This window comes from Monodelphis domestica, chromosome 3 (assembly GCF_027887165.1).
Source record: "Monodelphis domestica isolate mMonDom1 chromosome 3, mMonDom1.pri, whole genome shotgun sequence".
In the NCBI taxonomy this organism is placed as follows: domain Eukaryota; kingdom Metazoa; phylum Chordata; class Mammalia; order Didelphimorphia; family Didelphidae; genus Monodelphis; species Monodelphis domestica.
The window spans coordinates 86,766,468-86,970,651 of NC_077229.1; the positions used below are offsets into that span (position 1 = coordinate 86,766,468).

At 42.0% G+C, this 204,184-nt stretch overlaps 8 protein-coding genes across 17 annotated transcripts in view; 4 read left to right on the forward strand and 4 right to left on the reverse strand.

The window, feature by feature from the left end:
• Positions 1 to 12,378: 12,378 nt before the first annotated feature.
• On the reverse strand, positions 12,379 to 15,750 carry SMIM24 (small integral membrane protein 24). Its single transcript, XM_056822392.1, has 5 exons — positions 15,607 to 15,750; positions 15,260 to 15,392; positions 14,914 to 15,025; positions 14,081 to 14,158; positions 12,379 to 12,617 (listed from the first exon to the last, which is right to left on the reverse strand). Exons 2-5 carry the CDS (start codon positions 15,324 to 15,326, stop codon positions 12,512 to 12,514), a joined length of 363 nt encoding a protein of 120 aa, XP_056678370.1. The 5' UTR covers positions 15,327 to 15,392; positions 15,607 to 15,750; the 3' UTR covers positions 12,379 to 12,511.
• On the reverse strand, positions 15,459 to 22,145 carry SMIM44 (small integral membrane protein 44). The gene is made up of 2 exons (XM_056822393.1): positions 20,940 to 22,145; positions 15,459 to 19,868 (listed from the first exon to the last, which is right to left on the reverse strand). Exons 1-2 carry the CDS (start codon positions 21,154 to 21,156, stop codon positions 19,621 to 19,623), a joined length of 465 nt encoding a protein of 154 aa, XP_056678371.1. The 5' UTR covers positions 21,157 to 22,145; the 3' UTR covers positions 15,459 to 19,620.
• Positions 22,146 to 22,292: 147 nt separating this feature from the next.
• Positions 22,293 to 36,196, reverse strand: DOHH (deoxyhypusine hydroxylase). Of its 2 annotated transcripts, XM_016432179.2 has the most exons (6): positions 36,039 to 36,148; positions 34,740 to 34,870; positions 26,289 to 26,621; positions 25,568 to 25,644; positions 24,420 to 24,657; positions 22,293 to 23,702 (listed from the first exon to the last, which is right to left on the reverse strand). In XM_016432179.2, exons 3-6 carry the CDS (start codon positions 26,560 to 26,562, stop codon positions 23,365 to 23,367), a joined length of 927 nt encoding a protein of 308 aa, XP_016287665.1. In that variant the 5' UTR covers positions 26,563 to 26,621; positions 34,740 to 34,870; positions 36,039 to 36,148; the 3' UTR covers positions 22,293 to 23,364. The 2 variants fall into 2 exon arrangements, with proteins under 2 accessions (XP_016287665.1, XP_001365032.1); XM_001364995.5 differs by lacking the exon at positions 34,740 to 34,870 and having other exon boundaries at positions 36,039 to 36,196.
• A 177-nt stretch (positions 36,197 to 36,373) lies between these two features.
• FZR1 (fizzy and cell division cycle 20 related 1) lies at positions 36,374 to 134,707 on the forward strand. 6 transcript variants are annotated; one of them, XM_056822390.1, is made up of 15 exons: positions 36,374 to 36,440; positions 41,810 to 41,906; positions 93,235 to 93,378; positions 100,992 to 101,117; positions 101,524 to 101,587; positions 101,773 to 101,900; positions 104,440 to 104,522; positions 111,885 to 112,068; positions 113,684 to 113,749; positions 114,389 to 114,491; positions 117,199 to 117,383; positions 119,667 to 119,900; positions 120,819 to 120,923; positions 124,621 to 124,713; positions 129,203 to 134,707. In XM_056822390.1, exons 3-15 carry the CDS (start codon positions 93,310 to 93,312, stop codon positions 129,242 to 129,244), a joined length of 1,482 nt encoding a protein of 493 aa, XP_056678368.1. In that variant the 5' UTR covers positions 36,374 to 36,440; positions 41,810 to 41,906; positions 93,235 to 93,309; the 3' UTR covers positions 129,245 to 134,707. The 6 variants fall into 6 exon arrangements, with proteins under 6 accessions (XP_056678368.1, XP_007489243.1, XP_007489242.1 ...); XM_007489181.2 differs by lacking the exon at positions 41,810 to 41,906 and having other exon boundaries at positions 36,390 to 36,440; XM_007489180.3 differs by lacking the exon at positions 36,374 to 36,440 and having other exon boundaries at positions 41,638 to 41,906.
• A 24,154-nt stretch (positions 134,708 to 158,861) lies between these two features.
• Positions 158,862 to 163,744, forward strand: TEKTIP1 (tektin bundle interacting protein 1). Of its 2 annotated transcripts, XM_056822395.1 has the most exons (4): positions 158,862 to 159,022; positions 162,573 to 162,802; positions 163,126 to 163,251; positions 163,522 to 163,744. In XM_056822395.1, exons 1-4 carry the CDS (start codon positions 158,940 to 158,942, stop codon positions 163,695 to 163,697), a joined length of 615 nt encoding a protein of 204 aa, XP_056678373.1. In that variant the 5' UTR covers positions 158,862 to 158,939; the 3' UTR covers positions 163,698 to 163,744. The 2 variants fall into 2 exon arrangements, with proteins under 2 accessions (XP_056678373.1, XP_056678372.1); XM_056822394.1 differs by having other exon boundaries at positions 158,870 to 159,022; positions 163,126 to 163,744.
• A 1,882-nt stretch (positions 163,745 to 165,626) lies between these two features.
• On the reverse strand, positions 165,627 to 179,840 carry MFSD12 (major facilitator superfamily domain containing 12). 2 transcript variants are annotated; one of them, XM_007489175.3, is made up of 11 exons: positions 178,591 to 179,840; positions 169,762 to 169,972; positions 168,443 to 168,581; positions 167,919 to 168,098; positions 167,712 to 167,804; positions 167,512 to 167,604; positions 166,853 to 167,023; positions 166,671 to 166,765; positions 166,408 to 166,538; positions 166,027 to 166,066; positions 165,627 to 165,918 (listed from the first exon to the last, which is right to left on the reverse strand). In XM_007489175.3, exons 1-11 carry the CDS (start codon positions 178,853 to 178,855, stop codon positions 165,915 to 165,917), a joined length of 1,422 nt encoding a protein of 473 aa, XP_007489237.1. In that variant the 5' UTR covers positions 178,856 to 179,840; the 3' UTR covers positions 165,627 to 165,914. The 2 variants fall into 2 exon arrangements, with proteins under 2 accessions (XP_007489237.1, XP_001364611.2); XM_001364574.5 differs by lacking the exon at positions 166,027 to 166,066 and having other exon boundaries at positions 178,591 to 179,777.
• A 16,417-nt stretch (positions 179,841 to 196,257) lies between these two features.
• Positions 196,258 to 201,244, forward strand: HMG20B (high mobility group 20B). Its single transcript, XM_007489170.2, has 10 exons — positions 196,258 to 196,412; positions 196,974 to 197,077; positions 197,531 to 197,657; positions 197,765 to 197,968; positions 198,319 to 198,439; positions 198,653 to 198,699; positions 198,929 to 199,001; positions 200,127 to 200,342; positions 200,451 to 200,583; positions 200,698 to 201,244. The coding sequence occupies exons 2-10, from the start codon at positions 197,040 to 197,042 to the stop codon at positions 200,708 to 200,710; spliced, it is 972 nt and encodes a 323-aa protein (XP_007489232.1). The 5' UTR covers positions 196,258 to 196,412; positions 196,974 to 197,039; the 3' UTR covers positions 200,711 to 201,244.
• Positions 201,245 to 201,815: 571 nt separating this feature from the next.
• The window catches only part of GIPC3 (GIPC PDZ domain containing family member 3), an 11,839-nt gene continuing 9,470 nt past the window's right edge, over positions 201,816 to 204,184 (forward strand). The window contains exon 1 of one of the 2 annotated variants that reach the window (XM_016432178.2): positions 201,816 to 202,298. In XM_016432178.2, the coding sequence (XP_016287664.2) occupies positions 202,062 to 202,298 (237 nt within the window). In that variant the 5' untranslated portion in view covers positions 201,816 to 202,061. The remainder of the gene's footprint in view (positions 202,299 to 204,184) is intronic. The other variant, XM_007489174.2, reaches the window with a different exon arrangement.

Sequence of the window (204,184 nt, forward strand, 5' to 3'; positions counted from 1 at the left end):
TCAGGACCCTGGAGTCCAAGCCAGCTAGTTTTGTTTTAAACCCTTCCTGGATTCTGCCTTGGGATCAATGCTAAGTATAGATTCTGAGGCGGCTTGCCCAGGGGTACACAGCTAGGATGTGTCTGAGGTCACATTCGAACCCATCCCTAGGCATGGCTCTCTATCCACTGAGCCACTCAGCTGCCCTTCCTTCTGTCACCTGTTGCAACTCATTGCACCCTTAGGGCCAAGCGGAACAAATTGCCCCTTCCCTCTCCGTGCCAGGATAAGGTCTGGAGCCTAGAAATGGATTTAGAGGCTGAGAGAGGGTCTGTTGGTTGAATTCTATTGAATTGAGGCTATCTGTACTCCTTACTGGGTTTGACAGACCTGGCTCAGAAACCAGCCACAGAAAATGTGACTGACCTTGGTCAGTGTGTGTGTGTGTGTGTGTGTGTGTGTGTGTGTGTGTGTGTGTGTGTGTGTGTGTGTGTGTGCTTGTGCCTGTGTCTTAATACTTGCACTGTTAAGGGCAGCTGGGAGGCTCAGTGGATAGAGAGCCAGGCCTGGAGTCAAGAGGAACTGGGTTCAAATATGACCTCAGACACTTCCTAGCTGTGTGACCCTGGGCAAGTCACTTAACCCCCATTGCCTAGCCCTTACTGTTCTGTCTTGAAATGGATAGTATTGATTCTAAGACAGAAGGCAGAAGTATTTTTTTTTTAAATTCTAGTACAAGCAGCAATGCAATGATCCGGGACAATTCAGAGGGACTTATGAGAAAGAATGCTATTCATGTCCTGAGAAAGAACTGTGGGAGTAGAAGCACCAAAGAAAAACAACTGCTTGATCACATGGGTCGATGGGGATATGATTGGGGTCGTAGACTCTAAACCATCACCCTGGTGCAAAAATCAGTAATATGGAAATAGTTCTTGATCAATGACACATGTAATACCCAGTGGAATTGCAAGTCAGCAAGTCAGCTATGGGAGGGGAATGGGAGGAGAGGAGGGAAAGAACATGAATCATGCAACCATGGAAAAGTTTTCTTAATTCATCAATAAAAGAAAATTTAAAAATAAATGAATAAAAATACTAGTATAGTGAATGATAATGATAATAGTATTTACATAGTACTTGACAATGTTATCTCATTTGATCTCCTCAACAGCCCTGGAGGTAGGTGCTATTCTTATTCCCAATTTACAGATAAGGAAATTAAGGCACAAGGTCAACCTCCCTGTGCCTTAATTTTCTCATCAGGGATCAGCAAAGTACAGCCCATCTGGCCTATCACCCAGCTTCCTATGGCCTGTGAGTTAAGAGGGGAATTTTATTGGATTTTAAAATACAAGGACCACTCTTGGCTCATAGGCAATACCCTAGTTTTCTGACCCTGCACAACTGATCTGTATCTGCCTATGTGTATCTATGTGGCTTTGTGTGGCTGTCTCTTGTGGGGGTGGGTTAGGGGGTGGGGGGTGTCTATCTGTAGCTAATGGGCACCATATTGCATAGAATATCAGGCCTGGAGTCTGAAGGACTCACCTCCATGGGTTCAAATCCAGCCTCAAACATATGCTAGCTATGTGACCCTGGGGAAGTCACTTAACCCTGTTTGCCTCAGTTTCCTTATTTATAAAATGTCAGAGAATGAAATGGCAAACCATTCCAGTATCTTTGTCAAGAAAACCCCAAACTGGGGTCAAAAAGAGCTGGACAAACTGACAATGACTGTACAAGTCTTTCCCTGTTGCATAATGCCTTTGCTGGGTGTCCGTGTGCGCTAACCATTAGTGTCTGTGTCTCTGTATGGATTTAAGTCAATTTAACCAGCATTGATCCAGCTCCTCCTATATTCAAGGTGCTAGAGATACAAAGAGAAAATTGAGATGCCTCCTGTCCTACCAATGCCATATCTCTCCAATAAGCCCTTTTCTCTCCCTGACACTGCCACCTCTCTAGTGCAAGCCCTCATCACCTCACACCTGGACTATGGCTAGAGCCTGCTGGTGACTCTGCATGCCTCAAGTCTCTCCCCACTCCAATCACATCCTCCGTTCAGCTATTAAAGTGATTTTCCGACAGTATAATCCAAACTTGGCATCTCTTCCCCAGACCTTTATCCCCAATAAACAAACTCCAGGGGCTTCCTGCTGCTTTGAGAATCAGATGCAAAATCTTGTTTGCCATTCAAAGCCCTCCACCTTTCTTATAACCTAATGCTCTGCTCCTCCAGAATACTCTTTGACCCAGTGACACTGGCTTTCTGGCTGTTCCACAAACAACAGAGTTCCACTCTGGGCGTTTTCTCCAGCTGTCTCCCATGCCTGGTGTAATCTCGCTCCTCCTCATCTATGCCTCCTGGCTTCCTTCAAGTCCCTACTCAAATCCCACTGGCATCCCTCTCTTAAACACTGGGAAACAGAGTGGCTAGTCTCATGATCCCTTCTCCTAGTCTCCTCTTTCTTGTAGAGAGGCGGGCAGGATTCCAGAGACATCTCTCATCGTCTCCCATCGAGCCACTGTCTTGTGGCTTGTTTCAACATTCCACGTGGACGTACAGATCTGACACGGGCAGTAAACACCTTACATGAGTGTCAGAGAACACACAGTACCCCCAGTGGGGCTGGTAGATGGAGGACTAGGAGGCAGTGCAATGTGAACGAAGACACGAAACTTGGGTTGGAGTCAGATTATGAAGGTTGAGGAGAGTGGCCGGCTTCCACATAGGTGTCTGTGGCCTTAGGTGACTGTATTTGTGTCCCTAATTTCCTCTGGGTGGCTATCCCCACCTCTATTTCTGCACGCATGCGCATGTTGTGTTTGTGCCTGTATCTGCATCAGTGCTCGAGTGTCTATTATCTGCAGCCAGGTATGTCAAGTCAACCTACCCATTCTTGAACTGTAATTAACACTATGATCAAGGCTTTGACCCAGGGCACCAACATCCAGAACATGTACTTCCTTTCAGAAGAGGTCCTCCAGCCCTCTGATTCTGGGCTGTTTGATCCCATGAAGATTCTATTCATCTCCCACTCCCTTGCAGCTCCCACCTCCTACCATTCCCACCTCCCTTCCCACAGAGATCGCCGGGCACAGCTGTACCCAACGAAGGCATGTCCTGCTTGCACCACCAATGCCAATTGAATTTGTCCTGAATTTCTAGGGCTCATTTTTTTCTGAGGCCCTTTCTAAAATGCATAGCCTTGCACTTACAAAGTAGGAGAAAGGATAAGCCTCATTTCAACAATCCCTCCTCTCTCTCCTTCGAGTATATCTCCCATCATACTCAAGAGAAAAGACTTCCAGGAGTGGGACACAGAGCAAGACCCCCATATGCATCCAGGCCCCCCATCTGGTCCAAGGGTCTTGGCAGCTCCCTACTAGGCACTTTGAGCACCACACCTTCCACTACATAGAAGGACAATGCCCTTCACTGGCCAGTCACAAGAATATATACTACACCATGTCTCCAACAGTGGGGCTAAGCTACAAAGAGTCTCCTATGCTCTATTGTGAAACTCATCCCAGGACCCAAAAGACCATCAAGAAATGGCCAACTCAAGCCAAGGGCAGAAGGGTGCAGTTCCAGCTCTGGGCAACACTCTCTCTCTCTCTGAGTTTGAATATGGTATGGGGGAAAGAGAAGAGAACCAGAACTTCCCCTTGGCAGCAACCAATTCTCTTCTTGAGAGAGGACCTGACTTTAGGAACATAGACATAGCAACCCATCTCTAGCCCCTCAAACCTAGCTCTGTTCTCCCACCTTATCATTGCCACTCAAAACAATCCTCCCTCATTTTATCTTAGCTTCCACAAACTTACCTCTGCTCCCTTCATTCCATCTGCTCTCCCAAACAAGCCTCTGATTCCTCATCCCACCCATGTTCCCCTAAATAAGCCTTCACTTAGCACAGGACTTGGCACATAGTAGGCATGTAATATTGTTGATTGGCTGATTGAACCAAACCTCTGTTTCCTAATCTCATCCTTGATCCCCTAAGCAAGATATGCTGGAGTAGGACTTGGGTTCCAAGGACTTTGGGTAAGTCACTTAACCTATGTTGGTCTCAGTTTCCCCATCTATCCAAAGTTTCTCCTGGATCTGGTTTTACAATCCTATTCCTCCCTTCCCCAATCTGCCTCTGTTCTTCATCTTATCTGTCCCTTAAGCTCACATCTGCTTCCTCCTATTCCCCAAAATGAACTTCTACTCCTTCACCCACAAGACAGGGTGGTGTTGGGGACCGAGTGCTAGACTTGGATTAGGAAGACTTAGATTCAAATCCTGCCTCAGACTCTTCGGATGGCAAGAAACTTAATTACTCTGAGCCTCAATTTATTCATCTGGAAAATAAGACTCAGTGACTTCTAAGGCCCTTTCCAACTCTAAATCTATGATTCAGTGATCCTGGTTCCCCCAAACAAGCCTCTACTTTCTCATCCTATCCTTGACCTCCAACCTTCTGCTTTCCCCAGCCCAGTATCCCCACACCTAACTGCCAGCTCTCCCAAACCTATCCTACTTTCTCTAGATCCATCCCCACTTGAGCCTGAAAGGGTCTGGATGACCATTTTGTCAGGTATGTTGAATAGATTCAAATATTGGTTGGTCTAGATTGCTTCTGAGGTCTCTTCCAACTCTGAGATTCTATGGTTCTGGATATTCCAAATTCTGGAGATGATAGATATCAAGCTGAAAGAGATTTAAGAGGCCATCAAATCCAACCCTACATTTTATAGATGAGGAAACTGATTCCCAGAAAGGTTAAGTGTCATGCTCCAGGTGATACCAGGAGTAAGTTTCTGTGCCAGGTTTTGAACTCATGTTCCCGGATTCTAAATCCAGATCATACTAGCTCTTGTTTCAAAGTTGAAAAGAACTCTTAAAAACTATTGAGTTGGGGCAGCTGGAGCACAAAGCCTGGAGTTGGAAGGACCTGAGTTCAAAACTGCCCTCAGATACTTCCTAGCTGTGTGACACTGGGCAAGTCACTTAACCATGACTGCCTAGACCTTGCCACTCTTCTGTCTTGATACTAACACAGAAAGTCAGAGTTTTAAAAATTCGTTGAGCCCAACCTTCTCATTTAACAAAAAAACAAAACAAAAAAAAAGAATCAAAGACCCCCCGAAGTTAAATGATATTCCCAAGTCATATGCATAGTAACATGTAGAGTCAGGATTTGAACTCATGATCTCCAACTTCAAATCCACAACTGTTCCTCTTTCATCATGCTAAATTGAAAAGGCACTTAGAGATTATCCAGTCCACCTCCTCATTTCTCATATGGGAAAACAGGCTCCAAGAGAAGAAGCATACCCCAAGGTCCAGAAGTTGAGTTAATGGCACTTCACCTACTTTCTAATTTTGTGAGTAGCAGGCATGGGCAGGCCTCCTCCCTAGGATCAGCCAGATAAGAGTGGCCAACTGAAGAGTGAAACCATAGACTCAACCATGAAAACCCAGGGATTTAGGACTATAGGACTAAAGGAGCTGGAGACTTGGTAAGGAGATGAAGAGATCGTAGGAATGACTGCTTGCAAGGAGGTGGGCATTGAGAGAGAACCCCCTGCTTCTGTTGAGTAGGGTTTATCCCCTCCATGCCCTACCCCCAAGCTCCTGAACAGCAGAGGCTAAGAATATGGAGACTGGGGTCCAGGATGCTTGGGTTCTTATCCCCCAATTCTAGAACCCTAGAACTTAGGGCCAGAAAGGCCATTGGGCAATAAAACATCTAGTCTAGAGCCAGCAGGAACCAAAGGACACAAAATGGCAGAATTGGAAGGATCCTTCTAGGTCCTTTCATCCAACTCCTGTCTCAACAGGCATGCCCTCTGCTACCTGCCCAACAAATGATTTTCTATTTTCTTCTAGAAGATCTTGGAAAGTCTGCCACTACCTGAGGACCCATAAAACTCTGGGGTAGTTCTACACAACTATAGCTGGAAGAGATAAGAGTCCAACATCTTGGGGAAACTGACTGGATAAAGGAAGTCAGGAGTGGGAGCAGATCTCCTTACCATCAGTTCTGGGGCTCTTTCAGATACATCAAGCTGTCTATTCTCAAAACAATGGAGGAAACAATTCAGAAGGTCAGGGCTGGAGACAGGGATGGGGGTGATATAGGAGGCCTGGCAGAGGTACCCACTTTTAGAAGGGACTGGATCCCAGGTTTGGGTCCCCACACCCACTGTAGTGGAAAGAGAATTGGGCTTTGATACAGAGAGCCTGGGTTTTAACCCCAAGTCCTGCTATTTACAATGTGTAAGTGGATGTCTTAGGCGTCCATCACTGGACCACCATTTCCTCACCTGGGTGATGAAGGAGGTGGACCCGATTGCCTGTCTGGCCCCTTCCAGCCTCAGATCTGAACTCCTCAGGGTCTTCTTACAAAGGGAACATTTTACCCCCAGTTTGCTTCAACCAAAGGGCTTTCTCTCCCCAACCCCATCTGGGCCAGTTAGGGCTCTGCTGTGAGCCTCTGGTACCCTCTGGCGGCTGTACTGGGGACTCCAAGAGCAAGGACAGAGCATTTTGTAGTCTCTTGCCCTGGCCATAATTATCCACCAACCCAGGAGCCTCTGGTGCCCCTCATCCCAGCCCCTACAATCAGGATCTCTCCCAATGCCCACTTTCTACCCATGGGACACCAGGAGGCAAAGTGCTGGACTCCTTGACCCAAGTCAGAGGCTCCTCTCGTGCCAGGGCCCTTATCCAGAGAGTGGAATCAGGGTGGCTCAGGCTGGGGACAAGGCTGGAGTTTCAGTTCATTCCAGATGATCACTCTCGTTATCACCTGGCTCTACCCACCAGGCTAATTGGCTATAACCCTCTGTAGGCATACTTCTCTTCACATTCTCCCCACCCACTGCCCTGCCTCCACCACGTCTATCAATTAATAATAGAAGAGTAAAGGGTAAATGAGTGGAGACATAGTTCTTTATCTCTCTGTTCTGGAGAGAACTGAGGTAGAAGAAGGTGAGGAACTTGGGGCCAAAGAAGAAGTCTGGGCACCCCCAGAGTGAATGGAAGAACTCATACCATTAAGGGCCTGAAAAACTATGTGTTTATGATGTCTGTCCCATTTTACTCCCCTGCCCCAAGTCTCAGTTGCCACTGTAATTTTCCTAAGTGTCCGGTCTGACCACATCACCTTCCATCTCAATAAACTCCAGTGGCTCCCTATTACCTCTGGGATCAAATATGAAATCTGATTTGTTTGATTTTTAAAGCTCTTCCCACTTTAACCCCTTCTTACATTTTACATTTTATTTTATTTTTTAATTTAATTTATTTTTCCCCCATGGTTACATGATTCATGTTGTCTTCCTCCCTTCTTCTCTTTCCCCTCCTGTAGCTGACTTGCAATTCCACTGGGTATTACATGTGTCATTGATCAAGACCTATTTCCATGTTGTTGATGTTTGCACTAGGGTGATGGTTTAGAGTCTACATCCCCAGTCATATCCCCTCGACCCATGTGATCAGGCAGTTGTTTTTCTTCTGTGTTTCTACTCCCACAGTTCTTCCTCTGGATGTGGATAGCATCTTTCTCATAAGTCCCTCAGAATTGTCCTGGGTCATTGCATTGCTGCTAGCAGAAAAGTCCATTACATTCAATCATCCCACATACAGTTTACATTTTAGTCCTTTCCATGTAGGCTACTTGTTTGATCTGTTGTTTCAGTCGTGCCTGACTCTTTGTGACCCTGGATGGGTTTTTCTTGGCAAAGATACTGGAGTGGTTTGCTATTTCCCTCTCCAGTTCATTTACAGATGAAGAATTAAGGCAAACAGAGTTAAGTGACTCGTTCTGGGTCAGATAGCAAGTAAGTGTCTGAGCCTAGATTTGAAATCAGGAGGATGAGTCTTCCTGACTCCAGGCCCATCATTCAATCCACTGGTTCACCTACCTGCCCTGAATACTATGCCTTAATACTCACTAGCATTTATATACCACATTAAGTTTTGCAAAGCATTTTACAAATATTATCGCATGTTATCTTTACAACTACCCTGAGTAGGCAAGTGCTTTTTATTATCACTATTATATAAATAAGGAAACAGATCAGCAAAGGTTAACTGATTTGCCCAAAGATCACGCAGCTAGTAAGTGTCTAGATTTGAATTCAGGTTTTCCTGACCCCAAGAAAACTTTCCCCAGTGCCACTTTTTTTACCTTCCACCTTAGAATCAATACTATGAATTGATTCCAAGATGGAAGAGCAGTAAGGGCTAGGCAATGGGGGTTGAGTGACTTGCCCAGGGTCACCCAGCTAGGCAGTTTTTGAGGCCAGATTTGAACCTAGGACCTCATATGTCTAGGCCTGACTCTTAATCCAACAAGCTACCTAACTGCCCCCACATTTTTCCATTCTTTATGTGTGATGCTCCTGAACCTCCCTTTTCATTCATTGTCTCCATGCCTGGAGTGTTTGTTCTCCCTCCTTATCTCTAACTCCTGACTTCCCTGGATTTCTTCAAGACACAGATGAAATCTCACCTTCTAGAAGACTTTCCCAGTGTAACAGCAGGATGCAAGGAAGAGGATGGAATGTTGAGGGTAAGTATGACTGACAGGCAAAGACCGTTGGAAGGAGAGAGCAAAGGAGTCTGGGAAAAGAACTGAGAAGATCTGGGAAAAAATCACCTCCCATCTCACTCTCCCTGTGCTTTCCATCTGAGATGATCTCACATTTGCCCTGCATATCCTTAGTTATTCCCATGTCATCTCCCTCATTGGAATAGCAGCACCTTGAGGACAAACTACCTTTTGCTTCTTTTTGCATCCAGCAAATAGCACTGTGATTAGTACATAGTACTTAATAAATACTTGTTGAGGGGGCAGCTGGGTGGCTCAGTGGATGGAGAGCCAGGCCCAGAGAGAGATCCTGGGTTCAAATCTGGCCTCAGACACTTCCTAGCTGTCACTTAATCCCAGTTGCCTAAGCCTTTACCAGCTAGGAAATTATCTTCTGACTTGGAACTGATCATTAGTATCAAGGCAAGTCACTTAAACCCCATTGCCTAGCCCTTACTGCTATTCTGCCTTCAAACCAATACATAATATTGATTCTAAGGTAGAAGGTAAGGGTTTTTGAATGAAGGAACGAATGAATGAATGAATGAATGAATGAATGAATGAATTCTTGTTGACTGACTGAGTCCAAGCAGAATAAAATGAGACTGGCCATAGTAGAAAATCCAGTAACCCTTGGATATAGTGATTGGGGAAAGCTGAATGGGCCCAGAGTTTACACACTTCAGAATTGTGAAGTTCTCTAGAGAATAGGAATCCAACCCACTTCATTTATAGTTGGGGAAACTAAGACTCAGAGAGGGAAAGGACGTGTCCCACAGTCAGTCAGCCATTTAGTAGCAGAGGGAGGAGTTATCCCCCCAGTCTCCTGATTTCTAGTCCAGGGTCCTTTCCATTATTACATTGCAAGATGACCACACCCCAAGGAGGATGACAACAGGTTTTTTTTTCCTCCAAATTAATGAAGAAAAAACCTAGAGCATGCAATGCTCAGAGCCCAGGGGAAAGTGGATGTTCTATGCAGAGGTTCTACATGCCGCCCTTGCAGCAAGCATTGAAAAATTCCCAAGTGTGGCAAGAATCAGATTAAAATATAGTTAGTAAAAAAAAAATATATATATATATATATATGTATATACATATATATATAGTTAGTTAGTTAATTAGGAAGTGTTTAACAAAATAAATAAAAATGCAATATAACATAGATAATGTTAGAGGTTTTCAGGGTCAATATGTGGCCCACAGAGATTCATTTCAATTTGACTATGGCACCAGTCATATTCTACCCAGCCAATTCAAAGACTGACCAGGTCTCCTCAGTTCTTTTCCCAGGCTCCTTTGCTCTCACCTTCCAATGGCCTTTGCCCATCAGTCAAACTTGAAGCTGTAATAATAACAATGTAAATAAAGTGTGGGTGAAAATGGTGGTGGTGGTAGAGTGGGGCTGGGCAGCACTTGTGCATACTTCTAATGCCTGTCTTCACAAAGAAACAGTGGATGAGGAAACTCTTTTTCCATCTGAAGGAGGCGTTCTGATCTCTTTCTGGCAGTTCTTTTATCCCTATACTTGGATTGAAGATGCTGTGCTGAGGACAGGTAGGTGGCTCAGTAGATAGAAAGCCAGGTCTGGAGATAAAAGGTCGTGGGTTCAAATTTGAACTCAGATACTTCCTAGCTGAGTGACTCTGGACAAGTCACTGAATCCCAGTGAATTGCCTAAGCCCTTACCAGCTAGGAAATAATCTTCTGCCTTAGAACTGATCATCTGTATCAATTCTAGATCAAAAGAAAGAAAAAGATGCTGCACCCACCTATGCATACAAAGGGAGGAAACTGAGTCCCAGAAGGGGATGATACTTGTCTTACCAAGCATTTGCTGTTCCTTAAAGCAGACACCTTAACTTGGCAACACTGGATAGGCTGTGCTATCCAATGGCTACATTTCCTCAAGAAATTCAGACTTTTCATTTATTCTTTTCCCCACAAAAAGGCCCATCCAGCGTGAGTTTTTTTGATTGTTTCTTACGTCTGAATCTTGTCTCCTAAGTGTCCCAGTACAGGAAACCAGGGGAGGAGAAAGACCCCCTTTTACCACTGTGCCTGCTTGGTGTCATATCTAGTTTTAGAACCACAAAGCAAATAGGAAGGACACAGCAATTGGTGATGTTATAATTAAAATGAATCTTGGAGACATATTAAATCTGTAATTATTTATTTGTAAAAGAGAGAGAAAGAAACAAGGGGCATTCTACCTAGAAGGTCTCCAAGCTTAGCCATGTCTTTTGACTCCAAGTCCCCATCTGCAGCAGCAGCAGCAGCCACTTTTCCCAGAGTACTTCGGTAGATAGCCGCTTCTGCCCCAGCCTTCAACCTCAGGCAGAGAAAGATGGGAGAGAGCATGATTTCAGATAAGAGTTGAACTGTTTTTGGTCCAGCAGGAAAAAATGACAGAGAGCAAGCTTCTTATCCTACTGGTCTTTTAAATCTTGTTTTAATCTCTCTTACCAGATTTTCTGGCAAATTAAAATACATGACTCTATGACACCTATCTACGAGATGTCTTCCCAGAATTGGGGTCCCCTAGATATTTAATTCACAGGGCAGCTGGGTGGCTCAGTGGATTGAGAGCCAGGCCTAGAGATGGGAGGTCCTGGGTTCAAATCTGATCTCAGATACTTCCTAGCTGTGTGACCCTGGGCAAGTCACTTACCCCCCATTACCTAGCCCTTACCACTCTTCTGACTTGGAATCAATTCATAGTATTGATTCTAAGGTGGAAGGTAAGGGTTTAAAAATAAAAGATATTTAATTCACACAGTGAGAAACTAGCCTGTGGTAAATGAAATTAGGGAATGGCAACTCAAGTAATTACAGAAGAAGAGGGCAGAGGGTGCAGGCAGGTGACTTAGATATCATCTAGGTCAACCCATTCATTTTCCAGATGAAGAAACTGTAATCCAAAGGAAAGTGACTTGCGAATGGTCCTATGGAGTTAGTAATAATGATAATAGATAACATTTATCTCAGGGCAGTTAGGGGGTGCAGTGGATAGAGTGTCAGGCCTGAAGTCAGGAAGACAGCTTGGTGAGTTCAAATCTGATCTCAGACACTTACTATATGAGCCTGGGCAAATCATTTAAGTCATTTAAAATTGTTGCTCTCAGTTTCCTCATCTGTAAAATGAGCTGGAGAAGGAGATGGCAAACCACTCCATTATCTTTGCCAAGAAAAACCCCAAATAGGGTCCTGAAGAGTTGAACATGACTGAAAAATGATTAATGACAATATTTATGCAGTCCCTACTATGCATACTATTACAAAGAAATTACAATTAGCATCTCATTTGTTCCTCATCATAACCATGGGAGGTGGGTGCTATTTTCCTCCTTATTTTACATATGAGGAAATTGAGGCAGGGAGAGGTTAAATGGCTTGCCCCAAGTCACATAACTAGTAAGTGTCTGAGGTTGGATTTGAACTCAAGTCTTCCTGACTCCAGGTTTGGCATTTCTATCCATTATACCACCTAGCTGCCTCAGGAGCATTCAAACCCAGGACTTCTTTTTTCCTTAACCTCATTGGGCTTCTGTTTCATCTGGTAAAAGAGGGAGTGATGATCCCGTTGAAGACCACTAAGTCCCTTCTGAATCTATGATCTCGGGTCCCTAATGACCATTTAGAGAAGAATAAGCCATCACCACAGCAAAGGGGCTGGGCTTTCCATAAGTAATCACTTGTTTGTAAACTAATCTGCAGAGGGTAGAGGAGGATGGCGAGGAGGCTGAATCACAGCCCTGGTTCCTTTGTATTTCCTGTTGGGGAAAGAGAGGAGGCATGGAGTCGAGGGTTGGCAGGATTTGGTTTATTACAGATGGAATCCTTCTTGGAGCCTCATGTGGGTGGAAGGCGCCCCTGAGGCTGAAGGTGGAGTTTGAGAGACAGGCCTGACAAAATCAGGGCTCCGTGGTGGCCAGCATCCCTCACAAGCTAGTATGTTTCTCAGCATCACTGGTGCCAGCGACCTTTTCATCTAGTTCCAGGGCTTCATTGGTGCGGCCTTCCTTCTTCGGAGAATCATATGTATTCCTAGAGAAAGGATGACTAGATCTAAATGCCAGCTTATTTGAGGGGAACCAGGAACCTCCTGACTGGGCCTGCTACTGCCCAAATGAAGATACTCTCAAGAGGTACCATGTCTAGGTACCTCTTGGAAAGAGGTGATGAGGGGGGGTGGTAAAGAGGTAAGGGGGTTCTGGATAAAGCAGAAAAGAGGGGAAAAGGAGATGCTGCCCGTACCAAGAAGCTCCAACCTTTCACAGCTCCCACAGCCCACAGGAAAAAGTCCAAACTCTTTAGCCTGGCATTTGAATCATCTCTGGTCTGGCCCTAAGCTCCTTCTCCAAACCCGTCAGGCTGGCTCGACTCCAGCCAGACTGGGTCCCTCCCTCCTCTCCAGGCCTCTCTTTTTCTCCACAAACTCGGCTTATTCCCACCTCCAAGTTTTTTCTCAGGCTCACTTCTCTTCTCTGCCTCCATCTCCTCGTCTAGCCATTAGAAAGTAAAGGACAGTGGACACAGGTTCATACACATATGACACACAGACTCGCCTATGTGCGTACAGGAACAGGGTGGTTCAGACACATAATTTCATCAGTGGTGGGAAAACTGCCCTCTGCTTTACTCCAGAGGCCATTGGCAACTTCTCCATAACTTAAAAATCTGAGTTGTCTGCGGCATTGAAGGGATGATGACAACAATAAAAAAGAGCATTTATATAGTTCTCACTCTGTGCCAGGCATGACGCTAAGCACTTTACAACTATTATCTCCTTTGATCCTCACAACCCTGGGAGGGAGCTGCTGTATTTTATGGATGAGGAAACTGAAGCAGACAGAGGTCGAATGACTGGCCCAGGATCACCCAGCTAGTGAGTCTGAAGCTGCCTGAGTGCTCCATCCACTGTGACATCTAGCGAAACGACTTGACTGTGAAGGGCCTAGTAGGTGTGGGAGGTTGGAGCCAGACCCACATCGTCCTGATTTTGCAAGGCCTGCCCTCTATCTTCTATGCTCCCTTCACACGCATGATTCTAACCATGCAAAACATGGGCATGCATGCCATGAAACTAGTGGGCACATCTGTCTGTGCATATATACACATATGGGCACACAAGCACACAGTGACACAGCTGGGAATCTGTAGGTGGACACAGGCACAAAGGCAAAGACACACGGGCACATATATGGGCACACGCACAAAGACACAGAACACAGAACCGTCACAGCTCCCATCTCTATAGCTTCGAGGTGGTCTAAGTGTTGAAGATACTATTATCCCCATTTTACAGGTGAGGAAACTGAGGCTGAGGGTCACTGGTCCCATGTCAGCATTAGAACCAGGACTATAACTCAGGTGTTCTGTTTCGAAGACTGAGGTTTTTTTATACTGTGCTATGGTGGCTTACAGAAACGTGCAGGCATGATAAACCCCAAACACACACACACACACACACACACACACACACACACACACTTGTGTGTACACTCTACCTCAGATTAATATTCCCAAAGGGGTTCTCCGTTGATTGATTCTCTCCAAACTCTCCAAACTCCTCATCCTCATTGTTCCTGAGGAGAAATGGAAATCAGGAGGCTCTCCTAGCATTTAATTTCTTTCTTGCTTGTTTTTCTTCCCTCCCTCCCTTCCTTCCTTCCTTGTCTCCCTCCCTCCCTTCCTCCCTTCCTTCCTTCCTTCCCTCCTTCCTTCCTTCCTTCCCTCCTTCCTTCCTTCCTTCCCTCCTTCCTTCCTTCCCTCCTTCCTTCCTTCCTTCCTTCCTTCTTCTCTCCCTCCCTCCCTTCCTTCCTCCCTTCCCTTCTTTCCTTCCTTTCAAACCCTTACCTTCTATCTTAGAATCAATAGAGCGTATTAATTCAAAGGTAGAAGGACAGTAAGGGTTAGGCAATGGGGGTACACAGCTAGCACCTGTCTGAGGACAGATTTGGCCCCAGGTCCTCCCACCTCTAGGCTTGGCTCTCAATCCACTGAGCTAACTCCTAGCACCTATTTCCCTCCCTCCCACCCCTACCTGCTACCTGTTATCCAATTCCACACCACAGATACTTCCCCAAGCTAAGGCTCAGTCCCTGGGATTCCAAACCCTTAGTCGTTGAAGAGGATATCCAATTCCCCCATTTCAAAGATTAGTAAACTGAGTTACTGGATGAGGAAATTATTTGTTCAAGGTCCCACACAGGGAGTATGTGATACACTTGACTGGGACTCTAACACAAGTGACCTGGCTCTATGGTCAGATCAAATAGGGTGAGGGTAGCCTAGAGGGAGCTGGGATTCAGCCCCAGGCCCAGGGAGCAAGGATTCCCACCTCTTCTTGGAACACCATAACCGGTTGACCAGCATTAGGACAAAGACGATGAAGAGGAACCCAACAACAGCTGTCAGACCCATCAGCCAGGGCTGCAATCTCCTCTCAATCACTGCCAGGGATAGAGCAAGAGAGAGAGAGACCTGTTGAGCTTCAGTGAGAGGACGAGGGGATCAGTGCCAGGCCCTGGAATAATTCCCCTTTTCCCTGGTCCAAAAGATCTATTTCTCCATGTGAAAATAAGGAAGTTGAGTCCCAGAGCCAAGATAGAGTATATGGCTGTTCCCAGAAGCCCATTACCCAGGGAAACACTGCCCTTGCTTCTCCCCCATCCTTGACCTCCCACCTTTCTGGGCATCCACTGAAGGCAGCAACAGTACGAAGAGTATGAAGAAGGTCTCCTGGAGTTCCATGGGGCCAAGCAACCGTGGTTGGTCAGTCTGTCCGATGTGCTTGAGTCTGGCCTCCGTCTGCACTGGCTGTAGCAGAAGGGAGCTAGAGAGATGACTCTGAAATGGCCCCACCCCAGATAAGCGAGTATGGAAGGGGCAGAGGTTGGGGGGGTGGGGTGTTGTTGGGGGAGTGATCACAGAGCCCGGAAAGCCCCACTCCTCACTCACACCTGCCAGCTGCTCAAGGGACTGCACCTTTCTTCCCTTTTAACCCTCTGTGGAACTTTGAGGACCAAGTTACCTGGACTTCAAGGTGACCAAAGAATGAGGCTCTTCATTCCCAGTCGACCCTTTCTCTATTATTCTGCCAGTCTTTCCCACAATAGAAGGGCTTGCCAAACTGTGCCGGGGAGCTCTAGCTCTTGGGTATCATTCTCCACATACAAAGGGTTAACAGGAGGGGGGCCAGGGAAGTGGGGGAGTAGACTCTGGACTTAGGTAACAATTAACTCAGCCCCATTCTGAGGAAGTGAAAATCCAATATCCCTACTCAATGCTAAGGACAAGTGGCTGAGGTCCTCCCAGAGGGCATGACTTCACTAAAGGGCAAGAAAGAATCCGGGCCGGCAATCCAGGTCAACAAAGCTTCAGGATACCTTCTCAGAACAGGCAAGTCACTAACTTCTTGGGTTCCCTTAGAGACTCCTAGTCCTCAAAAAGAGATTTCCCCTCCCCATCCTTAGACTTGGGGATCCTCTGTATGTAAACATTTCATGGGCTTAGGCCACTCATCTGATGAGCTTGGGAAGCTCTCGGACCCTTCTTTGGACCAGCTCTCTAATGCCAATGGATGGGGCCCCTCACATCCATTTTCCCAGCTCAGGCAGAGCTCAGGGTCCCCTCTACAACTATCACAGAAGGCAACATAAATGTCAATAAGCAGGGAACATCAGCACCCGTGTATATAGGAGGCTGTGCCTCCACAAAGGGGTTCTGATGGGTGAGCTGAATGTCAGGGAAAGAAGTTAAATGTGCCCTTGCTCCAAAGAGCACAATCCCACTGAAGGAAGGGGCAGAATCCACTGGAGCAGTGGGGAATTCAATCTTGAGTCTCGTAAATGGTACCTATTGAAGGATCAACCCGGAACCATGCTGCCCCAGGGAAGGTAGGAGTAGGGATGAGCCAACATAGTGGCCTGGAAAGAGCACTGGATAGGCTGAGGAAACTGAAGTTTAGGGAGGGAAACTGATTTGCCCAGAACAAGCAAATCAGTGGCAGAACAAATCTGAGCTTTAAATTCAGGCTTTGTTAATTATTGGCTGGCCGACACAGGGCAAACCAAGCACTCTCCCTTAATCTCATTTTTGCCCTCTGGAAGGGGGACTTGGACTAGGTAATTTCAAAGTCTTTCAGTTCGAAATCCTATGATCTATGAGTCATCCATTAGCCTGGGCCCTTCCCTGGGTGAAGGTGAACTCTATCCCAGCTTCCATGGGAGAAGCCATAGCCCTGGCACGTGATCTGAAGGTCAAGGTAGTAAGCAGTCAACTTCTTTCCTCCTTTCCAAAGGAGAGACCCAATGAAGTATAAGGGTGTGTGTGTGGGGGGGAATATGGAGAAATAAAAAGGGAATCGGTCCAGAGGTTCCCTGGAGGACGGAGAGAAAACAACACAAGCCCATAGCTGGACTGTTTTGTTTCCCAAAGTACTTTCCACCCATTAGCTCATCTAATAATTCATATTTCTATTGAAATGCATTCTTTTTTCCCACAACCACCCATTGAGGTAGATAGTTCAAGCATCATTGTCCCAATTTTATAGAAACTGATGCTGAGAGGCTCATTTGCCTCATTTGCATGGTGTCACAGCCAGGATGCTGTGTCTTCTCATGCCAAGTCCAATCAATGCACTTTCACACTATGATGCCTCTCAAGAGTCCTAGCAGGTTGGCAGCACAGCAGTTATTCTCATTTGACAGAAAAGGAAAACTGAGGATCAGAGAGGATAAGGGATTTCCCAAAGATTCCACAGTGAGTCAGTAGCAGAGATGGGACTAGTAGCTAGGTTCTCAGACTACCAGCCCAGGGGCCTAACTATGTGCGTAGTGAGTCCTGACTTAAGCTGTGCAATGGGCCCAGTCTTGTGCCCAGTTATACCACAGGAGAGGCAAGAGGAGCCACTGTCCTCAGGGAGCTCTTGGCCTGGCACGGGAGATGAGAATCACACTTCCAAAAGGATAAGAGAACAGTACAGAGTACAGAACAACTGAGAGCTAGGAGAGCACAGTAGGAGCCCAGGAAGAGCGCAGATGCAAAAGACAGGAGCTAAATGGAACCTGAGAAATCAATGAGTCCAATTCCATTTTGCATAAGGGGAAACTGAGGCAGCAATTTGCCCAAGTAGCAAATATCAGAGTGAGGATCTGAATACAGGTCCCTTCATTCCCAATCCAGAGGATCCTGAATGCTGAAAGTTGTCCTATAACTCCCTTCCACTCTACCCCTCTCCAAATACAATGATTTCCAAACTGTCAAGTCATTGAAAGCAGAGGCTTCTGTTGTTAGATCACCACCGCTGGATGAAAGCTGGAGCTGGGTGGGAAGTACAGGAAGCAGAGAAATTGAGATCTGAAGGACCATTCAGACTCAGGAGATAGGACTTTCCACCTTGACAGTGTTTTCTAATTTGGGATTGTAACATACCAGGCATATTAGCATTTGGGATGCGTGATTGTTGTATTAATATTGTACTACCAGACTCATGGTCAGAACTCTTGATGTTAAAGGGACCGTCCTAGGCACTAGCAAGGGAGGAGCAAATTCTTGGGTTGGGCGTGGAGACAGCCACGCTGCCTCTGCGGTTTGAATCAGGGCGTTGCAGGCTCGGACTTCATTTACAAAAGCGCGGGATGGATTAAACTCCACCTCTATGATCTTGTCATTGTCAATTGGACCAATGTAAAAACCCACGTCATGATACGTACCCTCAATAAAAACCAGGGGACAAGCGCGGACTCCTCCCTTCGGCCTTCACTGCCTCTCTCAAACCCCTCTCTTACCCTTACTGACTCCTCTCTTGCTCTCTTACCAGCTCTCTCTGACTAGGCCCTTGGGCCTTCGCTGCCTCTCTCTTACCGCTCTTGCTTCTCTGTATCTCTTTCCTCAGAGTTCGCGTTACTCCCCATGTGTTTCTACTTCTGTCTTTGAGCCATTATTATTCTCCCATTTCCTTAGCCCCCTCTTTCCACCTCAGGTTATTCCCACAGATAGATGTTATAGTACTCCCGTGGGCTGTCGCTATACCTCCCATCTGGACACTATAGGGATTTATAAGTCATCCGACCTCTAAGGATTGTCACCCAAAAGAGGGTTTGATTTACTCTCCTTGGACCCCGAGAACTCAGGTCAACTAGGGAGAAGTTACAAGGAGAATTTCAGCTCAACATGAGGACAAACTTCTTAATAATCAGAGCTGTGGGAGACACTGGTGTGGTGGATCAAGCACAGCTTCCTCTAGGGAAAGCCTGAGGTCAAGATCTAATTCTGATACATATTTACTGGGTGAACCATACGCCTTTCATCTTAGTGTCTCCAGTCTCTAAGACTTAAATTACAGATGAGCTGCCAATTGCCATCAGTAGTTTCCACATGAGCCCCTTACTGATAAAATCACAAGTCTGGACTAAAAAGAAAAAAATCAGGCCTCTATAACAATGCAAAGTACAGTTTCCTCTCCCTGGAGAGCCAGAATGATCCCTTGGAGATGCTGTAGGGCTTCTAGTCATCAGTACCTTCCTGTCACAATTTTTTGCTACTTAAAATATCAACCCTCCCTTCCCTTTTCTCTGTGTGCCCTGCTGGTTCTTGCTGGCTCCCTACTCTCTGGGCAAAGCCCCATAATCACCATTCAAGTTGCAGAGGGCAGAGCCACCTGCTATGGAGAGTTCAGAGATTTGACTGCTTTGCAGCAGTGTGGATTGGATAACACTGCTACTGAGGGGTTTCCTGGTTTGGGTAGGTTGGATTAGATGATCTCTGATGTTCTTTCCAGCTGAGATTTTATGATTTTTGTCAGGCCAGTGGTGAAACGGAATTCATTTTCCACAATTCGGTCTGCAGACTACTTAGTAGAAATGGAATGAGAGGTCTCACAACAACCCAGTTTAGTGAGATTTTCTCCTCTTTCTACCTTCCATTCCGTGGTAACTGAGCCAGGGCCTTCCTGGCAGCCTTTGCTGCTTGCCAACCTCAGGCCCTTACTGAGTCCCAGGGAATCAGAAAGGCCCTCTATTCTTCACTCTCTCTATTCTAGTCTTCAGTGGGACACTGGCTCTTGGAAGGTGATGATGGAGGGGTGTCGAGAAGCAGGGCGGGGAGGCCAGCAGGGGGGCCTCCGGTCCTCTAGGACCTCAGCAGGGGCCTCCTCTAATGAGACAGTTAGTTCTTCCCCACGCCACGTCAGGGCCAACTCCAGGTCTAGCTCCTCTAAGTCTTCGCCTTCTAGGTCCTTGGGCAGCTCCCTTGGAGACTCTGGCTGGTCTGGCTTCGGCCCAAAGGCCCAATCTGCACATAGAATACAGACAGGACAACCTCCTTCCTCCTCTTGCCCTTCTCCTCCCACCTTCACCAAGAGGTTGGAAGATCGGCAAAAAAGCAAGGAGAGATGCAAAAAACAAGGTTGTGTTGACAGACCCAGGTCCCAAGTCTATATCTTGTGACTGTTGGCTAAAGTCCTCCCTCTGAGAAAGGGACTTGGGAAAAACCCCAATTCTGGCTGCAGGCCCCTTTCATTTCCCTTGATGAGTCTCTAAGGGAGGGGAGACAGGATAGGAACCCTTCCACATCCCCTCCTCAGTTTCTTCTTCCCACCCCTACATCGCCATTCTTCTGGCTCCTGCCTATTTAAAATACTATTTCAGATTGATCCTCTCAACAACCTGGTGAAGCAGAGTACAAGTATTATCATCCTTCTCTTACAACTAAGAAAACAGAGACGAAGGCAAAAGTGTCACACTACCCCTAACTCTAAATTCTTGGGTATCATACAGCCAGGAAGCTGAGGAACCAGGATTTAATCTCAGGGCTCTGCATGCTAAAGCAAACATTCATTTCTCTACACCAGACCTCCTGCAGCCTGAATAATAGAGCCTGAAAACATGTATTACTTTTGTTCAAATGTTTGCAGATGCTACGGTGCTGACTGCATTCACTTAAAGGCATTCCTAAAAGAATGGAATTTTTTTGGGTGAGGGTCACATAAGTCTTCCACAGTACAGGCCTTAAGGTGGGGTTCTGAGTTTTTTGGAAATGAAAAAGGGATTGCCATGGTTGGAACAGCTCTAACCTGTCTGCCCCAGGCGACCACCACAGCACTCTCACAAATGAGCCCTGCACTGGGAAGGGAGGCTTCCGGGAGAGGAAAGGGAGATATCTGAAGGCAGTCTTCACTGTCTGCCTACCCTACACACCCCAAGGGCTACAGAAGAGGCATGCCAACATGCACGAGTTCCATTCCCTTCATATACTACCCACCTGAGCCCTGCTCTGGGGAAGGGAGTTGGAGGACATCTGAAGGAACACTTCTGCCCTGCTTTCAGGAAGGCTCTCTAGAGGGCATAGGCCACCAGCACTCACCAGCCAGGTCATGCATGAGGTCTTTGATGAGGTGCCCAACGATGGCATAGGCCACAGCTACGACAATGAGGGCAGCAAGCAGCAGATACAGGACATACTTGGGCAGGCGCACAGCATCTAGGGCAGGTGGGCGGTAGTCCTCAAACAGGGGTGGCTCTCTTGTGTGGTCCTGGCCTTCTTCTTCCAGCAGGTGCCGGGGACCCAAGCCCCCCACCATCCTGGTCCTTCAGCAAGGGGAGCTAATAGGGGGAGGCCACTGTCTGCCTGCCAGGATGTGGGGCATGGTGCCCAAGAGGCTGGCAGTGCTGGAGTAACCCCCAAGGGCGGGCAGCGGAAGCATTAAGGATCTTAAGGACTAAGAGGATTGTGGAGATTATTACTGGGAAGGGTGGGAGGATGGGACAGGAAGAGGGTGGTGGGGCACAGAGGCCATGGGATCAGATATTCAGTGTGGCTGAGCTGGAACTGAAGCCACTTCTAGATTCTGATCCAAGGTTCCTTTCAGTACCCTGATAATTAGAATTTCATTGAAGGAATCACCATTACCACTTCTACCACATTCCAGGCAAGTCTTCATTTTAACTACCTACAGAATCTTGGTTTGGGGATGCAAGGTCCGGGGTCGGGAGGCATGGAGAAAAGGCAGCTAAGGGAATCTCGAGGAAGGTGTGTGCGCTACACAGAAAAGGACAAGAGCCCAGACTTAAATAAGTCTGTTAGAGCTATTTGAGACTTTGGAAATCACCTAGTTGGATTCCTTCCTTTTACAAATGAGGAGACTGAGACCCAGGGAGGGAAAGACACTTGTTTGCTATGAGTTAACAGCAGAGCTGGGACCACACAGAGGTCTCCTTTCATTTATTTATCTGTTTATTTATTAACTAAAAGCCCTTACCTTCCATTTTATTTTTATTTTTAAAAAAAAACTCTTACCTTTCGTCTTAGAATCAATACTGGGTATTGGTACTAAGGCAGAAGATTGGCAAGTGCTAGGCAACGGGGGTTAAGTGACTTGCCCATCGTCACCCAGCTAGGAAGTGTCTGAGGTCAAATTTGAACCCAGGACCTCCCATCTGTAGGCCTGGTTCTCAATCCACTGAGCCACCCAGCTGTCCCCCTCTCCTGACTTTTAGTCCAGAATTCTTTACAACAAACTACTTAATTGTGATTATCATCTCAAGAAACAAAAAGGAACATTAGTGGTCATCTGAGGTCCAATGGGGGAAATAGACTTATTCAAGAGTTGGGACTAGACCCAAACCTTCTGATGTTCAGTCCAGGCCATCTAACCCTGATGGAGATGTGGTTCTTCAGCACCTCCCTTCTGTCACCCCACACAGACACATCACATGATTTTTCAGAGAAATAATTTAATATTCTGCACAGATGGCCTCTATATCCTGGGACTTAACCTCAGACCTCCTCCTCTCACCTCTCCCCCACACCCTACCCCAGCTCTTTCCCCTGGGAAGAATTCAATCCACCTCACGATCCACCCCATTCCACTTCTCTCAAAGAGAAGGGTTCCCATGCCCATCCCAATCATCTAACTGGATAGGCACTCTCCATGCCCAGGGAAGGTTTTCTTTCCAGACAGGCAGTAGATGGATGGTAGGAAAGGGAGTACAAATGTGTAGGCTGCTTCCCTCTTCAGTACTGGGCTGGTTAGCAAGCAATGGAGCAGACACAGCTGCAGGACAAGGGCTAAGCAAAAATGACCTGGGGCTTGGGAAGAAGGGACTGATGATCAACTTAGAGGAGGAGCAAGCTATCCAGATGGTCTGGGACACATGGACAGGTAGAGAGCAGCAATTCAGAACGAGCTTCACCCAGAAGACATATCCCCCACAACCAATCCAGATTCTTTCCCATATCTTCTCCAAAGGGGCCCCAATAAACCTAGTTTTCCTGACAAATAATCCCAGTATCTGAATAAATCTAGATCACATATTACCACTAGATTCTCCCAAGAGAACACCCCAAAGATTCCAATCTACTCCCAACAGGCCCTATTTCAATAGATCCCAACACCTTCTAGAAGACCCTGAGCCCATTCCAATGGCTCACTTGTGCCCCCTACCAAAAGATCCCAAATTGCTCCCAACTGTCCCAAAAGAGATGAACTCCTTGAAAGAGATCTTGATCTCACACCAACAGACAAGATATGCTCCCCCAAAGAACCAGCCTGGCTCCTAGTTGATTCTGGCATCTCCAAAAGATTCGATGTCCCCTTCCAGAAAGACCCCTAATTGCTCTTAACTTCTTCCAACCCACCCAGGTCATTTCAGGTTTCTAGCCCTTTTCCACCGATTCCAATGGGTAGCCATTTCCATGAGAGGACAAAGTAGGCTGGGAGCAAGAAAAATAAGGCCAAAGCAGATGATGGTAGAAGCTACCAAAGCATGGCAGCAGCAGGTTTACAAAGTCAGGAGAATCCATCCAGCCCAGCAGAGGGCAGATGAAGCTGGCTGAGGCCATTGGCATACTGAAATTCAGACCCATTCTCATAGGTATACATATCCAGGGCCACTTCACAGCTCTCACGAACTACGCGCTCCCCATCGGTTGCATGGGCCCGAAGGGCTGCCAGGCAATCAGGGTGGGCAATAGAGCCTAAAGCTTCAGCACACTCGTGTCGTACCATGGGGTTCTCGGCTTGGCAGGCCAGAGCAGCTGTAAGCTGGGGTATACAGGCCTCATGCTGCAGCTGGCCCAACACATAGCCCACCTCATGTCGGAACAGAGCACTACCACAGCACAGACCTGGAAGCAAGAATCAAGAGAAGAAGCTGATCAGTTGGGGGTGGGGGTGGGGTGGGAATCACCCAAATGAGAAAGTAGGAGGTAGGAGTCATCTGGGAAGGAAGGTTAGGGGAGAGACTATCTTGGGGGGAGAAGGGATGGTATTAATCCAGGGGTAAAGAATTCAGCCAGGGAATCAAAGTTAGAAGGAAAGGGAGTTACCTAAAGGACGAGTCACTTAGGGAATAATCTAGGGAAGAGAGTACTGATAGATACAGTAAGTCAACTTGGAAGATGATACTTAAATGAGAAGGAAGACTAAAGAAGTAAACCTAGGAGAAAATTTCACTGTCTGTGAGAAGTGGGTCTGGAGAGGAATCAATAGTTAGAGAAATCATCTCAAAGGAGGTTTAAAGGCTAGAAGGAGTCACTGAAAGGAGAGACTTAGTAAGAGCCAAATAAAGACTTCCTTTCTCTCCTTCCCCAATAATTTTTTCCCTCCTAGAATCTCATTTTATTCCCAGAATACCCCCAGGAGACAAGAATAATGATGAAAATTCTTCAATTTACAGATGGAACAACCAAGGTCCAAGGTCATATAGAAAGCCTCAGGGGAAAAGCCCCATATCCTCACTCATGGACTAAATAATATTCAAATCAGAATACCAGGAGAGTTAAAACAGAGCTATAGACTTGTTGGGCCCACTTCTTTATCCCACCCTGGGGTCTCCTCCTCACCTTCTGCCAGGGCCAGTGCAGCCTCCTTGCCCCCAGCATTTCGAAGAGCAAACATAGCCCGATAGCGCTCAAAGAGTGGGCATGCCTCATCCAACAGCATTGCCCGAAGACGGCCCACATCTTTTTCCTCAGCTGGTGGAGCTGGGTCCACAGACAAGTAGGGATTCCCTGTAGGCTCTCCTCCATTCTGCTGCAGCCACTCTAGTCGTTGCACTGCCAACTGGCATGTCTCTGCCACCTAGAGAGAACAAGGGGACACTCAGAAGCCTCCGTGACCTCCTCAATCTTCTCTCACCTAATCCTCACTTTCAGGGACCTTGTTATGTTTAACAAAACCTAATTAGAGTCTGGATAAACGAAAGAGGAAGAAGCACTGGATTTGGAGTCAGAAGACCTAAGTTCAAGTCCCTGGTCCTGAAGTTTAGTAGCTATGTGACTGTGGGTCAGTTATTTAAGTTCTCTGAGCTGGTTTCCTTTCTGAAGAACAAGGATCCCAATATGGAAATGCCGACTTCATGAGATTATTGCAAGGAAAGCTTTACAAGTTGTAAGAGCATTTGAGAAATATAAAAATTATTTGGGTTGGGAATTCAAGATGGGAATGCTGTGTGATGACAACAGCAGCAGATGCATCTGAAGCTGAACATGTAGATGATTTGGATGCCAGTCAGAGGAGTTTGGACTTGATTATGTTCCTGGCTCCTCCTGATGGGTTCTGTGCAGAGAATGAGGAAGCCCCACCTCAGAGGAGACAGGCGACAAGGAGGAAGAAGAGATGAGGTGTAGGAGCTGGCAACAAAGCCTGGGATCCCATCCTAGCTTTGTGATACACTGTGGCCAACATGTTTCAAGAGAAGATTGTGGGGGGTGGGAAGGGAAAGCAGTATTAAAAAAGCATAAATGAGCATTTAATGGAGAAAGCACAATGAGAGGGCTATTCTCTGAATCTCTAATGCCTCTGCCTGGTATTCAGAAGTCTCCACAATCTAGTAACATTCCACCTTTCTGGCTTAAGTTTCTATTGCCACCCCCTCTACTTTGCCCCAGCCCTAAATCCTATCATCACACAATATGTGTCCTTCCTGGGCTGCCTAAACAACATGAGAACCGCCAGCCACTGGGAGGAAATGAAAGGGTATTTATTTTACCTCAATCACAGGATCCTTGGAGAATTCCTTCAGGAGTTCCAACACTGCTGGGTTTCCAATAGCTCCCAGAGCCTCTCCTGAAAAAGAAAAGCACATGGAATACTAGAGTTGGAATGGACCTGAATGCATAGAAAATCAGGGCTAGAAAGAACCTTGGCAGTCAGCCAGGCCAGCCACTTCATGTGACAGCAAAGGAGAATGAGGAAAGAAAGGTGGAGGGAACACCTGGAGCCCCTCTGCACATGCATTCCTTACGCCTGAAATCCTTTAGTTTCTCCTGGTATCTACCTGATATTTCATTTTTTCTGCCTGGCATTTAGGGTCTTCCACATCCCAGTGCTACTCTCCCTTTCCCAGTCTTTTCTTCCATTACTCCCTTCCATAATCCACATTTAGACCCAACCGGTCTAGTCTATGCCCTTTCTGGCCCGTGTGCCTTTGCTCACATTATTGCCAGGAATGCCCTCTGCCCTCTCTCCTCTCTGTCTCTTGAATTCTTTGAAAGAGCAGCTCCAGTCCAGCTGCTCAAGACTTTGAACTCATGTCACTTCACACAGCTCAGTGGGGACAGAAAGTACTCCCAGTGCTCTCTTAGTGCCAGGACTATGGTCTACAATAGGAGGAATTTCATCAAACTGTGTTGTTGTACACACCCCACCCCCACCCCCCAATGCCCAGGGAATACCACCACCAGCTATCCATAAATATCCATCTTACTCACCAGCCTCATGGCGAACCATGGGCTCCTGGTTTGTATCCTTCAGTACCTCCACTAAAACAGGGATGGCTCTGGTGTCTTGCATCTGACCCAAGCAGTAGGCCAACTCATGCTTCAGGAGGGCTGACTCATCCCTGAAGGCCTGACTGATCCATGAAATGGCCCCAGGCCCACCTAGCCCTCGAAGGGTGAAGAGGGCCCGGAAACGAGCTTGCAGGGGCTGCTTGGGATCCACAAGGGTCTGCCCAATGGCCTCTACTTCCTTCTCTGTCACCATGGTACTTGAAGTCCAAAAGCTTCTGCAAGGCCAGCCAGGGTGACTTGTGGGCTTGGGTCCTAAAGGAGAAAAGAGCTCAAGTTAAAGCCACAATTTTCACACAGAATCCCAGAAGCTTAAGAACTCAGGTTGTTCAGTTTGACTCACATGGCATCCGGTTCCATCTTATCCTGAACAATAAATGGCCATTGTTTGAAGGCCTCTAGGGTCAGGTAACTCGTTACCCAAACTACCAAACTTATTTCACCTTTGGACTGCTGTTTGGAAGTTTTTCCTTTTATAAAACCTAAATACACTTCTCTGCCACTTTTGTCAATTGCTTTGGGATCTGGCATCCATTGGGGGAGGGAGCAGAAATACAGTATACACAGAAGAGGCATCTAGATGGTGCAGTGAACAGTGTCATGATTGGACTCAGGAAGATCTGAGTTCAATCTGGCTGTAGCTACTTACTTAAGCTGTGTGAACCAAGGCAAGTCACTTAACCTGTTTGCCTCAATTTCCCTATCTGTTAAATGGGGGCGATAATAATAGCACCTACCTCCCAGGGTTATTGTGAGACCTAAATGGCATAACAATTATAAAGCACTTTACAAAGTATCTGGCACAGAGTAAGTGCTATACACATCTCAGCTACTATTATTATTAATTTATAGAAGAAACAAACATGGGGGGGGAATCAGGAAACCCTTCATATAGGAGATTGTGCTCAAGTGAACTCTGTTGGAAGCTAGGAATTCTAAGAGGGCGGAGGTGAAGAGTGAACACATTCCAGGCACAGGATAGCCTGAACAAAGATATGGACATGGGAGCAGCAAGGTGGCTCAGTGGATAGTCAGGTCTGAAGTCAGTTGGATCTGGGTTCAAATCTGGCCTTAGAAACTCCCTAGCTGTGTGACTTTGAGCAAAACACTTAACCCCAACTGCCTAGCCCATACCACTCCCCTGCCTTGTAACCAATACTTAGTATCAATTCTAAGACAGAAGGTAAGGGTTTTGAAAAACAAAAACAAGGCATGGAAGATGGGATATTATATATATGTATTTAAATAATCAGTTTGGTTAGAATAAAGAATTCATAGAGATATTTGCGCATAGAGGCTGACTGAAGACAACTTATGAAACAAACACAACAAAGAAGAATTTATATTTTATCCTAGGGGCAAGAAAGGCAGGGGGAATAGTAGCATGTGCTTTAGTAATCTCTTTCTGCCAGGTGTATGGAGTAGGGACTAGGGAGGGAGAGATAATGGATGAAAGGAGACCAATGAAGATTCCAGCTACTGTCCAAGAAAGAGATAATGAGGTCCTGAATGAGAGTGGTGGTTATATAAGTGGAGGGGAGGAAGCCTTGACAGGACTTGGCAATTGACTAGTTATGGATGGTAAGGGAAAGTACAGTGCCAAGGATGATGATGCTTGTATGTAGTTAGTTACTCAGAAAATGATGTTCTGGGTAAAACTAAAGACGTTTGGAAGTGGGATGGGTTTGGGGAGAAAGATGTGTTTTGCTTTTGATACATTAAGTTCGATACCTACAAGATAACCAATTTAGAAATAAGATACCTTGGACATAGCAAGATGGCAGAGTAGATAGAGCACCAGGCTCAAGTTGGGAGAATCTGGGTTCAAATCTGGCCTCACTTACTTCCTAGTTATGTAACCTGGGCAAGTCGCTTAACCTCAATTGTCTGGCCCTTCCCCTTCTGGGTTAGCGTTTCTATTAAGACACAAAGTAAAGAAGGAAAGGAAGAAAGGAAAGAAAAGAAAAGCACTACAGGCAGTTGATGTCATAGGAGCGCAGGAGAAACTCTGCGGTCATAGGTATATTGCCCTGGTAGTTGTTTAAGACATTTGACCCCAAGTTTTCTTTTCTCCAGGCTAAATATCACTAAATTCTTTCAACAATTCTTGTAAGGAACAGATTGTAAGATTAAATATGTGCAGAGTTGTGTCCAGTTTTCTGAGGAAGACAGGAACCTAAAATAGAGAAGGCGGCATGGTAGACAGAACCAACCTCAGAACCAGAAAAACCTGGGTTCAAGTTCCTCCTTTGACACATATTGGCTATGTCATCTTGGGCAGCACATTTAAACTTAGAGAGGCAACTCTCTAAAACTATAAATTGCAAGTAGTAATAGTTCACATTTACATAGCATTTGAATATTTCCAAAGTGTTTTCCATATATTATCTATATGATCTATAAGAAATCCCTGTGATGTAGGTGCTATTATCCCCATTTTATTGATGGGGAAGTGTTTGAGAGACAGGATTAGAACTCAGGTCTTTCTGACTCTGAATCCAGGTCTTATGCCACAATGCCTCATGGGAAATGGAGTGTCCTCATCTGGGAGTTCCCTATAGGAATGAAATCAAAGACCTAGCCCCTGCCTCCCTCAAATGTGGCATTCAGAATTGAACATGACATTCCAATGGGGGACTATGGTTCTTAAAGACCCTTCATTCTCTATGACTTCTTTCAAGGTCCTGGTCCAGAGTCACTCATCCCACAGAGCCTTTCTCACACAGTCTCACCATCTAAAGTGAATGACAGGATAAAAACTGCTGGGAAAATTGGAAGACAGTATGGGAGAGATTAGGTTTGGATCAACACCTCACACCCTACACCAAGATAAACTCAATGAGTGAATGACTTGAATATAAAGAAGGAAACTATAAGCAAATTAGGTGAACACAGAATAGTATACTTGTCAGATCTTTGGGAAAGGAAAGACTGTAAAACCAAGCAAGAGCTAGAAAAAATTACAAAATATAAAATCAATAATTTTGATTACATCAAATTAAAAAGTTTTTGTACAAACAAAACCATTGCAACCAAAATTAGAAGGGAAGCAACAAATTGGGAAGCAATAGTCATAACAAAAACCTCTGACAAAGGTCTAATTACTCAAATTTATAAAGAGCTAAACCAATTGTACAAAAAATCAAGCCATTCTCCAATTGATAAATGGGCAAGGGACATGAATAAGCAATTTTAGTTAAAGAAATCAAAACTATTAATAAGCACATGAAAAAGTGTTCTAAATCTCTGATAATCAGAGATGCAAATCAAAACAACTTTAGGGTATCACCTCCTACCTAGCAGATTGGCTAACATGACAGCAACAGAAAGTAATGAATGCTGGAAGGGATATGGCAAAGGTAGGACATTAATGCATTGCTGGTGGAGTTGTGAATTAATCCAACCATTCTGGAGGGCAATTTGGAACTATGCCCAAAGGGCGCTAAAAAGCTGTCTGGCCTTTGATCTAGCCATAGCACTGCTGGGTTTGTACCCCAAAGAGATAATAAGGAAAAAGACTTGTACAAGAATATTCATAGCTGTGCTCTTTGTGGTGGCCAAAAATTGGAAAATGAGGGAATGCCTTCCAATTGGGGAATGGTTGAACAAATTGTGGTATATGTTGGCGATGGAATACTATTGTGCTCAAAGGAATAATAAAGTGGAGGAATTCCATGTGAACTAGAATAACCTCCAGGAATTGATACAGAATGAACAGAACCAGGAGAACATTGTATACAGAAACTGATACACTGTGGTACAATCAAATGTAATGGACTTCTCCGTTAGTGCCAATGCAGTGATCTTGAACAACTTGGAGTGATCTGTGAGAAAAAACACTATCCACATTCTGAGGAAAAACTGTGAGAGTAGAAACACAGAAGAAAAACAACTGCTTGAATACATGAGTAGAGGGGATATGGCTGGGGATGTGGACTCTAAATGATCACCCTAGTGCAACCTTCAACAACATGGAAATAGGTTTTGATCAAGGACACATGTAATACCCAGTGAAATCACACGTCAGTTACTGGAAGAGTGGGGGCAGGGAAGGAAAGGAAATAATAGGATTCTTATAATCAAAAAAATAATGTTATAAATTGACTAAATAAATGAATTTAAATTAGAAAAAAAGAAAATGAATGACAAACATGCACTTACACAGCTGACCCCCAGCCTAGGCACTCACACCTAGAAGCTATGGGCAGGGTGCTCTCATCCACTCACTGACTCCTCCCAACATCCATCACAGGGCTGTTCACACACTGCAGGTGCCCAAGAAAAAATAAATACCTACTACATGGGTTCAAACATAGACTATACTTTTCCTTCAAGTCTGGCTTGAAAAAACCTAAATGACCTACAATCAGCACTTTTTTTCTCAGTCCTTTCAAAAAGATCTCATTTTAGAGGCATAAGTCTCATTTAGGAACACTGGGATGAAATAAAGTATTAGGGGGAAGCTGGGTGGCTTGGTGGATTGAGAGCCAGGCCTAGAGATGGGGCTGGGGAGTGGGTTCTGGGTATAAGACTGGCCTCAGATATTTCCTAGCTGTGTGACCCTAGGCAAGGCACCTAAGACCGATTGCCTAGCCCTTTCCACTCTTCTACCTTGAAACCAATACAGTCTTGATTCTAAGAAGAAAGAAAGTACATATTTAGAGATATGTATGGCAGCAAAAGGAGACCAGCTGGTCCAAAGCATGGAATCAGTGATGGGTAGATAGTTCAAATTTGCTCCCCTGAATCTCCAAACACTACTAGAAGATCTAGGGGAGGGTACCCTACATGTTGGAAGGAGCTCCTGTGGAGTGCTGATGCACTGCAAAGGATGAGAAAAGTTGAATGGAATATAATCGGTACCACTATTAAAATATTTTAATATAAGAGAACAAACATTAATTAATCATATAGCTCAAGATTGTTGGTGATTAATGTAGCATTCCAAGCATATTCACATCTATGAAATATAAATGATTGTACGGTTACTGTGTCTTCAGACACAAGGTTATACTCAGATGTTTGTGAATGAAATCTTGACCTGGCCATGCAGCCCTTGCCTAGGACAAACTCATTAACATTTTGGCTCGGAGTGGAATTGCATTGAGAAAGCGCGGGTTGAAATCTACACGCCCAAAAAGGTGTTACTCTTACCTCACCATCCAATCCGTATTGTCCATGCTTTGTAAAGTGGTTACTACACGCTTGAGAATACTTCCCTAAACAGATGAAAGACTATGAATCTCTCTTGGATCTTCAATCTGCTCTAGCAATCTCTCTGTCTCTCTCCCTCTCTAAACCTTCTCCTTCCCCGAGGCTGTAGCCCTTCTGGCTTGCACTTTCTACCTTAATCTCCTCATCCACCTCGTGTTCCTTAAAACTCTTATTTTCCTTCCAAGGAGAATACCATAGGGTTTGCCTGCCCTATTCATTCACTGACTTGTCCCTGTCTTTCATTCTTCACCCTGGTTCTCAGATTCCCTATCGCTCCTCGGGTCCTATCACAAAGGTGAGCCCCTTCCCTTGTGGGACCCTGCTGGTCTGGGAAGTCCATGAGTGGCGCCCCACAATTAATTAATAAAAGCAACTGGTGGTACAGTGGAGAGAGGAAGTCAGGAAGACCTTAGTTCAAAGCTAGTTTCAGATATTTACTACCTTTGTGACCCTGGGCAAGTCATTTAACTTGTTGACCTTAGTTTCCTATAAAATGAAGATAATAACAGCAACTACTTCAAAGAGTGGTGAGGATTAAATTCGATGATAATATTTATAAAAGAGCTCAGCAAAGTGTCTGACACATAGTAGACACTTACTTTTCTTAAGGGTAACTGAAAATCTGGTTCCACAATCCAAATTTGATATAGCTCATCCAAATTAATAAGGATACAAGATGCATGATCTAAGGCAAGTCCCTTTTCTCTCAGGGCCTGGGCCTTTGTTTCTGGCAAACCCCAGGAGGGAGGAAGCAGAGTTAGGAAAACAGTATCCCCATAATGACTGCAATATGAATGGAAAGAACAGTAGGAAACAAAACAAACTGAAAGAGAAGGCTTCAAAATCCTTCTGAAGAACAAGCAGGGCTCAAAAGGAAGACACTTCCATCCCTCTTATTTTCATACGGTTAGGGGTAGGAAAGGACATGAATATGAGGTGAGGGAATGCCATTTATTATCTGATTTTCTTTAACACACACACACAGAGTCTGAATGACAAAAAGAAGACAAAGAGAACATCAATGACTGAAAGAACCTAAGGAATTAAAAAAAATAATAGATAAATCAGAAGAGTAAGTGAAAAAAATCAAATTAATATTTTAAGGGAAAAATATCATCTCTTCATTAGTAAATCAATGTTAGAGATGTTAGAACAACAGAGAAGAATAGTTCTCAGAAGAAGAGCCCATTTAATTATTTTTCTGGATTTAAGGTAGTCAAGGGGTTTTGATTTATGCCCCTGCCTTTTGGGCATTAGGATAATAAGGATAGAATATTGTAGAGGTGGAGGCGGATCAATGGGAAGAAAGTGAGAGTTGAGTATATGCAACAGAAATGGAATCATCTGACAGTAGTGTGAAATGCCCTTATCAAGGCAGGAAAGGCTAAGACAAGGGTCTTTCACTAACCTGCCAATGAAATCTGGTCCCTTCAAGAAGTCAGCTACTACAGGACCAGGTGGAAGGGGTGAGGAGTGTGAAAAGGAGAAACAGTTGGCTATGTGGTTGAATAATTGGGGGTAAATCAATTAATCTTTTTTGAAGGTCAGTTTCTTTATGTGTAAAATGAGGGGGGCTGGACTCATTCATGTCTCAGGGCCCTTTTGGCTTTAAAACCATGACCAATGATCCTGTTGTTATTTTAGTCTAGTATCTCTAGAGTACCAGTCCAAACCTACAGCATTAACTACATTTTGGGCTATATCCTAAGGATCTAAAAACCCAGTATGTCCAAACCAGTAATCACCCCACCCCCCACCCCACCTTCTGATACTGTCAGTGGAGAGCTCTTTCCATAGGAAAATGCTCTTTTTTCACTTGTCCTCTTCCCCAACCTATACAGCCTCATGAGACTACAAAGATTCATGGCTTTGTAACTTTTCTATAACTTAGAAGATAGTTTAAAGAATTGGACTAGCAAAAAAAAAGTCACCGTGTGATCATCAAACCTTTTGTTATAATCCCTCCCTTAACTTAAATATAATAATAGCTGGTTGCTGAACATATGATACCCAGCCAGCTTGTTGGTTTGTACTTAAAGCATGAAAAGGACTTGCCAGAGAGTGTGATGATGATGGAACTTTGAGAACCCATAATTTCTTTAGGAATGAGTATGGTACATGGAAGGAGTATTGGGTTGGGAGTTAGGAAGACCTGGATTCAAGTCCCAAATCAGACATTCACTATAAGAGTGACCACAGGGGGAAGCTGGGTAGCTCAGTGGATTAAGAGCCAGGCCTAGAGACGGGCGATCCTAGGTTCAAATCTGACCCCAGACACTTCCCAGTGGTGTGACCCTGGGCAAGTCACTTAACCCTCATTGCCTAGCCCTTTACCACTCTTCTGCCTTGGAACCAATAGACAGTATTGATTCTAAGACATAAGGTAAGGGTTTAAAACAACAAAAAAAAGAGTGACCACAGACAAGTCAATTAACCAACCCTGTGAGCCTTAGGGGACTTAATGAAAAATAAAGTAGGCTTGTTGATGGCAATTTTTCAATGATGTTAGTGAAGTACAACTAAAACAAACATCCCAAGGAGAAACTTGTCCTGAGATATTCCCCTCCCTGGACACACACACAATAGCAATAGAAGCCGGCTTATACTGGGGAACAAGTAAGTGGTATCACCTTCTGATTATGAGACAAACAAAATTCAAGGTACATACGTAACAGCTTTGATACTACAAAGAAACAGGTGATACTAGCTTTTATGACAACTTCTCTCTAAAAAATCCATTGGTTTAATAGAAAAGAGATAGTTGTCTGGGCATGTAAAAAAAGCATAAAAAAGGCCCAGTCAACTTCAAAGAGAATCCAGTGAACACAAACTGAGAGCTATGATGCTGTCTGGGAATTCTGGGAGAACTGGCAGGGAGTTTAATAACCATCCAGTACAAAGCTTCTCAACTTGAAGACTATAACTTTTTATATTCGTGTGCATGACTATATATATATACACACATATATATAGATCTGTGCACATGTGTAATTGATTTAAAATTATTTTAACTATATTTAATGTAATTGGTTTCCATTGTAATTCTTTATCTTTTACTTTAAGTATTTAAAAATATTATTCTGCGAAGGATCCCATAAGGTGATGACAAAGGAATCTAGTACATAAAAAAAAGTAAATAACAATTGATCTGGTACAAACCTCTCTCTTTATAGATGAAGAAACTGAGACCTGTGGAAGGGAAGTAACTTGCTCAAAACTGCTAGTCTCCTCACTACCAGTGTTCTGTATACCAGAGGTGTCAAAACTGGATCAAAACTCTTGAGTTCTGCCTGAACCAGATTAAAATGTTATTGGGAAACCTTTAACAAAATAAATAAAAGCACAATAGGACAAAGATAAGTTGTGGGTTTCTAACTCAATATGCCATTTCTATTTGAATTTGATACCACTGCCTTTCACAATGATTACAATATGATTCAAGGACACTGGCCTCCTTGCTGTTCCTAGTTCACCACACCCAACTCCCAAGCATTTTCAACTATTGTCCCCCACCTGAGGAATTCTCTCCTTCCTCATTCCCAATGTCCTGACTTCCCTCAAATCTCAACTAAAGTATCAACTTCTGCAAGAAGTCTTTCCCAGCTCTTCTTCATCTTAATGCCTTTTTTTCGGTGACTCTCTTCAATTTATCCTGAATACAGCTTATTTGTACATAGTTGTTTGTATGTTGTCTCTGCCATCAGACAATTAACTCCTCGAAAGCAGAGGCTCTGTATCCCCAGTGCCTGGAACAGAGCCCAGGTGCTTGACAAATGCTAGTGGACTGATTTTGAAGCGCTCCCTGAGAGGTAAATACAAAATTATTGGGGGGGGGGGTTCTTTATTTCTCCATCAGAGAACCTCACATTTTAAGCACTTAATACACGCTGAAATTGAAGGTAATGGCAGTGAATAAGGAGTCCCGAGTCTCTAAGAGATCAGCCAGAATGGGAAGCCATTCCTGCTTAACTCCTGAGAGAAAGAAAAGGATTTCCCCATTCCTAACAAAGGGGGTCGGGATAGTTGGGATACCCAGAAATTGGATCCACTCAGTCCTCTCAAAAAGGAGACTACTCCATTTCCCCAGAGATCGGATCTCGGAGATAGCGGAGCAGCTGGATACCTTGAAGACTAGATTCTCCAGGAGTGGCTTCGCTGAAGAGGGCAGAACTGATGGAGGATCAAACAATTAATAGGCTGCATTTGTTAAGCGCCTACTGTGTATCAGGAGCTGAGTTAAGTGCTGGAAGAGAAGCAAAAACGTGGTCCCTGCCCTCAAAGAGCTAGGGAACCAGCTTCTTCTCAGTCTCCAGCCCTCAAACGGAGACAGACACTGCCCCCAAGCTTAATCCCTATCGACCTCCCTATTTTCCCCACCGCGAACACCCAAGGGATATCCATGCCTGACCCTCGTGTAAATTCGCACCCAATTAACCCTACCCACCTCCCCAAACTCACCTAGCGGCTTTCCTGGCAACAGCAGCACGCAAAGTTGCCGGATCTCTCAGGGATCTGCCATCTTCCGCTCCATGTGACCATTTCCGGAACGTACCAATATGAGCGGAAGAGGGGAATATGATGACCCATGTCCTTCAAGAAAAGAGAATCTCCAAAAAAACTAAAGAAACCGAGGAAATAACAATCATATATCACTTTTAAATTCACAACTGATGTCCAGCATTGATTTTTCACGAGGAGATGATGAAGAGAGGAAGACTCTTTGTCCCTCTGAAGGAAAGGCTCCCCTTCCGTCTAAAGTGGTAGATACCGATTCAAACCCGGTATAATGCGCGTGCGCGATAGTGCTCATGGGCCCTGCTTCCCGAGGCGCTCCTCGTGGAGAGACCCGAAGGATGCTGGGTAGGGCTTGCGCGGCTAAGTCTCTGTAGTTGGTATTTTTGGCTGTCTCTGGCGTTTATGGATTGGGCTCCTTTAGAATTCATTACAAAGGACTTTAAAAACGTTATATCCCTTATAGTTGAATTTTTGTTCCACTGATATGTATTCGGGTCAGAACTGTGATTTCAGCTGCATAGGGAAACTCCCTGGGGTGGAAACTCCCTCCACTGGTGCAATTCTGCTACTACCTCTATAATGTGCTCTTAGGAGCATCCAGAGTTTCCGTGATTTGCCAATGGTGAGACAGCTCTTTGGCATCAGAGGTTGATGCTCAAGTTCTATTCATTCACCCTATGTCCTACCCTGATTAAGTTCTTACTGAATGTGGCACACTGTGCAACCTATCCTGGAGTTAAAATAGGAGGAGAAAAACAAATACTGGATATTAAATTGAGATGACCCCAAATCCTGACTACCTTTCATTTATTACTTGTGTGATCTTGGACATTGCTTTCCTCTTCTGAACTTCTGTTTCCTGTAGCTGTAAAGAGTGATAGAGAATTATTCCTGAACTGCTTACAAAGGTGGTTTTGGGATCAAAAAAGATATTGTTTAAATGGCTCTTTGTAAAACTTAAAACGGTAAATATCTCACCTAAATAGTACTCCCTCAAAAGTACTATTTCTAGGAGTCATCTAGTATTTGTTAGATGCCTGCTCTGTGTCAGGTACTCTGCTAAGTCTTGAGGATATAAAGAATGACAAAAAAAAAATTCCTGCTCCCCAAAGAGCTCACAGTCTGATGAGGGGAATCACTTGCAAACACCTATGTACAAACAAGATATATACAGGATAAATTGAAGGTTATCTCAAGGAAGGCACTGAGATAAGGCTGAGCAAAGCAGAGCCCTTTCTCAGTCCCTGGTAAGTAGGAATATGAAGACAGACTCATGGGTCCCAAGTCAGCAAAAAGCATAAAGTTCAGTTCATGTGTGCATTTGTGTTTTTAAACATAATTTCATTTAACATAATCTTGCAGGGAGCCAATAGGATCACTCTATTTGTTCTGTAGGAAACCTCCTTAGACAAAAATGTATTTTCTTTTGAGCAAGAATGGGCCTCTTCTTTTGTGAAAAAGTCACTTTTTCTTTTCTTTCTCTTCCAGAGTACTCCTCTATTGAGAAGAGGAAGTTTCTGGAGGGTAGAATTTTTTTAGATGCTCATTTATTTATTGTTATTTGTTTTGAGTCTTATCTCTTCACCCCTTTGGTGTTTTCTTGGCAAAGTCAGTGGACTGGTTTAACATTTCCTTCTCCCACTCATTTTATAGATGAGGAAGCCAAGGTAAAAGGGTTAAGTGACTTTCCCAGGGTCATGCAGCTAATAAGCATCTGAGGCCAAATTTGAACCCAGAAAGATGACTCTTCTTGATTCCAGACCTGGCACTACATCCACTGTGCCACCTGGATGCCCTGATTCAATTGACCCTGTGCCTTACCTGATCAGAGAGAAAAGATGACAAATTTATTTAAAAATCAAATACATACAATATCCAAAGTTTTGTCCTACTCCAAAAGACAAAAAGATAAGGTCTTTGTTCTCAAAGGTTTAGTCAAGTTAATAACCATTTATTAATCACTATGTGCCAGTCACTTTCCTAAGCATTCAAAGAAGAACAAAAACAGTCCTGTCCTCGAGTTCATATGGGTAGGTAACATGTTAAAAACATATAATACAAACTGTATTATACTGTACAGGACAATAACTGTACAGGACCAATTGGAGATAATCAACAGAGAGGAAACACTGACATTAAGGGGTATGCTTCAGGGAAGCCAAAGGCAGAGTCTAGGAGGGAGAGAACTCTAGGTTTGGAAGACAGCTAGGGAAAATGTCTGGAGTTGGAGATTTAGTGACTTGTGCTAGGAAAGGCAAGAAAACCAGTGCCACTAGATAGAAGAGTATATGTAGGGGAATAAGGTGTCAGAAGGCTGAAAAAGTAGGAAGGGACCATGTTATGAAGAGCTTTAAAAGTCAAACAGAATTTTATATTTATTCATGTAGGTAATAAAATGCTGCTGGAAGTGATTGATTAGGAAGTAACAGGCACTTTAGGAAGATCACTTTGCTGAATAGAGGATAGACTGGAATAGGGAAAGAGGTGAGGGATTAAAAAAAAGAGAGAGGGTGATGACAGGGTCAAAGACTGTAGAGAGGTCAAGAAAAATGAGGACTATTAGAATTGGCAAATGAGGCATTGGTGCTAACTTTAGAAAGAGCCATTTCTGGGGGCAGCTGGGTAGCTCAGTGGATTGAGGACCCAGGCCTAGAGACTGGAGGTCCTAGGTTCAAATCTGGCAGATACTTACCAGCTGTGTGACCCTGGTCAAGTCACTTAACCCCCATGGCCTAGCCCTTACCACTCTTCTGCCTTTTGATTCCAAGATGGAAGGTAAGGTTAAAAAAAAAAAAAGAGCTGTTTCAGTTGAATGCTGAAGTCAGTAGAGAGTTAAGAAGAGAAATGAGGGACTAGCTAGGCAGTCAGCAGATTGAAAGCCAGGCCTAGAGACAAGATGTCCTAGGTTCAAATTTGACCTCAGACATTTCCCAAGCTGTGTGACCCTGGGCAAGTCATTTAACCCCCATTGCCTAGTACTAGAGTTTAAAAAAAAAAAGAGGAAGTAGAAAGGTGGGCAGATTATATACGGTCTTTTCGAAAAGTTTAGTCACAAAAGTGAAGAGAGAGAACCATAGCTAATCAGGGATGGATTTATCAAGTGAGGGTTTTTTGAGATTGAGGGAGACCTGGCAGTCAAACAATAGGCATTTATTAAGCACCTACTATATGTTAGGCATTGTGCTAAATGCTGAGGCTACAACAAAAGGCAAAAGATAATTACTATAATCAAGACACTATAGTACACTTTAAGTTACTATAGTTAAAGTACAAACTATACAAGGAATTTACAAACTATAAACATTGCAAACTAATGGGAAAGACAAGCAAAGAAATATGTTCAAACAACCTATATTCAGGATAAATAGGAAGTGACCAAGGGAATACCCTAGAATTAAGAGGAATTAGAAAAGGTTCCAAATAGATGAGATTTTAGTTTTGACATAAAGGAAACCAGGGAAGCCAGGAGGTAGAAATGAAGAGTGAAAGCATTCCAGGCATGGGAGGACAGCTGGAGAAAATGCCCAGAACTGAGTTTACAGAACAGCCTAGAAACAGTTATCACTGAATTAAAGAGTACATCGTGGGGATTTAGATGCAACAATACCCAAAAGGTAGTAGGGGTGCCATATTGTGAAAAGCTTTGAATGCCAAACAGGATTTTTTTTTTAATTTTGGTGAATAGGAAGGTATCATGATCAGAATAAATTCTAAGAAAATCACTTTGGTGACTGAATAAAGGATAGATAGGAGTGGGGATAGACTTGTAGTAGGCAACTTACCAGAAAGCTATTGCAATAGACCAGTTTGTTGAGAGACCCTGAACTAGGGTGGAGTTCGAATCAGAAGAGAGAAAACTTATTGGAGAGAGGTGAGATTGGCAGACCTTAGTGACAAATTGGATATGGGAAGTGAGAAATAGTGAGGAGTCCAGGATGGCACCTAGGTTGGGAGACTGGGAGAATGGTTTTGCCTTTGACACTAATAGGGAAGTTAGGAGTAAAAGAGGATTTAAAATGGGGAAAGGTAATTAGTACAGTTTGGGACATGTTGAGTTAAAGATGTCTGCTGGACATCTATTTAGAAATCTGATACTGGAAATTATCAGAAGACAGATTAGGGCAAGAAAGGTAGACTCACCACTGTCAAAGAGGTAATTAAATCTATAGGAGTTGATGATATTGTAGTATATGTGTAGTGAGTGAGAAGAGGGCCCAGGACAGAACTCTGTGAACATTTATAGTTAGAGGATGTAACCTTGATGAGGATCTAACAAAGGAAACCAAGAAGCATTCAGAGATACAGGAAGAAAAAGGAAAAGGAACGATTGGTATCCCAAAAGCCTTGAGATAAGAGACTATCAAGATAAAGATGATTGACAATGTCAAAGACTACAGAGGTCAAGGAGAATGAAGATTATTGCTATTATTATATTACATATTATCCTGTTATATTTTATGATATATTATGAGATCATTGGTAAAGCTTGAGAGTAATTTCTGTGGAATGATGAGGTCAGAAGCTAGATCTTAAGGGGTTAAAAAGTGAGTGTGAGAAGAGAAAGTAGAGGCACCTCCAGATACCTCCTCCTCAAGACATTTGGCCACAAAGAATAGAAAACATGGGATGATCTTTAATAGAAAGGAACAAGGGAAGGTTTTTGAGGTTGAGTGAGAAATGGTCTTGTGCATAGGCAGTGGGGAAACAGTCAGTCGACAGAGAGAGTGGAGGTGATAGAGAGGAACATCTTGCTGGAGAAGATGGAATGGAATGGGATCACTTGTCCATGTAGAAGGGTCAGCCTTGGCAAGAAGAGCCCCTTCTTCACTTGATGATATGGATGAAAGAGGAGGCATCTGAAGTGACATGAAATGAAGAGAAGTAGAAGAGGGAGAGCTTTTAGTTAATGAGCAAAGGCCCATAGCTGAGAAGGTGGGGAGAAGAAAGCTATGGAGGTTTGAGAATGAATAAAAAGGTCTGTGGAAGCTGCTGTAGGCAATAGACTAGAGAATCTGATAGGGAGGTATAAAAGGCTTGATCACCTGACTGCAGAGAGGGTCCAGTTGTAACATAGATTTGTGATTTTACCAGGTCAGCATGATTCTGTGCTTTTCTCCAGATTTGTTCAGCAGCTTGTAAATTGGAGCAATAGGGGATGGTGGGAGTGTTCTAAGGCTGAGGAGACTTGGCAGAGCAAGTGCATTGATACAGTAAGAGACAAGGAGCTCTGGAGAAGAAGACAGTGTAGAGGTGAACTGGTTCACCCAGGGGTCAAGATTGGGAAAGGAAGACAATGTAACTAGTACAGGAGTGATATAGCCTGGGAACCAATTGGGATGGAGGGATTAGAGGTCTTGTGAAGGGGTTACTAGACTGAGGGAGAGGGGGAATGAAAGCACATTATGATCAGATAAAGGAATTTCAGAGTTCAGGAACTTGGAATTGGAACACTTGTGGGGGTTGGCAAGATTAAGGATAAAACCATTTAGGACAATTTGTGGGGGCTGCTAGAAGAGTTAAGGAAGGGAGTCACCCCAAGGGGTTGTGGTAGCCAATTGAAAGTTAGGAAGGGAAGTCACCTCCTACCTCTCTGCAATAGCCAATTGTGAGGCTTGTCTCCACCCTAAACATCTACCTTTATTCCCTAACATTCTTCCTACTCTGACCTCAGTCCAACCTCCCCCAGACTTAGTCAGTGTCCCTCCCTTCTGCAGTTATAACCTCCATAACAACTGTCCTGGGAACTGAAGATTCCACCTCCCCAGACCACCTTGGGGCTGTACCTGGCCAAGTTTGAAAAGGCAATGTTTGGTGAGTAAGAACACTCTATCTCTACTTTTCACTTTGGATGTGAGACACTCAGGTTCTCACAATTTCTGTGTCAACTTGAACTCCTCTCTTTCCTTTACCCCTTGTCAAATCTTGTTGGTTCTACTTCCTCCTACCCCTAACCCCCAAGTCTCATGACTCTCCCTTTTCTTTCTACTCTCACAACCCTAGCTGAGGCCCATGACTGTTAAAATAGTCTCCTCAGTGGTCTCTGCCTCAAGTCTTCACCACTCCAGTCTGTCCTCCACAGAACTTCCAAAGTGACTTGCCTAAAAGTTCAGCTCTGGCTATGTCATAACCTTACTCTGTGAACTGTAGTAACTACCAATCAAATTCTAGAATCAATATTATTTCATCTTTATCTCATCCTTTAAAAAGTATTTTTAGTTAAGTTTTATAATGTGTATAATTGGTATAGTAGGGCATGTATATAATTTATAAATAAGCACATTTAATACATGTTCTTTAGATAGAGGGTATAACCAATTTCTTTTGCTGATAGGTGTCAAAAAATTGGAGATTATTCATTTAGGAGTGAGGATGTTGGATTAGTTAACTTCTAAAATCCTGATTTATGTTGCAAAAATCATGTCTTAATAATTTTTATTTCCAAGGCAGTATCTAGTAGTTAAAGCTCCAAGAAATTGCTGATATCTTCCTAGATGCTCCTTGCCTATCCTGTGTGTGATGTTTGTTCATTTACCTCCTCTCATTAAGTTAGCCACAGATGGTCCACCCAAAGAGCTCCAGGCATTTCTCCAATTTTCTTGGTAAGCCAAGCTAATGATCTTTTTATTGCCAAATTAATGGTCTTTTCTCAATTCTCATCCTTCTTGACCTCTGCAGAGGTTGACAATTTTCTCCTTACTACCTTCCCTGATCTTATTTTGTTTCTTGGTTCTCCTCATATCTCTCTGAATAGTCCTTTTCAGCCTCTGCTTCTTTGCTGCATCATTATCCTTATCAGTTTTACTAATTGAGGGTACTCCTTCATCCCCTACTCCCTGCCCTCTTGTCTGGAGTCTTTCCTTTTTTCTCTTTATACTATCTCCTTTGGTGACCTCTTTAACTCACATGGTTTCCAGTTATCATCTCTAGGCAGCTATAAATAAAGCTGCTGCAATGTGAATGGGTAGGACCTAAGGCATGAAGTCAGAAAGGTATGGATTCAAATTTGACTTCAAAATAATTTTTATCTATGTGATCCTGAGTCAGTCATTTAACCTTTATGGGCTAAAGTTTCCTCATCTGAAAAATGAGTGAGCTAGAAATAATTACCTATAAGTTCCCTTCCAAATCTAAATCTACAATCTTATTACTCCAAGATCTAGTCTCCCTCCTAAGTTTCAGCCCCATACCTCAAACTCATGTCCAAAATAGAAATCATTATATAATTTCAACCTGTAGCTTTCAAAGCTCTGCTGTTTATTTGTGCTTTGTTCTGGCTTTCCTTCTGTTTTCTTCTCTACATAAAAAAAGAAAAAAAGATATCTTAATGGCTCTTCCTAAATTCCTTCCTCCATCCCTATCTATCCCTATCAGAAAAAGGAAAAAAAAAAGCCTTGTTTAAAAAAAATGATATGAATAGACAAGCAAAACAAATTCCCATATTGACTGTGTCTGAAAATGTGTATGTGTGACTTGCTTTTCATTTTGAATATCACTTCTGTAAAAAGGTGAGCACAGTAACATGTTTCATCATTAGTCCTTATATTGATTATAGTGATCAAGTCTTTCAAACTTGTTTTTCTTTATAATGTTGTTAGGACATAAATTGTTCTCCTGGTTCTGTTCACAATAACTTGTTTAGCCATTTGACAATGGGTACAAACTTAGTTTATAGTTCTTTGCTATATAAAAAGAGTTGCTATAATAATAATTTTGTACATATGAGTCCTCTTTCTCTTTATTTTCTTAGAGTTTAAATTGGCCCAATGGGTCAAAGGGAACAAATAATTTAGTGATTTTGATGACATTTCAAATTGCTTTCCAGAATTGCTGGACCAATTCACAGCTCCACCAACAATATATTAATGTGCTTGTTTGTCCCTCCAGCAACTGATTTTTCCTTTTTCATCAGAAATGTTTTTATTTGAATTTTTCTTAATTATTATCAATTTGAAGAGTTTGGTAATCTGTTTATTGAAAGTTTGGATTTCAGTTCGGCTTCCTATAGTCATGTATGTTCATTTTCTCTTCAGATGAACTTGTATTGCCTATTTACCAACATGTAAATCTCCTCCACTAAATAGAAGCTCCTCATGGACAAGGGAATATTTTATACATCTTTGTCTTTGCCTCCCCAGCTGTTAGCACAGCACTTTGCATATAATGAGAGCTTAATGAATGATTTTTTCAATAGATAGAGTCTATTCAGCCTTCTGGAGGCCTTCCTCAAGGTCTTTTAAGGTTTCCTAGGTATTAATGCAGGAGTTCTTTTATTATTATTCACTTTTGCTACATGTCTGGCCCATCTTTTATTTTTTATTTTTATTTTTTTAAGTCTTAGGGTAGCCCAGTGGATAGAACCAGACCTGATTTGTGTGTTGTGTGTGTGTGTGTGTGTGTGTGTGTGTATGTATGTGTGTGTGTGTGTGTGTGTGTGTGTGTGTTCCTGGGTTCAAATGTGGCCTTGGACACTTCCTAGGAACCTTCTTCCTTAGAATCAGTGCTAAGTGTCTAAGGGCCATTTAGGGGTATCATGTCCCTTAACTTTCCCACACAGGAAACCATGTGGGTTAAGACTGTAACCTACACAGGGTAATCAAACCCGTTTGGTTTGCTCCCTCCTTTGGCATGAGACAGTAATAGTTCTAAAGGCATGTCTTTTATATGTCCCATCCATTGCATTTTAGAGGTGAGGAATACAATAGTGAAAAATCACTTCAGATTTTTATAAATGCAGAGGTGGGCAATTGAGGTCAAATGTCTTGTTCAGGGTCACACAGCTAGGAAGTATCTGAGGCCAGATTTGGCCCCAGAACCTTTTGTCTCTAAGCTTGGCTCTTTATCCACTAAGCCACCTAGTTGCCCTTCCCCCTTCTTTTTTGATTAGGTATCATTACTAATATGCTACAGCCTCATACACACTATGCTACAATTTTAATTCTTTGGAAGTTGAAGAATCAAATAATTCATAGAGTCATTGGCAAAAAATTGGTGTTTTAAAAAATGAATTTGGGGTTGGAGGGAAATGCTGTGGAATTTCCAAAACACAATCCGACCTACTTTCTTCTTCCTTTTTAATGCTAGACTCAGTTAATTTTCCATTTGTAATGTTTGTCTAGGGAGGTACCTACACACAAAATGTTACATATGTATATATGTGTGTATGTATACCCCCACAATTACATTCCTGTAGAACACAAGTTCCTTGAGAACAGAAACTTTTATTTTTTGTTTTTGTATCTCTAGTGCCTACTACAGTGTGTGTGTCATAGAGTAGGCATTTAATAAATGCACAATTATCTGTTGACTAACTTAATAGACTGCCCATACAAATGCAAATAATAATAATGATAATAACTAGCATTTAGATATTTTAAGATTTGCAAGATATTTTATAAATATTACCTCAATTAATCCTCACAAAAATGTTGAGATAGGTGCTATTATATATTACAGTTGAAGAAACTGAGACAGATCACACAGCTAGTAAATATCAGAGGCTAGATTTAGACTCAGTTGTCTTGCATGCAGACCTAGCACTCTATCTACACTGTGCCACCTGGTGCATTTATCCAACTATTCCCCCACCCCACCCCAGGATTGCCAGACTGTTGTTTTCTGAGCCATTGTAGATACGAAGAAGGCCCTAGAGCTGGAATTCATAATTTTTTTGTTTGCCTTGGAATCCTTTTGGCAGTCAGGAGAATCTTACAGATTCCATTATTAGAAGGAAATGCTAAAGATGTAATTTTTTTTCTCCATCGAAGCTCATAGATCCCCTGAAGTCTAACCAGGAATCCTAAAGGAGGTACATAAAATCCTTAGGTTAAGCAACCCTGCCAAGTAATATCTAGGATTTGACACCATTATCAGGACACAGAGAAGCATCTGAAATGTCTTTTTCTCTTGAATGCCAAGCTCTTCTCTTTGAACTCTGGAGAGGCCATCCTCCATGATAGTGGCATGGACTTTTGCTAAACATATCTTCCAGCTTTGTGTTTTATACTCACAGGGAATCTTGAACAAAGTTAGCTACATGGTTGTTTCTATTAAGGATTCTTGTATAATCTTAACATATTAATGGAAGATACCTTATGAGAGGACAGCTTTTAAAGATGCTTTTTGCCTCACAGAATCCAAGGGTTGTTGAGGTTTTTAAAAATATAATCAACAGACAATCAACACAGCAGAATCTTGTATTGGCTACACATTTCAAAAACTGTAGTTATAGTCTACGAATAGAAAACCATTTGGGTGGGGCAGCTAGGTGGCTCAGTTGATAGAAAGCCAGGCCTGGAGTTGGGAGGACCAGGGTTCAAATGTGGTCTCAGGCATGTCCTAGCTGTATGACTCTGGCCAAGTCATTTAACCCCAATTGCCTAGTCCTTATCATTCTTCTGACTTAGAAGGAATCCCTTCTAAGTCAGAAGGTAAAGATTAAAAAAAAAGAAAGAAAATCATTTGAGAAAGTTCTTCTGTTGTCTTTTTTTTTTTAACCCTTACCTTCCATCTTGGAGTCAATACTGTGTATTGGCTCCAAGGCAGAAGAGTGGTAAGGGCTAGGCAATGGGGGTCAAGTGACTTGCCCAGGGTCACACAACTGGGAAGTGTCTGAGGCCAGATTTGAACCTAGGACCTCCCGTCTCTAGGCCTAGCTCTCAATCCACTGAGCTACCCAGCTGCCCCCTCTTCTGTTGTCTTTTAATATTTTCTTTAAGGATATTTACACATCTTTTCTATAAAGAGAGTAGAAGATAATATGGGTTAGGAGACCCAAAGTCCTGGTGGTTGCTTTTTTGATATAATTCTATCAGTTTTTTTCTAATTGTTATTTTTCTTCTTCCACTTTTTTAGATACTTTCAAAATTGACCCCTCAATGCTTTGAAAATTGTCTTTAATTCCAATCATGATATCTTCTGTGTGTCCTTGGCCTGGCTCAGCTACCCTTCCGGACTTCATCTTGATGACTTTTTCTATTTCCCCATATAAACAGTGGTTCTATTTTCACCATTGATAATAGTAGCTGCCTCTAGAAACAGACAAATCTGTTCTGTTAGAAATGCCCTTGGGATGATCTGGCTTAGTTGAGTCTCTAGCCAAGTAGTTACCATGTAGATTTGTTTTGACCTCTTGTGTTTTTTTTTTTTGTGGCTTGATGTTTAGAGTAAATCATCTCCCACTGTCTTTTGTCATATTTTAAACTATTATTGTTTTTGGCTTCCGTATTTCTTTCCTTGTCAAAAAACCAGTTGCTGCCTATGATGGGACCTTTTGACTTCTTTATGATGATTGCTTTCTCTTAGTTACAATAGAATATAAACTCCTTCAGGCCAGGAACTGTTCCATTTTTTACCTTTATCTCCCCAGTATAGTACTTTCTTTGTTTATTGGATTCAATGTTGCTTTTGTTGAAACTTAAATAAATAGTGTAATAGGTGGCACAATCGAGTCCCAGACCTGGCATCAGGAAGATTCATCTACCAGAATGAAAATCTGGCCACAGAAACTAGCTGTGTGACCTTGGTCAAGTCATTTAACCCTATTTGCTCAGTTGCCTCTTCTGTAAAATGAAATGGAGAAGGAAATGTCAAAATATTCCAGTATCTTTGCCAAAAGAACCCCAATTGCGATCGAGAAGAGTTAGCTCAATTAGAACAAACCTTTTCCATCACCCATTTCCCATTGTTCATTGTCAGTTGTTTGTTTGAATGGGTCAGGTATGGGTCCTGAATAATTATAAACAGTGTCTTCTCATCTCTTCTAATTTGATGTTGATTTTGACTGTAATATACATATACTTGATTGGTAAATGATTTTTAAATAAGTAGTCATTTCTTGTCCCTTTAAGATATAATCAGATTAATTTTTGATACTTTTATTTGGGGACCATTATTCAGATGCTTTCTTGCTGTCTTCCTGAGCTTTTGATCTTTTTCTTTTCTTATTCTTAAAACCCTACTTTATAGTATATCTTTCAGCATTCTTTCCTGAGTCCACATTTGCATTCAAGTCACCTCTCATCATTGTACTTGTTGACTTGGTTTAGAGGATCTAACCAAGTTTCTCAGAACTTTTCTGTCTTCATTCTCTGCACCAGATGTTGTCTCATAAAAATGCAGTTATCCTTATGAGGGCAGTCATTTTTTGTTCTTGCTTCTCAGAAGTATTGCAAGACAATGACTAAAATAGCTCATGAAATTATATTTCTTGTTGCCATTGAGCACAAGATTCAATTTACCAGATGTCCATTAACTCTTTTACTTATTTCTCCAAAGAGCATCTCTGAGCCATCCTTCCATTAAATAAGTAGTAACAATAGGAGAAAAGTTTTAATTGGAAACAAAAAAAAGAAAAAGAAAAGTCTGGCCAGTATCAGGAGGTTGAAGGCAGAGCAGAAGCTCCGCTGAACATTAGAGCCAAGAAATGAGTATTATGACTCGTAATTGAGGGCACTGCAACACTAGGTATGCACTCCGGACTGGGTTCAGTCCTAGTAGAGCCGGCCAGGCTCCCTTTTCTCATATTCTTTGGAATTTTAAAAAGTCCTCTACCCAGCTCTTTTTTGTGGTGACAAAGAACTAGTAATCAAGGGGATGCCCATCATTTGGGGAATGGCTGAATAAGTTGTTCAGTAGGATTGTGATGGAAAACTGTTGTGCTATAAGAAATGATGAGCAGGATGCTTTTAGATTTACATGAACTATACAAAATGAAATGAGAAGAACAATATACCCAGGAACAGTAATGTTGTATGAACTGTGAAATGACTTAGCTATTCTCAGCAATAGGATCCAAGACATTTCCAAAGGCCTTATAATGAAAGATACAGTCCTCCTCAGAGAAAGAACTGATGGGCTCTGAATGCAAATCAAGGGATACTTTTTATTTTATTTTATTTGAAATCCTTACCTTCTGTCTTATAATTGATACTCTTCCAAGGCAGAAGAGTGGCAAGGTCTAGGTAATTGGGGGTTAAGTGATTTGCCCAATCATATAATTAGGAAGTATCAGGTGTCACATTTGAACCCAGAATCTCCCATCTTCTGGCCTAGTGCTCTATCTATTGAGCTACCTCTGATGGATACTTTTAAAAGTTTTTTTCTTGGATTTTTATTTTGCCTATTTTCTCTCACAATGGCTAAGATGAAGATGTTTTACATGACAACACATGTATAATCTATTTCAAATTGCTTGCCTTCTCAAGGACAGAGGAGGGGAGGGAAGGAGAGAATTTGGAACTCAAATTTTTAAAAAATTAATGTTAAAAATTGTTTTTACATGTAATTGGAAAAATATATAGAAAGTTTAAAAGTCCCCTACCCCAACTCCTCAGGGATGGTTTTTATCTTCAGGCTCACATCTTCAGTCTTCTAAAAAATGAGAGAGAAAACAAAGATACTTAATGAAGAAAGAAAATAAGCATTTACTAACCACTTGTTATGTGCCAGGTACTCTTCTAAGCACTTTACAAATATCCCATTTGATCCTTACAACAACCCTAGGAGGTAGGAGGTAGATGCCATTATTATCCGCATTTTGCAGTTTAGGTAGAAGAGGCAGAGATTAAGTTACTTGCCCAAGGCCCTTCAGTAAGTATCTGAAGTCACATTTGAACTCAGGTCTCCCTGACTCCAGCTCCAGTGTTTTCTCTCCACTGTACCACCTATTTAAGCCAGCTTAGAACTTAATCACATTTTTAAAAATCCTTATCTTCTGTCTTAATATCAGGTCTAAGAAGAATAGCAAGGACCAGGCACTAAGGGTCACATAGCTAGGAAGTGTCTAAGCCCAGATCTGATCCCTGGTCCTCCAGACTCCAGGCATGGGTACAGTCAAGCAAGAAATGATCTAGTAAGCATTAGAAAAAGAAGTAGTGGTTGGTGACTCTGCTAAGGGATACTGAAGCCACTTTTTGTCAAGCTAATAAACCAAAAAGAGAGGTCTACTTTCCTCCTCTAAGATTTGAGACAGAAACCTCTTAAGACAGATAAGATTTGTCAAACCAGATAACCATGCATTTGTGGTGATCTAATATGGCACAAATGACGCTGCCACAAGAAACCCAGAAAGTGTTGATCAGTATTAGGTATGAAGTATCATGGGCAATAAACTGAAGACCTCAGCAGTGTGAGTGGTTTTCTCATCTTTTCTGGCTATTAAATGCAAGAAATTCAGAAAAAAAAGTGGATTTGTGAAATGAACTACTAGTTAAGGAGAGGGATGATAGGTAGCTGGGGAAAGGATTTGATTCTCTAGACTATGATTTAAAATGTAGGATTGACAGGCTTCTTTTAGAGGATGGTAGGGACTTCAGTTATACAAGTTATCTGAGGCTGACTGCTCTCTCTGTCTGGCTCTCCCTCCCTCCCCCTGTCTTTTCCTCTTTGTGTGTGTCTCACCTTCAGTTTCAGAGTAGCTAATAACTTTTTGTCCTACCTTTGTGATAATTTCCTCCCCCAAAGGTGGTAGGGGAGTCAACAAATGGAAATTCCATTCAGGATTTGCTTCTCAGCCACAAGGAATAACCAGCTACTTAGATGGAAATGATGGGAACCTTGGTGACCGGTTAATGCATCTTAGATTTTGTGACAGAGGAAAGGAAAGCTGGAAATAATCTGACAAACATGCTAATTGGGGCTGGGGGAATAGGGGTTCTTTGCAAAGGATTCAGGAAAAGGTAGATCATTGACTAAAATTCTATGAGGGAAGACCACAAGAAATGAGAAGTAAAATATTTAGATAACATTTTGTTTGTTTAGATTAAAATTGCCTCCTTTAAAATTCCCAAAACATTGCTGGCACATAGGTGAAAATAACCCGTATTGATGACATGCAATATCTGAGATGTCCACCAAGTGGCAAGCTATTTGAGGAAACAAGATTCTGTCTTTAAGGAGGCTGCACTTTCTTCTCTGCCACTAGTAGGCACTAACAGACCAACTGTTCCTTTCCATGACTAGTCCACCCACTTTGCACATTGACTTTTCAACACCCAAAAAAAAAGGCATTCACCTGAGGCATCATTGCTGCTACTGAGGAAGAAAATATTTCAAAACACATTAGTTGGTGCAGTTATCTTGATCCATTTCTGTGCTTTGCAATAGTTGTCTCAATTTTTTTTCTCTCAGTATACAGTGAATTTAGACAATATATGGGTCATTGCAATTTGACTATATGTGAAATTAAAGTAAAAGTAAAAAGAAACTCACCCAGTACCACTGATCTAGAGAGGCATCATTTTCTATCTTCTTTCTGCACTACAACAATTCATAGAAAATCAGGGGAGGGAAAGATGCTCAGAGTCCCTTGTTGATGAAGTAGAGGAGAAACAAAAGTCTTGCCAACTGAGATAGACTTTGCTACTCTCAGCAAAACAATGATCCTGGACAATTCTGAGGGACTTATGACAAAGAGTGCTTCTACCTCGAGAGAAAGAACTGTTGGAGTCAGAATGCGGATGAAAGCATTCCATTTTTCACTTGTTTATTTGAGTTTTGGTTTGGGGGTTTTGGTTTTATGTAATTATTCGCTTGCAAAAATGAATGATATGGAAATATGTTTTGCATGATAATGTATAACCCAGATCAAATTGTTTGCCAGCTCTAGGAGGAGGAAGGGAAGGGAGAAAAGGAGACTATGGACCATATAACTTCAGAAAGTTTATTTATTATTACTATAATTGTAAAAATTAATGAAAATTTTAAAATCTTGTCAGTTCACCTAAGTATAACTTGTTCAGTAAGGCTCCTGCCTTTAACCAATCCTCAGAAAGCTCTGGTCATCTTGTGTCATAAGAGATCAGTATGAACCCAGTGAGGCCTTCAAAATAGAAACATTCGAGAATTTGCTATCTTTCTTGATTGACTGGGCCTTGGATAATTCAAAAGGCAAAGGCAGTAAAGTGAAGTTACCCAGAGATTGTAACAAAAAGAGAAACTTACTGATAAAAGTACATGGTGTTCTTTACTCCCACCCTGTTTGTGTACCATTTGCAAGAAGCATGGACTCCACTTGGTGAGCCTGTTCCCAGATCTCACGCCCCTGGGCCCTTGACATCTTAGAACAGATTGTTAAAGAATGGTTAGTTAACTTCTACAAAAGGAAGCAAAGGTCACGAGGAACTGGTGTGACTTCATCAAGACAGGTTATGCCAGACTAACCTTATCAACTATTTTTACAGGCTTACCTTTCTGGTAGATCAGGGGAATGCTGTGGATAGTTAACTTAGATTTTATAGCCAAGCCTGTAACAGTCTCTCATAGTATTTTTTTGTTCTTAAGAAACCCTTACCTTCCATTTTAGAATCAATACTGTGTATTGGTTCCAAGGCAGAAGAGCAGTAAGGGCTAGGCAATGGGGCATAAGTGATTTGCCCAGGGCTACACAGGTGGGAAGTGTCTGAGGCCAGATTTGATCCCAGGACCTCCTATCTCTAGTCCTGGTTCTCAATCCACTGACCTACCTAGGTGACCCTTCTCATGATATTCTTGTGTATGAGATAGAGAAATGTGAAATACTTAATTATAGAAGTAGATTGATTCAGACCTGGCTGAATAGCCAGATCCAAAGAGTAATCCATGAATGGTTTCATATTCACTTGGAAGACCATACTTGCTTGCTTAACAGTTTTATCCATTGGTTATCTAAAGATATACTTTTCAGATTTACAGATCACATAAAATTCTGATGGATAATTAAAACACTAGACAGCTTAGACTTCTAGGTCAAAATGAAAAAATAAGTTTTAATTTAAATAATAATTTACATTTAATATAAATGTAAAGTCTTACAGTTGGGTTAAAAAAAATCAACTTCACAAGTCCTAAATGGGGAAGATGTGGCTAGATAGAAGCTCTTGGGAAAAAGATCCAGAGGTTTTAGTGGATAACAAGATCAGTATAAGTCAACAATGCAATATGGCAGGCAAGACAGCTAGAAATAATTCCCTATTATTTTCCATCCTCCTAGGCCCCCAGGCTCCCAATCTTGGTGTCATTCTTTATTTCTCACTCTCTCACCTCCCATTTACAATCTGTTTCCATGGCCTATTAATTTTATTTTCGTAACATCTCTCAAATATGTTCTCTTCTCCTCTCTGAAACTGTCCCCCATCCTGGTGGTAGGCCCTAAATACCAATAGCCATGGCCTGATGGTTGGTTTCCCTGCCATGAATCTCTCTCCACTCTAGCCCATCCTTTATTTAGCTGCCAAATTAAACTTCTTAAAGCACATGCTTTGCCATGTCATATCTGCTATTCAGTAACTCCAATGTGATTCCCCTTTACTTTCAGAACTAAATATAAAATCCTCTGTTTAGAATTCAAAACCCTTTATAAACTGGCCTCCTTCTACCTCTCTAGATTTCTTACAGCTTACTCTTCAATTTAGCAACACAAATTTCCTTGCTATTCCATAAAGAAAACACCCCCTCTGGATTCTGAGCCTTTTCATTGCCCATTTCCTATGCCAAGAATTCTCTCCCTCCTTACTCTACCTCCAGGTTTCCCTGTCTTCCTTTAAGTCTCATCTAGAATCATACCTCCTGCAAGAAGCTTTCCTTATCCCCCTTAATACTTGTCCTTCCCATTATTATTTCCAATTGATTTAGTATAGCTCTTGTCTGCAATAATTATTTGCATTTTGTCTCCCCCATTAAACTATGAACTCCTCGAGGGCAGGGACTATCTTTTACCTTTCCTTGAGTCATGCCTGGCACATAGTACATTCTTAAATAAATGCTTGTTGGCTCAAGGGAGAAGAAGGTACCTCTGGGGACTTAATGTTAAAATTCTGAAATCAGAAGTCTTGAGGAAAATGAAAGTTGGAAAGAGTCCCCAAAGTCCCTGGAAGAACTCACCCATGGGAGAGGGGCTGGCATAGATGGATGGAGGCAGATATGGATGTTCCAGGGTGAGAAGGCCCCAGGCCAAGGACCATAGCAGGGTGAGGCTAAAGCAGAGGTATTTAGTGTGATAAAGGCCAGAAAGTCAGAAGAACAGCTAGAGGGGAGATGTGTGTGCTAAAAGTATCTACCACTATGATGGAGGAGATCCACCACCAGCACTTTCCCAAGGATAATGAGGTCCTCCAGATGTTCCTTTTTTCAGGTAACATGTTGATTGCATTAAGCCCCAAGACATTACAGATCTCCTGGAAGAGATCTGTGAATCACTTTTAGAACTTTGGCCTGTCCAGCTACACAGGAAAAACCAAATAGATGGAGAATGTTTATTGTCCATATTTCAACATGCATCAGAATGGACTCTGCAACAGTATATCTAGGACAGGCAATACATGAGGACAGTGAGCTGGACACGTGTTAAAAAGGAGCAGTGCAAACCAGATTATTTTTTGAAAATTGCAAAGCAGTTTACTGACCCCAAACTTCCTATAACAGCTAAGTTCAATGATTTTAATGCAAATCCTTTCCTAATATTGGTCAGCGACTTCAGTGGAATTAAAGATGAACATTTTACAGAAGGCCTGGGTGTGAAGAGGGTGCCACTGTGACCAAGGAGCTCTGAACAACAGGAGTAAAGACCATCATCAGAGTTGTGTGAGAGGAAGATGGTCCAGCCACATGTCAAGTGCATGGGAGCCCAGAGAGTACTCTGAGATGTCCAGAGAAAGCAAGGGAGATCTCCAGTGGATCATCATGGCAAACTTTTAGAAGGACATGGATGAGTCTCCTAAAAGGGACAGGAGTAGATGGATTGGAATCTGCATTGCTGGAGAGAACTCCCAAATCAGTGGCATCATAGATCCTTTAGAGTATTGAAAAACCTAAATCAGGCCATTGAGGATAGAGGAGAGCCAAAAGAATACTAGGAAAATCTGACAGGAAGAGAGTATTTTGTATTTGGACGTTGAGTTGAGGTGTCTGGTCAGCAGGCAGAATCACAAAATTTCAGAATTGGAAGGGACCTTTGTCTAACCTCTACCCAAATGAATATGTCTTACTTTATACCATACCCCAAAAAGGATCATTCAGTCTTTCCTTGAAGAGGTTAAATGAGAGGGAATCCATTACTTTCTAAGGCTTAGTCCATTCAATCTTTGGATGGCTCTGATGATCAAGAGGTTGTCCTTTTTTTTTTAACTCAAGTGAAAGTCTTTAAATATATATGTATATCTTTAAATGTCTTTAAATGTCTTCTTCAATTTCACATAAGCCTCTACCCAGTCAAGATCTTTTGTCTGACTCTTAACATCCAGTGTTTTAGCCATTCCTCCTATCTGTATGTCTTATCTGCAAGTCTGGGTCTGTTTGACTCTATGTGACTAATTCAAGGTCTTGCACATGATTCATTCTCAACAGACTTCTTTGAGAACTTGGGGTGGAGCAGAGAGTGAGAATTTGGACCTCAATCTTTGCCCACTAAAAAGAGGCTCTTCCCTTTTGAGATAGGCAATGTGTGGAGGAAGCAGATAATGAATTCAAGGCTACTCCAGGGGAGGAATGACAGCCCTGAGATATACCCTGGTGTTTACGGAAGGGAGGCTTTATGCCAGAGCCAGTAGACCTGAGACAGAAAGATAGAATAGAATAGGAAATCCTTAAATTTGCCATGGACAAGTTTGACCCTTTCTCCAGAAAGATAAAAGAGGAGAGTCTTAAATTAGTTGTGAAAAAAGGTAGACCTTTCCTCCAGAGAGGCTCATTAGAGCAGGGACTAGGGTATTAATTCTGCCACTGACTTGGAGTTTGGGAATTACGTCCTCTTTCTGAGCCTCAGTTTTCCCAACAGTGCAACTAAAAGTTTGAACATACACTATCTCTCATACACTTGTTTCACTTTTGCTACTTTTAGAAACCTTAGGTTTCTTTGGGCATCAAGGTGGATGCCAGTTGCTCAGGAGGCCTTGGGGGATCTCTCTAGCCCTCAGTATGTTTTCCTACCTAAAATTGTCTCTTATTTACTCCTTCAGTCTAGGCTAAGTGCCTTCCCTCAAGGAATACATCCATATAATGATATAATACCCTACCTCACAACCTTAGTAGAGTATAGGTTTTTTGAGGGCAGGGATTGTTTTTTATTTTGTTCGTGTATCCTCATTTGGGAACACAGTGACTTGGACATAGAAAGAAATTAATAAACATTTGTTGAATTGAAATAATGGACATTCTATATAGTCTCTGTCCCAGTCACCTCTTTGGTGGCTAATAGAACATGTAGGATAATCCATTTTTTTAAAACCCTTACCTTCTGTTTTGGAATCAATACTGTCTGTGTATTGGCTCCAAGGCAGAAAAGCGGTAAGGGGTAGGCAATGGGGGTTAAGTGACTTGCCCAGGCCCAGGGTCACACAGCTGGGAAGTGTCTGAGGCCAAATTTGAACCTAGGACCTCCTATCTCTATCCCTGGCTCTCAATCCACTAAGCCACCCAGCTGCCCCCTTGATAATCTATTTTTAAAGACACTTTTGATCTTTTAAACACTCCTTTGCTCATCTCCTGCTTTAGAAGCTCTGATGATTTCCTGTTTGCCTGGTATGTTTCTCTGTTCCCAAAGCAGAGTCCAGAACTCAAAAGTAATTGGTAGGACTAAGGAGGATACAAACCATGAAAATAAAAACATTAACCTGAATCTTAGAATGTATTAGCAAAGATGTCTTGCCCAGTAGGGCTGTTAATGAGCAAACAAGCCCCCTTTCCTTTGGTCTACTCCTCTTAACCTGGAAAGAGAAGGTTCCAAAAAGAGCCAGAGTGGCCACAATGCAGGGGCCAAAAATCTAAAGGATGAGTCAAGTCATGAAGTCAGTTTGGTTATATACTGAGCATAATCAGGAAAGAGATAGACACAGAGTCATATAAATAATAATATTAGTAGTTCACATTTATATGGTGCTTTAAGGTTTACAAAGCAATTTTCTCAGAGTGAAGTAGGAGTCATAGGGTGAAACAGTACAGTCAGGTCATTTATACCAACAAAATCCTTGAGATATCTTGGGATCTTCCAATACAACCCAGTCATTTTGCTGATGAGGAGATTCAGACACAGGAATTGACTCTTCTAGGGTCAACATAGCAAGAGCTGGGACTAGTTTGAGGATATAATTTGTGCCAATTCACATGCTTTTCTGTGTGTGTGTATTCATTCTTAAGGGAAGAAATTAAATGAGGAGCCAAAAGGGGATTTACATGGGCATATCTTGGAAGCACCCCACTGTGTCCCTCTTATAGGATTTAGTGCTGAAAAGAACCTTAGAAACCATATTGTACAATTCTTCCTAACCCTTTTAGTATATCTTGGATCCCTTTGGCAGTCGAGAGAATCCTATCTTATGTTTTCCATGACTACACATATATATAACCTATGTCAAATAACTTGCTGTCTCAGGGAGGGAGGGAAAGAGGGAGAGAATTAGGATTTTTTATTTTTTTGTTTCAGTTTTTCCATTCAAATTATTGACTGTAGTTACTGTGTATATTGTTTTCTTGGCACTGCTTATTTCATTCTCTGTCAGTTCATATAGATCTTTCCATGCGTCTCTCGTTATCACATATTCCCTACTACATAGTTTTATTCCATTACATTTATATGCCACAACTGGTTTATTCAGTCCCCAATTGATGGGTATCATACATTGTTCCCAATTCTTAGCTGTAAGAAAAAGTACTGCTACAAATATTTTGGAGTATATGAGAAAATTTTTCTTATTGATGACTTTTGGTAAAAGACCAGTAATGGAGTCTATGGTTCAAAGGGTATGAATATTTTAGTCATTTTATATGCATAATTCCAAATTGATTTCCAAAATGGTTGTACCATTTCACAGTTTTACCAACAATGTATTAGTGTGCCTATCTTTCTACTTCTCTAAAATTGATTGTCACCATTTTATCATTTTTGTCAATACGTAACATGTGTGAGGTGAGGCCTTAAGGTTATATTTGATTTAAATGTCTCTGTTTATGATTTGGAGCATTTTTGCATGTGGTTGTGAGTACTTTGCAGTTCTTTTGAGAACTGTTTGTTCATATCTTTTGACCATTTAGCCATTGGGAAGTGGTTATTGATTGATTGTTAATCTTGGATACTGAATTCATCAGAGAAATAAAAAAAATGTTTTTTAAAAAACAGGTTTATGGATCACAGGCTAAGTGCTGATCTAGTTCAACTTCTTAATCTTATATAGATAGGGAAACTGAGGATCACAGAGCAAAAGTGACTTGCTTAAGGTCCCAGGTTGATTGGTAATCAGTATATTGACACTGATTTCTTGAATGAATTATTTGATTACTAGAATGATTGGCAGAACCAGGAATCAAACTCAGGCTATCAGAGATAGCAGGGTATAATGGTAAGAGAGCTTGATTTGGAGTCAGAAGACCTGGGTTCAAATCCCAGCTTCTACCATTTACCCTCTATAGGACCTTGGACAAATTACTTAAATTCTCTGGGCCTGAGTTTCTTCATCTTGACTAGATAATATCAGAGGACCCTTTTAGCTCTAACTCAGTAATCCCATGACTGTATGGTTTTATCTTTCTTGGAACTAGAAAAGGACTTTACTCTGGTGTTAAAAATCCTGGCACTTGTCTACATGGGGTATGCTCCCTTCTAGACATCTTGCTGTGGCTACTCTGTTCCACTGTGATCAGAAGTCAGACCTGGGGAGGATAAATGCACCTTTGCTGTACTTGTGGGATCAGTCTCTGTAAAACCTTCCCTGATCATTCTAATCTACCAGTGAGGTTTCTTTCATCTCAAATCCTTTAGAATTTACTACCTGGGGGGCAGCTGGGTGGTTCAATGGATTGAGAGCCAGACCTAGAGATGGGAGGTCTTGGGTTCAAATGTGGCATCAGACACTTCCTAACTGTGTGACCCTGGGCAAGTCATTTGACCCCCATTGCCTAGCCCTTACCACTCTCTTCTGCCTTAGAATCAATATATAGTATTGATTCTAAGACAGACGGTAAGGATCTAAAAAGAAAAAGAAAAAAAGAACTTACTACCTGTACCATTCACTAGGCACATGCAAAACTGCCTGGCTTCACTTCTTATCTTTTCATATGTGTCTTTGTCTCCCCAGGAAGTGGGGGGGGGGGGCTGTATTTGCTTATTTTCCATTTCCCACATGCTTGGACCATCATTCACCAAGCATTTAAGTGCATATTTATATGGCAGGCTCTGTAGTAGATCTTGGGAATTCAAAGTAAAATAAAGCATTCTCTGCTCTCAAGAACTTTCATTCTTTTGGGGGAGAGACATACACATGTTTATACAAAATAGAAATCCCACCTTCTGCAGCGGGGCCTTTCTCAATTACTCCCCCTAGTTCTTTCTTTACAAAACTAACTCCAGTTTACTCTCTTGAATATTTTATATATGTACATAGTTGTTTGCATCTTGTCTTCCCTATTAGAGTGAGGGGGCAAGGACAGTGTTTTTGCCCTTTGCATAGTGTTTGACATATAGTAAATTCTTAATAAAAGCTTGTTGGATTAATTGACTAACAAGGAAATTTTGTGAGGGCCAGGGAGGACACTAGTATCGAAGGGGATCAGGACAGGCCTAGGTTTGAGAGTTGGCACTTGAGCTGGGTTTTGAAATAAAGCTTTGGTTTCTAAGAGGTAAAGATGAGGAGGGAGCACATTCCATGGCCAACAAGGCCCCATGCCAAAAGAGGGAATGACCTGTGAGAAGAACAACCAGAAGGCCAGTGTGGCTGGACTGAAGAGTGTGGGAGTAGACATGACTAATGGAGCTGGAGAGGTCGTATTTATATTGGATTCCATGACTGTACAACAGCTGTCCCACACGTGTGGCTTGTATAAGGTATTTGATCTGAGGTCTGGCCCACAGCATCTCTAAGGGAGCCTGAGATTTCTGTGTTTGTGGGAGCAAGAGGAAGGCCTGTGTTGGTGAGGCCTTCACCATTTTTCCTCAAGAGGAGTATTAGACTAAAATTAGAACTAACTACCATACCTCAAATATTGGTAGTTGAGATGCATGATACTCTATTTTAAAAGTTCAAAATAAAAGTAATTTTCTTTGGTCACTGGAGTAGGGGAAAGACACCTTAGCCTCCCATTCTCTCCAAATTTGCAGCAAACAGCAATTGGTAAGATTATACATATTAGGGTAAGTAACAGAACGCCAAATTCAATCAGTCAATAAACATTTATTATTTTTTACCCCTTGCCTTATGTCTTAGTAACAGTTTTAAAATGGAAGTGGCAAGGGCTAAATGACTTGCCTAGGGTTACATAGCTAGCTATGTAAATGTCTAAACTAGATTTGAACCCAGGTCTTTTTAACTCTAGGCCTGGTGCACTATCCACTGTTCTATTTAACTGCCCTTGAGTAATAAGCATTTATTTAGCACCTGCAATGTGCCAGGCACTGTTCCTAAGTGCTGAAGAAACAGACAAAAAAAAACACAGTTCCTGCTCTCAAAGGAGCTCATAATCTAATGGGCATCTACTAACAACCTATATACAGGATAAATAGGAAATAATTAAAAGACAGAAAGCAGTAGAATTAAGAGGAGTTGAAAAAGACTTCATGTAAAAGATAGAATTTTAGTAAAAGATGGGACTTAAGGAAGGCAATAGGAAGAGGCACGTGGGACAGCCAGAGGAATGCCTAGAAATGGAAAATGGAATAATGAAAGAGGAGGTCAAAGAGTTGTTGTTTAGTCAGGCTCTAATGTTTCTTGGCAAAGATACTGAAGAGACTTGTCATTCCCTTCTCCAGCGTGTTCCCATTTTACAGATGAGAAACTGGAACAAATTAGGGGAGAAGCGATTTGCCCCACTATCATCTGAGGCCACATTTGAATTCTGGACATCCTGACTCTAGGCCCAGTGCTCTATCTACTTCACACTTAGCTGCTCCCAGATCAAAAAGTACATTGGGGGAATAAGGTATAAGAAGAATGGAAAGGTAAGGAACTAGATTATAAAGGGCTTTGAACCCCCAAAGATTTTGTATTTGACCCTGGGGCAGTGATAGGGAGCCACTGACTGATTGATTCAGGGGAATCAACTTTGGGCCTGTGTTTTAGGAAAATCACTTTGGTAGCTGAAAGGAGGATGAGACTGGAGGAGAGACTTGAGGCAGGCTATTAATATCAGTCCTGCCAGGAGGTGATATGGGTCTGCACTAGAGGGGTGACAGTGCTGGGGAAAGGAGGGGGAATGTTTGAGAGATGTTGCAGGGGTGAAATTGACAGGCCTTGGCAACAGCTTGTATATGGAGTTGACTCCTAGATTGTGAACTGTGGGGCTAGAAGGATGATGTTGACCTATACAGTAAAAGAGAAAGTTTTTTTTTTGGGGGGGGAGTTTTGGATGTGGAGTTTAAAATCTCAAAAGCAATTGGAAATTTAGGTTGGAGGGTCAGCAGAGGGTTTGGAGCAGGAAAGCTAGATTTGAGAATCATCAACATAGAGATTTCTGAAATTAAAACCATGAGAACTGATGAGATGACCAAATGAAGAAGTTGTAGAGGGAGAAGAGAAAAGGTTCAAGGTCAGAAAGAAGCCTGTGGGATACCTATGGTTAGGGGGTGTGATCTAAAGGAGAATCTGACAATCGGCGTAGAATGCCACAGCTGTAGAGAACCTCACAGGTGCTCCGATTTAGAGCAGGAAGAGGCTTTTAGGCAAAGTGTCCAGTATACAATGCCAACCATTTTTTTGACTGGAACTAGGTTAAAATATAATTTGGAAATAGTTAAGAAAAAAAAAACAACAGGAACAAAGAAAATGTATAACTTGCAGAAATTTATATGTATAGTTTAGTAACTTTCTTTTTAAAAAAATTTAAAATATTTTTTCCCTTAATTACATATAGAAACAATTTTTAACCTTCATTTAAAAAAATTTGAGCCGAATTCTCCCCCTCCTCCTTTCCTGAGACATCAAGCAACTTGATATAGATTTTATATGTGCAGTAATGTAAAACATTTTTCCATTTTAGTCATTTTGTGGAAGAGAACTTGAACAAAAAGAAAATTGAGAAAAAGTGAAATATGGTATGTTTTGGTCTGCATTCAGAATCCATCAGTTCTTCCTGTGGAAGTGGATGGCATTTTTTCATTCTGAGTCCTTGGAGATTGTCTTGGATTACTGTATTGCTAAAAATAGCCAAGTCATTCACAGTTGACCATCTTAACATACTGCTGTTACCTTGTATGGTGTGCTTGTGGTTCTGCTTACTTCACTCTACATCAGTTCGTGTAGGTTTTTCCTGGTTTTTCTCAAATTATCCTTACTATTTCTTATAGCAGAATAGTATTACATTATAATCATATACTACAATTTGCTAAGCCATTCCCAGTTGATGGACATCTCAATTTCCAATTCTTTGCTTCCACAAAAAGAGCTGCCATATAGATATTCGTGTACAAATATGTCATTTTCTTTCTTTTTAAAATCTCATTAGGATATAGACCAGACCTAGTAGTGGTATTGCTGGATCAAAAGGTATGCACAGTTTTAAAGCCCTTTGAGCACAGTTCCAAATTGCTTTCCAGAATGGTTCAATCAGTTCATAGCTCTAACCCCAGTGCATTAAGCATCCCAATTTTCCCACACCCCCTTCAACATTATTTTCCTTTTCTGTCATATTAACCAATCTGATAGGTGTGAAGTGGCACCTCAGTGTTTTAATTTGCATCTCTAATCAAGAGTAACAGAGTATTTTTTCATGTGACTATATATTGCCTTGATTTCATTATCTGAACACTGCCTGTTTAGATTCTTTGACCATTTATCAATTGACTTATACGCTTATAAATTTGACTCCATTTTCTATATATTTGAGAAATAAGATCTTTATCAGAGATACTTGCTGTGAAAATTTTTTTCCCATTTTCTGCTTAAATTTTTAATATATAATCACAATTCTCCATTTTACATTCTATAATGCTATCTGCTTGGTCATAAATTCTTCCTTTATCCATTGATTTGACCTCAATATCCATTGAGGTAAAATAGTCTATGCTATCCTAATTTGCTTATGGTAGATAGCACCTTTTAAATCTAAAGTCATATGTCCATTTTGACCTTATCTTGGTATATGGTGTGAGATGTTGATCTATACTCAGTCTCTGCCATACTTTTTTTCCCTAGTTTTTGTCAAATAATGATTTCATCTAAAAAGTTTTGATTTAGGGGTTTATGGAACATTAAATAACTATGGTCATTTGCTACTATGTATTGTATAACTAATATATTTCCCCGGATCCACCACTCTATTTCTTAGCCAGTACTAGATTGTTTTGATGTTTAATGCTTTGTAATACAATTTGAGATCTAGTATTCCTAGGCCAACTCCTTTCACTTTTTTTCACTGATTCCCTTAATATTCTTTTTTATTCTTTTTTTTTGTTCTTCCAGATGAATACTATTTTTTCTAGTTTTATAAAATTTTTTTGGCAATTCAATTCCTGTTGCACTGAAGAAGTATATTCATTTAGGTAGGATCGTCACCTTTATTGGTTTGGCCAACCCATGAGCAACAAATATTTTTCCAGTTGTTTAGATCTGACTTTGTGTGAAAAGTATTTTGTAATTGTGTTCATATAATTCTTGGTTTTACCTTAAGTAGATGCAGAAAGCATTTTGTTATTTACAGTTAACTTAAATGGAAGGTATTGTTCTTTCTCTTGCTATTGAGCTTTATTGGTAATATAAAGAAATTCTGATTTATGTGGTTTGATTTTGTAATCCTGCAACTTCTCTAAAGTTAATCATTTCAACAAGTTTTTTAATTGAATCTTTAGGATTCTCTTAAGTAGATCATATATACAAAATGATGGTTTTGTTTCTTCATTGTCCATTCTAATTTCTCAAATTCCTTTTTCTTTTCTTATTGCTATAGCTAGCATTTCTAGTACAATATTGAATAGTGGTGATAATGGGCTTCCTTGCTTCTCTAGTAATCCTGTTTCTATTTGAGTTTGACACTACTAATCTAGGCCAAACCTTTCATTTTAGAAATGAGGAAAGTGAGACAAGGAGAGATGAATTTATCGGAAAGCCCAAGTTCACCCCAGGCATTGGCAGTGCCAGAAATCAAACTCAGATCTCTTTCGTGGGTTCCAAGGTTACTTGGTGTTCTTTGGCGGCCTAACGAAACCTACAAATCCCTCACTCAGAATGTTTTTAAAAGAGTAAAATAAAATATAAGTTATAAACAAGAAACCAATATATTGAAATAGTTGTCTACATATAAATTTTCTTTAAAAAAAAAGTTTACACAGACCCCAAGTTAAGAACTCCTGAGACTAGTCCAATATAGAGATGTAAATGTAACTGTAGGGGCCCAGAGAGGGCGAGAAGCTTGTCTCAAGTCGCAGAGCAAATGAAGAGCAGGGCCAGAGTTGGAGCCCAGGCCTCCTGACTCCGTTCTGCAGAGCTCTTTCCCTCTAAGAGCTTATCTTTCTCAGCCCTAAGTCATGGGGACAGGTAGTACGTCCTAAGTCAAGCCTTTCAAGATTCCCAGGCCGACCTAGCTTGGGTTTCCCTCCCCGTTGCCCTTAGCAACGCGTTTCCCGCAGCTTCCTGTATTGATTCGAATCGCCAGGGACGTCATTCTCTCCCGAGATGCCCTTCGCGCGCCGGCGCACCCAGCTCCGCGGCGGGGACCTTGGTGGAAGGGGTGGTTTTTGAAGAGGAATTGGGCGGGGAGGAAGAAGAGAAGGCGTGGTCAAGCGCGCGCTCACGGAGTGAGGGTGGCGCGAGGCCCAGAGGCCAGCGCGAGCTTCTCTGGCCGGAGGAAGGGGCCCTCGGCGCGGCTCGGCTGGGCTCGGGAGCGCGCCTGCGCGGGAGCGCAGGGGGGCCGGGCCGGGGCCGGGCTGGAGGGCGGGAGGGCGGGAGGGAGGGGGCCGGCGGCGGCGGCGGCGGCGGCGGAGGGGAGGCCGCGGAGGAGTGGCCGCCGCCATATTGAGGGAGCTCAGAGTCCGGGAGCCTGACAGCGGCCAGGGCCTGGCTGTGCAGTGCGGCCGGCGGCGCGGCTGCCCTGCCCTGCCCTGCCCTCCCCACCCCAGTGGGACCTGACTGACGAACTAGACCCAGCGGTGGAGGGAGTGGCCTGCCGGCCGGGCGCAGGCGAAGCCAGGTGAGGCAGCCTGGGGAGGGTCCGGGACTGGGATGCCCTGAGCCCAGGTCCTGTCAGCAGCGGCGGGTCACCTGCCAGGCCGGGACTTGCCCCTTCTCACTTCCAAGACCCATATTCCATCCTCTGTTGCCTCCTCACTGGGCCTGCGGGCCTCCCTACTCTTGTCCTCCTCCCTCCATCCCCTCATCCCCCGGTACAGCCCCTGACTGGGGCCTGCTGTCCCCACCAACCCCAGACCCTCTATCTGCTGTCTTCTACTGCACCGCTACCCCCACTCCACTCTCATTGCTGTTCTCTGTTGCACCCCACCACCCCAAACCCAACATCTTTTGCTGATCCTTGCCTACTTTCCTGTCAAACCGTGGCCTCCCCTTGTGTCTCCCACCTTGGTCATGCTCCCCCCACCTGTGTCCTCTTCTGACCCTTGTCTGTCTCCCCAGACTAATCCCTCCTACTCACCCCAACAAACACATCTAAGACTTACTACTCCCTACTTGTGTACTGTGCTGCCCCACTAGACTAAAATATCCTGCTGCCCTCTTCACCATCTATTAAATGTACTGTCGTCCCCCCCCACATGTTGTCTACTGTCCTTCTGTTCCTCTCCACTCACCTCATATTCATTCCTAACCCCACTTCTGCTGTCCCCTACCTTCTCAGCTTTCCCCAAATAGATCCCTGCCTCTTCCATCTTATTACTATCTCATGATCTACTATTACCTCCCCATCCTTTCTTGGCCCTTGTCTCTCTTCTGCTTCTCCATTCTCTCCTTGATTTATATTCACTTGTTTCCACTTTTCCACTGTGTTTCCAAACTTACCTTCATTCCCTTCTTTTTTTGCCCTTAATTTACCTGGGTTCTCATCACTCCAGATCTATTGCTGTTCTCCCTAGCCTTTCTCTCCTCTTCTAGATTCACTCCTGCTTCCCCCAATCCACTTAATTCTGTCCATATACATCATCCATCTTTATCCCTCACACCAAACTTTGCCTTCTCCAACATAAGCCAAACTTTCAAAACCCTATCTTGTCCCATCAAACTTGGGAAATTCTATATCTACTTCTCAAACCCAATTTTGCTTCTCTCAAAACCTAGGCCCATCATCCCCAGCCAATTTCTCCTTTCAGTCTCCTGAATCAAACTGCCAAGGTCCTAACACCCTTGCTTCCTCCAAACATTGGCTTCCCTGCAAATTGAACCCTGCCCACCACTGCTCTGACCCTTGTTTTCCCCTCTAGTATGAACCCCCATCAAGCCTGCCTCTTGCCCCACCTCACTCCAACTCTGCTTCTTCTAAGCTTGATCTGTACCCTTAAAACCATCCTGTCCCTCAGAACTCACCTCTGCTTGTCCTCTTTCCCCCTACTCCCTTGACTCACTGAAGCCATCTCTAATTTGCAGCCCTGTTTGTTTTTTTCTTTTTAACCTCTTTCCTTGAGACCAATCACCTTAACCTACCAAATCTTCTTTTTAATCTCTTCCTTGTTTAAACATGAGTTATCTTCTTTCCTTGAGAGAACACCTCACTTGAGTTGAAAGATTAAGGATAACTTCTGTGCCAAAGAATTTCAGGGTACACAGAGGACAAGGGTCCAAGAGCCACTATCACAGTTCCTCCTCTGGATTGTTGCCTTGTTGGATGGAGTAGCAACTGGTTCATTCTACTAAACCTGGGTGTTAGCCTCAAGACACCATTTTTACCTTCTGTCTTAGTAAGAGTTCTAAGCTAGGCAAATGGGGTTAAGTGATTTGCCCAGGGTCATATAGCTAGACGGTATGAGGCTAGATTTGAACCCTGGACCTCTTATATCCAGTCCTGGTACTCTATCCATTGTGTTATCTACCTGCCCCAAGACTATCCTTTTATCCCTCTAGGATCAGTACCTTCTTACTATTTCTGCCTCTAGGCATTAGTTAAAACTTTTTATCTTTTGAATGAAAGAGATTTACCCAAATAAAAGGACACTGCCTCTAAGTTTTGCCAGCAAAATTACTGGGAAAGGTGAAAATCTTTCCTTAAAAGATGGAGAGATAATCTGTGGGAAAATAGTTGTAAATTGTTTGGAATCTGGTAAGAGTCCCCATTTCCTGTTAACTATGTATGTTATGAGGATGAGGAGAATATAGCAGGTCATGGCTTAGTTACAGAATACCTTATACCCTGAATTACTATATCTTGCTATAAAAATTTTCATTTCTTTTCCCCAAGAGCATCAGAAATCTTTGGGATACTAGAAGAGAATAGATAGAGGAAAAGGGGCTGAATAGGCACATTCATTATTCTTGAGTAATTGAAGTGGGACTCATAAGGTTTAGTCAAGAATATAAAGCTATGCCAGTAAATTTTAAAGAAAAAGTTTTGGGCCGATCTTTGAACAGCTCTTTGCCCAAGAGATTGTTTTTACATGGCTACTTGATCTATCTAGACTTGTATGTTGAAAAATCTTGAGTGTTTCGCATGTTGAGATGCTTGTTTTTAAAAGGGACATTTGTATTAAAGTAGGGCAGAAAAGAGGAAGTTGTCTGGAAGCAAAAAGTATGAAGTTGTCAAACACAGAAAAACAGCAGGGATATTCTGCATTGGTTCTTTTAAAATGTATTTCCTTGCTTTCACATTTATATTTCAGACTATCAATAACTACATATTGTATAAAAGAGACTTCTCTAATAGGCTGGTTCACCAAATTGGCAGTAATTTGCTTAAGGAGGTCTTTACATCCATCCATATGGATTATAATCAAAAGTCATTACCATTTTAAAGGCCAATTAGGTTATTGGGAAAGAACTCTCAGGTCTATACAGTATTGGTGTCTGTAGTACTTCAGGATAAAATAATAGAAATTCATAGATCATTAGATGAGTTGGACTATAGAAAGGCACTCCTTTGACCCCCATTTCATGAAGTAACAGGCCCAGAGAGGAGAAGTGACTTACGTGTTCAAGGTCACATAAATAGTATTTGTCAATGCCAGGATCTGTCAGCTTTTTTACATTATTGCTCCTAAAAAGTATATGTTAATTTGAGTTTTGTTAGAGACTGATATTGTTGCCTCTTGAAAGGAAGAAGTGGCCAGAGTTGAAGGCATTATGTCCCATTTTCATCTGTGTCTTTTGTCTGTTCCTGAATTTGTCAGATGCAAATAAAGCTGAGCAGTCATGTCAAGATGAACTACTTTGTTTCTTTTTGTAGACTCCTACCAACCCTTGTCAAAATTTTTTCCTTCATCACTTCCTCCCTCTATTCCATACTCAGCTGAGCTGCTGTCATTTGTTTTTTGCCATTTCTTCTCATGCCTGGAACAACCCCCCAGCCAACTATAGTCCTCATTGAAATCTTCCTTGATCCTCAGCAGTCAATGAACTTTTAATAAGAAGCAGCTTGTTCTTGATTCTGCATTTGAGAATCAGTTTGGTGTAGTAAAAAGAACACTGAACATTAGTTCATTAAAGATCCTAGTACTAGTTCCAGCTCTGCCACTAAATTACCATAAGACCTTGGAAAAATGAGTATTAGAGGACTACAGGCTATCTATGATCCCTTCTAACTCCATGATTTTTTTATGACTTTAATTTTCTACTGTATTCTGTCGTCCCTTAATGAAAGACTGCCTTTTTTTCTTTCCATTTTCTTTATAGAGTAGGCTCATAGAATTAGAGTTGAAAGGAACCTCAAAGGTCATCTAGCCTAGTCCCTTCATTTTAAAGATAAAAAGCCAGAGAACCTGTGATTTAACTTAACCCAATACCACAAACTAAATGTTAAAGGTTCAGAGGTGGGATTTAAGCCCAGGCTCTCTGATTCCAGAGGGCCATTGTTCTTTCCACTGCTTCCGAGGAGATGCTTGATAAATATTTGTTATCTTTAAAGATATTTGTTCATTAAGGAAATTGGTGATTCCACCCCCGTCATACCACCCCCACTATGGGCAGGACATCCGATTTTCTTAACTACTAAACAATTCTGTGTAAGTATGAAGAAATATGAAATTCTATATAAGTATAAACAAATGACTTTTCCAGTGCTATCACTTAAATTCATATAGTTTTACAGTGAGATAATTTTAGCTGTCATCTAATCTAATTACTTTATAGAGGAGAAAACAGATCTACACAAGGGAAAATGACCTGCCCCAAGTAATATATTTAGTTAGTGGTACAATCTGGACTAGAAAGGGACCATGACTAGTTTTTATATTATATCACTCTTTGGTGATGGCTAGAATAATTTTTATAGGCATTGAAATGAAGAATGCTATATGTAAATGTTACTTGTAACAGAAGCAAATAAGATAACCTCTTTAAGAATTTATTTTTTGTTTGCCTTCCTTGAAATAGGAAATCGACTTTAGCTCTTGCTGCTACTGAGCTGCCATCTTGGCTTCACCCTTGGAAATCCACTTTATGAAAAATTGTGAAAGCCTCATCAAATTATCCCTAAAAACCAATTTCTAGTCTTATTTGCACTTTAGTCCTCTTTCTTCTGTTTAATTGTAATAGTCTGAAACAAATTTTTTTTAAGGTACATGGGCTAAACCTTCCGTCTAGGTTATTTTGAAGACAATATTGTATGATGAAAAGAGCACCAGATTTGTTGTCAAAGCATCTTTTTTTTTTTTTCTAATTTGGGCTCTACATATTTAGTACCTGATTGACTTTGAATAAGTCACCTAGTCTTTTAGTCTTAGTTTCTTCTTTAAAATGAGGAAGTTGGAAAATAGATCATCTCAAAGGTCTTTTCAATTCCAATCTGTTTATGAGACATTTTCCTTTAAATTTTTTAAATTCTAAATTAATCTAATTAATTAATAAAAAAAAAATGCCAACCTTCCTTTGGAATCTGATGATGAAAATAAGCCATAGGATTGAATGAATAAGATTAATCTCATCTTTCTAATATTCTTCCTGAATTTTTGGTAATCAGTTAACCAAAAGCATTAGGAATAGCATGGTATAGTGAGGAAAATATTGGACTTGGGAGTTAAAAGAGCCAAGTTGAAACACTGCATCCACCATGTGTATGATCTTGGACAAGACCTCTGTTGTCCTTTAGACCATATTGTTTTCCAGCTGATTAAAGCATAGATTAAGTAGCTTGCCAAGGGGTCACATGGCTAGTAAGTGTCTGTGGCCAAATTTGAACTCAAGTCTTCTTGAATCCAGGCTCAGTGCTGTATCCATTGTGCCACTAGCTGACTTCTATGATTTCATCCACTTTGCCTCCTCTTTTTTTATTTTGTTTTTTAAACCCTTACCTTTCATCTTAGAATCAATAGTGTGTATTGGTTCCATTCCTTTAATTTTTTAAGTGGGGTAGGCAGCCAGGCCCAGAGATGGGAAGTCCTGGATTCAAATCTAGCCTTAGACACTTCCTAGCTATGTGACCTTGGATAAGTTCCTTACATTGTCTAGCCCTTACCACTCTTCTACTTTGGAACCAATACACAGTATTGATTCTAAGACAGAAGGGGGGAGGGGGAGGTGGGAGTTAAGAATTTCCCATTTGAGAAAATCTCAGGGAAGCCAACTTGTAAAGTTCTGTTCCTGATTGATAAATAAGTGGTTTCTGAACAAGATTCTCTGCTTGGTTCTGGGAATGTAAAGATGAAATAAAATATAGTTCTTGATTTTGAGTACACACACTCAAGGAAGATAACACTATAAACTTGACTAACACAGATATGACAATATGTGCTAAGGAATTCATTCAAAGTACTGTGAAAAATTTAAGGAAGGAAGATAAATTCCATTTGAAGAGAATCAAAAAAGACTTCCTAGAGAAAGTATAGAACCCTGAGAGAGAGGGAATATTTGACTTTAGAATGGGAAGTGAGATCCCCATTCTCAATATGGAAGATTGGGATGAGAATTCATAGTATGAAGACAGATTATGGAAGCCCATGAAGTAGTTTGTATTTTATTTGGGTAGAAAATGGGTCATAATTAAAAGTTTTTGATTTAGTGAAGTACCATCAAAGCAGTGCATTTGACAGTATTTCAGCATGAAGAATGGATTGGGGAAAAGACACATAAGCAGCAGGGAAACCAGTTCAGATACTTTTATTATAATCCAAAGGAAAAAATGACAAAGTCCTAAACTGGGGAAACTAGTCTAGGAGTAGGAAGATCAAAGGGACTTTACAACTGATTGGATGGTTGAGAGGGGAAGAGGACTCATTGGTCAAAGCAGGGAAAGGAATGATAATTTTATTAGGTACCTTTGTGCCAGATACTGAGATTAAGTACTTTACAAATATCTCATTTAGTCTTCTCAAAAACCTTACAAAATAGAGTTGTGTGCAATTCTTTGTGTTCCCATGGACCATACCATGCTAGCCATGATAATAAATGTATAACCCACTAACCTCCATTATCTTCTGAAATCTGACCAAGTTCATATCCATTGCTTCCATGACACTATCTCATCTTTTGCCATCTCCTTTTACCTTTAATATTTCTCAACATCAGAGTCTTTTCCAGTGAGTCCTTTCTTATAAGATAGGTGCTGTCATTATCCCCATTTTAAATTAGAGGAAACTAAGGCAGACAGGTAAAGTAGTTGGTTCAGAGTCATGGCTAGTAATTGTCTTGAGGACAGATTTGAACTTAGGACTTGTTAACTCCAGACCCCCGTATTCCATTCATTGTTACCTAGCTGCCTGAAAGATGACTGAAGTTTTAAGCCTAAGTGACTGGGTGGTTGATGGAGGCAAGGAAAAATCATTCTAAAATCTTTTTATTACCTTTGCATTGAGCCAGTTGCTCCCTTCTAGCAGAAGATACCTCTCTGATTTTTATTCTTTCAGGCCTTTTAAAATGAATTCTTAAATGTAGGCCATTAGTTGGTAGAGTAAATAGAACACCTGGCCTGGAATCAGAAAGGTCTGAGTTCAAATTTGGCCTTGGATACCTACTGACTCTGTGATCTTGAGCCAGTCACATAACCTATGTTTGCCTCAGTTTCCTTATCTGTAAAAATGAGGATAGTACTAGTACCTTCCTTCCAGGGTTTTTGTGAGGATAAAATGAGACAATTGTAATAACAGCACTTACTTTGTAGAATTGATATGAGGAAATAATTGTCAAGTGCTTACCATTGTGCTTGGCATATAGTAAGTACTGTATAAACATGTGCTATTAATAAGTGGGAATCTGGATGATGACAAACTAAACATCTGAGCTGAGCCTTATACTGTATACCTGAACAGAACAGATGTACAACATTTAGTAATTTTCTTGCAGCAGATAGAATTAATTGAAATCTAGCAATCATTTTCGAGAAACAAAAATCCCTTACAGAAATGCTAGAATGATTTTTACTTGATTTAATGTTACTTTTTAATCTTTATTTATTTTAATAAAAATGTCCACAGAAGTTTTCCAAAGTTATATGATTCATGTTGTCTCCCTCCCTTCTTCCTCCCCCTCCTCCCAGAGCAGACAAGCAATTCAGTCTGGGTTATACATTTATTATCACGCAAAACATATTTCCATATTATTCATTTTTGTAAGTGAATAATCTTGTGAAACCAAAACCCTAAATTGTATAGCCAAATAAACAAGTGGTAAGTCATATGTCTTCATCTTCATCTGCATTTATATTCCAACAGTTCTTTCTCTAGATGTTGATAGCATTCTTTTTCATAAGTCCCTCAGAATTGTCCTAGATCGTTGTATTGCTGTTAGTAGCAAAGTTTGTCACATGTGATCATCCTATGATATTTCAGTTACTGTGTATAATGTTCTCCTTGTTATGCTTATTTCACTCTGCATCAGTTCACATAGGTCTTAACAGTACTTTTTTAAATCATCCTGTTCATCATTCCTTATAGATTTAATACATCTCTTGAAGGCTGTTTTCTTGCCAGGAAAGTGAAGATTGCTGTGGGTTTTACTGTAGTAGTATGTTTAATAATGCTAGGTCAGAGTTGGTGCTTAGTGGGAGGAGTCATCCTGAAAGGAACATTCTACCATGGCTACATTTCCTCAAATGAAAATAATTAGCAAGAGCAATCAATGTAAAGTTGATTGGCTTAGGATGCTGCTTAGGATTGGCTTAGGATGTCTGAGGACACATGGCTTTGTAATTTTCTGAAAAGAAATGGTCAAGGGTTGTAATGGATCAAATAATTCCAACATCAGGGGTCCAGTTGCCAATCTGATGCTTGTTGTGTACAAAGTCATACCAATAAAATCATTATTTAATGATGAGTACACTGGGATAAAGGTTCAAAATATAATTTGCTAGTAAGCTTACATTTGGAGAAGCCTGTAAACTAGATTATAAAATCCCTGAGCTTAGAAGCTAACTTTTCCCATTCTTTCCAGTACTGAGTATTGGACCTTCCACATAGGTATTTAATAAAGTAGAATCGAATTCAGTACAACTTGGAAAATTTAAGAGACAACTATTGTTTTCTGAATTAGTCACTAGGCAAAGTTGGGACTAGGGGTAGGCAGCTGGTCCTAGGACACAATGTTAAAGGTCATTGAAGAAGATAGATACTTTTTAATATGACTTTGAATAAATGTATTCATTTTGAATGTCAAAAAATTCTGCTTTTTGTGGGACTTCATTATTTTGTGGTAAGTCAAGAAGCTTCTGTAGACAAACATAGGGAGCACACACAAAATTTATTGATGATATCTATAGATTTTACATTGCCATCATTTCCTAATACATGCATATAGTACTCTCTTTCAGACTATTATCCCTTATACAACGAATTAAAAAAAAGAAATAGCTCAACAAAACTAACCAACATATCAATTAAGTCTGATTTTATAGGTTTTGTTCCATATCCATAGTACCTGCAGAGAAGGGAGTAGAGACATATATTCTTGTATTTTTTCTTTGGGCCAAACTTCATCATTATCATTTTAGCCAATTGATGTAATACTCATTTATTTAGTGCTTACTATGTGCTAAGTATTGTTCTAAGTATAAAGTATTAAATCTTAACTTTATTTTTTAATTTAAATTGTTACAACCAATGTATATTGCTTTCCAAGTTGTGCTTTAAGCTTTACATTATCTTACTACAGTTCATACATGTTTTTCCATTCTTTTATTCATCATATTTTTATTTCATGACACTATATTAGTATTAAATTACATTCATGTACCATAGTCTATTTAATAATTTTTCTCATGATTGTACTTTGAGGGAATATAATTTTCTTTTCTTATTTGTAATGTACAAATGCATTTTCAGTGGCAGAGCCAGGTCTATATGTCCAGCATATTTAAGGAAGGTTAAAAATAAAATTAGAATCAATGTCCATAGTGGATGGAGTGTAGTTCTTAGATTCAGGAAGATCTGTGTTCATATCCTGCCTCTGACACATAGTAGTTGTGTAACCATGGATAATTCAAGTTGACCTTTGAATACACCCAGGAAGTTCTGTTAGGCAATTTCTCTGTAATTTAGAGTCTATCTTTGTTAGTGGGAAGATTTTTCATATTCAGGAGTAGTTCACACTAATGAAATCATGTATCTGTATTCTTCCCCACCTCTCCCCAGGTTAATGAAATGATAGGATGTTAGAGCTAAAAGGAGCCTTTAGAGATCTTCTACTCCATCTACAGATGGGGAAACAGCCTTATAAGTGGATATTACCATTATTATTATATATTATATGTAATAGTATTATGTATTATAATACTTTATTATTGTTGTTATCAGCCTATTTTAGGTCTTGTAGCCTGTTCATGCCTGAATATGGGGTTAGACAGAGTTCTTAGTTCAGAACTTTTTTTTTCTTCTACTCTTTTTATATTTTGCCAAGTGGTTGAAAAACATGCCCTGTTTTGTTTTATTTTTTAATGCCATTTCCATAAGATCTTTCCTAGCCCAACTGTAGACCTGAAATTTTAGAATCAAGGACTCTGAAAGCTGGATGAGACCTCAAAGGTCATCTGGTTCAAACATTACATGAAGCAAAAATACCCCTCTCCCTGTAAAATGAGGAGGTTGGTTAGATGTCTTCTGAGATTTCTTCCAGCTTCTAAATCTATTATCCTTGGCAAATCATTCAGTTTCTGCTTGAGTGCTTCTAAATGAATCTTCTGGAAGCAGCCAGTTCCATGGTTAGAACCCTCTGATTGTTAAGAAGTTCTACTTGAAAGGAATCCATATCTGTCTTTCTTCAGTACCTTGGCATTGATCCTACTTCTGCTCTCTGAGGCAAATCCTCAGTTTGAATTTTGACTTCAGGTTGGAAGCAAGTGTTTGAGGCAAAACAAATCAAAGGTATACTACAGTTGTTATTACTAATAATAATTTAAATTCCTTGCTTCTTTGCTATGTGAGATTGTCTATTAGACATGATTCCTGATATTCCCTTAGCATTTAACATTTGTTTAGTCCATGTGGTACACAGCAACTAATACTACAGATTAATTACTTTTTAAATGTCTATGTCCTGTTTTCCTGATTAGGTTCTAAAGTTATTGAGAGCAAGGATATAATGTTTTATAAAATGATAGAATTTTAAAATGCAAGAAACTTTAAAAGGTCATCTAGTTTGACATCATTTTATAGGGAGAGAACCAGACCCTGAATGTAATGCTTGCCTAGAGCCATACAATAAGTTTTTTAAAGAGATTGGACTAGAACCCAGGTCTCTTGCTAATATAATGCTTTTCCCACTCTACCACAGTGCCTCTTTTTTTGTCAGTGTTGTTTGTTTTTAAATATTTTTCCATGTTTACATGATACATTTTCTTTACCTCTCCACCTCCTGGAGCCAACAAGCAATTCCACTGGGTTATACAAATGTTATAACTTGATACTTATTTCCATATTATTCATTTTTGCAAAAGAGCAATCATTTGAAACCAAAACCCCAAATCTTGTCACCCATATAAACAAGTGATAAGTCGTATGTTTTTCTTCTGTGTTTCTACTCCCACAGTTCTTTCTCTCAATGTGGATAGCATTCTTCCTCATAAGTGCCACAGGATTGTCCATTGCTTCTAGTAGCAAAGTCCATTATGTTTAATTGTTCCACAATGTTTCACTTGCTGTGTACAATGTTCTCTTGGTTCTGCTCATTTCACTCTATATCAGTTCATGGAGGTTCTTCCAGTTCATATAGAAATCTTCCAGTTCATCATTCTTTATAGCACAATAGTATTCCATCACCATCAGATACCACCACAATTTGTTCAGCCATTCCCCAATTGAAGGGTACTCCTTCATTTTCCAATTTTTGGCCACCACAAAGAGTGCAGCTAAGAATATTTTTGTACCACCTTTTTTATTATCTCTTTGGGGTACAAACCTAGTAGTACCACAGTGTTTTGTAAGTAGCTAGTGTTCAATAAAATATGTTGCTGATAGTGGTGATGAAGGCCACAAGAAAAAAATTATTGGCATTGCCCTAATAGTATCTATTTGCCTAAATAGGAATTGCTATTTTATAAAAGCATCTGAATGCAAGGAAGTATCAGTTTTAGTATTTAGACTGAATAATTTTATATCCCAACATTTTAATGAAATTTTTTACAAACCAACTGATCATTTATACTGGCACCAGTATGATTTGCCTAGCTCTACCTACAGCATGTGCGTTCTTCCTTTTGCTCAAGTTGTTAAAAATTTAAGAAGCTATAAGGCATCACAGATATTATCATTGGAGGCAGCTCAATAATGTGGTGGATAGAGTGCTGACCCAAGAGTTCAAATTTGGCTCAGGTACTCACAAACTGTCTAACTTTGCAAGTCATTTAATTTGCATTTGCTTCAGTTTCCTCAAATATAAAATGGGGTTAATAGCATCTACCTTAAAAGATTGTTGTGAGGATAATATTAGTAAAGTCCTTGGTAGTGTCTAACATGTATTAGCCAGTAGCAAGTTGCTATTATTCATTATCATATAGGCTAACCTGTTCTTTACCAATAGTCCTCATCTCCACATATATGTTCATCAAGTCCTTCTTTGAGGACATATGATAAGGCACTACCTTCTGAGGCAATTTAATCCACATTAGACAGCTCTAATTGCGAGGATGTTTTTCCTTATATCATACCTAAATCTCTGGAGCTACCTCTGGAACTGCCACCAGTTGCATTTAATTATCCTCTCAATGTCAATAAATAAGATAAATCCCCTCCCCCAAGTAGTATACCCATTAGTTCCATTTATGCAACACCAGAAACATCCATTATCCCACATGTCTGATATGCTTAGGTCATATTACATAATATCAACTAGCCCTTTCTGCTACAAGACAGCCCTTTTTTATCTCACTAATTGATTACAGTATTGCACTCAACATAGCAACTTTTCCAAACCTTTTCATCCTTCCTTAAAGGCTCCCATGGATTCCCCACTCCCTCAATCTTCCCAGCTAAGAACCTTGCTTCATATTTAACTGAAAAAAAAAATTGAGGCCACTTGCAGATAGCTCCTATTTCTCCTTTTCTCATCTCACATCACTCAGATACCATCTCTAACTAGCTACTTTACTCATCTCACTTGAAGAGGAGGTGACTGTTCTCATCTAGGCCAGTGGTTCTCAACCTTTCTAATGCTGTGACCACACAATACAGTTCCTCATGTTGCGGTGACCCCAAACCAAAAAATTATTTTAGTGGCTACTTCAAAACTGTAATTTTGCTACAGTTATGATTCAGAATGTAAATACCTGATATGCATTATGTATTCTCATTGCTACAAATCAAACATAATTTAAACATAGTGATTAATCACAAAAACAATATTTAATTATATGTTGAGAATTATTAGTCTAGCAGGAGGCAGCCTGAGTGCTGGGGCAGTCCTGCCTGTGGAGGGGGTCCTCAGATGCTGCTTTCTTCCTGTTGTCTCCCTCCAGCTTGAGCTAAGGCATCACTTTGCTGGGGTTATTTGGCTCCGTTATCCGCTCCAGGAGTTATCTGCTCCAGGCCTCATTCTTAACTCCTCTGGAACCAGCGCCCGGGTGCTCTCTCTGGGTCTCTGTTTGAGTCCAGTCTCCAGGCAACAGGGTAAATCCATCGGCCCTCATAGGGGGAGGGCTGCTGATAGGTAACTAATATTAGTACAATGTGCGGGCAGCAGGGTCCCCATTCTTTCCAAGATCTTGCTGTAAAGTAGTGCGATTTCTCAGCGGCTAAAGCCATCAGAAATATGTATTTTCCAATGGCTTTAGGCGACCCCTGTGTTTTGGTCGTTCGATCCCCGCCGGGGTCGTGACCCACAGGTTGAGAACTGCTGATCTAGGCAAAGCTCTCTACCTGCACAGGTCTTTCTGTCTATTGGCTGATGCACTATTTCATACAATACATCCAGATCTCCCTCATCCTTAAAGAAACTACTTGATCTATCCATCCCTGCTGGCAGTCATCTCATGAGGCTCATCTCTTTTGTCCCCACTATTATTCAGTATTGTACTAGAAATTCGAGGTATAGCAATAAGACAAGAAAAAGAAATTAAAGAGATAAGAATAGAAATAAAACTATAACTCTTTGTAGATGATATGATGGTATCCCTAGAGAATCAGCTAAAAAACTAAGTGGAATAACTTTAGCAAAGTTGTAGAATATAAAATACTAATAAATTATACTCATCTTGATTTATGAACATATAATCATTTGAATCATCATTTCTAAGAACTATATATAAATACAATTATGAAACATTTTTCACATAAAGACATCTAAATAATTAGAGAAATACTCATTGCTCATGGAGTAAGCTAATATAATAAAAATTAATAAAAATGACAATTTTACTTAAAATTTTCAGTTCTATATCAATAAAATGGGGGGGGGGGTAACAAAATTTACCTGGAAGAACAAAAGGTCAAGAATATAAAGAAGATCAGTTTTCAAAATGTTAAGGAATGCAAACTAGCAGTGCCAGATTTCAACTATTACAAAGTGGTTATCATCAAAACAATCTGGTAATGAGTAAGAAATAGAGTGATGGGTCAGTGGAATAGATTAGGTACACAGTAGTAAATGACCATAGTAATCTGGTATTTGATCAACCCAAATATCTAAATTTTGAGGACAAGAATTCACTATTTGACAAAAAATTGCTGGGAAAACTAACACTGTACATCAAGATATGGTCAAAATGATATAGACATTAATTAGGTAGCATGGGAAAGTGCACCTGTCAGTTTTATGGATAATAGAAGAGGTAAATACAAGAGGTAGAGAGGATTATGAGAAATGAATTAGATAATTTTGATCACATGGAATTAAAACAATTTTGCCCAAACAAAACCAATGCAGCCAAATTTATAAGAAAAGCAGAAAAATAGGGGGTGGGGAAAGATTTAAGAGACATTCCCCATTTGATAGTCAAAGGATATGAACTATCAGTTTTCAGAAGATGAAATCAAATTTATTAATAGTCACACAAAATGTTCAAAATCATTTAATTAGGGAATATAAATTAAAACAATTCTAAGGTACCCCCTTATATACCTACTAGATTGACTAGAAGGGACGTAAAAAATTTGGGACACTAATGTATTGTAGGTGGAGTTGTGAAATTATCCAACCATTGTGGATGACATTTTGGAACTATGGCCAAAGGGCTATAAAATTAATGCATACTGACAAAAGGTATGGTTAGAAATGGATGAATGTCTTCCATTTAAGCATGGCCACTTAAAACTGGCCTACAGATTCTTAATTCCCAGCTAAAAAACAGATTCCGCATAAGACTTGACAAATAGTAAAATAGAATGATAATTGGGTTGAAATTCAGGAGGTCTGGCTTCTGGTTTGATCTTCAGTGTGATCACACGTGGTGACTTTAGGAAAGTGACTTCAGCTCTCTAGACTTCACTTCAACTATCTTTCAAAGGAGAACAATAAGGGCAATTCTAGATCTGACATTCTTTGTTCTGGTGTCCTTTCTTGTTTGGTCCATGTAATTTTCTATATCTTAAGAAGTCTTCCTGCTTTGACTATCATTAAAAAAAAAAAGGCTAGGGAGATATATTTCATTTACAGTGTTTTGAAGTCATAATTGGTTACTTTGTTTATCAGAGCCCTGAAGTCTTTCAGAGCTATTTCCCTTGAAGTATAGTAGCCATCATGTATATTGTTTTCCTGTATTCTCTTCTTCATTTCAATCTGCTTAAGTTCCAAATTAAAATTGATTTCTAGCGGGGTTGTACCAGTTCACAGCTTCACCAGAGCAGTCATTGTTTTTCTTACAACCTGTAGCTCTTCCAACAATTGCCTTTTTCATCTCTTGTCATCTTTACTAATCTGATGACTATTAAGTAAAATCTCGCATTCTTTTGTATTTTTTCTATCTTTGTGAAGCATTTTTTCATATTTTTGTAAGTTTGTATTTAAAAACTTTTTCATACATCCGTTGACCATTTGTCATTGGAGAATGGCTCTTGTTCTTTTAATTCCCTCTTTATCAAACTTGTTCCCCCAAAATGGTATATTCAGAAAGATCTTATAAACATTCAGAATCATAGAATCACAGAATCTTAGAAGTAATTATGTGCAACCTGTTCCCAAACAGGAAAACCTTTTATAAGATCTCTTGGGAAATGGTTATCCAGAATCCATTTGAAGACCTTTGGTGCTGGGTGCAGGGGGAATCTACTACCTCACAGATGCCATGTTTGAAGTCTTAAGAGATATGAAGCAATGCATTTGGCCACATCTGTTACCAGACAGGACTTATATTTCTGTACTTATCTGGTTGGTCATCAGCAGGTATGCAAGTTATGGACAGCTTTCTTTTAAGCTTTGCATGAATCCCCTGACTTCTTATCAACAGACTTTTTACTCCTATAGAGGTGAAAAAGTTGGACTGTGAAATCTGAGTGGGGAAAGGAAGGAGTTGGAGGATACTACAATGGAAAAAAAGCCTGGATTTTGAGTTAGGTTTGAATTTTGTCTTTAGCTCATAGTATTTGGGGGGAATTAATAATTCATTTAACCCTTCTGCATCTCAGTTTAAAAGTATTCATTCCTATCAGAACTGTTAGAGATAGTAGTGGATAGATGGTGACTTAAGAGTCAGGAGGACCTGGGTTCAAACTATAGCCTCAGATACTTCCTAGCTATGTAACAGTGGGCAAGTAACTTAATCCCACGGTCTAGCCCTTAACACTTTTCTGCTTTGAAATTGATACTTAGCATCAATTCAAAGATAGAAGGTAAGGTATTTTAAAGAATAAGCAAATAAATTAAAATACAAATCATCCTCGCTATATCTTGGTTCACTTATTGAAGGTTATAAAAAAAATCTAATCCTGTATCATGGAGTTATACTTATTGTGGCACACTATTGGCTGGTGAAATAAAAGGTGACCAACCACAGTGCTGTGTTCTGTATCCCAGGCTTTGATTGGCTCAGTGACTGTAGGTTAATGAGTGTGGAAAAGGTTTATAAGAGAGTGGGAAGGGTTTATAAAGCCTTAAAATGTATAAATAAAATAAATATAACCCTGCTACTTTGGGGATTTTCACCTATTGTGGGGTCTCTGGAACCTAACTCCCAGGTGAAGCATCATTGTACTCCCCATCCATTGTCTTGTTTCATCTTATAAACTGAAGCACAAACTCTATGGAACTTAGGTCTCAAGTCTCTCTTCCCTCAAGGGGGAAATACCCCAGAGAGCTGTGACAAGCACAGACAGACACACACCCCCAACAGAACTTTGTTCCCAAGAGGAAGATTACCTGAGAGACACTATGCCTTTAAAATCAAGATAATTTTTATTAAGCAGAGACATATATGCACATGTGGAGAAAATTATCTATTGCCAAGGAGCTTTAAGTTTAACCAGATAGCAACTACATATATAATGCTAGCAAAGGGAAGGCAAGAAAAGGGGCTTGAAGGGGCCAATCCAAAGAGAAATCTGCATGGTATAGATGGAGAATTCTCAGGATCAAGGTGTGACAGATTCCCAGGTGCAAAGGAGGAAAAAAACCCACTTTTGGGGGGGGGGTGCAATAACATTCTGTAGTATGATAAGTAAAGGTATGAAATAATCATATTCCCAGCCTTAGAGCACAGAGTGTACAGAATCAATACGACGGGTGCCTGGTCAAGGTTAAATGATAACAATAAACAGTTCCAAAATAACTCAAGCTAACAGTCAATATGGGACCAGACATGTTTTTGTTAAAGTGCAAGGGCACTTGGTTATCTCATACTAGACACTGTGAGAGCTGGCAAGCAATGAGCTGCTTTCTGATGGGACCTGAGTCTAATCAAGTATCCCAGGGCCATGAGAACTGGTTTCCATGGCTACTTCAGTCAGGATCTTTAGATTATGCTTTCAAAAACCGTCAATTTCTTCAGATTACTCTGGGTCCCCAGATAGAGTAAGTCTTACACATCTTCTTCACCCATGTAGTAGATCACCTCAAGCATATCAAGATAATTTACATAGTTCTGAGAGCAATACTGTCATAAGTTGTTTGTGTATTATTTACATTTTATAGATAAGGAAGCTAAAGCTCAGAGGTGCAAAGTCACTTAGCTTGTAAATGGCCAAAGCAAGACTCACCAAGATTTTCTGACTTTTAATTAAATACAGTGATTTTTCTACTGCCAAATCTCTCTAAGCTACTCTATCATGTCTTCTGATCTTTTGGTTCTCATTTCTACCAAGTATGAGGTAGAGAAAGTCTAAGAGATATTAAGTGAAATATCATTTCCTACTGGAGGAGAATGGGCATTATTTGGAAATCCTTCTCTAAATAGAGCCTTTAAGATCTATAAATAAATTTAACATGCGCAGTTTTAATCTTAGATGAATCAAAGCTCACATTGAGAAAACTAGCTATTTGCCCTGTGTATGTGTTATAAAATTATTGTGAATATAAGAAAGATGTAGGATGCTAATCCTGAATACATTCTGAGAGTCCAGCAAATTTATTTAATGATTATTATTGTTTGAAGAAGAAGAATATGCTGTCTTTTTCCCTTGGCTTTTGTTCATTGTTATTTAACCTGCAGGTGTTTTTTCCTGAACTGTAATAAGACAGGAACATACACATGTCATTAATATACTGGAGTAATTGTACTGGAGACCACCTAAAAATCTTATCTTTGAAAAATTTCATTATATAAGCTTCAATGCTGAGATAAAATTTCTCTCAAGTGAATTATATTTTAATAAAAGCCAAAAATAAAATAGCACAAGATCTCCATTTGGTATATACCATCTCAGCAAGTAGTGCCTTTCACCTCAGGAGCTAAGGAAAGATTATTTAGATGATGGAAATTCAGAAAGGTGCAACTTTAAAGATTCAAAATTAGTAAGAATGGTTAATAAGATAGATTAATTCTTAATGCCTAGACTTCACCAGCCAAAGGGTGACATAGAAAGGTTAAGAACCCCTGATCTAGTCCAGTCTACTTACTTGACACATTAGGAAAGGAGAAGTCCAGAGAAATGAAGTGATTTGCCCAAGTTTTGAACCCTTTCAGGATTTGAACGTAGGTGCCATGTCTCCAACTTCAATGCTTTTTCCCATATGCCACACCCTGTTTCAGTGTGACAGAGAAGTTACTTATTTCATAGCTTGCTAGTTATGTCTCAGGGCAGTAAATGGCTAAAACACTTTTCATGTCTTAGTACATAATTTCTTATACATTGGAAATTAAACATCACAGAATATAAAGGTATGTAGAGTCATTCAAAATTAGGTACTGTGCAGTAGAAAGAGAATTAGATCTATGAGTCTCCCATTAATTGAACTCAAAAACGTTTCTCTCTATGAGTCCTTATTTTCTCTATAAAATGAGAGCATACTAGATTATAAAGTTAATAGATTTAGAGTTGGAAGGTACTATAATGGTTATATATTTCCATCCATTTAACAGTCAAGGAAATGAATCTCAGGTCTTTTCCAGCTCAGTCCTTCTTTGATTCCATAATATCTCAGGATCTTCAGAACAAGATTATATTTTCTTACAAAAGCAACATAGTAAAATGGAGACAAGACCCTGGTTTTAGCTCAGCTCTGTCATTGATAGCCCTTTTCCCATCTAGACCTCAATTCCCTTTTCTGTGAAATGAGAATGTTGTATTAGAACAACTCCAAGGTTCTTTTTTGCACTAAAAACCTCATGATTCAAATTAATCAAAGACTGAAAAAGATGTTGGAACTTTAATACCCATGAATAAGATATAATTGATACATCATCTTAAGAAATACCAAAAAATTGTAGAAAAGAGGCTTTTTCTTGGGGAGATGGAGTAGCTGGAAAGTTTTAGGTATCCATATTATAGAGCAGGGATCTGAAATATTCATATAAAAATGAATTCAAGGGAGTTGGGAGTTTCTTTGTGCAAGGGGTAGGAGGCAGGGACTGCCATTTACATTGTTTTAGAAGACCAGAATCTGTACCGGGTATGCTGCCATGTTTTCTTTTCTCCAGTTTAAGAGTTTTATATGTTGGAAAAATCCATAGTGCTACAACCAACCTGAATTGCTAATGTCTTTAGTTGATCCATTCTTATCAACCTTTCAAGGTAAAGGAGTTGTTGAGGATTACTGGGTATGCAAGCAGGACATTTTAGTTCAACAAGCATTAAACACTGTACATATTTCTGGGCTCTTTTATCTGTCACCCTCCACATTCATAAGTCTCATCAAGTCCAAAGTGTCCAGTTCTCTTTTCTATGCAAGTGACTTCCAGATCTATAGATCTATTCAGGGCTCTCTCCAGAGCTCCATTTCTATCTCCAAATGCTTTTTAGATATTTCCAACTGGATATTCCAAAGATATCTCTAAGTCATCATGTCAAAGAAAAAAGAACTTATCTTTCTTCTTAAACCCCCATTTCTCTAACTTCCCAATTTCTTTTGACCAACACTCAGATTCACAAACTCAGTCATTCTTAGTTCTTCATTCTCTAGTTACAAATAAGTCTAGTTATTCTACCTCCATAGCATTTCTTCCATTTGTTCCCTTCTCTTTATTCACATAGCCACTACCCTGGGTCCAGCCATTAAGCAACTCTTACTCCTTAATTAGGGCCTCTGCCTCCAAGTTTCTCTCCTCTCCTCCACAAAACTGCCAAAGTGATATTCCTAAAGCACAGGTCTGGCAATTTCACTCCCTTTCTCAAAAACCTTCCCTGGCTCCCTATATATACTCCAGAGTTAAATACAGATTCCTCTGTTTTGCCTTTAAAGTTCTTCACAATCTGGCTCCAGCCTACATTTCCAAATTTATTGCACATTTTGTCCCTTCATGAACTCTGAAGTCCAGCCAAATTGGCCTTTCTGTACCTTATGGAATTCTATCTCCTGTATTCATGCCTTTGCACAAGCTGTTTCCCATATGTGGAATTTACTCCCTCTGCTACCTTTACCCTGTAAATGCTAAGTAAATGCATTCATTGAGGAAAAAAAGCAAAGCTATCTTCTACTCTACTGCCAGGGGATCCCCAAATGGTGGGTTGTGATCCAGCAGTGGGTCTTTAAAACCATTCTTCCCTGTCCCCAAACTTGTGTTACTGCTCCCATCCCCAGCAGAAATGGTGGGGAGAGAGGAGGTTGCTGCTTTATTAAAAGAATTGAAATAGTAATGCATATTATATAGTTCTTTAAGGTTCACAGAACACTATTCCAATTCTATCAATAGCAGGCAACCACAGGCATAGATAGGATTAAAGCTGGATACAAAAGGATACTGGGACTAGAAACATATGAGTATTTTTCTGCCTCTTTTCAAAGCCTTTAAAAAAAAGTTTCAAGTTCTAGCCCAGAATGCTTCTGTAGCAACTAAGTGCTTTTTTCCCCCACACCAACTTTCTTGAACTTGATGTATTAAATGGTAATCATTACCACACCAGCACAATATTCATGAATCCATTTGGCTTCCTTGCTATTTGCCAAAGGAACTTATCCTGAACTAAAGGAAAAATGTCCTCAACTGTTGCATTGATTGACAACAAGTGTGAATTTAGCCCTAGGGAGCACTATTCTATTTCTTTTTCTAGCTGGACTGTTATACAAGATTGTGTATGTTTTTCAGTAGCATTGTAGAGAAGTGTTAATTCTGTGCCTGGAGCCTGACTAGGCCTGATGAGTTGGAGTTAGGGGAAGGCAGATTTCAGCTCAGAATATTTCAACTCAGTATAAGGAAGAGTTTGGGATCAAAGAATTTAGAGCTGGAAGAGAGATTTTTTTTTAACCTAGTGGTTCCCAAACTTTTTGGTCCTTTTACACTCTTAAAAATTATTCTAGACTTCAAAGAGTGTTTATGTGAATTTATGTATATATAAAACACAATATTTGAAATTTAAATGTCTTAGTATCATTTTTTAAAATAGTTTTGACCTTGAGGACTCCATGAAAAGGATACCTACCAGACCACATTTTGAGAACTGCTGACCTAGTCCAACCCCAACATTTTATAGAAGAGGAAGATGAACCTTGCCAGGTTAAGTGGTTTTCCAAAGGTCACCCAGCTAGTAGTAGTTTCAAACCTAGGCCTTCTGACTTCAAATACCACTATTTTTTCTACTACATTGTATACAGCTTTTCTCTAATGAAATGAGCTTCAATTAGTCAACAAACATTTTTAAAGGCTTCTATGTCCAGGTCCTGGTAATACAAGAAGTGAAATAATCGCTGCTTTCAAGGAGCTTGTTTGCAAAGAAGGAATAAGACTGTGTATATGTAAAATAAACACAAGATGTTTGTTTTTTGTATGTGGGGGAAGACACTAGCTACTGAGGGTATCAGGAAGAGATTCGTGTAGAAGTGGTGACTGAGGGATTCTTAAGAGGCAGACATGAGAGAAAGCATGCAGAGCATGGAATCAGATAGTATGCAGGCACTGAGAATAGGAGATGGTGTGTTGTGTAAAAGGAACAATAAGACTGGTGTGCCTGGATTTTATCATGGGTAAAGTGCTATATATATGATGAGGATCATTGGAGCTATTCAGCTAAAGGCTAAATGACTACTTGTCCAAGTGATGACTTTGCATCATTGGTTGAATAAAATTTAAACTTCTTAGTTCATCATTTAGGATCCGCAGTATCTTCACAACTATTTGCCTATTCAGACTTTTTTTTTCATTATTCCCCTGCTGTTGTACTTTACTGTGCTCCAGTTCAAGTGAGCAGCTTGTATTCTTGGTACATACCTAGTTTGTTAACATTTGTTCTCCTTTGGTTACACTGTTTCTTTATTCCTAGAATTTTCTGTCCCACCAAGGTCTTTTTTCAAGATCCAGTTTTCCAGTGCCACCTCCATCTGCCTTCCTTAACATCCCAGTAAGAAACAATCTTTGGTTTCTCCTACCTTGAAAAAAGTACTTTATATTTTTCTCATGTTCTCCTTATTCTATACTACATCATTATTAGATGGTACATTCTATTTGTATATATTTTATAACCTACCACCAACATTTCTCCTTTCTCTTCTGTCCCTAGATTATAAGTTCAATTAAGGCAGAGACCACATCTTAATTATTTTTGCATTGTATTTCCTTCTCCCCAGGAAGCAGCTTTTATTGTAGCAGAAAAGACAATGCCAGTTGTGGTATTTAATCAAACCCAGGTTCCATGGCACCAAATCTAATGTTTTACCTCCTATACCATGCTATCTTAATAAAAATAAAACAACAAAAGCAAACAAAAAAATCCTAATGGATTGTAGTTTGATTTGAGTTTTTTGGGAAACCTTTGCAGATTGTACCAACCAATAAGCTTTCCCTCCCAATAGATCCTCAGTTTACTCATTTATAAAGTAAGGATGGTAATAATTGAAATACCAACTTCATAAGTAAACTAGTCTAACCTGTTTATTTTGCAATTGTGGAAATAGCTTAAGAGATTTGGTGGTGGTTATACAGGTAATAAGGCAGCAAGGAGGCACAATTGATAGAATGCCAGGCCTGGAATCAGGAAGACTCCTTTTCCTGAGTCTAAATCTGGCCTCAGACACTTACTGGATATGTGATCCTCAGCAAGTCAGTTCACCCTGTTTGTCTCAGTTTCCTCATATGAAAAATGAACTGGAGAAGGAAATGGCAAAACACTGTAGTATCTTTGCCAATAAAAGTGAAGCCAAAATGACTAAACAACAAATACAAGTATTAAATGGTAGGGCAGAGATTCAAAGCCCCTGGGTTTCCTGATACCAAGTCCTGTATTTTTTTTTCTGCTGTACCATCCTGCCTTAAAAAAAAAAAAAACTAAAATTATTTCCGTGGAACCTCAAAAATTATACCTGTTCCTCTCTCAATTTGTGGTCCATATTTGCTGGTTAATACTTTGTGACAACTCTGAACTATTGAATTGAACTGCTACCTTTTTTTTTCCTATTTAGTTTATTTTGCCAACAAAATCCAGAACTGTTTTAAACTGGGGGGGGGGGGCATATTCCAAAGCTAAAGTAACTAATTTTTTTTACTAACCTATAATTTTGCATGCATACTTGAAAAAGCTTTTTATTTTGATTCAGCAACTGTTTAGGGTGCCATACTTCTCCCTTTGCTGGTACAGATAAAACATTCTTTCCATATCTTCTCTATGATCATGCTGTTCCATGCTCTGCAGCCATATGGCATCACCAGGAAAATATTGGTAGTAAAGAGATGAGCATCTGCTCTAGCAAGTAGCTTGGGATGATTGACAGTACTATGCATTCCCAAATGCAGGCCAGCCCATTCTCCCCTCTTATTTGATTTTAAACCCAGCTCATTTTCCATTTGTTATATCCAGGAAAGGATTATACATTGAAGTTTTAGGTAAAATAGAGTTGCTGCCCTCATTAACCTCATTTACCATTTAGTTGGGACTGGAGGAAGAAAGGAGAAACATAAAGAGTTTCTGAAAAAAGTCTGAGGTCTGATTTGTTCCTTTTTCTTGAATAATAATCCAAGTCACGTATAATCTGATATCATTATGGCTCCCTGTTGCCTGTATAATAAAATGAATTCCTGTGTTTGGTATTTATTAAAGCCTTTCACAATCTGACTCCAATCTGTTTCCAGACTCATTTCGTATTATTTTGTGTTCTAGGAAAATTCAATTACTTGCTGTTATCTCACATGACATTCTATCTCTTGCCTCTATGCCTTTGCATAGACTGTGCCACATGCCTGGAATTCTCTTCTTCTTGACTTCCATCTCTTAGAATCCCTAGGCTCCATTCAAGGCTTAACTCAAATGCTACCTTCTGTAGGCCTTTTCTGATGCTACTAATTAATAATTCTGCTTTTCTTCCAATTATTTTGTATTTACTTATCTTTCTGTGCCATTGTTTTCCCTACAATAGAAAGTAAGCTCCTTGACATCAGGACTGCTTTCATTTTTATCTTTTGTTTTCTCAGGATTTATCAGGGACTAGGGAATTGAATCTCATATTTCTCCTATCCCCACATTCTCCCTTTCAGCTGAACCAAACTGCTTTGCCTTTCTTTGCTCATGTGCCTTTGCCCACTTTTCCTAGAATATCCTTACTCCCTTGGCCTACCTATTGAAAACCTACCTGTCTTTTAGAACTTGGTTCAGATGCCAGCTTTTTCACAATGTATCTGAGTAACTCTAATTCACTCATCATGTGTTATATTTATTTACCAAACTCTGAGCTCCATGAGGACAGGAAACCATATCTTTTCATCTGTGTACCTTCTCTGAGGAATAGATGAAAAAGCATTTATTGGCATACAAATAAAAATGGCAAAACAGTTTCTTAGTTAGGGGAGACAACACTAAAGAGAGTTTAATTTTAAAAGGACCAGAATTTATAAGCTGCAGCCAGGGGCAGAGGGAAGTTCTCAGAATGGCAAGACTCAGTGTTTGTTTCTTTGGTTTTATAAGTGTGTGCTAGAATGACAGGGCCAGGAACTGTTGAGTATAGAGGTAGGACAGATCATAAGGTCTGAAGGACCTTAAGGAGTAGTGGTAAAACCTGGTCCTCTGTACTACTACTGTAGTTCAGTTGTGTCTGTGTTTTTTTTTAACTTTTACTTTCTGTCTTAGAATCAATATTGAATTGTGGTTCCAAGGTAAAAGAGCAGTATGGGCTAAGTAGTTGGGGATAAGTGACTTGCCCAGGGCCACACAGTTAGGAAGTATCTTGAAGTTAGTTCATTAGTTTATTCAGCAGATATTTACAGTGACAAATAATGCGGTTTTACTAGTGTGACAAGGAAATCACCTTAAAAGACTGATATATATTAATTTTAAGGTCACCAAGGAAAGTCAGCAGTCAACCTTTTGTGGAGTTTTTAATTACAAACAGGAGGAAGAAAAGTATTAGAGAGAGAGAGAGAGAGAGAGAGAGAGAGAGAGAGAGAGAGAGAGAGAGAGAGAGAGAGAGAGAGAAGGGAATAGGGCTTAAATACCCCCTCTGCTTAGGCTGGGCCAAAGGCCCAAGCCCTTAGATAGCTGAGGCAAAGAAAAGAGATCAGTCCCTATCACTCACGTGACCAAAATGGAGAAACAGTCTCAGGGGGCTCCACCTCCAGCCTCCTTCAGAGCAAGCTTCTCAGAGCACCACCTCTCAGAGCAAAACCTCTCGAACCACACACTCAGTCCTCAGACCCCGCTATCTTTAAGGAAACCATTTCAGTTCCCTCCCCTCAGTTCTCACATCTACACTGTCCATGTCTTCCCTGTGCCAATGGTGGCTCTAGCTTAACCCAGGACCGCCCAGAGATCTGCCCCTTTGCACATGTCTGTTGAAGGTCATATTCTCAAATAATTAAATTTTGATCTATGCTGCAGCCCTTCCTAAATCCTGTTAGGATTGAGTAGGGTGGAGATTATAAGTTCCAAGACCTGGTTCTGTCATTCCAAGTATCTCTATTGTATCAATTCTAAAATCAATCATGACTCAAAGAACTTCCTGTTCTATGCTTAAGTATAGGTCAAAGCCCTTTCCATTGTTCAGCAAAAGGTTTCTGTCCTAAAGTAATCTTAAGTAGGGAGGAGAAGGACCCTCCCATGCCAAGGGGGGGTTCACATTCCAATAGACTATCAGTAGGAAATTTTTCAAGTATGAAATTTCCCAATGGTGAAATTTCCAACATTTATAAGTCTAAGAAATTTTAAGGTTTATACTAGATATGTGCTAGGCATCATTCTTGGTTCTGAGGACAATATAGTAATAAGTAGAACTTCTATTCAGTATCATTTTGGTGATGGGAAATGGTCATGAGGAACTATAATATAAGGGATGGGGACATAGGATTTAAAGCCAGAAAGAACTTTAGAGATAATCTTGTCCAATTTCCTTTATTTTCCAGTTTAGGAAATTAATACCTAGTTGAGATTCTTTTGGAATAGGAATATCTAGGAAAGCTTCTTAATGAAGAGGCTTAATTATGAGTTGAGCCTTAAAGAAATGATTGGGAACTGGATTGTACAACTGGGTGCAGGGGGAGGCAAAGGGGAAGAATGAAAGCATATATATGTGGAAAACCATAGAACATCATCATGATACAAGCTCTCTTTTTCAAGCATAAAATATCCAAGTTCCTCCTCAGCTTGACTTTTAAAGCCCATCAAAATCCAGCTCTTGTCTACCATTCCAGATTTATTGCATATTTTTGCTAATCAAATGTTCTGCATTCTACCTATATTGATTTACTTGCTATTCCCCAACACAGCATTTCATCTCTGCTCTTTGTATTTTACAGGCTGTCCTTTGTGTCTAGAATCTACCTTATCACTTAGAATATCTAGCTTTCTTCAAAGCTTAACTCAGGTGCCTTTACCTATGGGAAGTTCTTGCTCCTCTTAGTTGTTAATACTGTATGCTCTTCAAAATTACTGGGTACAAGCCTCAGACACTTCTTAGCCGTGTGATCCTGGGGAAGTCAGTCACCTAATCCCATTTTCCTTGCCTTTCCCTTTCTGTCTTAGAGTTGTTACTAAAGATGTATGGCTTAAAAATTGTTGTAATTTAATTTTTAAAAAATGATTGTGAGGGGGTAGCTGGGTATCTCAGTGGATGGAGAACCAGGCCTTAGAGATGGGAGGTCCTGGGTTCAAATGTGACCTCAGATATTTCTTAGCTGTGTGACCCTAGGCAAGTCACTTAACCCCCATTGCATAGCCCTTACCACTCTTCTGCCTTGGAACCAACCAAGACAGAAGGTAAGGGTTTAAAAAAAAAAAGATTGTGAAAATATCGGCTTACATGTTGTAGAATGTCCTCAAGAACAAAGATTTTTTTCATTTTGTCTTTGTTTCCCCAGCATGTAGTACAGGACCTTTTACAGAGCAGGTTCTTAATAATGCTTGTCAGATTATTGGATACAAATAGGGATAATATATTTTTCTATACTAGATATACCGCCTAACAAAATTTGGATACTTACAAGCCAAAGTGATAGTTATGATTAAAAACTGAAATAGTCACTCAGATCTTAGCATAGAAAAGAAAGCTCAATTTACTAATCTCAACCATATAATAAACAGCTATTATTAAATCAATCACAACAGCCTCATAACTCAGTATATAGTGATTTGGATTTATGAAAAATATAAACCCCTCTTTAACTTTCAAAGCCTTTCATAAATTAGTCTAAACCCAAACTTTGCATCCTTGTAATGTTATTCCCCTTCCCACACACTATGATTTAGCCAAACTGTCTTTCTTTTGTCCTTATACATAGCACTGTTTCCCATCTTTGTGTGCACTAGCTATCCCCTGTAGCTAGAATCAAGTACTACCTTCTACATGAAACCATTACTGATTACTCCAATTACTTAGTGCCCTTCCCAAGTCTGTGCATGTATGTGTGTGTGTGTGTTTTCTCCCATAAATAAAACTTCTTGAGAACAAGGATTGTTTAATTTTTAGTCTTCACCACTTAGCACAGATCTTTAATAAATGCTATTTAATGATTTACATAGCATTTTCCTCCTGACAATCTGTAATGTAGTCCAGTCTTCCTTCTACCACAGTCAGCTACTGGTGGATAGGGATGAAACAGACATATGAATTAATCAAAAAGCATTTTTTGTTATCTAAACAACATGTAAGAAGATTCTCTGTTCTTAGCTTCCCGAGTGGTATTAATTGCTGAAGTTAATGTAGTTAACTTGATATTTTTCTTTCATTCCTTGTTGCCACAGACTGACTTTAGCAATTGGACCTCATGAATCAAAGGCTCTGAGTCTGAAGGCTGCCTCAGCTCCCACCTTTTCACCATGGACCAAGATTATGAAAGGCGTCTTCTCCGACAGATCAACATCCAGAATGAAAACACAATGCCTTGTGTAAGTCCATCCTATCTTTCTATTCTCTCCTAACATAGTGGGCAATTTCCCATTACCTTCTCTTGATAATTTTGTGCCCTGAGCTGACTTAGTCCTTGGTTAAGATACAAGGAACCATAAAAATCACAAAGTAAATCCAGGAGAGCTCATTAATGTGAATAACATAAAGGGGGAAATTAGCAATGAAAATATTTCCTTTTGTTGTTGTTTCAGTTGTAACCAACTCTTCATGACCCCATTTGGGGTTATCTTGGCAAAGATACTGGAGTGGTTTGCTAGTTCTTTCTCCAGCCCATTTTACAGATGTGGAAACTGAGGCCAACAGGGTTGAGTGACTTGCCCAGGGTCACACAGCTAGTAAGTGTTACAGGCCAGATTTGAACTCAAAACAGGGATGAAAAAGGGATGTGGGAACGTTGCTTCCCGTAGCAGAGTCATGTGAAACTTTACAGGAGTTACTAAGAAAGATCTCCGTGTCTAGAAGAAACCTCCAGAGGTTAAGTAGCTGAGTGGATTATACTTCCCTCTCTTGAAGTATAAATCCTGTCTATAGCATTGCTGATAAGTAGTCATTTGCTCTTTCCTTGAAAACCTTTAGTGAGGGGGAAATCCACTACTCTTGGGGCAGCCCATCCTATTTTTTTAGATAGCTAATTGGTAGAAAGTTTCCCCTTATATTGAGCTCATGCCTCTTAATTGCTAACCCATCTAAAGTTCTAGGAACCTCATCTTAAGAATGGCATTGATAAGCTGGAGCATGTTTAGAAGGAGATGCCTAGAATAATAAAAGGACTAGAGAATAGACCATCTGAGCATTAATTAAATAAACTAAGGATGCTAACCCTATAGAAGAAAAGACTTGGAAGGCAGTTCATGTTAGCTGTCTTTTCAAGTATTTGAAGGGTTGTGAATGGAAAGTTAGACTACTCTCCTCAGCCTAAGAGGCTAGAGTCGTAATTGCTGAAAGGCAGATTTTGGCTTGATAAACTATCTGTACAGAAGAACAGATTCTTTGTCATTAGAATTCTGCAAGCCAAAGCTAAATGACTATCAGGATGTTTTAAAAAGGATTCCTTTTCTTTTTCTTTTTTATTATTCAAAGATATTTTCCCAATTACAGGTAATAATAATTTTCAACATATGTTTTCCAAAATTATAAGATCCAAACTGTTTCCCTCCCTTCTCTCCCCTGACTTGGAGATGGTAAGCAATTTAATCTGACCATATATGTATTCTCATGCAAAACACACTTCCATATTGGTCATTGTTGTAAGAAGAACACACTTATACAAAACCACAACTCCAAAATAAAACTAAATAAACTGATGTGAAAGAGAATGTGCTTTGACCTGTATTTGATTCCAACAGTTCTTTCTCTGGAATTAGGTAGCATCCCCCAACATAGATCCATCAGAATTGTCCCAGATCATTTCATTTCTGAGTAGCTAAGTCTTTCAGAGTTGATCATTGTCATTGCACAGTATTGCTGCTACTGTATATAATGTTCTCCTGGTTCTGCTTATTTCACTCTGCATCAGTTCATGTAGATCTTTCTAGCTTTTTTTGAAACCATCCTGCCTATTTCTTTTAGCACAATAATATTCCATCATCAATATAAACCACAAGTTGTTCAGCCATTCCCCAATTGATGAACATTCCTTACAGTTCCAGTTCTTTGCCACAACAAAAAGTGCTGCTATAAATTTTTTTGTACAAGTAGGTCCTTTCCCCTTTTTTGTAATCTCTTTGGGAAACAGACCTAGTAGTATACATGATTGACTTCAAGCCAAAGGTAATTTTTTTTTTAAACCCTTCCTGTCTATCTTAGAATTAATATCAAGTTTCAGTTCCAAGGGAGATGAGTGGTAAGAGCTAGACAGTTGGGGTTAAGTAACTTGCCCAGGAAGTGTATGAGGCCAGATTTGAACCCAGGACCTCCCATCTCCAAGCCTGGAATTTTCTTGATTGAGTCACCTAGCTTGCCCCTACAACCAAGCTACTTAAAGGCACTTGTAATATGCTGGTTTTGGGGGGTGGTCTTTTTTGGGGGATTTTCCAAAATTGGGTACAACATAAAATCTGAGAAACTAAAGGGAAAATGTCCTTTATAGCCAGACAGCTTTTGCTAGGTCAGATAATGAATAGAGAAAAGAAATCACATCAGAAAGTGTTTTCTTATGAATGAAAAGATACCAAAGTGCAACAGATTAGAAGTATTTTGTTCAGAAGCATATTTTTAAAAAGTTGTGTATGTGAGTATGTGTTTATCATTTCCTTAACTAGGTAATTAGTTTTGTAAGGACATTTATTTTTATACCTGATAGGACCTCACCTTGAGCTTTAACAAACACTTTGTTAACTATAGAAACATTGGCTCTCAACAGAAAAGGGAAATTAGAATTTTTTTATTCTTTCAGTTACTTAGCTTTTAAATTTCAGACTAAAAGGCAACACTGGTTTCAGAAATTATAGTCAGTCATAGTTCTCATCCCAAAGGTTTCATGTATAGTCATTCTAATTCTTCAGCCAGCTATTCACAGACTGTGTGTCCAGATTTTTATATGGTGATTTTGGTTGACACAAGGACAAGAATAGGTTCCAGATGAAGCACAAACCTAACACTGTGCAGGACAGGTACTACCTAGCAGCCCTGTTGCTCATACCCCTGATATGGGTCACAGATCAGCACAGACTGAGGACATTTGTGCCTCAGGGTGACAGATCAGAGAAGGAACATTTATGATCTGAGGTTCTGTACTGAGCAAGAAGCAGAAAAAGAAGCAAACAGATACTATGTAGCTCTGTTCCCAGAGTATGGTCTGAAATCCAACCTCCCAGCTTAATCTGAAACCTTCAGCTTAATTACCAAGATAGGGACCTCAGATCAAGAGGGGTTTTTGCAATTCTTTTACTCCAAACTTAGAGTGCTGATGGTGCCAAAAGCCAATAACAGTTTACTGGAGTTCCAACTGAGGCAAATCACAGTTGTCTTTGTCCAGGCCCAGAAGAGGGAATCGGGAACTTGCTGAGCTCATACTAAAAGGGGAATGGTTACATTTTGCCCCAGATGAGATATTTTTGGGATCATTGAAAGTGTGTAGGTCCCCAGCCTGAGTCACCCTTCAAATATTTGAAGAACACAGGATTTAGTCCATAGAGAAGGCAACAGAACTCCAGAAAATACAAATTAGAACCAGGCAAAGCTCAGATATTCCTTCCTGAAGTACGTCTGGCCTTTACACAATTTTTCAGTTTATGAAGTAAGACTGATAGAATAAGTAAACAAATTTTTTAAAAAGTCTCCCACCACAAAGAGTTGGTGACATATGGTGACAGGGATGCCTAAGACATAAATTCAAAAAATAATATTTATATCCACAAGAAAGGTCTAAAGAAAAACACAGCTTGGACACAAATTCAACTAGAATTCCTGAAAGAATTAGGCAAGAGTTTTTTAAAAAGAGAGTTTAAAATAGTTTTTTAAAAGAAATGGGAGCATTTAAAAAAGATTTGGAAAAGAAAGACCAAGCCAAGATGGAAGAATAGTAAGAGAAAAAGGGGAGAAAACAAGCATTTATTAAGCAGTTACTGTGCTGTGCTATGCACTTTACAAATATTTCATTAGATCCCCAAACAACCTTGTAAAATAAATGTTTTTATTACACTTGTTTTACAATTGAGGAAGCTGAGGCAAACAAAGAATAACTGACTCACTTGGGGTCATACAGCCAGTATTGGGTCAGATTTGAGCTCAGGTCTTCCAAAGGTCCAGGTCCAGCACTCTGTTCCTTGCACCAACTGAAAAAGAAAGCCTAATTTTACCTCACACCCTGCAAATTGGCAAAGATGACAAAAGATGGGAATAGCCAATGTTAGAGGGGTTATAGGAAGATAGGCCTCCCCTCATACCTGTTTCAGCAATGATCTATGAAGAACACTAGACCAATAAGTAATTAGAAATTAGAAGGGAAAACTACAGTGGGTCATCTTTCCAGCACAAGATAACAAATTCAGCCTACAAGCAATTAAGGCAAGTGGATTAGGATCATAGACTCAGTGCTCAAAGCTGCTAGCTAGAACAATTTCAAGATAAGAGCTAACCATAGGCCTAGCCCCAGGCTTGGGTCAGCAACAAGGGGTCTTTCAAAAATCTAAGAGCAAGCAAAGGAATAATAAAGTGGAGAAGTTCCATGGAGACTGGAACAACCTCCAGGAAGTGATGCAGAGCGAGAGGAGCAGAACCAGGAGAACATTGTACACAGAGACTAATACACTGTGGTATAATCGAACGTAATGGACTTCTCCATAAATGGTGGTGTAATGTCCCTGAACAATTTGCAGGGATCCAGGAGAAAAAAAACACCATTCATAAGCAAAGGATAAACTATGGGAGTGGAAACACCGAGAAAAAGCAACTGCCTGAATACAGAGGTTGAGGGGACATGACAGAGGATAGACTTTAAATGAACACTCTAATGCAAATACTATCAACAAAGCAATGGGTTCAAATCAAGAAAACATCTAATGCCCAGTGGACTTACGCGTCGGCTATGGGGGGTGGGGGGGGGAGGAAAAGAAAATGATCTATGTCTTTAACAAATAATGCTTGGAAATGATCAAATAAAATATATTTAAAAAAAAAAGAACTCATACTAAGAAAGAAGGAAAGTATTAAAAAATTTTTAAATAAAAAAAAAAAATCTAAGAGCAAGGACTTGATATTCAGAGCATTGAACTATACACCAGCAATGTGGGGACATACAGACTTGGTCCTGGCCCCTAGTCCAACTGTCCTCCCTGAGGGGTTTGGGAACAAGGAATCAATGTCTGAAGCCCTAGATTTGGACAAAAGGATTTCCCAAAAGGTCTGAGATTGAGGACTCTGCCCACAAAGCTTTCCAGCTAGGCCACAGCTAGATTGCCCAATATAGATCTCTGGAAAAATCAGTAAACAGAGCAGTTATATGAAGAATGTCTAAGGCATGAACCCAGTACAGGAGAACAACTTCCAAATACTTGCAAGCAAAGCCTAAAAGAAAAACACAACTGCCCACAAGATAAATTAGCATTCTTTGAAAAAATGATATAAGAACTCTTCAAAGTTTAAAATATTATAAATGAATGATAGAACAGGAAAAGAAATGAGAGCTAAAGAGAAACTTAAAAAGAGAAAATTCATTGCTTAGCACAAGTGTTGGTACAAAATCAGAACCCCTGAAAATTATAGTGAACCAAACAAAAGATAATTAGTCCATGAGACTAGAAATATTAAAACAAAGTCAAAAAGATTCTTTTAAATGGGGAAATGTCAAGAATCTTGTATGAAGCAGAATTGACTCAGAAAATAAGGAGAGATCCTCATTGTACTACCTGAAAGCCATGACCAAAACATGAACCTTGTTATTATATTTTAAGAAATCATAGTGGGACAGCTTGGTGGCTCAGTGGATAGAGGAGGACCTGGGTTCAAACTTGGCCTTAGACACCTTGTAGCTGTGTAACCTTGGGCAAATGAATTAATTCCGTTTGCCTAGCCCTTGCCCTTCTGTAAGATTGAAGCTAAATATTTTTTTTCTAAATCATGAAAGAAAACTGCCCTGAACTCTTAGAATCAGAGGGCAAAATGAAAATTAAAAGAATCCACCAGGCACCTTGGGAAAGAAATTCCAAAGTAAAAACTCCCAGGAACATAATTCTCAAAATCTGGAGCAGGGGTCTCTAAACTTTTTACACAGGGGACCAGTTCACTGTCCCTCAGACCATTGGAGGGCTGGACTATAAAAACAAAACAAAACCTGTGAACAAATCTGTATACCGCTGTCTGAGATAGCAGAGGCTACAGTGCTGGCTGTGATGGGTCTGTCGCACCTTGCACAGGCCCATCACCACCACCATTATACCAGGCAGCAGTATACACAGTGCAGAATCCCCTCCCCGAGATTGCCACTCACCATGCTGGTGCCTTCCATTGTGCAGCCACGGCGCCTTGTTCTCTCAGAACAAGGTACTATGGAAAGTTTTGTTTATTATGTTTAGATAATCTTAAAAAGAAGAAAAGGAATGGAAAAAGAATACAATAAGGGAAAAAGTTGGGGAAAGAGAGGAGGAGGAAGAGAAAGGAGGCAAAGTATCCCAAAATTTCATATGAATTAAAGCTAAAAGGATATTTGCTAAAATTATCAACAATTTTAAAAAATAGTATTAAACCAGTATCAAACACTGAGAAGTTTATTGTGCTTGATATCACACCTGGTGAACAAGAGACTAAGTCACTTTCTTTTACTAGGACTCTTTTTTTCCTAGCACTAACATGCTATGATTTTGTGCTATTAAAAAAGCATTTCTTTGTGGTTTTAGGTAAATTATTCATCTTTGTTTCACATAGCATATTCAACACAAGTTTTCTTATCTATTACTATTAACCAGAAGGAGAAAAAAACGTGCTTTCTCTCAACAGCTTAAGTAATGTTGCAAACTTTTTTTTGGATTTCAAAAGTTGCTTCCTTTCCAAAAACAATCAATATCCAATGGCATAGTTTAAGTTAAATGAAATAGTTAACTACAGTAACTGTCTTCTCAGACCACTGGGTTAAAAGCTAGCCATGTAATCGTTGTCAGAGACCAATTTAGGCAGAAATAATTTCCACATTTGGTAAATTTGGACTCTGAGAAGACATTACTACCTCTCAGTTGTTATACGAAGTCCTAATGAAAGAGGTGGGTTTTTTTGCTTTGTTTTTTGGTATTGTTTTGCTCTGATATAGTTAGTTCATGGTTCAAGTATGATTTTTGTCTCTCAGAAGGAGCTTGCAGATTATTCATTTAGTCCTCAACAAGTTTTTTTAAATTATTGTACAAAGTACTTGTAAGAGTAGTTCTTGTTCTATAAATATTTATATGCAAGTAGAGGAGAGAATAAATTGAAACAGATAACTTTATATTACAGGGCAGTATATCATAATCACCAAGTATATGTTACAGATAGTAAGTCCTATAGGAGAGCATAGTAGAAAGACATTCTTCTCATTGAGGTTATAGAGAAGACTCCATGCAAGAGGTAGCAGCTGAATTTGGCCTTGAAAGTTGGAGAAGTGTAATTGCTTAATGAATTTTATTAAATTGAATCAAAGGATCAGGCTATTATTCAAATCTTGGCTATTATTATTATCTCTCAGACCCTGAGCAACCTGACTTCTCTATGCTTCAGTTACCTCACCTACAAAGGGATAGGGTTGGAATAGATAACTTCTAAGACCCCTTTAATAGCTTTCTGATCCTCTGAAAATTCATCAGGCCTTTGGGGAGAACAGAGAATAGCATTCCAGGCAGAGAGAACAGTTTGTGCAAAGGCACAAAGCAAGGAGATCTCTGAATATAGTGCTTGAGGAAGCAACCTACAAATTTTCATCTAGGTATGTCCTCTACTTCCTAGTCATTTGACCCATGCAACCTGCTCACCCTCTCTGAACCTCAGTTGTTTCTTCTATTAGTGGGAATGACGATGCATATACAGCCTATTCCTAGGGTAATTATGACAGAGAGGCTTTGTAAACTAGAAATAGTTCACTTTTTTATAATAATTCTACTCACTGACTCAGGCTTTATGATTCCAGGTTGCTGAGATGAGACGAACTTTGACACCTTCCAATTCTCCCATGTCCTCTCCCAGCAAACATGGAGACCGCTTTATACCTTCTAGAGCTGGAGCCAACTGGAGCATTAATTTCCATAGAATAAATGTGAGTGGCACAAGAGCTTTGAGAAAGTCATGAGTGGAGGGTATAACTACAGTTTTATTGATTATTATTTGCCTGGGAACAAAAATAAGCAATAACTGAACCAAATTGGTTAAAATAAGGTGGATTTTTATTTGCATTTCCTTTATTTGTTTCCTCTGTTATGATATAGACTATATAGCCTAGAATAGGCAAAAAATTTCAGAGACTGAATTGGTAAATGTTTTTTTAGTTATCATATCCCTACTGTTTTTAGCAGTTAATGCTGAACACTCAGCCAGCAGAGGTGTTATACTTCTCCCTTAATAAATTGGCAGAAATCATAGCCAAAAACAACAATGCACAAATAGATTAAATGGAAAGAAGAAGATAAATTCATACCATTATCTTTTCCTCTTCTCCACCTCAGGAAAATGAGAAATCACCCAGTCAAAATCGGAAAGCAAAAGATGCTACTTCGGATAACGGCAAAGGTTGGAAACTTAATCATCACCTTGACCCATTGTTTTCTGTTGTATGCCAAGAAACACCTGTAGCAGATATGCCACCAGTGAAAACATCTTGAAGTTTTGAGCTTTTTGCTATTCACCCTGGGTGGGAGGTTATCTTTCCTCTGTACTTTTTGCCTCAGTACTTACATTATCCTGTGTCCATACAGATGGCCTAGCCTATTCTGCCTTGTTAAAGAATGAGCTTCTAGGAGCTGGGATTGAGAAAGTCCAGGATCCTCAGACAGAGGACCGAAGGCTACAGCCCTCCACACCAGAGAAAAAGAGCCTCTTTACCGTAAGTTCAGGCAGCAGTAGTGACTAAGTCGAATGTCTTGCCCTGTGGATTTACCTGTAGGTTTTAGAAGGAGGTGAAAATATAGATTGTCTTAATGAGCATTTATTGAATATACACTACATGCAGCCGCTATGCTAGGTGCTGGTGATCTAAACATATACAATTGTTCAATAGGTTTTGTCCTGTAGGAGGTTGTATTTTAATAGAGGAAGATAAAAACCATATTAGTAAGTGGTAATCAGGGATTTTGAATGGAAGCATAGGGTAATAAAATGACATGCCCTTTCCAGTAGAAATGATAATAAGTTGAATATTGTTCCCAGTGCAAGAACTGGAATAGGGAGATGGTGTTGACATGAGGGGAAAGGAAGACTGTAGAGACTCCCATGGTAGCATGAGATATGTCAAGATGTCTCTGGTAGGTAGACTGGCTTTTCCTGATTGATAGCTAAATAGAATGAGAAGAACAGTCTGGGGCAGTTTAAATATAATGGATTAGGTGAGCTTGTACTTACTTACATATTAGTCCAGACAGTTTAGACCTAGAGAAGTAGTGCCAGGCTTAGTGGATTAACTCTGAGCGGGTTGGGGCATGGTTTCTGGAGACCCATTCTGAAGGGTCACTGTTTCACATGGGAAGAAGGGAGTCTTTGGAAGGCAGCTGCTAACATACCTATCAAGGCTGACTGTGATGCCCTATCTTGAAGGATGATGTTAGCTCACTTGTTCATGTGGGTCCCCAGCACTCACCATATAGACTTTTTTTTTTTTAAGTAAAAACCTTTATCTTCCATTTTAGGATTAATACAATGTATTGATTCCTGGGCAGAAGAACAGTAGAGGTCAAGTGACTTGCTCAGGGTTACACAGCTAGGAAGTTTCTAAGGCCAAATTTGAATCCAGGACTTCCTGTCTCTGGGCCTCAGTCCACTGAGCTACCTAACTGCCCCCATCATACAGACTCTTAATAAATGCTTATTGAGGTTTTGGACAACGATACACGTATAACCCAGTGGAATTGCTCATCAGCTCAGGGGAGGGGGAGGGAAGAAAGGGAAAGAACATGAATCATGTAACCATGGAAAAACTATTCTAAATTAATCAATTAAAAAAATTTTTTTTAATGCTTATTGATAAGTAATGGGAAAATAATGATATTGGTAATAGGCTAGCACTGTAAATCAATAAGTAATGAAAGGACTTTGCTTGCACTATCCCCAAATTGAATGGAGCTGGTGGTAAGCCATGTTTCCCTTCTAGATGAAAGCCCTAGAACAGAGGATTAATGTGCAGAATGTTTTCAGTTCTGTTCAAAATGGTCTCTACTAAAAGGTGCTTGCATTTCTTAAGAATAGGAAATACAAGGTTATCTATTCTCCAAAGAGAAAGAGAACATTAACAGCTATGAGAGATCAGGAAAGATTTGGCAAAAGTGGCCCATGAGTTTATGAGGCCTGGAAGGAAGATAAAGATTCTGAGAGGTAGAGTTGGAGGTGTAGTATATTATAACTATAGCAGATAACTATTCAAATGCAAGGAGGCTGGAGATGAAATGTTAGGTTTGAAGAATAGCTACTATTTCAGTTTGACTTACATGGTGAGTGTAAGATAAGACTGAAAAGGCATATTGCAACAGAGGCTGGGGGTTAATGCCCAGATGAAGAATTTGGGTTTTATCTTAGAGGCTAGTAGAATATCACTGAAGATTCTTGAGTCTGAGAGGGATAGTCAGCCTTATTCCCTATGGCTCTACCCCATTCCATTTACTCATAGCTAGTCTCCATAGGGGGCGTCCTCTGAATGAAGTAGAATTAAGCAAATAAAAATACATCACTTCCAACTTTTCTTTTTCAGTGCACATAGGCATAATTTTCCTGCATTAGAGTCTCTTGCAATCATAAGATAGAATGTCAGAGCTGGGAGGAGAGGGATCTTTGAAATCATCATGTTCAGTCCTCTACTTTTATACATGGAGACACTGAGGCCCAGACAAAAAGTGGCCTATGCATGGTCATATGATAAATTAATGGCAGAGCCAGGACTAGTACTCAGGTCTTGAACCATCTAGCCAATGCCCTTTTTACTGTAGCCCACCTCTTGTGGTAGGAGGTTAGGTACTCCACAGCCATGTCACACCTCTCTGGTTTTCATCTTCCTCTGCCCTTTTGACTACCTTTAAGGTGATAACTCAGTGCTAATCAGTGTCCTCTTTGCAAAATTAAGAGGTTTGATTTCAATAAAATCACTAGGATTGAGAGGAGGGGACTGTAAACATCTTTATTAGGTGGTTTAAAATATTTATTATAGCATTGCAGTCATTTAATGTTGGATGTTACAAGACATGTATAGGAAACATTTCTGATCTCAAGATGCTTATATTCAATTATATTAGATCAGTAGTAAAATTGAAAACACCTAGTTTGTCAAAGTTTCTTTTTGCTTTTCTCTTTTGTAATTCTGTTTATATGTAGATAATCTTCCAGATCTGTTGAGCCTTTGTCATTTTTGTTGTATATATTCCTTTAATTTCCTTCTTCAGTACTCCCTCAGCACCAAACGCTCAAGTCCTGATGATGGCAATGAAGTCTCTCCATATTCTTTGTCTCCAGTCAGCAACAAAAGGTATGAGTCCAGTTCTACAACCAAAGAATAAAATTATTGTCAGTTACTCCACAGGCTTTCCCTGAGTGATGCCTGGATTTCAGGCCTAGCTCTGACATGTCTTAACTGTGTACCACTGGATAGATTTTTTCCCATCTCAGATTCTTCACCAATAGGGGTAAGGGGTGACAGTCCACATCTGCTTTACAAGGTGATTATGAGAAAAGCATCTACAGAGCCCTAGGACAATTAGGTATTAGGTACTGTGTGAGTAAAAAAAAAGGGCCTGACAGCTTTGATTGGGTCTATGAAATGATAACAAATGAAATAACATTAGAGGAAGTTGTTTAGTAGTGACATAAGGGGTGTTTGGGAATTATCTTCAAAGGTAATAGATGAAAAAAACTTTTAAAACATTTAGTAGTTATATTGATGGGAAGATTTGACAATATTGTATTGTTGATATTGTTGCAAAATGGTCTTATGTAGCATTATGTGGAATAGTCCTAACCCATGAAGTGTTTGAAGCCTACTTGAAAAGACATGCATATTTGAGCATCTGCCAGCTAACTATTTCATCTAATATGTGTGATCTTAAGATGTCACCTAATTTTTCCTGGCCTCAGTTCCTTCATCTATTCAATGAGGAAAATGGACTAGATGGCCTCTCTAAGATCCCTTCCAGTAAATCTGTGGTCCTGTGAATTAACAAGTTGATAAATTATTATTATAATTATACCAGTTTGTGAAAATAACATTAAATCATGAGGTACTAATTATGCATTATGTGTAATTATAAAACTTGCTAGGGAGAAATTATTTGGTCTTATGTTATTACGAATATAGTTTGGTGTAGAGCACTGGGTTTTAATCCTATATCTGTCACTCATAGTTTTATGACCTTGGGCAAATCACTTCTCATTTCTGTATCAGCTACAAAATGAAGTTAGACCAGATGATCTTGAAAATCACTTCCCAAAAGAACTGAGATTATGATTCTAAGGAAGAAGGCTCTGAAATGTATAGAATTGGTAGCATATAAAGAGGAAAAGGAGGCAGGCCTAGAGAAAAAAGGTCCTGGCTTCAAATCTTGTCTCAGACACATCCTAGCTGTGACCCTGGGCAAGTCACTTTATACCCATTGCCTAGCCCTTACCACTTCTGCCTTGGAACCAATAGAGAGTATTGATTCTAAGATGAAAGATATGGGTTTAAAAAAGAAGAAAAAAGAAAAGGAGGAGAAAACAAGGGGCAAAAACAGTAAGAAGAGAAGCAAAGACAGAAGTGAGTGCAGAAATGCCCTTCAAATCTGGCCTCAGATCCTTCCTGGCTGTGTGACTGTGAGCAAGTCACTTAATCCCAATTGCCTAGCTCTTTCTGCTGTAAGACAGAATTCTGATAAGGGTTTTGAGAGAGACAGACAGACTGGAGTGGAGGTTTTGTATTTGGGAATTAGTAAAATAGTAATGTTGAGTGTGACCTAAGAGGGTTCACCAACTGTAGCCTCAAGGCCAAATTAGGCCCACTAACCTATTTTTGCCCTTAAGCCAAAGATTTCTTTTTTTTTTATTTTTAATTACAGGAAAAACTCTTTAAAGAATTTCAGCTTTCAAGCGGTACAAAACCAGGCAGAGGAGCCACATTCCCTTAACTGTGGTTTGCTTATGACTGGACTAGATAATAAAGAGCCTTAAGCACTAGGTTGGAATGTTTAGACTTGAACAATAGGCAAAAGAGAGAGATTAGAGAGGCCTCAGCAGTAATATGAAACTATGAATCTCCATTTCATACTACTTATTCTTTAAAGAATATAATAAATTCCACATATTACTTTTATACCTCCTAAAAGAGCACTTTGCTCTGTTAAGTCACTTTGTGGGACCTGGAATTTTTTTGTTTTTGTTTTAATCAGCCAAAAGCAAGCATCATCTCACATATCTTCTACAATTTAGTCAGTTGTGTGACTAAAGGTATGGTCACTTAGTAGAAAATTATTTGCAGAAGCATATCTGTTCCTTATGTTTTCTTCAATGATACATGAATAGATTGCATCGAGATGGGAAAACCATTTGGCATGTTAGACATGTCCATTCTCTTTATTGTCTTGGGGGGAGGGGTAATGATATCATCTAGGATGTTTTTCTAGTTCATTATTTGTCCTCTGAGATATCTCAAAGATTGTCTCCTTGGCATTTTCTAAATTGTCACCTAAATCAAGTTTTGTTTTGTTTTTTCTGTTTTGAACTAGCCATTTTTCCTTTCTTTTTTTTTCTCAAGTGTACTTCTTTCTCATATAGTCAGTCACGTGTTGAGTCCAAATATGTTTCCACTGTCATTAATAATGACAATAAATCACTGTAGTTGTAGCTAACAAATATTTTCCATTTTGTATCTTATTTTCCACATCCTGACTTAAATAAACAAGTGTTTTTGAGATGATCTGGCTTATTTAGGTGTTCATAAACCTTTTAATAGTCTCCTAATGAGTTTATATTCTAAGTTGGTCTTGGATGCTCTGTCTTTGTGGTTGGCAGTGAAGATCAAATATTTCCTAGCTCTAGCTCTTAAAGTTTGTTTACTGTGATGGCTACTTTCTTTTGATTAAACCATTGTAAAAATAGTGGTAATCAGAATTAGTTTCTTTACCTGTATCCATTTTTCAGTGTCAGTTTGTTTATTTGAATAGGTCATATTGAAACTTTTGTGATAAGAAAGCATTTAAATACTTACTTAGCAGAATACCAAGCACTGAGTTTACACATAGAAAAGCAAGATAGTCCTAGATCCACTACAAAATTTATGTTGAATATATGAATATGTTGAATATGTTGAACTGGACTCTCACTGGCACATAGCAATCCTTTGACACCTCCCTAATTAACTCCCTATCCCACTCTCCACAGCAGCTTTTTAAAATCTTTTCATCCCTTCTCAAAATTCATGGCTTTCCCTTCCAACACTTTCACAGCTGAGAACCTTGCCTCACTCATTTCACTGAAAAAATTTCAGCCATTTGCTGAGAAACACCTTTTCTCTCCTCTTCATCTCACATGACTCCCATTTCTTCCTTTACTTGTCTCACACAAATGAAATGGTTCTTCTTGCCTATTTATATGCACAAGTGATCCCCATTCAAGCCTGTCTTCAACATTGTTCCCTATATCATTCTCTCTCTCACTTATCAGTAATCTCTCCCTGTCTGCTGACTGCTTCCCTACTGCCTAAAATATGCCCATGACTCCCCCATCCACAAAATAATCCATCCTTTGATCCTTCTGTTCCTGCTAGCTGTCATCCTGATAAACCTGGAGACCTGGTAGGAGGATAGGGTCAGAGAGCTAAGGAGGGAGGGAGAAAGAGTCTCATGCGCTACCAACTCGGTTAGCTGGGAAGGAGAAAGAGACAGAGACAGAGAGACTCAGAAAGTCTCAAGTTCAAATTGTCTGGGGAGCCGGGGGTGACTCAGCCCAATTGAATCACACCTTACCTGCTCCCAGGTTTCAGCACCATTATATCAGTCTGACTGACAGTAGTAACAGAGTAAGACATCAGTCTGACTGACGGAAGTTTGACCCAAGAGACAATGAAGCCAGAATAAGCCAATATAGTAAAGCTTTAATGGAGGAAAGAAGAAAGGGGTGTCCAGTGCTGGTAAAGGTGGCTGAGTGGGTCCTATCAGGGTGGGGGAATGGAGGAAAAATAGGCAAGGGGGAGCCCAATGCCAAGTTGGCTATGGACTCCCATGGTGGGGAGGTGGTAGCAAGGGGTAACCCAGTGGCAGCAGAGGTGACCATGGAACCCCACTTTAGTGGAGGAATCATGAGATATTATAGCATTAAGGTGTTTCCTCTATTGCTTGTCTCTGGGGAAGATGAGCTACTTGGATTAACTTCATTGAATGTTCCTGAGAGGGGTGGGATGTTGTCGGCAACCATATTGTGGCTTCCTTTTGCCTAGCTAGGGTTTGTTTCTTGTTTGCCTAGTTGGGGTCTGTTTGTTTCCTGTTGCCTAGCTGGGGTCTCCAGGTTTATCTTTCTCACCTTTTTCTTTGTATAAAAAAAATAGAGGTGGAAGATGGAAGGGGTTTTTTAGAGATTTCATTGGTTGTCGGGGGGGGGGGGTGTCATTTGTCTCAGGTCTCACAGGCTGAGGAACAGCTGTCCTGAGATCCATCATATCCCATTTCTCTTCTCACCTTTGTAGCTAAATTCCTTGAGAAATGTATCTACTGTGGGTGCCTTTATTTTTCTTCTCTCTTCATAACTGCAGCCTGGTTGCAGACCTCATCATTCAACTTAAAATGCTTTCTAAAGTTACTGATAATCTCTTAATCTAATGGCCTTCTCTCAGTCCTCACCCTTCTTGACATCTGCAATCTTTAACTCTGATCTGTCATCTTTTTTGATACTCTAGATTTTTTCGTGACTGTTCTCACTTGGTTTTCCCAATTACCTAAATACTCTTCAGGCTTTACTGGATCTTCTTCCAGATAGCACCCACTACCTGGGGTGTGTATACTGTCCTGTAAGGCTCTGTCCTAAGCCTTCTCTTCTCTCTCTATAGACTGTTTCACTTGATGATCTCATCAGCTCCTATGGATTCAATTATCTCTATGTGGATGATTCTCAGACCTACTTACCCAGATCTAACTTCTCTGCTGACCTCGTCATCATCTCAGTAGATATCTTGAACTGGATGTCCTGTCTACATCTTAAATGGTGCCATCATGACCAAAACTGAATTGTCTTTCCCCCACACCAAGCCCTCCCTACTTCCCTTATTATAATTGAGGTAACTATTCTCCCAGTCACCAAGACTTGAAACCTAGGTATGATTCTTAACTCTTTGCATACACACATACCCACACACACATCTCCAATTTCTTGCCACAGCTTATCACTTTTATTTACATAATATTCTCATATATGCTCTCTTCACTGTGGTACAGGTCCCTCATCACCTTGCTCCTGCACTATTTCAGTGGCCTGGTAGGCCACAAATTTCTTCCAATTCATCCTCCACTCAGCTATTAAAGTGTTTTTCCTAAAACTCAGGACTGACTATGTCATTCATTCAGTTCCAGTGGCTCCCAGTTAACTTCAAGATCAAATAGAAATTCTCTGTTTGGCATTCAAAAAACCCTTTAAAACTTGGCGCCTTCCTACTTTCTAGACTTCTTATATTCTGCTATACAGTGACAGTGTTTTATATAGTTGCTTGCTTGTTGTCTCCCTCATTAGACTATAAGTACCTTGACCTACTATAGTGTCTAGCATGTAATAGGACCTTAATAAATATCTATTGACAATAATAGAAGGGTTCAGCTGCAGTCTGAATTATAAAGGTATATATTAACTTTGGAGAATCTCAGGTAGTTATAGAATTACTCTACCTTTTTCTCCTTTTATAAGTATTAACACGATCCACAATTATCTTCCCTTTTTGTTGGTACATATTTTGAGTGCTATAGACATTTTTAAAAAAGCTTTTTTATTACTTTTTGTCTTCAAATCAATAATAAGTATCAATTCCAAGGCAGAAGAGCAGCAAAGTGATGTGAGCAGGGTCACACAGCCAGGAAGGTCTGAAGCCAGATTTGATCTTCCTTTTCCATTCCTGGCTCTATCCACTGAGTCACCTACTTGCCCCACTATACACTTTTCAAAGCCTAATAACCACATTTTACTTTTCCAGCCCGATTATCCATTATTCCTTTCCATACATGGTGGTTAGCCAGTCTTGCCTTCTTCCTGTTCTTCCCCTACAACACTCCCTTCTCTTTTCTCCATGCCCTTTCCCTGACAGTGGACAGTTTCCATGCCTGAAATATAAAGCCACTTCTCACCCTATGAGTTCATGTTGTCTTGCCCATTTGAATGTAAGTTCCTTAAAGATAGTTTTTCTTTTGCCTTGGTATTCCCAGAGTTTAGCACAATGCTTCTTTCTTGTAGATTGCTTGCAATAATTAAGTGTAGTGTTTGATGATATTTCCCTTGCTCTGCCAGAACAGAGCCTGAGTCTTCTTCTTAGCTACCTGCAACACATTTATGCCTTCTAAGTTGACTTACAGTGATAACATCAATACTGACAGGGTTCATTTTCTTCAATCAAATGTTAATCCTTTTTGTCACTGGACAAAAGATCTCACATGTATAGTGAACCAGTGGTTACCTGATAATTTATAGACAAGCTGTAAGAGGATTCTGAGAGCACTCTTTTTTTGCTTTTCTGCTGCTGTCAACAGAAGCAAAAAGGAGCCCCCAAGAGTTCTGAGGACCATTTTGTTTCTTTTCTTTATTTCTTGGGGTTGTTGCTACGCTATTTACCTTATGTTCAACTTTCTGATTGGTAATGGGTCTCTTCCTTCCAAATTGGACAGAACATTGGTGAGACTACACATTACATCTTTGAAACTTCTAGAACCCAATAGAATTTGTACCCTGTTGGCCTTGCCTTCAAGAACCTCCATGCCATGGTGAAGAAGAATCAGATTTATATTCCTAGTGCCCGGCATGAAGCTCTGAAAAGCACTTAATAAAATGCTTATTGAAATAAATTGAGCTGAATTAATGAAGGTACCAGTATTTCAACACAAAGAGCTATCTGTAAATTCAGAGACAGAAGACCTGGCTTTGAGTCCCTCCTCTGCCATTGACTTCCTGATATTTAGCAAGTCACTTCCTTCTTGGCCATTCTTTTTCAAAATGTAAAATGATGAGAGAGTGAAGATTAGATTTTTCCCCCCAATTAGTAACTTTGATTTTTGTGCCTTAAAAATGAAAAAAATTTTTTTAATCATTTCCCCCTCCCCAATTAAATGTTCCTTTGTAATAAAAAAGATGAAAAACCAAAGAAATGATTGCATCTGATAAAATATATAACATTTCACATTTACAGTCCTGTGCCTATCTATTAGAGTAATGATAACTTTTCTTCTCAGTTCTTTGGGACCAGGATTGGCAAATGAAGCATTTTAATGATGTTTTCATATAGTTCATTGTAATTATTAAATGTATTATTCTTTGTGTTCTGCTTTTCTTTAAGCTTTATCATTTCATACCAGTTTTCTCACATTTCTTTTAATTTGGAGTAAATTATTTTTAGCAATCTTTCCTATCCTATGAACTGAATTTACTAGTAGTCATTAAATAAGTGTATATTTACTTATATACTGTATATATGTATATATGAAATGTATATATGAATATATACTGCATATATATATGTATACATGAAACGACTCAAAAGAAAGGATTTTTCTTCATCTTTAATCCTTATTAATCATTTATCATTGAAAGAGGTACTGTTTCTAATGACAGGTGTGTAATATAAATTTTTCTCAGGTAGATACATGTAAATATCTTTTTATTTTTTGGTAAATAGCCAGAAGTTGTTAAGATCTCCACGGAAACCCACCAGAAAAATTTCCAAAATCCCTTTCAAAGTCCTTGATGCCCCTGAGCTCCAAGATGACTTCTACCTGAATCTAGTAGACTGGTCTTCCCTCAACGTTCTAAGTGTTGGCCTGGGCACTTGTGTTTACCTCTGGAGTGCGTGTACAAGCCAGGTATGGATGATGGACCTTTTGGAAGAGTAGAGGCAGTGAGCAAGAAGAATGCTGCTAGTATTCTTGCTCTAGGATTCTGCTCTTCTTAAGTAGCAGCAAAAAATGCTGAAGTCGTTTTTATGCATTTTTTAAGCAAATGAATGAATGATTTTCTGTTCTCTGTAGAATTTAAACATATCTTACACTGGGCAAGACCTTAGGTCAGTATAAAATATTTCTGAAAGATTCCTTAAAATTGTTAGAGCTAAGAGAGACATAATAACAATAATAAAGCAACAATAAACATTTATAGAATGTAAATCAGAAATGCTAAAAGAAACTATAAAACACACAACTTAGCTAGTTGAAATGGAAGGCACCTCAGAGCATAATAGCACTTTAATGCTGAAAGAGATCTTAGAACATAGTGTGTTTGAGCTAGAAAGGACCTTAATATCATATATTTTATTAGATTGTTACAGATTTTAGAACAACCTGTCAGGCCTGATGACAGATAAAAAAGCAAGTCAGTAGTTTACATATTTATAGCAATTTAAGATTTATGAAGCACATTCCTAATTGCCCTAGATTTAGTACTATATAGTTTAAATGCTTGCTTATAAGAAAAATACTCAAGAAACATTTGAGTCTGTTAGGATCCTAGCCTTTCTGCAGAACTACCTCTTTCCTTTATGCTAGCTTTTAAATCTTAATGGTTTACATATTATTTTAAATTTTTTAAGTATTAGTTTTTTAATTAATTTTGAGACTTGGAGGCTCCATTGGATCTTTTTGCAAAGTTTGTGCCTTTTGTAATATCCTAACATCTTCACCCAAGGCAGTCTGCCAAACTGACTGAGTGTCCAGCCCAGGTGCCTATAGGAGGTGCTCTGACTGATCTGTAAACTTCATTGTTCATGAGGACAAATTAAGTCTGAGTAGTGTTAGTAGTGGCCATAATCCTTTTTAGCTTTCTCCATCAATCAACTCTGCTTTTATTGAATCTCTGCTATGTCTGTATTATAGTCCTAGGACTTATCTAATGTAATAACAGAAAGAACACAGGTCTTAGAGATAGCAGACCTGGGTTCACAGCTTAACTGATACTGGCAACATCACTGGGAGCAAATCATTTAACCTCTCTGTACTTCATTTTCTTTAGCTGCAAAAATGAGAATAATAATAAATCAAATGAGATAATATGTGTAAAGTATTTTGTAAATCTTAAATGTCAGCTTTATTAAATGCTAAATTACGTGATATGATCGTGTAATGGGAATTCTAATAAAACAGATCAGTGTAGAATGGAGGATTCAGACAAGACTTCATGGAAAAGGTAGGACTTTAGTTGAATCTTGATGGATGGATCATATTTGGATAGCAGAAAGAGACTGAAAACACTCCAGTAGGGGGGAAATGGAATTGAAAAGACTGGAAGCAGAAGTAAACCTGTTGTGCAAAGGACCATAAAAAGATCCCTCATCAGGAGCCACCAGAACCCTTAGGGAGGAGAGAAAAGAAAGATCAGTGGATATAGTTGGGTTAAGAACTGCATGAAGAAGATAAGACTTGAGTTGGACGTTGGAGCAAAAATGTACATTTACCTGAGTGCTGTTAATGTATTACTTTTTTCTAGGTAACCAGGCTCTGTGATTTATCTGTGGAAGGAGATTCTGTGACTTCTGTAGGATGGTCTGAACGGGTCAGTACAATGTATTTTTAATAGGCACTGTGGTATGTATTAGGGCTGAAATAGAGCAATACTCAACTGATAACCCATTCTAACAACAAAAATGATTGAGACTCTTAAGAATTAGTGACTTTGACTAAACCACTATATCCATTCCATGCATGGGATTTTTAAGAATAGCAACAACCAGAATATTTTCTTTGTTTAACAAAGAAAGTCTCTGAGGTGGTGTGGTAAGTTGAGAAAAGAGCTTAAAAATCCCATAAGCTCTTTAAAGTTTACAAAGCACTTTGCCTACAATAACCTTGTGATGTTAGTAAAAATGTTAAAAGAGCATTGGATTTGAAATCAGAAGACCTGAATTTGAATCCCTGGTCTGTCATTTGCTGCTTTTTATGGCCTTGGGCTAATCCCTGGGCCACAGTTTTTTCATATGTGAACTATCTAAATCGTATGAGTATAAGATTACATTTCCAAGTGAACGTATTGCTTGGATATAATAATTGTGGGGGTTGTTTTGTTTTTTACTCTAGAAAAGCATTTGTTAAATTCTTGAGAAAACTAAATCTCTTGGGAGATCTCCTTTTTCTGTATTCTTTCTTTTCCCTTCCCTCTCAGGTCATTCTGTGTGTATGTCTTTTGCTGATTTAGGGGAACTTGGTAGCAGTTGGAACCCACAAAGGCTTTGTACAGATCTGGGATGCAGCTGCAGGGAAGAAACTGTCCATGCTAGAGGGTCACACAGCCAGAGTTGGTAAGAAACAAAAAAGAAGGTAAAAGGAGGCACTTTGCCTAGAGGAGGGCAGGGGAAGATTACCTAAACATCTAAACTGGGATTTCACCCTGTAAAATGAAGTCCATGTTAATATCAAGCAGTGTGAGCCTAGCCTAAATTTCCTGAAGAAACAAAAGACTTCACTCTTTAATTCACCAAAGCTCCATGAGGAGGAAAGAAAGACTGTCTTATTTAGCATTTACTATATGCCAGGTACTGCCTAGAGCTTTAAATCCAAATAATACATTAAAGGGAGCTAAAGACTGGGGAGAAAATGTATAGAAATTAAGTGAACAGAGCCCAGCTCCAAAGTCAGAAAGTACACTGCTAAAAAAAAAAAGCAGCAAACAATTCCCATCATAAAGAGCTATTGTGGTGATAGGGATACTCAAGACACAAACCCAAAAGAAGAAACTGAATATAAACATCTCCAAGCAAAGCCTCACTGGAATTCCTGGAAAAGAAGAAGCAACAGTTTTAAAAGGATTTTGTCAATGAAGAACGTACTAAAGAAAAAATTGAAAAAGAAATGAGAGCTATGGAAGAAATAATTGAAATGGGAATTAATAGCTTGGTACAAGAGGTATAAAACCTTAACTAAGCAACAAACTCTCTGAAAATTAGAATGGATCATACAGAAGATAATGACTCCATGAGACAATAGGAAATAATAAAACAAAGTAAAAAATATGAAAAGATGGAAGAAAATATAAGATAGTTTTACCAAAACAGTTGCTTTAGAAAACAAATTATGGGGGGTAATATAAGAATCATTGAACTACTGAAGATTCATGATCAGAATCATCTAGACCTATTTTAAGAAAACTTGACAAAGTCTCTTAGAGCCAATGGTAGTAATTTACCCATTACCCCTAAAAGAAACCTGTAAATAAAAACTTCTGGGAACATTTTAGCTATAGAGTTTCTGGGTCAAATAAAAAACACCACAAATAGCCAAAAAGAAAGAATTCCAAGTACCAAAGAGACATAGGATTACACATGATTTAGCAACTACTACTATAAAGAATGGGAGAAGTTGGAACACAATATTCCAGAAGACAAAGGTGGCTTACAGCCAAAATGTAATTACCTAGCAAAATTGAGTTTAATAGTACTGGAGGTAAGAAATGAACTTTTTTAGTGACATAGAGAATGCCCAGACATTTGTAATGAAAGACCAGAGCCACATAGAAAGATGAACAATAACAAGGGGCATCAGTGAAGAAGGTAACAGTAACAGAAGGAATCTTTGTAAGGGGAAGGGGGCAGGGAATTACTTAAACAGGAAATTCATAAATTAGAAAACATCAATATCCAGCAGAAAGAGTCTAGCCTAAATTTCCTGAAGGAAGGAACAAAAGGACATCACTTTTTATTTCAACAAAGCTTTATGAGAAGGAAGGAAGAAAAAGATTGATGATTAATTTCATATAAACAGATACACAAAGAAGCCAGAGAGTTTTAGTGGAAAGGGAATGTTTGGCATTTGAACCTTATATTTCATTGAAAATGGAAATTAAAAGAAAAAGGGGGAAGGAATTAAAAGAAGGGATTAGTCCTAAATAGTATTAAAATGCACAGAGAGAGAGAGAGAGAGAGAGAGAACATTTTGAGATAGCAAAGTATGGGGATCTGAAGGGGTACTCATAAATTGGACAATGACTGAACAAGGTGTGGTACATAAATGTAATGGCATACGACTATGCTGTAAAAAAATGATAGCCCTCAAAGAAAACTAAAACTTGTATGAACTGACACAAAGTGGAGGAGAACAGAACCAGGAAAACAATTTATACAAACAACAATATAAAGGCCAACAATTTTGAAAAAAATTAGGAACTGATCAGTATAATGACCAGCTACAATTACAGAAGACTCATAATGAAACATGCCATCTACCTCCTGAGAAAAGAGAGATGTTCTTGAGTACAGAATGAGGCATTTATTTTTTGGACTTGGCAAATGTGGAAATCTGTTTTGCTTGACTACACGTGTTTGTAACAAAAGTTCAAAAGTTTTGTTTCTTCCTTCATTCTCATTGGAGTTGGGGATGGGGTGGGGAGAGAGGTGAAGGCCAATTAAAAAAATAAAATATAACTTTTTAAGTGAGTTCTCTATCATTTTAAGGATTCATTCAGATGTTGAATTTTTCCTTCTACATGAAGCCTTGCATATGTCTGTATATACAGGTAGTCTCCCTTGGCTAATAGACTTTTGAGTTCCTAAGGCAAGGACTTTTCGTTGTTTATATTTGTATCCCCTTTACCTAACAGAGTGCTTGACACATAACAGTCACTTAATAAATACTTATTGGTTACTTACTTTACTAGATACCATTTATTGACAATATGTAGAAAGGATTCAATCATCAAGACAGGTAAATTAACTTGGTGGCCTCCAATGTTCCTTCTAGTCTTGAGATTCTAGAAATCATAATATTTCTTTAGTCTGGCAATTTTCAGACAGATTTTCAACTCTCTTCACTTTACTAGGAAGGGTTTACGTGCTTCTAGCCTTCTCCAAAGAAAAAGACTTCAGAGAACAGTTTCTCCCCTCTCTATTGTGACAAGGAAATCACTTTATCTAAGAAATTTTGAGGTTTACACTATATAAAGGTGTTTGCCTCTGTTTGGCTTCCTAGATGTAATCTTGTATACTTTCTCATATCATTGTTTCTCTTTCTTAGGTGCATTGGCCTGGAATGCAGACCAGCTTTCTTCTGGGAGCAGAGATAGAATGATTCTCCAGAGAGATATTCGAACACCCCCAGTGCAGACTGAACGACGACTGCAAGGTCATCGGCAGGAGGTGTGTGGACTAAAGTGGTCCACTGATCACCAGCTTCTTGCTTCAGGTGGAAATGATAATAAGGTATGGAATTGTTCATCCTTCTCCATTAACACAGTTTTGTGTCTCAATTAACCAATTATTATTAAACATAAAGTCCTTGCTCCATGCTAGGAATACAGAGCCAAAAAAAATCAGTATCTTCCTCAAGGACCTCACAGTCTAATAGGATTTTGGGTCTTTGCTAGATAGTCTCAACTCTGCTATGGTGCAATTTATTAACTGCTTTAGGTTTTCCTTCTTCTTTGGGAGTAGGGGGAGGTTATATCCTGCTTCTCAAAGGTAATATGGTATAGAATTGATTGAACTTCTGCTGTATTCCTGGTGTCACTGTACCAGACCCAGCGGGGTATGTGGTAAATTAGGACTTCGTGTTAGCAGACCCTGAATCCTGACTCTGACACATAGTAGCTATGAGACCATGAATAGTTGGAACTACTTTACCCCACTAAGCCTTGGTTTCTTCATCCTTAAAGTGGGAATGAGAATATTTCCTGTCTGTTTTACAGTTTGAGGAATGTACTTTGACAATATTAAAGTAAAATGTGGGGATAGCTAAGTAGCTCATTGGATAGAGAGCAGGCTTAGACTCAGGAGGTGTCCTGAGTTCAAATATGGTCTCAGACACTTAACTATGTGACCCTGAGAAAGTCATTTAATCCCCATTGCCTAGTCGTTACCACTATTCTGCCTTGTATCTAATACTTAGTATTGATTTTAAGATGGAAAGTGAAGGTTAAAAAAAATTATTTGAAGGTGATTTCATTATTTTTACAACTCCCAGCCCTAAAAAATCATAGTCATAGAAAAAAAAAAGGGTAATAAAATTTTAAATAAAAATAAATAAGAACAATGAGAAGAAAAGTAAGCTGGGCATGATGGTAATTAGTGTTTTCACATGTTAAAGACAGAACTATTTTCTTTCAGCTCCACCTACCTCTCTTCCAAATGTCTCTATTTCTTTTGAGGGTGCTACCATCCTTCCAGTTAACCCAGCCTTTGATATGTCAGAATTCATCCTAAACTCTTCACTCTCCTTTATCTCACATGATGTAGCAAGGTGATACCTAGAGTTAAGAAGACTTGAGTACAAGTCATTTAAACATGATTGTCTCCATTTCATCCTTGTAAAATGGGAATAATAATAGCATCTACTTCTAAGGATTGTTGTGACAGTCAAATGAAATCATAGTTGTAAAATGCTTGGCATAGTTCTTGAACGTAGCTATGAGAAAAAGAATGCCAGTCTTAGAGCATCTCTCACATCCATCCCCTTTTCTGTACTGATATTCCCACCTTATAAGGTCAGGTCCCTTTTGCCTGAACTATTGCAGCCTCCTAATTGGGCTTCCTGCATGTGGAATCTCTCCTTTCTCCAGTCCATCTATCCTTGACACCTACATAGTAACAAAAAGCTTAGATATTTGTTTTTCTCCTATTCAGTAAGCTCTAGTGGCACCTTATTTTTTCTGGAATCAAATATAGACTCTGTTTGATATTTAAAGCCATTCTCTATAAGTTGTTTTATACTTATGTTTTATATTTATTTCATATGTATCATTTATGTGTATATCTGGCTTAAAATAAAATGTAAGCTTTTTAAGGGCCAAACCAGCTTCATTTTTTTCCTTTTTTATCCCTAGCTCATGATACATTTTGGATGTTAAACTAAATGCTTATTGAATGATTGGTTGGTTGATTAGTGATCTCAAATGTTGGTGTGATTTTGACTGCCCTGCCTCCCAAAATCTCTCACCAAGACCTGAAATTCTACCATTAATGGTTATTTCTTTTAAGCATTTCTTAAAAGTTAAGTTATTTTTCTCTCCCTGCAATTTTTTTAACATGTGAAATCTGACTTCCCTGACAAAATCAGACCACACAACCATGTAAGGCATTTGTTGAAAGGCCTAGGAGTAATCAATGAGAAGAAAACCTAGAATGGATTTGGAGTCAGAGGCTCTTCGTGTGAATCCTGCCTCTGTTTTCTACTATTTATATGACCAATCCTCTGTGGATTTGAGTTTCCTCATTGGTCAGTTGAGATGATTAGACAAGATCATCTGTAAGACTTTCTCCTTCTCAAGTCCTGTGAACCTATGGTTCTAGTCACAGTTCATAATGACCTTAGGAAAGTCATTTCCTTTGCTGGGCCTCAGTTTCTCTACATGTAAATGATAAAACGACTTCCAAAGACCAGTCTAGTTATTGGGGTTCAGGAATCATTCACTTTACTGTTGTGAAATAACTAGTATCATATTCCAGAAAACCCAGATTGATTTCATCTCTTCTGTCTTATTTCCCCAGCTTCTAGTCTGGAATCACTCCAGTTTAAGTCCTGTCCAACAGTACACAGAACATCTGGCAGCTGTGAAAGCAATCGCCTGGTCTCCCCACCAGCATGGCCTATTAGCATCAGGTGGTGGAACAGCTGACCGTTGCATCCGCTTCTGGAACACACTTACAGGACAGCCCCTGCAGTGCATTGATACTGGTTCTCAAGTGTGCAACCTGGCCTGGTCCAAACATGCCAACGAACTAGTAAGAGCCAGACAGCCATATAGTGTCTATTAGACAACTGTCACAGGGTTTGGCAACCTATAGAGCGTGTGCCAAAGAGACCTGTATGGAATATTTCTTATTGTTGTGTTGGTGGTGGTTGTGGAAAGAGCAGGGAGGAAAACCTGTTCTATTGTCATTCCCTTTCTCCTGGGCGTATATCATTCCCTAACTCCCAAGGCATGTGAATTCCAAAAAACTAAACTGAGGGATTGGGGGTGGGCATTAGGAACATTGAATCTAGGCAGAGCTTAGAAGTAATGGAATAGAAGTTGCAAAAAGATTTTGGCTTGATGTAAACAAAATCTCTTAAGAGTTGGGACTCTCAAAAGGTGGAACTAGAGATAGAGGATTCTTCATCACTGAAGATTTGTACACAGAGGCTGGCCAGCCATTTGTTGGGAATGTTGTAGGATTTTTCCTGTTGAGATAATAGGTTGGACTAGGTACCCTATAACGTCCCTTTCTACCTCTTAATTTCTTTGCATCTGTCCTCTTGAACCACATGTCTGTGGACTTCCTCTGAGTATATGCATTCAGGTACATACCTTCTATCTCTACTTCCTGCTCTCACAAGAATGAGTCACTTAAGACCTTGGATGATGCTTGAGAAGGATTGTCATCTCCTAGCTTGTAATGTGTTTATTAGCACAGTGAAAGATAGAAAAGAAATGTAATTAATGGTCATTGCCTTTAAATCATCAGTAATACATATGAAATGTTTAAACTCTTCCCTGAAGTATTAAATTGGGTGGTACAGACTATAGATCCCACCCAGAACAATACTTCTCATGCTGAGCGGTATCCAGGGCCTGGGTGCTAGTCATACTCTAGGAAAGTGATCATCCTTGGACCTGCTACATTTGTTTTGAAATTTCTTGTGTTCCTCCTCCCTCTTAGGTGAGCACACATGGATACTCACAAAACCAGATCCTGGTCTGGAAATACCCTTCCCTGACACAAGTAGCCAAATTGACCGGGCATTCATACCGAGTTTTGTACCTGGTAAGTCACTAAAGAGCAGAGTTTTCCAAACTCATTTGGTCACAGAGTATTTTAGGGCTTGATATAGATTCAGTTCTGTTAAAAAAATATTAAGTGTCTGTTCTATGCTAGGCATGAAGCAGACAAAAGCAAAACAAATAAATAGAGCTTCTGCTTAAGGAAATTACAAGGAGTGTAAGAGGTGGTTAAGAACAAGTAAGGATAATACAAATTAGGGACTGAGTCAGGGGAACAAGGGTACAGAAGACATGACCCTGAAGGAAAATTTGAGGAGAGAAAGAACACTAATAATATATGGGAGGGGGGGATTAATATAACTCAGTCTTGAAAGAAGATATAAAGATTTCAAAAGGCAGGAATAAGGAATGAATACCTTCTAGTCATAGCAAGGGGATGGAGTGGTTTGTATGAATGTATAATAATGGCTTGATGAATTCTGGGGACAGATTTGGCTGGAGTATTTGAAAAGGGATAAGGTGAAGTAAAACCAGAAAGAGGAAGGATGAAGCCTAATGTGAAGTCTTGAATTTAAGGAATTCTATTCTAAAGGATTTTAATAATAATTGCTTACATTTATATAGCTCTTTAAGGTTTGCAAAGCACTTTACAAATACATTATTTGATCTTCACAACAATCCTGGGAAGTAGGTACTATTATTATCCCCATTTAACAGATGGGCAAACTGAGGCAGACAGAGCCTAAGTGACTTGCCCAAGAAGACTTACTTAACATAAGTAAGGTAAATAAGTGTAAATGAATAAGAAGTAAATTAATAAGAAGAGTTTGAACTCTTTGTAGATTCAACACTCTTTCCACCATCTATTTTATCCTAAAGGTAAGGCTATAAGGGGTGTTACTGAAGGTTTTTGAGCACAGATATGAAATATGGTCAGACCTATACCATGGAAAGATAATTTTAGCAGCTTTATGCAGAATGACTTAAAAAGGAGAGTGCCTAGAAGAAAAGAGACCAGATAAGAGACTGTTCTATGGAGAGGAGTTGATGAAAGCTTGTCTTTAGATTTCTGAATGGTGTCATGGGGAAGAAAGACTAGACTTCCTTTGCTTGGCCCAAAAGGCAAAATTCAGACCAACAAGAGAAATTACCTAGATGCAGTGTAAGGAAAACCTCTAATCATCAGAACTGCTAAGAGGCAGCAAGCTGGTGCAATAGATAGCTCTTAGGCCTGAAGTCAAGAAGACCTATGGTCAAATTTGTTCTCAGACACTTAGCTTTGTAACCCATAGCAAGTTACTTAAGTTCTGTCTGAGGATCAAATGATATAAAAGCACTTATAAAGCACTTTAAACAGCGCCTGCCACATAGCAGGCACTTAATAAAAAGCTCGTTTCCTTTCTTCCTCACTGTCCAACAATGAAATAGGCTACCTTGGATGGATAATGAATTACCTCTTCTGGGAATGCTAACAAAAACAAGATGCCCACTTGTTAGAAATGTTGTATAATAGTCTTTCCCAACTATTAATCTACAGCATATTATCATTGGATTTCAGAAATTAGACTACCAAAGGATATTACTTTTTAAAAAAAACTTTAAGAGAAGTTCTTGCCTGTGTCCGATATCTCCTATTCTGGCTTCTCTTTCCCTGACCCTTGCCCACCTAGGCTGTATCAGGTAGGAAAAAAAATACACATACAGATATTTGGTAAGTCCTCAGTATCAATTATGTTAGGAAACATTACAGAAAAGGCATTTCATGTTTCAGGCATGTTGTATTGGGTGACCTTTTTAGGTCTCTTACAGCTCTTAAAATTTTGTTACTGTGGCTTTTCTTGGAGATATAGAATATTCTTTTCATAAATGAAGGCCAGGGAAATCTTTGATACAAAATTGAACGAATAAGGTCTTTTTATAATGGGTGAAAAAATCTTAAGTATTTTTTCATAGGGACAGGGGATAGAACTTGGACCTAAGATTTCTTTAGGGTGGGGAGCTCCTACTGAACTCCCTGAAACATCTTTCTCTGCAACTAATAGTCTTTTAGAATTGTCTTAAGAACAGAGAAGTTAAGGAATTTGTCCAGTATCAGGCAAGATTTAAATCCTGGGAATACTAGTTCTAAGGCCAACTCTCTATTCACTAGGCCAGTGATAGCAAAACTTTTAGAGATGGAGTGCTAGACCCTGTCCCTACCCCATCCCTCAGACTGAGTGCCATGCCTCCCCTCCCTTCCCACCCCCCAACCCCTGCCTTTTAACCCTACCCTCACTCGCACCCCAGACAGAAGGGAGGAAGTATTCCCATTGGGCTGCTGGATAGAGGGATGGGTGATGAGAGGTGCATGTGGAGAGGGGGAGGAGAATGGCCCCAGCACTCTGCTCCCCTCCAGCTATGGGCCACACTGTGAGCTCTGTTCCCCTTAAACCCAGCTTCTCTCCAACCCCACCACCAGAATCACCTTCATCACAGACTCAACAGGCTGCCACCCATATGCCCCCTCACACAGCATGTGAGCAACAGCTCCCACCCCATCCCTTCTCCCCTTCAAGCCCTTTACCACAGACAGGGAAGTGAGAAAGGGCTTCCATTGGGCTGCTGGGCAGAGGGGTGGGGGAAGTGAGGAATGTCCACAGGTGCATGGAGAAGGGGAGGGGAACAGTTCCACCCCTAGTCCCTTGGGCTTTCTAGTAATGAACTTGGCAAGTGACTGCGGGTGTGCCAAAAGAGAGGGCTCTTTGTGTCCTTTTTGGCACATGTGCCATAGGTTCCACCATCACTACACTAGGCCTTGGTGTCTTTTTAAGTTTTTTTTGAGGTAATCTTTATGTGTAGATTTCATAGATGCAAATTTTATACAATTATCAAAGGATCTATGGTTCATGTTCATGGGAAGGTGTTGTCAAATTCCCAGTATAAGACTTTCCTCTCAGTTCATTTGTAGTGCCAGAGGTTGGATTTGAACTTAGGTCTTCTTGACTCCCAACTCTCTATCCCCATTCTGCCATACTACCAATCAACAATTTTTCATGAAAATCCTCTTCATACTACATGGAATGTCAAGATTCAGTGAAACAGACTTGGTCAGAAGTGTTGAACTAAGACATCAGGCAGCCATCTCTGTATTCTGCTTTCTTCCCTTCAACTCCCTCCCTTGCTATATGATTAATTCATGTAGGGATATGCCATGTTTGGGAGACTGGGGGATAGAACCGTGTTTCTTTTTGCCTTTGGATTTATTTGACATTAAATAAAAGAATTCACCTGCTGCCTTGAGTAACACTTGAAAGAACAGTTTTTTCATCTATAATCTTTCATTCCTAATTTAGAAGTTCATGTGCTTGAAGAGACAGGTAGTTGAACCCATATGGCCTTAGGAGGAGGACTTCTATGGATGGGCTTTTAGGATCCTGTACATTTCTTCACTATAGGAGACTTAGACATATTGGGGGGGAAATTATAGCTTTCTGCCTATTGTAGAATGAACTATAATTTTCTTTTAAAGTTTCAGTATTAAAATATAGGAAGGAAAAGTTATAGATACAGTAATATGAGTTAATTTGTCCATGATGGCTCAGCTTAAATACTAGGTACCAGCTTAAATGCCTATACCTAGCCTGAAGAAAAAGAATTGTTTGTATGGAGGAAAATTAATATCCACATCTAACATTTGACAGGAGGAGAGTAACTAGTGTCAGCAAATTGATGCTGATGTATTTTTTCCTTTCCTCTCTCAGGCAATGTCTCCCGATGGAGAGGCCATAGTTACTGGTGCTGGAGATGAAACTCTGAGATTTTGGAATGTTTTTAGCAAAACTCGTTCAACAAAGGTAAAGTATTTTGGTATAGGATGTTTTTTTTGGTATAGGATCTAGATGTTCTCCTTGTCAGACCTTCCTAAAGTGTCCAAGGGCCAGTGATGAATCCATCTATGGGAAACTATTGACTTATCCACATCCTTATTCATACAGTCTGACCGTGTATACTGTCTGTCCTATAATTGTGTCTTCATTTGTTTAACTTTCTACTACTTTTACATCTTCTGTCCACCACCTGGAGGATGTGTAGGAGTGTCCTCTATTAGGCAGAACTCTATAAAAGCAAAGACCTATATCTTACTTATAGTCTAGTGTGGTGTGGTAGAAACTTATCTTGAGTACTCTTTTATTAGCCATTTTTGTGCAATACTTTCTTTAAATTCTGAAATTCATTCTTCTTGGAAAATAAAACAAGCAAAATAAATATTGAGAAGTTTAGTCTGCTGTCATCACATGTCATCCAATTTTCTCCACAGTAATCCTAACTCATCTTTGCTACTTCTCTTTAGTCATTTTCCTTCATTTTCTTTGAGAACTGTAGCCCATTCCTAACTTGAACACTTCTGAGGCACCTAGCTGTCCCTGTATATATTCTTTAAAAATCTAAGTTGATTGGTGAGTTATCTGTCCTTTCGTTTTTGTCTTTTTAAGTCGTACTTTTTCTTCATGATTATTTCTGCCTAAAAAATTTCATTCTTTTTTCCATTTACTAATGTTTTATTTTTTAACTCAATTACATAGGGGAAAAACATTTTTTAACCTTCATTTTCTTTACATTTGAGGCAAATTCTCCCTTCCTCACTCTCCTCCTCCTTCCCCAAGATGGCAAGCAAGCTGATAGAGATTTTACGTGTATAATAGAGTCAAACATCTTTCCATTTAGTCCTTTTGTGAAAGAGAACTTGAACAAACTAAAGAAAAGTGAACGTGTAAAATGAAGTATGTTTTGGTCTGCATTCAGATTCCATCAAATCTTTCTCTAGAGGCAGATGACATTTTTTATCATGAGAACTTGAGGATTTTTTTTGGATTACCGTATTGTTAAGAATAGCTAAGTTATTCATAAATGTTCATCATATAATATTGGTGTTACTGTATACCATGTTCTTCTGGTTCTGTTCACTTCACATTGCATCAGTTCATGTAAGTCTTTCAGACCTTTCTTATATTATCTTTCACATCATTTCTTATAGCACAGTAGTAGTCTATTAAGTCATGTACCACAACTTCTTTAGCTATTCCCCAATTAATGGACATTGCCTGAGGGATGTTTCCAATTGCCACCACAGAAAGCTGCTGTAAGTATTTTGCACAAACATGTCCTTTCCCCTTTTTAAAATCTCTCTGGGATACAGAGCGAATAGTGATATTGCTGCATCACAAGGTATGCACAGTTTTAAACTCTTTGGGCATGGTTCCAAATCACTCTTCAGAATGGTTGGATCAGTTCACAACTCCACCAGTAGTGCATTAGTGTCTCAATTTTGCCATATTCCCCTCCAACAAGAATTTTATTCTTGAGAGGTTCCCATCTTTCCTGGGCTGACTTCCCCTGTTTTTTAGTCCTTGAGATTGTACCTCTCATTTCTCTGAATACTCTGAAATCTGTTCTCCTTCAACCTAGATGCATGTCATACTTTTCCTAACTTTCTTCTGCTTTTCTACCACAAATTCCAAGGAGGGGTGATCACTGCTTCCTAAGGCTCTCATCATTTATAGCCTCAGCAATTGAGTCTTCTCTGTTGATAAGAATCAGATTCAGAATAGAATTTCTCTTTGTTTGTTCCACTGCCTTTTGAACAATGAAATTAGCAATAAGGCAAGTCAACAAATCAAGAAAAAAACCTCTCTATTTTTGTTCACATGAAAGAGCTCTAGCAAATGTCTAAATGATTTAAATTCTCTCTATCCCTATGCCATCATGCCATTTACATTATAATCCTTTTCTCAAACTCCTCATTTATATTTCTTCCTTCTGCCCACATTGCCTATAGTGTAGCTTTTTGACATTGACAGTGTAGCTTTTGTTTCTGCTTGCCTTTATCTTCACCCAGATGTTTTCCACCAATGCTTTCCTTTTCTGGTTTTTAACTTTCCTCACATGAAAATATCTTTTTTTCTTTTTGAGTATATCTTCTTAATGTACAATAGTGCTATTCCACTGAACACACTTCTTTATCATTTATTTTTTAAATAAGGCACACCTTACTATGGTCCTAGATCTTCCAACCAGGTCTTACTTTGTAATTAGCACATCAAATTTTCCTCCTGTTAGAATTAATTGTGGTTGGACTCTGAAATATATTAATTAGGTGGTCACTAGGGATTTAGTTTCTAAATCCCAAAATGAATTACTAAAGTAAATACACTTTATGGTAGTTTATTTACAATATTTACAATAGAAGGGAGATATTAAGGAATGAGAGAGAGAGAGAGAGAGAGAGAGAGAGAGAGAGAGAGAGAGAGAGAGAGAGAGAGAGAGAGAGCTTTTTCTCTTGTGTCACCTCTAAATTTTCAGTCTACCAATCACAGCAGACGCTTTTCTCCAGGAGATTCTTTAGTTCTCACCTTCTTTGGTGAGATTATATCTTTTTGGGTTACTTAACACCTCTTTTGTTAAGTTCACCTTTTGTAGTTACTTAACACTTTTTTGTAGTTAAAATCTAAAAATAGATTGTAGCTTAAAATTCTAGCTTCTCCATAAAGGAAGAGCTAAGTACCTTCATTGTTACAATCAGGAGATTACAATTTTATCTTCACACTAAAGAAACAGCTAAGTATCTTCATTGTTACAATCAGGAGATAGCCAAATCCAATCTTCACACTCCTCACAGCTATATTAGCTAGTTTATCTTGCTTCTTATCCATACTTTATGTATTTGTTTATAGATGTTGTATATATTATTATATTATATTATGTTATATTATATTGTATATATGTGTGTACACATACACACACATAAGGCTATGACTTTTATTGCTGATTTCTTATTGGAATTTTATCTTCTGTGAACTTATAAGTATCTCTATCCTATCCACAAACTTGTCATGGGCTCTATTTTAAGACATGGTTCAGAAAACCAAATCCCATTCTCCAACACTGTTTTCAACTTCTGAGTCCTATGTGTAGCTTTGGAAAAGTGGAACCCAAGAACAGAAATCTAGGAAACAATAAGGAAACTCTTCCCTTTCTTTATCCCTGAAGTTAAAAATACTGACTCTTTTCCCCTTAAGTCCTAGGTTTTAGGCAACTTATCTCCCTCTCAGACTCTAGAATCAAAGTTTAGTTACTATTCCTAGAAGCATAGAATGTTAACTAGAAAGGAGTTTTAAAGTTCTTCTAATCCAGCTTCCATTTTATAGAAGAAACTGAGGCATCCTGAGATTGTTATTTGTCCAAAATAACACAATTATTAAGTTGTAGAGGTGGAATTCATACTTGGGTCTTCTGATATTAGGCCCAGGACTCTCCTTTAAAGTATCCTACTGTTTTAGTTATATTTGTTTTTTTGTGGTTGATTGGACTATCAAAATTATCTCCTTTGCTCTAGCTGATACCTTATTAGACAATTCACATGTTGAATCACATAGTTTCATGATGTCTTTCCCTGCTTTGAGGTTCTAGCATTCTATTTTTTATACCTTGCCCCAACTAAAAATCTTCTCTTGATACATGTATAACCCAGTGGGAATTGCTCATCAGCACGGGGAAGGTAAGGGTGAGAGAGAAGGGGAAAGAACATGAATCATGTAACCATGGAAAATATTCTAAACTAATTAATAAAAATTTCTAGTGAAAGTTCTGACTATAGTTGAATAAATTGGTTCCTCTACTCTAAAGTGATACTGTCTGTGATGGGTTTGATGTAGAAATTGTGGAGTTTGAAAATTAAGGGATTAAGACATTATTTGGATTTTGATAATCTACAAAATCTTAACTACTGCTTAACATTCGTGATTTACAATTCCAAATCTATCACTAACTTGCTAAATGACTTTTGATTTAGTAAATCATTTCACCTCTCTAGAGGTTCCATTTTCTCATTTTTTAAATAGAGACTTTTTTTTTTGGTAATGCCTGTTTTTTCCACCTTCCTGGAAGTCATGTGAAATAATGGGTGTTTTAGGCCTTACAGACTAGAAAGCACTGTATAGATATCTGTACATAGAATTTTAAGGTCTAAAAGAAATATTTATAAATACAAAATGGCTTAGGAAAGTAGCAAGCACTGTATATTAAAATCCTTGAATTCTTATGTTGGAGAAGACATGAAATGGTCATCTAATCTATTTCTTAGATGATTCTTCTGTCATACCCAATCTTTTCCCCCCAGTACAGGAATTTCACTCTAATCTCTTCTTGAAAACCTCTAGCTCCTTACATTGTTGGGCAACTCTCATTTGTCTGGAAGTCCTCTTACATTGAGCCCAAATTTATTTCATTGATGCTTAGCAAATGCTAATTGTTTTTTCAACATCCTTTTCTTCTCTTTATTTTTAGGAATCCGTATCTGTCCTAAATCTCTTCACTAGAATCCGGTAACTCCCCAACCCTGAACACCAGGACCACACTACATTGTACAGGGAAAAACCACTAATCAATGTGCATGGAACCCCTGTTATCAGCTGGAAAAGAAAAGAGGGGTATGGTGGGTAGGTGGACCTGGAGAAACCTTCAAGATTCTTATTAAATACCTGATTGTGAACTCTGTTGAACAGTATTTGGAAAGGGGACAAGGTTGGGAGGAACCACTCAAATTTTAAGAGGAGCCCATTCTTCACTAAGGGCAAACAGAAGAGAAACAAATTGGGCAGCATCTGCATTTCACACACCAGACAGGATTGGTGTGGCCGAGACCAGCTCAACTTGAGAACAGGGTTGCCTTTTCTGCTCCATTATCCCTAGGAAGAGATGAACAACTTTACTTCCTTTTTTGTCATTATTGTATTCTGGGGAAACTAGGGACTGGAGGTCAGGGGAGAGGCAAGCTATATGTGACCTTAAAGTCATGGCAGCCCCATACCCCTGTGTTTAAAAAATGGACTGCTTTAGAAGTCAAGGCTCTTTGGGGCCAAATGTTCTCATGTAAAATGAAACAGGAGTTAGAAAACAGTAACTTTTCAAAGGATTTACAGCTGGAATTTGGAATTTCCAACCTCCCAGAAGGTGCCAAAGCTAGGAGTGATCATCCAGAAGGAGAGTGAAATGCCGTATTATGTGTTCTCCAGTGCATGCCACATAATTTTTTTTTTAATAATTGTAAACTCTTCCTGCAACTGCTTTGGTAATAAATATACAAAGTGTAACCAAATAGAGGTTGCCTCCAAACCAGGCTACCCATGAGATCAGATATCTTATCCATCCTGGTGGGTTTGGGAGTGAAAAAAAGAGAAGAGATCTGCCAAGGAATGTGATTCAAGTTGTAGGGATCATTAAAGGAGGGGCATAGCTTGCTAGAGGAGTCAATCTTTTGACCTATAGGAGTAGTATTTAAGATTGACAGAATGTGCACTCCCAGCAATATTCTTGTGGGTATCAGGGAGAGAGAACTTTATCATGTGTAGTCCTTTGTATGTTATGGGAAACTAGTGTGTGATCTGTGAGTAGTGAACTGAGCCCATCACTCCAGTCGATGTGTTGCCATTTCTGAGTGTGTGGGTCAGTCATCTGTCCATCCCCACTCTGGGAAAACCAGTGAATGGATTGGGTGGTAGTTTTCACCAGGGCTGACATTTGAGTGCATATGGTCAGTTATCATGTTTTACAGAGTGCTCTTGGTTTTGGTGTGGCCATAGGGGATGAGCCCATGATTGTCCCAATGATCATATAGTTGCTGAGCTATTGTTGGCCCAGCTAGGTATGGTCCAGGGAATACTGAATGGCCCTGGTGGGCAGGGTGGGATGCATGATTTGGTATGTTGTGTGGCCTTCAGGTAAATTGCCTTCAATTGGGTCAGCTGCATGGCTTTTATTTGCAGCCTTTTTTCTCTTTGTCATAACTTCAGTGCAATTGTCAAAGACATCATCTGCCTGAAATATTCTACTACTATAGTCAAATTATTTTTGTATGTGATGCACCATGATTTGTGTGCCACTCATCACAGTTCCTTCAGTAGTCTTGTAGGTATGGTTTGCATGGGATATAAAGTTATCTAGAATAATTCAGTCAGCATGGGAGTATATCTAGACCCATTATCTTTAAGATTAACTTAAACGGCAGAGCAGTCCTTAGAAGAACAGTAAAGGTATTTATTTGGGACCACAACAACTATAACATTCTCTGTGATGCAGTAACATTTTTCGTTTTTGTAATTACTCCATATCCAATGATGGCAGCACTTGTGGGATCCTTTAAGAGAAAAGTTAATAAATGTACAGCCTCACCTGTGTAATGTTTGGTAGGTGTCATAAACCACTAAGTAGGCCCACTCAGAAGCCAGAGTACGTAGTGCACATTAGTAGACATAGCATTCCATTGGTGTGAATGGACAGATGGATTGAATATGATTGATAATAATGTTGTGGGGTACATCTCCCCTTACAAGATATTCATGGCATGAGAGGGACTAGTTGAGGGGCATGTACTGGAGAACTCCACTAATAAGGCACTTCACTTCAGTTGTGTTATTCTCATAGCTACCACTCACTCCACCTGTCATCAGGGTCAGTGATGCTGGAGTGAGAGGGAGGAGCAGATAGAATTGCTGCAGGAGGCATGACTACTTGAGTGGGAAGCAGTGGCTATATCTTGCCTGTAGCAGGTATGCCTTGCGCACTTCTGAATGGGAATCTGAATCCTAGGAGCTGGGACTTCTGGGCAGAAACCTTGATCTTTTTGCTGCTGAAGCTCTTATCTTGACCTCCAGTGGGGTTTGCTCCATTCCTGTCTCTGCTTTGGAAACAGCCAAGAGAGCCTACCTGTATCAGCTTCTTTCGACAGGCCCTCCAGAAATACCAGGGGAGTCCAATAATCTGGACCGCTCAGTAGAGTGACCTGCATAGCATCTGTTGACTTGAGCATCCCAGCAGATGATGAGACGCCTGTTGACTCAGCCAAGGCTCGGGACATTCTTTCCTGGTTCCATGGAGGAAGTTCCCATGCTACACACTCTTAACTGTAAATCCAAAAGGCCAAACAGCTCTACTGTACTTCAGTGTGGTGATCTGTGTAGGCAAGACAGCTTATACTGACAGATTTAACCAGCCAGCTTGATGACATCCAGCACTTTAAAATGTTTGAGGTTTAACAACCACCAAGGCCTCCGTGGATACAGCAGAAGAATTCATTGCAACTCTATTAAAATGGACTTTTTAAGGAAACAATATCATTGAGAATGTGACCCATTCAAAACTCATCTCTATGTCTCTTAGCCTTATGGGAAGAAATGACCAGTGTGTGAAAGTCTTAGCAGAACTGCGGAATGTTTGGTCTACCATAGCTATTGCCACGTAGGTCATAGCACCACGTGTGTCAAAAAAAGGGTGGGGGGTTGGATGGTTGGTTTTTTTTTTTAAAGGATGAGGTAATATTGGGTTGGATTTGCTATCAAAGAAAACAAGTTATTTCAAATTGTCATTCTTTTGGATGGAAAAAGAAAGAGGGCATCATGTGTTTATGAATCTGGACACCAGCTTTTTTTTTATCTTTATTAGCTTTTCAGAAAAGCATTTTTATTTTTCAGAGTGAAATCTTAGTTCTTTTGTTTCCTACTGGACAAGTGGGGTTCTTGGTGCTTTGAGTGGTACAGTGAGGAGGACCTGGGGAAGGGCAATTTATGTGGCTTTTAGCTTAAAGAATGAAAACGTTGCTTCCACTTCCTGTAGTCCTTTACTCCTATCTATGTGCTAATCCTCAGTCCTGCTGTACATTTTGCCTTCATCCCTGTTCCCTTTCCCCACTGTAACTGGATGTCAGTCTGTTCTGTCTCTTGTTTTCTCTGTTTTGGTTGTTCCTTTCAGTAGACCACCAACCATACAGAACATGTGGGTTCTGAGTGAAGAAGAGGTCAATCCGGACCGTCTGGGTAACAACTCCTGAATAATGACCCTATAGTGAAGAACAATCTCCTTAAGAAAGAATTGGACAATTTGGACCTGACAGATTGTAGAATAATGTGTATTCTTAGAGCTTTAGGCAAGAAGATCTTTGAAACCCAGTGCCTGGCTCTTCCTCCTCCTTTTACCCTTTTGACAGTTCTTTGGCTACCCCAGGTGTGCCTGATGTTGGCCTGTAAGAGCTGTTGAAGCCAAACTACCAGTTGAGCCTTTTAGTCTTTTGCCTTCCCCTTCCATGCCCTCTCCTGTCTACCTTTTACGCTGGAATGACATGGCCTAGACTTCTGTGACTCATGTAGAAATTAGCAGCCTGTCACAGCAGTTCCTACCTCAGAGGTTTAAGCCAGTGAGGGCCTGTTCTTGGAGTAGGAAAGAGCACTGAGCCTGGGTGGGAGGGGAGATTGGGGAAAGCTACTGGCTTAAGTTCCAGGAGTGGTGCCTTCCCCACCCATGCCCTGAACTGAGGGTACTTTGAAAATCCCAGGTTGAAAGAGATATGAGAAACCAGAAAACCATCCATCCCCTCCAGGGTCCAGATGCTCCCCTACCCTAGCTGTGCCATTGGAAAGATTATGGCAGAGCAATTGTAAACATTGTTTATTAAGTAGAGCTGAAAGCTGGCAGGAGACAACACTGAGGCAGAGAAAAAGAGAGTTTTGCCGATAAGTCAGGGTTTTCTTGGCTTTATAACTTGAGAGCCAATCCCCAATGCCTTAGGTTACAGTTAAAATGCCCAACCAGGCCTCACCTTTCTCTTAGGTCTACTCTGTTGTAGCTTCTTCTATGCTAAAAAGAGAATGTTCAAAGCATAGGTGAGAATTTTATTTGGATTGGAATACTCTGCTTTTTGAAAAAATGTTTCCTTTGCTCTGTAACTTTCCTTGAGCCCTCCCCATATGTGTGTTTATGTGTGTACATATGTATTTGTTTGTGGTGGGGTTTTTTTTTTTGTTGTTTGTTTCACATGTTGAAAATCAACTCACAATTTTCATAAAACTCGGCCTCAGAAAAGCATGAGGAGCATAGTAAAGGGGAATAACCAGCTAAGTCTCCAGTTTTCCAAGTTGTTGTTTTTCTTAATGGCTGATGAATGTGCAGATTTTTTTTCATGCCTCTTAAAAGTTTTATTTTTAAAATCAAGCATGATTAAACTGGACAGCTCAGAAACAGAATTTCATCCCACACCTAAGTAGAGGCAGAAAGAGCATCTCAATGGAATTAATCTCTCACCCAAGCCTCACAGCCTTGGGAAGAAAGGCCATTGAAGCCTGTGAGTTCTATTCTAGGCCCAGTTGTCATTCACAGTCAAGAATCCTTAGGGAAGTTTAGCTTCCCAAGGGCACCAAAGAGACTTTGCTGGGGGAAGAAGTATGTGAGAGAGAGAGAGAGAGAGTGAGTGTGTGTGTGTGAGTGAGTGTATGTGTGTATGTGTATGTATGTGTATATACATATATATATTTTTTAGTTTTTGTTTTGTTTTTTCAATGGTAAAACCAACTCCCGCCTTGTCCCCGTCCCCTGCCCTGTGCAGTTGCCAAAGGAATTCGACAAGTTCAGGGAACTGCCCTCAGAAAAGGTATCTCACTGGTAACGTGTGTTTGGGGCGGGAGGGGGAGCTGTATGCATGCCTAGATCTGTGCATAGAATCTTGTGTCATTGATTGTGTGAAACAATTGGCCGTCCAGTGTCTGCTGAATTCAACTTGTAAATGAGACAACAAAAAAGTGAAATATTGTATTTTCCATGTGTGGCACTTCTAAATTGTACAGTTTTGAGGTGGTTTGGGGAAGAGTGGGGAATTTCTTCTCCCAGAATTTATACAGGCCAGTCCACAGAGCGGGAGGCTTGTCCCACATGTTGCATCAAAAAGTGGAGAGTATATATTGAGAGAACAATGTAAGTTTTTCATGTAAAGCAATGTAACTGGCATTAAACAAGTTGTAACTTTAAGCTTGAACCGTGTTTCTTTGTCAAAAACTTGACATGTGAATCCTATCCCCCTTGACACCTCTATGACACCAACTCCTTATCCCCAATCATCCTCATTTCTGGATGACCCCCACCAGTAGGTAGATTGGTATAATGACTAAATGAGCTGACAACCTTCATGCAAAACCAGTACTGTGTCCCCTTAGGCAGTGTGCTCTGGGGCCCTCAATCTTGTCTCCCAGAAAAGCGAGGCCCACTTCAGTCTAGAAATTACCAAGGGAAATCTGTCCCATTTAATTCACATTTATTGAGCGACCACTATATGCTAAGCCCTGTACCAGAAGCCCTTTAAGCCCTCAGGATGTGCTCATATAAGTATATTCTAAACATATACCAAGTTAAAGATAATTAGGTTGGGGTACAATTGTAGGACTCCCGAGAGGCAAAGATAAGTGCATTCCCAAGAAGGCAGGTGGTGGCTTAGACGGTGAAGAAAGAACTTTAAGATGACAGATTTGTTTGAGACTTGAAAGGAATTTATCTGGTGGCAGAAGCACTTAATGGATTGATAAAATAGATATTATACAGTTTCCCAGTGAGGTTGATAGTGAAACTATCCTACCCATTTCAGCGGTGAGAAAAACTAACGGGAAATGACTGGCCCAAATAACAGCCAGGAGCTAATAGGATTTGTCCAAGGTGCAGAACCAGATGACCCAAGTCTGATCAAATTGAGGGTTATTTCTCCACTATACATCATACAAGAAAACCAATTACAGCATCCCTGAAGGGGAGGTCTACATCTAACCAGAGTATCTTTTAACTATATTGAAAACCAAATTTCAGAAGATCAACTAGCATTAAGTTCCTACTTTGTGCCAGCTATTAACATTGATAAATGCCACTTTGTCCATAGCTGGCTCCACTGCCTTCACCAGAAGAAAGTTCCTAAAGGAACCTCCAACCCAGAAAGCTCTAATCATTCTTTGCTTCATTCCATTTCCAACCACCTCTTCCCCGACTACCATGTTCACCCTGTTGAGATGAGATTTGGACCCAGGGCTCTCCCGATTTCAAAGTCAATGCTCGTGGGGAGATAGCCTGTAAAATACTTTACAAATCATATGTATCTGCCAGGGTCTAGGAGGACATCCTTGCAGAGCATCACCAGATAGAGAGAGGTTGGTCTTGGAGTTATGTAGACCACAGGGTAAATGGCTTGCCCATAATATCACAGTCATTATGTATCAGGAGCAGGATTTTATCCCCTGGCTTCCTGATCTCAAGCCTAGCATTCTATCCACTAGGCCAAATTGCTTCATAGTTCAATGCCAGCTAATTAGTCTGATACCCTCATTTTACAAACAAGAAAACTTGGGCCCACAGTAGGTATTGAGGCAGATATTCAAAACCAGACTCTTCAACTCCAAAGTTCTTGGATTGTTCATGGAAGAATCCTATTACGTCAGTACTAGAAGGAGATAAGACGTCTGTCCCTCAGAGAATCTCCCACTGCCTGGGTATGGAGATGCTTATTTTTCGATAAAGGAGGGAAGATTAAAGGAATCTAATTGAGAGGGGACTCTCAAGGCTTTGCGTTTAAAATTCAAATATTAAGCTCCAACTTTAGGCAAAGCTCAGTGTCAATGGATGAGAAGAAAAGTAATACTAAAACTAGTATATAATCTTAAGGTGGATGAAATCCAGCCTTTAGCACAGTGCAGGCACATAGTAAGTGCTTAATGCATGTTTAATAACTGACACAGCCATGACACCATCACAAAGGTTCAGAGCAAAGTACTTTGTGAAAGCTGAATGGGATGGTTGTTACCAAGAGGGGGGCACCAGGGAAGGCTTCCTGAGGGTGGAATGGGTGGGAGGAGGGTAATTATTTTGTGATTTGAGCAAACATTTTAAATGAAAATATGTATCAATTGGTCCCAGTACTGGCATCTCCACGCAAATTGTACAGACCCATTTTTCTTTTCCTCTCTGAGATACACTTTTTTAGGGTTATATTTGGATCAACTCAGCTCTCGCTAGATGAGTTCAAAACTGTAGAAATGCATCGTGAAGGTAGGATTAACTCTTCCCCTTGTCTATTTTTAGCTGTCAAATCAAGAATCCCTACTTAACAATGAGTAAGAGAATTCACTAGTCACTAGAGTAAGCTCACCCTCCAAAGGCCACTGCCCAACTCCCTCGGGCAGGGCTAGGCAAATTGAATGACTGCCATTGGTTTCTGTGAAGAAGGGAGAGTGACAGGAAGTGATGTGGAAGAGAGGAGCATAAAAGAAGAGACCAGCCTGGGAGAGGGCTCTTTCCTTTCCTGGTGTTTGGAGTGAGTAGCTGAGATCACTGCCTTGGCTTTGGAGAAGACTGTGTTGGTGGAACTCTGGCTGACAATTACTGGAAAATCCACTGGTGATGGAGACTTGGGGGAGGCCCCTGCTGGGGGCTGAGTCAGACTTCACTGGAGAAGGGCTGGTAGGCTTGTTAGGAATTTATCTCATCTTCATTTTTTCTACTTTCCCTCTTTCCACCTCTTTGTAAACAAAAGCTGCTCAAAGTCATATAATATTTTAAAATCGGGGACCACAATAGTATTTTTTAAATTTTTTAAATTTAACATTATTTTATTTGGTCATTTCCAAACATTATTCATTGGAAACAAAGATCATTTTCTTTTCTTCCCTCCCCCCCCCCCACAATAGTATTTTATAACTCATGTTAAGTCACAAAAACCTAAATTTAAATCTGACACCACAGGAGTGAAGGACTGGCATAGGTACCGGTTCAAGTCTTCATGGGGAGGTTTTAAAGTCCTTCCTCCTATAACGTTTAAAGCTCATTTCTTGCTATTTCCTCTACACCTGATTTCTCAGACAAATGTTGCTTGAGCCCGCATATGGTCTGTATCCTCCCCCTGTGTGTGTATATCAACCCTTTCCTGTATCTGGAATTCCATAACTTTCATATCTATCCTTTGATATCATACCCCTTACTCTTCCAAAAAAAAAAAAACCTTCCCTGATCATCACAGCCAGTAATCAACTCTCCTCCAGGACTAACCCTAACTTTGCTCACTGACCAACCTCATCTCTTTTTCATGTTTTATGATGTATAAGTAACTATGGACATCATCTCTGCCAGAATGTGACCATGAGGCCAAGGTCCTGCTCTTATCTAAACCTTGTATGTCTCCCAGCACTAAATGATTTTCTTTGAGTACTGAATACCTGGGACAAGCCCAGGGGAAAGGAAGAGGACTTTCTTGGCAGGAGGAACAAAGGAAGGAAAAATTTAGGGACAGGAATAAACCTGATTTTCATTTTTATAATTATTAACTATTGTCAACTTATTGCTATCATGGAATCTTTAGTTAAAAAAAAAATATTCCCCAAGTAGATAACCCTGTAGTGATCATCTGTAGCACTCAGCTAAGATAGTCCTCAGAAAATAGACTCAGTACAGCTCAAAACTATACTCAAAGGGGCAGCTGGGTAGCTCAGTGGATTGAGAGTCAGGTCTAGAGATGGGAGGTCCTAGGTTCAAATCTGGCCTCAGACACTTCCCTGCTGTGTGACCCTGGGCAAGTCACCCATTGCCTAGCCCTTACCACTCTTCTGCCTTGGAACCATCCACAGTATTGATTCCAAGATGGAAGGTAAATGTTAAAAAAAAACAACAACAAACTGTACTCAAAGCTGTTTAACTTGGTAGGCCTTCCTAGAGCTTGTTTTGGGCCTGGGAGCACCCGGAGGTTACTTGCATCTCATTCAGCTTGGTGTGGTGGATCAGAGCACCAGACTTAGAGATGAGAAGACCTATGGCTAGGTGACCTTAAAGCAAGTCATTTCACCTCTCTGTGCCCCTAGAACGGCCCAAAGACAATCACAAAAAAAGTTGGTCAGCCTCAAAGTAAAGACTTGACTCTTTGGGAGTTCTCTACATTTAATGGCCAAAACCAGCAATGGGTGAAGCTCATGAGGCTAGTGGAATGAGAAGCAGAAGAGGATGTTGGATGGATCATCTTTGGAGGGTTTACAGAAAAGGCGTGGAGGCCATTGCACAATGGGAAGGAAGGCATGCAAGGTTTATCACCAGGGTACCAGTGGAAAGGAATATCCATTGGAGGAGGCCACAACCACAAACACTGTCAAGGCAAAGCCTTCTAGCATTTACACCAGTGGTTGGGGAAGGGCCACTGGCAATCGCTGGTCTTTCCCTTGGTACCGGAAAGGATAGAAATGGGGAAAAGTATGCAGCCAGTGACCTGGCAGCTGTCTGATTGACTGAGGATAATAGGGTTTCTAGAGAGTCAATAAAACATTTTAATAAGCACTTGTTAGGTGCCAGGCACTGTGCTAAGTGCTGAAGAAAAGCTCAAGATACATTTCCTGCCTCCAGAAGCTCACAGTCCCAGGAAACCACAAGCAAACTAGCCTATACAAATAAGCTAAATACAGGAGAAATAGGAAATCATTGAGAAACGGAAGGCACTAGAATTAAGAGGATTTGGGAAGGCTTCCTGCAGAAGATGGAATTTTAGGCACCCCAAGAAGAAAGTCAAGGAAGCTAGTAGATGGAGATGAAGAGGGTGAACATTACAGGCAGAGGGAACAACCAGAGAAAATGTCTTCTCCCAGGAACAGCAAAGGAAGAAGCAGTGTCCCTGCCACCAGGTAGAAAGGTAGGAAGAAGGGTGCCGGGGGGCTAAATTTTGAAGGGCTCTGAATGCCAGAGGATTCTGTATTTGATCCTGGAGCCACTGGCATTCATGGGAGTGACACATTGAACCTACAGTGTCGGAAAATCACTTTAGTGACTGGTTAGAGGATAGCTTGAAGCAGAAAGAGGGCTTGTGCCAAGCTGACCCACCAGCAGGCTGTTATGATGGTCCAGGCATGAGGTGATGGGGACCTGTGCTAGGGTGGTGGCAGTGTCCAGGAGAAGGGGCCGGGTTTGAGAGGTTGTGAGAATGAAATCAATAAGCTTTGGCAAGAGATCGGACATGGGAGGGGGAGGTCAGAGATAGTGAGAACCATGTCCAGGGGTGAGCCTGAGTGCCTGAGAGAATGAGGGTGCCTTCCCTAGTAACAAGGATGTTTGGGAATGGAAGGGGTTTAAAGGGAAAAAACAGGAAGTTCCATTTTGGACATATGTTTAGGATGTCTTCTGGATATGGAAAGGGGTTCGTGGACAAGGGACCCCTCCATTTAAATAATGGAGTCAGGAGCAGAAATAGAAGATAGCAGTTTATTCTTTCATGAAAGGGACATTCCAGGGGCAGCTGGGTGGCTCAGTGGATTGAGAGCCAGACCTAGAAATGGGAAGTCCTAGGTTCAAATCTGACCTCAGACACTTCCCTGCTGTGTGACCCTGGGCAAGTCACTTAACCCCCATTGCCTAGCCCTTATCACTCTTCTGCCTTGGAACCAATCCACAGTATTGATTGCAAGATGGAAGGTATGGGTTTAAAAAAAAAAGGAGGACATTGCCTGCTTTGGATGCTTGAGGAATATCAAAGTATTGAGTCCAAAGACCCAATTTCTAGGGTCTTCCAATCATAGAAACTCACCCCCTCTTTCCACCTTCTCTCATCCTTTGTTCTGGCCGGATGTCTAGTCATCTTTGAAAGATGAAAAAAGATAGGTGGGGGCAGTCAGGTCTAGAGATGGGAGGTCCTAGGTTCAAATCTGGCCTTCTGTGATAGAAACTTGAAGAGAGAGAAAGGTTTTGTAAGAGAAGTCAAGATGCAAGAACCAAGACTGGAGACCTGTCTGTCAATCAAGAAGAAGGTTCCAAAAAGAATGTTCCCAGGAGCAGAGACAGTTGAGCCCGAGTAAAGGGAAAAGAAGCTGAAAACTGATCCCTGTTAGCTTCTGTCCATGGGTGAAGGACCCTTGTAGGGCTGCCTTAGCTTTGGGCTCTCTGACCAAGGAAAAAACTTCTGCTCTCTCTGAGATTTGATTGAACAAGAAAGGAGACAAGCCTAGGTGCAAGGGGAAGAAGCTGAATTGATTTTGGTAGCTTCTGTCCCAGGTTGAAGGACCCTTGAGGGGGGGCTTCTGAAATTAGGCTGAGACCTTGGTGACTTTGTGAAGAAGAAGGAAGATTTTAAATAGTCCTCCATCCATCTCTCTGACTGTCCCTCTGAGTCACAATTGTGACAAGACTGACTATTTCCATAACCCTCCTAAATTCTCCTTATAGTTTAGAGAAACCCTCATCCCTCTTTCCTCAGTTTCCTTGTCCTGTTATCCTAATAAACCCCTTATCTGAGAAAAGAAAGGAAGAAGTTTTTTCTCATAAATATCATAGTCCACTCAGGGGGGAAGGGAGGAAGTCAAAGGCTTCAAGAAGAAACTGGGAGGGAGAGGGTTGGAGAAGGGAGGGAGTGAGTGGAGGAGGAGGTTAGGAAATAGATTGATCCATTAGCCTCACATAGGGATCAATAGGCAAACCCCAGAGCATTCCCCTTGTAGCAGCATCTCTCAGCATCTCTCAGTATCTCTCAGTATCTCTCTATCTCTGTAGTACCTCTACCTCCATTGTAACTAAGAAATCTTCAAGTGTCCCCATACCAGTAGCTCTCTCTAGTCTCAAGCCAGAGTACATCAATCACTGCAACAAGAAATAGTCACACAGATTACCATTTCTATTTCAATTGGTACCCCTAGTCTGACTGTACTCACATTCCTTCTGGCAGGGTAGTGGAGGAAGAAAAACAAAAATGTTCAGACAAATTGTTTTTGGACTGGTGGTCATTGCAGCCATTGCCTGCTTTTGGGTATACCATTTACTATATATAGTAAACTAACCCAAATGGTGGTGGAAACTCTGGATTTTGTAAGCAATATTACACTGTTTTACAATTGCCATTTCAATATGAACTGGTACTCTGGCAAGTCCTGGCACAAGGATATGTAATCTTTATGGCTGTGTTGCAGACTAATCCAAGTGAGAAAAGTATTCAGATTTGTAATATCCCTTAAGGCAGAGAAGATTATGGTTGTTGATACCAACTTAGACAAGATGATTAAGGCTGTGTTTGAACAACTGATTAAAGAAAAAGGACTGGATTTAGTTATGGGCAAGGACAGTAAGCAAACAGAGAATGCACCTCAGGAAACTGAAGGTGGCAATGAAAATGAAAAACAGGCTGCTAGTGACCCTGAGAAAATCTGTCCTTTGAAGGAGGTCACTAAGGTAATAGCTAATGCTGGTGTGATCCACTCAAAAGCCCATAAACAATTCTCCACACAGGAACTTGAGTCCATAAAGTGTCATAAAGTCCCAAAATTTGTGGACAATCCTTTTAAATCCCAAAAGGAGCTTAAACGGGCATTCAGGATCTTTGATCCAGATTTCGAAGATGTCGAGTTCCTATTATCAGAACTGTTCAGCCCCCATGAAAAGAGGCAATTTCTGGAGAAAACTAGATCTGACAGCAATTTGACTAGCTGGCCAACTGTAGAACAAAGAGGGGATATAGACTTTGCAAATCCAACTAGCATGTCCTACCTTAAAAGGTGCAGGGAGGATTTGCTGCAGGCCATTAAGTTATGCTGTTCTAAGCCAAATGCATGGGCCAAGTTTGACAAGATCAGACAGGATAAAGGGGAACATCCTGCCACATACATCGACTGTCTGTCAGAGATGGCAGAGTCCAACTTGGGTTTAGAAGCTGATACTGACGAGACAGCTGGCCACATTCATAGGCAATTTCTTAGGGATGCACACCCAATTTGAGAATATTCTTCAAAAACCATTTCCCTAAGTATTGTAAATCTTGAAATCTCTCAGACTTGTGAATGTTAAAAATTTCCCCATCAGGGAATTCTTAATTGGAACAAATTCCCTACTGAGAAACATTCCCCATTTTGATGTGAGAACTCGCCAGGATCAGAAATGGGAGGACCTCTATTCCACCCATACTTAAGACTGCTTTAGGGCAGAAAACTCCCTGCTAAACAAAGAAAGTACTTTGATCCATGTTTATGGTGGGCAAGGAGTTCTTTGAGCCAGGCCTGTTTTTAGAATTGATACAATGGAATGCTAGGTACCTAAAAGGGTCAGGCAAGTTTTCTCTTGTTGAGATTAGTTGACTCAGCTGTGTTTTCTCTAGTTCAGACTTACTGAGGATCTTGGTTGACTTAACAGGAATTTAGATGGGCAGTCCTTTGGAAAGTTTCTACAGTGATTGGTAGATGTAGGGACTTAGGGGAGGTGACATGAGAGAAAAACCCCTATATAAGAAAAAACAGAATCTCTTGAGGATATGTCCTTTTGGAGAAATCCTTTTGGAGGATCTCTGATGAGGATCGCTTGGGAGCTCTCTCTGGTGAAGTCAGCTGAGATGGAGCTGGCCTGGTGTTACTAGAATCCTTGTTTAGTCAGACCTTGTGGTGAGTGTTAAAAAACTGACTGATTTCTCTTTTAAGACTCAGGTCTAGGCCATATTGGCTTGAGGCCCTTCATACTTATTCCTTTCTTACTCTCTCTCTCTTTCTTTGATTACTCATTGTACTGTTAATTAAAATCTCTATAAAACCCAATTGACTTGTGTATTTGAATAATTGGGACTATTTCCCTGGCGACCACCTTATATTTGATTTAAAGACCAAGACACTGTAGTGAAACATATTTCTGCTGTCAAATTTACACACCCTCTCTTATATCTATCACAATTTATATCTTCCACTATTTTAATCACTACAGTTTAAGACCTCAACCATTTTAAATCTCACAGTATGACTTGGTTTCCCTAATTGAATTGAGAGAGACTGCAGGTTACCTGTTTGAAAACAATTCCGATCAAACCAAGCAAGTTCAAGACCTGAAAGATAAGTTGGAGAGGACTGAAAATGATTTGAAACAAAACGAAATTGAGGAAATTAAAAATTTGAAAACAGTTAGGACATTCAAAACATCTAGTTTCCAGAAACCTAGTTACCAGGCAAGACCAGTGCAAAGAGAGACTAGGGAGTGTTTCTTTTGTCACAGGAAAGGACACTTGATCAGAAACTGTTTTTTAAAGAAGAAACATGAGAGTAATAACAGAGACAAACAAAATGCACAATTTAGGTACAAGAAGTCCACTTGTTGTTCACACCGCAAGTTAAAGTCCTCACAGCAAGCTCCAGACTTGAATGAAATGCATCTGGCTATAAAAACTGGAGCAAAGCCAAAGCATTCTGTTATGGTTAGAAGAGAGTTATGAAGCCAGGCCCATAATATGTATAGTGTGACACTTGGAGGTAGAAGAAATTGTGAGAATGAGGTTGAAATTGAAAATAGTAGAAAAAAACCTTGGGAAATAGTGTAAATTCAGTGCAAGAAAGTGAATCTGTGAATAATAGTCATTGCAATAAAGCAAGAGAAAGACTGAGACAGATTAAAGAAAATGAGGCAGAAATTAATGAAATAACATCTCAAATTGTAAATGAGATAAGGGACTTTGATAAGACCTGTACAGTAACTAAACAGGAAAAGACTCTAAAGGAAATCAGATCATTCCTTGAGAACTTTTTCCAGTGTAAAGTAGATAGTGGGATTGAATTATGCAAAGGAAAAAGAAAGAGTCACAAGAACTCAAGAAAAACTTTGTGACTGGTACAAAGACACATAATTTTAATTCCCTAAAGGTTACTGTTGCTAAAGAGGACAATGCTTTAAAAATATTCACAGGTGACCTCTCACCTAGCTTAGTTAATTCTCCCAAGAGCTTTATGGCAGAGGTACACTTAGAAAAGACATCTAGTTTGAATCCAGTCCTGGGTGATATAATTGAGGAAGAATTAACTGAAAATGGAGCTGACATTACTTTTGAACACAATAATCATATTCAAAGTATTGGAGGTGACATTTCAATTAAATTTGAAAAGCAGGATGGAATGGAATTCTTACCAACTGGAATAACCACCATGGATTCAAAAGACAGGCTTGAATCCTGCATTCTATGGGGCAAAGGGGTATCTAGCCAAAGCAACTGTGGTGTTTTAGGTTCATGTTCCATTGTAGACTTCAGTGGGAATGAATTAAATAAAAAAGAATTAACTGAGTTACATGTGCACCTGGCAGAGAGTAGCAAGGACATGGACAATGAGTCAGTAGTTATGAACACCTTAGCTACTAAGCCAGAGACAGATATATGTTGTAGTGGGGGACAACATGTTTGTATTGTGGGACAGAATACAGACACACATCCTACTAGTGATGCAGGGGGACATGCCAACTTATTCCCAAAAGAAAATAATAACTTAGAGGGAAACATTCCCATCTCTACACAGTCAAAAGACAAGGGAAATGAACCTAAACCTCAGACTAGTGTTAGAGTAGGATCTGTGATTACTAACAGTGGAGAAGGAGCTAACCCCATACCATCAAGTTTACCAATTCACAACGAAAATCTAAAGCTTACTAATGAGAAACAAAAAGAAACTGATGTGAGGAACACAGAAGCTGGTGACACAGGCTTAGATCAAACTGCAAAGCCAGAGTTACCAACATCTGACAAAAGTTTACTTGGCATTGAGCAAAATCCAAAGAACATAATGATTGGATTCGGTGATTCAGATTCAGATGCTGAATCTGAAGGAATACCAGAAAGTGTAATTATAATGACTGAAGATGATGTAGATCAGTTTTATAAGCTTTATGAAGAGGTAGATGAAGAAGGGGATGTGTGGGACACAAGTGAGAAGACTGAATACCTGGAACCAGTGCAAACAAACTCATACCAATACAATGATGATGGGGGATTATTCTTTGGGCACAGAACAAGTTGTGTACCATTAGAAGAAATTTATGCAAGCTTAGGGGTTGATAATGAAGATGACTTTATAGATAAATTGAATTACATGGCTTGTGCAGATACAGATTTTGAATGGGAAGGAGAATATCAAGATACATATTAAGAACTGGAGGAGGAGAGAGAGATACACAATTTCACTTCTATTCTCTAACTTCAAACACATGACAAGTACCATTCAAGCTGTAACAGTGAAACCAAGATTAGTTGTAGTTCCATAGGGCAACATACTACATAAAACCTTACGTGAATGAAGACTAGTCTTGGGGTAGCATAGAGAATAAGTTATTCCAGCAAGAGAAGAACAAGTAATTCAACAACAAGAACACTCCTACACCTGTAGCAAAATTTCAGCTTCATAACTAGGACAGACACAAACATCTAGAGTGCTAGAGAAGCATGGATTCACATTGGTTGAATCTGTTATGACAAAACTTTAACAGCAAGTTATAGTTGAGAACTGGAAAAAAAAAAAAAAGGTTGTCCATATCTCTCAACCTTCATCCTATAACAGTCTCTACTGGTATAAAAAATAGACTCGAATACAGGACTACAATCCCCACAATTCCTTGCTCCACTTCCCCAGAATGCCTTGTAATCTCACCTGGGCCGAGATCGAGAAGGTATTTAAGCTGATTCAAAGGCTTTTGAGGCTCTCTTGGCTCTTGGACTTCCATTTTGGAGCAGATGTGGCTTTTTTTCATAATGTAGGTGAGGTTGTGTCTAGGCCACTCTATGGCCTGGACACGTGTTTCTTATCCTGTATTTTCTTTAATCCTTAACCTTTAATAAACCTCTAAAAAAATATAATACTCCTTGCAGAGAGAAACTAATTTCTACCTGCCTCAGATGCCTCAGTCTCCCCGTCTCCCCTAAATTTTAATCTTTACACTGGGGGAAGGAAAAGAGAGGAGGTCTACCATGAAGATGTTACTTCAGAGTTTCAGAAATCTCACTAGATACAACAAGGTGATCATGTCATCAGTGATGATACATATACAGATGACATCTGAGAAAAAGTCCTGGTCATAAACTGCAACACAAGTAGCCCAAAAAGAAGAAATCAAAACAAAAGGCTTCTAATGAAAACCTACTGAAAGCATATAAGAATACTTGCCACCAGACTACTGAAAAGAGAGCCCTGCACTAGTTAACATGATAAAAGGATAGCACCCCTGAAGCATAAGGTACAGTTGCTGAAGAAATGCAGCCAGTCACAGCCAAAAGGAAAACATAAGCAGCCATAGAAACAACAAAAAAAAGCCTCAATATAAAATATAAAATAGTCTCTGCCTGACATAGTAATAAAATGAAAAGAACTATCTCCAAGAACTACATACAGTAACCATCCAAGATAAAGAACTGAAGTAACCATATAATAAACCTCCTTGATAAAGAAAAAAAAATTGAAATCATTATTGATACCAGAGTCTTGAAAACCTATGCATAATGCTAACACCCATCCATGTAAAACACTTGTACACCTTACCTGCAAGCATGAAGATGTACAAATGCAAAAGCTTACCCCCATGCATGAAGAAAACATATGTAATCTTACTTGCACACACATAAAATTGATAAATTCTGACACTCAAGAAGATTCCATCTTATTTCCATGCAAAAGTAACTTTGAATTTTTACTTACACACATTAAAACCTTGCTTGCACACATGTTCGTGTTTTGTTCCCGTGTGTTCCTGGTGCTTGATTATTGAAGTGGATCTTGATTGGAAGAACGCGTCTTCAATCAAGACTGGATGATGGCAACTAGAATGCAGACCAGATGAAGGACCAGAGAGTAAGACAAAGTTCCACAAGCAACACGAATGGACATGGAAAGACTTTGGAACTTTGAAATCTTGGAACTTTTGGCTATGAGGATATGTAAGGATGCATCATACATGTGAACATCATATATATATGCATGCACATCCTACATAGCAAAGTAAGATATCTCATGGATTGGGTAAGTTTACAACGTGCATAGTTGCATATCAATAAACACACTGACAAATCTTTTTGTGGAAAATTCAAACATATAGAGATACTTCTTTTCTGCATGAGTTTGCACAGAAATCTACAAGGATGTACATATGTAAATTTGCATAGATCCTATGTACACATGTAATTACTAAATTAACTAACAAACTAACTTTTTTAGAGTAATTTATTAATAATCCAACTACTAACAATAGTGATAGCCTAGTGAATTTTTCCAAGGCTTAGGAAGTAGAGACATGGAAGTTCTGTAGTATAGAAGTTAGATTTCATTATGATTGTAGGTTAGCATTTGTTAGTGTTGGGACATTTTTCTTAGTGACTATATAGACATTAGGATAAGACATTTGCACGTTCAATATATTATTGACATTGTTGAGATGATTTGAACATTGTTACTTGATTTGTTATGAAATAAATATGTTCATGTAAATCCTTTACCTAAATCTTTTCCTATCCCACTCTTAGCTTAGCATTTAGGTAGTTAGAATAGCTAAGGTGAGTTAGGATTTTGTTATTTTGGAGGAGGATGAGGGTATATTTATAGTGGAGCAGAGTTAATATAGATAGATGGAATTATTATAAAGGTAAGTATTGAAAAATGCAAGTTGCCTTTTTTGTCAAATAAAAGGCAGGATTGTGATAGAGACTTGAAGAGAGAGAGGTTTTGCAGGACAAGCCAAGATGCAAGAACCAAGACTGGGGACCTGTCTGTCAATTAAGAAGAAGGTTCCAAACAGAATGTTCCCAGGAGCAGACACAGTTGAGCCTGACTAAAGGGAAAAGAAGCTGAAAACTGATCCCTGTTAGCTTCTGTCCATGGGTGAAGGACCCTTGTAGGGCTGCCTTGGCTTTGGGCTCTCTGACCAAGGAAAAAACTTCTGCTCTCTCTGAGATTTGACTGACAAGCCTAGCTACAAGGGGAAGAAGCTGAATTGATTTTGGTAGCTTCTGTCCCAGGTTGAAGGACCCTTGGGAGGGGGGGGGGGACTTCTGAAATTAGGCTGAGACTTTGGTGACTTTGTGAAGAAGAAAGAAGATTTTAAATAGTTGTCCTTCATCCATCTCTCTGACTGTCCCTTTGAGTCACAATTGTGACAAGACCCTCCTAAATTCTCCTTATAGTTTAGGGAAACCCTCATCCCTCTTTCCTCAGTTTCCTTGTCCTGTTATCCTAATAAACCCCTTACCTGAGAAAAGAAAGGAAGAAGTTTTTTCTCATAAATATCATAGTCCACTCAGAGGGGAAGGGAGGAAGTCAAAAGCTTCAAAAAGAAAACTGGGAGGGAGAGGGTTGGAGAAGGGAGGGAGTGAATGGAGGAGGAGATTAGGAAATAGATTGATCCATTAGCCTCACATAGGGATCAATAGGCAAACCCCAGAGCATTCCCCTTGTAGCAGCATCTCTCAGCATCTCTCAGTATCTCTCAGTATCTCTCTATCTCTGTAGTACCTCTACCTCCATTGTAACTAAGAAATCTTCAAGTGTCCCCATACCAGTAGCTCTCTCTAGTCTCAAGCCAGAGTACATCAATCACTGCAACAAGAAATAGTCACACAGATTACCGTTTCTATTTCACTTTGATACTTTTTTTTAATGTGTGACCCTGGGCAAGTAACTTAACCCCCATTGCCTAGCCCTTACCACTCTTCTGCCTTGGAACCAATACCCAGTACAGATTCTAAGGACTTTTAAACAAATGAATGAATAGATGAATAAATAAATAACCAAGCAACTAAGTAAATAAGGAGATAAATAAATAAACAGATAGATAGACAAATAAATAAATAAATGAAAAATTAGTGAGTTACTGGCTTGTAAATTACAAGATAAGGGAGTTGACAGGTCAAGGGGTTTTTTCTTTAGAAAAGGGGAATGTTCTAAAAGGAAGGGAAATACTAACATCTATCTGGGTTCTTCAAAATATTGGGATGAAACACTTCTTATGTGAAAGACATAGATCAGAGACTTCTGGGTAAGCATGGCTGCAGAGTAGATGTGGCTTGCTTCCTCTCCTCAGACCCAATGACACAGACGACCTCAAAAGACCCTCCCAAAATAAAAAACAACCATCCTCATAAGAACGGAAAGACCCCACAACAAGGTGAAGCTCTGATGGTAGGTGGGATTCCGGCATCTCCACAATATAAGGGAATGAAAATCTGACCCACCCTCCCCTCCCCTGCCAAACAGCCAGAGCCAGAGTTAAAGTCAGCACTGGCCAGAATCAACAAGTGAGGGAGGGGCACCCCAGGACTGAACAACAGGCAGTCCCAGGTCTAGAGACCTGAATAAGTTAAGGTCCTTCTCCTGAGAGTACTAACACCCAAAACCCTGGCAGGTGGACTAGGGGAGCACAGATCTCCGGTGCCCAGAACTAGCACACTATAATCACCAAGTGCACGAAAGGATCCCCTGATGTGAGCAAGGGGCACCTACAGGTCTTGGGAGTTAGCTAAGACCACCAAAGATTTTCACCTGAGAGCACTAACTCCCAAAAAGCTGGCAGGCAGGGGAGGGCAATCCCTGGGCTTCCGCGGGAAGACAGTACAGCTTCAGAGAACCTAGAATTAGCCTGAGATTAAAGCCTTGACCATTAGACCCTTATACTGAGAGCAAGTACTACTCATTCAGATTTCTTACTGGAAAGGGGAGGAAGAAAAAAACAAACAAAACACAGAGATGGCAAACTGTACCCAAGAATCCCAACACCCCAACACCAAGAAAAGCAAGAAGAAGGGGGTGACTTTGGATGCATTTTATGGAAGGAAAACACACAAAAAAATAGAGGAAATAGCAGAAGAGGAAGCGCAACCTTCCAAAAGAAATGGAAATTGTCCACAAGCTCTTGAAGAAATTAAATGGGAAGTTATCAAAAAAATGGAAGCCTTTTGGCAGGAAAAATGGGAAATAATGCAAAAGGAACTCAGCAATCTGAAGCACGAAAACACGCAACTACAGAAATGTACAGCCTGAAGCCTCAAATAGCAGGATAGACCAAACTGAAAAGGAAAACCAGGCTTTAAAGGTCAGAATCAGGCAACTGGAAGACAATGAACTTGCAAAAGAGCAAGAATTAATAAAGCAAAGCCAAAAGACTAAGAAATTAGAAGAGAACATAAAATATCTCACTGACAAGGTGACAGACCTGGAAAATAGAGGAAGGAGAGACAATCTGAGAATAATTGGCCTACCAGAAAAGTCAGAAATAAATAGTAATCTCGACATCATAATACAAGATATCATCGAAGAAAACTGCCCAGAGATTCTAGAACAAGGAGGCAATTCAGGCATTGAAAGAGTTCACAGAACACCCTCTACACTAAATCCCCAAAAGACAACTCCCAGGAATGTAATTGACAAATTCCAAAGCTTTCAAGCAAAAGAAAAAATCTTACAAGAAGCCAGAAAAATACAATTTAGATATAAAGGAATGCCAATCAGGGTCACAAAAGACCTTGCAATTTCCACTCTGAACGATCACAAGACATGGAACATGATTTTCAAAAAGGCAAGAGAGCTGGGTCTTCAACCAAGAATCAGCTATCCATCAAAACTGACTATATACTTCCAGGGGAAAGTATGGGCATTCAACAAAATAGAAGATTTCCACGTTTTTGTAAAGAAAAGACCAGAGCTCTGTGGAAAGTTTGATATCCAAACACAAAGAGCAAGAAAAACTTGAAAAGGTAAATATGAAGGAAAGGAAAAAGGAGAAAATGTTATCTTTTTCTTTTATTCAAACACTCTTCCATAAGGACTACATTTATATCAAATTATATAGATTAATATGTGGGGAAAATGTAATTTGTAACTCAAAAATTGTATGCATCATTAGAGTAGTTAGAAGAATTATGCATAGGGAATGATTGGAGCATTAAGACAATATGGAGAAAGGGGGGGTGAAAGAAAGAAAAAGGGAAGGGGTGAATCATTGATGGTACTAAGATATACTTCAAGAAATAGAAAAAAACTAAACAGAATAATCTTTCTCATGCAAAGATACACATGGGAAGTGGAGGGGAAGAAATTTCCTATAGGGAGGAGAGGAAGAAAGTGCTAATTGGTATTACTTAAACCTTACTCTCAGTGAAATCAACTCTGAGAGCTTAGAACATCTAGATCCATTGGGATCTTGAACTTTATCTTATCCAACAGGGTAAGAGAAAAGGGGAAATTAAGGGGGGAAGGGGGAGGACATACAAAAAGGGAGGGGAGGAGAGGTAGGAGGAGAAGGGAACAAAAAGGGAGGGAATAGAAAGTGAAGCATATCAAGGGAGGGGACTAGGGGGACTAATCAGGTTATAGCTAAAGAAGAAAGGTCAGAGTTAGGGGAGGATATCAAAATGCCAGGGAATCCACAAGAGATAATCGTAACTTCGAACGTGAATGGGATAAATTCACCCATAAAACGTAGACGAATAGCAAAATGGATTAGAATCCAAAACTCTACCATATGTTGTATTTAAGAAACACATATGAGGTGGGTTGATACTCACAAGGTTAGAATTAAAGGATGGAGTAAGACCTTGTGGGCCTCAACTGATAGAAAGAAGGCAGGAGTTGAAATCATGATATCTGACAAAGCCAAAGCAAAAATGGACCAGATCAAAAGGGATAAGGAAGGTAAATATATTCTGTTAAAAGGGAGTATAGACAATGAGTAATTATCACTAATCAACATATATGCACCAAATGGTATAGCACCCAAATTTCTAATGGAAAAACTAGGAGAATTGAAGGAAGAAATAGACAGTAAAACCATATTAGTGGGAGACTTGAACCAACCACTATCAAATTTAGATAAATCAAACCAAAAAATAAATAAGAAAGAGGTAAAAGATGTGAATGAAATCTTAGGAAAATTAGAGTTAATAGACATATGGAGAAAAATAAATAGGGACAAAAAGGAATACACCTTCTTCTCAGCACCACATGGCACATTCACAAAGATAGATCATACACTAGGTCACAGAAACATGGAATACAAATGGAGAAAAGCAGAAATAATAAGTGCAACCTTTTCAGATCATAAGGCAATAAAAATAATGATCAGTAAGGATACATGGAGAGCCAAATCAAAAATTAATTGGAAATTAAATAATATGATACTCCAAAATCGGTTAGTTAGAGGAGAAATCATAGAAACAATTAATAATTTCATTGAGGAAAATGCCAATGGTGAGACATCCTTTCAAACTTTATGGGATGCAGCCAAAACAGTACTCAGAGGAAAATTCATATCCTTGAGTACATATATTAACAAATTAGGGAGGGCAGAGGTCAATGAATGGGAAATGCAAATCAAAAAACTTGAAAGGGAACAAATTAAAAAACCCCAGAAGAAAACCAAACTAGAGAACCTAAAAATTAAGGGAGAAATTAATAAAATCGAAAGTGATAGAACTATTAAACTAATAAACAAGACTAGAAGCTGGTACTTTGAAAAAAAACAGACAAAATAGACAAAGTACTGGTCAATCTAATTTTAAAAAGGAAAGATGAAAGGCAAATTAACAGCATCAAAAATGAAAAGGGGGACATCACCTCCAATGAAGAGGAAATTAAGGCAATCATTAAAAAAACTACTTTGCCCAACTATATGGCAATAAATATACCAACCTAGGTGATATGGATGAATATTTACAAAACTATAAATTGCCTAGATTAACAGAAGAAGAAATAGGATTCTTAAATAATACCATATCAGAAAAAGAAATCCAACAGGCCATCAAAGAACTCCCAAAGAAAAAATCCTCAGGGCCTGATGGATTCACAAGTGAATTCTATCAAACATTCACAGAACAGCTAATCCCAATACTATACAAACTATTTGACATAATAAGCAAAGAGGGAGTTCTACCAAATTCCTTTTATGACACAAACATGGTAGTGATTCCAAAGTCAGGCAGGTCAAAAACAGAGAAAGAAAACTATAGACCAATCTCCCTAATGAATATAGATGCAAAAATCTTAAATAGGATACTAGCAAAAAGACTCCAGCAAGTGATCAGAAGGATCATTCACTATGATCAAGTAGGATTTATACCAGGAATGCAGGGTTAGTTGGTTCAATATTAGGAAAACCATCCACATAATTGACCATATCAACAAACAGACAAAAATCACATGATTATCTCAATAGATGCAGAAAAAGCCTTTGATAAAATACAACACCCATTCCTATTGAAAACACTAGAAAGCATAGGAATAGAAGGGTTGTTCCTAAAAATAATAAACAGTATATACCTAAAACCATCAACTAACATCATCTGCAATGGGGATAAACTAGATGCATTCCCAATAAGATCAGGAGTGAAACAAGGATGCCCATTATCACCTCTATTATTTAACATTGTACTAGAAACACTAGCAGTAGCAATTAGAGAAGAAAAAGAAATTGAAGGCATCAAAATAGGCAAGGAGGAGACCAAGCTATCACTCTTTGCAGATGATATGATGGTTTACTTAAAGAATCCTAAAGAATCAACCAAAAAGCTAGTCAAAATAATCAACAACTTTAGCAAAGTTGCAGGTTACAAAATAAACCCGCATAAGTCATCAGCATTTATATATATTTCCAACACAGCTCAGCGGCAAGAATTAGAAGGAGAAATACCATTCAAAATCACTTTAGACAAAATAAAATATTTAGGAATCTATCTCCTGAGACAAACACAGGAACTATATGAACACAACTACAAAACACTCTCCACACAACTAAAACTAGACTTGAGCAATTGGAAAAATATTAACTGCTCATGGGTAGGATGAGCCAATATAATAAAAATGACCATCCTACCCAAGCTTATTTATCTATTTAGTGCTATACCCATTGAACTTCCAAAAAAATGTTTTACTGACTTAGAAAAAACCATAACAAAGTTCATTTGGAAGAACAAAGGGTCAAGGATATCCAGGGAAATAATGAAAAAAAAATACAAAGGAAGGTGGCTTTGCAGTCCCAGATCTCAAACTCTATTAGAAAGCAGTGGTCATCAAGACAATTTGGTACTGGCTAAGAGACAGAAAGGAGGATCAGTGGAACAGACTTGGGGTAAGTGACCCCAGTAAGACAGCATATGACAAACCCAAAGAGCCCAGCTTCTGGGACAAAACCCCACTATTTGACAAAAACTGCTGGGAAAACTGGAAGACAGTGTGGGAGAGATTAGGTTTGGATCAACACCTCACACCCTACACCAAGATAAATTCAGAATGGATGAATGACTTGAACATAAAGAAGGAAACTATAAGTAAATTAGGTGAACACAGAATAATATACATGTCAGACCTGTGGGAAGGGAAAGACTTTAAAACCAAGCAAGACATAGAAAGAGTCACAAAATGTAAAATAAACAATTTTGATTACATCAAATTAAAAAGTTTTTGTACAAACAAAACCAATGTAACCAAATTGAGAAGGGAAGCAACAAATTGGGAAACAATTTTTATAACAAAATCCTCTGACAAAGGTCTAATTACTCAAATTTATAAAGAGTTAAATCAATTGTACAAAAAAATCAAGCCATTCTCCAATCGATAAATGGGCAAAGGACATGAACAGGCAGTTTTCAGCCAAAGAAATCAATACTATTAATAAGCACATGAAAAAGTGCTCTAAATCTCTTATAATCAGAGAGATGCAAATGAAAACAACTCTGAGGTATCATCTCACACCTAGCAGATTGGCTAACATGACAGCTATGGAAAGTAATGAATGCTGGAGGGGATGTGGCAAAGTGGGAACACTAATTCATTGCTAGTGGAGTTGTAAATTGATCCAACCATTCTGGAGGGCAATTTGGAACTATGCCCAAAGGGTGATAATACCTATGATCCAGCCCTATGATCCAGCCATAGCACTGCTGGGCTTGTTCCCCAAAGATAATAAGGAAAAAGACTTGTACGAGAATATTCATAGCTGTGCTCTTTGTGGTGGCCAAAAATTGGAAAATGAGGAGATGCCCTTCAATTGGGGAATGACCGAACAAATGGTGGTATCTGTGGGTTATGGAATACTATTGTGCTAAAAGGAATAATAAAGTGGAGGAATTCCATGGAGACTGGAAAAACCTCCAGGAAGTGATGCAGAGTGAAAGGAGCAGAACCAGGAAAACATTGTACACAGAGACCGACACACTGTGGTACAATCAAATGTAATGGACTTCTCCATTAGTATCAATACAACGTCCCTGAACATTCTGCAGGGATCTAGAAGAAAAAAACACTATCCACAAGCAAAGGACAAACGGTGGGAGTAAAAACACCGAAGATAAGCAACTGCTTGACTACAGGGGTGGAAGGGACATGAATGAGGAGAGACTATAAATGAACACCCTAATAAAAATACCAACAACATGGAAATGGGTTTGAATCAAGGACACATGTGATGGCTAGGGGAGGGGTGGTGGGAGAGGGGGAGGGAAAGAAAATGATCTTTGTTTCCAAGGAATATTGTTTGAAAATGGCCAAATAAAATAATGTTTAAATTAAAAAAAAAAAGAAAGACAGATTATATCCCACTCATGGACATCTAGTTTGAGATATCTAATAGGCTAATGGAAATGTGAGACTGGAGATCAGCAGAGAAGTTAAGGCTGGATAAATAGATGTGAGAATCATCAGCATAGAGGTAATTAAATCCACAGGAGCTGATGAGACCACCAAGTGAAGTAGTATGGAGAGAGAAGAGAAGAGGGCTTAGGAAGGAGCCCTTTAGTGGTCATATGACCTTGATGAGATTCCAGTAAAGGAAATTCAGAAGGAATGATCACCTCACTAGGAAGGGAATCAGGAAAGAGTTGATGTCCCAAAAACCTAGAGAGAAGAGAGTATCACTGCCTCAGGGACCAGAAAAGCCGGGAGATTCAGTTTCCTTCCAAAGCTGGAAGTGAATCAATTGCCCAGAATTCTCTCAGCTCTCAGTTCTTCTTCCCAGAATCCTCTTGTTCCCTTTCCACTCCTCCTCAGCCAGCTGCTCCCCACCAGGCTCAATCTTCATCCCACAGCAGGATTCTTTATGTAGGGTCTCTTTCCCTTCCTTTACCTGACCCTTCCCCTACAACAGTTGTGTGACCCTGGGCAAGTCACTTAACCCCCATTACGTAGCCCTTACCACTCTTGTGCTTTAGAACAATACACAACATTGATTCTAAGACAAAGATAAGAGTTTAAATTTTTTTAGTTAAAAAATAAAAGAGGAACAGTACATCAGTCCTCTGTGCTTAGAGAGAGCAGTAAACAAGTTTGTAAGTTCCTCTTTTTGTCTGTAAAGATCTGCCACATTTGATGTTCGGGGTCTCAAACTAACTGGGTGTGTTTGTAGACATTGGTTTGTGTGATATTTCTTTACTGTCATGAAGTGGAAGGGAAGGGAAGGGGAAGGGAAGGGGAAAGGAAGGGGAAGGGAAGGGGAAGGGAAGGAAGGGGAAGGGAAGAAGGGGAAGGGAAGAAGGGGAAGGGAAGGGGAAGGGAAGGGGAAGGGAAGGGGAAGGGAAGGGAAGGGAAGGGAAGGGAAGGGAAGGGAAGGGAAGGGAAGGGAAGGGAAGGGAAGGGAAGGGAAGGGAAGGGAAGGGAAGGGAAGGGAAGGGAAGGGAAGGGAAGGGAAGGGAAGGGAAGGGAAGGGAAGGGAAGGGAAGGGAAGGGAAGGGAAGGGAAGGGAAGGGAAGGGAAGGGAAGGGAAGGGAAGGGAAGGGAAGGGAAGGGAAGGGAAGGGAAGAAGCAAAGAGGTTAAGGAGAACATCACTAAAGGACTTCAGAATTCTGATCAAGATGCTCAGTTGTGATGTCAGAGAATGGATGGTGGAACTCACTTTGATTCTTTATTCCTCCCCCCTCCCCCCTGCCATGTAAAGAGTGTTGGAGTATGTCTAGAATGTAGCAAACCTTGACACATCCATCGGGTTCATTTGTTCTTAACTAAATTGCTTTACTATCCTGAGGAAGGGTTTTATTGCTAGGCAAGGAGGCAGGGAGGCACCAAAACACTTTGCAAAAAGTTGGTTGGGTGGTTGGGTGTTTGTTGTCTTTTGTACTCAAAAAGGACCAAAATGCCATCACTGTGTTGGAGATACAATGTAAGTACGGTGTGGCTGTGACTGATCACTCTGAGCTGAGCTCAGAAGACTCTACCATAGGTTGGGCACAAAGAGCCTGTATAAATATTTGGAATGGAGATGTCTCTTAATTTTCAGGTCTCTTGTACCAAATACTCATAGCTGCGCTCTTTGTGATGGCAAAAAATTGGAAAATGAGGGGATGCCCATCAATTGGGGAATGGCTGAACAAATTGTGGTATATGTTGGCGATGGAATACTATTGTGCTAAAAGGAATAATAAAGTAGAGGAATTCCATGGAGACTGGAACAACCTCCAGGAAGTGATGCAGAGCAAAAGGAGCAGAACCAGGAGAACATTGTACACAGAGACTGATACACTGTGGCACAATCAAATGTAATGGACTTCTCTACTAGTAGCAATGCAATGATCCAGGACAATTCTGAGGGACTTATGAGAAAGATGCTATCCACATTCAGAGAAAGAACTGTGGGAATAGAAACACAGAAGAAAAACAACTGCTTGATCACATGGGTCGAGGGGCTATGTCTGCGGATGTTGACTCTAAATGATCACCCTGGTGCAAATATCAGTAATATGGAAATGGATCTTGATCAATGACACATGTAAAACCCACTAGAATTGTGTGTCGGCTATGGGAAGAGGTAGGAGGAGGGGAGGGAAAGAACCTGAATCATATAACCAGGCAACATTTTTCTTAATCAATAAATTTTTTTTAAAATAAATTTTCAGATCTCACATTTTTAGAAGTGGCAAAAGATAAAAATCTCAGGACTAAAGCAATTTCTATGACCCCATACCCCATCTCCCTTCTCCCTGACTTTTTTCTGGCTATTCTCCATGCCCAGAATACTCTACATCCTGGCTTCTCTGGCCTCTTTCAAGACTGAGCTCAGATCCACCTTCTGAAAGAGGCATTTCCTGGAACCCTTCCCTAGGTCCCTGGCTGGTACTTTCTCCTCTGACATTACTTTCTATCTATTCTGTATCTTATGATGTGTCAGTGGTCCTCTTCAAAAATGAAGAATGAGCCTCTCCTGTATAGGTTGCTGTCATAAAAGGCCTTTGGGAATCAGCTCAGCTCTGCAGAGGAGATGGTCTCCCAAGAAACTGACTCAAGTTTAGAATGAAACTGGAGTTCATCTGATTTCCCCCAATTTGTGACCAGATTCCTCTGCCAGGAGACCCAGCCAAGCAAGGCAGCTTCCAGGGCTCCCACCCCGTCTCCTAGGCCACCCCCCCCCCCCTTCATTGGTTGCTAGGGCCTTGCTATTTGTCCTCTCTCTGTTGTTAGCAACAGTGGATTTCATCACTCTGCAAAGGGGGACCCCATCAGCAGTTCTAGTCGGACAGCAGACATGGGTGCACCTCCTCGGGACTGTGATCGCCCTTACGTCCCTCTGGGGACTGTGGAAACGGAATTTCCTGCCCCTCTCTATAGGTGAGTGTTTAGAGGGCAGGATGGGCACTTCTGCTCTCCTATCTCTATCCAGCTCAAGGCTGGAGATACCAGAAGCCACATGGAGCTGGGGTGGGTTTGTTTGGATTGATTCCAAACAGCTAACACCTTGGGACCTTGGCACACTGAAGATTGAAGCCAACGATGGACCTTGGAACATAATTTACCTTAGAACCTAGAAAACAGCCTCAGCAAGGGGGGTCTGAGAATGTCAGAACCAAAAAGAGCCCTTACAGGCATCCAGGCTCATTCACACTTTACAGGAGGGAGAGAAAACAAGCCCAGAGGAGGAAGGGACTAGCCAAAAGTCACTTGAGTTTAGGACCCCAACTTCCAACTGCGGAGCTCATTCCATTTCCAGGTTCATATAATGAGTAGTTGTCAAGTTGTCTTCAGTTTGGCACCTTTAAGCTTTTTTTTTTTTTAAACCTTACCTTCCATCTTGGAATCAATACTGTATTGGTTCCAAGGCAGAAGAGTGGTAAGAGCTAGGCCATGGGGGTTAAGTGACTTGCCCAGGGTCACACAACTGGGAAGAGTCTAAGACTTCCCATCTCTAGACCTGGCTCTTTGCCCACTGAGCCATCTAGCTGCTCCCTTAACTTGGTTACTTTCTACCTTTCCAGTCCTTATACATTCACCTCCCATCCAAGCAGCCAAAGTAGGTCCGAGTATACCAGCCTTCTTGCAATTTATCTTGTGACACTCCATTTCTTCTCTTGTCTTTACACTGCCCATTGGGCCATCCGCCATGTGTAGGACTTCTCGACTTCGCTGGCTTCCTTCCAGGCTCTTACCTTCTGCATTAACCCTTTCCCCCCTATTTCCCTCCTCTTTGTCCCCAATCAATCTTGTGTCTAACCAATCAATCAATTAAGCCTTTATGGGCAAGCAAAGTGCTAAGCACAAGGGATAAAACAAAAACAACTGTCAGGGGTGTTCAAGGAGCTCACATTCTGACCGAGAAGACAGTATCTAGATAACTCTACATGCTGGGGAAGGGAAAGTAATAAGCATTTGTTAGCCAACTACAATGTGCTCCAAGCATTTAGAACCCCTTAGCTGTGCTAATGGGAGCTAGAGAACAGAGATAGAGTCTGATTCCTCTTCCTGAGTTCAAATCTGGCACTCACTAATGTGACCCTGGGCAAGTCACTTCACCCTGTTTGCCTCAGTTTCCTCATCTGTAAAATGAGCTGGAGAAGGAAATGGCGAACCACTCCAGTATCTTGTCCAAGAAATCCATAAATGGGGTCACAGGGAGTTGGACATGACCAAAACATGACAAAATACACTGTGCTAATTCATTTTCATTTTCTCATTTGGTCCTCACAACAACCCTGAATGGTAGGTGATGTTAGTATCCCTATTTGACAGTTGGGGAAACTGAGGCAAATCAAGGGTAAGGGATTTGCCCAAGGGCACAAATCTAGGGCCAACTGAACTCAGATCTTCCTGATTCTTGCATTATAAAAGACATTTCGGTTGTGTCAGACTCTTCCTGACCTCATTTGGGGTTTTCTTGGCAAAAATACTGGAGTGGTTTGCCATTTCCTTCTCTACTTCATTTTATAGATGAGGAAACCAAGGCAAATGGGTTAAATGACTTGCTCAGGGTCACAAGGCCAAGTGTCTGTCTGAGGCCAGATCTGAACTCAGGGAGTCTTCTTGAATCCAGGCCCAACACTATCTGCAGAGCCAGCTAGCTATGTTGAGTTACTTGCATTGCATTTTATTGAACTCAATTAGATTCCAAATCCCTTGGGGACAGGAATGATTTTTGTCTGCATTTCTTTGTATCCCTAGTTCTTAGCAGTGTTTGTAGGCATTTAATGCATGTAGTATGTATTAGCACAAAGGATGCATTGATTAAAAGTTGGTTGACTTTTATGAGACACAGAAACCTTTCAGTGGAAATCTCTTTCTTTTGGAGTAATGGAATAAGGCATGGTAAGGAGTTTCTAGTCATCATTATTGACTCTTGCCATTAATATAATTGCCTTTATAGTTCTTTATTTTTTTTTACCAATTACTACCTTTAATTGTTCTTGATGAACTCCTGCGATCCTCCTAATACCTACCCTGTAAAGTAATTAATTCAAAGATGATTCCCTTTCTATAGGTAGCAACAATCTCATATTATGTAGTCGGTGCTTTAAGGTTTACCAAAGATGAAGAACAAAATGGTAGGGGTTAGTCAAGGGTGTGTGGATTTGGGAATAAAGCTGGGAGCAGAACTGGTATTATGAGTACCCAGCGGGTTCTCAGTGGTCCTTACAGTCACCAGGGGCTTTAACATCACCCCGACTAGACCAAGTTCCCTTTGTCTCATCCTTTCTCTCTCTGGCCCAAAGGCTTTCTTCTTTGTTCCCTCTACCTTCTAAAGTTGGCACTTTAATACCTGATGTGGTCGCAAACCATATGGAGTCCACATCTCCTCTACCTCAACCCCAGAAAAAATCGTTGAGGATCCTTGCCCCATTTTTTTTCCAATAGCCTTCCCAGCTCTTCATAGCCAACTTGAATTCTGAAAAAATCTGCAAACTCGATGTCCCTCTCCTTTTCCCACCTAAACCTCCAACTCCCACTAAAAACAGGTATTCTTTGGGGGGGGGGGAGATTTTATTTAATTAATTAATTTAGAATATTTTTCCATGGTTACAAGAATCATGTTCTTTCCCTCCCCCTATCCCACTCCCTTCCTGTAGCTGACATGCCATTCCACTGGGTTTTACTTGTGTCATTGATCAAGACCTATTTCCATATTATTGATAATTGCACTAGGATGATCATTTAGAGTCTACATCCCCAATCATATCCCCATCGACTCATGTGATCAAGGAAATGTTTTTCTTCTGTGTTTCTGCTCCCACAGTTCTTCCTCTGGATGTGGTTAGCATTCTTTCTCGTAAGTCCCCCAGAATTGTCCTGGATCATTGCATTGCTGCTAGTAGAGAAGTCCATTACATTTGATTGTGCCACAGTGTATCCATCTCTGTACAGTGTTCTCCTGGTTCTGCTCCTTTCACTCTGCATCAATTCCTGGAGGTTGTTCCAGTTCACATGGAATCCCTCCAGTTCATTATTCCTTTGAGCACAATAATATTCCATCACCAATAGATACCACAATATGTTCAGTCATTCCCCAATTGAAGGGCATCCCCTCATTTTCGTTTTTTGCTACCACAAAGAGCACAGCTATGAATATTTTGGTACAAGTCTAAAAGCAGGTATTCTTAACCTGGATTCCATGATTTTAAAAAATGCTTTAAAGAATAACTCAATATAATTTGTTTCCTTTTTATCCTTTCTATTTTATGCCTTTAAAAACACCAGGCCAAGTTCCTAGGCTTTACCAAACAGCAAAAGGTACCCATGAAAAACAGGAACAAACTGAAGAACCATGGCCCTAAACAGATCTTAGATCCTTTTTTTTTCCCACCTCCTGAGATTTCAACCTATCCTTAAGGAAGCTGAGGGTTTCCTTGCCCTCCTAGCCCAGCCCTAATGGTCCTTCTCTCCTTCCTGATAGCGATGAGTATCTCACTCTTCCGGGCCCTAGATGGGTACCCATCATCAAGCATGGCCTTCGATGGAAGTTTGCGCCTATGGGACGTGATGCCATAGGACAGTGGTGGTACACAGGCCTGACTACGGAAATCGACCCAAATATCTGGTACAACATGGCTAAGCCCCTTAACCGGCCAGCCTACAATCGATGGCATCAATCCTATATCCAGCAGGAGCGGCTGTTCCCCCCTGGTAAGGCCCTCTCCGCTTGGAGAGCCTGAGCCGAGCTGATTAGGGGATAGAGCTTCCACCCCCATTTTACTGAAGCCCAAAGAAAGGGTGAGATTCACCCAAGACCACGTCATGAAGTTAGTGACAGCATTGAGACTCCTGCCCAGCTTTCCTAATTCTCAGTCCCGGAGTTCTTTCCACTCCCCCGGGGCTGTCTGCCAGGGTCCAAGGTGGAAGGAATCACACTCATTTTCTCCTCAGGGGTAAAGTGGGGGGCTTGCCCTTGGGAAAAGAAGATGGGGAGGGAAGGAGCCTCACTCAAAACCTGACCTCTTCCTCCACAGCGTACACCCAGCATCTTCGAGAAAGCCTCTGGTATGACCCTATCACCCCTGCCCAGTACATGAATCCCAGCACCCGCTGGGGGAGCTTTCGGTGGCAGGACAAGCATTTTCCAGGAAAGGAGTTTGGTGAGTTAGAGTCGAGTGGGGAGAGTGGGGAAGCTGGACATGGACGGCTTGTAGGGGACAGCAGAGGGCCAAAGGTGGGAGGGTTGGCTCGAGGGAAGAGGAGCTATTGGACGGGAGAGGGTCATGGCCAAGCTATGCCCTACCCGGGAGGGCCAAACCCTGTCTTGGTCCAGGTCCAGGTTCAAGTGTCTCCAAGGTTCCTCTCAAAGTGAGGGAAGTGGCGCAGACCATGAAATGACGTCGTCCCTCCCCGTCCCCACCTTTCCCCAGTTGTTAACCGGACTCGCTTTGGGATTTCACCGGGCAGAGGCTCCAGTTACGTGCCCTTCCTGTCTGAGTCCAATCGGCCTTGCTATACCATCCAGAACTACCGGACGTGGAACTTAGAGCCCTACTCCCTGACCTCCAACCTGTGGCCCCGGCCTGTTCCCAGACCCAAACACTAATAAAGGGGTAGCACTGCGGAGAATATCTCCCAGGGCCTTTCGGAGGAGCTGGCTCCATCCTTCTGCTTACCTCTCCTTGCCTTCTGCTCTGTGACCCATCCTTCCGGGGCACCTCCGTGTAGCTGGTGGGATGGGGCTCTGGGGAAAGGGGAGAGCCCCACCCGAACCCCTTTGGCTCTACAGTCCCAGGGAGGTGCACACATGCCGGGCTCGTCATTGCAGACATTTCATGGTTCTCTAAGGTTCTGTCTCATTTGTTCTTTGTGAGCAAAGTATTATGTCCATTTTGCAGATGGGGAAACTTGAGGCACACAGGTGATGTGGGCATGAAGAAGAAACTAAGAATGAGGTTGTAGGGGTTAGCAGGCATGCCAGGATGCGTCTGGGTTAGTTCAGGGACTCTGCATAGGACCTGCATGGCCAGCGCCAGGATTTTTTTTTTTTAGATATACACAAATGTATTTAAAACTCACCCACATAAATAAAAATGTTCAATTTTTCAATAAAAAAAGTAAAAATAAAAATAAATAAAACCCACTCACATAGTCCCCCGGTGTACAGACCATAAAATGGGTGCCTGGGTACAAGCAGGTAGGCTGGCTCAGACTGAGGCCAGCATTCTTCTCCCTAAGTCCGGGCTGGAGATGTCTGGCATGTAAACACCCGCATCCACGCAGAGTGAAGAAAACAAGAGCTTTGGCTCATCTCAGTCGTCCCGGGTGTAGCTGGGGTAGAGGCTGGCCGCTTCTCCACCTGGGTGGAGAAATGCATCTTCTGCCTGAAATTTAGCATCTGCTCCATAGAAAGAGAGGAAACAAACCTTATTCAGACAAGAGGTGCAACAGCTTCACCAGACTGTCAAAGGAGGCCCAATACAGAAATGGTAAAAACAACACCCCCCCCCGGATCTACCCATAGCCACCCCTGGCCGCACCAAGATGGCGCCACAGAGAACAAACTGTACTAGGGACAAATGTAAAGGCAACGCTTGGGTTCAAGTGGCTGGACAGGCACCGTGATGGGCCCCGCTGTCTGGGGGGAGCTCGCCTCTCCCGGCTCTCTCCCCGAGGACCACCGCCGCGGTGCTGCTTCCATTCAGGACAGGCAAGTCGGCTCAGATGGTGGATGGAAAAGAGGCCGGGAGGGAGTGGGAAACGGTGCCGTCCATGGATGAAAGTGAAGGGAGGCAAATGGAGGGGGGACAGGAAAGCTTTCTTCCGTGGTTGTCACGGAGCAGAGGGACCAAACTGGTTTTCTTGGGCACCACAGGGTAGACATGGGAGCCATTAGAGGAGGGGAGAAGAGCTTACAGGGAGGTAGTGAGCTCCCCAAGGCGAGAGGCACTATATTACGGCAGGACTAAATTAGATTCCAAGATTCCTCACAGCATGGCAAACGGAGCACGTGCTCAGGTCAAAAACAGATCCCTCGTAGATGGAAACAAATGCTATTTTCTAAGGTCAGAGTGAATCAGTGAAGAGCCAAGTGGTTTCCCCTCCTCATCCCCCATCCCAGTGGCACATGCCTTAACGTATTATTGAACTCCCTAATTGATGAGCAAGATGTTACCCAAGCTCTGGGCTCCAAAAGTCGAAGAGGGAGGAGGCAGCTGGGTGGCTCAGTGGATGGAGAGCCAGGCTTAGAGATGGGAGGTCCTCAGACACTTCCCAGCGGTGTGACCCTGGGCAAGTCACTTGACCCCATTGCCTAGCCCTGACCACTCTTCTGTCTTGGAATTGATACTTAATATTGATTCTAAGGTGGAAGGTAAGAGTTAAAAAAGTGGAAGAGAGACAAAGGACAAGAGACTTTGTTCCTCCTTCCCTTCTGGGTCTGCTCCAGAGCTGTGTCGTGCCCCGAGGGACGGCGTCCAAAGACTAGCCTGTCCGGCACCCTCCCGTTCCCCAAGTGCGCACGCCAGGCCCGGGGTAGCATTCCCCCATCCTCGGTGGGGCTTTTATTCATCAGTCCAACATCCTTTGTAAACAGCTACCGCCAGGAGATCCCTGGGCGGGAAACGGGCCATAGAGACAAGCTAAGGTCCCCAGACCAGCTGGGGCTGCTCCGCTCAGGAGCCTCAGCGAAGGGAGTCCTGTGTCCGGGAAGGAGAGTCCGTGTGCTCACAGCTGAGGCCCGCTGAGGGCTCAATTGACCGTACTGTCCTGGAAGACCCCTGAGTTTGGTCCAGCGGCAACTTCAGCTGGGCCGGCCGTAGTATCATCTGGGAGTAAGAGGGGAGACCCAAGAAGGGGGCAGGAGATGAGCTCGGAACTCGGGGCCACTTACCCTCCCCCTCTGAACCCCTAACCCCTCAGGCCTCTCAGCTCACCCTACAGAGCCATCCGGGACGGTCCTGGAGGTCCGGGAGACTGGAGAGAATGGAAGTGAGCCCCCACTCAGTGCTCGGCCCACTCCCCCACACAGGAATGCCAGGGTGCAAAAGAATCACCGGCCTCCCCCCACCTGGTTCCCAAGTGTCCTAGTACAGGGGCTCAAGAAAGGCCACGAGGACCGGGCTGAGTAGTGGCTTCGCTTTTACCCACAAATGGGATTCCCAACAGCACTGCCATCCTCCAAATGGGCCCAGGGGAAGAGAATGCGGAGAAGACAGAGGAGGCGGGCAGAAGACAGGCCTGCAGAGGAGGCTTCAGACCCCCCCTCCACCCTCCTGCCCCCTCCCTGGCCAGCCCGGCCCTCTCAGGACACTCACAGAAGCGCACTTGGATGGGCCATAGGAAGATGCTGCAGAGACAGAGGGCGGCTGCCACGCCGACGCCGCCCGTCACGGCCACCATCACCCAGTGGTAGAAGCCCATGCAGGCCGCGCAGCATAGGTCCGAGCTAGAGAGAAGTCGGCCTGTGAGATGGCCCAGACAGGGCCAAGACGGACCAAGGGGGGCACGTTTCCACCCATCGGGCGCCCCCCCCAGACCCTAAAACATCCCCTCCTGGCAGCGAGGGCCCCGGACTCACGAGCAGGGGTAGAGGCTCTGGATGGCCATCACTGCCAGCCCGTTGGCCACCTTGTCTGTGAAGCTCATGGCCCCATACACAAAGGCCCCGCTGTTCTGGAAGGGAGAAGAGGAGCTTGAGGGCTCCCCTCCCCCCAGACCCCGGGCAGCTCCCTGGGCTCCCCCACCCCGGGCCGGCCTTACCGTGTGGCTTCCGATGAGGTCGGCTGTCATGGACAGAGACATGACCAGGATGGTGGCCGAGCCTATCCCCAGGAGGACGGCCGCTCCGTACACAGCCGGGCCCAGCAAGTTGGCCAGCGCCACCCATGAAGCGAAGGCCAGGATGACCAACAGGCCCACAAAGTAGGTCAGCTGGTAGAGAACAAGGACGGCGAGAGGGCAGAAAATGGGTGACCAAGCACAGAATCTGCCTATGTGGAGGCACCCGGTACCACCGCCCTGGGGACATGTGTCTAAGCCATGGTGCAGCCGGAAGAGCGGGGGGTTGGGTTGGCTCTCCCTGGCCCCACAGGGCACCACTAGGGGCAGAGGGCACATAGCTGCGAGGCTGGAAGCCAGAAGAAACTTGCAGCAATGGGAGTTGGCCTAGCGTGGAAGAGGTGACCTCCAGGGTGCCGGGCTACCCCTGCTCCCCTGGGCTCTCCCCACTCCCCTGGCCCCCCCACCCCAGCCCCGGAGAGCCTCCAGAGAGGTCGGAACCACTTCTCAGGAATGTCTGTCATCCCTCCGCCTGCCCTCATCCTCTGCCCTTTCTGAACCCCACAGCGGTTCCCCCGCTGACCCTGGAATGGTGCTCTGGCCTTCTCGGGCTACAAGGGGGGACCCATCTTCTCACTCACATTCCGACCGATGCGCTTGTTCACGGGCTTCATGAAGAAAGAGGAGAAGAACCCGCTGACGTACATCACGAGGGGGATGGTGGCGATGAACTTCTGCGGGGTATGGAGGACCGGCATCAGTTACGGGTCTCCTCCCCGCCCACCCCAGCGGCCCTGGCCCCCGCCTCCCAGGCCTGATGTCCGGCATTCCGAAGCCTCACCTTGGGCAGGCTCAGGGAGTAGGTCAGGTACATGGCCATGTACGTCTGGGACAGGTTCACGATGAGCCGCGTGCTCATGTACAGCAGGCCCACCTGCGGAACGGACACACGAGGGGAGGACAGAGGCCCGGACAGAGGCCCTCCTGCCCAGCCAAAGGAGGGACGAGAGCGGGGCGGGAGGCTCCTGGAGGGCCGGCGGACACCTACCTGGTAGAAGGAGGGCTCCCGGAGCCAGTGCTTCCAGAGGAGCCGGGGCTGGGCGGCCGGCGGGAGCAGCGGGCTGTGCTCACTGGGCTCCTCGGGCCCAGGCCGCCGCCTCTCTCTGGTGCCCAGGTGGAAGAGCAGGGAGAAGACGGCGCCCACACAGACGACCATCAGGGACAGGTTCTGTGGGGCAGGGAGGGGGCTGACGGGGGCCGCACACTAGGAATTCACCCTCGGGAGGGGCAGGGCCCGAGGATCCTCTCAGCACCCTCCTCCCCTCGGTAGCACCCAGGCCTGCGCCAGCAGGAGACTCCAGACATGGCATCAGAACCCAGCAGCCCTCGGTCCTTTCCTTGAGCCAGGCTGCCCGTGCCCTTAGCCCTCGGGCCCTCTTCCCGCCTCAGCTCCTCTCCTCCTTGAGCTTTGCCCTTTCCCTCTGCTCCTTGGGGTCCCTTCCTCTAATTCTTCGTCTCCCCAGTCCTTCCTGGACCCACTTCCCCACTCCTCCCCGCAGGACCCCTGCTCACCCTAAACACCGGCACGTCCTGTAGGCCGAGCTGGTCGCCGGGGCCTGAATCAGGGGACTCAGAGTGGGACCCCTGGAAATGGAGCAGCAGCCAGGCAGCCCCATACACAGCGATGTTGGCCACTACAGTAAAGGCATACCTGGGATGGGGAGGAAGAGGCGAGCGTCAGCAAGGGCTCGGGGGAAGGTCCATTCCTCCTCCCTTCTGCCGTCACCCCCTCTCATTTCCCTTTTCACACCCACAAACACTGAGGCTTCCATGAGCCAGCAACAGCTGATGATCCTTCCCCCCTAAACCACAAGGAGTCCCATCAGGCCCGGCTCTTAATAGCCACCTCTAGCACAGGGTAAAAGCTGAGAAGGAGGCAGCTATCTCCCATCCCCCAGGGCTCTGCTTGTTCCCCTATCGGGGCCCTGCAGCACCCCCAGGCTTATGTAATTCTGACCGTTGGTCCACCCACCAGTCCCAGGTTCCTTGGGACAAGCAGTAGCTTTAAGTGGAGTGACTAGGTCGTGGGTGAGAGGAAATCTATCCCTCTACCAACTGAGGGCCTCCGATGGAACCTCGGTGTTCTACTACTCCCCATTGGGTAGATTTGGGAGAAGAGCGTGAGTGGGCTGTGGGCTGCAACAGCAGCAAAAGCTTACACTCCTGGAATATTCCAGGGAAAGGGGATTTTAGGCCATAGAAAGCACATTAGAGCTAGAAAGGAGAGCTTTTAGAGATCACCCAATAATACAAGGGCTCTCACAACCTGGGGGCCATGAACCTAGAAAAAGTATTTTTTGATATTTCCTTTGCAATTCTTTATATTTTATGAGTTTTACATTAGTCTGAGAAAGCATCCATAGGCCTCATCAGACTGCCAAAGGGGCCCATGACACATTAGAGAGCGAGCTCCCTGAGGGCAGGACTATTTTCACTTTTTTTTGTACCCTCATCACTTAGCTCAGTGCCTGGCACATAATAAGTATTTAATAAATACTTGACTGACTGACTAAAAAAAGATTAAGAGCCTTTCATCAAACAAAACTTTCGTTTTAAAGATGAGTAAACCAAAGCCCAAGAGGTGCCTTGGGCCAAGCCTGGACTAGACCTTGATGTTCTTCTATTGATGCCATAGACTTTTATGTAAATATTTTATTATCTTAACATTCCCCAGCTTTGGGGTTTGTTTTGGTCTAGTTTGTCTAAAGGGTCTCGGGATCCTGAAGAGCAGAAATGGTGTCTTCTGCATTTTTGTGTCACCCAATAGTTCCTGGCAGACACATTACCCAGTGCTAGAATATGCCCATTATTTTTACATTTCATTTACTTACCTGAAGGCGGTGAGTTCTACCTTCTCGTGGTCATTGGTGACCAGCTCAGGGATTAGAGACAGGTGGGAGATCTGGGTGGCTGCCCAGCCAAACTGGAAGATCACAATGAAAGGTGCATAGTAGATGATGGCGGCCCACTCTGCGGTGGAGGCTGTGCAACCCAGGCAGGGGTTAAAGATGAAAGGAAAGGAGAGCAAAACACAAAAGGTGCCTATTGGGGGAAGAAAAAAAGGCAGTGTGGGCCTCAGATTAGACAAATAGAGCTGGAAGAGACCTTAGAGAGGACCCTCAATCCCCATTTTATAGATGAGAAATCTACTCCGTGGCTAACAGCAAGAACACTAGCATCAGAACACTAGTAGGTGACTGCCCTTGTTCTGATACATGGGAATGGCAGAATGGACAAGGCCAAAGCCAAAAGGTTTTTCCTTCTTTAATTCTTGAATTCTGAGGCCAAGTGGACACCCCCCTGCTGGTTTCTTCCTCCCCGGGCCCTTGTAACCATGTAACATTTCCAGACACCTCAAACTCAGCAGGTCCTGAGCTGAATACTTTCCTCTTCCAAATCTACCTACCCTGCCTCCATCTGATTCCACTATTTCCATTGAGAATCAAGGATTTCTGCTCTTTATCAAGTCTGGTAGATTCTCCCTCCATACCATCCTTTCCAGCAGTCTCCTTCTCTCCATTCCCAAGGGAACCACACTCTGGTTCATTCAATCCTTCTTCATCTTTTGGGCTTAGAAGACACTAAATCCTTATTCTGCCACTTTACTATCTGTGCAACCTGAGCAAGTCATCTTCTCTGGGGCTTAGTTTCCTCATCCATAGCATGAGGTGACACAGTGGCTAGAGTGTTAGGTCTGGAATTAGAAGACCTGAGTTCAAATCTGCTCTCAGGCACTTTCTAGCTGTATGACCCTGAACAAGTTACTTCACCCTGTTTGCCTCAGTTTCCTCATCTATAAAGTGAGCTGAAGAAGGAAATGGCAAACCACTCCAATATCTTTGCCAAGAAAAACTCAGATGGGGTCACAGATAATCAGATATAACTGAACAATGACTACATGAAAAAACAGAATGAGGAGGTTGGCCTAGATGACCTCTGAGGTCCTGCCAATTCCTTTGATCCTTCCTTTGTACGGTTGCCAAAATAACATAGGGGTGAGTCTGTCTATGCCATCCCTTTTCTCTTGCTCAAAAACTCCCAGTGGCTCCCTCCCACCCTGAGGACAGAGGACAGAAGGCAAACTCCTTGTCTGGCATGTAAGGTTCTCTACAAGCTGGATTCAGTTTCTTTCTGACCTTAATTCAAACTGCTCTTTCATACATATTCTACTGAGGCCAAACTGCCTGACTAGAGATTCTTTGTTATCTTGCCTCCCAGGAATCAGGAAGAACCAAGGTCAAATCTGACTGCAGACACTATGTGACCTTGGGCAAGTCACTTCACGTCTTTTTCTGCCTCAGTTTCCTAACTGACAACCATATTATTACAAAGATCAAATGAGATGATATTTGTAAAGCACTTAGCACAGTGCTGGCACTTAGTGGGCACCTACTAAAAGCTTACTCCCTACTTTCCAGACATTCGTGCCCTGCCACCTCATCTTGGTCTTTCAGAATCTTTGCTTTGAGTCTGGGCTCAGGGTTAAGAGGGTTCTTCTCCCAGCACATCTGGTCTGTGTCCCTCCTCCCACACCATCACTCCCTCCTTTGCTATCATCTTTACTTCTATCACTGCTCCCACTTGCAGACAGGAAGGGAAGGGAAGCTCCTTGCAACACAGAACACTTGACCTTTGCTGGACTGAATTGATTTGGGACTAGAACATGTGCCAGGCCAGATTCTTTTGCCTCAGCTCAATAGGATCTGATGTTAAGCTCTTGGAAGCTCTCTAGCCTCAGATCCCACCAGAGGAGAATATTTGGGAGAAGAGATTTTGGAAAGCAGAAATGACTTGGAGAAATGGGAGCCAACGCTGATAACAACAACCCCCACCTCCACTCAGGAGCCTGCAGCTATCAAGAACCAAATGCACCAAAACAACAGATGTTTCAGTGCCCAGACTGGGAGGGCCCTTGGGATAGGCTAGGGAATGCCAGGATTGAGAGAGACCTTTGAATAGAAAATGTCAGAGCTGGGAGGGCCCTTGGGATACAGAATGTCAGGACTGAGTAGGTCTTTAGAGATCATCTAATCTAACCACCTTATTTTACAGCTGGGCCAAATGAGGCCCTGAGACAAAAATGCCCCAGTAAAGGTCACACATATCAACTCAGTGGTAGAACTAAAACTAGAACGCAGGTCTCCTTACTCCCAGGCCAGAGTTCTTTCTCCAGCATCACAGCTGACTCTCACTTTGGCTGGTATGGTACTCAGTTGGCCCTGGGGAAGGGAAAAAGGAAAGGGGGTGGTGGAGACAGACAGAGAGAGAGAGAGAGAGGGAGAGAGACAGACAGACAGACAGACAGACAGACAGAGGGAGAGAGAGAGGGAGAGAGGGAGGGAGAGAGATAGGGAGAGACAGACAGACAGACAGAGGGAGGGAGAGAGAGGAAGAGAAAGACAGAGAGAGAGAGACAGACAGACAGAAAGAGACAGAGAGAGAAAGAGAGAGAGAGAGAGAGAGAGAGAGAGAGAGAGAGAGAGAGAGAGAGAGAGAGAGAGAGAGAGAGAGTCCAGTCTAGGTGATAAGGAAACCCCTAAACCCTAACCCCTTTCATTCTTTAACCACCAGTCCAAGCTAATTTTAGCAGGCAGTGGCCACCTTCTAGGACTTCCTGGAGTTTCTAAATCCATATTAGTCACAGATTCTGTATGACTATGACCCACTCTCAGGGTCTCAGTTACCTCCTCCACAAAATGGGTGTGTGGAAAGGGAAAGTCAGACTAAATAGGTCTCTTAAGGTTCTTTCCAACTCTATGTTCAAGCCCACATCTCTGGGGAAAGTGGCTCCTCTCCCTCCTCCTTAAAGAGACAGTCTACTACCACCCAGCTTCCACAGGAACAGGCCCTGTGCCAGAGTTTCAGACTAGCCAGGTACTCCTCCACCACTGGCTGCTCTCCTCATATGACATGACCTTTTGTCTCATCCCCAAATGGCCTTCCTTCCTTCCTTCCTTCTTTCCCCCTCGTGACTTCAGATTTGGGAAGTGAAACCAAAACTGGCTCTATTGAGTTTCTCTGGAACTTGCTGTGGCTAAAGGACCCTGGAATGGTGGGCGCCCCGGTTTTTCCAGCTGCCTTAGAGGCAAGTCACTTCCCTGCTGTCTCAATCTCTGTGTCTGTAAAACCAGGGGGTCGTCTCTTCTGAGCTCTAAATTAAATTCTATGATCCTTTTCTACCTAAAACGTGCTCATTTTTCTGCGACATGAAGTCCCGGCTCTTGGACTCTGACCAGATGGAGCCCTTGTGGAACTGGCAGTCCTGCCCATCCTTTCCAGGCCCCCCTCCTCCCTCCCTCCCTCCCTCCCTTCCTCCCTCCCTCTCTTCCTCCCTCCCTCTCTTCCTCCCTCCCTCTCTTCCTCCCTCCCTCTCTTCCTCCCTCCCTCTCTTCCTCCCTCCTCCGAAGCTCTCCCAAGAAATAAGCAGCAGTCGGGTTTAAGGGCCTGGGTCTCCAGGGATTCTCCATCTTTGCTCCCTCTTGTGAGGACTTCTTAGGTTACTTGTATTGTTTAGCAGGAAGAAGTCTCTGAGAGAACAGCTTCTCCCCTCCAAGGGACTGCCCGGAATCTGTGCTCTTGGCCACCGTACCCCTGAGGGACAAAATCCTTGTTCTGTGACCACCAGGTGCACATCTAAGACAGCTCAGTATGGGGTCCTGAACCCAGCTTCAGGGGGTGTGTGGGACAGACAGAGACAGAGAGAGGAAGGAGTCCCTTTTCCTGGGAAATGCCCCAAGTTTCAATAAGCATCTTCCCTATAGGGAATAGTGTGACTATGTCATAGCTTTGTCCAAAGACATCTTCCTCACCAGTACTTGGGCCTCTCTCTCTTCTGGTCTCTGGTGCAGCCCATCTCCAGCTGCTGCCCATTGCCCTTGGCTCTAACATTGGAGCACTGTGGTACATGGGAAAATGAGCACTGGATTTAGATTCAAGGAATCACAGTTCCAAGGCTGGCTCTGCTCTTTGCTACCTTTCTTGTAAAGGGGAGTGGGGGGTTGGACTAGACTCCTAAGTACCTCTGAGTCCTGGATGCTAAATCCTGTCACCCTGTCGAATTCCTTCAACATTTAGCCCTGAACCACATTTGTTCCCCACCTTATTATTTTTTTTTTTAAATTTAAACCCTTACCTTCCGTCTTGGAATCAATACTGTGTATTGGCTCCTAGGCAGAAGAGTGGTAAGGGCTAGTCAATGGGGTCAAGTGACTTGCCCAGGGTCACACAGCTGGGAAGTGTCTGAGGCCACATTTGAACCCAGGACCTCCTGTCTCTAGGCCTGGCTCTCAATCCACTGAGCTACCCAGCTGCCCCCTGTTCCCCACCTTATTGAGACAAAGGTAAAGGGTGTTTGGAAACCTTAAGGCAGTGATGGTGAGCCATTTAGAGAAGGGATGCCGGGTCCCACCCCCACCCAACCCCTTAGACAGGGTGCTGTGCCATGCCCCACCTCTTACCCCAGACAAGGGAGGGAGGAAGTGCTCCCATTGGGCTGCTGAGCAGAGGGGTGGGCAGTATAGAGAGGGGAAGGGGAGGGCTCCTAACACTCTGTTCCCCTCCACCTCTGCTGCCTGTGAGCTGCCCACCTTACCCCCCTGTGTGCTCTCATTGACTGCTGGGCAGAGGGGCAGGTCATATGAAAAATATCCTTAGGCATGGTAGAGAGGGGGAGGGGAAGAGTTCTGCTGAGTCTCTGCCTTTCTAGTAAGGAACTGGGGGGCAGGGCCGCACATGCCCAGAGAGCTCTCTGCATGTCATCTTTGGCATCGGTGCCATACGTTCATCATCATTGCCTTAAGGGGTTGTCTAAATATAGGGGAACCTGGGTAATAAGGAAAACCCAATCCTTTTAATAGTTTGTTAAAACTTAATAAAGTACTATTATAATTATTCTCGTTGTGGTTACTTTCACCCATTCCCTTATTACTACTTTGCCCATGGCAATAATACTATTAAAAGGCCTTTCTTCAGTGGTTCCCCATTGCTCCTGGAATAAAGTTAGACTCCTGTGCCTGGCATGCTAGGGCCCTCCACAATCCTACCTAGTCTTACCTCTCTCCAAGATTCTCTCAAATTATTTCTCTTCACACATACTGTGCTCTAACCAGCCTCCCCTCGGTCCCATTTCCACCTTCCCCCAACCCAGCCTAAATGCTTGGTCTTGGGACTGGAATATCTTTCTTCCCCCAGGGCAGCTAGGTTGACACAGTGTTCAGGGTCTGGAGTTAGAAAGATGCATATTCTTGAGTTCAAATCTGACCTCAGAAACTTGCCAGCTGTGTGACCCTGGGTAAGCCACTTAACCTCAGTTTCCTCAGTTTCCTCATCTGCAAAATAAACTCGAGAAGGAAATGGCAAACAACTCTAGTATATTTGCCAAGAAAACCCCAAATGAGATCACAAAGAGTTGAATGCAACTGAACAACAAATCCTCCTTTGTGAAAGCTTATCTAGAAGTAAATTTACTGGTGAAGGCAAGATTATAAGGGGTTTCTTTGAACTGTAGCAGCTAGGTGGGGAAAGTTGGCTGTAATAGCTTCCTGTAACTTGTCTGGCCAATTAGGTACAAAATGCAGATGTTTCCACACTGCAGAAATCATCCCAAGAAGGCAGCTGGGTGGCCCAGTGGACTGAGCTAGAGAGAGATAGAGACCAGAGGTCCTGGGTTAAAATCTAACCTCAAATACTTCCTAGCTGTGTAATCCTAGGCAAGTCATTTAACCCCCATTGCCTGGCCCTTACCACCACTCTGCCTTGGAACCAATACACAGTATTGATTCTAAGAAATCATTTCAGCACTGTCAGGGCCTGCTAAATTTCAGTATTGTGGGTACAAAGCTATAAATGGGTATACACTAGTTATACCTCAGTTCCTTTGCCTCCTTCTTTGGAATTCCTTCCCATTTTTAAAGCTCCCCTCATGTCCTCCAGTTGATAATGTCCTTCCCCTTTGGACCTCTAGGGCCTTGTTCTTCCCCTCTTTAATGTATTTAACCATAATACATCATTTTACATGATATTGGTGTTGCTGTCTTTTGTTAGTACCTAGAGAGCAGGGACTCAATTAGACATTGCTCCTGGCACCTAGTATAGAGTTCAGCACATAAATGTTTGTTCAATCAATCAACCAACCAATCAAACCACTGATTGGATGAATAAAGTGGCCAAATGTAGAGCACACCCTGCATAGTCAGAGTGGGAGGAAGAGAACAATGGGATGAACTAAGGAGGACAGAAGTATGTAAGTATGAGGAGAGGAAGAGTTGACTCAACCTCTAGATATCACCCAAATCAGTTGTAGAGCTTATCTCCGGAAGTGAAGGAGATGTGCCCAGCTCTTGAGCCCTAGCTACTTCTCCAGCTGGGGACTGGCTATGCTGAGGGCAAGACCCAGGCCAAGCTTATTTCAACTTTTCAACTCCTGATAAGCAGTCTCCCCCTGCGTTTCCTCTCCCTGGTCATGCAAACCTGTCCTTTCCCAAGTTTCCACTTCCCCTCCTCCAGGAAGCCTTGGGTCTAACTTGTCAACATACAAGTAACCTTGAAGGCTAGACCAAATCTGACCAAAATGGTTATTCAACCCCTAGCTTCAGGACCTCTTGGGAGGGCTTCATGCCACTCCTTCCTGAAGGACTCGCTCATTCTATTTCTGAACAACTCCAACTGTTAGGAAGTCTTTCCTTAGATCTGAATTTGTCTGCAAGTTCCACCCATGGCTCCTGATTCTGTCCCCTTTTCTACTCTCAGCCCCTCAAACTCTTATGAAACTCTATCATGCTAGCATCTTCTCTCAGTTCTTTTAACTGCTCTAACTCAAAAATGTTTCTGCATCATCTTCAAGACTCTATTGATGCCATCTTAAAGTGCGGAGCCCCAGAACCAAACTCTGAGCTTCACTTTTGGCTTCAGCTGGTTAGATGCTATGTGACCTTGGACAGCTCACCTCCCCTGACTGAAAACTTAGTTTTCCTCTTCTGTCAAAGGGAGGATAATCAGCAAGAGAGGGGCGAGTCAAGTGGGAGAAAAAAAAGGATAGAAAGATGTTTAGGAGTAAACTGTTTGAAATAGTCATTCTATGACTTTTCAAAAATGAACTTAGACTAACAAGAGAGCCCAGGAATTAGCCGACAGCCTTTCCTACTGTGATATTATAACACTACCAACTTGGAGGAAGGTAGTGGTGACCTGATGACCTGGTCTCTGATCCTTGGCTCCCTGACTAGGTGGGAAAGGAAGGTCATTTCTCTCTCCAGGGAAGAGGTAGTCTCTGCAAGGATTATGATTGTCCTATTGTAAAGGAGGAAAATAAGAGAGGCTCTAGGCCACCCAGCTAGAAAATAGGAAAATAAGAATATGAACCCTGGTCTCCTGACTCCAGGACCAAACCACTACAGAATCTTGGTAGGTACCTGGCCAGCATCCTGGAAGTAACCCCACCCTTCCCTCAGAGACACTAAACATTAAACTTGGACAGCAAGCAATTTTCCCAACACTCATGAATGAAAGAGTATAGGACTAGAAGGTGGAAGTGGGAGGGTTGGGTGGGGGAGCCCATCAGAGGCCCAGGCAGGGACCTTCCCTTTCTGCCTCTTGTAAAATCCTTAGTAAGTCCCAGCCCCTTCAGCCCTTGCCCTGTAGGGCAAGGCACTAAGTATACCACCTGACATCTAAGACCTGCCCAATCATCAGAATGCCATCCAAATTCTAGAATGGTGCTTGGATTCCCTGATGCCAGCTTGAATTACACAAGATTCTTACCATTACAGAGTAGTATAACGATTCAAGAAAGATCTCTTACCCTGCCTCACTGAAGAAGGAACAGAGGAAAAGTAATATTCTATATTGCTGTCTTTTACATCTGGGGTGGTGAGAGAGAAATTCAAATAGAAGGTCTAGGCTTGGGTATTATCAGCTTATCTCCTCAAAGACAAGGCCAAGAGCAAGCCAGAGGAAGAATTATCACCTTCCTACCCCTCAGCAGCCCCACAACACCCTTAGGTCCATTCCTGTTGATTCCTAGAACTTTACCTCCACCCTAGCTCCAGCAGTCTGGCCCCTTGCCAAGATTCCTGAAGCAGGACTCAACATTCTATCTATCCTCCTCTCCTCCCCTAGTCAATGGCTGAATGTCCCTCGTGACTCGATGCTTATAGGAAAGATGTCCCTCCTCCCCTGATAGAAGGACTAGAAGGAGGTAGGCACCATTTACAGTCCCTGTGGCTCCCCATCTGCTCTTTCAGCATAAACAGACTGATGTGAGCAAACCTGGTTCAACTGATTTGCCTTGCTAAGTTCAGACTGTCCGGCTCACAACTCCATCAAGTCAAGCACTCTCCTGCCAATATTCCCTTCTGGAGATGCTTTCAGAAGCTTTAGGAAAATGAAGAGAAATAGTGAAGTTGGGGAAGCCACAGAAGGGGGGGGGGGGGGGGAGACACTAAATTGAAGGGAGGAAAGCCAAGATCACAGTGTGAGGAGGTCGGGAGGGGAGGGGGGGAAAGGGAATGGATCTTCTCATGCACCCGGATCACCCAGAAAAGAGTGAATGTTCGAGAACTGGGAAAGACTAGGGACCTCTTAGGGATACAAGGGAGCAGCAACAAGGTGGTGAGGGCGGAATGGGAGCCCGCCTGGGGGGAGGGGGTGCTAGGGGTTCTTACCGACCAGATGCCAGGACTTTCGGGGACCGTAGCGCCCGCAGCAGCCCCCAGAGTGGTCGGCCTCGTAGCCCACGAGGGGTGTGCACACGCCATCGGCCAGCTGGCCCAGCAGCAGCAGGATGCCGGCGCCCCAGGAGCTGTAGCCCTGAACCGAGTGCAGGTACAGCAGCAGGTAGGTGAACCACATGGAGGCGCACAGGTCGTTCAGGAAGTGACCCACGGAGTAGCTGAGCCGAGCCACCAGCGGCAGCCCCGGCTCCGCCATGGGCCCGGCCCGTCCGTCCCACTGCTGGCAGTCCCGGGGTCCCGCGGCGCCGACAGCCCCTCTTCTGTACGGATCACCCTCGCCCGGCCTCGCTTTGGATCCGTCACTCTCCAAATTGGTTACTTCGGGTTCGGTCAATCTACGAACGGGGCCTCGAGGCTCACACGACCCCTGTCATCCGTCCCTAGGCAAGCTGGGCCCGATGCGGGCGCCCTTTCGCGGGGGCGGGCTGTCCTGGGTGGGACTCTAGCCTTCGAGGACACGCGTGGGGGTTCCTCGGCTACACCCAGCCCGCTAACGCCCTGCGTGCCTAACCTGCCTCTGCCTGGTCCCGCTCTGAAGAGCCCAGTGCGCGAGCTCCAAGTCAGGTGTCTGTTCCTAGCCGATCCCACCTAGAGCAGCCGGCACCACGGTCCCTGAGACTGGACTGTGAAGGGGTCCGGGAATAGCGGAGCACAGGGGATTCCCAGGGATAGGCGGAAGCCCTAGCCAATAGGCGCCGGGAACCGAGAGCCGGCCGGCCTCACAGGAGGTCAGGGGGCGGGACCAGAGGGGTTAGTCCCGCCCCAAATCCCCTCCCCAGTCCCAGCTGGGTCCCAGAAGCCCGCGGCTATGCGGTCGTGGAGGGTTGGTCCCGGCTGGGGCTGCTGCTGGAGATCTCCCGCCAAGCCCCGCCCTAGGCTGAGGAGCAACCGAGCGACAAATCCCACCCCCCAACCCCCCATCCCAGACATACTCAACATACACACTCACTCATGACACGGCCACGCCCAGACTCGCGCAAGGCTGGTTTATTGGGGCGAGGCGGTGACTGGCGCCCCTCCAGGGTCCCCGACTTTTCCAGGGCCCCGGGGGATCAGCTGGACGGACAGCGCCCCAGCTCTCTTCAATCCCCGTCTTTCTGCTCCTCCTTCTCTCTCCTTCCCCTTCCTCCTCCTCCTCTCCCTTCTCCGCTTCCTTCTTCTCTCCCTTCCTCCCTCCTCTCCCACCTCTTCCCCCTTCTTCCCCAGCAGTCTGCCTTCAGAAAAGCACAATAGCCCGTGTGTGCGGAGAGATGCACTTGACGGACGCCCAAGGGCACGCGGAGAGAAGAGTCAGCCTCACAAGGGTCCCCCAGGACCTGGGGCAGACAGATCACAGCTCGCAGCCTGGGAATCTAAGCGCTTGGGGACGCGCGGGGACCCAGAAACAAACAAACGCATCCATTCCACTATCCTGTATTTATTAAACGCTCTCCAACAATCATTTTGTGCAAAGCACTCCTGCCACCCCACGCAGGACACTCACACTGTCCTTGTGCCCTAGCACCGCGGTATTGTTAAACTGGTGTCTTCACACCTCTCCTTCTCTCTTCAGGAAGGGCATAAGAGTGGTGGTCTGGTCAAGAAAGGGGTTTGGGCGAAGCTCTGGGTGAGGATGAGGACTAGAGTTGGAAGATGATTTCTGGTTGGGAAAATAAGAAAAAGGCCAGTTCAATAAGGACCTTGGAATACATGAAGGAACTCTTACCTTCCTAATCACACTGACTATAATCCACCCATCTACAAGCATGTATTAAAACTTTAGATTGTCTTGGGGCCACTAGGTAGCAGAATGGATCAAGAGCCAGTACCAGGGATCCTTGGGTTCAAATCTAGCCTCAGACACTTCCTAGCTGTGCGACCCTGGGCAAGTGACTGAACTCCCAGTGCCTAGTTCGTAGGGCTCTTCTACCTTGGAACCAATTCACAGGTACTGTACACAGATGGAAGGTAAGAGTTAAATTTAAAAGTTTGGCACCTACCTCAATACCCTTAACAGAAACTATTTTTTTAACCTGGGACTATACTGTACAAACCTAATAATAGGATCTCCACATCTCATAGCTGAGACCCTGTGCCTACTAAAGGAAAGAGAAATTGGGGGTTTAAAGTTAGGAAGCAGAATCTCTCTGAGCTGGAAAGAACCTCCAGTCATCCAGCTCAACTAGTAACTGAGCCAGATTCTCTTTTTACAGTATTCCCAACTCACCCAACCTCTATTTGAAGCCCTGAAGTAAGGGAAACCCACCACCTACTGAACTGAACAGCCTCTTATCCCTAGCAAGTGAAGTGAAGTTCACTAGCGCTATATACCATGCTTCACTTCAACCCAGTGTGTCTCAGTTTCCTCATTTGTAAAACAGATTTTAAAATAGATTTCCTATCTGTAAGTAGCACCTCTCAGGGACATGTCAAGGATCAAATGGAATAATACTTATAAGGGGCTTAGCACAGTCTGGCACATAGCTGATGCTAAATAAATGCTTGTTCCTTTGAATCTTCCTCTCTTCAACTTGCACCCATTATTTGGATCTGAATCTTTTGGGTGCAAATGGAAGCCTGATACTTGAATACTTAAAATACTTGAAGGCAGCGGCTATGTTCCTCCTAAGTCTTCTCCAGGCTAAGCTTTCCCTGTTCCTCAACACATGGTCTTTCTCTATCCTGGTTGGCACCCTCTGGACACTTTCTGGCTTTTACTTGAGGAGCCCAGAAAGGAACACCAAGGTACAGATATGACAGAGTACTGTCCTCCCTCCACTATCTTATGATCACAGATTCTTATCTAGAAGGGTTCTTAGAGGTCATTTAGCCCTATCCCTTCATTTTTCCTCAGTTAAGGAAAATGATAATCAGAAAAATCAAGTGACTTGTCTAGGACCTTTGACTTCACATCCAGTCTTCTTTCTGCTGTCCCAGGCATGATCTCTTTCTAAATACAATCTAAAGTCATAGGGGTTTGCTAAAGGTCACTCAGTAAGTCAGTAGTGGAGTCTGGAAAATGACTTCTCTTTAATCCATTAGTAATGAATCAATTGGGGTAGCCAAGTAGCAGAGTACATAGAAAGCCAAGCCTGGAGATGATAATTCCTGGGTTTAAATTTGGCCCCAGATATTTCTTAAGTGTGTGACCCTAGGCAAGTCACTTATCTGTGATTGCCTAGCCCTTGCCATTCTTTTTAGAATTGATCCTGAGACAGAAGGTAAGGGTTTAACAATGAATCAGTTGATCAATTAAAGAGCATTTATTTAAGTGCTTGCTCTATTCCAGGCACTATAACTAATGCCTCTGTTTCTTATTTGTAACATGGGAATAATCATTTCTGCTCCTTTTTCCTTCCTAGATGGTATGCTGAAGGTAAAATGTGACTGCTCCAGAGAAGACTTTGGAAAATAGAAAGCCTAGAAGCTTGAGTACTGAGGAACTGAGGGACAAAACTTGAGCATGAATGGACCTTAAAATATAGTTACAGTTGGAAGGAACTTTAGAACATAGACAAAACCATATCAGAGCTGGGAACCTTAGAACATAAAATGTTGGAGATGGAAGGGATCATAATAGTCCCTCATCTTGTGATGGGAAAACAGAGGAGCAAGGAGGGTAGGTAAGCTCCTCCAGGTCAGTGGGACCAGAAGTGGAACCCTGGTTTTCTTATCTTCACAGAGTCAAGCATACATGTGTACAGAGGAAGGAAGAAACTGAAGACATTCAGCAAGTCTGATCTCCTAAATATCCCTCCCTGTTGTCTTACTCCTCTCCCCCTCCCTGCCTGAGGCTGGCTGGGTAGCTGGGTTCTTTCCTGACACCTGATCTCAGCAGCTTCCCATTGAAGATCCAATAACCTATGGGCTGTTCCTAGCAATCCTCCCTCTCCCGGCTGCCCCCGGCCCCCAACACAGCTCTCAGATCTCACCCACAACCTCCCTTGATCTTCCAGGCCCCTCAGACCCAAATCCTGCTGGAGTAAGAAGTTGCCCAGGTCAGGTGCAAATTGCTTTAGATCTGAGAGCTGCTGTAGGGAATGGGTGGGAGCCTGATCACAGGAGTGGGAAGTGGAATGGGGACCCTGATGAAAGCCTGTCTTTCACCACAATTCCCCGAAAGCAGGAAACTCAAGAGTTTCATAAAGTCAAGTCAAAAGATAGTGGCTCCCGCTGTCTCTCAGTGGTCTGGCTCTGTTCCTGGTTAGAAACCTTCTGAAGGAATTCAGATGCCAAGATCATTTTCTGGGCACAGAAAGGAGTCATGCTCAAGGGCAGACACAGGGCTACACCCTCACACACACACACTATATATATATAATGAAACTTGTAAAGCGCTTAGCGCAGTGCCTAGCACATAGTAAGGGTAATATAAATGTTGACTATTATTATTATCCAGTGAAGGTAGAGTGCATATATAGACACTCTAAGAGAGACATTCTCAGACACTGGGAGAGATATACATGGACTTCTGTCACTAGAGCCAGTATTTTTTTAAATTTAATTTTATTTAATTAGTTGATTTAGAATATTTTCCCATGGTTACAAGATTCATGTTCTTTCCCTCCCCTCCCTCCACCCCCCTCCTGTAGCCAATGAGCAATTCCTCTGGGTTTTACATGTCATTGATCAAGACCTATTCCCATATTATTGATATTTGCACCAGGGTGATCATTTAGAGTCTATATCCCCAATCAGGTCCCCATCAACTCATGTGATGAAGCAATTGTTTTTCTTCTGCATTTCTGCTCCCATGGTTCTTCCTCTGGATGTCAGTAATGTCCTTTCTTGTAAGTCCCTCAGAATTGTCCTGGCTGTTATTATTACAAGAATTGTCATCACCTCTGTCTGCTGGACTCGAAGGAACATAGAACTGAGAACATTTGAGCTGGAAGAAGAACCTTAGAATGTAGAATCTTCTCAGACTGTTGTGGTTCCATATGTCAGTATCTAAGTGTGTTTCTTTGTGTGTTCCTGTTTGTCACTTCAAATATTTGTGTACTGGTTCAGTGCATCCCTGTGTGACTCCAGTTGTGTGTATCCCTGAACAAGACTCCATTCCACACCAGGTGAGCGACTCTGGCATCTTAGTTCTCTCAGAAGGGTTCAGGCTGCAAACAGAGTCGGTGAGAGGTGTGGAGAGAGTAAGGAATACTTGTGTTCAAATCTGGCCTCAGATACATTCTTCCCAGCTGTGTGACCCTGGGCAAGTCACTTAACCCCCATTGCCTAGCCCTTACCATTCTTCTGCCTTGGAACAGATACTTAAGACAGATACTTTAGGGTTTTAAAAAAAAAAAGGGATGATAATAGTAACTACTTCCCAAGGTTGTAAGGCTCAAATGAAATGATACTTGCAAAGTGCTTAGTGCAGTGCCTAGCACATAGTAAGGGTAAGATAAATGTTAAATTATTATTATTATTATTATTATTATCCAGTGAAGGTTGAATTGCTGAGGGAAGGTTCTTGGAGGAAATGAGACTTTAAAGAGTAGGTAGGAGCTATGATTGCAGAAATGGGACCTGACTGGGAAGACTGGTATAGGAAGGCCAAGAACTTTATGGAAAGGTGAGCTAAAATCCAGAGGCTCTGTAGGCTGGATTAGCACATTCCAGTCACTTAGTGCCAAAGGAGGAGGGAATTGGGGAAGCTAAAGCTAGCCTTAGATTGACTTTGGGAATGTCCTCTAGGTCAATCTTCTACTGCTCATCCCAAGCCTCTCTTCTTGGCAGCCTCCAGAAGCTGTTGGGAATGAAAAGCATGCTCCTTCCTAGGTCAGGTTGGGCCCAGCCCAAAATCTCACCCTTAGTGAGAGTCTCACCTTCTAGGGATTTCGCAGACCCTTCCGTAGCCTGATTCTACTCCCATCTTGGGCCCTTCTGGAAGAACCAGAATGCCAGGATCACTCTCTCACTACCAGGTCCTGAGTTTCAGTGTTTATAGAACGCATCTGCCATCCCAGCTCGATCCAGCCCTCACTCTTTGGGGTTTCAGACACATGAATTCTGAAACCTTTCAACTTCAATCTATTGGGCCTAAAGGACATAGAACAGAGCATGTCTGCACCAAAAGGGATCTTAGAACATAGAAGGCACCTAGAAAGAATGGAAGAGAGATCTGCTGTCTTCCTGGGGCACTACAGAGAACCTCCCCAAAAGATTTGACAATTCAGAGGAAGAACCGTGGGAGTAGAAACACAGAAGAAAAACATTTACTTGATCACATGATTTGGTGGGGATATGATTGGGGATGTAGGCTCTAAAGGATCACCCTAATGCAAATATCAAGAATATGGAAATAGGTCTTGATCAATGATTACACATGTAAAACCCAGTGGAATTGTTTGTTGGCTATGGGGGGAGGGGTGGTTTGGGAGAAGGGAAGGGAAAGAACATGAATCTTGTAACCATGGGAAAATATTCTAAATTAATTAATTAACAGACAAAAAGGATTTGACAAACTAGATGACTATTATTCATTTTTTGGTGGGGGCACATTTTAATGGGACACAGATGATACTGCAAGAATTGGAGTCAGTTTATTATACTGTCCTAGACACAAAAATAAAAAAGCAAACACTTCTCTGTCCTCAAGAAACTTACATTCTTTTGGGAGTTGGGGAAGGTGGGGAGAAGTCCACTTTCTAAGAGATGATGGGTTCAGATTATAGATAAACATTTTTGCAGGGGAAATTATCAATGCAGGAATTTTTTTTTAAACCTTACGTCTTCGAATAGATACTATGTATTGGTTCAAGGCAGAAGAGCAGGAAGGGTTAGGCAATTGGGGTTAATGTGACTTGCCCAGGGTCATACAGCTGGGAAGTGTCAGAGGGCAGATTTGAACCTAGGACTTCCCATTTCTAAGTCTCTCAATCCATTGAGCTACCCGGCTGCCCCCAGGAGTTTCTTTTGCTGACTATGAGTATTTATAAAAAGATTTTGTTTTTCTTGCTTTTTCAATTGATTATAGGGGAAGGTGGGAGAGAATTTAGATCAGAAAACAAAATTAAAAAATTTTTTTTAAACCCTTACCTTCCGTCTTGGAGTCAATACTGTGTATTGGCTCCAAGGCAGAAGAGTGGTAAGGGCTAGGCAATGGGGGTCAAGTGACTTGCCCAGGGTCACACAGCTGGGAAGTGTCTGAGGCCAGATTTGAACCTAGGACCTCCTGTCTCTAGGGCTAGCTCTCAATCCACTGAGATATCCAGCTGCCCCCATAAAATTTATTTTTAAAAAGGGGAAGGTATGTTATTGGAGTTTCCTCCTATGCTATGCTTTGAAAGACATAATGATATAGAAGTGAATGAGGACAGGATTCTAGATATTGAGCACCACTTTGAAAAGGCATAAAGGTAAAAGATGGAGTATCATGCATGGGGGAGAAATTAAGAAATCATTGCTAAGGATTAATAAGTGTTGGAAAAGAAACTTCTTGGAACTTCTTGGAACTAGGGTGGTAGATAGAGGAACCTTTGCAGCTGAGCTCTCCCAACATTCTCTCCAAACAATTTAAAATATCACCTCAGATCAAATTCTGGCACAATTAGCAATACTTTGGGGTAGGACATTTTCTAGCTTAAAACTACTTAGGAGGTCAAAAGGAAAGGTCTGTGATGCTGAGGTGGGGGCAGAGTGGAAGCATATGTAGCAACAACACGACCTGTGGGTCTTGGAGGTTGCTCTACCAGCACCAGCAGTAGTAGCTAACAGAGCTCTCAGTCCAAAGATAGATAGTCAGTTGGACAACTGGTAGGAAAGAGATTATAGGCACTGGGCACAGGATCAGGATTATTTGGCGACTACATTACCTTTGTGAAGTTCCAGAGAGAAGAGGAATGTTTGCAGTTGCAAGGGAGCAAAAGTATTCTTGGCTGTAAGGGATCAGGGTCCCTTCCTAGGTAAGAACCAGAGCATGAACCATAATAGCAGTAACCTTCACCTAGGAAACACCAAAAACTTCTAGAACCCCAAAACTAGATAATGAAAAAAGCTGGGGGTAGGCAGAGGGTTGACACTTGGATAAATAACTTGCCCCAATGGTAAGCTGAGTCCAATTTTAATATAAAGTTCAAAGTCAAGAAATAGGCTGGAAAAATGAGCAAAAACCAACAAAAAAATAACCTGACCATAAAAAGTTACTATGGTGGTAGGGGAGATCAAGATACAAACTCATAAAAAAAAAGACAATGATGTGAAAGCATCTATAAGCAAAGCCTCAAAGAAAAATATAAATTGGACAGCAGCCCAAAAAGAATTCTTGAAAGAGTTAAAAGAAAGAGCAAAAATACAATTTTTTTAAAAAATTGAATAAGTAATAGAAGAAAAATTGGGAAAGGAAATGAAAGAGGCAAAAAAAAAGAGAGGAAAGAAACTTATCTGGGGGAAGAGTTTGGAAACCTGGGTAGTATTTTAATTATTGCTGTTGATTCTAGTTTAGGAGTGAAAAAGAGATGGGAAGAATTGGAAAGGGAAGAGCTAGTTAAACTAATGGTATCTGAGAAGACGTTTTGGATTTCTGGACCATGACTACAAGGAAAATAAGAATAATAAGCTTTTGTCCAGGAATGGATCCAGTACATCTAGTAAAGATATATTTGCCTGGAGTCTTGCATATAGGGTTTTAGACTAAAAAAGAGGGCAAAGAAGAAAAAACTATTTATCTGTATCTACCAAACGAGTTACTATAGAAAATAGCTAACTATAATGTAAGACTAAAAGTAGAGAGACCCTGAAATCCACAAAAGACAAAGGAGTCAGCAATAAAACCCATGGCCTCAGATGTTTATTCTAAATGAATTATCTGAGTAATAAGCAGGTAAACTAAAATAGTGGTGTCAAACTCAAGATAGAAATAGGAGCCACTAATCTGTATATAAGGATTCTTGTGGGCTTCATATTGACAATTTTCAAATGTAGCATATCTATATTTTTTTGGATTTTATTTAGTTTGCTCAATATTTCCTGATTACATTTTAAATCTTGTCCCTAGGCACTAATGGCTTTTAGAGGATGGTGGGGCCTGATAACTGAACTAAAAGACTCTTAGCAAAAGGAAGCAAATTGGATCTTTTGGGGTTCACTGAGATTTGGGATGGGACCCTTGAATAGAATGTAGCTCTCTAAAGGTATGCTGTCTTCAAAAAGAATTGAATAGTTAAAGAAGATAGTAGGCAGGATTGTATATTAAGAAGAAACAATCTTGTGAGAATCAATGAATCAATAAAAGTTTATTAAGTGCCTGTGATGTGCCAGTCACTGTGCTAGGCACTAGGGACATAAAAAGAAGCAAACGCCAACCCCTTCCTTTAAGGAACTTAGAATCTAACAGAGGAGAGAGTGTGCAAACAAATATATACAAAGCAAGTTATATGCATAATGAAAAGGAGATCATTAACAGAGGGAAGGTACTAGAATTGAGAGGCTGAGGAAAGCTTCCTGTAAATATGAGATTTTAGTTGGAACTTAGCCAGAGAAGTCAGTAAGTGGAGTGTAGGAGGGAGAGCATTCCAGGCATGGAGGACAGTCAGAGAAAATGCCTGGAGCTGAGATCTGAAATGTCTTATTTATGGAACAGATTGGAGACCAGTATTACAGTATTGAAGAGCACACAGTAGGAATAAGATAAGACAGAAGAACTCTCCCTGATTTTCTCCATTTGTAAAGGAAAAGTCCCATCTCTGATATGTATTAGGGATTCCTTCTAGCTCTTCAGGGCCTCCATGATGATTATTGGAGGAAGATATCATCTGTTGCCTCTATTCTGTGATTGACTTTCAGGGCAAAGGAGAGAGAAAGAGAAGTGGTGAGATGATCTGATAGAGATAAGAACCTGCTCTTTGTGATCTTAGTAGAACTTCTAAGAAACTATCACCTGCCCCATCTCCTGTGGTTTAAGAGCTCCTACAAATAATAAAAGTGCAAAGGTTTGTTCCTGTTCTGATTTTTCTGATTCTTGTAGGGGAGATGGAAATGTTTGGCTGAGGAGAAACAGCCTCTCTCCAGGTTCCTCTCTCCTCTCTCTTTTCTCTCTCCCCTCTCAACCTCATTTGGGTGGAGTCACTCTTTCCCAGCTCTTCCCTACAGGCATCTCAGAGGATAGGACTTTTCTCTTTGGTCAACAACTTCCCAGGCTTCTCCTGGGAATGGATTTCATTAAACATACCTCTGAAGAGATAATGGAAGGAAGTTGCCCTAGGCCATTGGTTTAGATCTGGTTAACTCCTGTTGACTTACCAAGCCTTCTCTGCTTAGAAAAATGCTGGTTCATTCTCTTTAGAATGGTTTAAAATAGAGATCCTAAAGATTCCCTTGGTCTTTTCTCTGCTTTGGGAAAGCCAGAGTGGCTATCAAATGTTATTTTAATGCTTTTGTTCAAGTTGAACCCTGACCTGGGAAAACTTCTAATAGCCTGGCAGCTGCCAAGGCAATGTGCCACGTTTTCTTTCTCTCCTGGGTCCCTAGGCAGAGCTGTACTTCGGGGACTCCTCTGAGGATGAACAAATGAAGAAGAAATCTATTAGTAAGAGCTATGTACTTGTCACAGTGCTAAGCCCCAAAGATATAGATATAAGCAAGCAAGACAGTCCCAGTACTCAAAGAGTTTATACTCTAATAAGGAAAGGTGATTCATAAACAAGCTAGAGCTGGGGGTGGGGGGTGAGGGGGTGGAGTGGGGGTTAGGGGGAGGAGATCAGAATACCCAGAAGGCAGCATAGTTTGGAAATAGAAAATGTAAGTGTTGAGTTCTGAAGGAATGCTAAAGCTCAGAGTAAACTAAGGCTGGCAAGTAATGCAGAGGATTCAGAGAGAACACTTATACCTTTATTTATACTAGAGGAAGGAAGAAGCTCAAATAAGAAACAGAACCAATGCTCACTGTCCAGGGTAGGTCACAGGGAAAAAGTCAAATTACTCTGTGATGGGGGTAGCTGTGTGATGCAGTGGATAATACCAGGGCTGGAGTCAGGAAGACTCCTTTTCCTGAGTTCAAATATGGTCTCAGACACTTTCTAGCTATGTGAACCTGGGCAGGTCACTTAACCCTGTTTGCCTTAGTTTCCTCATCTATAAAATGAGTTGGAAATGGAAATGGCAAGCCACTCCAGTATCTTGGCCAAGAAAATACAAAATGAGGTTATGGAGAGTGAAAAACAACTGAACAACAACAGCAACAATTCTGGCATTTGCTCTCATCATATTTCTTGCAAGATTTCATTTCTCCCCTTCTTCAGAATGAGAGGAGAAGGCTCTCTTTGGATCTGGTCATAACCCCCAGTCCTCAGACCAAGGCATATTGAGGACAATCCTGTTCCTCAGGCATCTCAGCTGTTATCTAATTCATTGGGTAAGAATGCTACATTTAACTCATCTCTCCTAAGCTAGTCTTCTGGTCATTAGGCATCCAGTGGATCCACAAATAAAGTCTTTCCTTTAGTACTTCAAGTATTAGCATGTCTTCCATCTAAAAAATTGCCCAGATAGACAATTTCTTGGAGCTAGTATAAGCCCTAGGGCAGCTAGGTGGTAGGAACTGGGCTTAAGAGTTAGGAAGATCTTTGTTCATGTCCTGTCTCAGTTGTTAGCTGTGTGACTCTGGGCAAGTCACTTAACTCCTATTTGCCTCAATTCCTCATCTGTAAAATGAGGACAGAATGGAGAAGGAAACAGCAAACTACTCCATTATCTTTGCCAAGAAAACCCTAAAAGTTGGTAGGGTCATGTAGAGTCATTTAAGACTGAATGATTGAACAACAACCAAAAATAGGTCTTAACACATTAGCCAAGGCTAGTAAGGAGATAATAATTTGATTAATTTCAACAAACATTTATTGAATCCCTACTGTGCTAGGTATGGGGTTATAACGACCAAAATGAACAAGTCGGACCTCAAGAAGTTTATATTCTCCTGGGAGAAACAACATACGTAGCATATGTAGATAAATCATGCACATACATAGATTTATACCAATATATATACAGATTGAATAAGAAGTCATTTCCGGGAAGTGAGGAGAACAGTAACAAGGAGAGGGAATAGGAGAAATAAAAAAAAAATTCCTGTAAGAGCTGCCAATGAGCTGTTTTTACATTACTCAGATCAAGGAAAAATTAATTATCCATGATGAAGTCAAGTCAACAGGCCTAAAGGGATTATAACAGATCCCAAGAGAAATGGCGGGATACCACAGGACTGGAGAATAAGGGAAGAAAGTAGAGGCTGTAAACAATGACTCTCAAACCTGTAGTCAGGGACCTTGACTTTAATTCCTGGCAACACTTTAAAAATCAATTCTCAATGGCATGATTTGGAACATTAAGGGAAAAGAAGTGGTGATCACAAAGGAACAGTGTGATTTAATTGAGAATAGGTCTTTGTCACTTTAATCTCATTTCCTTTTTTGGTAAAGTTAATAGATAGACTCTAGATCACTGGAAAACAGCAGATAAAATATGTCTAGGTTTTTTTTTTAAAGCCATTTTGGCCTTATCTTTATTGCCTTTCTTGTGTAATTGGTGGAGAGATGTGAGTTAGGCAATACTATTCAAATCTGTCAAGTCTTTGGACCCAAAGAAGAAATGTCAACCAAGAAAAAGGTCTCTATTGGCCTGTTCCAGGGATCTGTCCTTCATCTTATATTCTTTTTTTTTTTTTTGACCTTGCAACAGGTATATTTATTAGGTGCCTTCCAGGCACAATAGTCAACATTAAGAATCAGGACTGGAACTCTTCATCTTATATTCTTAATAAATTTTAAAAATCAACTTTTGCAGGAGCAGCTAGATGGCTCAGCAGATGGACAGGTAGGCCTGGAGATGGGAGGTCCTGGGTTCAAATTTGACTTTAGACACTTCCTAGCTGTGTAACACTAGGCAAATCACTTTACCCCAATTGCCTCACCCGTATGATTTTCCCCCCTTGGAATTGAAACTTAGTATCAATTCTATGACAGAAGTCAAAGATTTAAAAAAAATCAGTGACCTGGATAAAGGAAGAATGACATTTTTGTCAAATTTGTATATGAACTAAAGCTGGAAGGAATTGATAGTTAAAATGTTGGATGATCCTCATGATCTTCAGAGACCCTAACAGGCTAGAAACTTAATCTAATAAGATGATATTTCTTAAAGAAAAACATAAAGTTTTACATTTGGGACTAGCATGACAGATATAGTCAATATGACAGAGGTATCACTGGATAGCAGTTCATTTGAAAAAGATTTGAGGGCTTTAGTGGATTACAAATTCAATCAGAGTGAGTCAAAGCAGCCCCAAAAAGCTAATTTGATCATAGGTGGCACTAGGGAGGTGATAATCCTTGGACAGACCAAATATGGAATACTGTGTCCAATTAGGGGCACTGTGTTTAAAGCAGGATTAGAGAGAGACCTGAGGAGTATGACTAAGATGAATATGGACCTCAAATTCATGCCATATTAGTCTACAGAAGGAATCAGGGAAGTTTACTCTGGAGGGAAACTGGGGGATTCATAATAGCTATCTGTTAGTATTTGAGGAATTGGGAAACGGAAGAGAGATTAGACTTGTTCTGCTTGCTTTCAGAAGGGCTAGTGGGTGGAAACAGCAAACCCCAAATTAAACTTGAGTCATTTCATTCCAGGTATAGAGATTTTGATTGGGGAATTCCATTAAACAAACTGAGCTGAACCTTTGTTTGAGACTCATTCTGTCTTTCCATTTAAGGTATGGATAATCCAACTGACTTGGGAGGAGGAAGATATTTCTTGTATCTGTTTGTTATTTCAATCAATAATTATTTCAATCACTAAGCATTTTTAGAAGTGCCTAGGAAGTACCAATGTGCTAAGAGCTGGAGATACAAAAAGAAGCAAAAGACAGACCCTGTCTAAGGATGGATGATTAATTCACAATGATCAGGGATGGGTTGATTGATTGTCATAGACAGATAACATTCCAATGGGATTCAGGTGACATATGCCCTTCTATATCATCCCTTTCCTTGATTTTCCTCTATGACTTCGTCATTTAGTTGCAAGAAAATGCAAGGGACAGGATGAAATGGCAAGAGGTAAGGCTTCTTATTTTCCAAATCTCCATCCTTGAAAGACTTAGTTTGCCTGTTCCTCATCATCATCTTAGATCTACTTCCCTTTCACAGTTTAAATTTCTAGAAAAAATGCTGCTTCCCTTTCCCTTTCCCATCTCCCACTTATCCTTCCATGAAACTGCTTTTTGCAAGACCATCAATGATCCCTTTATTGCTAAACCCAATCGTCTTTTCTTAGACCTCATCAATCTTGATCTCTCTGCAACATTTAAAACTCTTGACAAACTCATGAAGACTTTTCTCTCTGGGTTTTCATGATACTACTCTATCAGTCTGATTTTTCTCAATCTTCTTTGCAGGTTCATCAGCTCTTTGCTCAAGCAAAGGTGATCCCCAAGGTAGGTCTCTGTCCTAGGTCTTTCCTTTTCTTTTTCTATGTTCTCAAAGTGACCTCTTTATTCCCTCTCTCTAAAAAAAAATCTGGGGGCAGTTGGGTAGCTCAATGGATTGAGAGCCAGGCCTAGAGATGGGAGGTCCTAGGTTCAAATCTGGTCTCAGACACTTCCAAGCTGTGTGACCGTGGGCAAAGTCACATAGCCCCCATTGCCTAGCCCTTGTCACTCTTCTGCTTTGGAACCAAAACACAGTATGGATTCCAAGATGGAAAGTAAGGGTTTAAAAAAAATAATCTGGATCTCTAAATCCCAATGGATTTAGCTATTCAAGTCAATAAGGATGACTCTCAAGTCTGATATCTAGTTCTCATTCCCCTCTTGAGTTCCATTCAGTCTGAATCTCCAACAGCCTTTTGGAGTATCCCATAAACATTTCAGACTCAATATATCCAAAATGGAAATCAATATCTATCTCTCTAAATCCACTCCTTCTCCTAACTTCCTTATTTGCATTGAATATATCACCATTTTTCCTGTTATCCAAATAATCTCTGGTCATCCTGGATTTTTTACTCAGTCACCCTCTCCCCCATCTAACAAGTTGTCAAATATTAATTCCACTTCAATACATCTTCCATTTGTTCCCTTCTGTCTACTCGTACTTCAATCACTCTAGCTCAAGCACTCATTAGCCTCCACCTCTATAAAATATTACAATAGCCTGCCTTTGGTCTCCCTCCATTTCCTCTGTTTTCCAATTTATCTTTGCATAGCTGCCAAATTGAGACTACTAAAACCTAGGTATGAACATTGGCACACCTTTGAACTTCAATGGCTGCGCATTGCCTATAGTTTAGAATAGAAACTTTTCTGCTTGGCATTTCTTTTTTCCTTTCCCTTTTTCTTTTAAAACCCTTACCTTGGTAAAGAATTGGAAAATGAGGGGTTGCCCCTCAATTGGGGAATGGCTGAACAAATTGTGGTATATGTTGGTGATGGAATACTATTGTCCTATAAGAAATAAGTAGAATGATTTCAGAAAAAGCTGGAAAGATCCACATGAACTGATGCAGAGTAAAATATGTAGGACTGGTAGAATATTGTAGTATGATCAACTGTGAAAGGCTTAGCTACTTTCAGGAAAGAGTGAGAGGGAGACAATTTAGATCTTAAAATTTTGGAAGACATAGAAAAGTAGGGACTGTCTTTGTATCTCCTGGGCTCAGCACAGTGCTTGGCCTATTTGTTGTTGTTCAGTCATTTCAGTCATGTCTGACTGGAAGTTTTGAAGTTTGCTTGGCCAAGATACCAGAGTAGTTTGCCATTTCCTTCTCCACCTCATTTTACAGATGAGGAAATGGAGGTAAACAGAGTTAGATGATTTGCCCAGGGTTGCAAAGATTCTGAAGCTAGATTTGAACTCAGGAAAATGAGTCTTCCTGACTCCAGGCCCTGCATTTTACCCACTTAGCCCCTGGCACATAGTAGATGATTAATAAATGTTTATTGAGTATTGACTACAATGCACTCCATCTCTTAAAAACCTCTCATTGTCGTGTAAATTTTTGAGGACAGATGATGTCCCACTTTAGTGTTTATATCTCCAGGGCCAGAACAATATTTGGTCCATGATAATTGCTTAATAAATGCTTGTTGATTGATTAAAAAAAAAAAAAAACCTCTCATTGTCTTCAAGGCTTGATTCCCCCAAGTTGTTCTTGCTCTCCCAGTTCATTGTGCTTGTTTTCTATATATCCTGAATTTACTGATTTGTGAACATTGTCACCTCTAGAATTCTTTGAGGACAAAAATAGTCTTACTTTTGTATTTATAGCTTTATTTTTCTTTTGCATCAGAGATGAGTACTGCTCCAGGAGCATAAGCTCCTGGAAGTCAAGGACTGATTTTGGCCTTCATACTTAAAAAGCTTGGTGCCAGGGCCAGAGTAGGTGCTTAAATCATACTTATCCACTTGGTAAATTTTGGCTGATAACTTTGTCAAGCAGATCTTGACCAACCCATACTTAATGCTTTATCTACTTTGGAATCTGAGGGCAGATCAAAGTATGCCATCTTCCACTATATTTCCTTCATGAGATTTCCATTATATGTGTAGTGTGTCTTTTATCATAACATGAACAATATGGAAATATGTATTACATGAAAGTATGGTATAACCTGCATCAGATTATTCACCCCCTTTGGGGGGGGGAAGAGAAAATCAGAATTTTAAAATATCAAAAAATATTGACAAAAAGTGTTTCTACATGTAACTGAAAAAAAATTTAAGTCTACTTTGGGGGCAGTTGTGCAAGTAACCCCAAATGCCTGGTTCTTAGTGCTCTTCTGCCTTGGAACCAATACCTGGTATTGATTCTAAGACAGAAGGTAAAGAGTTGTTTGGATTTTTTTTAAGTCCATTTTGTAGTGACAGGCACTTTGCAGAGTCAGCAGTACAAAGACAATTAAAAAAATCGGTGCCAAGAACATTACTTAAGTCGTCCAACGAACAAGGGCAAACTTTTCATATTAGAGATGTCTCAAAGTTCAAAGGATTGGTTGGGAAGTGGCGGTGGGCTCCCTTAGTCTTTGGAGATATTCAAGCCCAGATTGCATAAACCTTGCTCAGGTTCATTATGAAGGAGAATGTTGTTTCGATACCAGGATACCAGTTGAACCAGATGCCTCAGTCTCCCACCGCCTAGCCCTAAGGTTCTAGGGTTTGGTTATCAAGAGCTGGAGGAACTTTAGCATTTAATCAAACTTCATTTTGTAGTTAGGAAAACTGAGACCCGACGAGGCTGGGATACTGAGGATCTCAAAGCACGTTCTTCCACCCTTTATCTAGGACCTAAAGATGTGACTTCCCAGACTTTGGTACTGGACACCGACACGACAAAATGTAAGCAGCAAGAGCGGAAGCGTCCTCATTCCCCCGACGCGGGCTTCTTAAGAATGGACGCAAGGGGCGGGAAGATCGAGTCGGCCTCCTGCCCTTTAAGAAAACCCGCCCTTCGAGGAGGTGCTCTCCTCGGATTGGTCCGAATATAGTCCGGCGCAGCCTAACTTGACGCATTTTGGGCCTTACGCTTCACCACCCAACTCGAAACCCCGCCCTACCTCAGCCAATCCCTTAGCCGCTCTCTGGATGATATTTACATGGCCCTGCCCCGCGCCGGAGACCGAGACGAATCCCAGAGCTCGTGGCCCCGCCACATTAGCATGTGAGCGGAATTGGGGGTGGGGCCCCTTCCCTACCGGCGCTGGACCCGGGAGAGGCGGGGCGAGGGGCGGGGCCAAGGGCGGTTGAGAGTCCGAACCCGAAGATCCAAGAAAGTTTGCTCAGGAGGTAAAACCAGCCGCGGGACTTGGGCATCGGGGGCGATCGGGGCCCTGGGGGTCTCGGAGGCGAAGCGATCAGGGATGGGGGAGCTGGGGGGGGTGCCGAGGAAGCGGACAGGATTTCCTCGCCGGGGGGGGGGGGGGAGAGATCCCCCAACAAAGGGATCCATAGGGTCCCTCCCCGCCCGCCCTCTGCCCTGGACTTGGAGGGGATCCGGGGATCCCCAGGGTCCAGCTGTGTGCCCCACTCGCATCCCGTGGGATCCATACCCCTCCCCCCTCCTCCAACCCTGAAGTTTCATCTCCCCGCCCCATGCCCCGCCCCTAGACGCTCTCCTCTGAGATCTCAAAGCACTCAGTAGATAATAAATGATCTGTGGGGCGACGGGAATGGGGAAGAAGGTCCCTTAAGCTCATTCTATTGAAGTAGAGACTGAAGCGGCTAAACCCCACTCTCCCCGAGGAGAAAAGGGGGGCAGGTAGCTCAGCCAGGCTCTGCGGCAGTGTCTCCCACCTACACCTCTACCCCATCCCACGGGGGTGGGGGGGTGACTTTTTTGTCTTTCAGGTTTCAGAGAGGTGCCCCACCCCCACCCCACCCTTGCAGCGGCAGCGACGGGAAAGGGCTGTGGTCATGTCCCAGAGCCCCAAGCAGCTAGTCCCAGGCCTCCTGTGAGTGACACTCCCCCTCCCCCCAAATTGGTGGATTTCTAGGATGCTCACCCTGGGGGCCAGGTGTCAGGGTCTCTGGCTTCCAGGGAAGTCACTAGTCTCCCGAAGGTTCTGCTCTGTGGTCTATGAAGGGTCCTGCCAAGATTGCCTTCTGAAATTGCCCCACCCACCCCCATTGCCTTCCATCTCCTGTCTGTCTCTCCTTTCTGTGGAGCTGCTTCCCCCATGAGCTCCTGAGGGCAGGGGCTCTTCCTTGAAGGCAGGGCCTGTTTTTGCCTTTTTGGGGACTCTGGTCTGGCCCCCAGTGAGCAGTTTATACATGTTTCCTGCATGACGTGACTTGTTTCCAGAGGTCCTCTTCCCCCAGGTTCTCCCTCTAAGTGAAAGTGGGAAGGGATGGGGCTGTGGCCCCAAGCTATTGGAGCCCTGACAGAGGGAGGACTTGGATTCCAGGCCAAGCAACGGAAAGGTCCCGGGACAGCAGCAGTCAGGGAGCTTTGCAGGGCTGGCTCCAGTGAAGCAGGAGAAGGTAGATGGCCCTCGGGCCAGTGGCATGGAGAAAGGGCCCTCAGAAGAGGAGGTGAGTACCTGAGGGATGTGGGAGAAGGGGCCCTGGGCTTCTCCCTGCCCCTTTCTTCTCCTCAGAGGTTATTGTTCCTCTCTCATTTTCCCATCTTCCTCTTCCAGCCCGTGAAGAAGCGAGGTTGGCCCAAGGGCAAAAAGAGGAAGAAGATTCTTCCAAATGGGCCAAAGGCACCTGTCACAGGTTATGTTCGCTTCCTGAACGAGCGGAGGGAGCAGATCCGAACCCTGCACCCAGACCTGCCCTTCCCAGAGATCACTAAGATGTTGGGTGCTGAATGGAGCAAGCTACAACCTACAGATAAGCAGGTAGGAATGTACCTGTACATGTAGAACCTGTACATTTCCCAGAACCCCCCCCCCCCAACTGGCCATCAGGCTCTTCAGGTTGGCCTCAGATTTCTCCAGCAATTCTCATTTTGCAGATGAGGAGACTGAGGCCCTTGGAGGCTTAGTGACTTGTCCAAGGTCCTATACCAGGGGCAGGACTTAAGTGAAGGCCCTTTATTCCAGAGCCAGATTTCCTTCTACCTTACTCGTTGCCTCTGCCTTCTCTTCCTCCTTGAGTACGTCCTAGCCAGGGATGCCCAGCCCAGCCCCCTCTTTGACTTTCCTGTCCTCCGCCAGCAGCCTCCCATCTGGTTCCTATCTCTCCCCAGCGCTACCTTGATGAGGCTGAGAGGGAGAAGCAGCAGTACATGAAGGAGCTCCGGGAATACCAGCAGTCTGAGGCATACAAGATGTGTGCAGAGAAACTCCAGGAGAAGAAAACTAAGAAGGGTGTGTGTGAGTGTGAGTGTGAATCTATGCGGATGAGTCCATCAGTGTGTGTGAGTATGAGTGAATGTATATACGAGTGTGAGAAGAAGTGTGTGTAAGTGTGAGTATGTGCCAGTGAGTGTGAGAGGGTGTCGGGCTGGGAGGCGGGGCTGCGCGGCCCTTGGCCCCATTCCCACCCTCCAGGACCCTCCCCGCTTCTCTTTTCGCCCTTAGAGGACCCGGGTGCCTCTGCCATGAACACGCTCCTGAACGGACACAAGGTGGGGCGCGGGGTCTCTGCTCTGGGCGGGGGGAGGGCGGCGTGGGGCCCCCCAGGAAGACGTTAGGAGAAGGGAGGAGAGGGGAGTTGCCTGGGGAAGGAGAGAGCGCTTTGCAGCCTCTGCGGGGAGGGATGCCCAGGAGAGGGCGCTCGGGAGCTGTGCGGAGCCCAGGGCTGGGGGTGGGGGAGGGCCGGTTGTATGCCCAGGCAGTGAGTTGGTCCCCTTCCAGGGCGGGGACTTTGACGGCTTCTCCACCTTCGATGTCCCCATCTTCACTGAGGAATTCTTGGACCAGAACAAAGGTGAGGGACGGTCCGGAAGCCTGAGCCTCCTGCGGGGTCAAGGGCTGGGATCCACAAAAGCCCGATGCGGATGGGGGCAGGGACTGGGGGAGGGGAGGGGGCGGGGCCTGCGGGGGGTGAGGCCCGTGACCTGCTACATCTAGGACTTGTCCAGAAGGGTCAGGGCTGAGTAGAGCCTCGCCGGCCGGGACAGCAACCAGGGCTGGAAGGAATGAAAAGGTCCCACGTTTGCCCCCAATGACGCTTCTGTGTGCCCAGCTTGGTGCCGGGCCCTGGCAGGGGCGGGGAGATCAGGGGTTCCGTGTTCAGTCCTGGTTTTGGCCCTGGCTCAGCCTGAGTTTGTTTCCCCATCCGCAAAATCGGAATGTATGTCTGTGTATGCTAGTATAGTGGAGAGTGGTTCGGATTTGGAGTCCCAGGACCCGAGTTCAAGACGTGACTTAGTCAATAAGCATTTATTAACTCTAATGCAGTGTGGATCCAGGAGGGCTGAACTGCATGGTGGGAGGGACGGAGGAGTCAGTCACAAGCATTTCTTCATTTTATTATTTATTTTCTTTAACCTTCTCCCTTAGTTTCACCTCTAAGACCAGGGGTAGGGGCTAGACTAAAGGGGTTAAGTGACTCCCCCAGGGTCATACAGCTGGGAACCCCGGACCATCTCCAGGCCTGGTTCCATCTGCAGAGGTCTGGGGGCACTCAGGGCTCCGTGTTGGGGATGGGGGAATAGGGGGCCTCACACCTCTGAGCTCCCCTGGCAGCAGTGGGTGAGGGTCACAGGGATTCCCAGGGGAGGCCTGGGGCAGTAGAGGCTCCTGCCTTTCCCCCAGGACTGGCCATGTTGGCCTTGGGCCAGGCCTTTTATTCTTTTCTGCTTTCTGTGGCTTGGGGAAGAGAGACCTGGGTTTAAACCCAACCTACCAGCATTCACAAGCTACCGGGCTATGGGTGTGCCACTTAATCTCTCTTGGCCTCAGTTTTTTAATCTGTAAAATGGGTATAATAAGACCTGTAAAGCCGGACTAGATTGTTGCAAGCAGAGTGCCAAACTCCCATAGAGCCGGATCCCAGCGGGGGAGGTTTGACCGGAGCCTGTAGACTCTGAGGGGACTTCCTGTCCCCCAGCCAGGGAAGCAGAGCTCCGGCGGCTCAGGAAGATGAACGTGGCCTTCGAGGAGCAGAACGCGGTCCTGCAGAGGCACACCCAGAGCATGAGCAGCGCCCGGGAGCGTCTGGAGCAGGAGGTGGCCCGGGAGGAGCGCAGGACCCTGGCCCTGCAGCAGCAGCTGCGCGCCGTCCGCCAGGCGCTCACGGCCAGCTTTGCTTCCCTGCCTGTGCCGGGTGAGCGGATGTTGGGGGGCAGGGCCCTAGCCTCAGCAGGGTAGGATGGGATGGGGAGGGGGGCGTCTCTCCAGGACCCTGGCATTCTCCCCCTGCCCCCCCCACTAGGTACCGGGGAAACCCCCACACTCAGCACTCTGGACTTCTACATGGCCAAGCTGCACGGGGTCATTGAGCGGGACCCCATGCAGCATGAGAAGCTCATCCTGCGCATCAAGGAGATCCTGTCTCGGATAGCCAGGTAGGGGGAGCGCCAGGGGGAGGGCCCGAGTGGACGACGTCGGCCGGGGGTGGGAGGATCCCGCACGGTGGCGCCCCCCTCCTGATGGGCCCCTTCCTTCCTGTCCGTCTTCAGCGAGCACTTGTGAGGAGCGGCTGGAGGAAGGGCCCGCGCGGATCCGGACCGTCCTGGGGAAGAATCGGTCCCAGCAGCTTCGCCCCCGCCCCTCTGTCTCCCAGCTCACTGGGCGGGGCTCGGGCCTCCTCGCCCCACCTCCAGGACCCGCCCAGCGCACAAGGGGCGGGCGTGTGGCTGCCCGCATCCAGCCAGCTGGCGGAGAGAGAGCCGGGAGCTGCACCCCCTGAGCGGTGGGGGCCGCCGGCCCTGGACCCTCTCCTGGTCTTCCTCTCTCTCCCACTGCCTGACCCAGCTCTCCCCCTCCCTCCCGGAGCGGGAGACTGAGACTCGGCCTCTTGGGCCTGGCCTTTCCAGATTTAGCTCCGGGAGATCTACAAAATCAAAACCTTTCCCTGGACTACTCCGTTCCGTGCCTCTTCCAGTTCCTTTCGCCATGCCCTGACCCCCACCCCATGCAGGGAGCCGGCCGCCTCCCTACACAGCCTGGAGCGGCAGCTGTGACCATCGCAATCACCTTTTTAAATAAAAACCGACTCAGCCCAAATCTGTGTGTGGTGGATCTGGGGTAGCGGGGAGAGAGGCTAGAAGGGAAGTATCGCCCTGGCCGGGAAGCCCCCTGGGCTCGGGGTCCGGCCCTGGGAGTTGGGCCCGGCTCTCCCGAGGGGCTCCAGGAGCCTCGAGGCTGTTTCCCCCGAAGGCCCCTGGCTCATTGCCCGCCCCTCAGGGGGTCTCGCCTCCCCCGGACTACCCTGGCAGTGCCTCCAGCCACCCCCTCCCCTAATTGGCACGAGAATTCCTGGGCTGTCAGCCTCGCGGTCCCTTGCGAGAGAGGCAGGTGAGGTCTTCCTGAAAGGAAAACAGGCCGAGCCCAGGAGAGGGACAAGTCTCCGGACTCCAGCTCTAGAATGCGGAAAGAGTTTGGGAGGCCGTCGGGGGTGCGAAGGCGTAGCAGCGCAGCCCGACTGACTCTAGGGGCTCTGCCTCAGCTTCCCTGGTAAAAGGTGGCCGGCCACCCCAACAGTGAGGGCCTGTCTGGTCCTCCTCCTTGGTCGCAGCTGTCGGGGCCCCAGGAGAGGGAGCCGCGGTGCTAAGCTGTCAGGCGCGGGGACACCTAGGCGCCTCCCCCCTCGTCCCCTCACCTGGGCCCTCGTCGGCTCCTCCCCCCGGTGTCGCTTACCTGGGTCCAGGATCAAGTTCCTGCTGTCCGCCGCTGTGCTGGGGTTTGTGTTACAGCCCAGAGCTCGGCTGTCAGCGGGAGGGGGCGGGGGCGGGGGCAGTTGGAGGAAGGGGGGGAAGGAAGCAGCCCGGATCCGGCCGGCGCCGTCGGACGCTTGGGGCCCCCTGTGCGGCTGGGCAAGCCCATGGAGAGCGGAGGGGCCCGGGAGGCACAGGGGGCCCAGCCCTCTGCCCCCCGGCCGCCCCCTCCCTCGCCCGCTGAGCAGGCGGCCCCGGCCCCCAGCGCCCCTCGCATCCGGCCTCGACTGGTGTTCCACACCCAGCTGGCGCACGGCAGCCCCACGGGCAAGATCGAGGGTTTCACCAATGTCCGGGAGCTGTACGCTAAGATCGCCGAAGCCTTCGGCATCTCCCCCACCGAGGTGAGCCTATCCCACGTCCCAGGGCCGGGAGGTTGCGAGTCCCAAGTACGGGGAGGTCTCGGATCAAATTCCCAATGTGGCGCCTCTGGAGCCCGGAGACCTGGCTGCGTCGATCCAGGGCCCTAATAACCGCAGCGAGTCTCTCCGACCCTCGGTTTTCTCATCTCTTAAATGGGAATAGGGACGAAAACTTGGCGGATTTAGAAACTCTTTAGGAGCAGAGGTCATTTCATTCATTGTTTTTGCACTCCCGGGGTCTAGCAAGATGCCTGGCACATCCGAGAGGCTTAATACATAGTCGTTGCTTGATTGATTTCCGCCTTCTTCCCAGGGCTGTGTGTCCTTGGAGGAGTCCCTTATCCATTCTGGACTTCAGTTTCCTCATTTTAAAAAAATGGGTACAAAAGACTAGAGAACCTGTAAAGCCCCTTCCAGCTCCAAATCTCTGATACTGCAATCCCAGGGCACCACCCGCCTCCCCAGGTATTGTTAGGTTCCTAGAAGATACGGAACTGCCCGGACTACCAAAGTGCTAACCCCGAGGCTAAAAATAGACAGCATTTAGATAGCCCTTCAGATGTTTGTAAAGGGATTTGTAAAGTCACTAGCCCTTAATAGATACTTAATAAATGTTGTTTGATTGGTCAGTCCTCACAACAACGTCCTGGTGCTTGACTCTTTATGACCCCATTGGGGGTTTTCTTGGCAAAGATACTGGAATGGCTTGGCATTTCCTTCTCCAGCTCATTTTACAGAGGAGTCCCATGATTTGTCCGCAATCACCCAGCTAGGAAGTGTCAGAGATCAAATTTGAACTCAGGTCTTCCTGATTCCAAACCCAGCACTATTATTCCCATTTTACAGGTGAGGAAACTGAGACTGAAAGAAGTTAAGAGCCTGGGGTCTCATAGTGAAGTGCTGGAGACAGGATTTGAACTCATATCTTTCTTACTCCAGGTTCTGTGTTCTATCCACTTAGCTTGAATCAAATTCTTCTTACCCATGAAACGAGCTCAGGCCAGCTGTGGATGCTCAGATTCTAGGGGCTATCCCCAGCCCAGGGGAACCAGGATATCTCCAATGGGGCGAAAAGGGGGAAGACCATGAGTTCAGCATTAGGATAGGATGCCTGGTCACCAGATCTTGGGATACACAGAGCCTTAGGAGAGATCCAGGAAAGAAAAAGCAGGAGGAGGTGAGAGGGCGGACAGATTCTGAATAAAGCCAGGAGGATCCACTCAGCATTCTAGACTGGGAGTAAGAAGAATCGAGGCTGGAAGGAGCTTCTGGAGCTGCCTTTGGAATGAGGCCATGAGGTCTGGATCTCTGCATTCTCTGTCCTCCCCACCCCAGCCTCCCAGGTCCTCTAGAAGCCAAACCAGAGGCTTTCTATTTGGCCCCAGGGCTTTATTCACTATAAACTTTCTTTGATCCCTGACTGTCATCAACTCAAAGCCATAAAATTTCTGGGCACAAAAATGAGCCTGCTTAATGCTGTAGGGTCAGACATTCCATCCAGTGCAATTCAACAGAATCACGAAGGGCCTACCGTGTGCAAAGCCCCACAGATCTATCGACCCTCATTCCTAAATTGTGTTGCTGCCACCACCACCACCATAACAGAATGCCTTAGTTTGGCATCTTTGGCTTCTCTGCCTTGCCAGTCCATCTCCAGATATCCTGGAGATGTTTTCTAGGGTCGATTCAAAAGAGGATGTTGGAAGACCTAGGTTCTGATACTTTTTTCTTTTTAAAACCCTTACCTTCCTTCTTAGAATTAATACCTTCTAAGGCAGAAGAGCAGTAAGGGCTAGGCAATGGGGGTTAAGTCACTTACTCAGGGTCACACAGCTAGAAAGTGTCTGAGGTCAAATTTGAACCCAGGG

Bases quoted from the DNA above. Each gene is read 5' to 3' on its own strand.
- SMIM24 (XM_056822392.1), bottom strand. From the start codon at position 15,326: ATGGAACTCCAGGAGACCTTCTTCATACTCTTCGTACTGTTGCTGCCT. The intron at 14,159-14,913 runs GTGGGAATCCTT...ATTTCTCCTCAG, and splicing joins TTATGGTGTTCCAAGAAGAG to GAACAATGAGGATGAGGAGT. The intron at 12,618-14,080 runs GTAGAGTGTACA...TCCTTTCTCTAG, and splicing joins TTTGGGAATATTAATCTGAG to GAATACATATGATTCTCCGA.
- SMIM44 (XM_056822393.1), bottom strand. From the start codon at position 21,156: ATGGTGGGGGGCTTGGGTCCCCGGCACCTGCTGGAAGAAGAAGGCCAG. The intron at 19,869-20,939 runs GTGAGTGCTGGT...TTCTATGTGCAG, and splicing joins CCTCATGCATGACCTGGCTG to ATTGGGCCTTTGGGCCGAAG.
- DOHH (XM_001364995.5), bottom strand. From the start codon at position 26,562: ATGGTGACAGAGAAGGAAGTAGAGGCCATTGGGCAGACCCTTGTGGAT. The intron at 24,658-25,567 runs GTAAAATAAATA...TGTTCTCTCTAG, and splicing joins CCAAGGATCCTGTGATTGAG to GTGGCAGAGACATGCCAGTT. The intron at 23,703-24,419 runs GTGAGGAGGAGA...TCTTGCTTCCAG, and splicing joins TGCACTGGCCCTGGCAGAAG to GTCTGTGCTGTGGTAGTGCT.
- FZR1 (XM_056822390.1), top strand. From the start codon at position 93,310: ATGGACCAAGATTATGAAAGGCGTCTTCTCCGACAGATCAACATCCAG. The intron at 93,379-100,991 runs GTAAGTCCATCC...TTATGATTCCAG, and splicing joins ATGAAAACACAATGCCTTGT to GTTGCTGAGATGAGACGAAC. The intron at 120,924-124,620 runs GTAAGTCACTAA...TTCCTCTCTCAG, and splicing joins CATACCGAGTTTTGTACCTG to GCAATGTCTCCCGATGGAGA.
- TEKTIP1 (XM_056822394.1), top strand. From the start codon at position 158,940: ATGGGTGCACCTCCTCGGGACTGTGATCGCCCTTACGTCCCTCTGGGG. The intron at 159,023-162,572 runs GTGAGTGTTTAG...CCTTCCTGATAG, and splicing joins TTTCCTGCCCCTCTCTATAG to CGATGAGTATCTCACTCTTC. The intron at 162,803-163,125 runs GTAAGGCCCTCT...CTTCCTCCACAG, and splicing joins GGAGCGGCTGTTCCCCCCTG to CGTACACCCAGCATCTTCGA.
- MFSD12 (XM_001364574.5), bottom strand. From the start codon at position 178,855: ATGGCGGAGCCGGGGCTGCCGCTGGTGGCTCGGCTCAGCTACTCCGTG. The intron at 166,539-166,670 runs GTGAGTCCGGGG...ACTTCTCTCTAG, and splicing joins CAGAGCCTCTACCCCTGCTC to CTCGGACCTATGCTGCGCGG. The intron at 165,919-166,407 runs GTGAGTGTCCTG...TCTTACTCCCAG, and splicing joins GCCCATCCAAGTGCGCTTCT to ATGATACTACGGCCGGCCCA.
- HMG20B (XM_007489170.2), top strand. From the start codon at position 197,040: ATGTCCCAGAGCCCCAAGCAGCTAGTCCCAGGCCTCCT. The intron at 197,969-198,318 runs GTAGGAATGTAC...ATCTCTCCCCAG, and splicing joins TACAACCTACAGATAAGCAG to CGCTACCTTGATGAGGCTGA. The intron at 200,343-200,450 runs GTGAGCGGATGT...CCCCCCCACTAG, and splicing joins TGCTTCCCTGCCTGTGCCGG to GTACCGGGGAAACCCCCACA.